The sequence below is a fragment of the Schistocerca piceifrons genome, chromosome 1 (assembly GCF_021461385.2).
Source record: "Schistocerca piceifrons isolate TAMUIC-IGC-003096 chromosome 1, iqSchPice1.1, whole genome shotgun sequence".
Lineage (NCBI taxonomy): Eukaryota > Metazoa > Arthropoda > Insecta > Orthoptera > Acrididae > Schistocerca > Schistocerca piceifrons.
This window is the reverse complement of record NC_060138.1, coordinates 563,772,721-564,061,078: the sequence shown is the minus strand read 5'-3', so window position 1 is coordinate 564,061,078 and position 288,358 is coordinate 563,772,721. Positions and strand designations below refer to the sequence as shown.

Below are 288,358 nucleotides of genomic sequence, written 5' to 3'. Positions count from 1 at the left end.
ACAGGAATAGATCATGCATATTAGGCAATTAGATAAAATTAATGGGTCCAACACTCGAAAAAATCTAATTTCATTCTACAAAATTTACAAGATTAATAATTGATTAGAGGGGGCTTGTTACTTCTCCTGCAGATATGTAGGAACAGTATATAACTTAATTAGACAGCACTGATTCAGGATATTGATCCACAACCACGTACAATTTGTTTATCAACGAACATTTTTATTTCAGCTTTTCATATGAATCTTATATATCTAGTTAGATGTAAGTGGAACCCTCACACAGTAGGTTTTGCATATTCTGATTATGCAAAGTGAACAGTTTCTTGTATGTCTACTTCACATATGCATGTCTTGGTAAAACTTAATTGGCTGTTGAAAGATTGTATTTCACACATGGCAGGAGAACAAAACAAAGTGAAATGAAAGTGAAACAAATGCTGAACGCATATGAAAGATTCAGAGGTACAACAAAAAAGGAATTGTTCTTATAGGGACATAGTATATTGCAGCTGAATTTACAGATAAAGGTAAATGAAGTTGAATGCTTGTGCAGATCAGATACCATTTGTTTCAAGGTGTTGTTAAAATGTTGGAAAAATTCGCATTTTACGACTACTGGGACGAATTACGGCAGAGGTAGCATTTCTGAGCGGAGTCACAGAGCGTTTTAGGTACATTTATATTAATTTGAAGATGAACGACGATGGATTGGAGGAATTAACTACTGGGCGTGACATGATGTGATAAAAATTTTACTTCGGTATAGACAAGTTGCATTATGTGACATATTTTTAAGTTATGTATTAATGACGTATAGGAAGATGCGAATATGGTTAGGGTTCAAATGGTTCAAATGGCTCTGAGCACTATGCGACTTTACTTCTGAGGTCATCAGTCGCCTAGAACTTAGAACTATTTAAACCTAACTAACCTAAAGACATCAAACACATTCATGCCCGAGGCAGGATTCGAACCTGCGACCGTAGCGGTCGCTCGGCTCCGGACTGTAGCACATAGAACCGCACGGCCATTCCGGCCGGCTATGGTTAGGGAATCTATAATTTTCTAACTATGTACAATTTGTTACTTTTCAGATTTAGTAATTTTTTTGACCTGATAAAAGGGTTTCGTAAGCATTGAGAAAGGTGGTTGTTGATAAGGTTGTGGTGAAGGATGCTACATTTGATTTGTCGTGATGTTCAAAACGACACATTTTTCACGGTGATTACGAGACATACTGCCTGTGTTCATGATCCTAATTTTCTAGTTGTTTTTCTCAGGATGTCAACACCACTTTGTTTATCATATACGTGGCATATATTTATGGTGCTTTCAGCATCTACTTCTTACGTAAGATTTATTACTTGGTACATACATTGATTACATACGTTGTGGCAACAAAATTTGCTTGTCTTATGTTTGGGAGACTAATGACTGACCGATAAAATAGGGGTCAATTATCCTTCCTCCCATAATGCCGTACCATACATTATCCCGCCGAGGTCACTGATGTTCCACTTGTCGCAGCCGTCGTGGATTTTCTGTTGCCCAATGGTGCATATTATGCCGGTTTACCACTGTTGGTGAATGAAGCTTCGTCGCTAAATAGAACGCGTGCAAAAGATCTGTCATCGTCCAGTAATTTCTCTTGTGGCCAGTGGCAGAACTGTACACGATGTTCGAAGCCGTCGCCATGCAATTCCAGGTGCACAGAAGTATGGTACGGGTGCAATCGATGTTGATGTAGCATTCTCAACACCGACGTTTTTAAGATATCTGATTCTCGCACAACTTGTCTGCTACTGATGTGCGGATTAGCAGCTAAAACACCTACATGGGCATCATCATTTGTTGCAGGTCGTGGTTAACGTTTCACATGTGGATGAACACTTCCTGTTTCCTTAAATATCGTAACTATTCGGTGAACTGTCCGGACACTAGGACGATGTCTTCCAGGATACCCAGCAGCATACATAGCACACGCCCGTTGGGCATTTTGATCACAATAGCCATGCATCAACACGATATCGACATTTTCCGAAATTGTTAAACGGTTCATTTTAACACGCAAAATATATCACAAAGCAAATACCGTCCGCACTGGCGGAATGTTACGTGATACCACGTACTTACGCTTTTGTGACTATTACAACGCTATCTATCACAAAACGAAAAAAGTGGTCCAAACAAAACATTCATATTTTTTACGCACTGCAGGAATACATAATTAAAAATGGGGGTTCCTATTTTAAAAAAAACGCAGTTAATAACCGTTTGACCTATGGCAGCGCCATCTAGCGGGCCAACCACAGCGCCATCTGCTTTCTCCCATCAAGCGAGACAAGTATCGTTCTTTGAAGTGTTTTCGTTTGACGCTTATTTCGTGAGATATCTGGACAGAACACGATCAATCGACCACCCTGTATAATTTAATTAGAATTTCTCTATTATTGGGATACCCTGAAAGCGCAAGCGCCTTTGTAATCTCTGAAATTACAAGAGTGTCTTTTCATCAGAGATACTGTGCTCACTTGGACCTTCAAAAAATGTTCAAATATGTGTGAAATCCAACGGGACTTAACTGCTAAGGTCATTAGTCCTAAACCCACACTACGTAACCTAAATTATCCTAAAGACAAACACACACACTCATGCCCGTGGGCGGACTCGAACCTCCGCTGCGACCAGCCGCACAGTCCATGACTGCAGCGCCCCAGACCGCTCGGCTACTCCTGCGCGGCATTTGGACCATCGCTGCACTGCAATATGCGAGGGGAATGTGGCTCTCTGTTAGTCGTGCGATGAGGAGACAGTAGTCGGCAGAGGCGTGTTATGAGGGGTAGAAAGGCATAGATCAATTTGCACGGTTGCAGTTATATCCTGAGGAAGTGGAACATAGTGATTTACTGATTGATGATTTGAGATGAGGAAAGAGATTGAAACATTCTGAGAAGAATATTTAATTATGATTATTTTGTTGAGTAATAGAGAAGATTTAATTTAAGATAACTGATTTTAGATTTTGCGCTTTATTGCGGCAGCTTGTAGGTACGCATCCCTGGTTCAGAGATAAACCGATCAGAGTATATGGAAAGATAAACTACCATACACAATCTTCAGTCTGAATTTGGGGTTAGGAATGCGGTAGGTACTGAATATTTAATGTCATTTTTAAGAGTTGCATTTTTAAAAGATGTTGTTTGATGTTAAAGACTGTCTATGTTGTTCCACTCACAACTGTAGTTTTTGTGTGTATTAATGTTTGTGAAGCAAAGAAAGAGATTATTTATCAATGTAGAGCTATTCTAATCAAACAACTAGTTAATCCGATGATATAATTAATAACAAGTCATTGTCTGCATTATTTTTACGGATTCTGATTTGTGATAAACCAAGTATCTTTTGCTTCTCTATCTCTTTTTTTTATTTTTTTAAGGCTTATTGCACCAGGGGAATATCAGTAACTAGTTGTAGCTCAGAAAATGAGACATGCTTTCAAAATAACAGCAGTGTCACTGTGTTTCTATTGTGCAACACGTAAGCCAAAAATTAAAGTATAAAAATGAGAACATTAGGCTCTTCCTGGGCCATTTATCAGTTTAACAGTTTAATGCTTCATAACGTTCAATTTTCTGCATTATTCTTGTCATTAAGAAAGTTTAAACAGATACGGAGCCAGACAGGCAGTTTCAGGTTACTTTTTCGAAACCAGATTTTGCTCACCATTGCCGGTAAGTAGTTTTAGTGAACAACAACAATCTTGTTATTTTTATTAAAAATAGCTTTCAACATCGCATAATGTAATACCTTACGATTCCTGCATGGTCTCTCTTAAGTGGAGTATCCCTGCCAGTAGATTTGTTTACAGCTCGACACCTTAACTACGCCAAAGGGAAAATAAGCATTAATGTCTTGCTCTTGCCACTTGAACTTGGAGGCACTAATCAACCTAAAGGCATACGACCTGTGGTAACCGTCTTGTTAGTCTCCAAATGATGAAAATACTGATGAAATGTTGTTAAGCACCCCATCCGCAGTCACCACTAGAATATCTGCTCTTATACCCCTTACAACCTGAATATTCTAATTCCATTAGTCCGTATCCATCTTGCCCCCCTTCCTGTACATTAACATTATTCTGTCCATTTCCTCCTCCTCATATTTGTGCATGCCTCCTCTGACCCCCTCTCTCAGCCCAGCTTCTCTTCCTGCCTCTGTCTGTCGACCTACCCCTTTTTCCTTTCTGTGTTCATCCACTCCTCCCACCTGCCTATCGAGCCCCTCCACCCACCTGTCTATCCATCCCCTCGCGTTTCTCTGTCCACTTGCCCCTCAATCTCTCCCTGTCCATCTCCTCTTCTCCTGTACCTGTGTTAACCCCCTGCATCTCATTCTCTGTCTCTCCATCTCCTCCACCTTCTTTCTCTCTTCATGGTATCACCCCTCTCAAACGGAGGTTGCTAGTTATTACCCTTCAATCTCTCTTACAATATTACTCTCAAGATAATAAAATAGTATGTACACTATTTTGTTTCAAATCAGTCTAGAATTTCAAGACCAGCTTTGGCCACGTAAGAACATATCACAATTCACTTCCGCCTAATATAGTTCACACATAAATGCACACATATTTCACCCGTATTTGTAGCGAAATTCGCTGCTCTATTTTTATGGCGTCACTTCTTCTGAACTATGTTTCGTACAATTGTATAACTCTGTAGGTACATTGTGTGGCGTATGTGGATACAGTCTGCGAAATGTGTTGCGAGTAGAGTTAGTTGCGAATAAATAATAAATTTAAACGTCTCTCATCTTGCGGCAGATTTTCGGTGTGGGCAGTTGTAGGATACGTGAGCAGTTTGTTGGGCCAAACAATGCTGGGAGGCCATGGCCTGGCCTGCTGAGTGTAGTTGGCGGCTTTGCGCTTATTGGAGCCAGCTACTCGGCGGCTGGAGGAAGCGTGCCTGCTCAGGGACTTGTTGGATGCCCATGTTGTGGGCTAAATGTTGTGACTTTCTGTAGAGCGCAGTAATTTTGTTCCCAAACTGAGTTACTTTTGGCCCTACTTGATTTTGTGTCGTTCTTCTGCCTGCTGTTCTGACGCAAAGGTGCTCGCTTTTGCTTTGGGGTCTGACTGTATCTGGCTTTTTTATGGACCTATATTCGCGATTTATGGTGAATGTTCATTAAATTTCAAATTCAGAACGAACGGCTTCCAGAATCGTCGTGTTTTAAAGGCAGCAGTAGCAGACAGTACAGCTACCACAGCACAGATAAGAAGACTTGTGAGCCCATATGTGCGAACTCGAATTGTTGCGAATTGGTTCTTACCAGTACTATGGCACGCACCCCCTAGGCTGTCTTTCACTCAAACCCCAGAATCGAAGTGAACGGATTGAATGGTGCATCAGAGAATCATTTGGAATGGCTATTCGTGGCCTACAACGATGAAAACAGGTGCTGCCTACACGCACGTGATCGTAATTTGCGCTATGACGCGCTATGTCTTGGTGACTGTCTCGTAGAGTGCATTCAGCCAAGGCACAACACTCGTCCTGGTGTGCTCTCGTTCACCTTTTGTGTAACCGTAGGGGAAGCTAACTAGCGTTCGGTATGTGCAGGATGTTTTTAGAACCATTCTATTACCATTCTTGGAGCACGATGTAAATATGGTTTCAAGATAATGATGGTCGTCTTCACATTTCCCATGAATTTCAACGTTCTCTACAAGATGTGCAAAAATTTTCTGTCCAGTATGAAATCTGAACTTGTCTACAATTGATCACGTGTGGAATATGATCTGGTGAGAAGTAACTCATACGAATCGTTAAGCAATAACTTTTACAAATTACGTGTACGGCTCCAGCAAGCTTTCAGTCGTGGAGGCGTGGACTAACGAATACTGAACAATAGTATGTCTCTGTACGATCGATTAGATGCCAGAGTCAGTTCTTGCATTGCTGCACATGGAGGCTACACCAGGTACTAATATGGGTGACTCAGCACGTGTCGTTACCTGGTATCTCAGAATTGCTGTGATCTGTAAATGAAATATTTTCATGTATTCCATATGCACTGTAGCAACAATAAATGCTGGGTGAACTGGAGACCTCTAAAATAATGTGTTACCTTTTTGTAAGGCAGTGTATAACCTGCCCTGATTGTTTTATTTTGTCGTTTCCAGCGTTCTGCGAAATTTTTTGTCTTTTATTAAAGTACTGTTGAAAGTACTTACTCTAAGCTTTAACACTAAATTATCTGTCTCACATGTTATCTAGTGTTTATTCAGTGTTTGCCAGCATCTAAGTCTTTGATGTTTTACTTTTCTTTATTAGAACAGCGTATAGTGCTTAGTTTGGCTTTGCTCGTTGGGCCTCCTGGATTTTATTATAATACTGTTTAACGCATTGAGTGCTTGTCAAACTTCCGTTATGCATTCGTTTTGTGTCTATCTAGGATAATATTTAATTCTGCCTTTATGTGTGTCTATTACAGAATAGATTATCTCTTATTTAGAGGATTGTTTATCATGGACGTCATTGTGTGCTTTGGCCGGTCTGGTAACATTTACCAAACGATTTTGTAACACAACCCTGAAAAAGGTGTCTATTATGCTCAGACAGCTGGCCAGCTTATTAAATCCAATCCGTATCATTTTCTCATTTGCTATTTTCCGAGCTATCCACCTGCGTGATAATTATCTTCTCATTTAGCGTTTTTGCCCACTGGGCTTAGTTGATTTCGTCCGTACATTTCGTCGTCTATTACGATGTTTATTTAACTGCGAGCTCTTAATTATGCGCTTGAATTTCTTTGTTAATTTGAATGTCAGAATCAGGTGAGTTAATGTAACTTTTGCTCCCTAAATCTCGTTTGAGTAAATCTAAGCACTACAGTCTACCGGGCTTTAGTGTAAGTTTCGCTCAGTCATTGCGCTGTAATGCTCTCTGTTCATGAGCTTAAGATTCTCCAATGTAGTTACTAATTTTTGTAAATCCTGAAGGATCCTCACCAATTTTAAAGTTGTTGTATAGCCAGCTGTCGTTGATTCTGTTGCCCCTGACTATGTCCTAAATGCTATTAACGTTCTTTGCAGTATAATTCTTTCCACTTAAATTTTGTAGCCAATAAAGTGTTCTTATGACTGAGGAAACATGTTCGCTAGTAAAAATTATGTGTAATATTGTGTTACTGGAAATGGATTCGTCATGGTAGATACTTATCTTTAGGCCCTAATGCTTTGGAGCAGTAGCTTAGTATAGTCAATTGAGTGTTGAGCAATGTCATACGATGATCAACAATTTTGTAACAACTGCTAAATGCTTGAATTTTTAAACAACTTAAATTTGACCTTCAATTTGGAGCGAGCCTTGTTGTTTTTAATTTGTTCTTAGCTGTATACCTTCTCAATGTAAAAACTTAAGTTATTTGTCAATATACTTCTGTTGTCGTAAATTTTACTTCGTGGTCCCAGTACCTTTAAGCTTCACAACCACCTACCTAACGCGTCATTTTTCTTTCATCATTTTGTCGGGGTTGTCTGAGGGAAAAATTTCTAGAAATGTGTGAAATTATGCGTATACTTTGTTGCATGTCACTAAATGTACTCATTCTCAAAAACTGGATGAATAGATTCGGGTTATCGATCGCAGTGTGCTACACTTCTTTTCCACAATCACCCCTTTGATACATATGTGGTTTTTATAACACAGTGATCCATTCCAGACGGTAAGTGATATGTGTATCAATTTTGGTTGAAATCGGTCCAGTGGTTTACGAGGACATGTTTAAGATACATACACACATACGTTTTTATAACATGTATGGATTCAATTTTGAAATAATAGCATTCTCTCCATGTATGCTGTAGCATATTTTTGGAATTCCAAAAATCACTCCAGGAAAGAAAGGTTTCCTCGAAAGGTGATCATGTAACTGGGAACCAATATACCATTTAAATTGAAAAGTACTGCACTCGAGAAACATTTGTCGGTACCGAGTTGAACAGTCTATTTCGTTACATAACTAATCTACTACATGCCAAGTATCAGTAAGAAAAATCAAATTAAGAAGTATTATCAAGACTAGAGAGAAGGAATAAATTATTGAAATGGAATATTTTGGAAACTAACTGGAATTTTCAAAGCAGAAAAAGTTGTTACGACATTAAATGTACTCATTAATTTGCTAATATCACGTGTTACATGGTAGAAGGTCTTCTTCAGTTTCAAGGTACAACATGATGTACAACCGTCGAAGAATGGATTAACAGTGACGCTTTAAGTAACTTATTCCAATATGTGCTGAATTTCGTCACCTCAAAGCTCTGTAACTCAAGAATTACTAATATCCACCAAATAACGCAAATCGACCACAAGACATTTACATTTGTATAACCTGTAATATTCACAAACGGTATACAAAACACAACGTCATGACTCGCAACAACAAAATACAGCAGAAAGTGTCGGTAACTAACTATGGTGGTTCCTAGTGTGGATTTCTTCATGGATTCTGAAAAGTCACCAAGTTGAAACACCAACATGAGACATTCAGAGACTTTTATGAGTTATTGATGTCGGTCAGTCCTACTAACAGAGGTGGTGCAGAATAATTGAAGAACTGAGAATGACAGTCAACTACCGTGCGCTTATGTTAGAACCACGTTTCAGGACATAGTTTACCGTTCTTACACTTGCCAAACGATCACATATCCTGCTAGAGAGATACATCCACTTGCCTTCAGTATTTGAAAGTACTTTTCATGATAGTGTTTGTTTCGTTTTCACAATAAATTTTACTTTATTTAAAATAACAACATTTAAATTTCGTGCCAGATTTAATTTTCTTTCAAAATAGGTATTGCGAAAGGTTTGATTAGAAACCACGCGCACGGATGTTGAGTGTTTTGTAAGGAGTCGTTTTCCTTGAAGGCCCACTACTCGATCCAGTGAAAAACCACTAAATCCTCGAGTTTTCTCTAGGATTCAGTCATGTATAAAAAAAGTCTTAATTCAAACTGTTCTAACAATTCCTTGTGGTTCAAAATTATTTCTGCGTTATTATTCTAGTTACTTTGAAATTGGAGTTCTTGTGATTAGCCCCCAACTAATTTTCTGAAGTGTGTCATAATCTGTGGCTTTCAGGACCTAGTCTCTCCTTGGTATGTAGGTGCCACTTCAGAGGTGCACTGAACAAACTGATTCATGTCGTCTTTTTCTACAGTATATTTACGTTTATCAGCAGTAAATGAAACGGGTTTACAATACGGAGGTAGTATATATCAGCACTGGCCGATACTGCATCATGCTAATGTAACTGCTCGTCGCTAGCCTTGAGATCTATTGACGGAGCTACATATGATCTTAATGCTACCACAGAAACCTCTAACCTCTCTGCTTTCTTTGTGAAAGGCGCTGTGGTCTTGCTGAATCTGAAACATTGTTAAAATTAAAGTCGATCATCCCATTCTCATCTTGTAATCTCCAGCGAAACCTTGCGAAGGTGTCACCATGAATCGATTGAGTAATTATAATCAAACGGTGGAATACGGTTACTACGATGACTTCTCACTGAGGCTAAGTGAAATAACAAGGAGGCAATGTCTGAATGCACAGAAAAGTAAACAATTTCGTTCTGCATCAGGACAATGCGACAGTTGCAAGCGTCTGCTCTTTCGTGCGGGGAACAAGCGTAGGCCGGTGCTATTTTAAATATTCGCTAGATCTCACCTCAAGCATATTTTAATCGTTCATGAAAGAGCTGCTTACATCGAGGCATGTCTAAGAGAAGGATCCATATTCTTGGATAACAAATGATGAGCTACATCATTGTTTAGAAAGGTGGAATATCCGCCTTTAAAGGTGATTTCAGATATATGGGAAATATGTTGAGGAAGATTAACTGTTCTAGTCAATCCCGATGTAAAGGTTCTGATGCGTAACTTAGATGACGTCATTAAACCGGTGTCAAGGCCACACTCTACGCCTTGTAATTACTTTCAGTGTCTCAATAATGAAGTGTGCAGATGTGGGTCGTTCCAGGAAGAGGTGTTCCTGTAGTCAATCACACGTAGGGTTTCTTCCAAACCACTGCTTTCAATGTTGCATGTGTAGTACCACCATGTACCCCCACCAATCTCTAATAAAACGGCAAATTAACACACAAAAGAGTTTTTGCACTTTCACATCATCTTTAAAGCTGCTAAAGCCGACTGGCGCTGATGTGACTATGAAGTGCAAAATCGAAGGAAAATCCACACATGAACCAAGACCAACCAGATCTAACGTACTGACGGACGGGGACATTCACTACATTTGGAGGTTTCCATTGCTGAGAAGGAAAGGACTGTCATCCCTCCTCAGACATTCAGCCACTTCAATCAAAGTATCTCCATCAGAGTTATAGAACGCATGCTACATACTTCATGTGAACGAATATACAGGGTGTTTCAGCACACCTGTTACAAATTTTCTGAAGTGACAGAGTGCTTCTAGATGATGGAAGATCGTATAGCAACGTGTGGACGGAAACATCTTCCCTGAGTGGTCGTGACGATACAAAACATTAGAAAGGAAAGACACGAAAAGGATGAGGAAACAAGTTTGTAAAGCATAGTATACGAGAAACCGAAAATAAGAACAAAAACAGATAACGATCGTCATAAACGGTGTTCGAGATATCAGCCCTAGAAAGTGATGCAGGTCTCACATCACCGGTGCATTGGCTATTTCCTCTGGGGATACGTCTAGAGTGGTGCATAAAACCCTCGTCAGTAGTGTAAGGAACCTGTTGCACGCATCATGGCAGCTGTTGGAGAAGGCAGGGACGCTCTTCGTATTTTCTAGAACTTCAGGTCTTCCTCGCACCGCAGTTGTGAGGCATCCATCACAGCCTGGGGTCGTTATTTCGAACACCGTCATCGCTGACTATCGTTGTTTTCGTTTTTTGTGTCATTTCTTTCTTGTGTTTGTCCGCCTGGAAAGCGCTACCGATGAAATGAAAAGATCGTATGGCATTTATTGGCCGCGATATCCCCTTCGGGGTTCGGCCGCCATATTGCAAGCCCCTTTCGTTGACCCAACTACGGCGACTTGCGTGTCAGTGATGATAGAATCGAACCCGGACCCCCTGCGTGGTAGGCGTTGACGCTACCGCTTCACTGCGGAAGCGGACAGCGCTACCGATCATGCTCTGCTATGTGGTTTTACAACGTCTACGTGTATTCTACCTCTTGAAAATATTTAACCGCTGTGCCAAAACACACTGTTCGTAAAAGTAACGCCATCCGACCTTTCTGATGTTAATGGTATTGAAATCCGAAGCTTTATGATAATAATAGTAATAATCTCTATCGGACTCCAATGCAAGGTGCAGGTTCCACCTAGCGTCACTGAACGATCAGAGGAACAGATATTTGGAAATGAAATGTATTAGCTACTGCGAGTATGAACAACCATCAGCTGTATAAGGGAGTGACGGCAATGGTAATTTGTACCTGACTGGGACTCGACTCCAGATTTTTCGCTTGATGCAGGATATCACCTTACCAGATTAGGCTATCCGTGCCCAATCCACGGCCAGAGCAATGCTCTATACGTCGTCGTTCTTACGTCACAGTCTATGCTTGTACACAAATTATATACAGGGGAATATTTTTTAATTAATTGTCACTGCCTGATATCTGCGGATAAATATAATACTGCAGTACCCGTGTTGTTAAAGAGAACGGTGCAATGTTCCGTTGGATATGCTTGCATGTCCTATATTTTTCATCACATTGTGGGTCAATGTTTTACTTTAAAATACTTAAAGACGAGAACTGGATAAAATGACTATTTTCATGATATAGCGATTAATGCACAGCGTACCTGCAATAGCGTCACTTCAATACAAGATCATAGACAGAATAAACGATTAAGAATAGCACTGTACGTCATTTTATGAAAACATACGGATTAGCGAGTGGAGGTAATATGCAGGAAGGAACCCTACAGTAGTAGCATATATAAACTCTGTGGATGGCCGACTGTTGAAGCAGAGGTATAACTGCCGCGCCAAGCGCACACTCGTAACCTAACTTTGTAAATAAACTATACTCTCAAATGACACACTGCAGTGTCATAAAGGCGAAGCGTGGATGGACCTCCTATTAATGTTCTGACTCTATGTTAGGTACTCTGCTGCATGTAGCTTCCTTAATTGTAACTGCAGCACCAAGTAATTAACCTGATTGCTAATGGCAGTCGTATACTTTACCTGCCGCATTACGTGCAACACAGATTACCAGAGCAGCTCCATTGGCTCAAGTATGAATGCCTGAAAATGAAAGGAAGGCCTATTGCACAGACTGAACTGGCCAAGATGTTGTACCTGATGCCTATTTTGGAGTACACATTACCACCTCATCATCGTTACAGTGAGTTCACAGTGTCAGGGTTCTTATTTAGCATTAATCTATCATAGGTCATTGGTACCTACGCTAATTTGATACAAAGTCTACGTGCTTTCAGAAAACACAAATGTGTAACCCTGCACTATTCCTTAAAACAATAATGCAGATATGCACCTTTTGGTCATGCAGTAATATTAATAAGTTGATAAGTGGTTTTATAATTTTATTTTGGATTCTATTTGCAACCAAACAAAAAATAAATGTTCATTTTTCAAATGGTTTTAAGATGTACAAAATAGAAAATTGTCAAGTAATTACGCTGAAGACTATAATAAAAGTTATTCGTAAACTCTTATTTCGTGTACCAAGTTGATAGGGGATTATTTGCCATAAAATAAATATTATGTATAAGTGTCCTTTTCGTTCACTTATTTTTAAATTGAATGAAATATAAATTGAAGAAATAAATTTCGCGTGAACAGCCTGGTATGAGTGTGCATAGGGCACAATATTTCGGCAATCGACCACGTTGCCATTATCAGGTGCGCTGATGTACTGACCGGCGGTGGGCCGGCGCCAGGTGTATATAAGACAATCTCCCTCCTCCTTCAGGCGCTTCCTATGAGTCTGTGCGGTCCGCGCCCCGCGAGCGGTCTAGGTACAGCGTCCGTTCTCCCGCAGTCTGGGCGCTGCGTCCTGGGTCTTCTCGTTCAGGAGGGTCTGCCGGCACAGCTCTCGTTATTCTTCCCTCCTCCCACGAAGTCGGTACACTCTGGAAGATATGCTTTTTCTTTTTAATCTGGGTGACCACGGGTTCCCAGGCCTTGCTAACGATGTAACCGCTGTCACGATTTAGTTATAGCTCCCTTACTCTAATCTCTAAGGCTTCTTTGATGACACAGTCCCAGCATTTGGAAGTCTGTGTCAGGAGTTTGGTTTGGTCATAATCCATGCTCTGGAGTTCGGATAGGCAATGCTCAGCGATTGCCGACTTACTGGGCTGGTGCAGTCTAGTGTGCCGTTGATGTTCTCGGCATCGGTTATTCACAAATGTATGTCTAAGGGTCATGGAGCAATACACGTTTGTGATATGACAATACTTAAAGCGCGGCCGCTAGATATTGTATGAATTGTAAAGTGGAAGATCATAAGACGGTAAGGTTGTTTTACCGAAACCAGTCATCTAAATAGATACTTTACTAGTGATCTTGGGTGTCTGTAGTTTTTACGAAGTCTTTTATAATATGGATCGTCCCCATGATGGCAGTGTCAGAAATATTTAAAAGAAATAACTTTTATTCTTCATAGCTACCTAACAGTGAATTAGAGAAATGAATAACAAATCTGAGTCTTCTCAGCGTTGCTTGAATCAGATCGGAAGCAGGAAAGTGCATTCCACTGCTTGGCGTGATTGAGTATTACTACTGTTTCTGCAGTGGCTGCCGACAGAATCCTTCGTTCATTTCCTAATCGCTAAGCAAACATTTTACCTGCACTCGGCCGAGATAGGTCACTGGCCTCTGACGTGTAGCCGTTATGTTCAGGAGTAGCTGTCAGCTCATACCCGATGCTTGGTTGCGAGGTCTCAGATGAAAGTCTCCTCCGGGCCACGATTTTCGTTTCACTTAACGTTCCTGACTTCAGGTCTGGGTTCTTGCTCGTATTAGTGAGGGATGAGCAGCAGGTTTCACTGACCTTGCCGGATGGTTGACCGGTCAGCATATAGGTGGTACCCGTGAAACGTCCCCTTTAAACAATTTTACATGACTGTGCTTAACCTAACACACAATATTTTGTTAGCGCAACGCAATCTGACTTTCAAAATTCCCTACAAAAGAATGGCCCTGACTAACATTAAACTATACCTTTCACAAATCACTTACCTCACAAAAATCTTCGCTGCTACGCGCTGTTCACATCCAGCTGCCTAACGCTACAATGGCGAGTATTACAACAATGCAAAGCAGCCACAGACTGCACACAGCACAGCCAGTGATTTTCATACAGAGTTGGCGTTACCAATAAAAAAACCTAACCAGCCTACTTACATAGAGAAAACATAAACAGCCTACTTACATAGCCCCCATGCTCCCCACAAAAAATTTTTACAAATGGTGTTGGGCACTGGCCAATACAGATTTGACAAAAATTTTTCACAATTACACTAACAAAGATATAAAATGCACACACTTATTGATACAATGTTGGTCAAAAGCTAAAAATTTCTCACAGTCCATAAAGACAGTCCTCATCATTCATCATAATAGTAATTACAGTTTCTCATTAGTAAAAGAAATTGCACACAGAAGTAGTGGATTTCCATACAATCTTGAAGAAGTAGTGATGTCCTTCCAACAGAAAGACAGTGCTGACTCTTGACATGCATACAGGTAATGGGCCACAACAGAGCAAACCCACAACAGAGTCAGTCGAAATTTTGAAGAGCATTGGTAGGTAGCTCATCACAGAGCAGACCCACTGTAGTCCTGGTAGAGATTACGGTATTGGTGGGCCACCAGAGGTGCAGACCCACTGCAGTCCTTGTATAAGTAATGGTATTGATGGATCATCAAAGATGTAGACCCACTGTAGTCCTTGTAGAGATAGCCAGCAGCCATCTGTTGTGACTGTGCAGGTGCACAATCACCATTGAAGAGTCTTGCGGATAATGTAGCAAGTCCATAACCACCACTTGTGCACTCACAAAGTTTTTGGAATTGGCCTTAGAACCAGCAATGCTGTTATCCAGTCCCTTGCTGAATTATTAACACACGTGCAAACACTAACAGTCCCTACTTCTCACATATTGTCCATATACTATGACCAACAGAAACGTGTACAGTGAAATGTAACTTACAAGTTAATAATATGATGAATGGTGACAATTACAATTTTATAACACGGGAATACAATTACAAAGACACAGAAAACATCATTAAAAACATAATAATACAGATAACATTTGTAGTAATGCAGGCTTTACAGAAGAATCGAAATAACATATACATCAATGTTACAGGAATTATGAGATAAGTACATACATAAAAGATCACAATAATTATTGAAACATCAACTTCACACATGAGCATTAAAACAGAACAGTATTAGTAATGTCTAACATCTTTACAAAATAAATAACACATTATTTGAAAAATTCTACAACATAAATCTTATTAGCTAAACACATAAAGACAGGAAAAAGACAAATACACAAGGGTACATATACACATACCAGAATAACACAGGAGGAAAGGACAGGGTTTGTTTTCAGTGTAACATTTGGTACTGCAGTATTTTGCGAACAAAACTTTTTTGTTCTTGGAGATCTCCCTTCGTTCATCATTATTCCCAAAAAGTCCTATCTGTACCTCTTTTCTGTATTCTAATCATATTTCTTTCAAAATAAATATGGCTCATTGTACAATACTCATTGAGGCCCAAATCGTTTTCATATAACTTTCAAAGCATTATTTCCCTATTCTCCATAGTTAGGTTCTTATATAGTCTACCCCCTCATAAGCTAACTTAAATCTACTGAGCTAAGATATTAAACTAAGGGACGAGGCAATGCAGCATCACATAAAACAATTAATATAAACAGCAATAAAAAAACGCAGATTTGCGAAGCAAGCAGCATTAAGAAATTAGCAAAGCAATTGTAATATGACAATTAATCTAAGGCAATGTGCAGCAAACAATAAAAATAAATCATTAGTAAAACTGGCTTAACAGAATAATACAAAGTCAAATTCAATAACACTATGCCTGGCAAACAGCAGTTTATATCTAAACATGACATAGCTCAAGCAGAAAAAATAGTACACTAAAGATAACAATACAGATAAGGGAAATGTATAATCACATCTTAATGTCTAAGTAATTAAAGTGGTGCACCACAACAATTGATTGTAAAAAGAAATATTACCATGTACTTCAAAAGAAAATTATGTGTTAGTGTTACTAGTTCCTTCCTATTGTTCTTTCCTTTCCAAGTGCTCCTTTTTTGAAGAATGTGGATCACAAAATTATTATTTAATAGATCTGTTGACAGAAAGTGTTCACATTAGCAAATGCATTTAATTTTATTTTATGAAACCAATGCTGCAACACAGCTGAAAAACAGATGTCAAATGAAATAAGCAATTACGCAAACCAAAGCATAAAAATATCATTCAATAGCTATGCGGCATTTCGTAAGTTGTAAAAAAAATCTCTCATCTAGAAAGATAGTAGTCACAGTCAGCCGTGTAGACAACTATTTCTTGTCTTTTCATTAGGCATTTCAGTAAATATCAGAAAGTACAATATGTTTCCAAGTAATTAGCGTGTCGTATTTGCGATGCTTTCTCTAAAGGAATGACAATGGCGAGGATAAAGGTCTGCCTTTTTTATCTACCTGTGCCGCTGAAAGGCTAATGGCTTTTTTTTTCGGGCGGCTGTCGCCCAGGTGGGTGCCCGCGACGCATTACGTGCAGGTGGTCACTTAACTTTCTTACGGAAATATTTACGACAGCAGTTTCCGCTACGGTGACAGTCTCACATAAAAATATTTCACAGGTCAAGAATTAGCGTTGCAAATCTGGAGAAAGAAAATCCTATAAATATAAGTGTCCAAATAAAATATTCGTCAGCATTGTGATACAGTCACGCATTTACGCACATTTCATAACTCTTAAAGTACGAATCTTGGTTTCCAACATACTTCTTATTCCTCATATACGATAGCATCATCTTATTGATCATAAACATATCTCAACAGCATAGTACACATCGTCGTCGTAATAATAACATCATAACACCTCAGTCAAATCTCAAAAACGTCGTAGCTTTCTGCAATAATTTCAAAACCTAAAAAAATTCTCTGCTCATGTGAAAAGTGTTATCTGCCTCAAACGCACTTTAAAAATCATGATCCCATACCAAATACATCATTCAAAGCTCTCATAGTATCACAATGGTTCCAAAAAAGTATGAAGAGTTCACACAGTACAGACAAAATACAATTTCGTAAGTGTGAAGTTATCCAACGGTGTAATTACGTAAACATGTGTCACTGACGTAGTAAAAAAAAACATGTTTACCTCTCAGTTAAATGATCAGATAGCTGTGTAATTTGTGTGTTAGAGAAATATGGTACCGATGTGTAAAGTTGTATAAGCAAATACCATATTAGCTAGGGTTCCTTGTGGTTGCCACACACATGGTACACAAAGTAAGCGTGTACCCCCCTGAGAATTAATGTGATTATACCCTCAGGTGTTACAGATTATTGCAATGGAATAAAATGTATCACAGAAAACTTTCCTTGTAATTCAAAAACCTTTAAAAATAAATGTTTTAACTATAAAATTAATCACTCAAATACATGTACTGTAGCGCTAAACTGTGCGTCTTGTTGTAAAATAATCTCTGTGGAAGTGTCGTAGTTGTCGTCCTCCGAAAGCTAAGTTCTGCAGAAGTCAATGTACTTACCTCATGATAAACAAAAGTGAAATGCTTTGCGTATAGATATCTTAGTTATTACGCTTATTGCCATGATGAAGAAAGTACTGTGCTGTAACGTGTTGTTGTGCTATGGAAAAGGCAGTCTCATTGTAGCTATACCACAAAAGTTACTACTAAAACATGTTTTACTTTCCAGAAGAATTCAGAAAAACTGTGCAGATATAAAACAGATACACCGCAAAAGCAACAATGTAAATTATGTCACACATTAGTAGTGTCGTAATATAACCGTGTAGCTGTCAAAGAAACCAAATACTAAGTCATCTTTAATCTCACAGAAAGTACTTTAAATCCCAAATGTATTTTCAAGTAAACCAAAATGTTGCATTAAAATCTCATTAGCAGTACTGGTAAATGTTCTAATCGTGCAACTAACAAGCAAGAATGTACACACACAATTACACTGTGTCGTCTGTTCGCAATAACAATGCATTCGTAATTTCTGTTTAAATAAGTTCTCTTGGTTCTTGACTGGATATTTAACTTCAAACATTGTTGCATGGTAACAGTTTCTGAAGCATACTAGTAACATGAAGTGAAACGTTTTATGGCAAAGACAAAGTTAAAAAGCAGATTATCTTTCAATAAACGGTTTTACTTGTGAAATGTGGTGTAAACCTTTACTCTTCCTAGTACGCAGAGTTTCAACTTCAACGCAATTATCATGTGGTATACGTCGGATTCTGTAAGGTCCATTGTAAACTAGAAAGAATTTGTGACTCAAGTGTTTCTTCTTATGTGACAATGAATGAGCTTTAATGAGAACTTTCTGACCAATATAAAATTTCTTTGCATTTGCTTTACGGTGTAGTTTTCTCCTTTTGTCTGCTGCAGATTTTATATTTTTAAGAGCCAAATCAATTATGTCTTTGTGTCGAAGTTTACATGTATTCGGGAAAGGTACAAGCTCTCTGATTCTGTTCGGTGGTTCTTCATTCTTCAGTACAAGAATAGGTGGTAAAGCAGTGGAATCATGAGGCATTTCATTCAGCACATTTTGAAATAAGTGTAAATATCTGTCCCAATGCTGATGCTTTCTGTGACAATAAAGTCTGCAAAGCTTATTGATTTCTTTCATAATCCTTTCAGACTGGTTGCAATGTGGTGAGTACAATGAAGTAAAAACAGGTTTGATTTTATGATTCCGAAGCATGCGTGACCAAACAGCAGATCTGAATTGAGGTCCGTTATCTGAAATGACTTTACTAACGTGTCCAACTTCACGTAAGAAATTTTTAACAAAGGCGTTGGATACAGACCGTCCAGTGGCTTTACGTAACGGAGTGAAAGAAACAAATTTTGAAGTAAGTTCAACAGCGACTAGAACGTACGAAAATCCATTCGATGTTCTGACAAGGGGTCCCAAGAGATCAACAGCAGCAAATTCTTTTAATTTAGAAGGAATAATAGGAAACAACGGAGCATGATGTGAGATAGTAGATGGTTTCGCCTTTTGACAAAGTTTACAAATAGACAAGACTTTTCGAATTCGCTTTTCCATATTGTTAAAATAACAAGTCGTTCGAAGAATATGATAACATTTTCGTGGGCCAAAATGTGCGTAGCTGAAATGAATGTACCAAATGAGCTTATTAACAAAATCGTCTGGAATGCAAAGTACCCATAGCTTGTCATCAACAGTGCAGCGTTTGAAGAGTATGTTGTTTATAACCATGTAATAATGCCGAATCTGAGTGTATGTCTTTTCATGCCATTTACTTTTGATGTCTTTCCAAATCGGATCTTTATCTTGTTCATGAGCAATGTCCTTTAAAGATGTGGTGATGAAGTTTTCAAAGGCGACTTTCTGAATGTAAAGAATACTGAAATTTTTCTGGAGGTTGCCTTGTGTGTTAGTTTTCTCAAGCCCAGCCGGTGCACGTGACAGCGCGTCCGCAACAATGTTCTCCTTGCCGGGAATGTAGACTATTGTAAAGTGGAATTCTTGCAGAAACAATGCCCAACGTTTTAACCTGTCATGATTTAATTTTGAAGACACAAGAAATTGTAATGCACGATGATCACTGTATACTTTTACGTGCTTACCAGAAAGAAAGAAACGGAATTTGTTAAATGCCCAAACGATAGCTAAAGCTTCTAATTCAGTAACGGAATAATTTTTTTCAGATTTTGTTAGCACTCGGCTAGCAAAAGCAATGGTCTTCTGAACAGTAATGTCATCTTCTATGGCTTCTTGAAATAAATGGGCACCAAGACCGACTTTGGAAGAATCCGTGCTAAGGCAGAAATCTTGTGACAGATCTGGATGAGCTAGTATTGGCGCATTAAGTAGCGATTCTTTCAAAGAATTGAATTCCAACTGTGCTTGATCGTCCCAGTTCCAAATAGTATTTTTTCCAGTGAGAGAACAAAGTTTTGGTGTAACAAGAATTTGCATATTCAGAAAACGACGGTAAAAATTTACGAGACCTAGAAAACTGCGGACTTTTTTTTTGTGGATGGAACTGGAATGGCTCTGATTGCTTTTCAGGATCCGGCTGAATGCCTTCAGAAGAAATAATATGTCCCAAAAACTTCACCTTTGTCCTACCGAATTCAGACTTTTCCAAGTTAACTGTAATTCCAGATTCTGCAAAAATACGTAACAAACTGTTGAGGATGCGATTATGTAGTTCCCATGAAGCTTCTGCTATTAGAATATCGTCCACATATAAGGTGATGTGACGTTTTAAGAACTCAGGTAATATGGAATTTAGCCCGCGAATGAATGCTGCTGAAGAAATGTTCAAACCAAAGGGAAGTTTCCGAAACTGATAACAAACGCCGAAACAAAGGAAAGCTGTGTATTTTCTACATTCTGGATGAAGTTCGTTCTGATAAAAGCTGGATATGAGATCAATGGAAGACAACACTTTTACACCATTAAAATTTTGAAGAAGTTCTTCCAACGTTTGCGGCCTATCTGTTTCAGGAATAATGATCGTATTGATTTGTCTCGAATCCAAGACAAGCCTGATCGATCCATTTTTCTTCTCATCAACATGTAATGGATTGTTGTATGAGCTTACTGCAGGCTCAATAATGCCCTCGTCAAGCATAGATTGTATTTCTGTTCTAACACGGTCCCTATAATGTGCTGGAATTACATATGGTCTAACACAAAATTTAGTATGCTCACGAACACGAAATTGGTATTGAAATCCCTTGATTGTTGCTGTTTTGTGAGTAAAAACTGTGGAATGCGCTTGTAAAATCTCAAAAAGGTCCTGCCTATCAGTGTCATTACAATTCTCAATTGTTTGAATTTTATTCTGAATTAACTCATTAATTTCAAATATGCCGTCGATGTCATCCCTGTCAGTACTTGCAGAGTGATTGTTAGTGTCTAGTTCCGTAGAAAATTCCGAACTGTTGTCCAACAGAAGGTAAAGCCGATTGATTTCTTCGTCATGGTTTGAGAGCCAACCTTCAAATTTCAAAGCTATTGACTTACCTTCCTTCTCTAAACTTATTTCAGCATCGTGAAAGTTTAAGATTGCTTTGAATTCATTCAAAAAGTCTACTCCCAATATAATTTCCGTCGACAATAACGGAACAATAAGAAAGTTCGTAGAGAAGCTGTGGCTTTGACAAAAGAATTCTAAGTTGGTTTGTGGGCGTACATCTACACTTTTTCCAAAGATTGCACCTTGTAATTTAATCTTACGTAACGGAAGTGTGGGGCAATCGTTCGATTTGTTGCATTTGCTAAAAGCTGTTTCACTAATTACTGAAATGGGACTGCCAGAGTCAAGTACTGCCGTAAATTTTACGTCATTTACTGTAATGTGAATCACAGGATATGCAATGTTGTTATGTTTTACGTCGTGTTCCTGGAGTAAGATGTCCCTAATGTCTTCCATTTTTACGTAATTACTAGCTACGGTAGCTGCGTCGTCAGTTTCATAAGTATGTTTTGTGGCTGCCAGCGGTGTGAGTCATTGCCTATTGTCTCTTTGTTGGCGCGCGTCGTTATTGGGATTTGGAGACCTAACTTCTACAAATTCACCGTGACGAGAATCCCGCCAGTTCTGATGCAGTTCAGGTCTGTCGTTACGATCATATCGTCTGTCGTCATGTCGGTAGATTCCATAGTTTCTTTCTTGTCGGTCACGTGGTGGAGAATTTCTCCCTGAGTCGTAACTGCGCGCTGGACCGTTGCGTCTAAAGTTATTCTGTCTCCCTTGATAATAATTGTTTTGGTTCCCATATTGTCTGTTTCTCTGATTGTCTCTGTGATAGTCATTACCGCGGAGAGGTGATATTTCCCTGTAATTATTACTACTCTGCCAACGGTTATCATACGGGTGGTGTCTGTTTTGGTCACGATTTGTGTTGTGAGAATAGCCTTTTCGCGTCCAGTTATTATTTCTGTCGTCACGGAATTGTGACGGATGTGACCTGTAGTGATTGTTTTCCTGTTTTCGCATCCCGCGACGGTCTGTGTCAATTTCCAGTTCTTGTAACAGTCCCTGAAATGCTTCAATGTCGTCTTTGCAACGTCCTGCTAAAATAGTATGTCGTAAATGTTCAGGCAATTTGAGTAAGCAAATGCGGATGAGTTCTGAGGGGCTGTATGGGTTTGAAAGATATTGATTCTTATGCAACATGTCTTCAAAATATTTGACAAGACTGGAAAATTCAGATTGTTCAAAGTGTTTCATCATCATGATGCTATGTTTTACACGGTCTTGTGTAGCTTGAGACCAATATGCTGAGAGGAAGGCATGGTAAAACTCTCCTTCACTGTGGCAATCGTGAATTACCGATCGCATTCTTACAGCTGGTTCATTCTCCAAGTAGCCACACATAAATTCTAATCTGTGTTCTAGCGACCAGTTGGGAGGAAAACAATGAGAGAATTGATGGAGCCATGCTTGTGGATGAATGTCGTTGCCAGAATTCTTAAATGTTTTGAATTTACGTGTAGTAATGAACAGCTTATAGTCAAAATCATCATGTCGGCGAGTCGCATATCGGTCATTGTTAGGTCGTGTCGGCCGTTCCATCTCAAAATTCGGTGCACATTGCCAATTTCTTTCATAATTTCCGAAGTGTCCTGTGTTATTATTTTGGGGTTGTTCCGTATTTCTAAGTCCCTCTTCCCGTATTGGAGCGCGAGTGGCCTCTGAAATACGTAATTCTTGTATTACCTGTGTCAGCTGATCTTGTACTTCCCGGATATCTCTTTGGTGTTGTGTATTAGTTTGATTCTGATTTTGTTTGAATTTCCTAATTTGTTCGCACTCTTCTGTGTCATTAAAGACTACCGGTTTTGTGTCGTTCAGATTATCATCTACCTTCGTTGATAAGTTAGTGAACTGATCCGAAAGTTCGGCTACTTTCTCCGATAGTGAACACATTTCCTCAGTGTGTTTTTCTGAACGAAGTTTCAGAGTGTCCATTTGTGTTGAAATCGAATGTACTGTGTCCTTTAAGTTTTCCTGAGTTATTGCAAGTTGCGTAACCGAATCGCTAGATGCAACTGAGTCAATTGTAGCCCACAAGGTCTCATGATTTTCATGAACAATGGCTTGCAGTTCTTTTATGGCTGCTTCGTGATTCTGTAATATATTTTCATGCCGCGAAAAAATAGGTTGAAAATGCTCACAAATTTGTGTTTTTACGTCATTACAGACTTTTTGACATTTCGATTCAATGTTATGTAACTCAGTAGTTAAATCTTCACGTGTTTGTTCAAGTGTGGTGTCTAACTTTTGAAGATTTTGTTCCATTGTGTCTAACTTTTTAAGTTTTTGTTCCACTGTGTCTAACTTTTTAAGATTTTGTTCCACTGTATCTAACTTTCGAAGATTTTGTTCCATTGTGTCTAACTTTTGAAGCTTTTGCTGTGTTTGTCCCATTTGCTGTATTAATTGTAATAACAATGCACTGGTGTCTGGAACATGTTCCTCAGTGCTTTTCGGCGGTGAATTTGCACCGGAAACATTCACATTTTGACAAGCACAAAATGTGTCTTGACTTATTTGAAAAAACGGTGAGGATCCAAAACCTGAATCTACAGTATTTGCGAGATTGTTTCCTGTCATTTCGGATTCCTGAGGCGAGTTGTTGCCGACCGATCGATCGATAATGCTTCCCTGTTCTCTAATTGTTTCACTGTCTACACCATTGTTTGCCGCTCGCTCCATTTCCCTATGCACAATTACCAAATTACTACTTTGAACATTAGTTAATTCATTACTCTGCGGCGCTAACACACTGCTTTCGTCTTCACTGTCATTTCTCAATTTACTTTGGAGCCTAGTATTACGTTTTTCACACACCATTATTGTCACAATATTTCACGATAACATAGAAAAGCACAATTTGAAGAGCAAAAATAGGGGAACACATTAACATAGCACTGAAAATAATATCTAGTTAATTGCAGCTGCGGAATACTTGGTGCAAATCTACATGCATGACACACCTGTTTTACTGTACAACAATGAAAGACTGCAACTACAAAGGAGATTTTCTCTACAATTACGCGCTAGCAATAAACAAAATCTACACTAATTACACAAACTACAACAAAAAATCAGAAGATTCCAGTGAGGTATCCTCGGCTAAGGGTCGACATATGAAACTTCCCCTTTTTAACAATTATACATGACTGTGCTTAACCTGACACAATATTTTGTTAGCGCAACGCAATCTGACTTTCAAAATTCCCTACAAAAGAATGGACCTGACTAACATTAGACTATACCTTTCACAAATCACTTACCTCACAAAAATCTTCGCTGCTCAAGCTACTGCAATACAGCGAGCGCCACTACTGCTAGCTAAATAAAAGATTCAAACTATGGAAGGCACTAACTACTGATAGGGATAGTTAGCAAATGAAAGATATTAATAGAGAACAAACAATGTATTTACCTTGATATCATCATATATAAATATAGCAGTTCATGACAAATTTGAAAACTCCGCCATCTCTCTCCCCACATCCACCACTGCTGGCGGCTCACCTCCAACTGCGCAACGCTACGCGCTGTTCACATCCAGCTGCCTAACGCTACAATGGCGAGTATTACAACAATGCTAAGCAGCCACAGACTGCACACAGCACAGCCAGTGATTTTCTTACAGAGTTGGCGTTACCAATAAAAAAAACCTAACCAGCCTACTTACATAGAGAAAACATAAACAGCCTACTTACACCCGTTAGCGGACTATTATATGTAGACCAGCATATTGTCGCTGCAACAGCAGTATGATCCGTATGTTGTCGATGCCTGGTGTGAAGTATAGAACATTTATGACACATACTGGGTCCCTGGAGCCGGCGATATTTGCGGCCCCTCGAACCTCTCAGTTGTAACTGGACATCGTTACCGATCGCACAGAACACAGGAGCGTCGCAGCGCGAGTTTCGTAAGTGCTGTAGCGAAAGTGACCACTGCGAAACTCTCGCCCTTGTACTACGTTGCGTCAACCAATTTCCGGCCTGAGCAGAATGCAACGGGTCTATTCGTAAGGCAGCTAGATATGTTCTGGTGCCACGGAGTTGACCTACGTAAGTTGGCGCGGTTCCTTCCAATCCTTGTTCGAGAAACTGGGGAAAACCGTCTGCTTACTTAGCCACAGATCCCGGCACCGGTTTGCGAGGTAGTGACGCACCATCATCGTTAGGAGTCGCTGAGTTTACGACTTCTCAAGGTTATCCGCCCCATTATGCCAATAGCTACTGTATCTAGACTTTATCTTTTCCTTCATCAATATCTCTCTTGGTTTTAGTCCAGCTGATTTGTATCTTTGGGGGATTGAAATGAAACGTCTAACAGTCTCCATTCACCCAAAGAATTACGGGTTTCGCTTGCGATTTCCGGAATACCGGCAGCCGTAATTTGACGATTGCTTAACAACGTGGTTACTTCACAGGTTCCACCCAGACGTCAACTACAGAACTTAGTCTCATTGCGTCTTATTCCATTCACAACTCAGTTCACACGCGAAGAGCGGTCAAGCAGCAGATAGTGAGGGCAGTAGCTGGTGCACATAAGGTCCGAGCTCTGGACTTGCGTATCCATTGTATCTGGAACACCCTGGATTGCAACACATCCATCATGTTGCCCCGGTTCTTTCTTCAGAAACTACAGGCTGTTCTGTTGCTACCCAACACGACCTCCTTTGCTGGGTAATATTTACAGTGAACGTCCTCAATTATGTTACGGATATATTCTAAACTCTGTCTTCCTCCGTACTGCGTGACTCCCTATAATTCAACGTAAGGTTTTTCACGACAATTTCACACATATACTATGCGATCAAAAGTATCCGGAAACCACGATTTAATGCGGAATGGACAACTAGATTTCACTAGAGGCGGGTGGCGCCAAGGAGGAGAGAGTCAGAGACTATTGTGTTGCCAACAGGGAACTGGTAAAGATTGGTCATGAGCAGTGATTTCCAACATGGATACTCACTGCATGTCATTGGATGTAACCAAATAAAAAATCCATTAGATACACTTTAATCCATCTAAAGCTGTCCAGCCGGCTGCAGTGCCCGATCGATTCTAGGCGCTTCTGTCTGGAACCGCGCGACAGCTATTCACAGGTTCGAATCCTGCCTCGGGCGCTGATGTGTGTGATGTTCGTAGGTTAGTTAGGTTTAAGTAGTTCTAAGTTCTAGGCGAGTGAGGACATCAGATGTTAAGTCCCTTACTGCTCAGAGCAATTTGAATCATTTTTTGAAGCTGTCCAAGTTGACTGTTGGTGATGGGGCTGTGATGCGAAAGAGGGAAGGAACAGCAACAGCTAAAACATGACGAGACACACCTCATGTATTGACGGACGGGGAATATCGAGCATTGCGGAGACGGCTGCCAATAGTCACATGATAACAACAGAGAGAGGCGACCAGTCGTGAGTGACAAAGTGCCTAACAGCAGTCCATCTAGCAACGCTATCCTTAGAATGTTGGTAGTGTGTACAATAGCCGAGCAGTTCCTTCAGCGCGATACAACTGTTTCATCAAATCCAAGCGAAGGTTGAGATGTGGCAAATAGTGACAGCACTGGAGAGTGTATGAGTGTCAGCGAGTGATTTGCAGTGATGAATCACGCTGTTCCGCTTGTACACAAGTTGTCTACAGAAAAGAAACATTGGCATTGTAAATGTGGCAATGAATTTTGTTTACACTTCAGGTGGCAGATGTTGGTACGAGTGTATTATTTATTGCATATTTTAGGATGTCTTACAACCCCCGTTCCGCTGTGGGATACCGAAGAGGAGAGTATGAAACCATTAACAGTAGTAATCAACAAACCCAAGGTACCCAACATCACGCAGCTTCTTCTACTTCGGAGCACCGGACATGTGAGGACTCTTCACAATCCGCGTGGTAATCCGATGGAAGTGCTAGGATCTGGCAGATATTGAGATAACCAATAGCAGAATTGGAAAGCAGCTACAATCGCTTAGTAGTCGAAAGGCTTCAGGACCAGATGGGATGCCTAAAACATTCTATAAAGATTATGCGAAAGAATTTGCTCCCCTTCTAGCAGTAATTTATCGCAGATCGCTTGAGCAACGAAACGTACCTAATGACTGGAAAAAAGCGCAGGTCATTCCCGTTTTTAGGAAAGGCCGTAAGGGAGATCCACCGGGTACAGACCTATATCGTTGACGTCAATCTGTTGTAGAATTATAGAACGAGTTTTATGCTCAAGAATTATGACGTCCTTCTCAAATGAACATCTTCTCTATAGAGATCAACATGGATTCCAGAACACAGACCCGGCGAAACTCTGATCGCTCTGTTCTTCCATGAGATGCACAGCGCAGTGATTTCAGTAAGGCATTTGAAATCGTTCCGCATTGTTGTTTAATTTAAAAAAATACCAGCTTACGTAGTACTGTAGGAGACCTGCGATTGGACTCAAGACTTTCTTGGAACTCTACACGTCGCTCTTAAAGGAACCAAATTGACAGACGTAAAGGTTCTATTCGGAGTACCACAGGGAAGTGTGACAGCACCGTTGCTGTTCACAATGTATATAAATGATCTAGTAGAAAGCGTTGGATGCTCTTTAAGGCTATTCGCAGATGATGCAGTTGATTATACCAAAGTAGCAACGCCAGAAGATAGTAAGAATTGGTAGAACGACCTGCAGAGAATTGATGAATGGTGCGGGCTCTGGCAGTTGACCCTGAACCTAAATAAATGTAACATACTGCGTACACACAAGAAACGAAATCCACTATTGTACTGCTACACCATTGATGATAGACTCCTGGAGACAGCGTCTACCGTAATATATCTAGGTGTAACTATCCAGAGCGACCTTAAGTCTAATGACTATATAAAACAGGTAGTGAGGAAATCAGACACAATACTCCGATTCATCGGAAGAATCTTACGGAAATTTAACTCATCCACGAAAGAAGTGGTTTACAAAGCGCTTGTTCGCATGATTCTTTTGTTTATCTATCTGGGATCAGTGTCAGGTAGGACTCATAGAAGAGGTAGAGAAGATCCAATGAAGAGCGCCGCGTTTCGTCCAGGGATCGTTTAGCTGCGAGAGAGCGTTACGGATATGCTAAACAAACGCAACTGGCGGATGTTACAAGAGGGGCGTCGTGTATCACGGAGAGATTTACTACTGAAATTTCGGGCAGAGCTTTTCAGGAGGAGTCAGACTACATATAATTTCTCTCTCACAGCCCCACCTCGCCTACACGTACCGTCATGCTCGAAAGTATCCGAACGAACTGAATTGTATTTTGCCTGATTCGCATGCAACCCGCAAAACGCAGCTGTCTAGCAGGTCTTCTAATCGCTCCTTGGAACAGTCGTTTGACTGTTGAAAATGGTTCCAACAAGTCACCACTAGAAAACACTGCTCTGTATCACCCTAACTCAAGATGAAAGGAATATCACGATACCAAAGGTATCAGGGAACACCTTATCACAGATAAGACTGTCCTTAAGCCTTGTAAGCTCACATTTATTACAATAAATGACATACCTTAAATGTTACCACTCTCATTATTACGTCAGATATCTAATGCACTTAGTAAGTTCGTCGTATTCATGATTTCGTCTTCATAGTAACATACCGTACTTATTATTTAACACAAAATGACATTAAAAATTTAAATTATTCACGTGTAGCTAGTCGAGATTATGTATGAACTTCAAAAGAGACGACGAACCGTTTCGTAGTGTATAGGTATTCAAACCCAGGTCATGCAGACTAAACAAACATTTCGTGACTGACGGAAACTAACAGTCATTCCTGACTAGGCGTACAGAGAGTGATATACCTCGTTTTAAACATTATCAGTTAGCAAATATCAACTTTAAATTACATAACGTAAACATTTTTAACGGACGAGATTTCCTACCCTGCTTCTATTGTCCCTGTTAAGGAACTATGAGAAATGCTAAATATTGCTTCTTCACAAGTACCTTACGTGAAATACCGTGAGGTAAAGCTTTGTGTGGGACAGGGATTCGAACCAAGGACCTAATCGGATTGTTATCGAGGCACAAACAACTCTGACATATCGGATTTTCTCAACAGTAGTTAGATGTTTTAACTGAAATGACGAGGCGAAACACTAATTTTTTTCCTTCTCCGGACTCCAACCCCGCACCTATCGCTGTTATATTCTAGAGAAAACGAACGTTAAATTTGGGTTTGTTTCACCAGCAGCGACAAGTGAGCATGTTTGAACTACAAATAATGTGACGAAGAGTTTAGTGCTGACTGGGAATCGAGCTCCACACATATTGTTGTTGACTACACACAAACAGGCGTCAGGTACCGAATTTTTCTTCACCAGCAGCTCGGAATAACATCCTTGAACTTACAGTGATCTCGCAAATAGTTATATGTCTCACTGGGAGTCAAAAACGTCAGATACCGTTAGTATTGCAACGAATGAAAATGCATTAAAAATCAAAATAATTATCCAACAACAGATAGATGTTCTCATGCTACAGCTAGGTAATACAAAATGAAAACTTTAGTGCCGGGCCAGGATTCGAACCCATTCATGCGCAATATGTGGAAATGTTGAGAAATCTGCAGTTTTGAAGAAACAACAAATTGTTCTCGAGCTGTATTGTCACGAAGGGATCAAATTTTGCGTTAAGGGAGGTCGGAGTTTTATTTCCAGTTCAGAACCAATTTTATTGACATACAGAAGCTCAAATAAAAGACGGAATAAGTGTCCTGTGACCCTACATAGCGTTTGTTTCTTAAATAGAAAGAAATAACTAGTATAAGAAAGGTTACTGGTGATAGAGTTTCTACATGTCGCCATTCCTGGCTTTATTTTGGTTCATACTAACGTCTACTTGCTAGAGAAGGAATATCATGTTTAATGTGAATTTCAGACCACAAATACATTATACCTTCTTCACCTGGCGTAGCCAGAAGAGAATAGAATCTGTCCCACCGTGTCAAAAATCATCATCAGAAGTTGGGATCGAATCCAGAGCATAATTATATGAACCTATCATCAATCCAAAAGACTACCAAATCCTTGTCTCTGTGTCTCATTTTTCCATCGTAACGCCGTTGCTCCACACTGGATGAGAATTCTGACACACAGGCTACCTGTAGTGGTTTGCAGTATGTTCGGTACATTCACCTACTTTGTTGACCGAATCGCCATGGACTAGCTGCCTCGGCTACCCAGTGCATTCATTCGAGTCTATTTGTAATCAAAGAAATGAAATCACGTAAGTGCCACCTGCACAGAACTGACAACAGTATTGGGTGAAGAAATTTATATAGGAAGTGTTCCTTCCACTTGAGCTACCCATTTGCGCTTTCTGTTTGTTGAATACGTCATGCAGTGCGAAAGAAAAGCTATAACTGTCTGTCTCTCAGAAGTCCAGATATGGCCATATGCATTATCTCACATCATTGTGGAATGTGAAATTCTGGAGGAATTGTTATTGACTTCTGGAGCTACTGTAGCTACGAGTCAGCTAGTAGTGTAACAGTAAGCATCGCGCACAGTAGATAAGATGTCGTGAGTTACAGAAGTGAATATTAAATTTTAGGTAATGTTGCGATAATTTTGTGTTTGGATAGCATGGAATGAAAATCTTTCTGTCTATTGCAAAGGAAAACATTTAGTTTTGTAAAACATTCTGTGTCATACACAACTTGAAACAGGTCACGGCGACCAAATCATATGGAAGAACTGACAGCGATGAATATCGAAAGGCAGTAAGATCCCTTGCCATTAGCTTTGTCAGTATTCCACAGCCTTTCCTAGTGCAAGTAAAATAAGAAAGGCAGCGCGTTTTTGTTATCAAGTAACGTCTTCATCAATTACTTTAGTTTTAATGTAATCTATGTGTAATTGCTGATGTTTGATATTAACATGAAAAGGGTTCCGTAGACAGGGAAAGAAATTGTTGTTGGACAGCTACTTCCATAATGACCAATAGGTATAAAATATCTTCACGCAGATGTGTTCGACAACGGTCTGAAGAAAATGGTAGTAATTATGACGGTAATAATCGAATTATCCGCTAACTTCACATTTCACAGTGGATTTTCTAAGACTAATAAATTTGCTGATTTAGTGAAAATGGCCTCACATCGAGGCTATGATTCCTAGAATTCTCTTTACATCCTGCTGACATAAGAAAAGCATAATCTCTGCGTCAGGAGCTTGCTTCTACTTAACCATTTAATAGACTCGCATTTCTTCCACTGTGACTAATTTTGTAAGCTAAGCTCATAATCCATTGCAGCACACTCCTGGGGCTGGGAAATGTGAAGACAATGGTCTGGTGGAACTATCACAGGTGCAATGTGTCGGTTCAGGCTTTTGCTTTTAAGAGGCATAAACAGATTTACTTTACCACTGGTAACCTCAAGAGAAAGACGTTATGGTCCAGAATCCGCATTAAACTTCACGTTCCTTCATTACCAACTAGGTAGAGTCTGTTTACGTTGGGAAATAACATAGGCGGAAGTAAAGGTAAAGAGAAATACTGTCGCCAGTAAACTTATTTACATTAGAAAATTTTATTTTACTTGATGAATTGATACAAATTTAAGGGAACAAGGCTCTTATTTTACTTGTAATGGACTGGTGCTGGACTGTGATTCGAATTATTATCTCCTCTTGTAAGGATCTGAAGCTCTCGGAACGGTATAGTTTAATCATTCCGTTCCTTTTCCCAAGAATGCAATCTTCTCTAGGTCTCCTCCAAAGGTAAGTATGTGGGTCCGAATCCTGATCCAGTATAAAATATTCATAATTTCACTTCAAGCCCTATCACGTGCACACCGGCATGGTAGTAAAAAATTAACGTGCATTTTTAAAGTCTCTTCATGTGTTGCCAACAATCGCAACAGGTGTCGTAATTTCTGGTCAGACACGCACACATCTTACTGTTGTTGCGTAAGCAATTGACACTTAAGCTGTATTCGTGGATGATAAAGAAGGACGGTAGGTGTGCTGTTCGATTGTCGTTCAGGCGCAAAAATTTGTATCCGTATTTTATATTCAAACACATAGCAGCTGGTAAGAAAAAGCGATATGTAACATTTGATTTTACATAGTTAACGATCCGACTACGTGTTGGGTTTGTATCTCCGCCACGGAACTTCTAATCATGTGCTTCATCTTTAAATGCATGCACACTTTGTTACTTCTGAATGGAGGTATATCAGACATCTTTTGTGTTTAGTTAACAGGGACGAAAGGGTTTTGATAGGAGTCCCGGTTTATTACAAAAACTGTAGTCTTTTATTTTCAAGTTAATATTTGGTTACTGATATTGGTGAAAATTTTGGTACTTCATGACTCCTCATGGTTAGTCAGCAAAATTATATGTTTAGATTAGATTAGATTAGATTAGTACTTGTTCCATAGATCATGAATACGACATTACGTAATGATGTAGAACATGTTATTTTAGCGAAAGATTTCTTTACATACCATAATTCAATTTCTGTAGAACAATTTTTTACTCTCTCTCTCTCTCGTTCTTTATAATTTCTCTCTCTTTCTCTCTCATTCTTTTTTTATTTATATCTCTCTAATTCTTTTTTTTATTTGTATCTCTCTCATTCTTTTTTTTTATTTCTCTCTCTCTCTTCTCTCTTTCTCTCTCTCTCTCTCTCTCTCTATTACTTCTCTCTCTTTCTCTGTCTCTCTCTCTCTCTCTCTCTCTCTCACACACATACACACATACACATTCCTTTTTTATTTTTATTTGTTTGTTGTGCTTGACTATCGCTGACGCAGGAAAATGTCTGTAATTGAGTTTCTTAGTATTTAGTACACTTACGAAGAAATACAAAAACCACTATGAGATATTTAATCATCACACTTAGTTCTCTGTCAGTTCTGAGTATTATTAGTAACTACTCTCCAGTCCCTAAACATAGTTACATAAATGCGAATCAGACGCATTACGTATTCCAGGCCGTAGCAGCCACGTCCTTGAGACGCCAGCTAAGATCACTTACCAGCCCGCTGTAGCGTCACATCAATGCGTCTTCCTCCTGCTGGTACTGTAACTGTGATTTGGCGACAATTCCTCAAGGAGTTTCACATTTCACAGTGCTATCAGATAATGCATATGGCAGTATCTAAACTTCTGAGAGACAGACAATTACAGCTTATCTTTTGCACTGCACAACGTTTTCAACAAACAGAAATCGCAAATGAGTAGCTCAAGAGGAAAGAAACACTTCCTACTTAAATTTCTGCATCCTATACTGTTGGAAATTCTGTGTAGGTGGCAGTTACGTGATTTTATTTCTGTGATTACAAATAGAGTCCAATATATGTACTGGGTAGTCGAGGCAGCTAGTTCATGGCGATTTGGTCAACCAAGTAAATGAATGTACTGAACATACTGCAAACCACTACAGGGAGCCTGTGTGTCAGAATTTTCATCCAGTGTCGCGTAACGGCGTTACGACAGAAAAATGAGTCACAAAGAAGAGGATTTGGTAGTCTGTTAGATTAATGATAGGTTCATATAATTGTGGTCTGGTTTCGATTACAGCTTCTGCTGCTGTTTTTGATAGGGTGGGACAGATTCTATTCTCTTCTGGTTACGCCAAGTGAAGAAGGTATAATGTATTTGGTGTCTGAAATTCACATAGAACATGATATTCCTTCTCTACCAGGTAGACGTTAGTTTGAACCCAATTAAGCCAGGAGTAGCGACATGTCGAAACTCTATCACCAGTAACCTTTCTTATACTAGTTATTTATTTCTATCGACGACACAAACGCTATGTAGGGTCACAGGACACTTATTCCTCCTTTTATTTGAGCCTCTGTATATCAATAAAATTGTTTCTGAACTGGGAATACAATTCAGACCGCCGTTAGCGCGGAATTTAATTCCTTCGTGACAATACAGCTCGAGAACAATTTGTTGTTTCTTCAAAACTGCAGACTCCTCAACATCTCCACATACTGCGCGTGAATGGGTTCGAATCCTGGCCCGGCACTAAAGTTTTCATTTTGTATAATCAAGCTCTAGCATGAGAACACCTAACTGCTTTTGGATAATAATTTTGATTTTTAATATATTTTCATTCGTTGTCAACACTAACGATATGTGACGTTTTTGACTCCCAGTGAGACACAGGGCTAACTGCGAGATCCCTGTAAGTTCAAGGATGTTATTCCGAGCTGCTGGTGAAGAAAAATTCGGTACCTGACGTCTGTTTGTGTGTAGTCAACAACGATATGCGTGGAGCTTTACTCCCAGTCAGCATTGAACTCTTCGTCATGTTATGTCTAGTTCAAACATGCTCACATGTCGCTGCTGGTGTAACAAACCCACATTTAACGTTCGTTTTCTCTGGAATAGAACAGCGATAGGTGCTGCGTTGGAGTCCTGGGAAGGAAAAAGCTAATGCTTCGTCTCGTTATTTCAGTTAAAACATGAAAATACTGCTGAGAAATCCGATTTGTCACAGCTGATTGTGCCTCGATAACAATCCGATTGGGTTCTCGTTATGAATCCCTATCCCACACAAAGCTCTACCTCATCTTATTTCAAGTAAGTTACCTGTGAAGAAGCAATATTTAACATCTCTCGTAGTTCCTTAACAGGGACAACAGAAGCTGAAAAGGAATTCACGTCCGTTAAAAATGTTTGCGTTATGGAATTTAAAGTTGATGTTTGCTAACTGACACTGTTTAAAATCGAGGTACATCACTCTCTATAAGCCTAGTCAGGAATGACTGTCACTTTCCGTCAGTCACGAAATCATTTTTTAGTCTGCATCACCTGGGTTTGAATCCTTATACACAACGTAACGGTTCGTTGTCTCATTTGAAGTTCATACAAATTCTCGACTAGCTGCACATGAATAATTTAAATTTTTAATGTCATTTTGTGTTAAATAATAAGTACGGTATGTTACTTTGAAGAGGAAATCATGGATACGACGAACTTACTAAGTGCATTAGATATCTGACGTAATAACGAGAGTGGTAACATTTCAGGTATGTCATTTATCGTAATAGATGTGAGCTTACAAGTCTTAAGGGCAGTCTTATCTGTGATAAGGTGTTCCCTGATACCTGTAGTATCGTGATATTCCTTTCATCTTGAGTTAGCGTGATACAGAGCAGTGTTTTCTGGTGGTGATTTGTTGAAACATTTTCAATACTCAAACGACTGTTCCAAGGAGCGATTAGAAGACCTGCTAGACAGCTGCGTTTTGCGGGTTGCATGCGAATGCAATTCAGGTCGTTCGGATACTTTGAGGATGACTGTACGCGGAGGGTAGGTGGGGCTGGGGGAGAATAGTTATGTGTTGTCTGAATCCTCCTGAAAAGTGCTGCCCCGAAATTTCAGTAGTAAATCTCTCCGTGATACACGACGCCCCTCTTGTAACATCTGCCAGGGGCTTTAGTTTTAGCTTCTCCGTAACGCTCTCTCCTCAGCTAAACGATCCCGTGCCGAAACGCGCCGCTCTTCGTTGGATCTTTTCTACCTCTTCTATCAGTCCTACCTGATACTGAACCCAGACAGATAAACAATACTCAAGAATCATGCGAACAAGCGCCTTATAAGCCACTTCTTTCGTGGATGAGTTACATTTCCGTAAGATTCTTCCGATGACTCTGAGTATTGCGTCTGATTTTCCCACTATCTGTATTACATGGTCATTAGACTTAAGGTCGCTCTGGATAGTTACGTCTAGATATTTTACGGCAGACACTGTCTCCAGCACTTTTTCATCAATAGGGTAGCTGTACAATAGTGGATTTCATATCCTGTGTATGCGCAGTGTGTTACATTTATTTACGTTCAGCGGAATTTCGGTGGCCGAGTGCCAGTGTATTTCAGTGGATCCCACACTGTGTGACGCGTGTGCCGGTGATGAGGATGAAATGAAGGTGAGAACAACACAACACCCTTTCAACAGGAGGAGAAAATCAATAGCCTGGCCGTGAAACGAACCCGGGTCCACTGCATGGTTGGCAAGCACTTAACTACTCTGCTAAGCAGGCGTACTTGTGTAGAAATAATATTTGTGTTAGTCGCACGTCATGTTTACCTGAGTCTGCGACGTTTAGTAATCACCTGAATGTGCCCTGTGAAGCCGAAATCCGGTTCGCGACCGAACAACCGTAATTTTGCTGCACATTAATACGTTTCTCCCTTTTTAATACTAACTTAAAATATTTGAAGGTGGCTCATAAGAGTCGTGATCATTATGCCTTTTGGTGTTTTGAGTAGCTCTATTGGAATTTCCTGTAATAGACTCTTCCAGCCTACAGATGATCATAACAGATAAAGCCATCTGAGTCGATTAACGGTACCTCTTCACGATGTCATGAAAGTATATTTCGCAGTTACCTAACTAAGGTTCCGTGAACAACGGAAGTTACTGCAGTAAGTTATAATCCCTTACAGCTGCAAAAGCCCAAAAAACTAGGTATTCACATTAAATGAAACATCTAATGAATATGAAACTTACAATCAGTAATTAAACCATTCCACGTAAGGCTGCAAACAACTAAAGCTCATCGACATCTCACGTATTAAACAATCACTTCGAGAATATTAATCTAGCTGCAAAACGGTGTCCGCTCACATTATGATAAATCATATCTATCTATAGCCGGAATGTCGATTCGTAGCTAATAGCCACATTTGCATGCAAATACTCGTATTTCGCCTCTTCTGTTTCCTGCGTTCTCATTCAAAATTCCAGCTTTGGTCAGTAATGTTGAGTTTCAACAATAAACGTAATAAATTCTAAATATCAGTCATCCAACATGTTCGCAATCATTATTTCAGATATCGTGCAGATCACATCTTTCACTTACTTAACAAAAATTTGTATTATAAGTTTTGACAAACAGCGGTAGTAAAGCATACTTTTAGTTTTTAAATTCTTTATTTTTGTTAGAGATAAAAAAATATGCATTTGTAACTCAGATGGCACTGTTCTGGTAGGCACCTTGCTACCGAGCACTGTCAGTTAGCTATGACCTAGGAGTATCTCATTTAGATTATAAGTGTTGTGAATATATCCACATTTCTCTTTTTTATGGTTTAGTCTGCGTACATAAATATGTAACGTACTGCTGTTAAGGATTTAGAGGCACAATGGAATAATGATTAGGTCGTGATCGTTCCCAAGAATGCACACGCTCAGGAAATGTTCTAAATTTCACTAAAAACCCTCTTAAGCTGAAAGTTGTCTATGACTGTCGCTTTTTGTAATCTTTACCCGATATGCTACTTTGCCCGTTGATATATCAGATATTCTTATCCCCTTTTCACGCTCCCTTTTGTACGAAGTAGCCATGTTTTCTTTCCTTTTTTGTAATGTAAATTTGACGCAGCTGAACAACTTCTGTTTACAAGCTTCGTTTGGCATTAAAAAACCACGGAAACCGAATATCAGTCCAGTTATTAGTCACTAATTATTGGTATGACGTAGTGCGATTCAGCCAAAGTTCGAATACGTGGTTTTCCGTTGATGGAAAGATTGATATTAAAATTATACATTTTAGGTGCTAAGTGCACTCAAGTAGTATTTTGATGAAATAAAGCAGGAATGTACCAACTGAGAGCTACCAAGGAAGTTTATTACTTAGCTTAAGTTTCAAGTGAATATGGACGCATCTGTCATTCGAGTTGCTTCTCATCATGGCTAAAGGCTGATGTGAAATAAGAGACACTATGCAGATTTATCTTTTGAATACACACAATAACGCTCAGAAATTTCGGCAACAGGTAATTTTCAGCATTTCATTTTATTCATTTCTTGTGAGCCCTCTGATATTAAATGAATGCCATTCTGTTTTAATTTTTGTCACTGGCCTGGGTTATTCCCCACTCTTACTTTCTCATAAACCTTATTACTGAAATCTTATGTAGACGTATATATATAAATATATAACATAAATTATTGCGGGCTTGGCAGATAGTGGCTTGTGTCTCACACTGGAGAAACGTTACTGAAGTTTATCTACAGTCGGTGCTGTTGTGTAATACGCATCTCTGATGTACGTATCTGAGGTTTAGAGTGGTACTAGCCAATCAATTTGTGCATTCTGTTCACCGTGCAGTAGGTGCTCAGAAACTTCTTGCGAAATGTAGCGTGTATTAGGTCTCCATATTGAAAGAAACCTAAAATCTAATGGATAACCACATTTTAGTGACATTAATTGAACGATATCCCGAGTGGGACGTACGGTAATCAGAAAGTCTGCAGTATGTGGGTGTGATGATTCAACGTACTGTCAAAGCACTGCGTTTTCGGCAATTTGAAAATCGAACTCTTGTATTCCAATCTGTATTTTCTCATATTTCTTTAATACTGATAGATTCAATTTATGCACACAGCGCAAGCGTCGCGTACATATGAATTTAAAATTAATAATTTCTGTGTTGTTTCTCAAAATTTTTCATGTGTTTTGTGGATGGATTAAGTATTAATGACCCTGTTATTTTCCATAAAAACGAAGTTCTTAACTACGTAGGATAACAGATGACACATGAAAATAAAAATTTGTCAGGATATTGCTGGCTGAACGAAAGCTACCTTGCGCGTAATGTAGGCTGCTGTCAGGAAGTGAAAACGAACTAAGTTATATCAATTGACTGAGACTTATACGCTGAAATTAATTTAAATTTATCAAAAAGTTGTGCGATAGAAATACTCTGCTTCATATGTAACACGATCAGCAAAGATAGGTGAAGAAATATGAATATCAAAAGTACAACTACAATCATGACAGAAGCTTCAAGAAACTGTAAAAAAGAAAACTCGTCGGTTATTTAAGAGCTGCTGGTAAATACCTTTTTTTATTAAAAGTGATTTCATTCTTCAGACCATCACCAGATATCTTAACACATTTATAGCAGCTAACGTGAGATACAAAAGCCGTGGCTTCAAATAACATGAAATAAATAGTAAGTTCCTGTTGTCAAGTAGTGGAATATATTATATTCCAAACAAAAATTCTGCCTAAAACGCAGCATCTAAAGACACACTATGTAATCAAGAGTATCCTGACCCCTGGCTGAAAATGACCTACAAGTTCGTGGCGCCCTCCATCGGTAATGCTGGAATTCAATATGGTGTTGGGTCACTCTTAGCCTTGATGGCAGCTTCCACTCTCGCAGGCATACGTTCAATCAGGTGCTGGAAATTTTCTTGAGGAATGGTAGCCCATTTTTTACGGAGTGCTGCTCTCAGGGAAGGTATCGATGTCGATCAATGAGGCCTGGCACGATGTCGGCGTTTGAAAACATCGCAGAGGTGTTCTATAGGATTCAGGTAAGCACTCTGTGCAGGCCAGTCGATTGCAGGTATGTTATTGTCATTTAACCACTCCATCACAGGCCATCTATTATGAACAGGTGCTCGATCGTGTTGAAAGATGCAATCGCCTTCCCCGAATTGCTTTTCAGCAGTGGCAATCACGAGGTGCTTAAAACATCAATGTAGGACTGTTCTGTGATAGTGACTCGCAGAACAACGAGTGCAAGCCACCTCCATGAAAAAAGCGACCTCACCATAACACCTCCGCCTCCGAATTTTACTTGTTGGCTCTACACACGTTGGCAGATGGCGTTCACCGGGCATTCGCCATACCCACATCCCGCCATCGGATCGCCACATTCGTTACCGTGATTCGTCACTCCACACAACGTTTTTTGACTGTTCAATCGTTCAATGTTTACGCTCCTTACACCAAGCGAGGCGTCGTATGGCCTTCACTGACGTGATTTTCGGCTTATGAGCAACCGATGCACCATGAAATCCAAGTTTTCTCACCTCCCGCCTAGTACTTGCAGTGGATCCTGATGTAGTTTGGAATTCGTTTGTGATGGTCTGGATAGATGTCTGCCTATTACACATTACTAACCTCGGTCTCTGTCAATCAAGAGACGAGGTCACCCTGTACGCTTTTGTGCTGTACGTGTCCCTTCACTTTTCCACTTCACTAACACATCGGATACAGTGGACCTAGGGATGTTTAGGAGTGTGGAAATCACGCGTACAGACGTATGGCAAGTGACACCCAATTGCCTGACCACGTTCAAAGTCCGTGAGTTCCGCGGAGCACCCCATTCTGCTCTTTCATGATGTCTAATGACTACTGAGGTCACTGGTATGGAGTACCTGGCAGTAGGTGGCAGCACAGTGCACCTAATATGAAAAACATACGTTTCAGGGGATGTGCGGATACTTTTGATCACATGGTTTAGTGAGAAAGGTACAAAAATTACATCAAGATGCAACAGGCCGAAAGAAGTTAACTTCAAACGTACACCTAAAAGGTTTTCATGCACACCCAATGCTAATTTAAAATTAACGAAAATGTCTGTGAAGCTGTGGAACCATAAGCACAGCAACGTGAGGAAAGGAAGGTTTAAATACTGAACAGGGAGGAATAGCAAAGATTTGATATAAGGTGCGGAAAAGATCTGTTAAAAAGCAAGTGGACAGAGAAAGTATGGAAGAGAGGTGCACGACAAATGGTATACAAAAACAATGAGACTACGGAAATCCTTTCATGAAGAAGTAGCGTTCTACGTTAGGCTATGGAAGAGGCAGCACTGGGGAGGCCAGAGACTGGCGAAGATTGGCTGGTTTTACACGGTAGCTGCTAATGACATTTCTTTTTCCAGTCACAAGACAACTCAGACGAAGATGACCTTCGTCATATCTCTAACCTTTGGTTACTTGTAACTTGTTACATAGAAATCTATCTCATCCAATAATGCCGTCAAGAATGTACATCCTTGTATTTTCAACAGAATTTTTTTTTCAATTGTACTGAGACTAAATTATTTATTAAAAGCTTAGACGTTGGTATGAAGTATACAGAGATAAAAAATTTAACACGGTACTGGAAGAAACGACATGAGACTAATGACAAGACCGACAAATAATTGTAAACAATAGTGTCGTCACCAATCGCTTAGAATAATTGAGCTAAATCGACTGGTAAAATATGTTTCACATTCAGGAGTACTGAGAAATGCCATCTTATGACAGGTTTCTGGATGATATACAGGCTGCAAAACGCTGCTCTCTTACGTCAGACAGCAGATGTAATCAAGATTGTACCTAGGCCATGGCGACATGGCGAGATAGCACCCCGCCAAGGGCCCAGAACAGGGTGTGAAAACTGGCAAAGAGCAAAAGACGATTTAGAAATTAGACGGGAGAAATTTTCTTACCCCGTGTTCCTATATTCTGTCTGGATTATAAGATTATTATCCAAACACTGGAATGCCGTTTAGGAACATTATGACAATTCCAGTGACTGCAATATCTTGTGAAGGTAGTTTCAAAAAATTAACTACCTAGGGCTGAGTGTAGGTGAAACAGATGGTTAAAATTAGGTAGCCTGTCGACAGAATGTGACACATTGGATACATCTGAATTCAGTGACATTGACAATGAGTTTACTTTGCTCAAAGCAAGGAAATTGAAACTATAATTATATTAAAAACTCAGTTCTTCGAAAGAAAGTGTTGTGAAACACTTAATTGTATCCCTTTTTCTTTTATCTAGAATTAATAATTTACGCACTGCTGTAATTAATGAAGATGAAATATGGTCCATTCTTTATTATAGGGCTTCGCCATACTATAATAAAGTACCTGCCATAAACAATAATACAGATGTTGTTTTACTTTCAATTTTTTACTCTTTTAGAAATTTATTTACTACTCTTTTAGAAATTTATTTACTACAATGGCCCGTAATCTGTTGCGTCTAATATTTTGCGCTTGTACATATTTTAAATAACATTTTTCACTAACGCTTGGTTTTTATTAAACTTGCATTGCGAATTAAAAAATTTCCTAAGTATGACTAGAAAATTATTGCAGAAATTTAGTTTTCGGGATGAGGCGGGGGACGGGGGATGAGGTGCCGCTTTGGCGGTTCTGCAGGTTGTCATTTCGGTACGGCTGTCCGTGCAACTGCAGTTTAGTAATGTGCTACCGTCTTTCACTTTGTGCTCTGGGAGCAAGAGACGTATACGCCCTCTGCGAGGCTATATCTGTGCAGAAACCGTACCGTTCGCGGAAGTCTGGTGCCTGCCTCAACTGTGGCGGAAACCGGGAGCTCTACTTGCTCAGCGCCGAGCTTTCAGATGTTCAGCTCTATGACGTCAATTTGCCGGCGCAGCTATACATTGACGCTGCGGAAACCAGGCGTGCCGCGGCCGCCAGCTAACTGCCTGGCGTGCCATTGTCTGCCTAGAGCAAGCACTTAGCAGCGCCGGCACACCGAGGTCTCCGGCCTAATGGGTGCCCTACGGTGACGTTTAGTTATGTGAGCGAGGTCGGGGGCTCTTTCCTATCCCAGTCTCAAAACATGTGAGACATGTGGATGAGACTTTTCGTGTGGGTAATTCTGACATAAATTTTCAGAAAAGGACAAACGTATAAAGCAAGTAAGTTGAAACGCACACCTAAAGAATCTACGAAGCGTTGTTTGTCCGATGTCAGAAACTTAATTAGTTACTTGCAATGTTGCTGGCAATGTAGGGTAAGCAAACTTGAACGGCGGGCACCCATACATTACGAGAGGTTGAGACGAAAAACAGTAAAATGGGGCTTTAGTAAGTGAAAAAACAAAACTTCGCCACTCTATGATTTACCACATTGTAGTTGCGGTATTCAGTCCGAAGACTGACATAACGCATTTCTCCATACTAGCGCATCCTTCCATTCATGTCTGAATAACAGCTGCAGCCTGCATTTATTTGAGCTAGCTTCCATATTCGTTACTAGGTCTAACCCTACAATTTTTGCCCCACATCTTCATCCATTATAGAGGTGACTATTTAATCTTCTGTGTTTTCCGGTAGCACCACATTCTAAAATCTTCAAATCTCTTCTTGTCTGGACGCCTTGTCATAGGTGCTTCGATGGCACATGTGGCCACATATCAGACAAGTGCTTTCGGAAAAGGCTTTCTTAAGTATTAATTCATACTAGATGTTAATAAATATAACCTTCTCGGAAGTGATTGTCTTGCTATTGCCAGTCTGCATTTTATATCCTCTCTACGTCTACCATAATCATTTACTTAGCTGCCTAAATAATTAAACTCGTCTCCTACTCTTATGCTCTCATTCCCTAATCTAATTCCCTCACCATCGCCTGATGTTACTAAATGATGATGATTATCCAGAATGAGATTTTCACGCTGCAGCGGAGTGTGCGCTGATATGAAACTTCCTAGCAGATTAAAACTGTGTGCCGGACCGAGACTCGAACTCCGGAACTTTGCCTTTCGCGGGAAAGTGCTCTACCAACTGAGTTACCCAAGCACGACTCACGGCCCATCCTCACAGCTGTACTTCTACCAGTATCCCGTCTCCTACCTTTCAAACTTTACAGAAGCCCTCCTGCGAACCCTGCAGAACTTGCCCGCGAAAGGCTAAGGTCCCGAGTTCGAGTCTCGGTCCGGCACACAGTTTTAATCTGCCAGGAAGTTTGATGATGATTACGTTCGGTTTCTGGGACGCTCAACTGCGCGGTTATCAGCGACCAGACAAAGTCACAATTTTTACACAGTCCAATTCGTTTCACAGTCCAATCTAGCCACTCTCACGAATGGTGATCTTGATGATGATGAAACGATGAGGACAACACAAACACCCTCGCAGGGTTAACCACCAACCCGGCCGGGAATCGAAACCGGGACCCCGTGATGTTAAGAATCGGACCTTGATTAAGTTTTCTGACGTTCAACTATTATTCTTTCTTCTTGTTCCCTTTATTGACACTCTACAATTCGTTCAACCGCTCTTTCGACTCCTTTGGTGTCTGGCAGAATTAGATTATTATCATCAACCCTCAAAGTTCTTATTTCCTCTCCCTGAATTTTAATTTCGTTTTGAGTATTTTCTTGGTTTTCTTTGCAGCTTGTTCAATGCAGAGACTCAATACCATTGAGGGTGGGTTCCAATTACATCTAGATCCCTTTTTAACTAGTGCCTCCCTTTCATTTTCTTCGGCTCTTTTAACTATAACCTGGTTTCTGTATAAGTTGTAAATAACAGTACGCTGGCAAGAGTTTATGCCTGCTACCTTTAGAATTTCGAAGAGTGTTTCGCTGTAAACAGCGTCAAAAGCATTTTGTAAATCTTCGAGTGGTATAAACGCAGGTTTGATTTTATGTAAGCTATCTTCTGAGGTAAGTCGTGGGGTCAGTATTTCCCCGCTTCATCTCAAATTTTGTCATCACTCTTGTTGTGCCTAAGACTGTGCTGTAGTAGTAACTGATCATGTATTTGTTAGCCATTGGTCACCTACCTTAAGAACTTATGCGTGAGTTGGAATGCCAGGTTTCTCATCAGTTTGTTCAACTCAATAACTATCCACACCATTTCCCCTCTGAAGTGCCCAAACCATCACACCCGATTGTAGCATATTACACTGCGTGCACGATAGACATGATAATAAACCACTTTTCTTTCATCTGCTATGTTAACTTCCCGCGGAACCAGATCGTGTGTTTCAGAGCAGGGCAGGGAAAAATGCGGTTGCACGTATTCTTCCTCCCAGGGTTACAAGTTATATAGTCTTCAAAAAGTCTAGTTACAAACTGTCCATTAAGCATTTTAATACACTACATGTTTTGCACAGTTTCGTACATCACTCATCATACTATTGTTCAGGTTTTCAGAACAGAATACTCATTCTTGAATGTTGACAGCTTTCAGCATTACTGATGCATTGTACACTGGGTGAAATGATGAGGCGTGAAAATCTGGCATTCTGTTGCTTTCTCATACAACTTGAATTGTAAAAGCGACCATCCCCGATGGAACGATGGGGTATGCCACAACAGAGCTGGCAGGTATGATTCCTTTATTTTTGCAAGGAAAGCGAAACTGTTGGGAACCTACAATTGCTATCGGGCTAAACGTTTGCGTACGTGGAATCCGAAGTGCTTCATGCTTTTGAGACTGTCCTAGTGGGTAAGTATAACGACCACTGTACAACGACCGAGAACTCTCCCGGTTGACGACCCAAATGGGCAGTGCCGTCGGCTGCAGACGTAGTCTATGTCACGCACAGTAATGTGTGTAAAACAGTCGCTATAACCGTAGCATAAATAGTAAGAGGAATTTACAACTCCTACAGCCGTAGAACGTCACAGCGTTTTCTGTGCTATCGTCGTGAGAACTGATGAACGCCGCTTTACATTGACGAAAGGGCTCTTGTCTGCTTCCTGCCCGTTAGACTGTCTCATTGCACACCTATTTCTAAGAGACGCACTGCTCACGTTGTTGAGAAAACACCCATTTGCTCGTCCTGTCCGTATATCGTTCCAAAATGATTAGGCCCCATTTCAGTTTCAACAGCGTGAAGCATACGACGTAAGGTCAGTAGGAAAACGTCTTATTTCTGGACCGTTTCGTTCATCTGCTCTGATCCTCTAGTGAGGACTAAAGAGAACAAGTACTCTTTGCAAATATTCTCGCTCTCGGTGAATTTGTTCCAGCAACAAATGTACACCGCCACGAATATTTAGCCCAAACCGTAATTTCACGTCATCTGAAGATCTTTACAACACCGAAGAAGACAGGGAGAACATATGTGTTAGAAGGTGCCAGTGGATATCCGAAATTTGTATTTCATTCACTGGCACAGTCTGTCAGCGATGGTACTCAAATAAGTTTACATTTTCTTCAACTTTATGCGGGGAGTGTTTTGGTTTCATTTCTTAACCGTTCTTTAAGATATTTCTTGTGACCAATAAAACTCCTTGGAGTTGATGATACACCGGCAAATTGATACACATGAATACATTCAAAAGAAACATTACAACAGAGTAGAGCGTTAGGGATATTACACAAAAATCTATAGGAGAATGATTTGCTTATTGAATTACTTAGATATTTGTAACCTTGGCTTGAAACATATTGACATTATGTTTCAAACCGGAGCAGAGATAAATACAATCCTCAATGTTAACACAAAGACAATAGGTTAAGCAGCCCAAACTGTTATCGTGTAGACTAATATTCTAGCTAATGTCGTAGTTCTACAACTGTAAGTGTGAATGAAAAATGACAAGGAACTATATTTTAGGGCGTTTAGTATCTCAAAAATCACTTAGGATGCTGAATGCTTTTTGGTAGGTTACAATTAAGAAATATTCCATGACTTTGTTCCACCATAATTCTGAAATACTTCAAGTAATTTGAATCAAATGTAAAGAAAACCCTGGGAAAAAGGTTTGTGGTGGTGAGACATCCCCATCATCTGTATGGAACGTTGGGGCTAGGAATAGGTTAATATGTGATAATATGAAACTATTAACGTCGATTCCAATGATTTCAAGGTTCATAAGCTGATTGGTGACAGCTGTGATGACATTAAATTCCACCAGTAGTTAACCAGAACGTATTAAAATATAAAAAGAATTGGGGAAGATTTCTTCCTGTGCCTTACCGACATCAGAAATCACTCACGTGCCAATACCCATTGACAAATATTTATACATGAAAGTTCAATGGATTGGGGGAGGAAGAGCCTGCCATAAGAAGTAATAAGAAGACATGCTATAAAACACACACAAACACACACACACACACACACACACACACACACACACAGTGAGAGAGAGAGCGAGAGAGAGAGAGAGAGAGAGTGAGAGAGAGTGAAGCGTCCACATGCGCCGCAGAACGTACACCTATTTTTCTTCCAACTGCAAAGTTTTGCTTCAGGTGAGAAAACTGTAAGTGTTCTCATTTACTATGAAATTAAAATTGTAATTCTTATGTAAAAGATAAAAAGATGTTACATTACGAGGGGTGTTCAGTAAGTAATGGAACACACGAAGCACCGTTTCTCAACATAATTTACGCTAAAAGCGACGGCATTACGCCACCTTAGTTTGAGAGCCTGTATGCCCGTATGGTACCACTCTATTGCGCGACAACGGAGCCAACGTCTTGCTGCGTCAATAAACTCTCCAAATCACCTACGTACTGCTTCCCGCGGAGGGTACCCTTCATTGGGCCCAACAGATAGAAGTCGGGAGGCGCGAGATCTGGGCTGCAGGATGGATGAAGAAGAACATTCCTACGAAATTTTTTGAGCTTCTCTGAGGTGCGCAGATTTGTGTGAGGCCTCCAATTGTCAAGAAGGAGAAGTTCGTTTGCATTTTTGTGCCGACGAACAAGTTTAAATTCGTTTATCAGTTTACTGAGGGTAGCATAACAACTTCACAGTTCATCGTTGTACCATAAGGGACGATATCAAACAGAATAACCGATTCAGAGTCCCAGAAGAACGTCGTTATTACTTTACCGGCTGATATGACGAAGTTCTGAACTTTTTCTTCGTGAGGGGGGGGGAGTCGTACGGCGCCACTCCAGGGAATGCCGTATCGTTTCTGATTCTAAGTGATGTAACCGTATCTTTATCGCCTAGGACGAAGTTCGACAAAAAGTGTCACGATTATACTTCTAACGCGTAAGCAACTTACCCTTATATTAGGCAGGGAGGAACCCAGCGGGCAGACACCGTTAAGTACCCCAAATAGCGGACGAGTGTAGCAGTACTATCAACAGAGACGTCTAGTCACCTCAAATGAGAATGTCGCACGTTCAAATACTGCAGAGGTCACAGCTCTGTGAGTCCGGCCAGGATGCGGGAATCGGACAGCTGTGCACTGTCTTATTGCGATGTAGACAGACCCCCGGCACAGTGACCCACCGTGCTTTTATTCACACACAGGTCTTCGTGGGCATTCTGCAAGCGCCTATGAATACCTGCGATGCTTAGGCTTTCTGCGAAAGGAACCTTAACGACAGCGCTGTGCTTCAAACGCACCTCCGTTACAGACTCTATTCTGGAGGCTACGTTTAGTGGAGTCATCTATTGTAACTTTATGAAACAACAGTGCTTAACACACAAATTCCGCATTTTTCCCACCGAAACAGGTCAAGGAAAAAAATGTTACATTACTTACTGAAACTCCTCGTAGAGTTTCAGCTCTGTTCATTGAAAATGTATAAATCCAATTACTAGCTCTACACCGTCTAATTGTGGTTGATCCTCGGTAAGAAGGTGCGCTATAACACTTGTAACTTTCTCATCCTTCTTTACGCCACCACACCAAAATGAAAACTCCATGTGTTTTGCGATGCACTTCAGCTACAATCTGTGTGTTCGGGTGCTGTCAAAAATAAAATATAGGTTTCCCTGCTGTTTTTAGGGAGAGACAACTTGTTCTTCGGAATTTGAAGACCTCGACGGTAAACAATGGTTAAGAACAAGTTCGTTGTTGTGAGAAATCGCGTATTGAAGTTTCAATGAAACCTCATAAGCAAGGTATTTCATGTGCATCCATTGTGATTCCTTAAGTCAGATAAATCATTGTTTTAAATATTTCTAGAGTAAGGACATATTTTGAAAATCGTTAACTTCATAAAAGAGTTGTTTATAAATTTACTTAAATTATTGTTACCTTTCAGACATGAGCTAACTTTGTCCCACCACTGTTTTCTTGATGGGCTGTTAGTGAAACATTATTGTAAATACTAAAAAAATACAAAATTAAAAATGTCCGAACTGTTTCATTTTGTGATACTAAGACTCACATTGCCAATATTTCCAATAACAAATTACGAACCCAAAAATTAATCAAAGCATGTCAGTAGAAACAACTTTCGAATCGTATTTGTGTTGAGGAACATATTCACTGTCATTAACTGAGACCTAGTTATCCACATCATACTGATATTTGTATAAATCGTCTCCGCGCGGGGTGGCCGCGCGGTCTAGGGCCCCTTGTCACCGTCTGTGCTGCTCCACAGGTGGGACGTTCGAGTCCTCCTTCGGGCATGGTAGTGTGTGTTGTCCTTAGCGTAAGTTAGAGTAAGTAGTGTGTAAGCTTAGGCACCGATGACCTCAGCAGTTTGGTCCCATAGCCACTTACCACAAATTAAAAAATAGAAAATACAAATGGTCTTGAAAAGCATTTTCCTGGCATGAACTCTGCGCATGGTATCACTATTGGCTGCGGTTGATTTTGTTGCTTACCACTGTCTAGACGCACACATCTTGACAAAGTTGGCATTAATGAGGCTCCAAAGTTAGAGATAGAGCTGAAAGTCTGGAGTAACAGAGGAGTAACACATTCAAATGGGCTTAACACATTTTAAGTGCCCTGAAAAGTAGCTAATTTTTATTGTTATAAATCTGCATGACACTAGATAGCTATCGACTTTAGGAACACAGTGAGGTGTACCAGCATTCATTTTCTGGTGCTTAAAAGAGCCATCATTAATAGATACTCAAATCCACAACTTTTGTGGATGTAAGTACTTTATTTGATGTTGTTTCGTCCACTGTTACTGGTCCAGTGCATCATTCGATCCATCAGGTGACACTGAAGCTTGTTTGTTCTCAACTTCCAGTTCAAATAAAAACAAACATCTGCATCACTCAAGTATGGCTCGTTTCAACGCAGCCCCACATCACCGAAGAAGAGGACGTGATACGTACTGTCAAGTCTACCACTCCCTCTTTGTGTTTGATGTTTTCTCGTTTCTCTGCTGAAACAGCTACTTTTGTTATCATGTCTGAGCACGTCATTGCTATGACGTCGACAAAACACCTCATTTTAACTGAAAAAGCCTTTCGTTCAAATTAACTTTCAAATAAATTTATCTTGCGTTGTAGGCCAAATTTATAGAAGATTCAGGGCACCAAAATAAGAATTGGGGTCATTGACAGAGCGCCGTCTCTGTTTGCACGCTAATCTTCTTAACATGTTGGTTGAACCGGATTGACTTGAGGATGGGAAGGCTAAAACCGCGAAAAAATTATCTCTTTCTAATATGATGATAAAAATGGAAGAGAACGGAGTTGTCATGTGCCAGAATGTTTACGAAAAGTGTCACTTGCTCCTACAGGAAGTGCTACTGGCCAAAATTAGAAGGAAACTTCCTATGATTATATGCATGGAAATAAGCACATGTTAAGGTAGGGCCAATATGTCCTCCCATTCCTATGTCTGTTATGTAGAAGTGCTGGCATGTAGTTCAAATGGATCTGCTGCCATTCAGATTGCGTCATACACATTTGTCACAAGCCCCTCAAACGTTTACACATTGGGGTATACACCTCCAATAGTCTCCATAGCCGGAAATACAACAAATTCATTTTCCATGAACAGGTAGGTCATGCTACTGGACCTCCTCTACCAACCAATCACCCTTGAAACGTCGCGGCGAGGTACAGCCACACAGTCCGTACGAAATGAGGTGGTGTCCTGTCACACGTAAACAACAATCGTTTGTGCAAGTGTAAATTTCTCCTGTATTGCTGGTTATGCACCACACAGAAAACGGTGCTACACCGTACATGTAAACGTATTTGATTAAATGTATGGTCCTATGTGTAGGTCACCGATGTTTCATTCCCCTGCATTGATACTGAAGCGATCCTGATGCCTCACCTCCATCATTAATCGTGGATTTGTATCAGCCCACACATGTGTAGTGTATGACATTATCGTGCTTATTCCTGAAATTCCTGCCTTCACTGCCATATACTACACATCACTGGTAACAAGTGAAAATTCCCGTATCACGTTATTTGTCTCCGGAAATGCGATTATAAGACATCTTCAACTGGTTTTGAAGAATATTACCTCATATAGGGATGTGTGACACTTTCGTTTAAGCACCCTATGTATCAAAGGTTGTGTCTGTTCACGACAGCACAAATCTGAAATCAAATTTGGTCAAAGCAAAATATTTTATAAGTTATTAATGTAGGTTTACCGATGTTTCACTTAATTAATACTATGGACTAGTAGTCTCCCATATGGTTTCATGTGGTTAATTCTACGAAGCTATGCCCCGCAAAACTTAGTTCATTGCTACAAGTAAGAGATGTTTCTGACTTCCAGCTGAAACTAGTATTGTTAGGGTTTATTTCTAAACAGGAAACCAAGAGCGAAAAAATTAATCGTACAGCGAAATCACATCAAACATAAGAGAAAATAACTTCCTGGCGGATTAAAACTGTGTGCCGGAAGGAGACTCAAACTCACGGCCTTGACCTTCCGCAATCAAGCGCTCTGGCGACCAAGCTACCCACACAGCTTAGCTTCCACCCTTACCTCGTCTCCTATCTTTCACACTTCACAGAAGCTCTCCTGCGAAACATTTAGAACTAGTACTCCTGGAAGAAAGGATATTGTGGAGACATGGCTTAGCCACAGCCAGGGGGATGTTCCCAGAGTGAAATTTACACTCTGCGACACAGTGTGCGCTGATGTGAAACTTCCTGGCAGATTGACACTGTGTGTGCCTGACCGAGTCTCGAACTCGGAACGTTTTACTTTCGAGGACAAGTGCTCGACATCGGTCCGGCACACAGTTTTAATCTGCCAGGAAGCTACATGTCAGCACACAGTATGCTACAGAGTGAAAATTTCACTACGGGAACATCCCTCAATGCTGTGGCTAAGTCATGTCTCACCAGTACCATATCTTTCAGGAGTGCTAGCCCCGCAAGTTTCGCAGAAGAGCTTCCTTGAAGTTTGTAATGTAGGAGACGAGGTACTACTAGAAGTAAAGCTGTGAGGAGCCGCCGTGAGTCGCGCTAAGGTAACTGGGTAGGTGGAGCACTTGTCACTAAAACCAAATGTCCCGAGTTCGAGTCTCACTCCAGCACAGAGCTTTAATGTGCCTGGAAGTTACATATCAGTGCACACTCGACGGCAGAGCGAAAATTTCATCCAACTTAAGAGAATATTCCGGAAATATATATGGGGGCAATAGCAATGAAATTATGTTTTCGCTGAAAGTATTCGTTACAACAATACCTGGTTTCACTACACTAAAATAATGGTCTTTCATCTAAAGCGGTCGATGAGATATTGATCTATTACTTGCAGCCGATGTTAGATTGACTAATGATGTGGGAAATTAGACAGAATTATAAAACGATTTGGCGAGCAGGGTATGAACCATAGCCATGTATTAGTTTTCCTTCGACTCTACGTAAAATGGCCGGAGGAGATCAGTAGCATTTGAACCAAAGATTAGCTGATGGCAGGATTAGGCGTAGTGGTACGAAGTAACGTGTTGCTGTACTTTTCAGGGAATGTACCTAATAGGAATTATAGGCAGTCATTGGTTCCACGATGTGAAACGGAAGTGCATCATACTCGTCACTTTAGACCACTGCTGCGACTTTGTAAGAGACTTTAAAAGGTTCGTGTTAAGCTGATTACCAACTGTCTATTTATTTCAATACTTCTTTAGTGAAATATAATTTTTATACAGTTGTTTTTACTGATTTTCAGCATGTTACGGGTGTCTTGTACTCATACACACAGGAGATAGGTATATGTTGTCGGCAGAATTGAATCCTTAAGAACGGGTCGTGAGTCGTGCTTGGGTAGCTCAGATGGTGGAGCACTTGCCCGCGAAAGGCAAAGGTCTCGAGTTCAAGTCTCTGTCCGGCACACAGTTTTAATCTGCCAGAAGTTTCAATCAAAACAAAGTTTCTTTACTTGTTACCTACTGTCCCTGAAAACCTATTACTTGGATGGTTAAATACAAGGTGTTTAGAAAAGATAGTGCTCGCTTTTAGAAAATTTAAATTAGCAACATATGTAAATTTAATGCGTAAAAGGTACCGCCAGATTTACTTCATCGCTTAATTTTGCGCACTCCAAATTCATTGATCCTTATACTTCAATGTTTTAACGTTTAACTTGTGTTACGAAAATAATAATGTTTGACATGTAGTGGTCGAATTTCTCATCCGACAGTGAGTAGAGCTAGGAAGAAGTTCGCAGCGTCAAGGCTCTTATTGGACTGTATGTCTGAGAGGCGAAAGGTACATCCTTCTTATCCCTCAGTTAACTTCATTACTTTGATGAATTCGTTGAAGGATTTACACCATAGCCGGAGGCAAGCCAGTGCATTTGACCTTGTGGACCTGATGACATAATCGCATTACTGTCGTAGGTGGGTTGGTAGTGGCTCACCATTTCTTAGCCCTACGTGGTCATCTAATTGCAGATGAATGGAGGTATATTTGTGTGATAATATTTTCAGGCTAACACAACAGAAGTCGTTGATGAAATACCTGTTCTTGCGAGATTTGTGGAACCAAATGAAACAGTACTGGTTTATGGTTTTAGAGAATCTGTCTATGCCACTGTGGTTTCCTGCCTTTCTTGTTCCAGTCATCAATGATGCCTGACAACACCTTCGAGTGAACTTGATGTTCTCTGATTTCTCCGTAGTGGAATGAAGAAATGTGTTGCTTAACTTTTCGGGGAGTGTATCTATTTGGAATTTTAGACAACCGCAAGCTGGTCGGCTTATCCCTTATTATATGCCTACCACCGAGGAGTGACTCCGTCGCCTCGCTCTGATGAAGCGAACTTATTAAGAAACGTAAGTCGCCCTAAGGGATAGTTCGTATCTCTTATATTAAATGTACCTCGTAACGATCCCAAACTGACCAATAATTAACAAGGCTTTTGTAAGCTAACTCAATCTTGGTGGAATTCCATTTCCTTAGCATGCTTCGAATGAACTTATCCTGGCACCTGTTACTCGTACAACTAATTGTATAGCTCTGAAATGTAACTTGCTGTAATTTTATGGCTACCAGTAATTTATCGCCAATAACGTAATCTAAAAATCTTAAACTTGTCAGCTATTAACGTTCCAGCATTTTTCATAACTTCAACTATTTTAAGCAAACATGCAATATGAAGGCATAACGAATCGCTACAAAGAAAGAGATAGTTTCGGTTGCAAAATTTGTTTTATTAATGAATAAAGCGTTTCACCTGTTGAAGGCTTTCTCAGAAACTCTGAAGGAAAAAGAAAAGCAAATATGTATTTACACAAAATTACAAGTTAAGGTGGATGAGTCTCAGCTGCGCTAAGCTTTTAAAAATTACTGTAAAAATTAACACCACGAAATGCTATCAGAGTATTACGTATCACCAGTCATATGTACTGCTTTGATAGCGTCCAGTGAGTGTTATTTTTTTTAAATTTTTAAAAATAAGATTGGAAGTTTAGTGAAGATTAACTTGCAATTTTGTAGGATTAAGTCTTGCTTTTCCTTTCATTTCATAAAATCTGAGGAATCCATAAACAGGAGAAATGCGCTATTTGTAATTTAAAAAAATTTGCAATCGAGACTCAATGTAACTATGGAAACCGGTTGCTGTATCAATCCGCCCATTGTGGAATGGATTAAATTTTATAACTAATCTTTTCAATCGGAGACATAGCTAATGCTTTGCAAAGGTGAATGTATGTTAATCTTTTATTAAAGATCCTCTAGCTATATATCGCCGATAGCTTCGAAACAACTGGTAGTGAGCGCCTGGTTCTGCTTTGTTCACTCAGACACTGGGCTGAGGAGTCGCGATGGGTCCTTATTGCAAAGTTGGCAGTAACTGTTACTCTAGAGGCTCGCTCGGGCAGAAGCGCGGGTCGTTAGGAACAAGGGCTGTTGTGCAGATACACTGTCAAGATAGGCGCCGGAGAGAGTCGACGCATTTGACCACTCTGCTTGGGCACAGTTATGTTCATTGTGAGAATCCAGATCGAAACAAAACATAATGTAAATAATGTGCAACTTTCACTCAAAATTGAACGAGACACGAAATGGAATACTAATGCAGCAGCCGCTGTGCCGGGTAGCCACGCGGGGGTTGGCTTGGGTTGTTTGGGAGAAGAGCCCTAACAGCGAGGTCTCGTCGGATTAGGGAAGGCCGAGACCTTTCAAAGGAACCATCCCGGCATTTGCCTGGAGCGATTTAGTTTCAAAATGGTTCAAATGGGTCTGAGCACTATGCGATTTAACTTCTGTGGTCATCAGTCGCCTAGACCTTAGAACTAATTAAACCTAACTAACCTAAGGACATCACACACATCCATGCCTGAGGCAGGATTCGAACCTGCGATTTAGGGAAATCATGGAAAACGTAAATCAGAATGGCCGGACCCGGGATTGAACCGTCGTTCTCCCGAATGAGGTCCAGTGTGCTAACCACTGCTCCACCTTTCTCGGTGCAGCCACGCAGTCTAAGACGCCTTGTCATTGTCCGCGCGGCTCCACCCGTCGGAGGTTCGAGTCCTGCCTCGGTCATGAGTATGGTGTCGTCCTTATCATAAGTTAGTTTAAATTAGATTAAATAATGCGTAAGCTTAGAGACCTATGACCTCAGCAGTGTGGTCCAATAAGACCTTACGACAAATTTCCAAACAGTGCAGCCGCTACGTTTCTCCCGTGATGAGTAAGTCTGCTGTAGCCAAACCTGTAGAAGACGGCAATGTCTTTTGCAAATGTTTGCAGTTAAAATAAATACATATTATAAAAATTGAACTGTGTGTGTGTGTGTGTGGGTTCATGTGTGTTCCACATCTCTTCATGAACCTATGGACTGCTGTCAAAGAAAAATGGCTTTGTGGTTAACAACCATCTACCAATCAAAATGGCGGGGGTGAAATAGAAGAATAACCCGCAACACATGGATTTCCAGATATTTATTCATCCAGTATTTGAGAATGAGGGCAATTAGCGACGTTTATCGACATTTACACGTAATTTCAAACCTTTACGAAGTGTTATTTCGCTGACAGCCTATACAGAACGATGAAAGAAAAAAACGTTTATTGCTTACTGTGTTCCCGCTGTTCATGCAGTACAAAGACCACATGAGGTATGGCGTTACAATTTACTACATTTTTTTTCTTACTACCTGCATCCACCAAACACTTCACAGACAGTACGCACATGTACCACTGAATGTTGCACGATTGGTAGTTCAAGAGACATGACCTCATAAACTGTGAGCCAGGTGAAAATCTGCATCATTATATTTGACGTTTGAGTTTAGTACTTCGCTTATACTAATTCTATTCGCAACACATTTTGCAGATACTGTCCGGATATACCACTGAATGTACCTAGCAAGTTATATCATTTTACGACACACATTTCTGGAGATATGATGTAATGAGCAGTAAGCACAGTTCCAGACGCTACGTGAAATGAGTGTGGAGACATAGCTATAAATAAATACCTCGGTAACGTCGAGTTTCTCCGCTAGTTGTTTACAAATGTCTTTTGGGTTGATTTCGAGTGTTTTTTGTTGGATATCTTAGTGAGGTCTTTCAGGCGCGGTGTTTATTGAGTATCTTGGGTATTACTATTTAAACAGAAACTTATAATGTGTTATTGTTGATGCATTGTTGTGTAAAACTTTGAGGATCTGATAAATGACTGTTTCACTGGCATTGTGGGTGCAGACAGACCGGGACGGCTTTCTGCTGGACTCTGATCGAATATGGATACTTTCTTTCCCCAGAATTTTTTACGAAAATAAACAGTAACCTGTGACTATTTTGTATGTAAAGTGACTCATCTTTGGAAATTATAGCTACATGCGCTCCACGTCAAATTAATATACTCATGGTGTCACCTCTCCTCTCAGTAGGATGTGGGTTTAGCTTCCTATTCTTATGCTCACCGGTGGTATCTTTGAGGTGTTTCTCTGTTTGGACCTTCCAGAATTCCAGTTGCTGTTCTTTGCTCTATAGTTAATTGCATTCTAGTATACGTATGTGTTGTCCGTTCTCACGTAGAATTAGCGATACTGTAGTGTGTAGTAGCCTGCACACCCTCTTGGTCCCTGATATATACCTTAAGGAGTCCTTTCTTCGACGGGTATAGCACAGCTAAGGCCTCTCTATGTACTTCGAGTTTCCTTACATGTTTGAAGTGCATATCACCTTTCGCTACTTTTGCCTTATGATGCCTCTGCTTAAGTACTGTACTCTAAGTTTGTTTTAATGGGTGTGTTCCATTGACTGGATCAAATGTTTTTGCGTATGCAAATAATAGTAAGTGATGTTGGATTCCTGTACGATAAACGTATCTGTGTGGTATTGGAAAATTTGACTTGCTGCACACTTTCCATCACTCTTTCTCGGAAAAAATCCGTACTCAATGTTTCTTTGAAGCACAATCAGGATAGTGGGATCTTCTACTCTGATGTTATCTCGACTGACAGCGTCCAAAGCAGTTGTTGATCAATTAGGAAACTAAAACGACAGTAGCCCTTGCAGTTACTAGCTTTCCAGTCTATTGATGCTGAACCTGTCACATTTATGGTAAGAATCACAAGGACTTTTTTTGTCAATGTTGATAGGAAGAATAAGATCATTACGCTCAGGAGTGAACCAATTTTGGATTCCCTAATTCAGTATTTCATCTTTCTCAGTATATTTTTCGGTTTGGTTTACGGGTTTCCGTCAGACCGTCTCACTTAAATTCAATTTCAGTCAGTGTCCAATTAATACTTGTATTACTCATACCTTAGGTAGATAAAACTTCACTATGTTCCTATTTGATAACATTAATATGATAAATTCGCAGCATTAGAATCGTTTCCTGCTATAATTATGTTTTAGTTAGTGGTATCCCTATGCGTTAATATTTTTGAGGTGATGGTGACTTCAGGTTTTTGATTAGGTGTTTGATGTTTAGCAATGGAAGGGCCTGTTTTCATCTAGATGCAAACTGTGATCCGTCCTACTGACTGTATTACTGTGAAGTGTCATATATGAGCTAATGGATAGTGACAACATTTATTTTGTTGCAGTCTTTCTTCATAATCACTGTGAGTTTATTCCGAGTACACGATTAGTACACAAATATTTGAAATTCGATCCAGATTTTGGCTTTGGTAAACAGCGTTACCTAGTACTTGTGTACGTAACCGTACTTACCCTAAATCTCATTATGATAAAGCGTTTTAACAATTCTTCTGCAGTCACCTATGAAAACATGAGGTTCATGACTGATGCTACCAATCTGTGTACCTACCGGCTATGGTCTCTTTTTTGAATTAACGTAGATTGACACATGATAAGAGTCGAGTGTCCCACGACTTAAAAAAATTCCGTATTTCGTTTTCTGGAGCCCATTTTGTTTTGTCTTCGTCTCTTCCGTGGTTCGATAATGTATTCTGTTTACATGTGAGTTTTACGAAGAAAAAAAAAGTTGGATGGTTTAAAGTCAGGTCTTTAAAATGAACAATCATAGGACTTGCAGCTTTTAGTAGCGAATGTGTTCTGGAAGGGTTCACTGTGTAAATGGATGGTATGTCCTTTCTTCCAATGCAGTAGTCACATATTTCTTAGTTCAAGAGACATGACTTCATAAACTGTGAGCCAGGTGAAAATCTGCATCATTATATTTGACGTTTGAGTTTATTACTTCGCTACTACTAATTCTATTCAGTAATTGTATCGGTTGAGGTAAGCATATGGTTGTCTGCTGTTATTAACAATACTTAAGTTCAGCAACTCAAATATTTTCTGAAGGTGATCACCATTCATAACATTACTCTCTACGGACTGCTGGGCCTTATTCAAAAGAATAGTGAGACTTGGAACTGCCAGGAAGAAGATCTGCAATCTTCACGTCATGCAGCAGAAAGAGCTCAGAATTCTCTCAGTGATAGTCAAGATTATATCGCCGCAAGATTATGACGCCGCAAACAATTGTGTTTAGCGTTAGTTCGTTCTGACACTGAACAGACTGTAAGTGAGCGTTCACTGTGGTAGTCTTTAATTCGGAAGTGATCGTCGGTGAAAGGTAGTAAGCAGCAGGACTGTTTCTGAAATCTTATATTTAACCACTTAGGACCAACTGGAGAGATTTCTGATTGAAATATGTATCAGGGTTGAGCTACTCGTTAATTGTTTGTAACGTTCTTGAGAACGCTGTCTGTACATTTTATTTTCGTATGTCTTCAGCAAATACTCATAAAGGTTTCTAAGAGGTTATGTTAAATGTGCGACACTGCTTTTTCCGGTATTTCTGTGTCAGCTGCTTGACAAACACCATCAATAGGCGACAGTTCATTACATTAGAGTAAAAATCTCGATCTCATCATCTGTGGTCGTGATTTTGGTACGTCCTATGCCTGTAACATCTTCAAGAAAACTACAGCCACGCTTGAATTAGGTGACTCATTTTTTAGTGTTGAAACTACCTTTGAACAAACCACATAGGATTCCTTTAAAACACAATGTTGCTGATTTATTCCAAGGATCTTATTGAGACTTGAATGTGTACCACAATAACAAGAATAAATACCGTCAAATTAACATTTCCGTAAAAGCCTGATGGATACTATCTTTCTGTACTTCACACTGTGCTGCAGCAGAAACATGGATCCATGTAACTGGATATCCTCACAGCGCCGTTGCTATTCAGTTGACCTCTTTACACATGTGGCACTTCAAGTTACTGTTACTATCAATATATTCTTAACTAATTTTTGAATGGCCAAAGTTCAGTTTTGCAATGCTGAGACGTTTGGTATTCCAACGACAAATACTCAAAATGGTTTTGGGCTGGTAAAAGTGTAAACCCAATTACATTGTTTATGAGGAATGGGGAAATGAAACAGTAATTATTATAAAAGTCTCAGTCTAGATTCTCTGTTCAGAAAATTGTCGATAAAATTTATGTACAGTCATAGGTAACACAACATTAAAAATACAACGAGTATTGATAATACGCACAATTTCAAGTTCTCTTGGTACATTTAATTGTCAATGAATGATCTGGGACAGGCGAAAATTTGATTTACCTCTAGATATGTAACACGCACATAATAATCAAATAAAAATTTTTTACGCTTCACAAAACATCCAATTTCAATAATCTGTCGGTCCCTTTCGAGACATTAGATGATAACAGAGTTGAACAATTGTTGAACCACAGAATAAAAAAAGGCAAATCAATCCAATGAAGGCACCAACGAAGTGCGGACCTCTATCTTTCAGGCATCCGACGATCTCCGGAGGAGAGCAGCTGGTTACCTGCAGAGCAGGCGCACAGGCCACGCTCCGCTGCCGCACACAGCAGCAACTGGAGGAGCAGCAGCACCACCAGCAGCGATGACGTCATCAGCGACCAGTGGAGTGCGGAACCGTCTGCACCGCTGTGTTGCATGGCTGCTGGCAGGTCACCTGCTGAACACCACAGAAAGCGCTTCATCTTTAAACTGGTCCAGTTATAGTAAAAAGTTCTTTAATTTTTCTGTTGTGGGGCCGCAGACACGTTTTTCTGAATATCGACGTGGTTGACCGTGTGGCTGTATGCGTGTCTTTGCAGTGAAGCAATGATGCACGTTCTGTCAACACTTCGTTTGTATATTTTATATAGTCACAGTGGCATATATTTGCTTGAGAAATTTTGTAGAACCGATCAAGAGAGGGATACAAAAATTGGACAGAGGATGGCAGTAAGAAACGAACACGATCGAAGGCTGAACCATCTCCAGCTATATCATCAACAAATGACACTAAATGTATCAGACGATCCACTTGCTTTTGCGTGTGCAACGATTTTATTAGCTAACTTCAATGCTAATTAAACAGGAAACGGGGCAACATACCGAATTTATTTTCTTTACAGTTATTTCTTAGCACAACCTACCTGCAACACAGCTACAGGCTTTGGAGATATCCTGTACATAGTAACGTTAAAACAGAGGAATAATGAAATAACCGAACATTTTGTCAACAGGCAGTAGAGAAATAATACGACGCTTGTGCATTCTAATAGCAAGGTGAAATTAATTGCAACAAAATTTTTATTTTCGTGCTATGTAGTTTGCACAAATCTATGTACGGCACAAACTTGTTTCGCTATAAGAGTGTTATAATGACCTAATAGCAGAAACGACAGTAACACAACAGAAAGATACAAATTCATTCAATAGTGGAACCGTGTTGTCATCTAGAAAAAAGGAGTAGCAACATACAAACTTCCTAGCTGTGCCAGAAATGATAGTGGTAATGAAGAGATGTTCTTATACATGTAGGCAACATTTATCAGCTAGCAGGTAGCTGTAATAACTACGGGCATTTAAGTTACGCTACATGCATTAAGCACTTCGTGTGTTTAAAACTTATTTGAGTGGCTAAAGGTAGGCGTTGTAGGTGTTTTAGGCATATTATATATTAAACTTAGTAGTGTTTCGTAGAAGACTTCTAAGGGTTAAATCATGACTGTAGTCCTAAACCAGTAGTTTTACTTCTACCTCATGTTCATACGTTTGACAAATTTTTTGCAAGTCACATTTTGATCGGTCAGGTAGAGATGTCAGAAAAAAAAGCTTGTCAAGACCTGCAGTGTGATTGTAGAGGACACTGAAAGTATTGTATCTCTTTCTGTCTGCCCCTCCCCCCCTCTCTCTCTGTCTGTCTGTCTCTCTATGTGTGTGTGTGTGTGTGTGTGTGTGTGTGTGTGTGTGTGTGTGTGTGTGTTTGTGTGCGAAGTGAAAAGAGAGTCATCGAAAATACGAAGGAGTAGAAATTAGAAGGAATAAACATTTAGAGTTTTGAGAGAATGTTAAACATTAAGAGTACAGAAATGTACAACGAATAACATGTTTAGGAGGGTTCTATGGAAAATCCTTACCAGAGTAGGGGATAGAATAATGGAATATCTGTCGTGGTTACCAGGAATTGATGTATAGATTCTAGAAGAAGCAGTAAAAGGGGAAAATGTGGGAAGAGTTGACAATGACTAGGATATGCAAAAAAAAAAAGAAAAACAGATTGAGGATGCAGTAATAATATATGAAAACCAGTATTAAGCAAAGAAGGAAATGCTGAAAGACGGAAAGAATACATAAAAGGGCTATACAAGAGAAACAAGGCGTTGTAGAATAAGAAGAGCAAGTAGACAGAGTTATGATACTGCGAGAATAATTTGATAGAGCACTGAAAGACCTTTGTAGAAACAAGACCTCTGGAGTAGACGTCATTCCTCAGAACTGCTGCTATGCTCAGACATAGTAGAACTATTCCACCTGGCGTGCAAGGTATATGAGACAAGGGAAATAGCATCTGACTTAAAGAAATAATAATAAAGCTATTGACAAAATTGACTGGAATACACTTTTTTAAAACTCTGAAGATACAAGGAGCTAAGCAATGGGAGCGAAAAGTTATACACAGCTTGTACAGAAACCAGAGAGCCATTATATCAGTTAAAGGGCATTAAAGAGAAGCAGTGGTTGAGATAGGAGTGAGACAGGGATGTAGCCCATTCCCAGTCATGTTCAGTCTCAATGTTGAGTAAGCAGTAAAGGAAGCCAAAGAAAGTTCTGGAGATGTAATTATGGTTCAGGGAGAACCAAAAATCTGAGTGTTCGGCGATTATATAGTAATTCTGTCAGAGAAAGGAGCGGACTTTAACTGTAGTTGAAGAGAATAGAAACTGCCTTGAAAGGAGGATATAAGATGAACATTGCCATAAGTAAAAAATGGTAATGGAATGTGGTCGAATTAAATCAATTCTTGCTGAGAGAATCGGATTAGCAAATGAGACAGTAAATGTACATGAGGAATGCTATTTGTGCAGTGAAGCAACTGATGACAGCCAAAATCAACAGAATATAAAATGTAACCTGGCAATGACAAGAAAAGCGTGTCTGAGGATCTGAGAAAGAAAAATTTGTTAATATTGATGTTTTCTGAAGCATATGTTTGGGACGTTGGATTCTGGAGACACGAAACATACACGACAAGCAGATCAGGCAAGAAGAGATTATAAGCTTTTGAAATGTAGTACTGCAGAATAAAACTGAAGATTGGGTGCGTAGATTGCGTAACCAATGAGGTGGTACTGAATAAAGTTGGGGAGGTAAGTAATATGTGGTATATTTTGCTGGAAGAAGAGATACGTTGACAGAAAACGTTATGAGAAACCAAGGAATCTTGTTTGGAACTGTAGGAAAGTTCGGTGCATAAAAATTTGAGATGGAGACCAGGAGATGATTACAGTAAACAGGTTAAAATGGATGTGGGGTGCGATACATATTCTAAGATGAAGAGACGGAATACAGTAAATAGTTTGGAGAGCTGGATCAATCTAGTCTTCGGACTGAAATTCTCAACACCAACACAGTTACATTGAAATTACAAGCTCAGCACGGGATAAGAAAAGTTGGAGGACAGCATCAAACACCTTAAAGGTGGGCGATTAAAATGAGAATTATTACATAAGACATAGTATGTAATAAGACATCTTGTGGTCTCAATAAACATCAGTGCAAGTAATCTCAGGTTTTATGTAGTGAATCACCTTAGCTCTCTGTATACGGGTATACAGACTCGTACCTTTGAGAACATGGACCCGGACGCTGTCTGGAGGGACGTTGTTGGGAGCGCACGTGTAGAGGCCGGTGTCTTCGGCAGCCGCTTTCTGGATGAGTAGCCGGCTGGTGGTGATGGAGCCCTTCTCCGTCACCAGCCTCACTCCTCCTCGCGGAGAATCAAAGTTGATCACCTGGAAGCAGCCCGAAGTACAGCAGAACTTTTTAATAATTATCCTGAGCGAAGAAGCGTCTTGTGTCATTGCTATATGGTCGTTAGTGCATGTGGACGTGTGGCAGTAAGTCTCCCCAACACTTTCCATACGTGATCGATCGAATTTAGGTCGGGGAAACTGACAGTTCAGTGCGTTGTACGAGTATGCTCTCCTCCCAATCGCCCTTCTACCTGCGTTGTAAAATGCGGTCACCATAAAACTAAAGTCACAACTTAATGCTCTCGTGAAAAGACTCACATGGAGAAGGATTACACTGTCACAACCACGTTGACCAATGAGTACACCGTTTTCCCATATGTCGAGGACAGCATGTCCATGTAACATTATGCCTTCCGACATGACTGTAACCACAAGGCTATCATGTACATTACGTACCCTTATATGGCAAGAGATGGACTCACGAAACGCTGTCAGGAGCATTATCAAATATGATCGTTTTGGTTGCCTAGGACTTACGGCGTGAGGAGGCATAATGTTACATGGGTGTACTAACCACCAAATCTCACCGGCCAACGCTATTGTGACACAGTACTCGTTTCCCATGTCCGTCGCTTAGAGGGTGTATTGGAACCCGATTCCATTTCTATGGGTGACAGTGCATGACCGCATTGAACGGCGCAGGTGGAGGAGACTGGACTGTTTATGGACTGCACTTAAAACTCATGGAATGAGTGGAGAATATAATACTTACATGTGTTTTCAAGATATATAAAAAATTTGATTATCTTACAGTCCACGTTACATTTGGTATGTATTCTAGGAGAAATGTTAATTTTTGTTAAATATGATGTGTTGCCACTGTTATTCATTAACCTTTTTACAAGATGTTGATTTTACGTCTGGCATTTAGTGGGTAGAGAATATTTTTCTTAATTTATGGACAATTTTGCGCTTGATGTCCTGCAATATGTCTTAATGACATGAACTCAGTCACTGGGAAATGGCGTAAAAGGCCGAAACCTGGGTCGTAATTAAACAGAAATAATGAACAACACAGTCAACTGGCGGTGTGTTCATATAAAAATTATTTTTTGACTGTTGCTCAGAAACATCAAAAGCTGTTTATTCATTTTTCATCCAACAGGTATTACAATTTTTCTTCCAGCTGAAGGTGGGCCAGAATAAATTAAAAACGAGTATGTACAGCTGTATCTTACAGGTGCAGCTAGCTACCCATACATTTTTTTTTATTTCTACAGTCCTTTCCCCTCTTATAAAACACTTTTGTAATTGCACAGGTACAACTAGATCCAGACGGATTTCATCCTGTAGACGAAACACGTTAACCGTCACGTCTGCATATAGTCGATGTCTTGCCATACGCCAGTGCTAAATGTCCCCTTACAAAGTAATCTTAGGAACAGGTTAAGGTAAATAGGGACGTTTAGCTAACCTCTTCGAACAACCCGTAGCTCATTGCATTATAGCGTAAGCATCACAGTAAATTGTGTAGGAACGTTGTTTATAAACCTCATCAACCACGTTAATGGGAAGCTAGCTTTTTTTCTGTTTACCTGTTCACATGTAATGTAGACAAATATCTCCTGTTAACGATTATGCTAAATTTTAAGACCCTACATGCCTGTGTTTCACGTCCGTAAATAATTTTACTTGATCAGTACTGTTTACTGATTTATTAACGTTGTTGCAATATTTCTGGAACATAGACACCTTAAAACTGAAACGCACAGCATTAACGTTCCACGCAATTAGAAGCCCCCGCTGATATTAAGTTGACTGCCTGTTTAATCTTTAAGTTGTCTGATGATGGCACAGAAATCTGAAAGCAAGTTCAGAACAAAATGCAATAAATATTGTGGTGGGACTGTAACGATTAAGTTTCTAATATTGTTTATTATTAAGTGAATTCCAGCTTATTTCTGAATATAAGGGTGGGGCAAATAAAAGTGGCCTGGGGAACAAAACTCCAGGGTACAAACAAACGTTACAGAGGAAACGAAATACAGTACTAACCTGAGTATAACATATGTTGAAAGTGACCATCATTCACCTCTTGGCACTTCTGGGGCCTAGTCATCAAGCTGATGAAGGTGAATCGTAGCTGGATTGCTGGAATTACTGCAGTCTTTTCCGAAACATTCCGCTGCAGTTCTTGAAGACTATGAGGGTTATTGCGATACACGTTAGACATGGGAGTTTTCCACACAAAGTGGTCAGCTAGGGCTGCGACCAGACTGACCTCTGCTAACAACTCTGTTAAGAGTGAAGACTGTGTAAGTGTGCTCCAAGGCTCGGCCGGCTGTATGTGCAGTGGCTTCTTCGTGTTGGAAGCAATTGTAGGCGTTTTCTTCCTTCGTTAACGTTGGCACAAATCGTCTAGGCCAGTTTTATTTGCCCCACCTTATGCTAGAATTTTGAACTGTAGAACTTCACCACGAAGTCTTAGGACTGTTCGTGATTTCTCGTCGCATAGTGATAAAGTGAACGGCGAGTATCTATTACAACATAGTAAATGCAGAGCAGATCATGCGAGAACAAAGGATATTTGTGATAAGGCTCTAAGGAACCAAACTGCTGAGATCATCGGTCCCTAGGCTTACACATTACTTCAATCTAACTTAAACTACCCTATGGTAATGACAACACACACACACACACACACACACACACACACACACACACATACATACACACACGCGTATGCCCGAGGAAGGACTTGAACCTCCGACAGGGGGAGCCACGCGAACAGTGACAAGGCACCTGAGACCACGCGGCTACACCGAGCGGCATGCTAGACAAGCATTTGCAGTTAACGCATACTTGTTTCAGAATTACCCGTCTTTTTACAGTTCTCTTATTCCTTCATGTCATCCCGAGAATTGTGAGAAATCAGTCACGATCTGTCATCCACTATGGAATGGACCGTTGCCTTCAAGTTAATGGAATAATTTTGGTTTCCTTTCACATGTAAACCGGCTGTGTAGCAATTGATCAGTGTACATTACACGGATCTGCTGTTTAACCTAACTGGCTACACTATTGCAGACTAGTCTCCAGGGTAACTAGACCCTTTGAGATTATGTGTTGCTCCCACTGCACAAAATCACCATCGTTCGGTATCAGTCCCACCACAATACGATGCACAGATGATGATTTTGTTTGCAGAAGTTTGAAGGTGTTACGACAAACAGAATGTCAGAATAGAGACGTAATAAGCCAATTAAAGACGAGTAATGAATGGTAGGTAGAAAGCAACCGACACCACTCACTACTGAGCACTCCTCGCACAAGTGAACATGTGTGTTTCTCCATTTGTCAACGTGACTGCTTGATCATACTCCTCTAACTCCTACTATACACGGCCACTTTGTAATTATTGAAGGTTTGACTGTGTTCGCGTGTACTGTATCCGGCATCTTGTAAATGACAGGGCCAGCTATGACTGCTAATAAGCTGTGACTAAATTTCAGTAGCTTCAGTACCTGATGAAACGTACCTGCCCATTATGCAGCCATTGGACGCCAGAAGGTGGCTCCGGCGCGAATGTGACCAGGCACGTCAGGTTGATGGTGCTGCCGGTGTTGATGAACAGGTCTGGCCCTCCTAGGATCTCCGTCAGCGGTTCTGTAAAACGTTCACCAAGCGTACAGCCGTCTACGGTTCCTGGCAGCGTTCTCCATATTTTACCACAAAGCATAATTTAAAACACACTGAAGAAAAAAGTAGTGTACCATGAAGGAGCTAAGTGAAATAAACGAAAGTTGGAAGGCGTGTTTCTACATCTGGTAGATGATGGTTATTCAGATTTCGCACCAGTCGCATAACAGTGGCGCTAGTAGCCGTAACTGTAACGGCCGCCAGCATTAGTTACCCTTGGGATTGAGCGTGGTGAGTGCTGTTAGTCAAAAATTCCTGGACATTCCTTCCGCGATACTGCAGAAAGGCTAGACCGGAATTTAGCCACTGTACGTGACTGTTGACAGCTGGCGGCACGAGAATGTACGGTCGCAAGAACACCTGGCTCCGGTGGGTCACGTGTCACTACCGGGAGGGGAGACCGTCGTGTTCAGTGTATGAATCAGGCGCATCATACTGTTTTACAGCAGGAACTTCGACAGCAACTAGCACCACAGTGGCACTTCTTTCCAGGTATTGCTGATTTTCACCAAACCACCCTACGGTTGGTCATTTATTGCCTCTTGGCTTCTATGATCGGTATATGAGACGGTAGTAGATCTGAGTACCAGTTCCATCCGGCACCCACATCCAACCATACCGTTACCCGCCACGTGGAGGCCGGCTGTTTGTTAATTTCCGTCTTTCTTTGTTTAGCAGCGTTGTACTTCATAAAAATGGAATATAGGAACTTAAAATGGAAAAATATAGATTTAGTTGGATTTAAGAAGAAAGATTGGAAAGAGTTAGAGATTTAGTCCCGCAATCTGTATGTCTGAGACTGAATACCTCGGTATGTGCTTCGAGCTATTGACTCCCAGGTATCTCGCATTTTAGTAAGTAGGGCGTTCCTTACACTATATTCCTGTATTCCTTTAACGTAAATGTAGTGTCTACATATACACATTCGCAGGATTATAATGTCAGCTACCGTTGCCAATTTCCAATTATACGCCGCCACTTTTAAGGCTAATTTATATTAATATGTCAATAGGTATTTACCTAGTCACCATATACATGCCTATAGTGCCCGTTGCCTTGGCAATTTAAGGTAATGCGCCGGCACTTTACCAACTACCTTAGCCTAAGGTGTACTACCAAGTGTCCATGATTAGAATAACGTATTATTACTATATATGCCCACAGTGGAATTAATGTGGGTATCGGTCTAGCCACTCAATGTGCTGTCGTCTGCATTGTCCCCAGCATTGATCTCTGTGTCGTCCTCCGTGTCGTTATCCACACTGTGGAGTCTATTAGCCTGCTGTATATTGCTTGTATTCTGTACGGTCGTGTGCGTCGGTATTGGGTGTTACATTCGAAATCTAGTCTGCCAGTATATTTAACTGGTCTATTCTGTTTCCTTTCGTAGCACTTCGCACAACTGGCGCTCCGTTCAAATGGTTCAAATGTGTGTGCATTCCTAAAGGACCAAACTGCTGAGATCATCGGTCCCTAGACTTACACACTACTTAAACCAAATTATGCTAACAACAGCACACACACCCATGCCCGAGAGAGGACTCGAACCTTCAGCAGGAGGGGCCGCGCAATCCACAACGTGGCGCCTCAAACCGATCGGGCACTCCGAGCGGCCCGTGTAAATGGTGTCTGCTTGTATTGTGCCTCTGACGTGTCTGTAATTCGTGCAGAACAGGACTGTATGTTCGGAAGATCTCATCCCCCGCGTGTACAAGTATGAGTCTGCATCAGACTCACGCGGTTGAGGTGCGTGGGACAAGGCCCATGTCCTTATCAGAAGTATACCATGCCGCATCTAGGTAGGCATGATTCATTCTTAACCGTTCCGATGCGACCGGAAAGAATGTGTGGACTCTGTCCCTTACCACTTGTGCTTTACTCATTCTGCAAGTTTTCCATTCGCCAGAGTTTAAGCTGCTGCTTGTTGTTTAAGGATACAACGGTTATTTGCCAGCTCCGTCTAGTCTACCCATTTTTAGCCAGTACTTTGTAGCCCGATACCTGGTGGTGATACCAATCGGGTAGATTCCGAGCACCAGGTGTAGAGCTTCGATTGATATGCTTTCGAAAGTCTAAGAAGGACCCTTCTCCGCCCCATCTTACCACTGTTCTGTTGCCAGCGAGGATTAGTTGATGCGCTCACCTACTTGCTGTACAACTGAGTACCCACTCAAGGAGTGCACACTGGTATGTTTTGATTACTGACAAGAGTAGCCTGTATTGTCCTGAGCTTTGCTTTGCCAGTTTGTGTAGTATTCTTTCGCCTTGTCTGTAGTTACTCTGATGTGTTCGTGGAAGTTTATCCTTTCACCTATGCGTACTCATAGCGTGTTACAGTAATTCTCTTTATGTTTGTGATCAGTAGACTCCTCAACAGGGTATATGTTCTTTTGTGGCCCGATATCTGGAGTTTGTCTGTTGTTCACTACTGTGCGATTTTCTGTATGATGCCACGTGCCTTCGCTTCTAGCGAAACTGCTACCAGCAGGTCATCTGCGTAAGCGACAACCCCATCAACCCTGTTGTCTCCATCCAAGAGTTATAGGAGGGGTTCGATAGTGATGTCCCAGAATATGGGTCCACAGATCGATCCCTGTTGGCATCCCTTGGTAATTCTGCTGACTAATTTGTTATTACCCACAAGCTACTTCACTACTCTGTCGCTGCAGCAGTCCAGAAGGCTATTACACAGGGAACGGGGTACCTCCAACTATCGTAACCTCGCAAACAGTGCTGCCCAGCACAGGTTCTCAAAGGCACATGTGAAGTTTATCGTTGTTTCTACTGCGTGGTTGCTTGGTGTACTTGTAACAATTTACATTGCTAGTTTAATTTTTCTTGTCTTAAGCTAAACTGGCGGGGACTGAGGCCTTGGAGAGATCTGTGAGTCTGCAGTCGGATGCACATTAGCTTCTATTGAACCCTAACCATTCTATTTACACGACACATCGGTCAGTAAGATTTGCGATCTGAAGGGTCACTGTCTCTGGATTTTTGTATTATCCCTGCATTCGATATTGTAGGTACCCTGCCTAGTCCTACTGCGTCACTAAGTACATCTGTTAGGTATGGGGTGACCTATAGCGATAATGATTTAAATTCCTGTGCATGAATGTCATCTGGCCGTGGGGCTTTTTTAGTCTTCAATTGTCTTATCGCTACTGCGACGTCTTCCTCAACATCTGGGCAGGTAACAGCAACCGTGTTGTACGGTGTACGTACTACATTTCTTAGTGTTGTTTATTGTATTGTGTCTGTGTTCATGACATCTTCGGTTAGCCGTTCACGGAGTAACATTGTGCTGAATTTCTCCATCTTCCATTTATTGTGCCATCATTCTACCTTAGTGTTCCTAATACTAGTAGGGTCCAACAGGCATGGAACTCCATCTCTGAAACTGACATCCGAGACCTTATCAACACAATGCATGCACGTTATATGCTTGCCGTCAACATTCTGGCAGTTACACAGGTCATTAATGTACTGGCAAATTTATTTCCAAACTGTCATTGCTCTACATTATTTTCTGGTCTTGCTACTTTTTACGTTAATGTATTATTCTCAAATTTAACCAGAACGTCACTATAAAATCCTATAGCTTTCAAAAACAGCTTTCCTTTCGCTTCGTTCATGAATAACGTTTCATTACCTTCTCGTCAAAACCAAAATTGTTTCATCAGTTATTTGACAGTACAAACAGGCAGTTTTCCATAGCATTTACTTGGAAAATGATTTCTAGTGGAAAAGTCTAAACAACTGCCACTGAAAGAATGATGTCGTATTTGAAGTACTGTCATTTAGTGTAGCGTTTTGAAAGCTTGCTTCACATAAATTTGGAGGCTATATAACTCTTCCCCTACAATAGTCGTCAGAGCTGAGAGACACTTCTTCATAAATCGGTTGTGAAATGAATTTACCTTGAGCTTGAACACGTAAACTAAACCCAATAGTACGGGAAATAAATCTGCAATTTCGAATATGAACCAGCATCAGCTATATGTTGGACTGACGACAGTGAAAATACGTGCCGGACTGGGGCTCGAACCTGGATCTTCCGCTTTAAGTGAGCGGTCGCCTTAACCGCTTCGGTTATCCATGCACGAATCACGCTCAGACACAAACTTCTATATGTCGTCGTCCATGTGGCACAACCCTGCACTCGTATGCTACGTATATTCAGAAAGAAATTATTTATTGAGAGTTAAAGGTCAGGCATTTCCAAACAAATACAAATAATATTGCCAGTGGTATTAAGAAGTACTTCTTAATAAGACAGGCACTGCTGTTTCGCATAAACCCCACAGAATTACAATGTCTCAGGATACATACCAAATAGTATACATGAAATCACTTTTTGTAGGCCTCTCTACGCTGCTTCTTTGAGTATTATTTATCTGCAAACGGCTGCAGTAAAGAACCATTTCAGCCTGGAAATCGCTTCACAAAACCGCTAGTTATGATGATACACAGGATAAATAGAAAACACTTGCTGAACGGAAGCGAATGAATTATTGCATCAATACTGCCCTTGAAATTTTTTATTTTTTCTGTAACGTCCCGCATTGTTGAATATATTGTTAGGCTACTGATAGTGTAAGATGACTGAGGTGAGACGGACGTATCTACATTACTTTCTAGCAAACTCACTTCACAATTTATGTGACCGACATCCATGTAACCAACAGATTTCGGAATGTAAACTCCCAAGCCAATCGACTTTAGCTTTTTCTCCTGATTTCGAATAGTAACTTTCTAAGTCTTCATTTTATTTGCAGTGCTTCCGCGCATATGCGACGATGGTGCTGTAGTGATGGTTAATGAATACTTGGATTCCGATTTTCTTCGAAACACAATTAAAATATTTATTTCCTCTTTGTATTTTTTATTGTCCTTGTAATTCTAAGCAGTGCTCCTTAAAATATGTGAAATTGTTGCCTTTCTTAACCTAAGCTCTTGATTGGATACATAAGGTCGCATGTGTAGATGACATCGATCTTCCTCTCACAGCTTTTTATCTATCCACATTACAGATAGTTCAATTTTCTTCTTTAACATAAATAGTAAAATAGTCTATTCCACCGTGAGAGAGTCTCATCTGTGCAGGCTTAGACATTCGTTTGCTGCACATGGTGGAATCACTGCCTCCATGAAGTACCGACGCATGACCGATCTTTCCGGCTCTACACACGGGGTGATTCAGATACCACCTCTGACGGTTTCATGCAACGTGCACGATTTTCATATTCTCTCAAACTCTTAGTCCTACAGAAAAAAATGAATTGTACATTTCTGTAAGACATTTGATGTAGTTAAATTTTGTATCGCGTTAACTTTTCGCTAGAGGTCATAGTTTCGAAATATTCAAGAAAATCGTACAAATGTGACCCCCAAATGTGTTTCTCTTCAATAACTCAAAAACCATAGCCCCTATAGGTAACGTATACATGTACAAAATCAAACTACATTAAATTTCACTGGAATAAGTTCTGTTCATTCTCTTTACAGGACTGAAAGTTTGCGTGCAGCGAGCGAGAGAATATTGAAATCTAGTTAGTGGTTCTTTAAAGCGTTGTGGGTTTCATAAAACACATAGCTAGGGGCAGCTGAGTAACCCTGTATTCTTGGCAATGTTAGGTGGAGAGATCTTGACCAACCTATAGTGAATACAGTGTTGAATACAATCCAGCTAATATGCCTTCAATATTGTTCACTACTGGATTGCAGTGTGTGTATGAAGCATTACGCATGCAGTCGGCAGTGGAATCAATCATCTACCTAGCTGTTATAGCTAATAGACGGCAGAAGTAGCGACCGTTATTTTACCTACGATGCTGAGTTGGACGGCGTGTCCAATGGGCGGCGTGGTGCTGACTTGGCACTCGTAGACGCCAGAGTCCTTCTTTTGCGGGTACCGGATGCGCAGCGTCCAGTCACCGGTAAGCGGTGAGTGCACGGCCTCGAAGCGCTGGTCGCTGGTGTACGTGTAGCGGCCGACGGTCAGCAGATGGATGTCGCGGTGGCGCACCCACGACACCTGTGGCCATGTTACAAGTGAGTGCTTTACGAGAGTAATTTTATCTGCAAAGTAGAGTACAGTTTCTTTGGCAACTGCCCTATAACAACAAATAAGCAAATCCACAACCAACGAATCATCGACTCTGCTTATATTTCGTTTGACTATCGATCATACAAACGTCGATGAACCAAACCACAACAAATAGTGCTCTCTACTAGACTGAACGCTACTATGAGGCGACGTATGAAAGTAACGTGGTAAGGAAAATAAGAGTATACAAATGCATTAGTGACGAATGGAGGATCATTCTTGGGACGACCCTAGCCGCCAGTGTGAAATACCACTGAAATTTACAGCTTTGTCAAAGGGAAGCTCGTTATGAACTGACACATGGGAACGAGCATTCCGAAAGCAAAGCTCGTCTACTGTTCACATAGGACTGTCGTGAGCGTCGATAGAACGTGGATGGATCCAAGAACCCCAAGCTGAGTAAGATTTAACCTTAGTTCTTATTTATACAGGGTGTCTTACATAACTATGTCACGTGAAATATCTTTGGAACAGTAATAGATATTGAAAAACAGTTTTCACCAGCATGAACGTACGGCTTAGAAAACCAAATACTGTGCGAATTTTTAAAATGCAAGCGAATACTGTTTTCAACACAAACATGTGTGTTTTTAAATGGACACCTCTTATTATTTCGTATGCAATCAATAGCATCAAAAATCACTAAAATAATGGCTTTGGTATCATCGAAATACGTCAGTTACATCCCGAGAAATTACGAACCGAAGTTGACGCTTGAGATAAATGAAGCGCCCAGCTAGCGCAAGTCCTGAGATTCAAGCGTTCACCTCGCGCTGCCTGTGTCAGGGGCTCACACAATGCGAAGGTATGCACAATTTACAAAAATAAACAAGTAACACGTCTAGTGGAAAGTTACGTTTTTCAAATAGTAAATGTATGTTTATTCTAGCGAAATGGCAACTAGAGCTATAATTAGAAATAACACACTTGAATTCACTTTGCTGAAAACATTTACTAGTGCCCTGTCGCCCACAGAAACTGTACTGATGTGCATTACATCCAGCATAGAAAACACACCCACATCTTGACCAATGAAACTGTCACTCGAACATATGTTCGAAGTACCCTCCGTCTGTACCAATACACGTTTGCAGACGGATAACGAGAGAGTGTTGCACAGGTTGTAGAGGTTCTATAGATACTGCCGCACACGCCGCAGTAATACCATGTGGCATGTCCTCTACTGTCGCTGCGGGTTCGTGATGCACTCTGTCTGTCACTGCGCGCTATAGAAAGAAGTCTTGGCGTCAAGTCGGGGGACCGTGCTGGCCATGGCACAGTATCTCCCCGACCCATCCACCTATTTGGAAATGTCGGATCTAGAACGTGTCTGGCAACTTTTGCATTGTGTGCGGGACATCCATCATGTTGGGACCACATCGATAGAGGAGTTTCCAATCCTAGATCCTCCATGAGGATCACTAGTGTGTGTTGAAGAAATGATGCATATCGCTGTCCATTCAGTGTTCAAACCTAAAAATAGGGACCTACAATACAGTTAGCAAAGATACCTCACCAAACATTGACACTTCACTGTCGATGATGAGTAACATGGCGAATGCAGTGGGGATTTTGCACGGACCAGTAGTGCATGTTCCGCAGATTCACATTACCATGATTTGTAAATGAAGTCTCGTCCGTAAACAACGTATTGCATAGGAATACTGGATTACCTTGTAACTGCTAAAGTGCAAAACGACAGAATGCAATGCGGGATTCACAGTCATTTCCGTACAGTTCTTGGTGTAGTGAGGTATGAAACGTGTGAAACCGATGCCGATGCAAGATTCTGCACACACTGCTGTGGCTTATTTCTACATCTCGCGAAATTGCTCCTACACACACCTGAGGATTGTGTGCTGCAGCAGACAAAACAGCAATCTCATTTCCATTGCCAGTCACTGGCGTTGTACGTCGACGTTTTGTGGGAGCCCAGCTTCCTGTTCCCGTGAGTGTCTTGCAGATTTTGCCAGATGTGACGGACACCGCCGATCTGGGTAGCGTTCAGCATGCAGTGTCACCGCTGCGGTAGCATTTCTGTGCCATTCGCCACAAATCAAAATAATATCTAGGTTTTCTTCATTACTGAAGGCCGGCATATCGACTACATGACGGCAAATGTAACAAGCCACAAGGAAACAGTTTTTAATGTGGCAACATATGTCAATTACGTTACCGTATGAGAGCAGTTCCGAAGATCAGATTAGGAGACACTTGTACACTGAATGTAGAGCGTGCCGCGGTGATATTGGTATGTCTACGGCAGGATATAGGCTCCAGTGAAGGCAACCCGTGCTCTGAGCATAGTACTACATGCGATACATTACGTTAGAAATTGTGACGCCGTTGCTATCCTTTATAAGCCACACATTTCAGAACTTATGAGGTTTAGAACCGTAAAACCAAGTGTGTTACTACTAATTGTAGCTCTAGTTGTCATTTCGCAACAATAATCATTATGCGCAGGGTATCCATCATTCTGACACCGCATTACTTGACACATTATAAGAGTTGGTCCGGTTCAAGTAAGGTACAGCTGAAGAAATGGCTAAACCATCCCCCTTTAGGAGTGCTATCACTGAAATAGGGGCCGCTGATGGGTTGTCATACAATACCACACCATGCATGAACACTCCACTGACGTAGTACGTCAATCACATCACGATTACCAGCAGCGTGAGGTGCACGCTTGGGTCTTACGGAGTGCGCTAGGTGTGTGCTTCATTTATTTCAAGCGTCAACTTCGCTTCGAAATTTCTCTGGATGTCATTGCCTTATTGCGATGCAACCAACGCCATTATTTTTGCGATTTTTGATGCTGTTGGTTCCATACGAAATGATAGGGGATGTCCATTTAAAAGTACACACGTTTGTGTTGAAAATAATATTTTTTAACTTTTAAAATTTGGCATAGTATTTGGTTTCCTAAAGCTCTGCCGTACGTTCATGGTGGTGAAAACCATTGTTGTTCCAGAGAAATTTTAGGTGGCAAAGTTAGGTGAGACATCCTGTATGTGTCTCATCATTTATTAGTTACTTGTTTTCTGCGATCACATTTCGATTGTGTTAGTTTTATCGTATTGTGATGAGACACTCTTACGATTATTTATTGTGTTTACATTCATGTCATGAGAACGAAATCCTCCACGACGGCACAGTGAATAAAACGTTCTCTGACTTCTTGCTGCGTCAGTACTGGGTAAAATTTCAATCTTTCATCTGTTACCTCAATCGTCTTCGTCAGAGGCAACTGATTGTCAGAACTGGGGTTTTGATGGTCTTATATAGACAATGGACGGCTTCTGATTACGTAATGCTGTCACAGATGGTGTCACGTCTGCGCTGGTGGGTCCACTCCTCCCGTGGTAGCATAAACACTGCGGCGAATATCTTCTGCCTATGGCTTGCGTCCAAGCACCGCTAAGCTTATGTCCGCAGTCACAGTTGCAGTTCTTCACGCACAGTCTTAATTATACAGCCACTTTATTTATAAAATCCCACTAAGGAGGAACGGATCGGAAAATAGGTCTTATTCCTCGTCTTCCCAGGACTTCATAATTTTTGCTGAGTGTTGAGGCGCAGAAGGGAAGGAACACAATCTGTGGCTCAAATGTGAATGTTGAACGTTTTAACATTTCATTTTCCTGACGGGCCACCGATTGTATTCCTTACTTTCTGTGATGCTACATGCAGCAAAATATACACAGAGCCCGCAAGACATTCCGACCGACTAGCTCTTTATACTCTTTAAGTAATAAGTGCTATCGACAGGGCATGTCAAATTGATATCTTATATTTAGATTTCCATAAGGCTTTCGACACCGTTCCTCACAAGCGTCTTCCAACCAAACTGCGTGACTACGGAATATCGCCTCAGTTGTGCGACTGGATTCGTGATTTCCTGTCAGAAAGGCCACAGTTCGTAGTAACAGACGAAAAGTGATCGAGTAAAACAGAAGTAATATCCGGCGTTATCCAAGGAAATGTTAAAACCTCTATAGTTCCAGGGCTGTATTAACGACATAGAAAACATTCTGAGTAACCGTCTTATATTGTTTGCAGATTATGCTTTCATATACCGTCCTTTAAAGTCATCAGATGACCAAAACAGATTACACCGAGCGAGGTGGCGCAGTGGTTAGACACTGGACTCGCATTCGGGAGGACGACGGTTCAATCCCGCGTCCGGCCATCCTGATTTAGGTTTTCCGTGATTTCCCTAAATCGCTCCAGGCAAACGCCGGGATGGTTCCTTTCAAAGGGCACGGCCGACTTCCTTCCCCGTCCTTCCCTAATCCGATGAGACCGATGACCTCGCTCTCTGGTCTCCTTCCCCGAAACAGCCAACCAACCAACCAAAACGGATTGCCAGATGATTTAGATAAGATGTCTGTATGTTGCGAAAATTGGCAATTGACCCTGAATAAGGAAAAGTGTCAAGTTATTTACATTAATACTAAAATAAATCCACTAAATTTCGATTATACGATAAGTCACACAAATCTGAAGCCTGTTAATTCAACTAAATACTAATGGATTACAATTACAAATAACCTAAACTGGAATGATCACATATGTAATGTTGTGGGTAGAGATAACCAAAGACTGCGATTGATTGACAGAACACATATAAGGTGCCACAGATCTACTTAAGAGACTGCTTATACCACGATTGTCCGTCATATTCTGGGGTATTGCTGTGCGGTGTGGGATCCGCATCAGGTGGGACTGACGGATGACATCAAAAAAGTACAAAGAAGGGCAGCTCGTTTTGTATTATCGCGAAACAGGTGAGATAGGGCCACAGGTATGATACGTGAGTTGGAGTGGCAATCATTAAAACAAAGACTTTTTCGTTTCGACGGGATCTTGTCAAGAAATTTCAATCACCAGTTATCTCCTTCAATTGCGAAAACATTCTGTTGGCACCCACCTACGTAGGGAGAAATGATGATCACGCTAAAATAAGAGAAATAAGGGCTCGCAAAGAAACATTTAAGTGCTCGTTTTCCCCAAGTGCCGTTCGAGAGTGGAACGGTAGAGAGACAGCTTGAAGGTGGTTCACTGAAACCTCTGCCTGGCACTTTATTGTGAATAGCAGAGTAACCACGTAGATGTAGATGTAGACCTAAGAAGATGAAGGGTAAGCTACGCCCTTACGGGGTAGTCTCTGCCTCAGGGTCCCTGGGATTTATAACAACCCTTGTGAGTGCGGTAGCAAATACATCGGTGCATCCATTCACACTGTTTCCGACCGCCGTGCAGAACATCTAAGGCATATTAAAAATCGAGGACCGGAGAACTCAGCAGTTGCTGAACGAAGCCTCACAAACATGTACAAAATATTGTTTGACGAAACAAAAGTTTTGTCCCATGCTTCTATGTACTGGAATTCATTAATTAGAGAGGCTGTAGAAAAAACAATGGTCGACAAGAACTTCAAACTTGACAGCGGATATAAGCGGTCCATGGAAGCGACCTCTTGAGGCAGAGATATGCTTCGCAATGTATACCTACGACAGGGTCGGTGGCGCCACCGGCACAGACGTTGACACCATCTGCAACAGCATTATGTAATCAGCAACCGACCAGAAGCCGCTGCTGAGCTGCATAATGCCACCACAGCTGCAGTTTTGACAGTCATCTTTTCCTAACAAACAGGATGGAGTTAATCGTCGAAAAACCTGAAATGAGGCAGCAATTAGTCCAAGCAGTTATATGTCCTATGTGAGGTAATGACTACGTTGCGTTAAACGTTCCGCAGATGTGGAGTAATTAGTGTCGTACGTCCAACACTGACATCTGCTTTACATTTACGCTAAAAATGTCCTACTAATCGTTCCAACAAACGCTACAATGAAGCTTTGACATTTGAGATGGTAAACGGCTGATTGTTTTCGAGCACTTAGTGTACCAAATCCTTCTCTTACGTCTGTATGGCCTGCTTGCACATGTAGTGCCTTTGTACGCTGTCTGTTGATTTTTTTCTAGTTTCTGTATTGCGTTCGTGTTTGATTTCTGTTATGTATTATACCTTTCACTTTGTAATTCAGTTTCTCTACTGTCTGTGTGTAATACGAGGTGACAAACTCGATTTGTTGATTTGTTTGTATCTCTTTCTTGTGTAGTTGGAGTCTGTTAACTCTGTGTAACAAACACAATAAAGTTTACAAATTCACAGACACATGACGTACACGATTTGCCTCCATTACGCCACCAATCAATGCGTTAAAATTAATTAGCGAATTCATGAAAACAATGCTTCCCGTACGACGGGATGGGCTTCTTAGGTGTGAACGTGTCTAAATGAAAAGGGTAACATATATACATTACCTGATCAAAAGTATGGGGACACACCTACGCAACGCAGACCTGAACTTCGGATGTCACGAGTGGTGAAAGAGTGTTGTGATCTCAGTAGAGACGAGGCTTCAGCAGAACGTGTCTGTCAGGAGAGTAAAATGACTTCGAACCTGAATTAGTCACTGGGTGACACTTGATTAACAAATCCACCGGGAAAATTTAAACCCCTCTTGAGCTATATAGGTCGACTATTGGTGACGTGACTGTGAAGTGGAAAAGTGAAAGAAAAATAATAGGAAAAACGAGACCAGCCAGACCACATGAAATGGACGAACAGGGAGCGTCAAACATATCTGAGGGGGTTTGTAGAAAATCGCATGAAATCAGCCGAAGGACTCACTCGTTAGTTTCAAAGCGCTACTACCAGCCCAGCATGTTGCGTTAGAAAGAATTTGTTTCAATAAACGAGCAACTCCTCATAAGCCACAAATTTCCCTAGTCAATACTAACAAACGCAAAGCTTTAATAGGTGTAAATATCGTCGCCACCAGACATGGAATGGCTGGAAACGAAAGATTTGAAGTGACAGTTCATGATAGAGTCTGTTGCTATTGGATGGAAGAAATTGGGTTTCACGAAGGCTTGGAGAACGATAATTGCCATTGAGTTTAGCGCTCACAGTGAAGTGTGGAGGAAACGGTATAGCAGTATGTCAAGCGTTTGACGATGTTTGCGCGTTAAGAAACGCTCATTGCAGAAGAGTACATCTTATAGCATTGAGTAATGCAGACAGAACAGGAACATTTGGATGACTATGATCGAATCAGCATGAGAATACTACTTGTCATAACTTAGCACACGTTAAGAAATTGTTTGCGAACAATAACATACCGAAAAGAGAGTGGCCCGCTTAGGGTCCAGACCTGAGCCTAATGGATATCCTTTGGGATAAGTGAGAAGTTCGACCTCGCTCCGGAGGTCTAACGTCATTACGTTCTCCGGTTTGGAAGGCGAGGCCATTCCTCCACAGACATTCAGAAATCTCATTGAAAGTTTCCCCAACAGGATTAAGGCAACATCGAGATGAAGGGTGGACACAAAGATGTCTCCCTCCCACCCCCCCCCCCACCCCCACCCGCAGAAAAAAGTCAACTAATACTAGGTGGGACACATGTGAACATGTTTCGTAAGGCAATTCTAGATTGTATTAATAGGTGAATGATATCTCCTAGTCTGCTGACTGAAGGGAGAAGCCCTGTAATAGTGACAAGCTGGAAGTGAATTGTCATTTACCTTCCCCGTAATTGATGTCGCTAGAGACGATCCAATAACCCAGTTCAGTGTTAGGAATGAAAACGGCAGACGCTAAATTAATGAAACTGTCTTAATATTCTCGCAAATGGTTTAGGAAAGTCATGTTAAACCGTACACACTGTCTACAAAATCGAAGAAATTCGTAAGAAATTACTTCGATCCTGCAAGAGCTAAACATGTCTTAACAGCGACGTGAAACTTATTTCGTTCGTTAAGGACCAATATATTAAAATCGTTATCAAATTACTGGGTAACAGGTAGATGCGTAACAGGTAGAACGACAAAGGAACATTGTATTTTCCCTATAAGACTGGGATTTAGAAAATAAAGGCTGATCTTCATACATTCAGATACAATTAATTGTAAATTACTAATAATATTTGCAAGATTATGTTTTCGATCTTCATGTAGAGAGGCACACGAAGAAAACATTGCTGTAATTATTTATTCTGCTACAAAATATTTGTTCGGTTACTGCGTAATCTACCTATGACATGGAAATGGTAATACGAGAAAGGCAAGAGACACAAAGAGCTCTGTCCAGTGTGTGAAGCTCATAACATACTAATGAGCTAGTGTATATTTACCTCTGTCGCAACAATAGATTCTCACAGTTTCCGTTGTACAGCACTACACTCTCGGAGATCTGCCTTGCGTATATTTTCATCACGTTTTCGTTACTAATTTCATGTGTTGATGTAACACTAATTATTTCTTATCTTATTTCTCATTAATTCCGTCATTTGTGCAATCTATTCAGCCCTTGCTGTTCATACATATACAATCAAGAGATGCGGTCTTGTTTGAAAAACCTTGTTATTATACCAAGTTTCATTAATTCCCATGTTAACTCACAGATAAATTCGCGAAACAATTTGGTATCTTTGCCTTGTAGATTAATGTATTCTCGTTCGTACTTCATTTCTGTGCCAATGTTAAATAACATATCGATGACTTCGCTCATAGTTTTAGATATCGTCGGAGAAGTGAAGCAATTTAAATCACTCAATACAACCAAGTCTTCCGATTCAGACTGTACACCAATTTGGTTGTTTCCAGAGTACGCTGACGCAGTAACTCCATCCTTAACAATTATGTACAGCCGCTCGCTCAAGAAATGTCCGTTCCCCAAGACTGGAAACATGCACAGGTCATACAAACATTCAACAGAGCTAGTAGGAGTCATCCACTGAACTCTTCATTTCATTGACGTCGACATGCAGCTGTGATCGAACATTATGAATTACCTCGAAATGGTCTATTGACACACAGTCACCACATGTTTAGAAAACATCGTTCTTGTGAAAGACAACTAGCACTTTACTCACACAAATTGCTGAGTGCTATTGACAGTGGATTTCAAATTGATTCCGTATTTCTAGATTTTCTGAAAGCTTTTGACACTGTACCACACAACCGGGTTGTAGTGAAATTATATTTTTATGGAATATCGTCTCAGTTAGGTAACTGGATTCGTGAGTACCTGTCAGATAGGTCAAGTTCATAGTAACTTACTGAAAGTCATCGAGCAAAACCGAAGTGATTTCTTGGGTTCCCCTAGGTAGTGTTATAGGAACTCTGATTTTCCTTATGGATATAAACGATTTAGGAGACAATCTGAGCAGTCGTCTTAGGTTGTTCGCAGATGACGCTGTCGTTTACCGTCTATCGAAGTCATGAGAAGATCAAAACACATCGCAAAACTACTCAGAAAAGATATTTGTATCGTACGAAGATTGACAATTGTCACTGTATAATGAAGAGTTTGGGGTCATCCACATGAGTGCTAAAAGGAATCCGTTAAACTTCGGTTACACGATACGTCAACCAAATATAGAGGCCATAAAGTCAACTAAATACCTAGGAATTACACTTATGAACAACTTAAACTGGAAAGAACACGTAAAAAATATTGAGGGGAAGGTAAAGCAAACACTGCGTTTTATTGCCTACACTACACTTGTCTGGCCTCTTTTGAAGTACTGCTGCGCGGCGTGAGATCCTTACCAGATATTACTAAAAGAGTAGATCGAGAAAGTTCAAAGAAGAGCTGTATGTTTTGTGTTATCGTGAAATAGGGGAGAATGTGTCACTGACATGATACAGAATTTGGGTTGGACATAAAACAAAGGCTTATTTGGTTGGGGTGGAATTGTCTCACGAAATTTCAATCAGTTACTTTCTCCTTCAAATGTGAATAATTTGTTCACGGCGACGTGCATAGGCAGAAAAGATCACATAATAAAATAACGGAAATCAGAGATCGCACCGGAATATTTAGCATTTGTTCAAGATTGGAACAATAGACAATTATTTGCCAGGCACTTATGTGCGATTTGCAATCCATGTACATGTAGATTTAGATGATATATTAGAATCCCCATACTGCCTACTTCACCTTCATGGCAATAATGCTTCGTCTTGTAATGGACTCCATACTTAAGGATACACAAAAAAAGTCGAGCTGAGAACTTTTCGAAGTTGTTGTTGTGGTATTCAGTCCTGAGACTGGTTTGATGCAGCTCTCCATGCTACTCTATCCTGTGCAAGTTTCTTCATCTCCCAGTACCTTCTGCAGCCTACATCCTTCTGAATATGCTTAGTGTAATCATCTCTTGGTCTCCCTCTACGATTTTTACCCTCCACGCTACCCTCCAATACTAAATTGGTGATCCCTTGATGCCTCAACACATGTGCTACCAACCGATCACTTCTTCTAGTCACACACTTCTCTTCTCCCCAATCCTATTCAATACTTCCTCATTAGTTATGTGATCTACCCATGTAATCTTCAGCATTCTTCTGTAGCACCACATTTCAAAAGCTTCTATTCTCTTCTTGTCCAAACTATTTATCGTCCATGTTTCACTCCCATACATGGCTACACTCCATACAAATACTTTCAGAAATGGCTTCCTGACACTTAAATCTATACTCGATGTTAACAAATTTCTCTTGTTCAGAAACGCTTTGGGCAACGGACTTGCCGCAGTGGATACACCGGTTCCCGTGAGATCACCGAAGTTAAGCGCTGTCGGGCGTGGCCGGCACTTCGATGGGTGACCATCCAGCCGCCATGCACTGTTGCCATTTTTCGGGGTGCACTCAGCCTCGTGATGCCAATTGAGGAGCTACTCGACCGAATAGTAGCGGCTCCTATCAAAGAAAACCATCATAACGACTGGGAGAGCGGTGTGCTGACCACATGCCCCCCCCTATACACATCCTCAACTGAGGATGACACGGCGGTCGGATGGTCCCCATGGGCCACTTGTGGCCTGAAGACGGTGTGCTTAGAAACGCTTTCCTTGCCATTGCCAGTCTAAATTTTATATACTCTCTATTTCTTCATCAGTTATTTTGCTCCCCAAATAGCAAAACTCGTTTACTACTGTAAGTGTCTCATTTCCTAATCTAATTCCCTCAGCATCACCCGACTTAATTTGACTACATTCCATTATCCTCGTTTTGCTGTTGATGATGTTCATCTCATATCCTCCTTTCAAGACACGGTCCATTCCGTTCAACTGCTCTTCCAAGTCTTTTGCTGTCTCTGCCAGAATCACAATGTCGTCGGCGAACCTCGAAGTTTTTATTTCTTCTCCATGGCTTTTAATACCTACTCCGAATTTTTCTTTTGTTTACCTTACTTCTTGCTCAATATACAGATTGAATAACATCGGGGAGGGACCACAACCCTGTCTCACTCCCTTCCCAACCACTGCTTCCCTTTCATGTCCCTCGACTCTTATAACTGCCATCTGGTTTCTGTACAAATTGTAAATTGCCTTTCGCTCCCTGTATTTTACCCCTGCCACCTTCAGAATTTGAAAGAGCATATTCCAATCAGCATTGTCAAAAGCTATCTCTAAGTCTACAAAAGCTAGAAACTTAGGTTTGCCTTTCCTTGATCTAGTTTCTACGATAAGTCGTAGGGTCAGTATTGCCTCACGTGTTCCAACATTTCTACGGAATCCAAGCTAATCTTCCCCGAGGTCGGCTTCTACTAGCTTCTCCATTCGTCTGTAAAGAATCCGCGTTAGTATTTTGCAGCCGTGACATATTAAACTGATAGTTCGGTAATTCTCACATTTGTCAACACCTGCTTTCTTTAGGATTGGAATTATTATATTCTTCTTGACGTCTGAGGGTATTTCGCCTGTTTCATACATCTTGCTCACCAGATGGTAGAGTTTTGTCAACACTGGTTCTCCCAACGCTGTCAGTACGTCTAATGGAATGATGTCTACTCCCAGGGCCTTGTTTCGACTCGGGTCTTTCAGTGCTCTGTTAAACTCTTCACACAGTATTATATCTACCATTTCATCTTCATCTACATCCTCTTCCATTTCCATAATATTATCCTCAAGTACATCGCCCTTGTATAGACCCTCTATATATACCTTCCACTTTTCTGCTTTCCATTCTTTGCTTAGAACTGGGTATCCATCTGAGCTTTTGATATTCTTGCAAGTGGTCCTCTTTTCTCTGAAGGTCTCATTATTTTTCCTGTAGGTTACTGGAGAATATGGGCTTGGGACAAGGAATGAAAGAGGAGAGAGACTAATTGAGTTCTGTAATAAGTTTCAGCTAGTAAGAGCGAATACCCTGTTCAACAATCACAAGAGGAGGAGGTATACTTAGAAAAGCCCGGGAGATACGGGAAGATTTCAATTAGATTACATCATGGTCAGACAGAGATTCCGAAATCAGATACTGGATTGTAAGGCGTACCCAGGAGCAGATATAGACTCAGATCACAATATAGTAGCGATGAAGAGTAGGCTGAAGTTCATGACATTAGTCAGGAAGAATCAATACGCAAAGAATTGGGATACGGAAGTACTAAGGTATGACGAGATACGTTTGAAGTTCTCTAACGCTATTGATACAGCAATAAGGAATAGCGCAGCTGGCAGTACAGTTGAAGAGGAATGGACATCTCTAAAAAGGGCCATCACAAAAGTTGGGAAGGAAAACATAGGTACAAAGAAGGTAGCTGCGAAGATACCATGGGTAACAGAAGAAATACTTCAGTTGATTGATGAAAGGAGGAAGTACAAACATGTTCCAGGAAAATCAGGAATACAGAAATACAAGTCGCTGAGGAATGAAATAAATAGGAAGTGCAGGGAAGCTGAGACGAAATGGCTGCAGGAAAAATGTGAAGACATCGAAAAATATATGATTGTCGGAAGGACAGGCTCAGCATACAGGAAAGTCAAAACAACCTTTGGTGACATTAAAAGCAACGGTGGTAACATTAAGGGTGCAACGGGAGTTCCACTCTTAAATGTAGAGGAGAGAGCAGATAGGTGGAAAGAATACATTGAAAGCCTTTATGAGGGTGAAGATTTGTCTGATGTGATAGAAGAAGAAACAGGAGTCGATTTAGAAGAGATAGGGGATCCAGTATTGGAATCAGAATTCAAAAGAGCTTTGGAGGGCTTACGGTCAAATAAGGCAAAAGGGATAGATAACATTCCATCAGAATTTCTAAAATCAGTGGGGGAAGTGGCAACAAAACGACTATTCACGTTGGTGTGTAGAATATATGAGTCTGGTGATATACCATCTGACTTTCGGAAAAGCATCATCCACACAATTCCGAAGACGGCAAGAGCTGACAAGTGTGAGAATTATCACACAATCAGCTTAACAGCTCATGCATCGAAGCTGCTTACAAGAATAATACACAGAAGAATGGAAAAGAAAATTGAGAATGCACTAGGTGACGATCAGTTTGGCTTTAGGAAAAGTAAAGGGACGAGAGAGGCAATTCTGACGTTACGGCTAATAATGGAAGCAAGGCTAATGAAAAATCAGGACACTTTCATAGGATTTGTCGACCTGGAAAAAGCGTTCGACAATATAAAATGGTGCAAGCTGTTCGAGATTCTGAGAAAAGTAGGGGTAAGCTATAGGGAGATACGGCTCATATACAATATGTACAACAACCAAGGGGGAATAATAAGAGTGGACGATCAATATCGAAGTGCTCGTATTAAGAAGGGTGTAAGACAAGCCTGTAGCCTTTCGTCCCTACTCTCCAATCTGTACACCGAGGAAGCAATGATGGAAATAAAAGAAATGTTCAGGAGTGGAATTAAAATGCAAGGCGAAAGGATATCAATGATACGATTCGCTGATGACATTGCTATCCTGAGTGAAAGTGAAGAAGAATTAAACGATCTGCTGAACGGAATGAACAGTCAAATGAGTACACAGTATGGTTTGAGAGTAAATCGGAGAAAGACGAAGGTAATGAGAAGTAGTAGAAATGAGAATAGCGAGAAACTTAACATCAGGATAGATGGTCACGAAGTCAGTGAAGTTAAGGAATTCTGCTACCTAGGCAGTAAAATAACCAATGACGGACGGAGCAAGGAGGACATCAAAAGCAGACCCGCTATGGCAAAAAAGGCATTTCTGGTCAAGAGAAGTCTCCTAATATCAAATACTGGCCTTAATTTCAGGAAGAAATTTCTGAGGATGTACGTCTGGAGTACAGCATTGTATGGTAGTGAAACATGGACTGTGGGTAAACCGGAACAGAAGAGAATCGAAGCATTTGAGATGTGGTGCTATAGACGAATGTTGAAAATTAGGTGGACTGATCAGGTAAGGAATGAGGAGGTTGTACGCAGAATCGGAGAGGAAAGGAATATGTGGAAAACACTGATAAGGAGAAATGACAGGATGGTAGGACATCTACTAAGACATGAGGGAATGACTTCCATGGTACTAGAGGGAGCTGTAGAGGGCAAAAACTGTAGAGGAAGACAGAGATTGGAATACGTGAAGCAAATAATTGAGGATGTAGGTTGCAAGTGCTACTCTGAGATGAAGAGGTTAGGACAGGAAAGGAATTCGTGGCGGGCCGCATCAAACCAGTCAGTAGACTGATGACCAAAAAAAAAAGGCTGTATCTATCATACCCCTAGTGAGATAAGCCTCTACATCCTTGTATTTGTCGTCTAACCATCCCTGCTCAGCCAATTTGCACTTCCTGTCGATCTCATTTTTGTGACGTTTGTATTCCTTTTTGCCTGCTTCGTTTACTGAATTTGTATAAATTCTTCTTATTTTTCGAAGATAACTGATTAATTTAGGCGCTACGCACGTATTGTTTAGTTGGGTAACAGTGCGCGTTCCCGATTGAAGCTAGCGATAAAAGTGACAACTTCTGTACCGCTTTTCTTCTGATTCCTATTAGCATCAAACAGGAACACAAAGACAGGCATCATTTGAGCTCCGCAGTGAGTGAGTGTGAGACTAGTAAAACAGGCCACTTTCTTGTCATTTTGAATGGACGTGAAATAAGAAGATAAACCAGCATTTATTACTAATTTGTTTTATGTCAGTCTGTTCTTAAGAGCTGTTTATATCATTGCATAGATATGATTTCTAAATCCAACCAACAGAATCTGCTCACGTTAGTGTGTAAAGTCAGTGTGCAGTAATGGTACTTTGAATGAGAACAAGTGCGCACCCTGTGAAAAGGAAGCTGGAAGAACCTAAAATTAAGACGAAAGAAATAACTGAGAAACAACAGCAGAGCGATTTGAAGAATGACAAAGCTGCTCGAGGGTGCTTTACTCAGCAGAAATACATAACTGAAAGCCACTAGTAAGGAGGAATTACCAGAGCAATTTTAGCAATCGTATGTTTCCAATATTTTGATGTAGACAATTACAATGAACATGGTGACTGCTCTACTGGCGCATCGAAGTTGTTATCTACATTGAGTAAAGAACATAACAATCCTGCTTTGCATTTGTGGATAAGTAGCTAAAGAGAAAACATTACTGCATATTCGGGAGAAGACACTCTAAAACTAAGTTTGTGATAACTGCACATCAAAGACGTGCACATTCTAAAAATTATTATAGATGCAGTGCCTGTTTCGATGGACATGTCCCTTCAGAACAGACACCACACATATAATAATATACAATACAGGCGTCTGCACAGTAACGATAACTTCAGTACGGATGCACACTGTGTCCAAATAGGCCTTGAAGGCGCAACGTTACCGACCGGCCGCCGTGTCAACCTCAGCCCTTAGGCGTCATCAGATGCGGATACGGAGGGGCACGTGGTCAGCACACCGCTCACCCGGCCGTTGTGTTTTCGTGACCGATGCCACTACTTCTCAATCGAGTAGCTCCTCAATTGGCCTCACAAGAGTTGTGTGCGTCCCGCGTGGCAACAGCACTTCGGAGACCCGAATAGTGATCCATCCAAGTGCTAGCCAAGCCCGACAACGCTTAATTTCGGTGATCTGACAGGAACTGGGGTTACCACTGCGGTAACACCGTTCGTTGCTACATGTGTTTAATGCGATTAAAATTAATTGACAGTTGACACTTCACACGTTGGAACTGGTTTTCTCCAGTCAGAGCGCTGAATGTCACTACCGAACGGTTCGCCGTTTCGAAACTGCCAAAATTGTTCAGTTCACTTCAATTTCCTCGTCCGAACTGCTTTCTTGATATGTTTGGAACCAGAATCATGGGTCTGGTACTTTTATTCGTATTTCATCAGACATGATAACTACACCCAAAACAACACGTACACAACGATGTGAATTACATACGCTACATATAAAACTGTAACCAAACACTGCTGGATACTTCCTCACAAGGCGCGATTGGCGTCACGTACACAGTAATCATAATCACAGAGATCGGCTTACATTAGGTGAGCTTGGCAGAACTTAACGTGAAGCCGAAATTCTGAAGGCTGCAATTAATCTTTGTAACTGGGTCAGCGCATTCATAAATACTACTATTCAATTCGTCGTTGTGACATAGTGCAGTGCTTAGCATATTAACCTGACGTGTAAAAGAACGGTGGATCGTGTGCTGTCAAATATAGTGACTTTTTTATTTCTAAATCTGATCGAAGGAATTTGATCATTATTTTTATTCAATTAATTAGTATAAGTGTTATGTATTTCTGTTCATAATTCATCTCCGCCTCATTTTGATCAGTGAACTGACTCCTTTAGTTGCTCTTATTTTTCTTCCTATCATTCCTTTTTCGTATGGAATCTGCCTGAGTCGCCGAGTGCCAGCGAGGACGGCTCAGCGTTTGGTAACGAGACAGCTCGAGTAGCTAGTGTGAGGGTTGTTTCACGTAGCCTATGATATCGAGAACTTACAGTCTCCCTTTAGCACTGAAACTGATTGTTTCCTCTCGTCAGTTTGCCCGTGGAGGGTTGCATTAATCTCCGTGAACGAAGCGATGGAGATTTGAGTTCTGCTGCAGATTTTTCACTGCCGGTTTCTCGGATACATTGCACATCAAGACGTTGAGATTAGCTTAGGATATGAGTTTAAATTCAAAGCTAAAAATGAGTCGTTTGCGGCAGTTTGGTCGTTGGTGACATAAATTCGGCTGTCGACAGAGCATCACGCATTTCAGGTCTTGCAGCGGCCACCTCTAACACTGCTCCGCGTTAGACAGTAACAATACGAGTACTTGTGAAGTGACCTACCGTGTGTGTGTGTGTGTGTGTGTGTGTGTGTGTGTGTGTGTGCGTGTGTGTGTCACATAGCCGGCCGGAGTGGCCGAGCGGTCCTAGGCGCTACCGTCTGGAACCGCGCGACCGCTACGGTCGCAGGTTCGAATCCTGCCTCGGGCATGGATGTTAGTTAGGTTTAAGTAGTTCTACGTTCTAGGGGACTAATGACCTCAGCAGTTAAGTCCCATAGTGCTCAGAGCCATTTGAACCCATTTGTGTCACATACAACAGAGCAGGACCTGCAGCCGATGTAGCAACACTGTAGCGGCAAGTGGCAGACATCAAGTGTCAACAAATTTTAATCGGACTATAGTACACGACGAGTTAAGAACTGCGGTTAGTGGGAGGGGCAGGGCGGAAGCGTGTCAGGATAGAAGTAACAGTTAAAAATGACTGCTCACGTAATGAGGGAAATCCGTAAGCGAGTCCCAGCCTGACACAAATATTCACCTTTCGCCAATGAATTTAATTCAATGTTTACTCGTCGGTTGAGATTTGTGCTTTTCATAAATGATTTCAAAAGTTGTAGGAATGTGGAAATGAAAGCGAGTACTTTTTCCCTGTTACTCTGTATCTACAATTAAGTACTCTAGTGCCTTAACAGAATCTGAGAGACAATCTGAGTGAGGATTATTGCCACTCATGTATATTTTTCAGAGGTCGTCATCCGTTGAGGTTCGGATGACACTGCTTGTGAGACTGTCCGTAAGCTGCGTGTCAGTCGTAATATGTGGGATACATATGTGGGGAAAGGTAATGTATTCCACTACTCTTCTTGAAACGTTCACTCTTGAAATTTCAACAGGAAACTCTCCGAGATACGCGACGTCTCTGTTGTAGCGTCTGCTACTGGAGCGGGTTAAGTTTCTTCTCAACTCTCTCTCCCGCAGCTGGATTTTTCTGTCTCTTCTTTTGGTCTGACTTGGCAAAGTCCCATATCTGAGTGCTAATTAGGAAGTATGTAATCGACGTCCTGCGCTTTAGTCTGCGATATTGAATCGCGATCTGTGACGTAAGGTGGCAGCTGCCGCTGGTTAATTACGACAGTGTCGCTCAGTGTCTTTACTGAGGCGTGCTTGTGTGTTCGTGTTACATACTAGTTTTGGTTAATTACGGCAGTGTCGCTCAGTGTTTTTACTGAGGCGTGCTTGTGTGTTCGTGTTAAACGCACTAGTCTGTATTTATTGGCCTGCCGAGTGTTCAGTTATTAAGCAACTTGTTCTGTGAATATTCAGGAATAATGTCTACAAATACGTCGTATTTAGCAGTTGTTGAACGTAGCAGGCGTAATTTACCCCCGTTTTCCAAATAAATGGGGAGAGAATAAATTTATAATGTTGAAAAAGCGAGGATTTGTTCTGAACATTTCTGTGAAAGTGATTACAATCGAGACTTCCAAAATGAATTGATATGTACACGTACACGGAAACTGCTGCAGGGTAATGCTGTTCCTACTCATCAAATGCCAAACTGGCACGGAAATAAATTGGTAACTGCAGGTCCTACCACCGTAAATGTTACCGACAGCGTTGTAACAGAGAGAGAACGTCGTCGTAATGCTAGAACGCCAAACAAAAGACCTCACTCAACGTTAATAATTTGGCTCTGAAGAAAGAACAGCTTGACAGTTGTAACAACACAGACTTTTGTATTGGTCCGATAATCTCACTTAAAGAACAGAAAATTCTAGAACTAATGAAAGAACTGGTGAGTTTCAGGATTAAAAAAGCTCTACTGGTACAAAATATTTAGTGTATGAAAAAAAGTTAAAAAGTAGGCCGCATCTGTAAAACGTAATGTGTCTCAAACTTAGAAGCATAAATGTTTATGCTCTGATGTGAGAACAATACTTTCTCAGTATTTGACTCCAGGTCAAATTCGCTGTTTGTTACAGAAGAGAAAGCAAGTACAGTGGAGCTAGAGGACATTGCTAATGCTCTTACTTTGAGAGCTTTGTCTCCTAAAGCATATACGTGTCTGCGGAGGAAGAACTATCCTTTACCCTGTGGGTCAACACTACAAAAAACTAACAAAACAGTTGTAGTGCCAACCAGGTATTTTGAAACCCATTTTGGAGTTAATTAAAGCTGGGTCAGAAATTTTCACGTCATTAGAGGCAACTTCTGTCCCAAGCTTTGACGAAATGAATGTTGACGGTCGTGTCACCCGATTCATCCGATGGTGTGGTACTCGAACCACACAAGAATGTCCAAGTCTTCATGGTACACAGCTTGTTTCCAAAGTGGAAGTAGCAGTATCTAGTGATTTGTTGCAGAATATCATAAAATAAGTTGAAAGTGCAGGACTTTATATCGTAGTTGTTACATGCGACTTGGGAGCAAAAATCTGCTAGTGTGGAAGCAACTTGGCGTGTCTTCATCCAAGACATTTTTTTCGAATCCTGTTGATCATAATGGAAAAGTCTGTTTATTTTGTGTTCCGCATTTGCTGAAATTATTAAAATATCATTTCCTTGATGATGGTATCGCTTTGCCTGATAGTACCGTGATTACAAAAATTGTGATAGAAGATCTTGTTCGTCATCAGAAAGGTGACGTTTCGATCATTCATCACATATCGGAGTTTCTCCTTAACGTCAGTCGACGTGATCGTCAGAATGTCCGAATGGGTGCCCAAGCTGTGAAATATACTCTGCACATAGATCGTGAAGAAAGCTTCATTGAGTTGGAGAACGATGTTTTCGATGTACTGAACTCGCGATATCATAAAGATCGTACAGCTGCACTTATAAGTGGTTACGGGTTTTATGTCAGAAGTCAGGAAAACTCTCTGAAAGCATTAATAGAAATTAGTTGTAATATGCGAATAGGGAAAAGAAAGGTATTCATTGTACCAATAAATTGACATTTGGACTCTAAAATGATGTGAGAAATTCCGGGACAACCTACATATTGAGAGCCAGACTGAATCGAGATTGTCTATAAATTTCTTATCTAGAATTCGAGGTGTTGGTGTATTTTGCAACCACCCCACACCTTTCAAAGCGAAAAACAGAATTCGTTTATTTATACTGACCGGAAGTGCAAGATAAATGCCATTGTATGTAGGTGCTTCGACTACAAGGGACTGGAATACGAATTCTGCTGTTGAAAACTACACAACACCTGCTGTTGAAGCTCGGGAAGAATTTACACGTTTCCTCTCAGGTGATGTATGCATCAGAGTAATTGATAAATCATTTGACGTCGCTACAGATGATGAACACCTGATCTTAGTCTTCGAGCTAAGTTTTTCAGTGTTTACCAATGAAGACGTGAAGGATAAAGCTTTAACATTATCTTCCAAGATACATAGCTTTCAAATACAAAAACATCTGCAGTGCTTTGGGAAATATAGTAGGAAATTGTGTTGTTCATATAGAATTATGTTTGACGCAAGACTGGGTTACTATTATTTCAAAAGGTGACCTCATTTGTCCCTCTCCTGACAGGCTGGCTAAAAAACGTTATCTAGCAAAAAGACGGGAACATTAGTAGAACATACAAGTGAAATATCCCGAGCTTAATAGCAAAATAGTTCAATTATAATTCAGAACAAGAATTTTTATTCGCGTTAGTCATTTAAACAAACAAGCTAAAACAGATGCGATGAAAAGGAAATCGGCTAGAAAAAATTTGCTTTGGACAGCGTCGGATTTTGGAGGCAAGTTTTGAAATTACGGTTATTCTATTCACAAAAATACGTTTCAAATAAACAGTACACCAATTTAAAACATTTACAATAGTTAGATGCCTAAACACGAGCATGAATGCGAATTTCCCCACTAGTTTTACGTGGCGATATATCATCACTGCAGCTAATATTTAAAGCATTTCTTTCGGGAACTTCGTTTATAAAATTAACACTAAGTACTGTGAACCCTGTCAGCGCAAAACTTGAAGTTAAATGGGATGAGAAGAGACGTGACAAACATCTACTTTGTTATCTCCCGAACACTATAAGCGGAGACGGGTGCTGTAATGCTGGCGGGAGATGTCTCTGCTGACCAATGAAAGTGCACTAACCCGATATGACAGCTATGTTAGTCTAAGTTTCTTGGCCTTACTGACGGAACTGATGGCACAGGTCACGTATTCCCGCTTCGTCAGGTTTTCTCAAACGGTTCCAGGTTGGTGCTCACCTTGCCTACTAGTTATTGTGTGTGGTCATTCCAGATTAGATATTTCAAGATGCTAATTACTTGATCAAGTATGATGTAATCACGGAATCAGAAGGTAGTGGATATCGTCGCTTATACACAGATCAACAAAAGTTCATTATCATGCAGTATGTCGTGCAAGTACGTCACTATTGTGAGTATTTCTGTACCGGTAGGAAGGTCACCCCTGACGGTGTTCGGTTGCCATGCGCCCTATCTACCGGCAGAACGCCGCACTCGAGTGGACTGGAGTATTTCAGTTTAAAGTGAAGCACTATTAGCGGCGCATTAGAGCAGTAGAGTGAAATCCATCATGCCCCAGCCGGCCGAAGTGGCCGTGCGGTCAAAGGCGCTGCAGTCTGGAACCGCAAGACCGCTACGGTCGCAGGTTCGAATCCTGCCTCGGGCATGGATGTTTGTGATGTCCTTAGGTTAGTTAGGTTTAACTAGTTCTAAGTTCTAGGGGACTAATGACCTCAGCAGTTGAGTCCCATAGTGCTCAGAGCCATTTGAACCATCATGCCCCAAAGAAAATCCCAATCAAGGCTTGTTAATCAGCAAAGTTACTCAACTTATGCACCGACGTCAAAGTGATGTAGTGTGAAGGCCTTGCAAATGACAAGTAGTGTTGAGGACTTCCATGCACAGGTCCTCCACGTAAGGCAGATGCACAGGATGATCGCTGTCTACGACTTTTGAGTCAAAAGAACCATGGGCTGAGTTCTACACAATTCGGCGATCGAAGAGGACATTTGACGTGATGTATCGCTTCTGACCATCAGGAGACGTTTGTTTGCTTGATGAGAATCTCCATTACCAATGACCATGGCTAGATCTACGTCAAGCTTCACAAAACATGGGACTCCTTTACAGAATGGAAGAAATTATCCAGAATGGCCTTAAGAGGATTGGCAACAGCTGTTATTTGTGGACGAAACTCGGATCTGTCGGAACCCTGACAGTCGCAGACAACGTATTTTGAGACAGTGTGGTAGACGTACAATAATGTGGTGGTGAACTGATATTATGAGGTGACATTACAGGGGAGCACGATAAGCTACTCTTGGTGGTTTGGGTAGCCTCATCCCTCTACGGTACAGGGCCGATTTTTTGGAATCAGTAGTGGGACTCATTCGTATTTTGACGACAATGGAGTGGTCTCCCTATTCCTGGGACTTGAACCTTGTCGAACATGTGTCAGATCGGTTGAAACTAGCTGTTCTTTGGTCGTCGGCAATGGCCATGTGTTTCGCGCGATTTACCCAGATCGGTATTACAGAGCTGGAGAGTTTGGATCTGGATGACGGACTCTTCGATTTTGTGCCACGACAGGTTCAGAATTGCATGTGTGGTGACGTTGCTTAGGAGAGGAGGGCTCTGAAGAACCACGAAAGGAAATAGATGATTTTCTCGTCACACAACTGTCTTTTTTTATTTGCCAATCTGGGCACATTTCAAATGAAAGTGTACGCATGGCTCACAGCGTTTTTTGTGTGCCTTGAATGTGAACTTTTGTTGATGTTTGTGTTCATGCGCATTGCGTTACATTGATTTACTATGAGGATCTACCTCAGTGCCTGTCTTTCTCTCACTGTGTAAGTCATCCTCGAAAGTTGTAGAGATGTAGTTGTGCCCAGTTAGCCGAAATTGCGACATGGAGAAATAAAGTAAATGAATGAACACAGAAATGGACATGAAAGCGTATGGAGATGAAAGCTTAAGACAGCAGAGTCCGCACCCTCTAAGTCACAGTCTGTTATAAAAATGTTCTAGGCAAATTTAACACCGTTTTGATACAAAACCAACGAAAACGTGTTAACAGTGCAGTTAAAAAAATATCTTTACATAAAGGTAGATGAAGTACTTAACGGCAAACAAAGCAATTTCTCAATGCAGAGTCTCGCGGCGATAACATTGAATAAAATGATCTCGGGTTTCCAACCGCGTCCATTGCTTAAAATTACACGAGCTTTCGGCCAAGCTCTCCTTGGCCATTGCCAAGTGGTATGACTGCCAGTGGGCTGTTGGTACGCCGTTATATACGCTAGCTGCCGACTGTGACGTCACTGGTGCCCGTGACATTGTCATACATGGGCGTGTTTTGAGTCGGCGTTCCATGTGCCCTCTTCAACCGCGCGATCGCTGACTCCCACGCAGCGCTGAGCTGCAAGTCACCATCTCTATTCAGGGTGTTTTCGGTAATTTTTATTTCAATAGCTTCCTTTATTAAACTGTTCCAGAAGCCGTTAGTGCGGCCGGTTGGTGTGGCCGAGCGGTTCTAGGCGCTACACTCTAGCACCGCGCGACTCCTACGGTCGCAGGTTCGAATCCTGCCTCGGGCCTGGATATATGCGATGTCCGTAGGTTAGTTAGGTTTAAGTAGTTCTAAGTCCTAGGGGACTGATGACTTCAGAAGTTAAGTCCCATAGTGCTCAGAGCCATTTGAACCATTTTGAACCGTTAGTGCGAGCCACGACAGAGGTATAGTAAAATTTTATGTGGTGACCCTTTTCTAACGCATGCTCAGCTAACGCAGATTTCTCTGGATAGCGTAGGCGATAATACCTCTCATGTTCTTTCCTGCGTTATTCCACAGTGCGCACTGTTTGTCCGATGTACGTCTGGCCACATTCACGAGGTATTTCGTAGACTCCTGGTGTTCGGAGACCTACTGCGTCTTTAACTGATCTCAGTAATTGACGGATTTTCGTTGGAGGCCTGAAGATTGATTTGGTCTTGTCTCTTTTCAGTAAGCGGCTTATCTTTCCCGACACAGAGCCACAGAATGGCAGCAAAGCAAGTTTCTTTTCCTGATCTTCGCCAGTGGTCTTATTCTGATATTTCCCAGAACTCACTTCTTTCACTTGATGAGCGCTGTAGCCGTAATTCCTGAACACCTTCCGTAGGTGGTTCAGTTCATGGGGAAGGTTATCGTCGTCTGATATTACTCTTGCACGGTGCACCAATGCTTGTAATACTGTGCGCTTCTGTGCTGGATGATGATGGCTGGTGGCGTGCAGGTACTGGTCTGTGTGGGTGGGTTTTCTGTAGACGCTGTGGCCAAGTCACCCATTTGGTTTACGGTAGACAAGGACGTCGAGGTAGTGCAATGCATTATCTTTCTCCACCTCCATGGTGAACTGGATATTGCTTTTGGTGCCATTGAGGTGTTCCAAAAACTCGTCTAGTTTCTCGCGTCCGGGTGGCCAAATGTCGAACGTGTCGTCAACGTATCGAAAGAAACACTTCGACTTCAATGGCGCAATATCTATGAAAGTATCCTCAAAGTTCTCCATGAAGAGGTTTGCAACAGCTGGAGCCAGCGGGCTGCCCATTGCTACGCCGTCTGTCTGATCGTAATACTGTCCGTTGTACATGAAATAGGAGGACGTGAGAGTGTGCCTCAAAACCTCGACCACGTCACTTACAAAGTACTGGGGAATTAGGTCCAAAGCGTCTTTGATAGGCACATTCTTAAACAGCGCCACTACATCAGAACTGACCATAATATCATCCTCACTGAGGCGTAGACGGTTGATTGTGCTGATAACTTCTGCTGAGTTTTTTATATGATGTTCGCCGTGTCCCACATGTGGAGCGAGGAGCTTGGCCAAGTACTTCGCCAGCTTATGTGTCGGAGAACCCATTGTGGACACAATAAGGCGAAATGGCGTCCCGTCCTTGTGTATCTTCGGTAAACCATAAGCAGTAGGTGTCTAGGCGCCTGTGGGAGAAGATTCCACTGAAAATCGCTTAAGAAGTTCTGATGTTTTTCTTACTATTCTTGATGTCGGGTCCGATAAGTATCTTCCTTCAGTAGCGCACAGATCTTCGTATCATAGTCCTCGAGCTCCATAATTACGGCGGCATTGCCCTTGTCAGCAGGAAGTACCATAATGCTTTCATCATTACGTAATGCTCGAAGGCCGTTGCGCTTAGCTCTGGTCATGTTGGATGCTAGTTTCTTCGCCGTATTTCGTCCGCTGTTTCACGTGGGAGCTTGTGGACTGCCTTTTAAACACCGCTTATTATTTCACAGACAGAAACGTCCCGCGGTGAAAGTGCGAATTTAAGTCTTTTCTTAAGTGATGACTTTGCACCCGCGTCTATATCTCTCGCCGTCAAGTTGATGACGGTGCGTTCTGAAGATCTGTGGTCTGCACCATGTTGTTGCGAAAGGCGGCCGAACTTTCCTTTCTGCTTCTCTGTAGTTCGTTTCTGTGCTGACGTCTGTTGAGAAACCGTAGCAGCGTCGACCCATTCCCAGTCCAAAGCTGTGAGTGTTCTTGGTAACTGCAGGTGCAATGCCATAAGAGCACGTCCATTTGCATCCAGATGTTGACTTGTGTTGTGAATCCTTTCTCGTAGTAATGTAAAGCTGGCACGACGAAATATCCTGCTAATGGCAGCGGTGTTAATATGATGGGATACCATAGAAGACCTTGGAATGGTCATCTCGTCGCGGCAGCGCAGTAGGAAGGCTATCGAACTTAACAGATTTGCCTTCTTGACGCGCAGCTTTAAGAGGCGTTGTTCCGAGAACATGAGAGGTATTATCGCCTACGCTATCCAGAGAAATATGCGTTAGCTGAGCATGCGTTAAAAAACGGTTACCACATAAAAATTGACGATACCTCTGTCGTGGCTCGCACTAACGGCTTCTGGGACAGTTTAATAAAGGAAGCTATTGAAATAAAAATTTCTGCAAACACCCTGAATAGAGACGGTGGCTTGCAGCTCAGCGCTGTGTGGGATCCAGCGATCTCTCGGTTGAAGAGGTCACATCGAACACCGACTCAAAACATGACCATATATGGCAATGTCACGGGCGCCAGTGACGTCACAGTCGGCAGCTAGCTTATATAAGGGCGCACCAACAGCCCACTGGCAGTCATACAACTTGACAATAGCCAAGGGGTGCTTGGCCGAAAGCTCGTGTAGTTTTAAGCAATTGACGCGGTTGGAAACCCCAGAACATTTTATTCAATGTTATCGACGCGAGACTCTGCATTCAGAAATAATTTAGTTTGCCGTCGAGTACTTCATCTACCTTCACGTAAAGCCATTTTTTTAACTACACTGTTAACACGTTTCCGTTGGTTTTGTATCAAAACGGCGTTTAAACTTTCCTACAAATTTTTTTATAACAGACTCTGATTTAGTGGGAGTCGACTCTGCTGTCTTAAGCTTTCATCTCCATTCGCTTATGTTGCGCTACCCCCGGATTGCTAAAATGAGGTTATTTGTACCTGTATTTATTAACTATAATATCATCATCATTAGTGCTCTGCCAAAAGGCAGGTTTCCACATGGAAGTTCTCCAGGCTGTCCGATCTTCTGCCATCCGCTTCAGGTCGGCATAATGCCCTCTTCCCTTGTATCTCCATCTTCCTCGCAGTCGTCTCTCACAAACCAGTCCTTCCAAAGCATCTGCTAGCAAGCAATCCCTTCTGAATGAATGTCCCCACCAGTTCTTTTTCCTTTCTCTCATAACCTTCAGCAGACATCTTCTCTCACCAACCACTTCCAATACCCTTTCATTACTCACTCTTTCCATCCAGCTTATTCTCTCCATTCTCCTCCACATCCAGATCTCAAGTGCTTCTAACCTTTTTTCATCCTCTCGTCTCAGCGTCCATGTTTCAGCCCTATAAAGTCCCAGACTCCTGACAAAACATTTGCCAAGCCTTTTCCTTAGACCTTCATCTATTTGAATGCCTGTTGAATGCCTCCTTCGCAATGGCAATTCGCGTTTTCACTTCAAGGTGACATCTCAAGTCTTCAGTTATTGTGCTTCCAAGATGACAAGATAACCAGTGGATTTCGTTTGTTATGTAATATGGGAAAAAATGATTTCCGGGAATAAGCCACCATACAGGGTCTTCAGAAACGGCATGGATACCTTGTAAGAGTGGTGCAGGGGAGATCGTGCTGAGAACTAAAAAAAAATGCGATACGATGCGGCGTTTCCGGGTGATTTAGCATTGAAGATAGCCAATCAGGTCGTTACATGAGCAAAGTGAAACACTTGCAAGGGTTAAATTGTTGTAATGTGCAGATATCTGTGGGTTCATGAGTCACCACTTGTTAAAATGCTTATTACCCCATAAAATGAGACTGTTCGCAAGTGATAAACTTAAAGTAGGTGAACACAAGCTACGTTTGTTCGGTTTTAGGACCTCAAAGGAAGAACAAGTTTGGCGACACTGTCTCTGGCAAGCTTCTTGAATTTGTGTGCGAGTCGAACTGATTGGCTAATTTCAATGATAAATTATCCACAAACTGAACAACATGTCGAATTATTTCTCAGGACAATCCCCCCTGCAACAGCCTTACAAACTTTTCAGACTGTTCCCGACCGCACTGCATAAATCGTCATGCATTGCTTCCACTGCTCTGTATCCGTATTAATGTAAAACGTAAACTGTGGAATCTGGGAAGAACATGGGACAACCAGGAAGTCGCTCACCGTTCTGTTTCCGAGGTTCTTGACACGACAGTGCAGCTGCGCTGTCTTGCCGACAAGACCAGTTAGGTTGTTGGGCACTGTGGTGTCGAACTCAGGACCCGCTACATGAGTTGGCTGCTCCACAAGGACGTCCGTGAAGTAGCTATGAGACCAGATGCTACCTGAAACACAATAAGATTTAATTACTAGTAGCAGCGATGATACAGCAGCGGCGGAGTGTTATGAATTTTTTTTGAATACAGTACAGTGCTCTCCATACTTTCCGGATTGTGTCTTTCTAATACGGTTGACATAAATATCGTACTTTCAAGAGTTTTCATTCGTTTCGTGTCTTCTGTTATTTGAAACCTACGTTAATTGAAAAGCGGTGTTATGTTACGAGCTAGGGTTAACTTCGGTTCGCTGTCGTTTTGAATCCATTAGTGCTTTGCATAATTTCCTGATAGCGACGGTTCAAGAGTGTTCTTAGAAAATATTGCGCTTTCATGGTTTCCCTTCACTTTCTATTTTGTAATACCTACATTCAAGGAACTTCGGTCATGTTACTCCAGGTGCACTTGACACCTGTGGATTAGCTGCACAGTTCACCAAGATATAACTCTTTTACTGATTATTATTTTATTACAGTTTAAGTGTGTTGTAGTGCCTTTTAGGTTATTATAAGACCTGCGTCATGTGTGACAAGTCTGGATGTTGCCGTAGCTTAATTGGTATAAGATAAACATCTCGGGACTGTGGGTTGATGTTTCACATTGAAAAAGCAGCGGGGGATCTAAAAGGTTTCAGATACGGCTCTTCCATACAGTTGTAGATTATGTAGTCGTGACAAGAAAATCGTGGAACAGCGAAGAAAAAGTGTGTCTTCCAGACAGAATTAATAATGGTATATTCCGAATTAGATAGTTTGAAGGTGGGAAGAGACAATGGGAGCTGGGAGAAGGTGAGTAGTAATAGGCAAAAAGGGAAAACTTTGTTTTTTACCGGTAGTAGGAAAAGAGACTCAACCAGGTTTTAAAGTATAATATGTTGCAGCAGACTCGTGACTATTTTACGGCTACGTCGGTATAAAAGTAATATAGGGAGAAAGGAATCTTGCTATTAGGGAAGCGGCACGCAGACGCCAATTAGCAAAGGAAAAGTTAGAGGTTGAATATCAGCTCACTAGCGTCGTGAAATCTGGCACCCAGCATAGCCGGGTGGGAGACCACATAGGTGCCTTGTGCAGAGATTTTGATGGCAGGGATAACGTGAGGATAATCTGGGCTGGGGATAAGGATAAATAGTCTGCCTAGTATTTTAGAGTATAGTATTCAAAATGACTCAAAGAAATAGGGGCAGCAAGAGCACACACTCGTGTGAGGTTTGTCGAGGATTTGCAGCGCCATGACCAGCCCTGGGTAAACGCGTCTGTTAACCATGTGAACAAAGAACTGAGTGAAATGCTATGGACTGAAACAAAGTCTGTGGCTGTTGCTGCGATTGGGAGATGAAGCTACACCAATTAAGACCCGCAGCTGAAGAGAAGGGCAGAAGGAAATATTAGCAGAAAGCGTCGCAGAAAATATAAAAGAGGGTTTCAAACACACAAGACAAAATCGCTTTGATTACTGGCATCAGGGGGTAGAATTTTTAGGTTGGAGTCTGGTGCAGAGAACTGAAAAAATTTAGAGCAATAGAAGACCACTGCTTGTGTAACAGTTTCCAGAAATATGAAATTAATTGGTGTCATCAGAGCACTGGAGGACTGGAAAACAAGATAGCTGAGCATAATGTATGCCTAGATGGTAGATGTTCTGTGTATCTCTGAACACCATGTACCCACAGGGATGGAAAAGTGAAATACCGGGGATCATTTTCGTGTAAGATTAACATGGAAAAGGGAGGAGTACCAACAAACATAAAAGTTGCAGACAATATAAAACATATTTAAACAAATAGATTTACCGTTGCACAGACCCTCGTAGCATGTGCTTAAGGTTGTTCCTGCAGAAAATTTCTCAGATAATTGTAACAGTCTCCAAATTCTCTCCAGGAAACTTTCAGCTATTTATGTGAAATCTAGATGCGTTATTGAGCTACCAGTCAGACAATAAGAAACGGATAGTAGATTATGGAGATTTCAATGTAGGTTGAAAAATACAAAAGGAAGTATGAATTATAATTATAATTCGAGTGTTTCAATCTAATATCAATAGTCAGTTTTCCAACTCGCGTTTAGCAAAATAGTAGGACGCTGATTTATATTTTTGTAGATAGTGTTCAATTGAAACAATTAATGTATAACCATTTGCTAATGGAATACCTGATCATCATGCACTATTGAAAATAAACGGTATGGCCCCTTGCAATCCTAAGGCAGGTTCATACAGAGCAGTGGGGCTTATTAATGAGAACGGGACTCACTGAAGGGATGGTATGGGATTAGGTATGCCTAGAAAAAGTCGCTAATGTGTATTTCAATTTGTTCCGTATGTGTCAATATTTGAAAATAGTTTTCCGAAAACAATATGGAAAATTTCCATTAAAAATGCAAGTAAGCTGAGGATAATTAAGGGAATTAGAGTCTCATTTGAGAGCAAGACGAAATTTTATGTAAGGTCAGGGTATGTAACGATCCGACAAGCGTGCTGCAGAAGATGCTGTATTATTGTACGAAAAGTCATTAAAGTGTCCAGAAATACGCATGTCCTGAGAGAAATGAATCAGACGGGTAATAAACTGTATGAAACATTATCAAATGGGAGATAAAACGGCCAGTCAATGAACAGTATTCCATAAACACAAAATAACAAAGTTGCAGCTGATAATTCCCTCTGTAAATATACCACTAGAAAGAGGATTAAGTGGTTCAGTAAAAGAAGAAAGAACATACATTAAAATGTCATTCCACAATACTTAGAGTAGCGACAGGTAGCACCGACATCCTTCAGAACAAAAGCTCATGTGCGATTGATGTATCTTCAGACAAAATTCTGAAAAGTGATTCCAACACAATAAATTATGGCCTTAGTAATATATGCTATGGATCATTGGCACAAGAAATTTTTCCAAACTGGTTACAGCACGCCATGGTTAACCACTTCATAAGGAAGGTGGAAAGACAGATTTGAACAATTATTGTCCAGTTTCCTTGCTGACATCCTGTTCCAAAATATTCGAGAATGTCATGTACTCAAGAGTAGCCCCATATTTGAGTGGAAACAATTTATTTAGCGTATCACAGTTTGAGTTCCATAAGGGACGCACGACTGAGAATGCTGTTCGTACACTCAACCTTTAAAATAGCAGAAGCCTTAAATATCAATATATCATAGTTGGTACATCTGTGATCTTTCCAAGGCGTTTGACTGTGTAGATTGCGTTACTCTCTCAGAAAAAAAAAACTTTTATGGACTTTATTGTTTTATGCCCAGCGGTTTGAATCATAGTTAAGAAACAGAATGAGAAAGGTTGTGACGAATAATTCGGAGTCAAAATGGTTGAGAATTTTAGTGACTGGGGGAAAAAACCGTAAACGGAGTTCCAGGGGGTTCAATTTGGCGTCCACTCTTATTCGTGATATATATGAATCATTATCCGTTTAGCATTCGACAAGCAAAACTGGTACTTTTTGCAGATGATACTAGAGTTATAAGAAATCCAATTACACTTAAAACAACAGAAGAGTTTGTAAATGATGGTTTCCAGAGAACTGTTAAATGGTTCTCCGAAAATAGATGCTACCCAAATTTTGGAAAGACACACTTTATTCAGTTCTGTCCAACAAGGAGACTCATACCAACAATTGTTGTAGTGCATGAGCATGAGTCACTAAACAGCGCCCAGTGCTTCAGATATTTAGGTGTACATGATGATGATGAAGTCCCGTACTACTAGGAGCATAGAGGACGAAGCGGAAGACCCGTAGCGCTGTACTAGGCGAGGTCCTAGTTGAAGTGGTTTGCCATTGCCTTCCTCCGACCGTAATGGGAATGAATGATGTTGATGATGAACACGACGCAATAACACCCAGTCATCTCGAGGCAGGAAAAATCCCTGACCCCACCGGGAATCGAGAACGCTACCGCAAGATCACGAGCTGCGGACAGGTGTACATATTTATGCAAACTTGAACTAGAAGTAACATATTACTGACTTCAAACAGTTAAGTTCAGCTAATTGTACTCTTCGTATAATTGCTAATCTTGGAAACAAACACAGCAACCTCCTGAAATAATTTGCGCATTTCCGCTTAATAATGTTTTACGGAATAATTTGTGAGGTAACTCATCACTTAGAAAAAAAGTATTGATTACACAAAAGCTCACAGTAAGAATATTATGTGGTGTTCACACATGGACGTCATGCAAGTACCTTTTCGAGGAGGTAGGCAGTTTAACTGCATCGTTATAATACATATACAGTAGTCACTAATTAAATTCTTCATAAATAATCCATCACAATTTGAGAATATTGATGTTCATACCTACAACAGTAGAAGGAAAAATGGCCTTTATTACCTATTCCTGAACCTGTCAGTAGCTCAGAAAGGAGCTGAGTATGGAGCAAGAAAACTTCTTCATCATTTCCCCAATAACATAAAATATATGACAGCTAGCGAAACAAGCTGTATATTTAATTAGAAATCGTTTCTTTTAGACCCTTTCTTCTATTCTACTGAAGGATTTCTCCTTAAATAAAGGCACCTACGTAATTCCCTGGTTCCAGCTAAAAATATTAATGTGTTCTTTAAGGTTAACGCTAATCATGTGTACTTGTGGTGTAAACTGACACATTTTCGTACTTCCTACAAAATAATCGTTCAAATGATCTTTAGAACAGGTAACTGACTAACAGACTAAATAACTATCTATTCCCCTACTTGAAATTATATTTTGGTGGGTGGGCGCATCGGAAGGTATTTACATATCATACGGCCTAGGGGACCTTTACCTCGCGTGAGAGAGTATTTCGTTGCTTATGATATTAACGTAGGCCTTCGTATCCGTGCTGTACTTTTATGCCAGTATCTGCTTCTGAGAAGGGCTCGGTGTGTATAACGTTCATTCGAAATAATAAAAATATTCAGAGAGGCACACTATCTGATTCAGTAAAAGCTGCGTGCTGCATAGTCACGACACATCGTAAAGTGGCTTGCGGCGTTTAGATGTAGATGTAGAACTTACTGTCGAGAGGCGAGGAGTTGAAATACCTATCCAGGCACCTGCAGTGGATTTTCACGTAGTTTAGCTAAATATATTCAAGCGATACAAGGTGACCTTTCAAATCAACACGGGAAAGTACTTTCCCTTCCTTCTGTGTCGGATATTGTGGTCTACCTCTATGGTCGCATGGTTAACGAGTCATTAAAGGACTAAAGAGCACATTATTCTTTCCTTCCGTCAATAATGAAAAACAGAATCTAGTTCACAAATATTGAGTACTAAGATGGCGATCATGCTCTTGGTTCCTTTTTTAATTTTTGTAGGCTTACCTGTTGAACATCTGTAATTAACTTATCAAACGAAGATGAAAATCTGCAGGTAAAAACCATGCCAATAATCAATGGGACTTTTATTTACGGATATTTTTCTCAGTTTCAGTGGAATTATATGACCTAAACCAGTAAAGTGAAAATGAGTCACTATATAGCTACAAAAGTTCTTCTGGCTGTTGTACCGCGTCATAATATAAAATACTTTAATTATAAACTATAACACCTACGTCAAGAAACGGAATAGCAAATGTGATCGGTTAAAGGAAATTCTACAAAAGTTTGCAACGAAATTCAGGAATACAGAAATGCAGATTGCTGAGGAATGATATAAATCAGAAGTGCAAGGAAGCAAAGATGAAATGGCAGCTTGACAAATGTGAAGAAATCCAGAAAGAAATGATTGTCTGAAGGGCTGTTTCAGCATACAGAAAAGTCAAAACAGCCTTCGGTGAAATTAAAAGAAAGGGTGGTGGCACTAAGTGTCCAATGGGAATTCGACTCTTAAATGCAAAGAAGAGAGGTGGCGGTGAAAAGTGAACACTGAAGGCGTTTATGAGGGGGAAGATTTGTCTGATGTGCTAGAAGAAGAAACAGGAGACGTTTTAGAAGAGTTAGGGGATTCAGTATTGGAATCAGATTCTAAGAGAAATTTGGAAGGCTTAAGGTCAAGTACGGCAGAAGGGATAGGTAACATTCCATCGGAGTTTGTAAAATCTTTGCTATAAGAGCCAACAAAACGACTGTACACGTTGCTCTGTAGAATAAATGTGTGAAGACATACCATCCGACTTCCCAAAATATATACTACGTGATCAAAAGGATCCGGACACCTGCCTAGAAATGACTATAAGTTCGTGGCGCCCATCGTTAATACCGGAATTCACTACCGTATAGGTCCATTCTTATCCTTAATGGCAGCTTCCACTCTCGCAGGCATCATACGTTCGATTAGGTTCTGGAAGGTTTCTTGGGGAATGGCAGCCCGATGTCGGTCGGTGAGGCCTGGCACGAAGTAGACTTTCCAAAACATCCAAAGGTGTTCTACAGGATTCAGGTCAGGACTCTGTGCAAGCCAGTCCATTACAGGGATGTTATAGTCGCGGAACCACTTCTCCACCGGCCGTGCAATGTGAACAGGTGCTCGATCGTATTGAAAGATGCGGTCGCCATCCCCGATTTTCTCTTCAACAGTTCGAAGCAAGAAGGTGCTTGAAACATCAATATAGGCGTGTGCTGTGATAGTACCACTCAAAACAACAAGGGGTGCAAGCCCCTTCCATGACAAACACGACCATATCATAATACCACCGCCTCCCAATTTTACTGTTGGCACTACACACGCTGGCAGATGACGTTCACCGGGCATTCGCCATACCCACACCCTGCCATCGAGTCGACACATTGTGTACGGTGATTCGTCAGTCCACACAACGTTTTTCCACTGTTTAATCGTCCATTGTTTACGCTCCTTACACCAAGCGAGGCGTCGACTGGCATTTACTGGCTTCATGTGTGGCATATGAGCAGCCTCTCAAACATGAAATCCCAGTTTTCTCATATCCCGGCTAGCTGTTATAGTACTTGCAGTAGGTCGTGATGCAGTTTGGAATTCCTGTGTGATGGTTTGGATAGATGTCTGCCTATTTCACATTACGACCCTCTTCAACCATCGGAGGTCTCTATCAGTCAACAGATGCGGTCGGCCTGTACGGTTTTGTGCTGTACTTGCCCCTTCACGTTTCCACTTAGCTACCGAATCGCAAACAGTGGACCTAGGGATATTTAGGAGTGTGGAAATCTCGCGTAGAGACGTATGACTCCTAATCACCTGACAATGTTCGAAGTCCGTAAGTTCCGCAGTGCGCCCCATTCTGCTCTCTCACGATGGCTAATGACTACTGAGGTCCCTGATAAGGAGTACCTGGAAGTAAACCGAAGATGACGAAAGTAGTGAGAAGTATCAGAAATGAAGACAGCGGGAAACTTAACATCAGGATTGTTAGGTCACGCAGCAAGTGAAGTTAAGGAATTCTACTACCTAGGCAGCAAAATTACCAATGACGAGTGATGCAAGGAGGACTCAAAAGAAGACTAGCAATGGCGAAAGGGCATTCCTGGCCAACTGAACTTCACTGGTATCAGACTTAGGCCGTAATTTGAGGAAGAAGTTTCTAATAATGTACTTGTGGGGCACAGCATTGTGTGGTAGTGACACATGGGCCGTGGGAAAACAGGAACAGAAGAGAACAGAACCATTTGAGATGTAATGCTACAGAAGATTGTTGAAAATTAGATGGACCGGTCATGTAAGAAATGAGGAAGTTCTGCGCAGAATCGGAGAGGAAAGGATAATGTGGAAAACACTGATACGTAGAAGGGACAGGATAATCGGAAATGTGGTAAGACATGGGTGAATGACTGGCGTGGTGTTAGAGGGAGCTGTAGAGGGCAAAACTGTAAAGGAAGACAGACATTGGGATACATCCAGCAAATAATAATGCTCTTAGCTGAAGGGGTTGGCACAGGAGAGGAGGTCGTAGCTGGCCGCATCAAACCCGTCAGAGGGCTGATGACTCAAACTAATTAAAAAAAGGCAACTCTTTGACAATTATAGAGGTATTAGCGATTTGAACTCTGGTCACACGCGGAACCAAGAGCGTTTCTTACAATAGAGCAGACCGCGTTTCGAGCATCTTGCTTAGATCGCTTTTTTCTAGTCTCTAAATAATTAAAAAATACATAAAACCCAGTAATCCCACATACATGGCCTTTACTGACCGCGAGAATGCTTTTGATAAACAGACTTAACTTAAAGATAAACGCCTGAAAAGAATGGTATACCCCATCATCTATAAGTGTCAGTCGAAGTATGTACAAGTACGCACACAACATATTCAAAGTAAAAAAAGGAAATCCGTTTACTAGAGACAAAGGAGTCAGACAAAGCTATTCTTGACCACCGACATTATTTAACATACATGTACATGACGTTATACACACACGCTAGAGTAACGTTGTGCAACATTATAAATACAATAATAAAATTAAAAATACGCTCGTATTTGCAGATAATCAGATAATATTAGCGGATTCAGGAGATAAACTACAGAGTATAGTTTGGTCCTTGCACAAAGTAGCATAGGGTTATAATAAGGCAACCTCTAAAGGTTAAACGTTAAACTAAGATACAGACGTCCAATCGTAAGGGTAATTTGAAATCAAAATAATAATTGACGATAAACCGCTGGGACAAATAGTACTTTTGAATATCTGGCATATGAGGTCTCATCTATTAACGACAGCGAACAAGAATAGAAACTGCAAAAATTCCAGAAGTTGTTAGGTACTATAAATCGCACATTCCTGAAAAATAAGAGAAAAGAGACAGTAAAAAAAAAAAATTATAATGTGATGCCAGTACGACTGCTAATGTAAGGGTCACAGAGTTGGCCTCTAACCGCAAGTTACAGGAGGAGCACTGGGCGAGCAGAGTTGAGACTCCTAAAACCCTTAGCTGGCTACAGACTCATAGATAGGATAAATAACAGTGACCGAAGGAACGAACTGGGGGTCAAAAACATACTTTAGAAAATAGAAGAGTTCAGAAATAAATGCCAGAAACACAATCAAAGGATGTCAGAAGAATTAATGAGAAAAATGTTCAAATGTGTGTGAAATCTTATGGGAATTAACTGCTAAGGTCATCAGTCCCTAAGCTTACACACTACTTAACTTAAACTATGCTAAGGACAAAGTCACATACCCATGCCCGAGGGAAGACTCGAACTTCCGCCGGGACCAGCCGCACAGTCCATGACTGCAGCGCCTCAGACAGCTCGGCTAATCCCGCGTGGCGAAAACTAATACCTAAATTAATGTACAAATATGCATCTTAAGAGAAAGGACTGTTGTGCATCCTAAGAAGAGAAAAAAAAACAGATGCATTCTATTTGGAACTGGAACATACACTCCTGGAAATGGAAAAAAGAACACATTGACACCGGTGTGTCAGACCCACCATAATTGCTCCGGACACTGCGAGAGGGCTGTACAAGCAATGATCACACGCACGGCACGGCGGACACACCAGGAACCGCGGTGTTGGCCGTCGAATGGCGCTAGCTGCGCAGCATTTGTGCACCGCCGCCGTCAGTGTCAGCCAGTTTGCCGTGGCATACGGAGCTCCATCGCAGTCTTTAACACTGGTAGCATGCCGCGACAGCGTGGACGTGAACCGTATGTGCAGTTGACGGACTTTGAGCGAGGGTGTGTAGTGGGCATGCGGGAGGCCGGGTGGACGTACCGCCGAATTGCTCAACACGTGGGGCGTGAGGTCTGCACAGTACATCGATGTTGTCGCCAGTGGTCGGCGGAAGGTGCACGTGCCCGTCGACCTGGGACCGGACCGCAGCGACGCACGGATGCACGCCAAGACCGTAGGGTTCTACGCAGTGCCGTACGGGACCGAACCGCCACTTCCCAGCAAATTAGGGACACTGTTGCTCCTGGGGTATCGGCGAGGACCATTCGCAACCGTCTCCATGAAGCTGGGCTACGGTCCCGCACACCGTTAGGCCGTCTTCCGCTCACGCCCCAACATCGTGCAGCCCGCCTCGAGTGGTGTCGCGACAGGCGTGAATGGAGGGACGAATGGAGACGTGTCGTCTTCAGCGATGAGAGTCGCTTCTGCCTTGGTGCCAATGATGGTCGTATGCGTGTTTGGCGCCGTGCAGGTGAGCGCCACAATCAGGACTGCATACGACCGAGGCACACAGGGCCAACACCCGGCATCATGGTGTGGGGAGCGATCTCCTACACTGGCCGTACGCCACTGGTGATCGTCGAGGGGACACTGAATAGTGCACGGTACATCCAAACCGTCATCGAACCCATCGTTCTACCATTCCTAGACCGGCAAGGAAACTTGCTTTTCCAACAGGACAATGCACGTCCGCATGTATCCCGTGCCACCCAACGTGCTCTAGAAGGTGTAAGTCAACTACCCTGGCCAGCAAGATCTCCGGATCTGTCCCCCATTGAGAATGTTTGGGACTGGATGAAGCGTCGTCTCACGCGGTCTGCACGTCCAGCACGAACGCTGGTCCAACTGAGGCGCCAGGTGGACATGGCATGGCAAGCCGTTCCACAGGACTACATCCAGCATCTCTACGATCGTCTCCATGGGAGAATAGCAGCCTGCATTGCTGCGAAATGTGGATATACACTGTACTAGTCCCGACATTGTGCATGCTCTGTTGCCTGTGTCTATGTGCCTGTGGTTCTGTCAGTGTGATCATGTGATGTATCTGACCCCAGGAATGTGTCAATAAAGTTTCCCCTTCCTGGGACAATGAATTCACGGTGTTCTTATTTCAATTTCCAGGAGTGTATAATGATACCTAAACCAGAGCTGGACATGATGATGAACACCGATGTTTCGACCGTGTTACAACGGCCTTCCTCAGGGCAAGCCTTTCCCCGAGGAAGGCCGTAGGATAAACGTCAAAAGGTCGATTTTATACTAGGGTCACTCCAAAAGAAATGCACACTGTTTTTGTAAAAATACAGTTTACATTCTGCATGTGTGGAAGTTTTAGAGCGTGTAGATACATTCCTCCCAGTTATTTTCAAAGTTAGTTCAACCTATTCCCTTGAGTGGTGCCGTCACAGCATGTCTTCAAGGTGGGTGCTAAACTTGACGTTCGTCAGAAGGAACGTGCTGTCATAGAATTCATGTGCTGTGAAAACGAGACAGTGGGAAACACCCAGAAGAGGTTTGAAAAGGTGTATGGAGATGCTGCTGTCGATCGCAGTACAGTTATTTGGTGGGCAAGCAGGTTACGTGACGAAAGCGGGCATGACAATATTGAGGATTGTCCTCGCAGCGGTAGGCCTCGTACTGCACACACTCCAGACAATGTGCAGAGAGTTAACGAATTGGTGACTGCTAACAGACGAATCATAGTGAACGATTTGTCATGTTACATTGGGATAGGGGAAGGAAGTGTTTGCAGAATACTGAAAGTATTGGCGTTAAAAATGGTTTGTGCCAGGTGGGTTCCCAAGATGTTGACAGTGGCTCACAAAGAAACAAGAAAAACGGTATGCAGCGAACGAAAATGGCGGAGATGAATTTCTTGGAAGAATTGTGACAGGTGATGAAACATGGCTTCATCAATTTTCACCAGAAACGAAGAAGCAATTAATGGAGTGGCATCATGAAAATTTACCCAAGAAAAACAATTCAAATCCACACCTAATGCTGGAAAAGTTATGGCTACGGTATTTTTCGATTCCGAAGGACTCTTGGTGTGGACATCATGCCAAGTTGAACCACCATAACTTCTGATGCATATGTGACGAAACTGAAGAAACTTCAAGCTCAACTCAGTTGTGTTCGACCACACCGGCAAAAGCAGGATGTTTTGCTGTTGCACGACAATGCACGGCCACATGTCAGTCAAAAAACCATGGAAGCGATCACAAAACTCGGACGGACGACACTGAAAGACCCGCCTTACAGACCTGACCTGGCTCCATGTGACTATCATCTATTTGGGAAACTGAAAGACACTCTTCGTGGAACAAGGTTTGAAGATGATCAATCCGTTGAGCACGCTGCCAAAGAGTGGCTCCAACAGGTTGGTCCAGAATTTTAACATGCAGGTATACAGGCGCTGGTTCCAAGATGGCGTAAGACGGTTAAGAGGGATGGAAATAATGTGGAGAAATGAAATTATGGTTCCTAAAGGATGTATCAACACACATATTTAGAATAAAAGTGGATTTTAGGAAAACTATTGTGCATTTCTTTTGGAGTGACCCTCGTAGTTTACAACTGAAGTATTTTATAAAATGACGCGGTACAGCACCCACAAGTATTTTAATCATTATGACACTGGCCGCGGAAGCGTATGTAGCTACGAATCGCTGCATAATTGGTGTATGGATACAGGAAGTTCGTAGCATAGTATCCCGGTCGGACAACGCTAAATTTCAGACTGTCCTTAACCGAGCCTCCAGCTCTCAATGATCTGAAGATTCACGAGGAACCACACATGGTTCGGATTCCACATTAGATTGTGTATCTCCTTGCCCCAGCAGAATTACTGCAGTAGCTTCGGGGTATACAAGTCGCCCAACAGAGTCCCAGCTAAAAGACTTGCACAAGCTCATTGAGGCGTTTGATAGTGACTGTTATTCACGTAATGATATGAAAACAATGATGACTAGTACATTGATATCGACATGACGATGTGTAACAGTATTCGTAAAGTAATACAATACTGAAACCGCAGTAATCATTCATAGAAATGCTATAGGGTAAAATTTTGGAATCTCTTCAACTAGCCACGAAAAGCTCCAGTATGTGGGTAAACAAGGCTGGGCAATATCGGGACTGTCTCACGACGAGGTTTTGTGATCGATAAACTGCGAATATGGTTTCCACAAACAAACAACAGACAGGACAGAAAAAAGGGCAGTGAATTCGCACTGTGTGATGCAATGTGAAACGGAAACAATTTTGAAAGCAACGTCACTGAGACATAAATCAATGAAACAAATTATTTGTAGTGAACAGTTCTACCGAAATTCATATCTAACGATCTCCGGGAGCAGTAGAGCTTACCTTGTTGTTACGCAGTTTCGGAACTTTCGTCACATTTACTGTCAAGATCCTTGGAATATTGAAAAGGTAAATTAGTGAACATCGGAAAAATTTAGGCGGGTATTTATTGAATAGTTAGTTCGTTGTTAAATTTCTGCAAGCGTTATGATAAATTAAGCATACTTAAACTCTGTTCTGTACATCGTAGTGGACATTCTGATCCTGAAAACCAATTTATTTCTGCGGATAAATTATCTACAAGTTAGATCCGAGATAAGTACATAACGGGCAGCTGCTAGTTTTAAAGTGGCACTGCCGCATATTTCATAATGCCACACCGGATTCGCATTCCGATTTGCTGATAGTTTTAATGACACAAAACCGAAGTATTTCTGTGTAGTATTTATTCGCAGACAGAATATACGAAGCCACTGACATTAAATATAAACCTGTTTACCTCACATGGGGCTTCGGAATGATCAACTGCGGCTACCGCAACATTTATAACCGCCCTACTTGATGGTCCTCGGCGGTCGACAGATTGCGTTTCATCCACCAGAGCACGCAAAGTTTAAATAATATGTAGTCTACTGGGACTGCTGACCAGACAAACATGGCGAGCGGAATGCCTGTGGCAGACCAGAAGCCTTCCCCCAACTCTCCAAACACGCGGACACACTGTCTATCTCTCTCTCTCTCTTTTCCTCTCTCTATCTCTCTCTCTCTCTCTCTCTCTCTCTCTCTCCCTCTCACACACACACACACACACACACACACACACACACACGCACACACATGCACACACGGACGTACGAGTGCACACAGGCACGTACCAGATATGTAAAGGACACATGCGTGTGGATACACACACACACAGCTCAGGCATGTAAATGCGCACACGAAGTTTAGATTAACTTTTGCGACTCACTACGGTCGGTCGATGTTGGGCTGTCCTAATTTCCAAAATTTTCCCGAGTAGAAGAGAAAGGGAGTTTCCTAGCTCTCTGCACACACAGTAATAAACTCATAATAATGAAGTCACATGTCCTCTTACCCGGAGAGTGTGTGAGTAATTAAAGAACTCAGACGAAAATGTTGAACACACTTAAAACTAGGGGAAAATTAAGATTTTGTTCCTGCTTGATATTGCATTTGTAAAGAAAGCTGACCTGCATGTTATCAGCCACTGAGGTAGTGACACTGACGGTCTCTCAGTCGAGATGTAAATAAACAGTTGCCTTCTGCCACTGAATGTTCGAACAGCTATAATCTCAAATGATGAAGGCGACTACAAGTGTTATTTTCATGGAAGCTGCAAGTAATTTCATTCTCATACATACCCTGACGGGGAAAAATCCCAACGCAAAGAGGGAGTTTTTCGAGACACTTGGAAATTGATAGGCGTGTTTCTACATCCGACAGATGAAGTTTACTGAGATTTCACGTCAGTTGCTTGAGTAGCAATAGTAGCGCCACTATAATCATAAAAATCAGGTTGCTTTGAACATGCGCAGTAATGCTAGTGAGCGCTACTTACTTCGAGGTAGGAGGTAGAGAGTTGAAGTTCATGAAGAAAGCACTAGTGAGGACAAAGGCGCCATTGTGAAAACGTCACTGTGTTTGAACGAGGTACTGTTACAGGACTAAGGAAAGCTGAATGTTCATCTGCGATATAGCACACAACTTAGCAGGAATATAGCCACCGCACGTTACTGCTGGCAGACGTGGTCAAGGGAAGGTAAGACTGCAAGAAAACCTGGCTCCGGACGGCCACTTGGTGCTACCGAGAGGGGAGACTTGCCTCAAGGACAGTTCCGAGCTGCATTCCACTGACCTCAAACCATCACCATTTGAAACTTCTGTGGTGCCAAGACAGAGATTATTGGCGGACCGGGCGGAGGTCTATTGTTTTTTCTGATGAAAGTCAGTTTTGCCGCGGTGCCAGTGATGGCTAAGTGTTTGTGGCAAGGAGTCTAGCTGCAGGCTGCAACCAAACTGTCTGCAGGCTAGATCCATACTGGGAGTTATGATCGGATGTGCGATTTCGTATGATAATAGGAGCATTCACGTCGTTACCGTAAACTTCCTTAATGAAAATCTGTATGTCAGTCTGGTGATTCGACCTTTTGTACTGCCACCCATAAATACCATTCCAGGTATACTCCCCAACAGGATGATGCCTACCACGCACTGTTGTTGTAACTCAACATGCTCTACAAATTGTCGAAATGTTTCTTTGGCCTGGTAGATCACCATATCAGTCTCCAGTCTCCCGACGGTAACTCCAGTATCATTAACAAACAACACTGACCATCCACGCATTGACCAGACAAGTGGAACAGGTACGATACTCCATTCCTAAAACTGACATCCGACTATTGTACAACACAACACATGCAAGTCTGCATTCTTGCGTTCGACATTCTGGCGGTTACACCAGTTACTCACGTCCCAGTATTTGACATTGTTAGTGACTTTCCTCTTGCGTAGCGTAAATTGTGCACCTGCTACGTTAATCACTTAAATACGTTAACTTCACAATTTTTTTCCCAAAATTCCGTTACCATACATTAAGCATTTCTTGGCACTGGGATTCTTTTACCAATAATACGTACATATACAGAATGATGCCGTGATGAAGTTAGAAGCTTTCAGGGTTATGGAGAAGGGTAACTGTATCAATCTGAGGTAAGGAGACCCGTCCAGAAAAAAACCTAGTGAAAAGTTATCAGTGAAATGCACATACTGCGGGCGAACACTTCCGGCATAAGAAATCGTCCCCGTTCTATCAAAGGCCTTGTGAAAGGGGGCGGAGGAGCGGACTGAGTTTCGGGGCACTCTCTTGCTCTTGGAGTGAGAAACTATCCCTAAAAGACTAGAAAAACAGCTTTGACCAACGACATACTGATGCTGAAGGCAATGGAAAAACTACATTAAAGATATGTAATGTGTATGCACAAGACATGAGACTAGTAATTGCAAAAGTGTTATGTTGATGTTTCCATTAGCAAAACATTCCGGACTAGCTCCCATTCGGATTTCCGAGAGGGAAGTGTCAAGAGGGAGGTGGCTATGAGAGAAAGACTGAATTACCAATGAAAGTGAGCTGTGGCTGGCTCATGCTATCCTTTGGATTAAACCTTGGTTGCTATTCTGTGTTCAGTCTCCCTCGGTTATCGCGATTATGCTGTTATCCACTCTTTCTGCGGGTAGCAGCAGCGGTGTGTCTCGATATTCGCACCTTGGATTATCTTCGGACCGGCGCCCGGCGCTTATAGTTTCCAGCTAGGCGGTGAGCGGAGAGTTCGTCGGTTGGCGTGGAGCAGCGAGGAAATCTCCGTGAGCCCGCACCTCGTGGTCGTGCGGTAGCGTTCTCGCTTCCCACGGCCGGGTTCCCGGTTTCGATTCCCGGCGGGGTCTGGGATTTTCTCTGCCTCGTGATGGCTGGGTGTTGTGTGCTGTCTTTAGGTTAGTTAGGTTTAAGTAGTTCTAAGTTCTAGGGGATTGATGACCATAGATGTTAAGTCTCATAGTGCTCAGAGCCATTTGAATCTTTTGAAATCTCCGTGGCATATAGTTCAGCCGGGCCACCTGGCGGCCTCTATGCGGTGTCGGAGTGTGTGGTGCTGTTCCCATTGCTAAGAGGTTCAAAATGGTTCAAATGGCTCTGAGCACTATGGGACATAGCATCTGAGGTCATCAGTCCCCTAGAACTTAGAACTACTTAAACCTAACTAACCTAAGGACATCACACACATCCATGCCCGAGGCAGGATTAGAACCTGCGACCGTAGCGGTCGCGCGGCTCCAGACTGTAGCGCCTAGCACCGCTCGGCCACCCCGGCCAGCGCTAAGAGGTTCGTGGCTCACCGATCCTGGACATGAAAGTTGAGTTTTGACTTAACCTACGAGCAAGTAACGACTGTGCACATTGTGTCGTTTAAGAGTTCGTTGTCGGCTGTTGGGATATTCCCGCGAGCAACAACGTGTGTCTTTAAGGTGGCAAATTTTAGCTACCCTCCAGTGGAGCTTAACTGTACTTGGTTATTTGAATTCAAGTGCACCAGCGAAATCTTCTGACTTGTGGCTGTTAACGTTCCGGTTACCTGCCCTGGCCGCTGACGCAGTTTCAGGCAGTGTATTTTCTTCATCGTGTTGTCGTTGTCCACCATGGTTGGCAGTTTGACGGCTCAATGCATAATTAGTGTGGGCGCCAATACCTTCTACGTTGTTCCATTGAACTCCCTGTTGTGTGCTGGTCGTGTGAAGCGGAGTTATCTTGTCGGTGGGTCCGTTGACTGTCTGTCGGTTGGGTTGGAGTCGATCGACAATGGATGGGCCGACTGCCTGTCTCACCTAAGCGAGCGTTAGTGTTTGAATTCCAGGCCGACCATCGGAACTTCTGAGTGCCCTTGGGTATACTGCCATTTCTTGTTTGTTCTTGTTTTTTGTACTTTTATGGCTTGTAGCCGAATTTTAGATTAATGTGGTTCTCCCCTTAAGGTGTCAGATGGTTTGGGCTATCAACCTAATTTAAGAAGTGTTTTACGTAAAGCCTTTGGCATTATTAAAATTAATGTTATTGACTCTTAAGTGTTGGGCCTTCAGCCGATTTTGAATATCAGCTGCTTTGCTCTTGAAGTGTCAGATTCTTGGGGCCATCAGCCTAATTAAGGAACTGTTTTAAGGTAGGGCTTTGCCTCTTAAATTTCTGATTTTGGTTGAGCTTTAAGTTATTGGCTTTCAGCCGTTTTAAAACTAAAGTCGTATTGCCCTTAACGCATGAGATTGTACAGCGCATTCATCCGCTAATTAAGTTGCCAAACTAAATCTGTGTTTTTTTTTTATTTTTTCTTGGCTCTTGTAAATTTTGATCAAATAAAAAGAAAATGGCTCTGAGCACTATGGGACTTAACAGCTATGGTCATCAGTCCCCTAGAACTTAGAACTACTTAAACCTAACTAACCTAAGGACAGCACACAACACCCAGTCATCACGAGGCAGATCAAATAAAAGATTGTATGTTCGAGTGTAACTGACAGCTGCTTATTTCGGCCCCTTTCCACAACTTAAACTACCTGTCCTGTCCTGCGGGTTTAGCAGGGCATCTCAGAAAGGATAATGTTCTACTAGTCGGAGCGTGAAATGTCAGAAGTTTCAACGTGGCAGGGAAGGTAGAGAATCCAAAAAGGGAAATGTTTAGGCTCAGAGCACATGCAGTGGGCGACAGTGAAGTGAAATAGGAAGAATTTCTGATCAGATGAATAAAGGGTAGTATATACAGCAGCAGAAAATCATAAACGGAAGTAGGATTCGTTATGGTTAGGAAAGTGGGGCAGGGAGTGAGTTAATGTGAACATTTCAGTGAAAGGTTTATTCTCGCAGAAACAAGAGCCCACGAACACTGACAATAATACTCGCAAGCAGAAGATAAGGAGATGATTTGTACGTGGATGTCGAACACTAATTCGGTACGCAAAGGAAAACGAAAATCTAATTATCATGGGGATGGTAACACAGTTGTAGGGAAGGATCAGAAGAAATGGTTACGGAAGAGTATGGTATTGGTAGTAATAACGAGAGGAGAAAGACTAATTGAGTTATAGAATAAATTTCAGCAAGTAACAGTGAGTAATCAGTTCAAGAATCACGTGGAAATGTCCGATAATACAGATATATTTCAGCCAGATTACATCATGATCAGGGAGAGACTGCGGAATTAGATTTTAGATTGTAAGGCGTACCAAGGAGCATTTATAAGTTAAGATCAAACATCAGTACTGATGAAGAGAAGGCTGAGGTTTAAGAGTGTATGCAGGAACATCCAGTGCCGAAGGAAATGAGATACGGAAATACTATGGAATGAAGATATACACTTGAAGTTCTCTGAGGATACGATACTACGATAACAAATAGCTCATTAGGCAGTTCAGTTGAAGAGAAAAAAATGACAACCACAGAGGTTGGAGGAAAAAAGGTAGGTACAAGGAAGGTAACGTTGAAGGAACCATGGGTAACAGAAGAAATATTACAGCTGATAGATGATAGAAGGAAGTAGAAAAATGTTCAAGGAATTTTAGAAATACAGAGATACAATTCAATTGGGAACGAAATAAACCGGAAGTGCAGGGACTTAAGGCGAAAGGACTGCATGAAAAAAGTGAAAATACAGAAAAAAAGGAAGAGTTATCGGAAGAACTAACTGAGTATATACAAAAGGTAGCTATCGGTAAAATTAAAAGCAAACCTTTAGACCAGCAATGGAAAATCCACAGTTAAATGCAGAGGACACAGCATATAGGTGGAAAGGTTACATCCAAGGTGTATGTGAAAGGGAGAACTTGTATGTTGACGTGATAGAAGAATAAACACCATTCGATATGGAATAGAGAGAAATTCCAACATTATAATTCAAATTTAAGGCTTGGAAGACAAGATCAAATAAGACACAAAAGATACATAAAACTGCATCGACATTTCTAAAATCATTGGGGGAAGTGGTAACAAAATCGATTAATCACGTATGTGTGTAAAATCTATGAGACTGTCGATATGCCATAAAACTTTGGGGAAATATCATGCACAGAATTCCGAGTCAGCAAGTACCTGAATTATGGTACAATCAGCTTAACAGCTCATGCATCCAAGTTGCTAACAAGAATAATATGCTGAAAAACGGAAAAGACTGTGGCGATTCTGTTAAATGATGATTAGTTAGGCATCAGGGGAGGCCGACAATGACCTTTCACCTGCCTCATGTATATTTGGAAAGGAGTAATCCTAAATGTTTACAAGCTATTGATACCGACCAAAGTCTTAGGCTCCGTCACGGGTGGCGTTACTACCGCATATCATTACCGCCTACCCCGCCGACCAACTGTGGAGCCAGCTAGGGAGGGAGAATATAAACGGCCACAGAACGACGTCGTTCGACCGAAGCTGAGTACTGTTGGTCAGTTTCCCGCCTTTACCATATAGGGCTGATAGAGACAGCAGAGATTCAAAGAAGAATATAGCATTTCACCGCATTTTCGTTTCGTAGCGGCAATGAGTAATGGAGGTTCAAGTCCTGCAGCTTTATGCAACACGGCGTAGTTTCATAATGTCAGTTGGAAGGCTTAATTTTCTAGAAGAATAAAGCAATCCAGTACTTCGTCTTACGTGTGTCTTGAGTAAAGACCTGGAAGCTAAAGTTAGAATTGAGCTCACATCCTGGCCAACTATCAATTGCCAGCCGAAGTGGCCGTGCGGTTAAAGGCACTGCAGTCTGGAACCGCAAGACGCTACGGTCGCAGGTTCGAATCCTGCCTCGGGCATGGATGTTTGTGATGTCCTTAGGTTAGTTAGGTTTAACTAGTTCTAAGTTCTAGGGGACTAATGACCTCAGCAGTTGAGTCCCATAGTGCTCAGAACCATTTGTACTATCAATTGTTTTCAAAATGGTTCAAATGGCTCTGAGCACTATGGGACTCAACTGCTGTGGTCATAAGTCCCCTAGAACTTAGAACTACTTAAACCTAACTAACCTAAGGACATCACACACATCCATGCCCGAGGCAGGATTCGAATCTGCGACCATAGCGGTCGTGCGGTTCCAGACTGTAGCGTCTTTAACCGCTCGGCCACTCCGGCCGGCTATCAATTGTTTTGCCCGCGCTCCATTTGCGACTGATTCTGTAAACGGGAAAGTGACGGAACTAGTACGAAGTAGCTAGCTTTGCATTATAGTTTTAAATTTCTTCGACAATGCGTTACTAATGACAGACGGAAGACGTAACTGCGCTACCGAAACTCCTTAACAACTGGATTTCCTAAATTACTTTGTGAAGGTTCCCTATATTCCACTGGGAAGCTAATGGCTTGGAACATGGAATATCTTGTGAGTTGATCGTAATTGTTACCTTAATTAAATCAAAAAAGTAATTTCTCTTGCAGGCACAGGACAGGTGCAGCTTTAATACCTCTAGCTCATAAATTTTGACGATCTTGTTTTCCTCCATTTGCTAATAATGTCCAGCCCCTCCCCCCCCCTCTCAGATTGCTGTTTTGTCTTGACGTCTTTATCATATTTCCATTCCGCAACATCGTCCCCTGTTACATTGTGTCTATTTATTCCGCCTCACATTGCCAAAGATAGTTCAGAGGAGCGATCGTCCATTTACACCGATGAGCAAAAACGGTTATGACCGCCTGTTTAATAGCATGTTGTTCCACTTTTAAAACACAATACAACATAGATTGAGCCTGGCATGGACTCTATATAAGACCTTGACAGGATTACAGAAGTACATGACACCAGATGTCTGCGCACAAGTCAAGCAGTGGCCGCAAATTATGGGATGGTGGTTTACGGGAACGCGGCTGGCGCCAGATGTGTGTTCTAATGGGTGCAGAGAGGCACATTTGCTAACCGAGACGACAACGTGAGTTCACTGTAATGCCCCTGAAACCACTGTAGTACGAGCCTGATCTTGTAACTTGGACAGTTATCCTCATGGAAGATGTCATAGCCTTAGGGGGAGAGTCCAAGCATGAAGCGACGCAGTTCGTGGGCAATAATGGTCAAGTAGCTCCATTACCACCACAGATCCGATGGAAGCCCAAGTCAACGTACTCCATAGCATAATTCTGCCCTCACCGGCCTGCATCTGAACCGCAGTGCACGTTGCATGCAGCCATTCGCCTGAATGTCTGGTGTAATAAGAAATGCTATTTATTTGATATCCGATACGTTTCCATTGATCCACTGTGAAAAGTCAGTGATGCAGTGCCCATGCAATCATATGAGTAAATCACGATATCGTTGGTTATACACGGGAACACATACGCGTCGTGTGATGTGGAACTCGATGTTCCACAAGGGGCTTGAGACGCTGTGCTCCGAAACACTTCTTCCTGCACCTCTATTGTACTGTGTCGTTAGTTCTGCCACATATTTCATGCCTATCTCGGATTATACAGTGGAGGATCCTGCGACCTCTACGTTTCGTGATGAGACGTGGTCGTCCATTACCATGTGGCCTACAGTTATTTCACTATCTTTCAACAAATTACCATAACTGCTCACGACGGTAAAACGTTAACAGGCGACCAGCTTCGCCGTTTCAGAGATTCTCGTTTCCAGCCGCAGCTACACAACAGTGTGCCCTTTGTCAAAACCACATGTATCAGTGGATTTACGCATTTGCAGTCAGTATCTTCGCTATAAAGACTGCCCACTCGCCTCTCTTCCGCTTACATTCCTTCCTTACTGCATCACGTGCGCAGTACTACCAGGAGGCATTCAACGTCGTGGTTGTAAAAATACTAATTTCTTCAATAATTTTGATCGTATGCTGCACAGATTTAGCGATGAATTTCAACACATTACAGATTCGTTGCCACAAAAATTCCTTTTCGAGAACATATATCACATTTTTACCAATTTTATTCGTTTATTAAGCTCTTTTCGGACGGCTGCTGTAGTCGAAGAGATAGCAGCGTTATTCCCAGTTCCAGAACTAGCTGAGTTATTTTTCCTTTACTACACTACACCTGCTCTGCTAATGGGGAATTTACTTCCTCGACGTCTGTTGCTATTTGCCGATCAGTGTGCAGCGTGAAAGATACGATGTCATGAGTTTTGCTCCTAGGCCATTGAGCTGGTTCACGGACAGGCTTTTTACCAGTGCAGGACACAGTATTGCAATGCGTTTACATGGCTCAAGAAATGAGAAACTCCGAAATCCAACCTGCTTCATTTATGTAGTACTACATTCATTTGTGATACGGTTCCAGATGTTATTGGATTCTTACATTGCTTATACCGCAACTAAACAAGGAAAATTTATGTCATACACCGCGTTGCTCTGAACTGAAACACTAATACATGGAAGAAAAATTTTCGTGGTTTTGTTCGATTATTGGTGAAGTCTCCATTGAGTTTCGTAGTGGTGTTCAAGGTTTTAAGTCTCTAGAGCCGGATATCATTTTATTTAACAATTCAGTGAAAATTAATCTTGATAGAGTTAGGAGTGCTCTTCTGTAAGAAGCCTGCAGCTTACAAAATGACCCTTTCATACTCTCCAGACAGAACGACATGCAGGAATTTTAGGTGTAATGCCACAATATCGGTACCCAAAACTAGCAGGCTTTGCTCTTAAAACAAAACATTTTCGTTTCTAACCAACAAACGTTTGTGAAAGTACATTTTCTTCACTGAAGAACATTAATCTGTTGACCGTAAAGCAGTGAGCGGTGTGACACAAATAAAAGGAAACCGAAGTCTTAGTAGACAATGTCTCATAGATTTAACGTATAGTGACTAGTTAGGCTTCACGACACACATCCTTTGCCACTAGTTATTGCGACTGACCGGCGTGGCTATGGGAGCGCCTTGACGTCACTACATGAGTCTTACTGGGGTGGGGGGGTGAGAGGGGGGAGGGGGGGAAGCGGGGCAAGCATTCGCTGTAGGGGATTGTGTTGCGAGCCAATGTGTGTGTGTATGTGTGGGTGTGTGTGTGTGTGTGAGAGAGACCAGTGAAATTTACCTTGGCTAGAAAACGAAATTTTACAACAAAACTTAACATTAATTGTAATACTTAGCTCCGCCATATTGGGTATAAACATAAGAAATTACGTAAGAAATAACAAACATTAAGAGAAGAGATTTAGAAAAAGTGTCAAAGACTGCTCGCTATACCCTAGGAATCCCATGTTGTATAAAGTATACAGTGAAGGATTTTATCATACAGATGTCCATTCCTCCTCAAATGTACTGCCTACTGAGCTATTCCTTATTGCTGTATCTATAACCTTAGAGAACCTCAACCCTTTCTTGTCACTCCTTAGTACTTCCGTATCCCACTTCTTTGCATATTGACACTTCCTGACTTACGTCTTCAACTTCAGCCTACTTTTCATCACTACTATATTGTGATTTGAGTCTATGTCTGCTCCTGGGCACGCCTAACAATTCAGTATCTGATTTCGGAACAACTGTCTGATAATGATGTAATGTAACTGAAATATTCCCATATCACCCGGCCTTTTCCTAGTTTACCTCCTCGTGATTCTTGAACAGAGCATTCGTTCTTACTATCTGAAATTTGTTGCAGAGCTCCCCTCTCATTCATTGAGCAAAGCCCATATCCTCCTGTAACCTTTTCTTCTAATCCTTCCGCCACAACTGCAGTCCACTCTCCCATCACTATTAGATTTTGATCTCCCTTTACATACGTATTACCCTTTCAACATCCTCATACACTTTCTCTATCTTTTCATCCTCAGCTTGCGACGTCAGCTTGTGTATATGAACCATCGTTGTCACTGTTGGTTTGCTGTCGATTCTGACAAGAACAATCCTATCACTGAACTGTGCACAGTAACACACTCTCTGCCCTACCTTCCCATTCGTAACGAATCCTACTCCCGTTGTACTATTTTCTGCTGCTGTTTATATTACCCTACACTGACCAGAAATCCTTGTCTTCTTTCCACTTCTCTGCACTGACACCTACTGTATCTAGATTCAGCCTTTACATTTCTCTTTTCAGGTCTTCTAATTTCCTTACCACGTTCAAGCTTCTCACATTCCACACCCCGACACCCCGAATCGTAGAACGTTATCCATCCGTTGAATATTCAGTCTTTTTCTCATGGTAATCACCCCCCTGGTAGTCCCCTCCTGCAGATCCGAATGGGGGACTCTTCTGGAATCTTTTTCCAATGGATAGATCATCATGACCCTTCTTGAATTACAGGGCACATGGCTTGTGGATACACGTTACGTGTCTTTAATGCAGTAGTTACCATAGCCTTCTGCATCCTCATGCCGTTGGTCAATGCTGATTCTATAAGCTTTAGGGACAGGTTCCCACCGCTAGGACAGCAGAATACCCTGAGCTTCTGTCCGATCCTCCGCCGTCTTTGACAAGGCCATTGACAGAATGAGGGGTCACTACTTATGCAGGAAGTCTTCAGCCGCCAATTCTGATTATTAATTAAAATTTAAACAGCAGCAGGTTCTAACCCAGGACATAAGAGGTTTTGATTATGAATCTAAGAAGCTAACCCTAGACCATGGGTGCAAAGACCGATCCCACCTAAAACCACTAAAACTAGTAACGGGCCGCACCTCGGGTCTACATCCTTCTACCATTATCCTCACCTATAAATCCCTCACCCACTCCATCCTAACCTACGCTAACGTTGCTTGGATATCTTTCTCCCGTAAATTTTACAACTCACTTGAACTCCTGGAGAAACTCCACCTCGCCTTCGGCGTCCGTCTACCTTCGCCAACCCGCATGCTGTTCCAACTCATCATGTTGTAAGTGGGCTGTTTATGTTTTCTTATTGGCAACGTTACGTAGCGCTCTGTATGAAAATCACTGGCTGTGCTGTGTGCAGTCTGTGGCTAGTTTGCATTGCTGTCTGCCATTGTAGTGTTGGGCAGCGGCAGCTGGATGTGAACAGCGCGTAGCGTTGCGCAGTTGGAGGTGAGCCGCCAGCAGTGGTGGATGTGGGGAGAGAAATGGCGGAGTTTAGAAATTTGTAAGACTAGATGTCATGAACTGTTATGTATATTATGATTTTTCAACACTATTAAGGTAAATACATTGTTTGTTCTCTATTAAAATCTTTCATTTGCAACTATGCCTATCAGTAGTTAGTGCCTTCCGTAGTTGAATCTTTTATTTAGCCGGCAGTAGTGGCACTCGTTGTATTGCAGTAGTTCGAGTAACGAAGATTTTTGTGAGGTAAGTGATTTGTGAAAGGTATAGGTTAATGTTAGTCAGGGCCATTCTTTTGTAGGGATTTTTTAAAGTCAGCTTGCGTTGCGATAAAAACATTGTGTGTCAGTTTAGTGTTGATCAGAATAGGTAAAGAGCGTAATGTCTGACTGCGTTCAGTTCTGCTCAGCTGTTTGAAAATCAAATAATGTAAGAGGTTTATCAGCACAGTAATTAATTAATTTTTCTGAGGGGACGTTTCAATGTACCCACACCTTCCTCACTTTCTAGAGTGCCTTCACATTCGATAATAAATTCCATCACCCAATTTCCCAACACAGGTACCCTGATATTCCACCTTCGATGCACCTCCGTACCTTACCCGACCTCTCCAGCCGGAATTTTGATAAACTTCCATTCTCAAGTGATGAAATCCTCGTGAGACACGCCACTCATTCCACCCCTAATAGCAGCGCTGCACTTCACACCATCCTCCAACTTTTTTCTTTGTCCTTCATCCACCTTGTTGACTTCGAGGCACTACCTGCGGCTCTACAGGGCCCCATAGTCTTACCATCGCACCTTCATCATGGCAATGTTTTTGTGTCGCCTAGAATCATCATTAAACCATGTCATTGCTCAAGTTCAAGAATGAGCTATTTCAACTATAATACGAAATCGGCAAATCAGTTTTAAAAGCATCAGTATTTTCATCTATGTGTGTTTTACAGTTACTCGTTTATTATCATATGTTTTTTATGTAAAGATCGTCGTTATCGTACACCTATGTATTTTTATACAATCTCATATTATTAGCTTTTATGTGTTTTAACGATTTTTAAATACAGCTTTTGTAAACTTTGGCGGAAGGGTGGTTATTGTCAGCTGCCTGACATGGCCAATTGCGGGGAATAGAAAAAACAATAAAGGAAGAAAAGAACCGAGAGAGGGGTTGGCTCCGCTAGTGCGAGCGAGAGAAGGTACAGTGTGTGGAGCCTGGTGCCAAGATGCTTTGAAAAGCCGAACAGAGTCGCAAGGCGCGGCTGCTTGAACAACAAGCTGTTGGGCACCGTAGTTGGAACGTGAAAAGGCTGTGTGCAGCCGTTGTACTTAAGGAACGATTGAGCCGTCCGGTGGACGGTGATCTACTATTTCTTTCTTCGGTGACCACATTCCATATACATAGCCACGAATTGGCGTGTGCTAAAACTTAGTCTCTCCTCCATTTGAGATGGCTTTTGTGTTTTCCCGGCCAGTTACCAATTACTGATAATTAGCTAGGACATTTCCGATTTACCTTGGGATCGACTGAGTCATTTACTTCCGTTCTGCCAGGTATAACCGTGATCTTTTTGTATATTCACGAGGTATAAAAAGGTGATAAACCAAGCCTATATCACTTTGAAATCAGGTTGCTTCCTCCTGCGTTTTGGTTAGCACGATGTGAAAATTACCTAGTGGAGTAATGTTCCATTTTGGAGATCACCGATATTTTGGATTAGTTGGTTGGTTTAAAAGAGGAAGGGAAGGGACGAAACTGCGAAGTCGTCGGTCCCTTGTTCCCAGCAAAATAATTACACAATCGAAAGAAGACAAGAAAGGAGACGTACAGCACAATAGCAAGAGAAAGGCAGAAACAGAAGAACGACAGAAGAACAACCAACACTACTAAGAACAAAACAGGAAAAGAAAAGCACAGAGAGAAACAAGAAACAGGTAGAACTGGTAAAAACAAGAGAGCCGATACCGTGGCTGGCCGACCACGAGAATAGAAAAGAAGAGGCAGAAACTCTGCGACACATTAAAACATCCACCCTAAAGTCATTAGAGTGGAGAACACAAAGGAACAAAGGACATGCTCTAAAAACGTATATACACTATTGGCCATTAAAATTGCTACACCAAGAACAAATGCAGATGAGAAACGGGTATTCATTGGACAAATATATTATACTAGAACTGACATATGATTACAATTTCACGCAATTATGTTCATAGATCCTGAGTAATAAGTACCCAGAACAACCACCTCTGGCCGTAATAACGGCCTTGATACGCCTGGGCATTGAGTCAAATAGAGCTTGGTTGGCGTGTACAGGTACAGCAGCCCATGCAGCTTCCACACGATATCGCGACGAGCCAGTTGCTCGGCCACCATTGACCAGACGTTTTCAGTTGGTGAGAGATCTTGAGAATCAGCTGGCCACGGTAGCAGTCGAATATTTTCTGTATCCAGAAAGGCCCCTACAGGACCTGCAACATGCGGTCGTGCATTATCCTGCAGAAATGTAGGGTTTCGCAGGGATCGAATGAAGGGTAGAGCCACGGGTCGTAACACATCTGAAATGTAACGTCCACCGTTCAGAGTGCCGTCAATGTGAACAAGTGGTGGCCGAGACGTGTAACCAATGGCACTACGTACCATCACGCCGAGTGATACGCCAGTATGGCGATGACAAATACACGCTTCCATTGTGCATTCACCGCGATGTCGCAAAACACCGATGCTGTAAACTGAACCTGAATTCATCCTAAAAAATGACGTTTTACCATTCGTGCACCCAGGTTCGTCGTTGAGTACACCATCGCAGGCGCACCTGTCTGTGATCAGCGTCAAGGGTAACCGCAGCCATGGTCTCCGAGCTGATAGTCCAAGCTGCTGCAAACGTCGTCGAACTGTTCGTGCAGATGGTTTTTGTCTTGCAAACGTCGCCATCTGTTGACTCAGGGATCGAGACGTGGCTGCACGATCCGTTACAGCCATGCGGGTACGATGCATGTCATTACGACTGCTAGTGACACGAGGCCGTTGGGATCCAGCACGGTGTTCCGTACTACCCTCTTGAACCGACCGATTCCATATTCTGCCAACAGGCATTGGATCTCGACCAACGCGAGCAGCAATGTCGCGATACGATAAACCGCAATCGCGATAGGTTACAATCCGACCTTTATCAAAGTCGGAAACGTGATGGTACGCATTTCCCCTCCTTACACGAGGCATCACAACAACGTTTTACCAGGCAACGCCGGTCAACTGCTGTTTGTGTATGAGAAATCGGTTGGAAACTTTCCTTACGTCAGAACGTTATAGGTGTCGCCACCGGCGCCAACCTTGTGTGAATGCTCTGAAAATTTAATCATCTGCAAATCACAGCATCTTGTTCCTGTCGGTTAAATTTCGCGTCTGTAGCACGTCATCTTCGTGGTGTAGCAATTTTAATGGCCAGTAGTGTATTATGATAAAACCCACATTCACATATAAAACGTAAAACTTAATTAGCCGATGAGGCGTTTTCAGCTAAAATTAATGACTAGTCCGGTAACTGAATAGTTCGTCACAGGGCAGCCAAAGAAGTTCAGCTCACCAAGATATGTCTCACTGTCAGCCGGGTGCCGCACCGACACTGAGGTGGATCATCACGACGGAGGAGGTAGCCATGCGTCACGCAAGCGTGGCCAGTTCGGAGTCGGCAGAGAACCATAGACTCTCTGCGAGAGGCCCGCATGGAAGACTGCCACACATTCGTAGTCTCCTTAACGGCACGCATTTCGTTGTCCTTGCAGCAGTTATGCCATTTCGTCTCCCAAAGAGGCAAAACCCAGCAGCTTAGTGCTAAACGCAGGTCAGTTACAAATAAGTCGAGCTCCATAAGCGGTTGCCGTGTAGCCTGTTTGGCCAACCTGTCGGCAAGTTCGTTGCCTGGGATTTCGACGTGACCTGGGATCCAGACAAAGACCACTGAACGATTGGACCGTTCCAAGTTATAGATGGACTCCTGGAGGGTCGTTAACAAAGGATGACGAGGCTAGCACTTGTCAATAGCTTGTAGGCTGTATACAGTAGACAGTATACAGAAGAAACGACTCCCCAAGGCATGAACGGATGTGTTCAAGAGCACGAGATATAGCTACCAGCTCGGCAGTGAAAACATTACATCCATCGGGTAAGGAGTGCTGTTCAACATGTCATCCCTGGACATACGTGAAGCCGACGTGGCCATCAGCCATCGAGCCATCGGTCTAAATCAGCTCGTGGCCTCAGTACATGCAAGAATCAAGAGGAAGTGGCAGCAGAGAGCCGTGATGTTAACTGGGTCCTTAGGTCAACGTGAAAGGTCCCGGCGAAGCCACGGCCTAGGTGTATACCGTGGAGGTGTACGAGAATGGACCTCAAGTATAGGTGGTAAAGGCAAGGACTCCAGATCAGACACGAACTGCAATTGGAAGCCGTGGCCTGGGCCGCCCATGTGGGAGATGAACCTCCGTGGGTGGGAAAGGAAACGGTGATTTGGTTGCGCAGGAGAAATACGAACGTGTGAAACGTAACTGGCCAGCAGTTGTGCACAAGTAGCCCTCAATGGAGGTACTCCGACCCCCACAAGGACGCTGGTCACCAGACTCGTCCTAAAAGCTCCTGTCGCTAGGCGAACGCCACAGTGGTGCAGTGGGTAGAGTAAACACAATGCTAAGGGGGCCACCGAAACATAAACCAGATTGAACAAGGGCTCTGTAGAGCAGTAGAAGATTAGAGCGATCTGCAGCGCATTTGGTGTTGCTGAGGCAGCGGAGGGCATTGAGGTGCTGCCAGCACTTTCGCTTAAGCTGACGAAGATGAGGAAGTCAAGTCAATCGGGTGTCGAAAACCAGTCCTAAGAATCTATAGGTCTCCACTACAGTGAGTGGATCGTCATTAAGGTAAAGTTCTAGTCCTGGGTGAACAGTACGATGCCGACAGACGTTCATAACACACGGTTTTGCGGCCATAAACTGGAAACTGTGGGCTAGAGTCCATGACTGTGCCTTGTGGATAGTTGCCTGTAGGCGCCACTCAGCAACCAGTACTGGTGGAGAAGTACAAAATGCAGAAGTCGTCTGCACCCAGAGAAGGTGATACGGATGGCGCTACAGCTGCCGCTAGACCATTAATGGCCTCTGGAAATAGAGATACACTTAATACAGAGCCCTGCAGAACCCCATTCACCTGGTTATGGGGGGGAGCTATGGGAGGCACCAACTTGGACACAGAAAATACGAAGTGACAGGAAATTTTGGACAAAAATCAGGATCAGGCCTCTGAGGCCCCAGTTGTATAATTAATGTGGCACCGATATGATGTAGCCAGGTAGTTATACGCTTTTCGTAAATCAAAAAAGATGGCAACCAGGTGTTGACATCTGGTAAAGGCTGTTCGGATGGCAGACTCGAGGCCGACCTGACATGGAGCCAATAGGCCACGTGACTCAGGGACCCAACCCAACCGCGGACACATCAACCGTTCCAACAGCTTACAAAGAACCTTCGTGAGGCTGATGGGCCGATAGCTATGCACACGAGGTTTTTTTTACCGGATTTGAGCACCAGAATGATGGTGCGCTCCCGCCATTGCGATGGAAAGACGACATCGCACCAGATCGGGTTGAAGATGACGAGCAGATGTCGCTTATAGTCAGATGAGAGGTGTTTAATAATCTGACTGTGGATCCGATCTGGCTCAGGAGTTGTGTCCGGGCAATGTGCAAGGGCACTGACGAGCTCCCTCTCTGTGAATGGTGCTTTATAGGATTCACTGTGGCGTATAGGAAAGAGAGTACTCTCCCTACCAGCCGCCGTTCGAGAGAGCGAAATTCTGGAAGTAATTCTCCGACGCTGAGGCTCCAACAAAGTTCTCAACGAAGTGCTCAGCAAATCGCGTTTACGTGGGGAGATAACATACCATTGATATTGACACAGGGAACATTGTTCGGGTCAGGTACCTGAAACACGTTTGATCATTGTCCAGACTTGAGAAGATGACATATGGTACCCAATGGTCGAGACATATCTCTCCCAACAGTCCTGCTTCCGTCGCTTGGTAAATTGGCGAATACGGGCACGGAGCCATTTAAAGGCTATGAGGTGCCTCAGGGAAGGGTGCCACTTATTCCGCTATCTATTAGAGCTCGCCGACGATCCTTAATTGTTTCAGCGACTTCCGGCGCCTACCAAGGGACTGCCTTTCACCGTGGGGAACCCTGAAGAGCGAGGGATTGTGTTCTCTGCCACGGAAACGATTTTATAGTCACCTGCTCATCCATGAGATCGATGTTACCGCGTGGGGGAGATTCAACGGTGACAATAGAGGTGAAAGTTTCCCAAAAATGGTTCAAATGGCTCTAAGCACTTTAGGACTTAACATCTGCGGTTATCAGTCCCCTAGAATTAGAACTACTTAAATCTAACTAACCTAAGGACATCACACACATCCATGCCCAAGGTAGGATTCGAACCTGCGACTGCAGCAGCAGTGCGCCTCCGGACTGAAGCGCCTAGAACTGCTCGGCCACAGCGGTCGCCTGAAAGTATAACAGTCCATCTAGTTTAAAACTCATCTGGTCAGGTGTCCATGCTGTGGCAGTGACAGGAAGATGGGAAAGTGGTCACTACCACACAGGTCATCATGTGCTCTCTAGTGGGTAGATGGGAGAGGTCCTGGGCTGCAAATTGATAAATCAGTGGCCGAGTAACTACTATGAGCCCCTCTGAAATGTGTTGCGGCCCCAGTATTTAAGAGGCTTAGGTTGAACTGAGACAGTAAAGTATCGACATCTCTACCTCGGCCAGAAAGCATGGTGCCACCCCACAAGGGATAATGGGCGTTAAAACCTTTCAAAAGTAGAAAAGGTTTAGGGAGTTGGTCAATCAGTGCAGTTAATACATTAAGGGATACTGCATCATCTGAATGAAGATATACATTGCAAACAGCTACTTCCTGCGTCGTCCTTATACTGACAGACACAGCTTCAAGAGGTGTTTGAAGGGGTATAGGTTCACTACAGACAGTTTAGGACATAAACGCTAACTCCACCAAACTCTCGATTATAGTCGCTACGCTTCCTGTAAAATCCCCTACAGCCATGGAGTGAAGGGGTCCACATTGCTGGAAACCATGTTTCCTGGATGGCAATGCAGAATGTAGGTGTAAAGCTTAACAGTTTCCATAGCTCAGCCAGGTGGTGGAGAAAACCGGTGGTGTGGGCGCCACCACAATTCCCTTGGACTTGGAAACTTCTTTTTGGATTTCCCTCGCTGCTCCTTGGGTTTCCCTGGCTGGGAGGACTTCACTGATTTAGTCTCCAGGACTGAGGACGAGCCACTAGTGGGTGTCATATTTCCCACTAGCAGGAGCCTGGGAAGGGAGTGACACAAGGGACCAATTCCCAGCAACCTAAAGAGAGGAGCCGAAGAACAGTAACGCTTCCCCAGCTCCGAAGTGGGGACTGATATCCTCAATGGTCGGTTGGGGGGGGGGGGGGTGTTGCTCCCAAAGAAGGTGGTAGTAGGTGGTGCGGAGCAGCAGGGGGTCAGTGGCGCTGGTGTAGCCTTCTGAATCTGAGAGGCGACAGGAATGAGAGGAGCTGATAGAGTGATAGCTGTTCTCGTGGCGGTGGCATAAGAAGTCATAGCCACAGGATGTAGGTGCTCAAATTTTCTCTTAGCCTCAGTGTAGGTCATTCGGTCCAGGGTCTTATATTCCATGATTTTCCTCTCTTTCTGTAAAATCCAGCACTTTGGTGAGGAAGGTGAATATTGCTCTCTGCAGTTAACGCGGATGGGAGGCGGGGCACATGGAGTATTGGGATGTGATGGACGTCCACAATCTCGAAATGTGACACCCTACGGGCAGTGGGAAGACATATTACCGAGCTTCCAACACGTAAAGCACTGCATTGGGGGAGGGATATATGGCTTTACATCACAGCGGTAGACCGTGAACTTGACCCTCTTGCGAAATGTGTCACCCTTGAAGACCAAGATGAAGGCGCCAGTGGCAACCTCATTATCCCTCAGACGTCAATGGACGCGCCAGACGAAATGAATACTTCGCCGCTGTAAACTGGCGAGCAGCTCGTCGTCAGACTACAATAGAAAGTCCCTGTGGTATATCATACCATGGACCACATTTAAGCTCTTATGGGGCGTGGTGGTAACAGAAAAATCTCCCAACTTGCCACAAGCGAGTAATGTCCATGCCTGGACAGAGGATGCTGTTTGTATCAAGACTGACTCAGAGCGCATTTTGGACAAGCCCTCCACCTCCACAAATCTGTCCTCCAAATGGTCAACAAAAAACTGAGGCTTCATGGACATGAACGATCCCCCATCAACTCTCATACTTACGAGGTACCAGAGCGATATACCTTCTCTGCCATCATTAGCCTGGCGTTCCTTGCATGGAGTGCCCAGGGAGAGGAACGATTTGGAGTCATACTTCTTAGCGCTGAAGTAGGACATTTCCCGCTTAGAGACTGCTGGCAGCAGACCACCAGCAAGAGACGAGAACTACGCTTCATGGCGTGTCATCCACCCTGATGCCACCCACCCTGACCAGGGGCCCTCCCCACAGGTGCCACCCAGCCTCAGCAAGGGCTACCTGGCAGGACACCCATTGCTGCAAGACCCAATGACCCAGGGCGTTGTGCATCTATTCCTTAGCGTACGTGGGGAGTTAACACCGCAGGCATCAACAGAGAGATCCCTGTGTCGTCAGGGGGCTACAACCAACAGTGTACATGGTGGCCCCACCATAACGGACTGGCTACTGTCCTGTATATGAGGTGAAAAGAACATGGTCATTGTCGTCGCAGAAAGCGACACTGCATAGTGCATGGCGGAGAACGCACCCAGGAAGGTGTCCCCGCCCAAGAGATGAAAATGAGCGGGACTGCAATGTGGCGACGACAAAGTGGATTAAAGATCTCAATGCACAATGGACGAGATCCACCATGTAAGGCCCCCGTCCCAATTGGTTCAGCCGGCCGGTGTGGCCGTGAGGATCTAGGCGCTTCAGTTTGGAACCGCGTGACCGCTACGGTCGCAGGTTCGAATCCTGCCTCGGGCATGGATGTGTGTGATATCCTAAGGTTAGTTAGATTTAAGTAGTTCTAAGTTCTAGGGGACTTATGACCTCAGATGTTGAGTCCCATAGTGCTCAGAGCCATTAGCCAATTGGTTCACTCTTCAGGGAAAATTTAGAAAGATGGATGTCAAACCCGGCAGGGGACCATCACATAAAGGCCGAAACGTGTGAGACTCCTTTTAGTTCCTTCTTAAGACAGGCAGGACTACCTTGGCCTTTTCCAACCCCCAAACCCGCAGGGGGAGATATTTTGGAAATCGATGGCTTGTACACAGACAGGAGCCCACGTCTGCTTGTTAGTTGCTGCAGCATCAGAATTACAAATTTAGAGTTTTGCCTTTCTTAATAACGTACTGGCAAGGAAATTTCTTGTTATCTATATTACAGTAGTAACCAGTGTACATGACTGACGACAGTACTGAAGTTCTGTCTGGGCCTTGATATTTTCTGGTAACTCCAGCGGCAGCACACTGGCGCTACTGGCGTATTCTAAATGTTGAATGCTTCTATCTTGATGAGATTATCCACGGCGCAAAAAGATACATGCACAGTGTTATCAAAAGTATCCGGAAAACCCTAAAAAAATTCTTTTTCATGTTAGGTGCACTGTGCTGACACCTATTGCCAAGTACTCCATATCAGCGACCTCAGTAGTCATTACACATCGTGAGAGAGCAGAATAGGTTGTTCCCGACATCAAACGTGGTCCGGTGATTAGGTGTCACTTGTGTCATACGTCTGTACGCGAGATTTCCACACTCCTAAACAACCCTAGGTCCACTATTTCCGATTTGTTAGTGAAGTGAAAACGTGAATGGACACGTACAGCACAAAAGTGTACAGGCCGACCTCGTCTGTTGACTAACAGAGACCACCAGCTCTTGAAGAGAGTCGTAGTGTGTAATAGGCAGACATCTTAATGTTAAAGCAATTACAGCCTCGTTTGACCAGGTTTCGACACTTCTATGAGTGCCTTCATCAGACATCAAATATTGAAATTGGTCTATAACGTAATTACAAAATTATGGGAAAAATTTTGTATTAAAGTGTAAGTACTGACTAACAGTGCAAGAAAGAAACAGTACTTACAAGTCATGTATCCGATAAATATCAAGCGATAAAGGCTTTATTCACAAAATTTTTAAAAACAGTACATGGAAGCGAGCCAATATAGACTGCTCGTACATACAAAGCCACAGGTAGCAACAGACTGAGGCGCCCAGGTTAGCAACAGTGGGCAGGTGAACATTACACCAAGACTGCCATCCAGTAGCCGCAAGTATAAACTGGCTACTTAAAAGTGAAATAAATAGAAACGAATATTGTAATGAACATTATTTAGTAAATGACGTAAAAAGCAATATTTGGTTTGAAAGCAGCAGATAAGCTAACATTTTGTCTACATCTGTGCTTAGAAGTACAGTATAAAGGATGAAAAAACCATCATAGAATGTACAAAGAGGGCTGAATAATACAGCCTGTAGAAAAACGATATAAAATGAAAAGCAGAAAATGTAAACCATTTAATAAACAAAAACTTATGAACTGACTCAGATGGAAAAAAACATTACGGTAACTGCATAAGGAAACCATAAATCAAATATCAAGTAACGGCTTTATAGCGTTGAAGTAGCTTTTAGTACGTAATCGTAGCTGATCAATGAGAATAAGGCTGTCATTTCGAGAAAGATGTTTCAAAATTTCTAATTCTTCGAGGATACGTAATCTACGCCCTTTCTTCTCGGTGAGCAAAATGTTGATATTGTCAACCGCTTTAGGCTCGTGATCTGTAATCAGATCTTTCAAGAAAAAATGGACTAGCACCCAAAATTCGTTTTTTGCTGACGACCTTCTGTCAGTAATTACACTTTTATATTAAAAAGTCCCATAAATTAGTACTTATGTAGTAGGCACTCCGTCTTCAGGCAACATGTGGCCCATCCGGACCATCTGACCGCCGTGTCATTCTCAGATGAGGATGCCGGTAGGAGTCCCATGTGGTCAGCACACCACTCTCCCGGCCGTTACGATGGGTTTTCTTCGACCGGAGCCGCTACTATTCGGGCTCGTAGCTCCTCAGTTGGCATCACGAGCCTGAGTAAACCCCGAAAAATGACAACAGAGTATGGCAACCCGGATGGTCACCTATCCACGAACAGTCCACGCCCGACAGCGCTTAACTTGGGTGACGTGACAAGAACCGGTGTATTTACTGCGGCAAGGCCGCTGCCGCTTCTGTTACAGGCGAATTTGAATATTTAATTTTAGATGAAGACACTCATAGAAGTGTCGAAACCCGGTCAAAAGACTTAAATTTTTTGGCCAAGGGCTGTAATTGCTTTAACATAAATTTGTAAACGGTTGCTGACTACGCATCCATGTTTAAAACTTTATGGCAGACATGTATCCAGGCCATCACACAGGAATTACACACAGCATCATGATCTACTGCAAGTATTATGACAGTTAGACGGGAGGTGAGAAAACTTTGATTTTATGGTCGAGCGGCTGCTAATAAGCCACACATCAAGCCGGTAAATGCCAAACGACGCCTCGCTTGGTATAAGGAGCGCAAACATTGGACAACTGAACAGTGGAAAAACGTTGTGTGGAGTGACGAATCACGGTACACAATGTGGAGATCCTATGGCAGGGCGTGAATATGGCGAACGTCATCTGACAGCGTGTGTAGTGCCAACAGTAAACTTCGGAGGCGTAAGTGTTGTGGTATGGTCGTGTTTTTCATGGAGGAGGCTTCCACCCCTTGTTGTTTTGTGTGGAACTGCCACAGCACAGACCTACACTGAAGTTTAAGTACCTTCTTGCTTCCCACTGTGCAAGAGCAATTCGGAGATGTCGATTGAATCTTTCAACACGATCGAGCACCTGTTCATAACGCGCGGCATTTGGCGGAGTGATTACGCGATAATAACATCCCTGTAATGAACTGGTGCACACAGAGTGCTGACCTGTATCCTACAGAAACCCTTGGGATGTTTTGGAATTTCGACTTGGTGCCATTCCTCACCGACCGACGTTGATACCTCTCCTCAGCGCAGCACTCCATAAAGAATTGGCTGCCATTTCCCAAGAAACATTCCAACAAGTGACTGACCTTACGCCTCCGAGAGTGGAAGCTGACATCATGGCTAAGAGTGCGCCAACATCATACTAAAAGTCCAGCGTTACCGATAGAGAGCGCCACGAACTTATAAGTCATTTTCAGAGAGGTGCCCGGATACTTTTGATAACATAGTGTACTTTTACTGAATTAGGTACTGTCAGCCAGCTGAAATCTTCTCACTTGTTGTAAATTTGAGCGAGATACGTAGAACTGGTTAATATTATTAACTGTCGTAAGTTACTGTGCGTTTCCGTATGAGGCACGAAGTCTTATTGATTGTTTTCTTGACGCCAAATAGTAACCATTACTTTCGGATCAACGTTTGCCCGGCTATATTTAAATACTCGATCACTACCAAAAAATGGCTCTGAGCACTATGGGACTTAACATCTCTGGCCATCAGTCCCCTAGAACTTAGAACTACTTAAACCTAACTAACCTAAGGAGATCACACACATCCATGCCCGAGGGAGGATTCGAACCGCACGGCCATCGATCACTACCAGCTCAGCTGTATACATGACGTAATTTATATGGCAAATTCAATTATTTTGATAAGCGCTTCATTACTTTAAAATTTTGATTACGGCGCGCATAGGTAGCTGCTTAAGTGTTTTGTTTGGTTTCCTTTTTGACTTGGAGTAGGGGTTGAGAACAGCCTCTTCGACGTGTAAATTAAAATTTCTGCAAATGTACAAGATTAGTTATCTGTTCAAGCTATGTGTAATTGCTTGAAGTTGGGCTAATAGGTATTGGAGTGTTTAAAATCTTGTCACTCTAATGCTTAAAAATGTAAGCACAAAGCGACATGAGATAGTGGTTAAAGAATAGTATCAGTAACACACTGGCCATAGTTTAATGAACATCTGTATCAGCATCGGCAGCAGCGCCTCTGTGTGTGTATTAGTGGTATCACCATTCCCATGTTCTTTATTATAGTTGTGGTACTTTGCCATAACTGAATGGTTTCTTACACTTTACTTTTTATACACTTTTAAGTTTTTTTAAACAGTCTAGAAACTATTCGCACTAAGCGTAACTATCCCGCGTTGCTGTAGCTATTAACGGCCGCGAGTGCATGACGTGTTTTCAAGTTGTTAAACCAGAAAAATTACGTGACTTTGTTACCGTCTGTTGTTTCTTAAAGGAGAGTAAACTTTAAATTATTAAATTATCATTACTAATTGTAAATTTAAGAAAAGAAATTATTTGGTGGCAATATTACAGTATTCTAAAAATTTGTTCACGCCTTTTACGGACATGTGGAAAATTCGTTCTCATTATATTTTTAATAGTGTAAATAAACTGATATTTAAGTGTGGACTTTGTCTTATTGGTAACTAGTATCTTACAGCTCAAAACCTAGCTCGCTACTATATCAGACTGCTGTAGATAATGGGGGAGACTGTTTTGCTGCTGACTTCTCTCTCATGTTTATATACTGTTTTAAGTAAACTAACGAAAAGACGCTATTTGTTATACAGAGTACTAATAAAAAAGAAATATAGCGTAGCATGAAAAATGTCTTTTTAATGAAGCAAAGTGTCACAAATTTTCAAAAATTAGCAGAATAATACACTGTTTCGGCTTCTAATCGGTCTGCTTCTACTTTCAGCCTACAGTCATACCACAGTAGCGTTACAAGACTACCATGAAAGTATGCAGACGTAGCAGTAGTGGTAGATACATAAAAAAAATCCTGTTAAAAGAATCATTAATTGCCACAAGTAAGTGAATAAAACACACAATAACAGACAAAGCAGGCACTAACATGAGAACTTTTTAGCAAGTCTTTCACTTTCATTTCTGCGACGTACAAAATTTTGGTATCGACAGGTAACTTATGGGGGAAAAGTAGTTGCAGGATTTCTTTTCTGACTGTTGATCTGCCTGCATCGGCCCTTTCGCAGAAGTGAAAGTCTCGCCCCAGCTAGATTAGAACCTAAAAATAACGCACTCCTTCCACCTGATGGGCGGACACCTCATCGCTAAGCTAGCATAAAACTTCCAAAGAGTGCCCCCTTGTTATCCCAACGATGGCCAAGATAGAGAATTCGTAACGCAAATGGCGATGTAAGCTGAAATTTCCTGGACTCAAAACCATAAATTTGCTATATTTGTGTCATCCTGTTAGTGAGACTAACTCAGAATCTACAATGAAGTGCCAAATAAACTGGGATACGGGAGGACGACGGTTCAATCCCGTCTCCAGCCATCCTGATTTAGGTTTTCCGTGATTTCCCTAAATCGTTTCAGGCAAATGCCGGGATGGTTCCTTTGAAAGGGCACGGCCGATTTCCTTCCCAATCCTTCCCTAACCCGAGCTTGCGCTCCGTCTCTAATGACCACGGTGTCGACGCGACGTTAAACACTAACCACCACCACCTAAACTGGGATAGGCGTATTCAAGAAGAGCTTGCGCTCCGTCTCTAATGACCACGGTGTCGACGGGACGTTAAACACTAACCACCACCACCTAAACTGGGATAGGCGTATTCAAGTAGAGCAATATGTAAACACGCACAATACAACGCTGCGGTCGGCAACGACTATATAAGACAACAAGTGTCTGGCGCTGTTGTAAGATGCTGCTACAAGGGCAGGTTACGAAGAAATTGTGAGTGTGAACATGGTGTTACAGTCGGCGCACAAGCGATGGGACACAGCACCTCCGTGATAGCGATGATGTGGGGATTTTCCCGTACGATCAACTCATATGTGTTCCGTGCATATCAGGAATCCGGCAAAACATCAAATATCCTATATCGTTGCAGCCGGAAAAGATTCTCAGAGAACGGGACGAACGACGACTGAAGAGACTCGTTCAACGTAACAGAAGAACAACCCTTCGCTAAACTACCGCAGATTTCAATGCTTTTGGAGCCGAAGGCGCACTCGTGTACCCTTCACAACTACGTGACACAAAGCTTTACGCCTTGCCTGGGCCAGACAACACCGACATCGGAATGACAATGACTGAAATCATGTTGTCTGGTCTGACGGTAAAGAGCGGATGGACGTACGGAAATAGAGACAACGTCATGAATCTATGGACCCTGCATATCAGCTGGTGGAGGCTCTGTAATGGTGTGGGACGCGTGCCGTTGGAGTTATATGGGACCCCTGATAAGTCCAGATACTACTTTGTCAGGTGACAATTAATTCAGCATCCTGTGTGATCACTAGCATCTACTCACGTCCGCTGTCAATTCTGACGGACTTGGGCAATTCCAGGAGGACAATGCGACACCCCTTACGTCCATAATTCCGACAGAGTGGCTCCGGGAACACTCTTCCGAGTTTGAATACTTTCGCTGTCCACCAAACTCACCACGCTTGAACTTTATTGAGCATATCCAGGACGCCTTGCAACGTGCTGTTCAGAAAAGATCCCCAACCCGTCGTACTCTTACGGATTTATGGATTCATGGTGGCAGTTTCTTCCAGCACTACTTCGGACGTTAGTCGAGTCCATGCCACGTCGTGTAGCGGCACGTCTGCGTACTCGCGGGAGCCCTACACTGTATTAGGCAGCTGTACCAGTTTCTTTGGCCCTTCAGTGTATAATTTAAATGACAAGAAAGTACCCGGTGACTTTCCCTGGATAATTATGAACCAAATCAGAAAGTAAATCGTAGGTCTCGTAGCTGCCCACCGTATTCTGCAATATAGCCAGTTCACCATTAGACAAGCGACAGACCCACTATGTTTCCTCATCTGATGTGAATCTCGAGCTGTCTGGCATCGGGGACGACGACTTCCACTATATTGACTACAAGCACCAACATCATTACCCAGGCCACTGAAGATTTGCACTTGACTTACACATTTCAGGTTGGCAGCATAACAATTTAACAAGTGAAAAACGGGGACCCAGGAGGCTAGGCTAGGGGTGTGATTCTATTCCAGAACAGTAACTGCTGCCGACCGTGATGTCGAAGCGGCAGTGTCGTTGGGTTCGTTTCGTGTGAATATAAAAGGAACATTATGTACTGTTCGTACCATATGCTTGTGCTGTACCGAGCTTTGTTTCGTTGTGATTTAGAAAATTCAGATAGATAATGCCACCTCCTGCACCAAGTGTTTCCGTAAACGGACTGGCACTGAAGTTATGGGGAGCTCGTGACTTTAACAAACAGGAGAAAGCATAAGTAAGTATTCATGGACTGCTGTTAGTTCCTGCCGATAAAGCCCTGGGAGGATCATCAGTAGCTCTTGGAAACAGAGCAAAAATAGTAGCAGGTAAGGGTTATTGCAAAAGTTTAAAGACTTAGACGTGAACAGTAAAGATTCCGAACCATATTGATCAGATCATATATGCTTGCATATTTATTCTTACTACAACAGGAAATAGTATTCTACGGTAGCAAAATTACTTGTGTCGTTAAGATAGATAAATTTTGAGGAGAGGGAAAGTACTGAAGGAAAAGGTGCCTATTGTTACTGCTCGAAACATATTCTTGCACAAAATAGTGGCCAAACGTGTTCATTCCGTAATATGACTAGACGAAACGTAGGTCAACGCCAAGGAAGCTGTCGCTAAATGCTGGACGGGTGATACCCCAGTCAGTAGCGGTCCTCAGCTGACGGGAAGAGTGGTTACGTTAATTGTGGTCCATGCAGGCTCTTCCAGTGGAATTATTCCTTACAAAATTTTTAATTTTTCGTTTTAAGAAGGCGGGCGACTAATACAAAGATAGCCCGCCCTGTTAGCCGTGCGGTCTAACGCACTGCTTTCCGGGAGGGAAGCCGGACTGGTCCCCTGCGCGAATCCGCCCTGTGTGGCGGCCAGTCTGTGAATGGTTTTTAAGGCGGTTGTCCATCTTCCTCTGCGAATGCGGGCTGGTTCCCCTTGTTCGCCTCAGTTACACTACGTCGGTGATTGCTGCGCAAACACTGTCTCCACGTATGCGTACACCATAATCACTCTACCTCGCAAACATTTGGGGTCCCACTGGTTTGGTGTGAGACGTTCTCAGGGGGGTCCACTGGGGGCCGAACCGCACCCTGGGTTCAGTGTGGGGTAGCGGTGGGTTGAGTGGACGGACTGCTGTAGCCTGTTGTGGGAATGTGAACCACTGAGGGCTGCGACGGGGACGAAGCCTCTCCGTCATTTTTAGGTCCCCAGTTCAATACAATACAATACAATACAATACCACGAAGATACAGACCACACTCGATTTGTTGAGTGGTTCAGGAACCTTCTAAAACATTTTTCGGTTCTTACAACAACTGAAATGAGCAATGCTCCATACGGTCGTAAAGAAGTTATGGTACAGTGGTTACAGGCACGAAATATCACTGCGGATATCAGTATAACAAAGGAAATAAGGCTATAACGCCTGTATACGTGACGAATGTGGCAAGGATCATCAACCATATCACTGCCATTTCAATCCTATGGAGTGAGATGAAGACATAAGGAAACAATCCCAAGTCCGTCACGACAAATGAGATGGAAAGGCGAGTGTGTGGAGTTGTAGGACTCTTGCAACTGTGGTGTAGCGTCATGGAGGAAAATTGTCGGACACGTTAGAAAACGTATTCAGGCAGCACATACAATGGAAGGTATCTTCAGTGACCACGAACAGGTAATGACGACGATGATGAAGAATAGTTTGGTGCTGCTTCCGACATCAGCTGCGACGATGTGGAGACGGACGGAATTAGGCCTTTGGTGCCATAAATTGGTGGGTCAAAAGCTATGAATACCGGTTATAAATCGGTGAACAAGTAGTTGCTGTCTCGGTTAATATTTATTCAGTGAACTATGTACCATATTGTTTTCAAGGTATCGATTATCATTAACTGCAGATTTTCTGTCTTTCTATCGAAAGCGAGTTCTTTGATACACTTGTATATTATTATGTGGTTCTTCACTTGCTACCATTGTGGTAGCAACTCAAAAACGAATTATGATACAAAACTGTTCTTGCTCAGTAGCTTACATTTACGAGATGGAACGGAAAACTGTATCGGCGGCTGCTATGTGCTTAGCTACTGCGGTACAGCCAACACGCAAACTGTCAAGTGCAATGTTTCGCCGACGCAGGTATAGTATGGCAAAATGTTCATTCATTTTGTCTTAAGTGCCAACACTCAAAAGTTCCCGAGAAAATGACTGTGAAAGTCTTACATTACTTCATGAGTTGGCACTGCTGTACCAAGCAAGCTAGTAGCTTAGCGGCAGGCTGTACAGTTTCGAATTTTTGTATTGCGTGTTCAGATCAAATCTTATTTTGTAATCTTGTCCTTTCGTAGTCGCGGAAGCATGTGACATCGAGAAATATATTGGAGTTATATTAAAAAATAAGTAAATATTTAAAAGAGCATTAAAATTAGACTTAATCATCGCAGCTGTTATAACATAGCGTAATTAACATGAACTAAAAATCAAAACATATTAATTGCAGTATGTAATTTGTTGCTCCGATTTTTATTTTTAAACTTCAAGAGGACCAGTGTATTCTGCAGTAACGTGCGAAGTTACATTCACCACAGTGATATTCTTTAACGTGAATATCGTTAGGAAAAGATCTAGGGATAATTTCTCGGCAAACCAAGCATATCAAAGCACTTTCCCGAAAGCTGCGGTCTGCAGTTGATTAACTACCCGGGAGTATATTTTATTGCTTCCACTTGTGATTGCAGTGCAATGAGGAAAGAGTCCTTCTGTGATGAGTGAACAATTAGAATGGGTGAATCTAATTGTTCACCTGTCAGCAAAAGTATACGTCGCAGGGCTAACAGAACCGTATGTACTTTGTCGGTATTACTTGTAATGAATACGTCGATATTCCGGTTCCTTTGACAAGCAGGCGATAGAATAAGGTGGGACAGCTTTGCGCATCGGAGAGCCAATATTTTACAGAAATGGTTCCATTTTTCTGGTTCCGTAGTTCAATGTGTAAAATCGTAACCCTTGCAGGATCACTTATTTGTCTGTCTGGTTGTCTGTTTTATCCTTTTTTTCAGGAATGGGCAGAGGTAACAAACTAAAATTTATGTTGGGAACTAAGGTCTACGGTTTCTTGTCGTGGTAAATAATTTGAGGTTCTAACCCAATAAATTATAGTATGCGTCATTCGAACTCTTATATACACTGTGAGAGCTCGAGCTGCACACTGAGAAACATGACATAATTCATATAATTTCACCCACTAGTAACTGATTTGACGTGCACAGCTCCATGAATATCAAATGCACGCATTTGCCCTTTCCAGGAAATCGTTACATGATGAAAGCTTATTCGGTGGCGTGTACAAAGGGCAACGACTGGCCCTTTCGTGGAAACATGTAAGTAGCAATGTGGACATTGTGTACAAACTGCTAGACAATTTCCATGAACGTGCATAGGAGGTATGTAAGTCGATATCTGTTATTCACTTCAAACAGAATTCCGTGTCTGTTGCTTACGTTACAACTGTGTTTGTTACTTCTGCGGAAAGGCCCTAAGCGATAATGTTTACATTGACAGAATTTTACCTACGACGGGAAGTGCTGTAGCGGGATATTTCTTCCATGATTCTGAATCGAGAGTTAGGCATCTTATTTCTTCCCAGTGATATTACGAGCAACTTTAATATCAAAATACAGTTCGATTATGTCTTGTTAGTGTACTAAGAGGGTCGACACAATAGAACTCGTGCCTAAGACATAATCTTTCTTTGCAGGTATATAAAACCTCTTAATTTCAAAAAGCATGGAAATTAAATCCTGTGCTACGTATTCTGCACAAACAATTAAGCCACACCCTGAACAAAACAATACCAATCAATACACAGACCAAATCTGGGAACTCTTTAAATCAAATTACATATTGAATGTGTAATACCACTTGTAGCGTATCGTAAACGTATGAGCCGAGATGATATGATTCAAATCGCAAAGCGTCATTCAGTGAAATCTGGAGAACCCCAAAATTAGAGAGAGACCGTTTACTCGTTTTGTAGATAACACATATATAACAGATTTCATAATATTTTATTTTCGTGATCAAGGCTGCAAACAGTGACCTGTAGAATGAAATTTTCCTGTGTCAAGTATTTAAAAAAATTACACTGACTAAAGCTTCATAGTTATTTAAGGTAGTTAACATTACTTAGAATTTCAGGAAATATGCAAATATTTCTTAAGACTGATTTTTAGCTTACGTTAAGCGTAATGGAGTATTTAACGAGATTATTTGCGCTCATTTTATTATTGTGAGAATGAACATAATTGTTCGAACCACATTGCGCTTAAATTGTAAATATCTGTTTTGAACCAATAATGGGTTTTATAGAACTGTGTGTTTCATTTCCAAAAAAATTGGGAAGGGTGTACTAGTGTTTACCACTGAACATATGGAAAGCCTTTGGATTTGTTGTTGTCTTTCTACCAGCAATTTCCGTTTATGTTGAACGAAAATAGGAGGCAGCCTCGTAATACAGAACTGAAGCATTATGCACGTATTACTGTGTGTAATCCACTGAAAAATCGTTATGTGATGAAACCAACCGAAGCAAATCATAAATGAGAAAGTATTTAATGGCCGTTTTTGGCAGAATTATTGTGACACCTATCTCACTCGTATCATTACAGTTCATCAGCTCATCACAATTTCACCGATGTTTCTATTTGTACAGGTATGAATTCATTATTGATTTTTACCTTCGTAAGTGCTTATTGCTACTACTCTATTACCGATGTGATATACAGCAACAGCATTCCTTTTGACTGAAGTCCATAATTAGGAAACAGTCTAGTACTGCAGCCGGCAACACCATAGGCCGGCAACAAGGTGAAGTACAGTGGACACGGGTATTTTTTAGCCTCTATGAAGCGTATATTGATGGTTTCCCCGTAACTGCGTCATCAGTGGTATCATAGATCGGTAATACAACACCGCGGAATGTGTCATCTGCGTTACGTAAATGTACTTTAACTGTTGTCACATGATCCATGCCAGGACGGCTGTACGGACAGCTACGATTAAATTGCAATCACCGGTGAAACATCACGTGGTGCAGAGAGGAAGACACTGGCCTTCGTGTTTAGTAGTTATCCCCTGACAATGGAGAAAGGATGAAACCGCGGTATATGAACTCAAGTAGAGGTATGATATATTTAATTGCGGGACATTGAGTGAACCCTGTATATCTGCAGAAATGTGGGAAAATAAGTCACATAGACGCGAACGTAGGGAAAGAGGTACGTCTCACTGAATTGCATTACAGTTTTCTCTGAACATATGTTAGAGGCAATGTGGCTACCACGCACATCAAATGTTATTTTCAGTTAACAGTACGTACAACTATTATTGCCTAATATACTGAACAAATACAGTGACTGCGATTTTGTAATAAGACTGGATGTGACATTTATTGTTGTAGAGAGAATCAGTGGCTTTCCAATTGAGTTGTGAGGACATGTTAGTTTTCCTCCATGCTGTGGACCGTATAACTATACCTCTGGCAACACACATGACTCATGGTGACCTTTCTACCTAGTGTCACAAAATCATAGTGCTTTGTCTACACCAGGGCTTCACAGCCAACACATTTCACGGGTAGACCGGGAGCAAAAGATACCTTTACAAATAAAAATAGAGGTGAAATTATGATGAGCCGATGAGCGGAAATTATAGGTATTAGAAAGTTGTCGCAATAATTCCATAGACAATGCCCATTCAATACTTCCTGATTTAAGAAGTGCTTCAGCAGCAGGTACCATACACCCTCCCCTCCACTGTCACGTCACACTGTAGGGCTGGATAGTTAGCTGAGAGAGGATGGCGAGTATTTCTCAGGCAGATTAATTTTCCAACCAGAAGTGTGCAGTCCACTTTCAACGAATTTCCGGTACTATGAATTAAATCAACTAAAAACGGAATGCTGCGACACAATTTCATTGCCAAGTAGCAACGCATTTTTCGTATTTCTTAATCAGATGATACACATGTAACCATTTTTAATCAACTCTCACTCTATCAACTTTCTTGCTCTTATTTCCGTTGTACAAGAACATCTGTGTGCATTGTAGATATAGCGAGCAGGGTTTTCACCTGAAAACAAGTTTCTCAAACGCGTATAGCTGTTCCTCATTGTTTAAAATTGTTGTTCATAAACGTAGATTCAATGCGACGTTAATATTGCCCCTAAACCCATTGTTTAACATAGGAAGTAGATCCCGTGAAAATTTTTTTAAAGGACATAATGTTGGTCGTTGACTGTAGAAATTATATAATTCGCAATTGAAATTTCGGCTTTTGGGCCTTTATTAACTGGTACTGCAAAAAATTTTGCTTCAGCACACGTCAGATTTTAAAATTCTCCGACATGTAAACATGTCATCGTCATGTCGGAAGATTTTCAAATCTCAGGTTTTAAAATCCTCCGACATGCATACATGTCATGGCCATGTCGGAAGATTTTAAAATCTCACATTGAATACGGAGAGGAAAACATCAAAATCACTCTGTAGTACTATCACTTCTATAAGTCGAAACTATATACCGCCCGTAAGTATAATACGTCGATCGCGTTCTAAATCGCTTACTATCAGACTCCTTCGATGTACACAATTCTGAAAATCGAATTGCACTTCGTTTGGCCAAGTAATCCTTCCCAAAGTGACAATTTCGTTTTGAATGCTTGTATGCGTCCGATGAAATACGATGTCAAAGAATCTTACCATGAAGTGAAGTGTTCAGGCATTCAGATGCCTATTTGTATCTGTAGGAAATGCTAGGTCACTTTTCCACGGAGACAGTACTATTTCAAGAACATACACGTACTCATTTACATAAACGTATCTACACGTTGTTCATTGCCATCCGAAAACAAAAATGAAAATGAAGTTTTACCAACTAGGCGCTCCTAAGCCAGTGCACCTTACGGTAAAACTGGGGGCTTACTTGCTAGCTATCGTTATCTTCAAAAAAGTTCTCAAATAGGCACTGTTGAAGCCCACACGTATATTATAAATGTTACGAACTACACTCATTACACTTTTCAAAGTGACTTTCTTTGGACATACATTTCCTTGGTGAGTGATGCAGGCTACACGTTAGGTTTCATTTGGTACTGTAAGTACTTACGGACTTGCCAGTAGAGGAAACTATCCACATCCTTCAGGAGCATGTCCCTCCAGACATCAATGCGACTTGGCTGAGTTCTGCCTGACTTCAACGTATTTCAAATGGCAAGGAAAATAATACGAGCAGACAGAGGGCGTAGCAATGAGGTCTCCTTTATCGCTGCTGGCAGCTGGCATATTCATGGAAGCCTTTGAAGCGACGGCCCTTGGTTCAGCACCTTTGCGCCCACGTTGCTGGTTCAGATACGTGGGCGACATGTTCGCTATATGGTCTCATGGTGAAACGGAGATACACAAGTTTCACGAATATTACAACAACATGCAAAGGAAGATACAGTACACGGTCGAAGCAGAGCAGAATGGAGCAATTCCATTTCTACACGTCGAAGTATACGACACAACGGATGGCACACTGAGACACAGAGCGCAAGCTTACACATATAGACAGGTATCAGCACGCACAGCTCCACCACCACTCAGCGCAAAAGGACTCAGTCATCCGTTCTTTGGCTATCCGTGCGCAGCACCGAAGTGATGCTCAAAACATAACACCTAAGCTTAAAAGGCTACACACAACGTTTCTAGCCAATGGCTACAGCCATAAGTCGATCCACACAGCCTTTTCGGCGAATACAAGTAAGCAAGATAAGCAAGAAATAAACAAACTGGACCAACAGTGCGCTTATCTTACATGAAAAATGTTGCTGACCAAATAGGCAAACACCTTCGCAGTGTTGGGGTGCAGTCTGTCTTCTAGAGCGGTCGTAGGATCCAGGATGCGTTAGGCGTAACTAAGAACAAGGTGGATGCATATAGGCATGTACAAGGTGGAATGCGAATGTGGAGAGGCATACATCGGCAGACTGGCAGGCCAATAGCAACGTGCGCTCTGGAACACGAGCAGTATATTCGTTTAACATAACAAATCTGCGGTGGCAGAAGATCAGCAACATTGCGGGAAAGAAATAAAATTCTACGAAGCCTGTGTGTTGGTGCAGCAGCCGGTTACGACGAAATGCAAAATCAGAGGCCATCGAAATAATTAAACACCCAAAGAGCTCGAATAAGGAGGATGGAATCAGGCTTGTCCCATCTTGACTGTTAGCAGTCAAAGCCCAACAGATCGCACTGTCAACACGAGGCACGAGCACTACCGGCTAGTAACTGCCGCCGGCCGGAGTGGCCGAGCGGTTCTAGGCGCTACAGCCTGGAACCGCGCAACCACTACTGTCGCAGGTTCGAATCCTGCCTCGGGCTTGGATGTGTGTGATGTCCTTAGGTTAGTTACATTTAAGTAGTTCTAAGCTCTAGGGGGCTGATGACCTCAGATGTTAAGTCCCATAGTGCTCAGAGCCATTTGAACCAAGTAACTGCCGCCGCGCGGCCGACGTCCAGCGTTTGATATATAGCAGCCAACTTCTCATTCGACGGTGACCACCAGTCATGGCACATAACACAAGACCCAATAGACAACAGAGGTTACGTTCTCCCTCCTCCGTAATAACCTATTAAAATAAAGTTCCCTCTTCTTCTTCCTAAGTGACCAATGAAATGAAGTACCATTTTAAAATTATGACGTAATGGCATGCGCAGTGAACAGTAATAACAAAACGTAAGGGAACCCAGAAGGCCGCTCCTAACCAACATGCAATCCCCTCCCTCTGGAGTGGTGGTGTGTGTGGGGGCGGGGGGGGGGGGGTGGCGAATTAAAATCGAATAAAGGAAAAAAAATGCCGCTGCTACCGTGGCCGAAACGTTGGTTCTTTTCCATTAGTAGTTTTATACAACATGTCAAGGTTCCATACCCCGAAAACTTCTATGTCGACTGATTCTGGCCGCGGAAGCCTATGGAATTATATTCTTTCATTTTATCAGTCGCGCTAGAATCCAGATTTATTTACAACATGGTTGTCGCTTCATGTCTAGACACAGAAACTAATAAATTCCACGATAAACCTCTATTTTCCACATTTTATTCAACTTGGAGCGTTGTTTATTGTCATCTCGTAAAATACGGAGCATTGCCGGTGGCCGGCGTCTTGCTGACACGAAACTTCGACGTCGTTACTCGGCGTCTTGGTCAGGTGTGTCCTGAGAAATAGTGAACACCAGTCACGCCGAGGCATAAATATGGGACCCGGCGAGCAAAGCGAACCAGTCTCAGGATACATCTGATGAAGACACCGAGTTACAACGTCAAAGTATCCTGTTGGGAAGACACAGACTATCGGCGGTGCACCTGATTCTACGTGATGACAATGAACTCCTGGGAAAGTTTAAGAAATTATGTTCTTCATTGCTACTGACAGCTGCAGGTACTCTTCGTCGCCTCATGTTCACTGTTTACGCATCTGATAAAAATGACTAGCTACGCCTTGACGCCTGCCGCATTGGCGGAGCGGTTCTAAGCGCTTCAGTCTGGAACCGCGCAACCGCTACGGTCGCAGGTTCGAATCCTGCCTCGGGCATGGATGTGTGTGATGTCCTTAGGTTAGTTAGGTTTAAGTAGTTCTAAGTTCTAGGGGACTGATGACCATAGGTGTTAAGTCCCATAGTGCTCAGAGCCATTTGACCCATACGCCGTGACTAACTCTTTACAATGATTAACTAGCTGAACGTCGTCCGCCATACCATGTGTGCCACGCAAGACTGCCATTGTTGTTAATGGCATCAAGCGAAACTGAAGATTCCTCCTACTGAAATGCGAAGACATTGCCGATAGTACACAACGCCGACTAGTAGTGATTGCTTAGGTAACTCCTCTAAGGCTGCCCCATTTCACAGTTGGCTGTGGTCCAATGTTATCTCGATCACCGTGTGTGTGGGCATCTCTCCTTACTCCCAACCATGACGCAATTGCACAGCTCTCGAGTAAGAGCCTGATCAGGCGTGAGACCTCGCGCTCAAAACCTACGAGTTGTTAGAGACCGATCGGCTTCAAGGGTAATTAACCTATTCTACTTGCCATCCCTTCTGCATCGCTGTTAATAGTAAAATTTTCTAACCACCCACAGTAGCTATGGTTTCTAAGGTATGGTAGTAAGTTTGCATCATAACATTTATAAACAGATTTACAACAAGTTAAAGCAAATACAAATAATAGTCAAATTCTGTGTCAAAGTGTTTTGAAAATATTTTTAGGACCTATACCGCCTAGCGCTGATCACGATACGGAGCAGGTTGACTACCACTGCTCTAGACAAAGCTACATGTTAACAGGCACTCTAGATGATGTGATTCAAGTTTTGCAGAGACAGGAATTTGGAAATTTGTCGTAAGGTATTATGGGACTAAACTGCAGAGGTCGTCGGTCCCTAAGCTTACGCACTATTAAATGTAACTGAAACTAACTTACACGAAGGACAACAGACACACCCATGCCCGACGGAAGACTCGAACCACTGACGAGGGGAACCGAACGGACCGTGACAAGGCGCCCAAGACCACGCGGCTCTGCAGTGACAAATACGGATGGAATTTATAATAGTTCAGGGAATGTGATAGCTTCAATAAAAGAATGAATGAATGAGTCATCTAAGGTTGGATTGTCGCCAATATACTGGCAGTCACTAGCATTCGATAAATGAACAACTAAAGTAGCAAATGTTTTTACTAAAATTATTAGTAATGATAACAGTGCAAAAGAGTCATAGAAATACTCAAGTTTCCTAGTACATAAATGTATCTTTACACGACAAAAAGGATGAAAGATCTGTTTACAATACGCTAATACGTCGTTGATTATTAAATGGACTGATGTTTGAAACTATTTTCAAGGATATTGTACATTCACATACAGCGCTTCTAAGAACTCACCCATTTACTGACTACTTTTCTCCTACTACATTGTCTTTAGATTTACCATTTCACATTATCGATACGCTTATACCACGGTATAAAGGAGCAGCAAATGAAGCAACTATATTGACGGAAGTGTTTGGTTCCCTTCTATACATTGACGGCAGATGAATCTAGCAATAGAAATGTGCTAGAAATAACCAGTTCAAGATGTTATGATTAGTCAAGAACAGGGACGCTATTTGGAAACTGTATGTTTGTGCCTTACGGTAAATATACATTTCATTCAGGTCAACAAGTCCACGGGACAGTTACATGTCACTTTATTTCCCTCCTACTGCGTAGAGAGGTACAGTTAGATTTTTTAACGAAACGAACCATTTAGAAGTGAAAGGTGCGCAAACTATCTTTCTCAATATTTCGCCTTGGGAACTAATAATAACCTCACAAAACAAGTAGCATTATTATACTGAAGTTTGCTGACGCATTTTCCCGTACTTCAATGTAGGTATTCATTACGTATCCAAGAAGGTACATGACACCTGTTGCATGATTAGCAACTCGCTGCAGTATCATTTCTACAACATAACGGAATTATTAAAAGTGAACGAAATAATCTCTACACATGACTGACAATGATACCCAGATTAAGGTATTTATAAACAACCGTACCAAATCATTTCATACAATCCTTTAATGTGTGGCAAAATTCTTGACTACATCTCAGCTTTGATTGTCTGTCGTCCGAAGAATGTATTTTCAGACAATTTTTACCCACTTCACAGTTCGACTAAATTGGCATTCCTACGACAGCTACGTGTTGATTTCACGGAAATGTTAAAACATACCGATGAGTGGAAGGTCTAACGATTGAGAAGGCTTGGTCATATACTTGAAGTTATGCGAATCGATGTCAACGTTCTTTTAATATGGGGAACCACTACATTTTGCGTGATGTAAGTCGATTCTGAGAATGGTAACCATTAAGAGCTAGTGGAGTAATTCATGATCCCCTATAATGGCCATTCCTACATTCAGAAGCCACTGAATTGAAAATTGGAACAGAATTCGTCATGAATGACAACCTGTTGGTATTCAGCATGGCGCTGAGCTGATAGAAATATTATCAGTTGAGGCGACAGTAGTATTATGTGCATGCATTCCACAGAATTGCAGGTATTGGCGACCTGTGAGTGCCATCCTTTGTGAAGGAGCTCCATTGACAGGAGGATGACATCCCTCTCATCCCGCGCTAACTTAATATCTCTCTGTCTATTGTGGTGTAATACCTGCCGACACCAATCTATTCGCCCTTCGTTTAAAAATTTCAATATTTTGCCCAGCAACGGCAGCAGTTTCGGAACACAACAATTTACAAAAATAAAGACCGATAAATAGCTTCGTCTCGCCCTCAGAAATTTGTTAACCTACAATTATACTCTCCGCACCACTAAAAATATCCATTGTACTTACCGAGCACAGTATAATGCAGACTTTCTCGCGAGACGTAGACGCTCGTAATCAGCGTAAGTGCGTGAAAACCAAGGGTAATGCTCTGGAAAGTGAGTATTAGTCTTAATATATTTATGTAGTCATACTATTTATGCGATTTATTTCCTTTTCAAGGATAAAGATATAGACTAGTAGTGTAAGAGCGTTTGACATCCGTCGAGGTCATTGATTTAAAAGATAGTGAATGCTCAATCACTAAACATAAGAACACGTAAAAATTTCAGAAACTTGATGGTAGCATACGAATAAAACAATTGCAGGCCATTTCAGAATTAAATCAAAATGTATACGATTCCTAAACGACTAATGGGATAATTCATTAACTTTGTACTTTCGGTATAGTCCGGGGTCGATCTGAAATCAACCTCTAGATATCTCACTTTGAGGGACGCAGTTAGTAAAATTTCTTTATTCGATTGTCGATAGCTAAGACATAAGATTTAACTACCCGTCGTCTACGTCACTAGAGATGAGAATGGGATCGTAGTGGAGAGTGAAATCGACCATCTGCTTCTCAAACGATTCGTCCCCGCATTTCTCAAGCTCTTCTGGGTAAGGTCCTAAAATCTATATCAGGAGATATGTGATTCAAATTCCCGGCGACTACTAGGTCACTAGAAAGGAGCACGGGTTGGGACTGTAGAGGGAAGCCAATGTTTGCATCTCAAATGGACCACAGTTTCTCACAAGCACTTTTGAGTAACCTCCAAAAAAACTCGTGCCGTGTGTTCCTCGTGTACTGCAGGTGATAGTAATTGTAGCGGTTATCATACAAGGAACACATAATCGTAGTTTGGCTTGCGCCATGTTGGGGGGCACTTGCCTGCAACTTGTACTACCGTTCACCTCAATGTCTTGCAGAATCCGGTCTCCAAAACTGGTGTTCGCACAGTCCACGGCCTCCCTGCATGTTCGTTGGTCCGAAAGGATCTGTGATTTTACAAACGCACAAAGAGGACTTGAAATGTTGTCTGATGCGTCTGGTGTAAATTCAAATGGTCAAATGGTCATCAGTCCCCTAGACTTAGAGCTACTTAACCCTAACTAACCTAAGTACATCACACCACCCATGCCCAAGGAAGGATTCGACCCTGCGACCGTAGCAGCAGCGTGGTTGTGGACTAAAGCACCTAGAACCGCTCGGCCACTGCGGCCGGCTGTGTTTGGTGTATGTGGGGGTACTTGTTTCGGTATAGCTGTGCTACCTCTTGACCCTATTTCGTCTGATTGGTCGTTCACAAACTCCATTTCGGCTAATTTCCGGCATGAATATCGTACCATTCTGCTACTTATAGTATGGTGCGTTAATCTCACAGTCTAAGAGCACACAAGGAACACACAGCGCGTGGTCAGTGGAACTGCTATTTGTCCCATTCGTCAACGCCCTCTACTGGGCTTCTGATGCGTTTTCGGACGCGTCTTCATGGGACCTTTTTACTCCATTCCCAATGACGAATCAGTCCCCTCCAGTTTCTCCGTTTTATCAATGTTCAACTTGTACATATAAAAGCATATTTATTTGCCATCAATTGTATGTATTACATCCATTCCTGAGCGGCTTATTTCAACCAGCATCACCTGGAAAAATCAATAAAGACAAAAATCGTGTTTGATATACAACGACCAAAAAAGTCGTAATATAAGCGTTCTACCATTGAACATCGTCGTATGCAGTATTTACAAAATTATAGCATCTGTTGGTTAAAACATGCTTATAGTCCTTAGGAGACACTTTTGTGTGCAAATGTAACAATGATAAAACTTGGAACGGAACATAACAAAAACAAGTTCAAACGTGTGTGAAATCTTATGGGACTTAACTGCTAAGGTCATCAGTACCTAAGTTTACACACTACTTAACCTAAATTATCCTAAGGACAAACACGCACACATCCATGCCCGAGGGAGGCCTCGAACCTCCGCTGGGATCAGCCGCACAGTCCATGACTGCAGGGCCCAGACCGCTCGGCTAATCCCGCGCGGCCGCAACATAACGAAATTTTTACAGTATCTTTAAAAATGTTATACAGACGCTCCTGACATTTTATAGGCGCCTTCCATTTCGAGCCTATGTAACCTCTAATATCTAATATTCCAGATTAAAATAATAATATCTGCAATACAATCGTTGATTAAGTGAGATAGAGCACTAGCTAATAAGAGTAATTTCAGTGCTGGCATAACTAGATTACGATCAAGAACCAGCATTCTATGAGTGTGGCATAAGGAAAACAAGGGATGATCGCATGTATTTCGGAATCGATACCCTGCTAAATCCGAGTCTTATACATACCACTGCCACATCTCGCTATGTATTTATAGGATTATGGTTTAAGATGAAACATCCTTTCTCCAGATAGACACAATGGCTTTCATATCGCCTGAAGCGAAAGTTAGCTGTTACAGCAATTTAATACCGCCGTTAATCCAGTAGGAGGGGTGGCGTCTTTGATTCATAATCGAAACGTCTTCGGTCCCGGATTCGATCCCCGCGACTGCCTAAATTTTGTTAAATACTCAGCATTGGCGGCCGAAGACTTCCGGCATAAGAAGTCAGTCTCATTCTGCCAAAGGCCTTGTCAAAGATGGCGAAGGAGTGGATAGAGGTTCAGGGCACTCTCTTGTCCTAGTGGTAGGAAATTGCCCCTAAAGGCTGAAGAATCAGCAATGATCAACGACATGAGGATGCAGAAGGCAATGGAAACCACTGCATTATCGACGCGTAACGTGTATCCACAGGACATGTGCCCTGTATTTGAAGAAGTGTCATGATGATCTCTCCATTGGCAAAAGTTTCCGGAATAGTCCCCCAATCTGATCTCCGGGAGGGGACTGCCAAGGCGGAGGTTACCATGAGAAAAAGGTTGAATAATCGACGAAAGGATAACGTTCTACGAGTCGGGGCGTGGAATGTCAGAAGCTTGAACGTGGTAGGAAAACTAGAAAATCTGAAAAGGGAAATGCAAAGACTCAATCTAGATATAGTAGGGCTCAGTGAAGTGAATTGGAAGGAAGACAAGGATTTCTGGTCAGATGAGTATCGGGTAATATCAACACCAGCAGAAAGTGGTATAACAGCTGTAGGATTCGTTATGAATAGGAAGGTAGGGCAGGGGGTGTGTTACTGTGAACAGATCAGTGACCCGGTTGTTCTAATCAGAATCGACAGCAGACCAACACCGACAACGATAGTTCAGGTATACATGCCGAAGTCGCAAGCTGAAGAAGAACAGATAGAGAAAGTGTACGAGGATATTGAAAGGGTAATGCAGTATGTAAAGGGGGACGAAAATCTAATAGTCATGGGTGACTGGATTGCAGTTGTAGGGGAAGGAGTAGAAGAAATGGTTACAGGAGAATATGGGCTTGAGACGAGGAATGAAAGAGGAAAATGACTAATTGAGTTCTGTAACAAGTTTCAGCTAGTAACAGCGAATACCCTGTGCAAGAATCACAAGAGGAGGAGGAATACTTGGAAAAGGCCGGGAGATACGGGAAGATTTCAATTAGATTACATCATGGTCAGACAGAGATTCCGAAATCAGATACTGGATTGTAAGGCGTACCCAGGAGCAGATATAGACTCAGATCACAATATAGTATTGATGAAGAGTAGGCTGAAGTTCGAGACATTAGTCAGGAAGAATCAATACGCAAAGAAGTGGGATACGGAAGTACTAACGAATGACGAGATACGTTTGAAGTTCTCTAACGCTATACATACAGCAATAAGGAACAGCGTAGTAGGCAGTACAGTTGAAGAGGAATGAACATCTCTAAAAAGGGCCACCACAGAAGTTGGGAAGGAAAACATAGGTAAAAAGAAGGTAGCTGCGAAGAAACCATGGGTAACAGAAGAAATACTTCAGTTGATTGATGATAGGAGGAAGTACATACATGTTCCGGGAAAATCAGGAATACAGAAATACAAGTCGCTGAGGAATGAAATAAATAGGAAGTGCAGGGAAGCTCAGACGAAATCGCTGCAGGAAAAATGAGTCAGCATACAGGAAAGTCAAAACAACCTTTGGTGACATTAAAAGCAACGGTGGTAACATTAAGAGTGCAACGGGAATTCCACTGTTAAATGCAGAGGAGAGAGCAGATAGGTGGAAAGAATACATTGAGAGCCTCTATGACGTTAAAGATGTGTCTGATTTGATAGAAGAAGAAACAGGATTCGATTTAGAAGAGATAGGGGATCCAGTATTAGAATCGGAATTTACAAGAGCTTTGGAGGACTTACGGTCAAATAAGGCAGAAGGGATAGATAACATTCCATCAAACTTTCTAAAATCATTGGGGGAAGTGGCAACAAATCGACTATTCACGTTGGTGTGTAGAATATATGAGTCTGGTGATATATCATCTGACTTTCGGAAAAGCATCATCCACACAATTCCGAAAACGGCAAGAGCTGACAAATGCGAGAATTATCGCACAATCAGCTTAACAGCTCACGATAGAAGCTGCTTACAAGAATAATATACAGAAGAATGGAAAAGAAAATTGAGAATGCGCTAGGTGACGATCAGTTTGGCTTTAGGAAAAGTAAAGGGACGAGAGTGGCAATTCTGACGTTACGGATAATAATGGAAGCAAGGCTAAAGAAAAATCAAGACACTTTCATAGTATTTGTCGACCTGGAAAAAGTGTTCGACAATATAAAATGGTACAAGCTGTTCGAGATTCTGAAGAAAGTAGGGGTAAGCTATAGGGAGAGACAGTCATATACAATGTGAACAACAACCAAGACGGAATGATAAGAGTGGACGATCAAGAACGAAGTGCTCGTATTAAGAAGGGTGTAAGACAAGGCTGTAGCCTTTCGCTCCTACTCTTCAATCTGTACATCGTGGAAGCAATGATGGAAATAAAAGAAAGGTTCAGGAGTGGAATTAAAATACAAGGTGAAAGGATATCAATGATACGATTCGCTGATGACATGGCTATCCTGAGTGAAAGTGAAGAAGAATTAAATGATCTGCTGAACGGAATGAACAGTCTAATGAGTACACAGTATGGTTTGAGAGTAAATCGGAGAAAGACGAAGGTTATGAGAAGTAGTAGAAATGAGAACAGCGAGAAACTTAACATCAGGATTGATGGTCACGAAGTCAATGAAGTTAAGGAATTCTGCTACCTAGGCAGTAAACTAACCAATGACGGACGGAGCAAGGTGGACATCAAAAGCCGACTCGCAATGGCAAAAAAGGCATTTCTGGCTAAGAGAAGTCTACTAATATCAAATACCGGCCTTAATTTGAGGAAGAAATTTCTGAGGATGTACGTCTGGAGTACAGCATTGTATGGTAGTGAAACATGGACTGTGGGAAAACCGGAACAGAAGAGAATCGAAGCATTTGAGATGTGGTGCTATAGACGAATGTTGAAAATTAGGTGGACTGATAAGGTAAGGAATGGGGAGGTTCTACGCAGAATCGGAGAGGAAAGGAATATGTGGAAAACACTGATAAGGAGAAGGGACAGGATGATATATATCGGAATACGTCAAGCAAATCATTGAGGACATAGGTTGCAAGTGCTACTCTGAGATAAAGAGGGTAGCACAAGAAAGGAATTCGTGGCGCGCCGCATCAGACCAGTCAGTAGACTGATGACCAAAAAAAAAAAAAAATCCCGTAGGTGTATATTACACGATTGCCAGTAAGGCTTAAATTCGAAAATTTAAGGTAATCTCCCAAAACTGATAACACTACAACGAAAATTTTACTGAATGCGCCAATTGTAAAATGTAATTTATCCACGTATCTCTTGAAGGGATCTGCAGATATTTATCATCAATGATTGAAATTATTTATTTATTTAAAAGGAAAGGACAGCCGGATCTTAAGACATGTGTCCCATTTTCAAGTGCATATTAAAATACAAGTACATGAAGGATGCATACCTGAGGTTTAAAATACGTTAAAATATGTACCAGAGATGCTATATTTTAATGTATTGAACTTAATTTAACCTCAGTCAGCCATCCTTGATTAACTAACATTTTGATATGCATCCTAAGCTGGAACAAAAGTACTAAAACCTTTCCTTATTAGAATTAAATACTTTTTACAAATATAGTGGAATTTATCATTGATAGAAAAGTTCATTCTATTTCTCCTCAATTACTGCCTGATACTGTCACACATTTACTTGGCACATCACGTAAGGTATTTTGCCCATTACGTATCCAGTCAAGGTTTTTGAGGAGAGATCTTACGCAATGTGATAATTTTTTTACCAGTTGGGCTCCAATTAAATTTTAGCAACAGAGATACTGAAACAACTATGCTTCTATTAAATAAAGCGAGCTGCATCTTTCATCGGCACCCGATGTCTCTTGAAAGTTAATATTTAGGGCATGGAAGGTCTGAGAGTTAGCAGGGGTGTCTTTAGCAAAAGACGTTACCTAATGCCTACTTTGCTAGCCATACATATTAACATTTGAAAATTGGTTATCAGTATCAAATTGCGATATAACTGCACTCTAGTCCTCCAGTTTTAGTGTGTATTATGTGCTTTTTCGGTTTTTGCTACAATGCAATCTTCAGTAAGATATTTTCAGTGTTCTCTAAGACCTGGCCTGTTATCGATGTTAAACTATTTAGAAACATTAAGTTTTCATGTTACATAATTCTCAATACGTGTTATGTATAACAGATCAATAATTCTTGTAACTTATATGATAACTTCTACCAGATTAAATTTTGGAGGGTAACAGACGAGGTACTGGCAAAATGAAGCTGTGAGGAGGGTGCGTGAGTCGTGCTTGGGTTGCTCAGTATTTAGAGCACTTTTTTCGCGAAAGGCAAAGGTCCCGAGCTCGAGTTTTGGTCCACCATACAGTTTTAATCTGCCAGGAAGTTTCAAATCAGCGCACACTCTGCTGCAGAGTGAAAATCTTATCCTGGAAACATCCCCCAAGCTGTGGCTAAGCCATGTCTCCGCAATATCCTTTATTCCAGGCTTGCTAGTTCTGCAAGGTTCGCAGGAGAGCTTCAGTGAAGTCTGGAAGGTAGGAGACGAGGTACTGCCAGAATTGAAGCTGTGATGAATGGGCGTGAGTCGTGCTTGGGTAGCTCAGATGGTAGAGCACTTGCCCGCGAAAGGCAAAGGTCCCGAGTTTGAGTCTCCGTGCGACACAGAGTTTTAATCTGCCTGAAAGTTTCAAATCAGCACACATTTGGCCGCAGAGCGAAACTCATTCTTTCTAAATTTTTAAGCTGATAATAATATTTATGCGCTTTTCAAGGTTAATACACACAGACGTAAAAAATTTAGGTTTTAGCACCAGTTCTGGTCAACTTGTGTACATCTGATCTCTCTGTAACAGTGTCGACAACTTTCAACTATGCAGACAATCTGCGGCGTCAGATTTGCGAAGACACATTGCCATTTTCAAGGAACTCGGAAAACCAATAAAAATGCCTCAAATGGTTCAAATGGCTCTGATCACTATGCGACTTAACTTCTCAGGTCATCAGTCATCTAGAACTTTGAACTAATTAAACCTAACTAACCTGCGGACAGCAGACACATCCATGCCCGAGGCAGGATTCGAACCTGCGACCGTAGCGGTCGCTCGGTTCCAGACTGTAGCGCCTAGAACCGCACGGCCACTCAGGCCAGCTAAAATGTCTCTATCTCACGTTTTCTCTGATGTGCCTATACTCGAAATGAACCTACTAAATTCCAGGCGATCGCCATTATATTGCTTGAATCCCAGCAAGCAGTGGAGTAGGAGGAGGATTAGTTTATTGTTTTACGCCCCGTCAACGACGAGGTCATTAGAGACGGAGCGCAAGCTCGGATTAGGGAAGGATGGCGAAGGAAATCGGCGTGCCGTTTCACAAGAACCATTCCGGCAGTTGACTGTAGACACTTAGGGAAATCACGTAAAACCTAAGTCAGTGTGAGCGGAAGCGTGTTTCAACCGTCGTCCTCCAGATTACGAGTCCAATGAGCTAACCGCTGCCCCACCTTGCTCGGAGCAAGCAATGGATTTCAACATGAACTGCAGTTGTCAGTAATGTGAAGTAGCATTGTCAGTGACGAACATCAGTCTCTCATAATACCTGTTACAGGGTCATCCGTCATGAAATTACCGCGACATACGTGGAAGAAAAGTAACTGGGTTAGTACAGACAGTGACATTTGTACACGAAGCCTCCGATAGTGGGAAACGCCTCATCTGCTCAATGTAATTGTGGCTATAAATATGATACTATCAAACACGTCGTAACGAGCTGTAGCGGAGGAGCTTATCCTGGAAATCTAAGAGACATCTTTGATATGAGAGAGGAAGCCCCTCAACGGATTGAAAATTTAGGTATTAAATCGTACATTTAGTGTTCTAGCACGAATTATTTTTTAAGATTATACTATTCATGTACGTTAATTGTACTTTAGTTTATATTGCCAATAACTAAATAAATCAGTAGTAGTCCAGTACTGAGACTGTAGGCAATATTAAGCCGACAGTTTTGCCAGAGACATGAGAAAGAAAACTGTACAAAAATTAACTGGCATTGACCAAGATGTTTTATATATTATTACTATTACACATTTTCCCCTCAAGGCCATGGTTAGTAAGATTATTACGGGAGTACTCATTTTGTCCATTTTTCCCTAATTTTTCCTTTCTTTTACTTCAAATTCCGTGTTCATAATTTTGTTTATAAATTCGTCCCTTTCTTTTATCATTTAGCTACTAGTTCAATAGTAATCTGGGTACATTTTTGCCAGACGCCAATGTTTTCTATTTTTTCAGGGAAAACATATAAAATTGATCTTCACTCTTCCACCCCATTCATAGCGCTCACCAGATATGATGTGTGTTATGTTGTCTCCAGCACTCCCACCTACCACTGCATAAATATTTCCGACTATACTAAATATTCCCGATATTCGACATTATTTGGTTCCTATTGATTGGGCAACTTTTTAAAATAATTAATGTAAACGAATTTTGTAGCGTGGCCGAGCGGTTCGAGGTGCTTTTAGTCCGGAACCGCGCTGCTGCTACGGTCGCAGGTTCGAATCCTGCCTCGGGCATGAATGTGTGTGATGTCCTTAGGTTAGTTAGGTTAAAGCAGTTCTAAGTTTAGGGGACTGATGACCTCAGATGTTAAGTCCCATAGTGTTTAGAGCTATTTGAACCATTTGAACATTTCTCTACAAAAAATTGCGTTGACAGTTCGATCCAGACTTAGTGCTTACAAGCACAGTAGCTTCGTAGTCACAAGACCTGACGAATACAACAATGTAATTGTTTGCTCTCTGCTATTAAGAATCACAAAATTCTTAGGTGAAATTTAGATAAATGTCTATATTTCGGACATTAGTCTCACAAATTGTAAGAGCTCGACTATTCCGGTGGAGTAATAAGAGGAATCGATGAAGACAACAAAGAAGTCGAACCTGGGAAACAATTTATGTAGTCCCAATTTATTTTGCAGTAAGAGTGAGTACTGTGAACACATACAAGATTTATGTTTGCTGGGGTCAGAGTGTGGCAGTGGGGGCACATTTGAAGGTCACTTAGCTCTGTACGTTCTTCTCCAATGACTCGAAAACACACTCTCTCTCTCTCTCTCTCTCTCTCTCTCTCTCTCTCTATATATATATATATATATATATATATATATATATATATATATATATAAGATGAATATCCTGATAAATGCACCACGTTTTCAACAGATAGGTTTGGTTGTCAGGGGCTCGTTGTTAGCCAGTCAACAGATCGTAGTAATAGAAAGTATATTTAATTTGCTAAAATAAAGTTTTTCAAGTGGAACAATTCCTATTGACAGTAACAAACCATAAGCACGGTAAACTCGAATGTCTGTGGTGTTTGTTGCAGGATTCTAGTGCAAGTAGTTTACGAAATACCATATTTTGAAACGTTTCCACACAAACGCACTTGTTTGTACCATTCAAACCGCGCAGTTGCAAGGCACGATGTTGCTATGTTCTGTTACAGTGTGGTTGTGTGTCCCTTCAGTGAATTACGACTTGCTACTGAGTTAGTGTGTGACACTTCTACTGTAGCAGTTGGTTGTGAGTGGAGGATGGGACTTATCAATGGAGTACGGGGATTGCAGGAAGAACGCAGTTAGTTCTTTTTTTTTACTTTGAATTCGGAAAGATATCCCAATACACGTCAGCCTTCTCGATAATTATCAACCTCTTCAACCAGTCACGTGAAAGTGGTAGTGAAAGAGAAGGAAACATGTGAGGACTGCTTTTGGAGTTTATCCGAACTTTAGTTCCCGCACAATCGCACGAGAAAGTGGGGTGAGTCAGCCAAGTGCTCTACACATTCTCCATCGACATACTTTCCACCCCTGTCACATTTCTCTCCATCAAGAGCTGCCTACAAGCGATTACGAGAATCATGGTAACTTCTATTCATGGGCCTTAAGCAGAATACTCCAGATGTATCATTTATATTGTCTGGTGACGCAGCCACATTTACCAATCATTGTCAGGTAAAGTGATGACCACACGATTTTGAACAGTCTGGACCGCGCAGGTTCGAAACCTGCCTCAGGCTTGGATGTGTGTGATGTCCTTAGGTTAATTAGCTTCAAGTATTAATAGGTTCTAGGGGACTGATGACCTCAGCAGTTAAGTCCCATAGTGCTCAGAGCCATTTGAACCATCAGCTCATAAGCCTAATTTTCATAGACGAAAAACTCATCACGCATAGGTATCGCAATCGCCTAACAGACCATCTTACACGGATCCTAGGAGACGTTCTTCTGCAGACCGGGGGACATGTGGCACGAACACGATCGATTGTCCGTCTTATACTACAGGAAGTCCTTGAGCATGTCTTCACGACTTAGTCCAGTCGCCGCGTGGAGTGGCCCTCGGTTTGAGGCGTCTTTTCACGGACTCTTCGGTCCCTCCCGCCGGAGGTTCGAGTCATCCGTCGGTGCGTTGATCTTAGCATAGTTTAGTTTAAGTTAGTTTAAGTAGTGTGTAAGTCTAAGGACCAATGACCTAAACAGTTTGGTCCTTTAGGAATACACACAAATATGAACACTTTTTTATTCCAGTCTTTGGATTGGGCGCAGGGGATCTTTACTTTGGCCAGCTCGCTCCTCGGATTTGATGCCTGTGTTTTATGTGGGGAAAGATGAAAGGCGCTGTCTACTAAGCCATACCAACTACGCACTGATGATATGCAATGACGTATTACAACAGTCTCCTCTAACATCTCCGATAAAAAGCTAGCACGTGTGCAGCAGGCATTCCATACCAGACTGAAAGCGTGAGATGCTACAGTCGGTGGTCATTTTAAAAACAACCTGTGATAGTCAGTTTTCTCATTACAGGTCAGAAACCACGTAACTAGTGTTTGTACTTGTGTTATTCTTTAGTGTGTGCTACCACAGGAATTGTGCAAGTGTGGAAACATTTCAAAATACGATGTCTCATAAATGACTCGCACAAGAACCCTTCAACAAACACCACTGAAATTTTAATTTACTCTAATTTTAGTTTGTTAATGTCAAGAGGCACTGTTCCATTTGAAGGAGTGTATGTTCCAGAAAAAATACAATTTATAATTACTATTACAATCTGTTGAGTGGCTAACAATATGAGTGCCTGAATACCGATCCATTTCGTTAAATCGCACTTCCACATTCCTAGTTGTACGTTATTCCACCTATATGTATTCCTTTCCTAAGCCATTTGACGTACCCTGTAATTGGACTGGACAGAGAATCATATTCACCATTTACTGTCAGTGAGAAGACGGCAGGAAAATTATGGTCATAGTTGCTTTTAATGTTCCAAAATGACACGGCTAATGCTCCAAAGGATTGTATTGAAATTATTGTTGACCGTGTAAGGCTACGTCCTTACATAGAAAAAACAGATAGCTAAACATTCTATGAAGCTCACTGAATGGGGTAGGTACATTTGAAGAATGAGATTTTCACTCTGCAGCGCAGTGAGCGCTGATATGAAACTTCTGCAAATTAAAATTTCGTGCCGGACGGGGACTGGATCTCGGGACCTTTGTCTTTCGACGGCAATTGCTCTAACAACTTTTTTTTTGCCTACAATGTCCAAATTTTGTCAAATAGTGGCTAGTTAGAAATTAATGAAGTTACGAAATGAATAAAATTGAAAATTTGCAAATGAAAATGACATGTCGACATCGCTGATAGTACAAATAGAACAGAAACATGCTCCATAGTACAAACAGAACAGAAACATGCTCCTTTAGGAATGAAATGAAATTCAAGTGGGGCGCGACACCTCATCACCACCCGACGATCGATAAAGCATCTATCGACCCGTTCTCCAGACGTTGGCGTAAGACTGGATCGTCTTCTCGAAAGGCTCCGTTGAGTGTGATCGATGTCTGTCTCGGCTTACTTCCTCTATCTCATTTCTCACCCGTCACACACAATCTGGTCGGCGGGTCGGAAAAATGTTCGCCGCAGATAATTAGCGAAGACTTGCCAATTTTTCTTATGCTATTGCAGCTTCGCGTGTCCATCCAGGAGAAAATTCCAAAAGTCCATTTTGTCCTTTTCCGATTCGTTGTAGACGTAGCCCACAACCATTCCCCATACCCATATCACTGCATTTGTTTTATGGACAGGAAAATAAGATTCTTGGGGGAAAAGGGGTGTGGCCGATGAAATTGTGTGAGGGGCGGTGCGTAACATGAACGCCAATATCTGTCGTGCCAAGTGCCACACCGGAGCCGCGCCACTACATGCCAAACGATATTCATTAGTGTCCACTGTTGCACAGCTTAAACATAATACAGTGTCTGCCAAATGAATCCGAACTTCCTATTTACCACAGCATACCATGTTGAGCGTACCGACGTTGGGAGGTAAACGTTCGGTATAATGCGCCATATCTGTCGCTAGTTCTTGTCTGGCTACTTCTTTTCCAGGGTATTCCTGGGGCACTGGCAGAATAATATTTCGTACTCATCTCGCGTCGTCGGTAGCCGTGTTGTTGGAAACAGTACTCCCATCCTCAGATAATTCACCACACCCGGCCCCCAGGCCGCTGGATTACAGGAGCACGATACCACTCCAATCCGCCAACTGAGCTACTCAAGCATGACTCTCGACCCGTCCTCACACCTTCAATTCGGCCATTATATTGTTCCGCACCTTCCAAACTTCACAGATCCTTCTCTGCGGGAACTTAGCAGAACCACCACTCCTGGAAGTAAGCTTGTAGTTTAACAGGGTAGTTTATACAGGGCGGCGATTACCATGTGACAGGGTGGAAAAACTGGTTGTGTCAGATATGACTGAAAATCTTGAATAAAATGAAAATATCTCTGCGTTTCTTGCTGTTTCAGTTTACAATGGAAGTATGTATATTGCCGTGCCTGCCTCATGGGCCAAAGGGATGGGTTTCTTAGCGAAAGCGGAATGATATAAGGAAAAAGAAGGTAATAGGTGTTGGAAGAGAGCCTAAGGCAGATGCCCTACAGTCATATCCCCTGGACCAGGGACAATACACAAAAGATCGTGAATCAGAAAGGTCTTTGTGCAGGCAGTCATGTGACGTCTCTCCCACACCTCCTGACTGGTTATTGAAAGAATGCTCAGCTAAACTTCGTATTTGTATGTGTTCTGGTAACTCTTAGACAGTGTTCCCCTAAATGTAGCATTCGTGTAGCGGTCAATTATACATGGTACATGATAACGACGTCCATGCTGCGATCGATAATTACTATTCACAGTAGCAAATAATCCGTTATGCATATTAATGTGTTACTAAGCATAGTTATATCGCCCTTATTCCCATAACACCAGCGATACATGGCATACCATTTTCACGAAACGCTGGTGTGCGTGTATAAAGAATAATTTTTCCACGCCAACTGCGAAAATGTTCTACTTTAAGTATACGGTATGTAGTTTAACTAAACTACCAAAAGGCGAAACAGTGAGACGAAGGGTGTGTCTTTATATTCTCAGACTCAATTCGCAAATGGAACAAGGTTGTAGGATGAAAAATCTGCTTGAATGTTCTCCGCCATGCTCCACACTCTGGACATCAAAGTATCCGGGCAGATACACTCCTTAAACCGAAAGTGTTCAGCTCTGCAGATTTGTGATCAACGGCGAGGAAACTGAGGGTGCTGACTACCGATCGGTGGCGTAGCTCGTCAATGTTAACGGTCAGTGCGCATCAAAAGCGACTACAGCACAGCGTTCCAGGCAGGGGCCGCAGCGACTCGCCCGCCACGCACAAGGGTGAAGCAGTGGGCAACGCAAACTCACAGTGGGTTAGGGATGGGAAAAGCCGATCGGTTAAAACCGATATCTGTTTTTATTTTTGAATAACCAGCATTTTCCGGGACTTTTTTGGTCTTGTGTATCAAATGTATTTTCCTTTTTTTACAAGTAACTGAGCAAGAAAACTGAAATATCAATTAGCCATAGCAGCAGTGCTATAATTTTTGGTTTTTAAAGAAACCTTTTTTAGAAAGGATAAATTTGTATTCGTTCAATTTGCATTAGCTTGAAATATTGTATTATTATAAAAATGGGAAAAGCAACAGAAAAGATCAGCAGACACACGGCATAGCAATTGGTACAGCAACAGTGAGACAATACCGTCCCTGCTGCCGCGCGATGTGGCTTCAGAGACTTATGTATGTCCATAGTGCAGGACTTGTCCCCACCTGGTCTATACCTCAGTTTCAGGCTATAGTCGCCGGACATTTATTGTATTGCCGAATGGCACCAAACCAACCGTGCAAGTATTTTTACGAAGTGGCGTAGCAATGAAGTACAACAATTATTTGTTTTAAAAGTTATATATAGGCTACCATATCTGCGAAGTAAAGAAAGGGAAGAAAATTATCTTGAATGTAAAAAATCAAGAACTTAATAACAATTCCTTCATAGTACACAATAGTAACAGAAAGTAACTGATCTGCTGCCTGTGTCTATACAATTAGTCTTCCTCTGCTTGTAGCGCTTGAAAACGACAAATTAACACAAAAAACAGAATTATTGAGCGAGACATATCACACTTTGACGCCGACTACACTAATGGCAGAATAGTGATACCATTCCCGACCACAACAAGATATTTGAGCAGAGTACAATAAAATTAGATTGAGCAGGAGAGTACTGGTGATTCTTTTTGTAGTATTCAGCTACATACCATTTTTAGAGAGAAATATCGAACGGTGGTTGAACTAAGTTTCCCTTTGTTCGGCTATTTAATTTAATCTTTTCATTCTACATTTATTAGATGAATAAAAAATCCTAATCTCGGTTATTTCAGACTCTAGGGACTAGAACCGCTTGTACATGGTGGAAGAAATGACGCTGTATATTCCTGAGCTGGTCAGTCTTGGGGCGATCTGCAAAGTATAGTAACTGAAAAATATTCACAAGGCAAGGGTGCTGAAAAAGCTTATTACTGCATGAAGGGTATAGACTGAGCTATGCTGTCTTCATCAGATCTTATGGTTTGGAATTCTTGCAGCATGTTGTCCATCAGCGTTACATGTCGCTTCACACTGTATACGTAGTCCCCGTTACAATGAAAATCACTATGCAATATGAATTGACTGTTGAACAATATTTTGTAAAAATTCTGAAACGTAAGTTCCAAAGCGACGGTATAGCTCTGTGGAAATCTATCAGACAGTAAAATGCTTTTTTATCTTGAGAAGTTTTCTTCAGCTACCTTACGTAAGTAATGGTATAGTGGTGCACATGCGCCAGTCTGTGGCATAGAATCTGCGCCGTGAAATGAGTTGACGCGTAGACGCGACGGGAAGGAGCACCACCACCCAAACATCGGTTTTGCTACGACTTCATATCAGTGATAGTAAGGACTTGTCATCAGGTCTAAATTTCCTTCTTCAGATGCTGACCAACGGCCGTGGTGACCTTTTCACAAATAGGGCCTCTAAACTAAGCGATAACATTGATAGTGCAAAGAACAGCACGGAACCTCAGATATATTCTGTAAGCCTGTCGCTTGTTACTAAAATAGTTGGCCGCGTAAGGAGAACTCTCCGGAGAACAGGTATAACGTTTTTCAGTCGACACTAGAGATAAGTGTTTTTCGAATCTAAAAGAGGAGCACTGTACGAACCGATTTAGGAGGGCGGATTCAAATGTAATTTCAGATCATATCTGGTGGTCAGAGTGTGGGGCCGGCCGGTGTGGCCGTGCGTTTCTAAGCACTTCAGTCTGAAACCGCGTGACCGCAGGTCGCAGGTTCGAATCCTGCCTCGGGAATGGATTTGTGTGATGTCCTTAGGTTAGTTAGGTTTAAGTAGTTCTAGGGGACGGATGACCACAGATGTTAAGTCTCATAGTACTCAGAGTCATTTGAACCACTTTTTGTCAGAGTGTGTTGCGCGAGATGTTGCATTAACTTACAGACATGTTTCAATTTTCTCAAATTACTCGTATCGCTGTGAAAGTCTTTCCTTTCAGAAAGCAGTCACATAACGTTAATCTTGTAATTTTCACTCATGGGTCAAAATTTTGTACAACTAGTAAATACTTTCAGGGTGTTTCCATTACAAGTGTTCAGATTAAATTTAAAAAAAAGAAGAAAAAAGAAGTAGGAGGTCTTCAGGACACAATGTTACGAGCATAAGCAATTACACCATCGATTATTATGAAATGGAAAAATTCGCACTGGTAAATATTCTGGAAAATACTGAAATCTGTCATTATGTGCATCACAAAAAATAGCGAAGTTCTCGATGAACAGATAAATATTTAAGAAAATCTACTTTCTCACTGTTCAAATTGTCTTTTATGTGTTCATATGTAACAGAATCTCCATGCTTATTTTGCATCTTTTGCTGTATGTGCCATGAAACTTCCTTGTTCTCCGTGTTTGCCAAGTTCGTAAACGATAAGCACGCAGTATCGCTAGGCAAACACGGTGTCTGCGAGCAGAGATGTATCCGCAGGCATCCAGCCAATTGTTACAGCTGGCCTGCGTTTCTCGCTACGGTTTCGCTTATGTACAGCACTTTGAGCACTGGGTGATGGACGCTAAAGGCCTACGTGTAAAATGTGTCATGTACAGTGTACTTATGCCGTGCGGTCCTGACTTGCGGATATTTTAAAAATTCCACCACCTGCCGTCCGCGGCGACGTCTGTTAGATTGAAATTCCAAAGCACATGTTTTCGCGACTTAGCATTTCCAGCTGCCATGGAGGTGGAATGTCTCATGACCTGCAGTGGTGCAGAACTGGCTAGCGGTATGGGAGCCTCTAGGTTTTTCTTTGGTATAGACGGTACGGTGGAGCTCCTTAATGTTTTGTGTTCTTCCTATTAACTGAAGTGCTTCAAGCACGCGGCCTGAGAGAGCCATGTGATCGACAATTCCTGTCTCTCTCTATGTATCTGTTCCATGTCCGAACAACATCGCTTTGTTTCATTCCGAGACGCCTGGACACTTTCCTTTCCTGGCACAAAGTGACAATGCGGACAATGCGGACGCGAACGGTATTGACCGATTAGGCATGGTTGAAATACAGACAACACGAGCCGTGTACTTCCCTCCTGGTGGAGTGACTGGAACTGATCGGCTGTCGGACCCCCTCCAACTTCTAGGCGCTGCACATACATGGTTGTTTACGTCTTTGGGTGGATTTACTAACATCTCTGAACAGTCAAAGGGACTATGTCTATGATAGAAAAAATCCACAGTCAACGTCTATCGTCAGGTGTTCTGGGAACTGGAGTTATGCAAAACATTTTTTGCTATGTGTATTTTGTCCTTTTGTTCCATCGTGGTTACTCACTTGTCGGATGTTGGGAGCAGAATATAGATTTCTTACTTCCTGCCAGCTCTAGTGAGAGTTGTTTCTCGTAGGGACTAGCAAGATGAAAAAAATTTTGAGATTAGTGATAAGGTCTTATGGGACCAAAATTCCAATGTCATCGATCCCTAAGCTTACGCACTACTTAATCTAACTTACACTAAGGACAAGTCCCACTCCCACGCCCGAGGGAGGATTTTAACCTCCGACAGGGGGGATCAGTCCGGACCGTGACAATACGCCTCAGACCGAGCGGCTACCCAGCGCGGCGACTAGCAAGATGACGTCATCGTGGGTTCACGGTGATTGTAGTGTGTGTTTGTGATCATAATCACCTGTTATGAAATGCGCTGACTCCACTGTGAATATTTTAGGAAACGGCTGAAGGTTGGTGGTTAGGAATGTGTGTTGTTTGTTAGTGTGCGAAATGTGTTTAAGAATAGTAATTAATACTTGTCGCTTTTATGTTTTGCAGCAGTGAGCGTGTATTTTGTCAGCAGCCTTAGGCACTACTTGTACTGGTAGATAGGACAGCTTGGCTGTGGAAGTGGAAGGGTAGCCCACAACATAGACAGACAACAGTATTCACAATTACGAGCACCCAAGGTTTAATGATCTTCCAGCAATAAAGACTCTTAACAAATCTCAATTAAGCAAGGACATAAACTTGGTTACAAACATATGTTAACCTTCAACCAGTGAATAACCCCAATAAAGAATTACCAATCAGTAAAACGTAGATAAAGGACTGCTTTACAAGAATGCTTAAATTAAGTAAAATCTTGAAAGCTAAGTTACAAATTTTTTGTTAAGCTTCAACAGGTGAATAACCCCAATAAATAATTCTCATTTAAATAAAACATAGATAGGAAAATGCCTTACCAAAATGCTTGATTTGTCTAAAATTATGAAAAGCTGAGTTACAACTTTTCTCACAAAGTACTTAGGAATTTACAGCAAATAAAGAAGTTTGATCTGTTTAACCAGAAGGTAACTGCCAAGTCCAAGCGACCGAAGCCACTCAGAGCGGATGACCGCCCCAACGCTGTTCATCAACCGACATCGTCACGGACCAGTGGCCACCGTGCTAAAACAGACTAACGTTTCGGTAAGCGACCGACACCAACACAGGAGTAACAGTGACTGAAAGTCGGCGTACGCCTTACGAAACACGGCACACCCTGAAGCGGGAGCAGGCACAGCTGACTAGCGGCCATACAACCGCGAGCAAACAAATCTCACGCCGCCCGTACTAACCCGGGAAATGATAGCGAGCGACAAGACGCCACGCGCAAAGCAACCGTGCCTACCCCTCGACCACAATATGTGCCCTGTCTGCTTGTCTACGGTAATACAATTTGTAGCACACAAGAAACGATTTAATAATGGCATTAGTTCAACGCAAGATCAGTTAACAGTTAGGTCCAGTAAGGATTTACCAACGGATTTACCTTCAAACCAACTTCCAGACCACAGGCGGAAATTAGTAAACTTGGTATAGGTTTTCACCAGACCGATAAACAAGGAATCAAATTAAACAGTTGCCAAAAATACAGTCACGATACGCAAGCCCTTCAAGACCTTGCTATCTTACTCACAGTTATCGTTAATGGCGAAACATGCACAAATGAATGACAAGAAATTCACCATTGAAAGCAAAAAAACAACACACCACAAGGGTTAAATTAATTAATTTGCAGACGAGCCAGTCACTGAAAGCTCAGTTCCACAAGATTAGGACTAATCTCACTCGGCAGCAATACATTTGTGTGCGTGATAACTAGGTTGCCCAAACAGGACTCCAAAACCCAAAACAACAGGTCACACGTTAGCTGTCTTGTTCTCGGATACTAGGCACCACCGGGCTAAGACAATCGCGACGAAAAACAATCTCTGAAATTACAGCAGCCTGCAGCAAACCAAATGGGTCAGGGTGCATGAACGTAAAGCACAGGCCACTGTTATGCGTATCCTTTTCAATGCACATACAGACAGAACAACACACGTGGGCATAAAGGTTGCAGCAGATGCGTACGAAGCAAACTATACTGCGCCAAAATACGACCCACGTCACGTCCACAAACCGGAGCACTGCTCCCGGAGCTGATGTCTGGTCGCTGGACTGCCGCAACCCTCTGTCCCCCGGAAAGCGATGCTGACTACCGCCTTGTTCAACGATCCCTTCTCGGCCATGCACAACAACTCATCTCTTGTCACCGCAGAGTACGGCCGCAATGTCCGTTCTCCCCTGCTGTCCGCCCCAGACTCCCGTACTCGCACTCACTCCCCGTTAGGACCCACTCCGACAGAAGGCGCTGGCGATCGCACATAGTGGCAACCTCAACCAGAGGAGTAATCGATAGCGTCTTGCGCGCGAGAGCCGCGCCACGGCTCACTACTGTTAGTGTTATTGTTTTGAATCCCTATGGGAAGTTTCCTTCGTGACGTGCCGGTCCAGTTGGAATATTTAAGTTTGCCATGATTGAGAAATGTTTGGAGGTTCAGTTCTCAAAAGTTCATTAATGATGCCTGGTACTTGGTACTTGTGTTGTGTAGCGAACAATGGACATGCGTGGTCTACCTTCCTCAATGGCGATATTAAAGTTTCATCGGCAAAGTACTACACCGTGAACTGCTTTATTGCCATAGTCACAATTTAGCTTAGTGTGCTGAACACTACTAAGGCTATCGCTGTATGCCTGGTTGTACTGTTACACAGGCTAGTGCCTGCCTAGTTATGAAAGGGTTAGCTTCACGCTTTAAATGGAAAATCAAGTTGAAGTAACTCCTAGTCCCATTAGCTGAGTAAAAGTTTATCAAAAGGACTTTCTGGCATAGTTCGAAGTACGGTCAGTATGCTCACAATTATGAAATTGTCAGTCGTCTAGCTTAAGTAGGTTTGTGTGTAGCTTAGAACAGCAGAACAGCAGCTCCCCTGTCTTCTAGTGACTAATTATCTTTATTACTAACTGGGCACGTGGAGAAACACTAAGCATGTTTCCGCTCAACTGTGAATTCTTGTTTCGTAAAATCCTTGTTGCTTTCACCTTTAAAATATACTGATGCCGGGAGTTTTCTTTAACGCATTTCTGATTAAGTTTTAGGGTATTGGCTCACGGAATGTTTTGGTGTGATTCTAAACGTCATCCGCCAGTGATGTTGTTGCTTGAAGTGATATCAAAGTCCTTACTCAGATTGCTTCAGAATTAGTGTGCTTGTCTTTATCAATGGCGTCACAATCTCACCCCCGGTCCAGCTGGGTGAGGTCTTCATATCCAGTACGTGGACCACGTCGAGGACGTCGAGCGTTCTTAAATGGCGTCACATCTTTGGTCTCACTGAAAAAATTAGAGAAAGAAGCAAAAGAAAAGAATAACCGACCCTCCGTTGAAAACACCAACCGCCTCATTCACCAGTCACGCTCCCTGCCATCACAATAAGCGTAGGATTTCTATCTTCGTTTTATTATTTTCTAATATTCGATCTGTTTTAGTAATATACCATAATTTGGTTATCGTAATTTCTAATATATTTTTACCGTCTGCTCCGATTTCTGTGCACTGTTCTGGCCCCTCTTCCTCTCTTCCGTCCTTGTAGCTGAAACAGCTCTTCCTTATCCAGTTATCTGTTCTCGGTACTTCAGCTGTAAAACCCGGTTCCTGTTGTTTAGGATTGTCAGCATAAACGCAGGTGTCCTAAATTGAAGCAACAAACCACTATTTCCCAGTTCTGTGTCTAATCACGATATAATCATACAAACTGTTAACAGATGTCCATATGAACGTGTACTGTATGGAAGTTGGCATACCTGTCAATGGACGACCACGCCAACGATGACATCAGGGCACCTACCAAACGGGGTAGTTTTTGCCAGATAGTCCCATATCCACAATCAACGGGTACATAGTCACAGATGATGCAGTATGGCAGAGAGATGACACCTACTAGACTCTCCGCGGCGGAGGGCCATTGAAAGAAAGGAAGCAGGACTGTCACAAGTTGATGTGACTCGATGGCTTGATGTTGTTTTTCGGATGTGGCGACCGTGGCATGACGATACCGCCTTAGAATTACATTGCAACTGGCATCTGACATTCCAGCGTCCACTAGACGTGTTGTATTGAGGCAAAGGGTGTACTGAAGGCTTCGGCAGCGTGCCCTTTATTGTTGGTGACTATGTGAACGTCTGACGCGTCTTCACAGAAGTGAACGTTTACAGTGGAGTCGGCATCATGCTACCTTGATGGTCGAACAGTGATCCAGTGTTGTTTCCACAGGTGAGTCCCGATTTGGTCTGGAAAGTGATTCTCGACGGTGTCGCATCAGGAGGGAACATGGAAAATGACTTCAGAAACCAAACGTTGTGGAAAGAGAACGATATCGAGGAGGATCCCGAAAGATGTGGGCATGGATTACGTTCAACGCTCGAACAGCTCTTCGTGGTACGGATGCGTGAATCGGCAAGGTTTACCTGGTGTCAGCTGTCGTGACAAGATCATGGGACCTCATGCGCGATTGTTGCGAGATGCTGCGGGTCCAGGTTTCGTATTGATGGACGACAATGCTCGACCTCATACAGTGCGGGTTAATGTTTTCTTGCTAACGGAAGCTATTGCATGCATAGCGTGGCTTCCTCGGTCTACCGATGTGAACTCCATAGAGCATGTTCGGGATGCCCTAGGGCAACAAGTAATATCCCGTCTGCATCCACCAACTACTGGCCCAGACTTGCAAGCAGCTCTGCCGAAATAACGGGCGTTATTGATTCAACAATAGACTGACGACATCATTCACAGCATTCCCCGACGTTGTCAGGCCATTATTGCTGCCATATGTGGTCACCCCCATGCTGACCATATAACCAGTTGTCGGAATGTGTGTGCAAATCCTTTAAGTTGCAAGAATCGAGAAACATTTGTGCATATGGCAGTTACATTCTGTCTCCTTTACATTGTTCCTACTACACTATCACCTGTTTATACTGTTTTATGGCAAAAATAAACCCAACCATGCAAAATTCCAGTTTGTTGCTTTAATTTTGGACACCAATGTACTTAACGTAATGCAAACTGGTTATATACATTGTACTTACGACGAGTTGTCACATATCTATTAATAATAATTCTATGTAAAATTACTAGTGCTTCATTTCACACTTATTGTCTGTCCTTTGTAGACATTTTCGAACCCTTGAAAACGGTATAAAATACCGAAACCAGTAGCGTAAATCTCTTTGGTGCATCTGGAGCTGCCATAAGACAAACATACAATCATGCTCATAAAGTAAGGATAATGCTGATACATGGCGAAACAATGCTCTGTTGGGCGGTTTGCGGGTTTAAATCACCTCAGTGTATGACCATGCGGTGCATTCGACCTGCACTCGTCGCACGGTGGCGCTGGCTGCAGTCCACATACGCAGAGGTATGTTTGTGCATGTCAGAGTACGGTGCAGTGAGTAAGTGTGCAGACGTATTCAGATGTTCTAATGGTGACTGTCTTGAAAATGGCTCAAATAACACATAATGGCTCAAATAACACATATTGAGGACGTTATGAAGGGTAGAATACTAGGGCGATCGGTGGCTGGTCAAACACCGCAGGTCGTAGCACGTGACCTCAGTGTGCCACAAAGTGTGATCTCAAGATTATGGCAACGATTCCAGCAGAGAGGAAGCGTGCCTAGGTGCTACAGTAGGGACGTCCATAGTGTACAACACCACAAGAAGACGGATATCTCACCATCAGTACTCGCAGGTGGCCACGGAATACTGCAGGTAGCCTTGTTCGGGACCGTACCGCAGCCACTGGAACAGTTGTCTCCAGACACACAGTCAACAGAAGACTGATCAGACGTGGTTTATTCGCCCAGAGACCTGCAAGGTGCATTCCACTGACTCCTGGCCACAGGAGAACCGTAAGGCCTGGTGTCAAGAACACAGTACATGGTCTCTGGAACAGTGATGCCAGGTTATGTTCACGGACGAGTACAGGTATAGTGTGAACAGTGATTCTCGCAGGGCTTTCATCTGGCGTGAACCATGAACCAGATGCCAACCCCTTAACGTCCTTGAAAGGGACCTGTATGGAGGTAGTGGTTTGATGGTGTGGAGTGGGATTATGATATGTGCACGTACACCCCTGCATATCTTTGACAGAGGAACTGTAACAGGTCAGGTGTACCGGGACGTCATTTTGCACCAGTGTGTCCGGCTTTTCAGGGATGCAGTGCGTCCCACCTTCCTCCTGATGGATGATAAAGCACGGCCCCACCGAGCTGCCATCGTGGAGGAGTACCTTGAAACAGAAGATATCAGGTGAATGAAGTGGACTGCCTGTTCTCCAAACCTAAACCCCGTCGAGCACGTCTGGGATGCTCTCGGTCGACTTATCGCTGCACGTCTTCAAACCCCTCCGACACTTCAGGAGCTCCGTCAGGCACTGGTGCAGGAAGGGGAGGCTATACCCCAGCAGCTCCTCGACCACCTGATCCAGAGTATGCGAACCCGTTGTGCGGCCTTTGTACGTGTACATGGTGATCATATCCCATATTGATGTCGGGGTACAGGCGCAGGAAACAGTGGCGTTTTGCAGTACATGTGTTTCGGGACGATTTTCTCATCTTATCACCAATACCGTGAATATACAGACCTGCGTCTGTGTGTTCCCTATGTGCCTATGCTATTAGCGTCAGTTTTGTGTAGTGCCACGTTGTGTGGCACCACATTCTGCAATTATCCTTAATTTATGTGCATGAGTGTAGTTACCACACGTTGATATTTGCATCATCTACGTTAGTAGCTAAAGTTAAATACATCGACGTCTGCACTACGACGTTTACTTCTGGTTTTTTGTTTTCTCGATTAAAAATGTACGCAGTTATTTTGAAATATAGAATTAGTAACTTTATCTTACGCTGCTTTAATCGAACGTTATGTCTTAGTGACCATTCAGTTTTTTATTATTTTTTTTGACAAGTCTTAGGTCCTGTGAATGAGTCTTGCTTGAAAATGTCATCTAACACTTAAACAGCTGGTACCCTTAATTATCACATAAGTTAATATCCACAAGGAGATATGTTTAGCGGCCAAAGAAGCGTACAATGACCACGATGGCAGAAACAACTTGAGCTGGACATTATATGGTGAACACACAGGATGCGTTAATTACGCGTGAACGGCACACGTAGAAGCAAAAGAATAACATGGATGTAACGGATACTTCAGCTTCGATGTATTTAAAAGAATGGCTTCATAAAACCATCAAAATGTTTTATTACCTATATTTATTCATGGACAACTAGTTTTGGTATGGCAAACATCTTTAAATTGCAGCTTAACGGAATATAAACTTAAAGAAAGGAATCTCGGTTAGAATTTTTTGTATTTGCTTGAGAGCGAAAAACCTCTGTCTGCGAATCAGAGCGGTTTGAGAAAGCATCGCTTGCTCTTACCTCACATAATACACACATAAATAAAGTTTTGCTTCACTCCGGTTCCCAGAACTCCTGAAGATAGACGATGACTGTGGATATTGCATCACAGACAGAGTCCGGCTGACTATTCAGAGATGTCAATAAACCCTCCCAGTGATGTAAAGAACCGTGCATGAGCAGCGCCTGTTAGACAAAGGAAGTTACTTTGTGCCACGAAGGGCTCTCAACAAGGGAAGTGTACAGGCCTCTCGGAGTGAACCAAAGCGATATTGTTCGGTCATGGAGGAGATACAGAGAGACAGGAACTGTCGATAACATACCTCGCTCAGGCCGCCCAAGGGCTACTACTGCAGTGGATGACCGCTGCTTACGGATAACGGCTCGGAAGAACCCTGACAGCAGCGCCACGATGTTGAATAATGTTTTTCGAGCAGTCACAGGACGTCAAGTTACGACTCAAACTGAGCGCAATAGGCTGCATGATGCGCTACTCCCGATGTCCATGGAGAGGTCCATCTTTTGCTACCACGACAACATGTATGGGTCCAACAGCATGCCGAATGGACCGCTCAGGATTGGCATCACGTTCTCTTCACCGATGACTGTCGCGTATGTCTTCAACGGGCCAATCGTTGGAGACGTGTTTTGAGCCAATCCGGTCAGGCTGAACGCCTTAGACACACTGCCATCTAATGTTTTGGCGTGGCACTATGTGGGGTCGACGTGCGCCGCTGGTGGTCATGGAAGGCGTTGTAACGGTAGTACGATACGTGAATGCCGTACTCCGACAGATAGTGCAACCATATCGGAAGCATATTGGCGAGGAATTCGTCTTTATGGACTACAATTAGTGCCCCTAACGTGTCCATCTTGTGAATGACTTCCTTCAGGATAACGACATCGTTCGGCTAGAGTGGCCAGCATGTTCTCCAGACATGATCCATATCGAAGATGCGTGGATCTGATTGAAAAGGGCTGTATATGGACGACGTAACCCACCAACCACTCTGAGGGATCTATTCCAAATGGCTCTGAGCACTATGGGACTCAACTGCTGAGGTCATTAGTCTCCTAGAACTTAGAACTAGTTAAACCTAACTAACCTAAGGACATCACAAACATCCATGCCCAAAGCAGGATTCGAACCTGCGACCGTAGCGGTCTTGCGGTTCCAGACTGCAGCGCCTTTAACCGCACGGCCACTTCGGCCGGCAGGGATCTATTCCGAATCGCCGTTGAGAAATGGGACTACATGGACCGACACTTGCTTGATGAACGTGTGGATAGTATGCCACGACGAATACAGGCATGCGTTAATGCAAGAGGACGTGCTACTGGGTATTAGAGGTCCCGGTATGTAAAGCATTCTGGACCACCACCTCTGAAGGTCTCGCTGTATGGTGGTACAACATGCAATGTGTGGTTTCTATGAGCAATAATAAGGGCGGAAATGACGTTTATGCTCATAGCTATTCCAGTTTTCTGTACAGGTTTCGGAACTCGTGGAACCGAGGTGATGTACAACTTTTTTTGATACGTGTATTTCGCGAGCTATTGATGAATGGAAACAGGCAGAAACCTGGTTTATAGATATCCGTTTGTCACAATGCCACACTGCAGACTGTTAACGGAGATACGGGCATGTTGGAATAGATTTGCAGATATGTGAATGGCACGAAGACTCCTTAACTCATAGATCCCAGTACGTTGTCCTCGACTACGGGTGATCATTACAGACGGGAGTCTCGTCAGAAGTGCCCTATGGAAGCGTAAAGGGACTGCTAAAATATAGGGACTGCTAAAATATTATGAAAACTTATATGATCAAGCGCCGGAGCTGGTAGCAATTTTCAGCTGTTTACTGATCATGCTGTGATGTACGGGAAGGTATCATCACTGAGTTGCAGTAGCAGCTCACAAAATGATTTATACAAAATTGAATACAGAATCAGTAGAGTCGTCCACTTAAAAATCTGAGGGTAACGTTGAAAAGCGAATACTCTGTTCAAGAACCACAAGTGGAGGAGCTGTACTGGGAAAAAACTGGAACACACGGTAAGTTACAATTAGATTGTATCATGGTAAGGGAGACGTTCATAAATCAGATGGTAAGGCGTTGAAATAGCATATATGGATTCAGATCACAATTTTGTAGTAATGGAGAGTTCGATGAAGTTTAATAGAGTAGTCAGGAAGAATCAGTACACAAAGAAGTGCATAAAGATGAATGAAGAGGTACGCTTGAAGTCATCTGATGCTATAGACACTGCAAGAAGGAATAGCTCAATAGGTACTTCATTGAAAAAGGAATGGGCATCTCTAAAAAGGGCAGCCACAAAAGTTGGAAAGAAAACTGTCCGTTCAAAGAAGGGAGCTGAGAAGAAACGATGGGTAAAAGAAGAAATACTTCTCTGGCCAGTGAAAGAGGGAAGTACAAAAATGTGCCAAGAAATACATGAATGCAGCGATACAAATAACACAGTAATTAAATAAACAGGAAATACAGGGAAGCTAACGAACTTGCACCAAAAATGTGAAGACATGAAAAACGAAATGATCGTAGGAAGTAATGACCGAGCATATTGGGAAGCCAAAACATTCCTCACTGAAACCAAAAGAAAGGTTGGTAACATTAAGATTGCCATGAGAATGCCGCTGTTAAATACAGAGGAGAGAGCGGGTAGGTGGAAAGAGTTTACTGAAGGCGCCCATTAAGAGGAGGACTTTTCTGATAACGTGTAGGGAAAAAAAAGGAATCGATATAGAAGAGATAGAAGATACAGTATTAGCATCATTGGTGGAAAAGGCAACATAACGACTATTCACAAGGTGCGTGGAATGTATGAGTCTATTGATACACCATCTGACTTACGGAGAAAGAAATCCACACAATTTCGAAGATAGCAAGAGCCGAGAAGTGCGAGAATCACTGCAAAATCAGCTTATCAGCTCTTAAATCCAAGTTGCTGACAAGAATAATATACAGAGGTAAGGAAAAGAAAATTGAAGATATGTTAGATGACAATTACTTTGGCTTTAGCAAAGGTGATGGCACCAGAGAGGCAATTCCGATGTCGTGATTGATAATGGAAGCCAAATTAAAGAAAAATTAAAAGACGTTCATAGACTTTGTCGACCTGGAAAAAGCGTTAGACATGTAAAATGATTCAAGATGTTCGAAATTCTGAGAAAAATAGGGATAAGCTATAGGGAGCGACGGATAATCTGTACTAGAACCATGAGGGTATAATAATAGTGGAAGACCAAGTAAGAAGTGTTTGGAGTAAAGGATGGAAGAGTGGAATACAGCCTTTCGCTCCCACTGCTCAGTTTATATAGTGAAGAAGCAATGACGGAAATAAAAGAAAGGTTCAAGAGAGGAAATAAGATGCAGTGTGAAAGGATATCGATGACAAGATGTCCTGATGACGTTGCTATTCTCAGTGAAAGTGGAAAAGACCTACATAATATTCGGAATTAGTAAAAATATGGTTGAGAGTAAACTGAAGAAAGACGAAGGTAATGGGAAGTAGCAGAAATGAAAACAGTGAGAAACTAAACATCAGGATGGGTAATCATGAAGTAGATGAAGTTAAGAAAGTCTGCTACCTAGGCAGCAAAATTACCCACGACGGACGGAGCAAGGAGGACGTCAGACGCAGACTAGCAAACGCAAAAAGGGCATTCTTGGCCAAAAGAAGTTTACTAGTGTGAAACATAGGCCTTAATTTGAGGAAGAAATATCTGAGAATTTACATTATGAGTACAGTACTGTTTGGTAGTGAAACACGGAGTGTGGGAAAACCGGAAGAAACTCGAAACATTTGAGATATGGTGTTACAGACGAATTTTAAAAATTACTTCGAATAATAAGGTAAATAATGAGGGGCTCCTCTGCAGAATCGATGAGGAAAGGAATATCTAGAGAACATTGATGCGGAGAAGTGACAGGATCGTAGGGCATGAAAATTGAGGATCTAGGTTGCAAATATTGCTCTGAGGTGATGAGGTTGGCACGGGAGAGGAGTTCATGGTCAGAAGACTGACGATTAAAAATAAAAAGAGAGGAAGTCAGAGAGAGAAAGAAGTAGAAAGACCATGAGAGGACTGTGGTACAGGTACCGAAATGTCGACTTTGGTTTATTGGAAGAATTTTAGACAAGTATTCTTCATTTATAAGACAGGTTGCATGTACTACGCTAGTGCGACATGTTATTGAGTGCTGTTCGATTATTAGGACTCAGCACCAGGTTGGAGTAAAGGAATACATCGAAGCAATTGAAAGGCGGGATGCTAGATTTGTTACCAGTAGGTTCAAGAAAGACGCAAGTATTACGGTGTTGCGTCGAGAACTGAAATGGGAATCCCTGGAGAGAAGGAGATGTTCGTTTTCGAGAACACTATCGGAAAAATTTAACGAATCGGCATTTGAAGCTGACTGCAGAACGATTCTACTGCTGCCGACATACATTTCACTTAAAGACCATGAGGATAAGGTCGAGAAATTAGAGCTCATACAGAGGCATATAGAAAGTTGTTTTCCCTCATACTATGTGGATGTGGAAAAGGGAAAGAAATGACTCGAAGTGGTAAAGATATCCTCCGCCACAAACCTTACGGTGGCGGCGCAGTATATATATAGACGTAGTTGTAGAACCATAGCGCCCAGTACGTAACTGTTTGCAGTAGTTGCAACATGCACTTGTATGGCACATATGCTACAGCAAAATCCTTATATGAGACCGAGCAGCCTTTGTTCGGCTTTATGTAGTGTTCATCTATTATTTGAAGGTGTTCGCTTGCCCGCAACTTGGAACTTGTAGTCTTTGATGATTCAACGTGATTATTTATGAGAAACAGCAGCAGTGGTTGAATGTAAAATTGGCCACTAGATTTTGTTTTGTACGGTTATGATCCCTTATTTGAAATGAAACACTGTAAAAGTTCTTCGTAGGATGTCGAATGATTTTTATATTATGAATATCAGAAAGTGTTTGGTTCTAGTACTTAATATGCCGCAGTAAACGTCGTTTTACAGATAAGCATTCAAGCTTATCTTCTGCCTAATACCAGTTTCTTGTGTTTCTGTACTGTGACGCCTTTCTAGATAAGATTTTTTTTGGAAAAGTACAATAATTATTAGCTTGATCTGCTGTGAATTCTTCGTGTTTAGCTATAACAAGCGGCCAAGGCCAAGTAAAACTAATGGTAATCCTATCTGAACATCGTTGTGAACCAGTAACTTAATAAAACGAGAAAAGGAAGCAGCGTAGCTGTGACAACTCATAAACGAGGACGTAGAGAAGTCGGAGATGGTAAGGAATCGTCTGGCAAGTCAAAGTAACTGGCACATCAACGAGATCAAATAGTGCCGAGAAACAACAGCGAAATAAGAGAGCGAACAGTGAACGCTGAAGTCTCCGGCCTCTAGAGGGAGCGAAAAGATAAAGAGAACAAAAATTAATGGCGGGTACAAAGGGAAAGATCCTGCAGCACCAACGCCGTAAATAAACAGTGTAGGAGAATCAGTCGGTGAAAGTTCCAGTAAAGGGGAGAGCGAAACAATAAGAGCTCCAAGGACACGCCTAAGTTAGATTCCCAGTGTTAAGAAGTTATTTACGTAGCCACGTTTAGTGCATGTTTTCATGAGAACATATGTGGAACAAAAGAAAACGTTTGCCTGCTGCTTTGGTGTTTCAAGTACAGATAAGAAGTTCGTGCTAAATGCCAGTTTTTGAATGTGGATAACTTTTCCGTATAATTTTTCTCATTAGTTCACACCGTGTATTCGTGCAATTACAGCACAGAAAATAGCCACACCGTTGATGTGACAAAATTCTCGTATCCAGCAATTAAAAGTACTGGATCTGGCTCACAACGGAACATTCCCAAATGTCAATAAGGGATCTTGATGAAGATTGGCTTGTGTACAGACGGGAAAAGTAAAGCAATACTTTTCTTGAGTCTAATCTCACTTTTAAGAGTAAAACGCATCCCGAAGGTTAATTTGGCATATTAGGTTTGGAGGGAATATCTTCAAAACCATGATGTAGAAAAAATGTTTCTAGTGGGAAAGTAATATGTAATTAACCTTCTTTAAAACTGTATAACTGCATTTTGAAGCAATCTGAAATTTTGCGAAATACCAAACCACCATTAATTATTCCTGAAAAATATATTCTTCCTTTACAGCATCAATTAAAGAAGGTTTTAATATACATACATACATGTGTAATAGAGCTGGTTTGTGAAATACGATTTTTGAAAATAAGCTGTACACTAACGTCATAAACATTCAACAGAACTAGGTCTGAAAATCGTCTCGTAAAGTTCTTCCATAATCGAAATCAGTATACATTTTACGACTGTACTTATGCCGTCGAGCTATTTGGGACCACCAGGTGGACAATTTCCTTCTCCTGGGGTATGATGGTCAAAATTGTTTTCTCACACAGACCACCCGTCTTTTCATAGTTTTAAAAGAAACTAAATGTGAGTTTGGATGGAGAATTCTGAAATCCATTTTCAAGCCCTAAATGTACTTTTGACAGCAAATCGAAAAAATAGAACGTCTGATCAGCACAAAAGACATCTCAAAGATGTGAAGGAGCCATTCGAGAACCAAAATGTGAACGTCCACGTCGTTGGAAACACTTTCCCTCTAAAGTGTTCTTATGGCACTACGACTGAACGCGTCATTGTATTTAGTCTACGTAAGGACCGAATTCCGGGGCGAATCTATGTAAAATTTAGAGGTCTGAATCACTAGAATCCTAGAGTCCCACATAATTCAACTTTGGAATACATTTCCAGTTGAAGCGCCATTTCACTCGCATCCTGTGGTGTATCAATTATCCGTACAGCAGCAAAACTACGTCTGCAGGAGAACTCGGTACATGCACTGTCTTCTGGAAGTGCACCGCTCCTGTTTCACAATGGTGTTAATGTGGGATGACACGTATAAATTATTTTGTGAGGCACACACGTACATAGTAAACACGACAGTAGAAGTGACACGAAAATTCGGCTACATATATGTAATCCATTAACCTTTCCACCTATTCACTTGATAAAGACGGATAAGATTCATTGTCAGATGGTCTAACATTTCTTGCGCACTGCCACTGAGTTCTCTCGTTAGACGACAGACATGTCTAACTATAGGAAACCCGCAACATTTCCCAATACACCAAAGAATTGTCTCTTTATTTGACTCTAAAACTACACAACTGTCCTGGCCTTAGTATTATTCTTTGAGGCAATTTTCAACCACAGACGTGTGCCACTAGCGCTCAGAGAAGTTTTGTATTACAATAGCCTTGCATCGTTGGTGCTTCATCAAAATGAGTTAGAGACAAAATCTATCCACGATAGGAAACTTTTTACCTTAAACTGCAGGAACCATGTGCTGCTTAGAGATCACCACACCACATTTTAAGCACTGTTTTTGTTAATGATGGACGTCATTTACGAGGGTTACTGTTACAATCTGCGTTCGGTCGTAAAATGGAAACTACAGAGAAAATCCAAACGTGTTTTACAACGTTTGGCTACACTTTGCTTCAATTTCTCTCCATAGTTACTGCTTCAGTAACGTGGTACCAACGATAAAATACCCACTAGTCATATAAGGCTAACCGTGATTCCTGCCAATTTCTTACGCTGGTCTGCACCTCGTTTTCCCTGTCAGATTTCTGTCCACACAGTGTCATGTGAGAAAGAGATGAAATTCTTAGAATGGCAAGTCCGGGACGTATAGTAAGTGATGAAACACTTCCCACTGTAAATGCTGCGTGGTCGTCTTCCTTGTGTCTACAGTTACGGTGGAGAACTGTCATGAAGAGGGATATGCATGACGGTTATGTTATGTGGGCTACATAAAATCAGGCGGAACGCCTCAATTGGACTTTATGTGTAGTAGAACCACTTACACTTTGTTCTTCCTACTAACTAGCTGAATTTATAAGCCTATAGGCACCCAAGCGATTTAGTATCTTCCTTTCGTGTAAGTGTGATATGACAGTAAAAATGAAGTTGAGTCGATGCCAGTAGGAGGCGATTTCAGCTCCTGTTCCCTTCCTCAAGGGTTTTGGAGAATGTTGATGTAATTTTTAGTTTCACAGACCCTCCCAGAAGAGTTTGTGTGAGTACTAACATAATTTGTAGATCCATCGAAGTATTATTGACAAAGATATCTTCAGATTAGCTTTCCGCTTTGATGACCAGCGAGTTGCAGTTCATGTCTGTCTTCCAAAGCTACCTAATACCTCTCCTCATTATTAAGACGATCTGTGCAGAACTATTCTCATCATAAAGGCAAAACCTGAAGATTTTATTTGCAAGCTGAAATTTCTTCATTCTTGTTAATCAGGTTCTACGCTGTATCACTGTTCACCGAGGTCCCTCTTGTAGATTTCTTATTTCTTATGGGCTAAAAGTTATATGTGGACTCTTTCTACCCTGCGCTAACCTGTACTTACTTGATATTTTATGCTTCATTTTACCAATAGACTAAAGTTGTCAGCCAGCCGGAGTGGCTGAGCGGTTCTAGGCGCTACAGTCAGGAACCGCGTGACCGCAACGGTCGCAGGTTCGAATCCTGCCTCGGACGTGGATGTGTGTGATGTCCTTAGGTTAGTTAGGTTGAAGTAGTTCTAAGTTCTAGGGGACTGATGACCTCAGCAGTTAAGTCCCATAGTGCTCAGAGCCATTTGAATTGAAGTCGTCAGACAGGGGTAAATCGTCATTATTGTCTGTTAATCCATTTACACAGTAATGGAACTTTTGCAGTGTGGACCAAGGAAGAGATTATGTATGCAGGAGTACTGTGATTTGTGACACCAAATGAGTCGAACTAAATCCAGTGGAGTGAATCCAATGATTAAATCACTGTAACACAATATGAAATAACAGTAAAATTTGGTGGAAATGGGGGTCCTGAAGTTTGATGAGTGTATCGTAATAATGAAAGAGCCAGCTTGTGGATTTCGAAGCAGGATCTCCAGGCTATGGTGAGCAATTGCCTTAAACAACTGACCATTAGAGTCAAGCTACAGGTCTGACCGAAACTTTGTCATCGTTGTAACACTCATTTCCTTTTACAAATGTTATAACAAAAGTTTCCGCAAAAGATAATGTAATAATGGCAACAGGAGACGCACGAATGTGGCAAAGAGTGCGGGCTGTAAGGCAGACTCAGGGTTATTAATATTCACTGACATCATGGGATGGAAATGTTTGCCATTCAAAGACAGTCTGTCCTGCGTGCAAGACAACTCTGTTTCAACCATAGCTCCATGCCCTCACCCGTCAGGCTGTGAGAAAACAACCACTGTCCAGTGAGAGTCATACTTAAAAATGTAAATAAACAGTTGAAACAATTGAAGACAAAATAATTTTTTCCGTTTTATATTATTAAGAACAATGGTTTTTTCTTCCAAATCTTTAAAACCATTTTCTCGGGTTCTAAAACTCATAATCTGATTTTTGACATCAAGATAAAAATGAAGGACTTTATTAGATACTGTTACACTGTTCGCCCCGGAAAAAAATAAACTTGTAATAGGAGGACTAGCATGTAGTGTGAGAAATGGTCTTTTGAAGCAGTTAGATGGTTGATTCCTCCAGATGTTTACACTGTGAGAACGTCGAATGATGTATTGTACTGGAGTTGGGATTAGAGTGATTATGTCAGCCAGGAAGGGGAGGAGCTTCGGTGAAGAAGAGTTTGTAGATATATGACGGGCGGGACGTGCTGGTATGGTCTATGGAGTGTTTCAGGATTGATAATTAGGGAAGAGACCAGTAGAACGTACTAATTACTTGTGACAACCTTGATATCAAATTGCGAAAACCAATATGATAGAAATTTCCGTTGAACTGCTAAGTTCAAAGTTAACTTCAGCAAGGAAAAATCATGTAATTTGGCAGTTCCTCTGCTTAATATTAAAAGATATCGTGTCTTTTCCATCAACAGTTTTGGCATGTTGTAATTATTTCGAGGGCCGCTGTGGCCGAGCTGTTCTAGTCGCTTCAGTTTGGAGCCGCGTGACCGTTACGATCGCAGGTTCGAATCCTGCCACGGGTGTTGATGTGTGTGATGTCCTTAAGTTAGTAAGATTTAAGTAGTTGTAAGTTCTAGGGGACTGATGACCTCAGATGTTAAGTCAAATAGTGCTCAGAGCCATTATATAATTATTTCGACGTTTGATCGTGACTTATTTTCCTCGGAGAGGTACATATTGTGAATAGTGATGTCCTCTGTTACCCAGAAAATATCTTTCTAATAATGAGATGACGCGGGGTCCTTTGCAGTCCATTGTCACAGTCAAACAAGTTGTGACTAAGCTGATCGTCGTACGGTATGTAACAACGTCAGCACCGTCATGTTCCCGTGCATTTGTAAATAGAGAGTAACATTCAAAAACTAATAAGTGGATAACTAGTAGTTAATGGAAGACAATTAGTTCGAGTACAAATTTTTTGCCACGGTTGGATCAAAATCAACGAAGATAGGAATATTCTAAGAATAAGCGCTTTCTACTTCAGTAAAAGTTGGAAGGTAGGTTTTTGAGTAAAGAATTCTTATGGATGTCCGAATACCTATGAATTTGCAGTTAAGCTTTCGATCCTGTATGTCCTCTTTTTGGTTTTATCGGTAGCGCTTTGCGAATTTATTAAGGAGACTCTTCATTTGAATTCTGGAAAAAGTCTCCCAGATGTGGCTAAGCTATTTCTCGGCGATATCCTTTCTTCCAGAAGTACTACATCCCCAAGATATGTAGGAGAACTTCTATGAAGTTAGGAAATACGGAGAAGAGGTATTAATGGAAATGAAGTTGTGAGGATGCGTGGTAAGTCATCATTTGATAGCTCGGCACTTGACTACCCAAAACCGAATCTCCCAGACGCGGGTCCCCGTGCAGTACCCAGGACTATTCTAATAGGAAGCTTCACTCTTCATTTGTTCCAAAACGCTTTTAAGGTTACTTGTTCTCTTTGAAGCTTGTCCGTATCAGCTATACGATCTGAGCCCTGAAGCTCTGAGTTCGAGTAAGGTCTATGTACAATGGTAGCAACTATTTACTAGTAGAGCTAAGTTAGTGCGGGGTGACTTATAGAAATTTTCTAAACAAAATTGTTATCATCCTTGTGAAAAACCGAAACCTCCTAAACCAGTAGACCGATCACCGTTCTTATTTATTTATTAAAACGAATAGTTTCATGTACTGATTCAGAAGCTGAAATTATTTATATCTTCCTAGGTCCACACTGCAAAAGTGCCATTACTGTGTAAATGGATTAACAGACAATAATGACGATTTACCCCTGTCTGACGACTTCAATTCAAATGGCTCTGAGCACTATGGGACTTAACTGCTGAGGTCATCAGTCCCCTAGAACTTAGAACTACTTCAACCTAACTAACCTAAGGACATCACACACATCCACGCCCGAGGCAGGATTCGAACCTGCGACCGTTGCGGTCACGCGGTTCCTGACTGTAGCGCCTAGAACCGCTCAGCCACTCCGGCTGGCTGGCAACTTCAGTTTATTGGTAAAATGAAGCATAAAATATCAAGTAAGTACAGGTTAGCGCAGGGTAGAAAGAGTCAACACTGATTCTTGGTTGGGGTAGTTTTGGGGGAGGAGACCAGACAACGAGGTCATCGGTCTCATCGGATTAGGGAAGGATGGGGAAGGAAGTCGGCCGTGCCCTTTGAAAGGAACCATCCAGGCATTTGCCTGGAGCGATTTAGGGAAATCACGGAAAACCTAAATCAGGATGGCCGGACGCGAGATTGAACCGTCGTACTCCCGAATGCGAGCCCAGTGTGCTAACCACTGCGCCACCTCGCTCGGTAAGACTGATTGTGTTTTGCAATAAATAAAACATAAAAATGAGTGAATGCAATGTTAAGAAACCACAAAGAGAGGAGGTACACGTGGAAGAAGCCTGGAGATACGGGAATATGGTTTATATGACGGCCACACAAAGATTATGAAATGAGAAATTAGTCCGTGCGACGTACACGTGGTCAGATATATATGTTGTTGTTGTGGTCTTCAGTCCTGAGACTGGTTTGATGCAGCTCTCCATGCTACTCTATCCTGTGCAAGCTCCTTCATCTCCCAGTACCTACTGCAACCTACATCCTTCTGAATCTGCTTAGTGTATTCATCTCTTGGTCCCCCTCTACGATTTATACCCTCCACGGTGCCCTCCAATGCTAAATTTGTGATCCCTTGATGCCTCAAAACATATCCTACCAACCGATCCCTTCTTCTAGTCAAGTTGTGCCACAAACTTCTCTTCTCCCCATTTCTATTCAATACCTTCTCATTAGTTACGTGATCTACCCACCTTATCTTCAGCATTCTTCTGTAGCTCCACATTTCGAAAGCTTCTATTCTCTTCTTGTCCAAACTAGTTATCGTCCATGTTTCACTTCCATACATGGCTACACTCCATACAAATACTTTCAGAAACGACTTCCTGACGCCTAAATCTATACTCGATGTTAACAAATTTCTCTTCTTCAGAAACGCTTTCCTTCCCATTGCCAGTCTACATTTTATATCCTCTCTACTTCGATCATCATCAGTTATTTTGCTCCCTAAATAGCAAAACTCCTTTACTACTTTAAGTGTCTCATTTCCTAATCTAATTCCCTCACCATCACCTAATTTAATTTGACTACATTCCATTATCCTCGTTTTGCTTTTGTTGATGTTCATCTTATATCCTCCTTTCAAGACACTGTCCATTCTCTTCAACTGCTCTTCCAAGTCCTTTGCTGTCCCTAACAGAATTACAATGTCATCGGCGAACCTCAAAGTTTTTACTTCTTCTCCATGAATTTCAATACCTTCTCCGAATTTTTCTTTTGTTTCCTTTACTGCTTGCTCAATATACAGATTGAATAACATCGGGGATAGGCTACAACCCTGTCTCACTCCTTTCCCAACAACTGCTTCCCTTTCATGCCCCTCGACTCTTATAACTGCCATCTGGTTACTGTACAAATTGTAAATAGCCTTTCGCTCCCTGTATTTTACCCCTGCCACCTTCAGAATTTGAAAGAGAGTATTCCAGTTAACATTGTCAAAAGCTTTCTCTAAGTTTACAAATGCTAGAAACGTAGGTTTGCCTTTTCTTAATCTTTCTTCTAAGATAAGTCTTAAGGTTAGTATTGCCTCACGTGTTCCAACATTTCTACGGAATCCAAACTGATCTTCCCCGAGGTCCACTTCAACCAGTTTTTCCATTCGTCTGTAAAGAATTGGCTTTAGTATTTTGCAGCTGTGACTTATTAAACTGATAGTTCGGTAATTTTCACATTTGTCAACACCTGCTTTCTTTGGGATTGGAATTATTATATTCTTCTTGAAGTCTGAGGGTATTTCGCCTGTCTCATATATCTTCCTCACCAGATGGTAGAGTTTTGCCATGAATGGCTCTCCCATGGCCATCAGTAGTTCTAATGGAATGTTGTCTACTCCCGGGTCCTTGTTTCGACTCCGGTCTTTCAGTGCTCTGTCAAACTCTTCACGCAGTATCTTATCTCCCATTTCGTCTTCATCTACATCCTCTTCCATTTCCATAACATTGTCCTCAAGTACATCGCCCTTGTATAAACCCTCTATATACTCCTTCCACCTTCTGCCTTCCCTTCTTTGCTTAGAACTGGGTTGCCATCTGAGCTCTTGATATTCGTACAAGTGGTTTCTTCTCTCCAAAGGTCTCTTTAATTTTCCTGTAGGCAGTATCTATCTTACCCCTAGTGAGACAAGCCTCTACATCCTTACATTTCTCCTCTAGCCATCCCTGCTTAGCCATTTTGCACTTCCTGTCGATATCATTTTTGAGACGTTTGTATTCACTTTTGCCTGCCTCATTTATTGCATTTTATATTTTCGCCTTTCATCAATTAAATTCAATATTTCTTCTGTTACCCAAGGAATTCTATTAGCCCTCGTCTTTTTACCTACTTGATCGTCTGCTGCCTTCACTACTTCATCCCTCAGAGCTGCCCATTCTTCTTGTACTGTATTTCTTTCCCGCATTCCCGTCAATTGTTCCCTTATGCTCTCGCTGAAACTCTGTACAACCTCTGGTTCTTTCAATTTATCCTGGTCCCATCTCCTTAAATTCCCACCTTTTTGCTGTTTCTTCAGTTTCAATCTGCAGTTCATAACCAATATATTGTGGTCAGAATCCACATCAGCCCCTTGAAATGTCTTACAGTTTAAAACCTGGTTCCTAAATCTCTGTCTTACCATTATATAATCTATCTGATACGTTTTAGTATCTCTAGGATTCTTCCAGGTATACAACCATCTTTTATGATTCTTCATTCAGGTATATATAAAAATTCATAAATGATAAAGACTAGATTGAACTTTTTGAGAATCGTCCTGAGGACGAGAGATACCGAAGGTATGAAGAATAATGAGATGCGTGTGAAGTTCTCCGAGGCTGTAGTTACTGCCATAATGAATAATAGAGTCCCTAATTCAGTTGAAAAGGAATGGAGAACTTACAAAGCATCATCACCGAAGTTGGATAGATAAACATACACAGGCTGGAAGACTGTACTGTTCTATCAGGTTGGTGCAAAAGATCATAGGGATTTTATTTTGTATGTAGATATTATGGTTGCTATGGGTTTATTATCGATTGCAGGTTTTTATTTGTAACTTGCTGCTGGTATTTGAGTTTACTTATTGTCTAAGTGGCAAGTGGAGAAATCGGAATGCTTCCGACATATACTTATGTTTGGGTTCAGCCATGGGTTACAGCATAGGGGAAGACAGAAATATTTGCTCCGTGTATGAGAATGTTGCCACTGCACAGAGCACCGCAAGAAAATGGTTTCATAGTTTTAAGGAGGATCACTTTGACATTAGTAGCTTTTCAGGCTCACGAAGACCTTTGGGGTTTAACGAAGATCGTTTAAACGCTTTAATCCAAAATAATCATAGTCAGTGTACTCGAGAACTGATAAATCTGACGAAGAGTGATAATTCCACAATCGTGCGATATTTGTACGCAATGAGGATCATGAATGAATAGGGTGTATGTGTGCCGCATTCTCCAAGCCATAATCGCAAAACTCAGCGGTTAGCCGTATGTGCAATTCTACTTGCTCGTACTAAACTGGGTCGTGAACAACTCCTTCCATTCCTATCCCATATCGTTACTGTGCCGAGAAGTGGTGTCCGTATACTAACATAAAGAAAAGAAAGGAATCGTTAAGATCAAACAAATTAGTAACGCCCTGTAAAAGATCTGCAGGCGTTCACAAAATATACGTCTTATGGGACAGGACAGTAGATTAGGAAATGAGACACTTAAAGTAGTAAAGGAGCTTTGCTATTTGGGGTGAAAAATAACTGATGATGGTCGAAGTAGAGAGGATATAAAATGTAGACTGGCAATGGCAAGGAAAGCGTTTCTGAAGAAGAGAAATTTGTTAACATCGAGTATAGATTTAAGTGTCAGGAAGTCGTTTCTGAAACTATTTGTCTGGATTGTAGCCATGTATGGAAGTGAAACATGGACGACAACTAGTTTGGACTAGAAGAGAAAAGAAGCTTTTGAAATGTGGTGCTACAGAAGAATGCTGAAGATTAGATGGGTAGATCACGTAACTAATGTGGAGGTATTGAATAGAATTGGGGAGAAGAGGAGTTTGTGGCACAATTTGACAAGAAGAAGGGATCGGTTGGTAGGACATCTTCTGAGGCATTAAGGGATCACAAATTTCGGATTGGACGGCAGCGTGGAGGATAAAAAATGGTACAGGAGACCTAGAGATGAATACACTAAGCAGATTCAGAAGGATGTAGGTTGCAGTAGGTACTGGGAGATGAAGAAGCTTGCACAGGATAGAGCAGCATGGAGAGCTGCATCAAACCAGTCTCAGGACTGAAGACAACAACAACAACAATGGGACAGGAATGGTGTGGAGTACTACGAATTGCTTCCTAGAGGTGTAACCATCACTACTGCAATACTACTGGCCATTAAAATTGCTACACCACGAAGATGACGTGCTCAGACGCGAAATGTAACCTACAGGAGGAAGATGCTGTGATATGCAAATGATTAGCTTTACAGAGCATTCACACAAGGTTGGCGTCAGTGGCGACACCTACAACGTACTGAGATGTGGAAAATTTCCAACCGATTTCTCATACACAAACAGCAGTTGACCGGCGTTGCCTGGTGAGACGTTGTTGTGATGCCTCGTGTAACGAGGTGAAATGCGTACCGTCACGTTTCCGAGTTTGATAAAGGTCGGATTGTAGCCTATCGCTAATGCGGTTTATTGTATCTCGACATTGTTGCTTGCGTTGGTCGAGATCCAATGACTGTTAGCAGAATATGGAATAGGTGGGTTCAGGAGGGTAATACGGAATGCCGAGCTATATCCCAATGGTCTCGTGTCACTAGCAGTCGAGTTGACGGGCATCTTATCCGCATGGCTGCAACGCATCGTGCAGCCACGGCTCGATCCCTGAGTCTACAGATGGGGACGTTCGCAAGACAACAACCATCTGCACGAGCAGTTCTAAGACGTTTGCAGCAGCATGGACTATCAGGTCAGAGACCATGGCTGCGTTTACCCTTGACGCTGCATCACAGACAGGAGCGCCTGCGATGGTGTACTCAACGACGAACCTGGGTGCATGAATGGCAAAACGTCATTTTTTCGGATGAATACAGGTTCTGTTTACAGCATCATGATTGTCGCAACCGGGTTTGGCGACACCGCGGTGAACGCACATCGGAAGCGTGTATTCGTCATCGCCATACTGGCGTATCACCTGGAGTGATGGTATAGGATGCCATTGGTTACACGTCTCGGTCAACTCATGATCGCACTGACGGCAATTGGAACAGTGGACATTACATTTCCGTTGTGTTACAACCCGGGGCTCTACCCTTTATTCGTTCCCACCGAAACCCTGCATTTCAGCAGGATAATGCACGACCGTATGTTGCAGGTCCTGTACGGGCCTTTCTGGATACAGATATTGTTCGACTGCGGCCCTGGCCAGCACATTCCCCAGATCTCTCACCATTTGAAAACGTCTGGTCAATGGTGGCCGAGCAACTAGCTCGTCGCAATACGCCAGTAACTACTCTTGATGAACTGTGATATCGTGTTGAAGGTGCATGGGCAGCTGTACTTGTACACGCCATCCAAGCTCTGTTTGACTCAATGCCAAGGCGTATCAAGGCCGTTATCACAGCCGGAGGAGGTTGTTCCGGGTAGTGATTTCTCAGGATCTATGCACCCGAATTGCGTGAAAATGTAAGCACATGTCAGTTCTCTTATAATACATTTGTGCAATGAATACCCGTTTATCATCTGCATTTCTTCTTGGTGTAGCAATTTTAATGGCCAGTAGTATATTTATTGTTAACAACTGAGGCCTCTATCAAACGAAGTCCAAGGACATAGACCAGAAATACTGCTGAAAGTGATGCTGTTCCACAACAGCGCCAACCGTCATACTTCTAGACTGACAAAAAACACTATACACGACATAGGATGGGAAGATATTTCGCACCTAATTTATTCGCCTGATCCTGCACCCTCAGGTTTTCAACTTTCCTGCTCTCTAATGGTCACCCTACAAAAAACTTGCTTCAGTATGAAAAATGTGCTTCGAATATGTGTCAACGAGTTCTCAAAGCCACGTAATTCCTATGGTCATGGAATCGGGAATTTCAAATGGTTCAAATGGTTCTGAGCACTATGGCACTTAACATCTGAGGTCATCAGTCCCCTAGATCTTAGATCTACTTAAACCTAACTAACCTAAAGACATCATACACGTAGATGCCCGAGGCAGGACTCGAACCGGCGACTGTAGTCATCACGCGGTTCCAGACTGAAGCGCCTTGAACCACTCGGTCACACCGGCAGGCAATCGAGAAGTTACTCCATCGTTAAAGGATATTGGAAATAGTGATAGAGAATTTGTTATTAATGACTAGTCTCTGTTATGTGTATCTGTTGTGTCTATTAAACTTATGGAGAATCACAACGTACTTACGCAACATCCTATTATTTCACTAGGAACAATTCCTGTTCAAAGTCCTCAATACGTTGCAGCTGTCAACCGTGATCACAGCAGTGTTCTGCGCAGTTTGTGTGCATTATCTCTGATCGTGGGCAAATTATAGACGTCCGTACAGTGCATGCTTTCGCAACAAAGACAGCCAAAGAGGCACCATAGGGAAGACCTAGACTCCAGTGAGGAAAAGTTTAAACATATGATTGGTTGCGTTACAAAGTAGCCGAAAGCAGACAGTCACTGAAGAGGATTATCACAAAGAATAAAACGACGAAAGCTGGAAGAGACACTATAAAACTAAATTTCGCACTAGCGAACCCTGACGGCACCAAATCTACACGAAGGGATTACCATAAGGATAAAAAACAGCAAGGCGAGCTAGAATTCCAAAACTACTCATCAGTGATGCGAATACCTGTGTTTGGAATACGATCCGGGAGATAAAACCTCGACTACGGAGCTACGGAAGAAAGGCATTTAGTCGAATGTGTCTTTCGTTACATTCTTTCCAGTTTCTGGCCGTGTCTATGTACAAAGAGTGAAGCAGGCGGTGGTTCGGTAAAGATTTGGGTAGACATATCGTGGTATATCCTTCATGGGCTCACTACGACATCACATTACTGCCAAGGATTATGTGACTACTTTGGCTCATCAAGTCAATTCCAAGGTGCAAAGTCTGTCCTCCAATGAAGATGCTGTGTTCCAATGCAATAGAGGTCCTGATCCCAAAAATCGCATCATCCAGCACTGGTTTTGTGTGCACGAGAGTGAATCATCGTATCTTCCTTGGCCACTACAGTAATCTGATCTCAACGTTTTTGAAATTTGTCTTCTACTTGGGAGAGAAGGATGTGTCTACCCGATTTACCTCAACCATTGTTACATGAAAATGCTACATTTTGGAAAAAGGATTTCATTCAGTTCCCTTAAAAACCATGTCGGACCTGTATTTATCAGTTCCGGGACGACTGGAAGCTGTTTTGAATGCCAAAGGTTTCCTACAACGTATTAAGCACGGTGGTAACGTATTACGCTTTTGTCTTTTCTGTATTTTTTTCCACCTAATTTAGGTGCAAGGAAGGTTACAGCGAAGACACCCAGGGTAACAAATGAATACTTCAGTTGATCGATTATGGAAGGAGATATAAAAACGTTAATTGAAATTCAGACATAGAATAACGCATCTCATTTAGCAGTGAACTACACACATGAGAATGAGTTTTGCATCACACCCGTTCCCAGAACTCCTGAAGATAGGCGTTGACTGGGGATTATTGTATCACAGTCTCTTTGACTGTTCAGAGATGTCACAAAGATGTAAACAACCATGTATGAGCAACGCCTATTAGACTGAGGGGGTCCGACAGACGATCACTTCCAGTCATTCCACCAAGAAGGAGGTATACGGCTCGTGTTGTCTGTAGTTCAACCATACTTTGACTGACAATACCGCGGTTCGATCGCGTCCACGTCGTCACTTTGTGCCAGGAAGGGCTCTCAACAAGGGACGTGTCCAGGCGTCTTAGAGTGAACCAAAGCGATGTTATTCGGATATGAAGGAGATACAGAGAGACAGGAAATGTCGACGAGATGTCTCGCTCAGGCAGCCCAAAGGCTATTACTGCAATGGATGACTGCTACCTGCGGATTATGGCTCCGAGGAACCCTGAGATCAACGCCACCATGTTGAATAATGCTTTTCGTACAGCCATAGGACGTCATGTTACGACTCAAACTGTACGCAATACGATGCAGGATGCGCAACTTCATTCCTGACGTCCATGGCGAGGTCCATCTTTGCAACCACGACATCATGTAGCGGGCTATGAGCCCAACAAAACACCGAATGGACCGCTCAGGATTGGAATCACGTGCTCTTCATCGATCGGAGACGTGTTTGGAGACGTGTTTGGAGCCAATCCGGCCAGGCTGAACGCCTTATACACATTGTCCACCGAGTTTTTTGGCGTGGCATTACGTGGAGCCGACGTACGACATTGGTGGTCATGGACGACAATTCGCGCCCCCATCGTGCAAATCTTGTGAATTACTTCCTTCAGGATAACGACATCGCTTGAATTTCTCCAGACATGAACCCTATCGAATATACGTGGGATAAATTGAAAAGGGCTGTTTATGGTCGACGTGACCCACCAACCACTGAGGGATCTATTCCGAATCGCCGTTGAGGAGTGGGACAATCTGGACCAACAGAGCCTTGTTGAACTTGTGGATAGTATGCTACGACGAATACATTCATGCATAAATGCAGGAGAACGTGCTACTGGCTATTAAAGTTACAGCAATCTGGACTACAACCTCTGAAGTTCTCGCTGTATGGTAGTACAATTGGCGATGTGTGGTTTTCATGAGCAGTAAGCAGGGAGGAAATGATGTTTATGTTGATATCTATTCGAATTTTCTGTACAGATCCAGGAACTCTCGGAATCGAAGTGATGCAAAACTCTTTTGATGTGTGTGAATAGGATACGAAGTCGAAATGGCTGGAGGACAGAAAGAAGAAGTCGAAAAGGAAATGATATTCAGGATGATTTATCATACATGTATGACGAAACAAAGATCTCTGATATTAAAGCAATGACACCAAGATTAAGAGTTTGATGGGAGTTCTACAGCCATATGCAGAGAATAGAGTGGATAGGTGAGTGGAACACTGAAGGCCTCTGCGAGGATAAGAATTTCTCTGATGTCGTGATCGAAGAAGAAATGGCAGACATTATGGAAAACATAGGGTATCAGTGCCTGAGTTTACGAACATTGGGAGAATTGCGATCAGAGAAGGCGGAAGGGATAGATAATATTTCTTCGAAATTTCTGAAATCATTAAGTGAAATAGGAACCGTGTGACTGTTCATGTTGGTATACGGAATCTATGAGTATGGAGACATACCAGTAGACATTTGGAATACTGTCATGCACAAAATCCCGAAGGCGGTAAAGGCACTTTAAGTGCGAGAACTATAACGCAATCAGCTTTTGCCTCACGCTTTCAAGCTGTTGACTACAATAGTAAACAGATATAAGAAAAAAAGAATTTAAGGCATGTTATACTGTGATCAGTTTGCTTTCGTAAAGGTAAGAGCACCAGAGAGCCAGATCTGATAATGGAAATTAGAGATAAGAGTAAGCAAGAATATACCGACCTGGAAAAAGCACTCGGTGTTATAAAACTGTGCAGATTGTTCGAAAGTCGCGGAAATGCAGGAGAAAATTGCAGGGAGCGACTAGCAAACCGAGTAATGCTTCGTAGTTCCTCAATATGGGTAGGAATTGGATATACGTTCTAATCTCCATCTTTCCTTCTCTCTGTCAGTCTCTTTGTCCCCTGTTACTTCGTGTCTTTGTCCATGCCATGAAGTCTTCCGCTCCCCCCCCCCTCCACTCTCTCTCTATTTCCATCACCTCCTCTTCATCCTCCTCTCTCGTCCATCTCCGCCTTCCCCTCTCCGTGTCCATCTCCTCCATCCCCCATTTCTATCTCCACTACCTCCCAGCATTCTCTGCTCATCTCTTCTTCCCATTTTTCTCTGATCTTGAGCCTTGTTTATTGTCATTGGAAACGGGACCCTGAGAACTGAAGTCACTTAAAATTAATGAAATCGCTTGAAATCGTTGTTATACGGGGTATGAAGAGACCAGGCCAACCGCTGAATCTGTGAAAATATTACTTTCAATGATCGTATCTTGCACAGTTTTAATCAGGGAACATGCAATGAAACTTCCTGGCAGATTAAAACTGTTTGCCCGACCGAGACTCGAACTCGTCCTGGTCCCGAGTTCGAGTCTCGGTCGGGCACACAGATTTAATCTGCCAGGAAGTTCCATATCAGCGCACACTCCGCTGCAGAGTGAAAATCTCAGTCTGGAAACATCCCCCAGGCTGTGGCTAAGCCATGTCTCCGCATTACCCTTTCTTTCAGGAGTGCTAGTTCTGCAAGGTTCGCAGGAGAGCTTCTGTAAAGTTTGGAAGGTAGGAGACGAGGTACTGGCAGAAGGAAGGCTGTGGGTACCGGGCGTGAGTCGTGCTTCGGTAGCTCAGTTGGTAGAGCACTTGCCCGCGAAAGGCAAACGTCCCGAGTTCGAGTCTCGGTCGGGCACACAGTTTTAATCTGCCAGGAAGTTTCATATCAGCGCACACTCCGCTGCAGAGTGAAAATCTCATTCAGGGAACATGCAAGGTTGCAAAGTTTCTGACTATTCATATTCCGTAGTAGTTTTCTAATGATAAGCCATTATGGCATAAATACAGATTCCGTGTATTCTGTTAAAACTGATTGCGAAGAAGAGAATAAGATAGTACATTTATTTAAAAATAAACAAGGGAAAAATATAAATGGGAGAAAAAAAGTTGTGTAATCGTTTAAATGCTCTGCTGACTAATTTAAAACTGCACATTGTTCCTTAAAAATATGTAGCCTATGTCCCTCTGCATGTTTATTAGGGTACCATGTAAAAGTTTGAAATAAATCGTTGAATAACTTATCGAGATTTTTGCTAACATGTGTCCATGTTATAGAAATTTGTGTATATTAATATATTATATATAATTTAAATATACATAGTCTTTATTCGTTCGAATGTTTAGTACATCACAGTGTAAAAAGTTAAAGTAAATCGGTCAAGAACTTACAGAGATTTTGGCTAACAATATTCGAATAATAAACCTATATTGCCCACGACCACACGAATATTTAGTAGAGTATCCTGTGTAAATTTGAAGTAAGTCGATTAATAACATTTCGACATATTTAGTGATCACATTAAATAACGTCTTCGTTTTATATAGTAGTACCAAAGAACCCCATAATACTTTATAACTGCAAAATAATATGGCAATCGTGTATAATTCCTAATCTCCTTGTGCCTTCTCGTTCTATATATATCCTCCACCGCTCTGTTATTCTTCTCCTTAGCCTCACCCTTCTCTCTGTCTCTCTACTCCTCTACTGTCTCTCTACTCCTCCTTGAGCCTTATTTGTCCGTATTGCAATTACAAGTTCGGTGGTAATATGAAAACTGTATTGTCATAAGCCATAAATAAAACGTTTCTATTTGCTGTAAAAACAGATATCGGGAAATAAACGAAACCACACATCTTCACAGAAGAATAAGCACTATATTTTCACTCTCGCAGTCAGTTTTAACAGAAATCCTGGACATTCAGTCTAAGTTCATATAAATGTTCATGTGAGTGACCTGTACAAATCTGAAATGAATTGGTCAAGAAGTTTTCGAGAGTTTTGACTAACAACATTTCCGTAATATTCATTATACATACATTTATATATTATATAAAAATACAGCCTACATCCGTCCGAAGGTTTATTGCAGAAACGTGTAAAATTTTTAAGTAAATCGGACAGGTACTTATAGAGAATTCTGTGAACAAAATAACTCCTTGCTATATTAAATATGTAAGTATGTTTTTGTATACCATAATTGGGCCTCCAGTCGGTGCATGAAAACATTAACATGTTCCAATAAAAGGTTGTGTCAATCGGTGAAGAATTTTGGGAGATTTAAGACTTTGTACCAACGAACATACAGTATTACATTTTTATTTATACAACATATAAATGTACAAGAATGAAGAGTGAGCATTATGAATGGAAGACCAAGAACGAGGCGCTCACATTGACACGAAGTATAACAGTGATTCAGGTTTTCCCACCAATGCTCAGTCTATCGGAGAAACAATGAGGGGAATAAAATTTTGAACAAGAATGTGATGAATATTTGGGATGATTTACTGATGATTTGCTATTCCCCCCATGGAGGTGAAGGTGACTGAAAGAATCTATTGACTGAAATGAACAGTGTATTGAGCACATACTGTCAATTGATAGTACACCGGAGAAGGACGAAAGTAAGAATAGCAGAAACGAGAGTAGCGAAAACTTATCAAAATTTCGGACCATGAAATAGATCATGGTCAGGAATTATGCTCCCTAACCAAATACATGGCGGACGAAGCATGAACGAAATGAAAGTGAGGTAGCACAGGCAAAGGCGGCATTTCAGGACAAAAGAAGTCTACTAGCAATTTCAGCAACAGATTCCATAGTTTCTTACAGTGGTCGGCCTAATACTGTTAAGATCGACTGAACATACTCATCGAATTATTTTCGAACTTGAAATATTGATTTGACAGCACATTTTACCACGAATACTTATAAAAAATAAAGATATATTTATTGAAGTAAAAGTATCCCTTTAATGAAACCAGGTCTGCTGTCATTCGTATACAGTTTCTACGTCGCTTTAAGTACTCGGATATGCTTGAACGATAGACTGTATATTCAGAGATGTCAGTTTCTCTCGATAATTTCGAATTTCACATAGGCTGTATCGACCTGCCGTAGGGCCAACACCGTTGAGACAATTTTAGCTTAATATGCACGTAAAACTTTAAAATTGTTTCCTGGATCTGACTAACATTGAAACTATAGCTTAGCACGGTATACGTCATAACGTGAGAGCTTGTGTGGAAGCGACAGTGCTACCGAGCATAGTTGCAGTAATGATCTGTCACACCACTTTAGTTTCTTATAAATCTTAAATGCAGTATGAAGCCCTTTAAAAAGTAAAATAACTGTGAATATACTACGAAAGTGAAAAAAACCTACTGTTAAATTTCCTACTATTTGTACAGGATAATCCTGAACTAAGTTGTAAAATAGCATTAGGGGTGAAACAATCACGTTAGAAATGATGAATTAAAAGTCGGACGGCGAGGACCTGCAACACTTAACGGTTGATCTACGGATGAATGTTGTGCATTGGAAGATCAGTGGAACATGTAAGCTGATAGGAAAACGGTTCAGTTTTCCTTCAAGCATTAGGTAAATGTACTGTGGTAGTTGGTATTACGTCGTTCCAAAGTCGATTGCACTTACTTTTATACAACTCTTAAGTAATTACAATATTGCAATTAGCTGTAGACTTTACCTATTTGATTTCTGACATAGCGAATATACAACGTCTTCCTTGCTGTTATTTTGCTGGCAACGTTTTGTTTGCTATAATATAACATATGCTGTTCCACACACAATTTGTTTCATTTATTTATTGCAACACACGTATTAGGAAATAAATCGAATTAGCGACATCGTTTGTAATGTATTACGACAATCATGTATGATGTTCGTGATGCATGAGCTGCTTCCGTTATTGACCTAAAGTTAGTTACAAAATCGAGTATGTTTGTATATTGTAACACTTTTCAATTGGGAGTAAAATTCTCATAATAACAGACGAGCAGAAAAATTCCATTGCTATCAACGCGCTTATGGAAATTCCGAATCGTTCTACATCAAAATTTCAATGAACTTTTATTTAACAAGCTGTCGATGATGACCGTCAAACAACACGCAATGAACCAGTGATACGAAGATGGTCCAGGTACACTGTGTGATCAAAAGTATGCAGACACCTGGCTGAAAATGACTTACAAGTTCATGGTGCCCCCCATCGGTAATGCTGGAATTCAGTATGTTGTTGGCCCAGCCTAAGCCTTGATGACAGCTTCCGTTCTCTCAGGCATATGTTCCAAAAGGTGTGGCAAGGTTCTTTGGGGAACGGCAGCCCATCCTACACGGGGTGCTGCTCTGTGGAGATGTGACGATGACGGTCGGTGAGGCCTGGCACGAAGTCGGCGTTGCAAACATCCCTTAGGTGTTCTATAGGATTCAGTTCAGGACGCAGTGCAAGCAAGTCCATTACAGGGACGTTACTGTCGTGTAACTGCTCCACCACAGGCTGTGCATTGTGAACAGAAGCTCGATCGTGTTGAAAGATGCAATCGCCATCCCCGAATTGCTCTTCAGTAGTGGGAAGCAGGAAAGTGTTCAAATAATCAGTGTAGCCCTGAGCTGTGATAGTACCACGCAAAATAACAAGGGTTTCAAGCCCCCTCCACGAAAGACACGACCGCACCATAACACCACCGCCTCCGAATTTTACTGTTGGCACTACACACGCTGGCAGATCACGTGATCACATTCACCGGGCTTTCGCCGTACCCACACCCTGACATCGGATCGCCACATTGTGTACCGTGATTCGCCAGTCCACAGAACATTTTTCCACTGTTCAATCGTCCACACCGAGAGAGGCGTCGTTTGGCATTTACCGGCGTGATGTGTGACTTATGAGCAGCCGTTCGACCATGAAATCCAAGTTTCCTCATCTCCCAACTAACTGTCACAGTACTTGCAGTGGATCCTGATGCAGTTGGGAATTCCTGTTTTGTGGTGTGGATACAAGTCTGTCTATTACAGATTACTACCCACTTCAACTGTCGGCGGTCTGTCAGTCAACAGACGAATTCAGCCTGTATGCTTTTCTGCTACAAGTGTCCCTTCACGTTTCACCTAGCGATGTTTAGGAGTGTGGAAATCTCGCGTGCAGACGTATGACACAAGTGACTCCCAATCATCTGACCAAATTCTAAGTGCGTGAGTTCCGAGGAGCGCTCTATTCTGCTCTCTTATGATGTCTAATGACTACTGAGGTCGCTGATATGGAATGCCTGGCAGTAAGTGGCAGCACAATTCAACTAACATGAGAAATGTATGTTTCTGGAGGTGACCGGCTGCTTTTGATCACATAGTGTAATTAGCTAAAATTTTAACAGCTGGAACAAGTTTTTTGCGAGGGCCCCCGGGGTGCGAGGCCGTCAATGGTTGTCGACGTCGCCGACGCCTAAAGCCACCACTGTAGAATATCTGACAATAAATCACTATTAAAATATATCGCTCTAAAACTGGCAGTATATTTACAATGTGCACCTGATATTTTTATAGGCCGTTACGTCGATAGCGATGCTTTTTTCGATTTATTATAGCTGATCATAGTTCTTAAGTATAGATACATCGGATTCCCGATATTTTTTAAAATCTCAGCTGTCCTAGTCCTCCATGAGATCGAGAAAATAGTAGATACAGGTACCAAGGTAGATGTGTTCCTTGACTTCCGAAAGGCATTCAGTACAGTTGCGCACTGCCTCGTAATAAATAAAATACGAGCGTACTCAACATCAGACCAACTGTTTGATTGTACTGAAGAATTTCTAGCAAACAAATCTCATATTTACAATCTGCACCTGATATTTATATAGACCAGAGGTCGATATCGATCCTTATTTCGATTTATTATGGCTGATCGGAGTTCTGAAATATCGATACGTCGAATTCCCGAAACTTTTAAAAATCTCAGCAGTCCTAGTCCTCCACGAGATCGAGGAAACAGCGTACCTCAGTGGAGTAAAGGGGACCATAATTCTTCGCATGATACGTAAAAGGCTTAGTAGACACCGTCGACAGTAGCATGAGGATTTTCGCGGAGCTGTTGCATACATAATAATTGCAATGATCGACAGTAGAGGCGACATACAGGAAGAATTTCAGAGGATCCTTACCAGATAGGACTGACGGAGTATATCAAAAACTTAAAGAAGGGCAGCACGTTATGTATTACTGCGAAATATGGGAGAGTGTGTGACTGAAATGATACAGGATTTGGGCTGGACATCATTAAAACAAAGGCGTGTATCGTTGCCACGGATTCTTATCACGAAATTCAAATCACCAACTTTCTCCTCCGAATATGAAAATATTATGTTGACACCGTCCTACATAGGGAGAAACGATGACCACGATAAAATACGGGAAGATATAGGTGTTCGTTGTTTCCGAGAGCTGTCGGAGATTAGAATAATGTGGAAGTCTGAAGGTGGTTCGATGAACCCTGTGCCAGGCACTTAAATATGGTTTGCAGAGCATCCATGTTCATACATAGATAGCTAGCTGCTGCGAATGGCAACTGACTCACAATTAAAGCTGCCATCCATCCCGATCTATCGAGACCGTCACCGTTACGGACAGTCTTTACCCGATATGGCGATCAGACTCAATTTAGTCCCGATTTAGTAAGATAGTGTTACGAGCTATTCTCAAGTACTAAAGTAACGCCATATGCTCGCACAACATGTAGGTGTAGTCTGAGTTAGAACCGTGGTCTAGGGGTAGTGTCTTGGATTCATAATCAAAAACGGGTTCGGTCCCGGGTTCGATCCCCGCTACTGCCTAAATTTTGATAAATAATCAGCCTTGGTGACCGAAGACTTCCGGCATAAGAAGTCAGCCTCATTCTGCCAACGGCCTCGTCAAAGAGGGCGGAGGAGCGGATAGAGGTTCGGGGCACTCTCTTGTCCTAGGGGTGGGTAATTGCCCCTAAAGGCGGAAGAATCAGCAATGATCAACGACATGAGGATGCAGAAGGCAATGGAAACCACTGCATTAAAGACACGTAATGTGTATCCACAGGACATGTGGCCTGTAATTGAAGAAGTGTCTTGATGATCTCTCCGTTGGCAAAAGATTCCGGAATAGTCCCCCATTCGGACCTCCGGGAGGGTACTGCCAAGGGGGAGGTTACCGTGAGAAAAAGATTGAATAATCAACGAGAGGATAACGTTCTACGAGTCGGGGCGTGGAATGTCAGAAGCTTGAACGTGGTAGGGAAACTAGAAAATCTGAAAAGGGAAATTCAAAGGCTCAATCTAGATATAGTAGGGGTCATTGAAGTGAAGTCGAAGGAAGACCAGGATTTCTGGTCAGATGAGTATCGGGTAAAATCAACAGCAGCAGAAAATGGTGTAACAGGTGTAGGATTCGTTATGAATTGGAAGGTAGGGCAGAGGGTATGTTACTGTGAACAGATCAGTGACCGCCTTGTTCTAATCAGAATCGACAGCAGACCAACACCGACAACGATAGTTCAGGTATACATGCCCAAGTCGCAAGCTGAAGATGAGCAGATAGAGAAAGTGTATGAGGATATTGAAAGGGTAATGCAGTATGTAAAGGGGGACGAAAATCTAATAGTCATGGGAGACTAGAATGCAGTTGTAGGGGAAGGAGTAGAAGAAAAGGTTACAGGAGAATGTGGGCTTGGGACGAGGAATGAAAGAGGAGAAAGACTAACTGAGTTCTGTAACAAGTTGCAGCTAGTAATAGCGAATACCATGTTCAAGAATCACAAGAGGAGGAGGTATACTTGGAAAAGGCCGGGAGATACGGGAAGATTTCAATTAGATTACATCATGGTCAGACAGAGATTCCGAAATCAGATATTGGATTGTAAGGCGTACCCAGGAGCAGATATAGATTCAGATCACAATATAGTAGTGATGAAGAGTAGGCTAAACTTCAAGACATTAGTCAGGAAGAATCAATACGCAAAGAAGTGGGATACGGAAGTACTAAGGAATGACGAGATACGTTTGAAGTTCTCTAACGCTATAGGTACAGCAATAAGGAATACCGCAGTAGGCAGTACAGTTGAAGAGGAATGGACATCTCTAAAAAGGGGCATCACAGAAGTTGGCAAGGAAAACATAGGTACAAAGAAGGTAGCGGCGAAGAAACCATGGGTAACAGAAGAAATACTTCAGTTGATTGATGAAAGGAGGAATTACAAACATGTTCCGGGAAAATCAGGAATACAGAAATATAAGTCGCTGAGGAATGAAATACGAGGGCAGTTCAATAAGTAATGCAACACATTTTTTTTTCTCGGCCAATTTTGGTTGAAAAAACCGGAAATTTCTTGTAGAATGTTTTCAAACATTCCCGCTTCGTCTCGTATAGTTTCATTGACTTCCGACAGGTGGCAGCGCTGTACGCAGCTGTTAAAATGGCGTCTGTAACGGATGTGCGTTGCAAACAACGGGCAGTGATCGAGTTTCTTTTGGCGGAAAACCAGGGCATCTCAGATATTCACAGGCGCTTGCAGAATGTCTACGGTGATCTGGCATTGGAAAAAAGCACGGTGAGTCGTTGGGCAAAGCGTGTGTCATCATCGCCGCAAGGTCAAGCAAGACTGTCTGAACTCCCGCGTGCGGGCCGGCCGTGCACAGCTGTGACTCCTGCAATGGCGGAGCGTGCGAACACACTCGTTCGAGATGATCGACGGATCACCATCAAACAACTCAGTGCTCAACTTGACATCTCTGTTGGTTGTGCTGTCACAATTGCTCACCAGTTGGGATATTCAAAGGTTTGTTCCCGCTGGGTCCCTCGTTGTCTAACCGAATACCATAAAGAGCAAAGGAGAACCATCTGTGCGGAATTACTTGCTCTTCATGTGGCTGAGGGTGACAATTTCTTGTCAAAGATTGTTACAGGCGATGAAACATTGGTTCATCATTTCGAACCTGAAACAAAACGGCGATCAATGGAGTGGCGCCACACCCACTCCCCTACCAAGAAAAAGTTTAAAGTCATACCCTCAGCCGGTAAAGTCATGGTTACAGTCTTCAGGGACGCTGAAGGGGTTATTCTGTTCGATGTCCTTCCCCATGGTCAAACGATCAACTCTGAAGTGTATTGTGCTACTCTTCAGAAATTGAAGAAACGACTTCAGCGTGTTCGTAGGCACAAAAATCTGAACGAACTTCTCCTTCTTCATGACAACGCAAGACCTCACACAAGTCTTCGCACCCGAGAGGAGCTCACAAAACTTCAGTGGACTGTTCTTCCTCATGCACCCTACAGCCCCGATCTCGCACCGTCGGATTTCCATATATTTGGCCCAATGAAGGACGCAATCCGTGGGAGGCACTACGCGGATGATGAAGAAGTTATTGATGCAGTACGACGTAGGCTCCGACATCGACCAGTGGAATGGTACCGTGCAGGCATACAGGCCCTCATTTCAAGGTGGCGTAAGGCCGTAGCATTGGATGGAGATTACGTTGAAAAATAGTGTTGTGTAGCTAAAAGATTGGGGAATAACCTGGTGTATTTCAATGCTGAATACAACAACCCCTGTTTCACAAAAAAATGTGTTGCATTACTTATGGAACTGCCCTCGTAAATAGGAAGTGTAGGGAAGCTAAGACGACATGGCTGCAGGAAAAATGTGAAGACATCGAAAAAGATATGATTGTCGGAAGGACAGACTCAGCATACAGGAAAGTCAAAACAACCTTTGGTGACATTAAAAGCAACGGTGGTAACATTAAGAGTGCAACGGGAATTCCACTGTTACATGCAGAGGAGAGAGTAGATAGGTGGAAAGAATACATTGAAAGCCTCTATGAGGGTGAAGATTTGTCTGATGTGATAGAAGAAGAAACAGGAGTCGATTTAGAAGAGATAGGGGATGGAGGATTAGAATCGGGATTTAAAAGAGCTTTGGAGGACTTACGGTCAAATAAGGCAGAAGGGATAGATAACATTCCATCTGAATTTCTAAAATCATTGGGGGAAGTGGCATCAAAACGACTATTCGCGTTGGTGTGTAGAATATATGAGTCTGGCGACATACAATCTGACTTTCGGAAAAGCATCATCCACACAATTCCGAAGACGGCAAGAACTGACAAGTGCAAGAACTATCTCACAATCAGCTTAACAGCTCATGCATCGAAGCTGCTTACAAGAACAATATACAGAAGACTGCAAAAGAAAATTGAGAATGCGCTAGGTGACGATCAGTTTGGCTTTAGGAAAAGTAAAGGGACGAGAGAGGCAACTCTGACGTTACGGCCAATAATGGAAGCAAGGTTAAGGAAAAATCAAGACACTTTCATAGGATTTGTCGACATGGAAAAAGCAAGCTGTTCGAGATTCTGAAAAAAGTAGGGGTAAGCTATAGGGAGAGACGGGTCATATACAACAACCAAGAGGGAATAATAAGAGTGGACGATCAAGAACGAAGTGCTCGTATTAAGAAGGGTGTAAGACAAGGCTGTAGCCTTTCGCCCCTACTCTTCTATCTGTACATCGAGGAAGCAATGATGGAAATAAAAGAAAGTTTCAGGAGTGGAATTAAAATACAAGGTGAAAGGATATCAATGATACGATTCGCTGATGACATTGCTATCCTGAGTGAAAGTGAAGAAGAATTAAATGATCTGCTGAACGGAATGAACAGTCTAATGAGTACACAGTGCGGTTTGAGAGTAAATCGGAGAAAGACGAAGGTAATGAGAAGTAGTAGAAATGAGAACAGCGAGAAACTTAACATCAGGATTGATGGTCACGAAGTCAATGAAGTTACGGAATTCTGCTACCTAGGTAGTAAAATAACCAATGACGGACGGAGCAAGGAGGACATCAAAAGCAGACTCGCTACGGCAAAAAAGACATTTCTGGCCAAGAGAAGTCTACTAATATCAAATACTGACCTTAATTTGAGGAAGAAATTTCTGAGGATGTACGTCTGGAGTACAGCAATGTATGGTAGTGAAATATAGACTGTGGGAAAACCGGAACAGAAGAGAATCGAAGTATTTGAGATGTGGTGCTATAGACAAATGTTGAAAATTAGGTGGACTGATAAGGTAAGGAATGAGGAGCTTCTACGCAGAATCGGAGAGGAAAGGAATATGCGGAAAACACTGATAAGGAGAAGGGACAGGATGATAGGACACCTGCTAAGACATTAGGGAATGACTTCCATGGTACTAGAGGGAGCAGAAGAGGGCAAAAACTGTAGAGGAAGACAGAGATTGGAATACGTCAAGCAAATAATTGAGGACGTAGATTGCAAGTGCTACTCTGAGATGAAGAGGTTAGCACAGGAAAGGAATTCGTGGCGGGCCGCATCAAACCAGTCAGTAGACTGATAACCAAAATAAATAAATACATTGCACTGAGTGATTACAGCAGTTTATTAGATTGAAGTTGATACTAGACGCCACTGTAAGCCAGATCTGTGGGCGATCTAGACCTGAATAGTGATCAGACTCGCAATAAAACCCATCAAACGTCTGCACTACAGCTATGGCTGATACCCACGCTCTCTTTACGGATATAAGATAATGAAAGACGACATACACGAATTCAACGTTTTGAATTGGTCATCCGTTTATAGTGAAGCCTATTCAACATCTACAATAATACCAGTCTGAACATTGCTTATTCCTTCGGAGTACAGCCTCAGATAATGTCTCCGACCAATACCTTTACTGGTTTATAACTCTTAAAACTTAACAACACGCGGACAGGCCATGGAGGCCCAACCGTACTGACCCTCAGCTCACAGGCGTTACTGGATGCGGTTATGGAGGGGCGTGTGCTCAGCACACCGCCCTCCCGACCGTATGTCACTTTACAAGACCGAAACCACCACTTCTCAATCAAGTAGCTCTCAGTTTGCGTCACAATGGCTAAGTGCACCCCGACTGCCAAAAGCGCTCGCCAGGCCGGATAATCACCCATCCAATTTCTAGCCCAACCCGACAGCGCTTAACTTCGGTGGTCTGACATGAACCGGTGTTACCACCGCGCCAAGCTGTTGCCTTTATGATACTTAACGGAATGAAAAGACAGAAAGGGAGATTAGGATTTATCTTCATCCTGAGCGACGAGTTCATTTTCGGCGGAGCACAATCTTTTTTAAAGGAATCGTTGCGTCAGTAAGCTTATATGAGTATTATGTTCAGTTTAAGAGCCAACGATACTCTCGCTTTATTTGTCACTTGCTGTTACCCGCTGCTTCGTTCGCATATCAATACTTTTGTTATGAAGAGTGACTGTGAGCATATAAGCTAGTAATTGTAGAAGACGTCAGAATACATAGTAGCGTACAGACGCATGTATAAAGAAAAACACATGCAGCGCCGTTATGTAGAATGTGTTTCTGCTATTTTGCTGTATGTCGAATATGAAAGCATGCATTATATTCTCCAATTACATTTAAAAAATGCCTCGACTTAATACATTCGTTAGAAGTAGAGATTCTAAGGTTGTCTCTGGCTCGCCTACTACAGATTTGAGATTTCGCCACCAGAGCAGCACATACCAACCGTTTCTCCTTTTGAATTTAATCCGTTATTGTGTCTACATTATTGATAAATCTCCCTGTTATGACTAATCTACGATTAACATAAGTAATATATCATAATTAAATTCAGGCTGACCAGACGCCTCCTCGTTCCACATGAAAAGTTTCGTCTCTGTTTGTCAAACAGCCTCTAAATGATGCCGTCGTTGTGTCTGCAAGTGTCTTGGAAGCTATAACCTCAGCGTCTAAATTCTGACGAATTTGCGACTGTTCTAATGTCTCTGCAGCTCTTAACGCCGCCTGACGCTGTGCATCAAAGTTCTGGCGGACGTTATATTGCTCTGAGGTCTTTTGGATTCGAGTGACTTCCGCAGCTTGAGCTCCCTTAATTTATGTGCTAAATCAGACTTACAATTGGGAGGCTTACAGTAATAGTTTTAAATGTAGATCTCGGGCTTAGTGTCACATTTTATTTGTTACATCTCCAACAAACGTCTCCAGCAATTCCAGGTGACGTAGGAACTCAATGTCACAAGCCATGCTCACAGTAACATCGGATTGGCACTGTCACTGGATAATCTACTAACACCGACAGTGGCCGACCATTGCGCCGGTGCCGTCAGCATACCACTACCGCATACCACATTAAAAATGTTATTAATGCTCAATAGGTAAGAATTTATAAAGTAGCCCACGGCGTTCCTCAGGCCACACGCTGTGTATTATACAGCTGCCACCCACGGCTGGGCTTGCGTGTCAGCAAAATTAAATGAAGTACGCGTATGGCTTTATTGACAGGGAGACCCCGGTTTGGATGTTCTGGAGCTTGTGACGTCTTTTTATTTGGCGCAGTGTGGTGACTTGAATATTGTTGATATCAAACTAATGAGGGCAAAGCATACTACCACATGCGAATAGAGGAAGAAAAACCACACAGGTGGGAACTGAACCGCGGAACCCAGTAGCGTGTAAGATCAATGCTAACCAGATCAGAACAAGCTGCTAATGCACGACACTCTGCGGCTAGAAAGTGACGGGTTTGTGGCTGATGTTAGTACGGAAATATGGGTGAAACACATAGAGGATTGTATAAACGTTGCGTTCCCTACGTTGAGTCGTGTTATGTAGAAGATATCAAGCAGTAAAAGCATTTTCATAAATATGGTAAAGTGCAAAAGTAAAAAAAATAAATAACTTTTTCATAGAGTAGTAAATTTTCCGTATTTGGCATCAAATTCTTCAAATAAATAAATGTGTTTACTACGCGCTTCCTACAGTAGCTTATGTCCTTCTTCAGCTTTCAAGCTATCTTCATACAAAATTTTATCCAAAAGGTTCAGCGGTTTAGTCGTCAAAACGTAAGAGACAGAGTTACTTTTGCATTTGCAATATTATTAGGGATTATTGACACTTCTTTGGTAAACCGAATTGAGAAGTACCACTCGACAAAATGACAAAACACAGTAAGCTCACAGTAACGATTAACGGCAAACTACTTAGTATAGTACTGTTTTTGAAAGTTGAGTAGCTTTAAAATACAGTCAGCTTACACGTACTTTTTCTCTCTTCATCAATACAGTAATTTTTCTTAATATAAAAATCAAATAGAAAAAATCGGCCTTCATTTATCAATATACAGCGACACTTCTCTTAATTTTAATACGTTAGGTCGCTTGTAATACATTTTACGATAATTCGTAATTTTGAATTCCAATTTCTATTGCTCAAGTGTTTGCCATAAGAATAATGAACTTTACTGAATAGGATTCTATTCGGGACAAATCTTCGTACATCGTACGTATAACGTGTGTCTCATGTAATTAACTAGCTCCAAGGCTCACTAGTAGTGGCCCCTCTGTTTGTACTAATGAAAATATGTGTTCGCGGAATTATATAACTGAAATGGAGTGTCACAACAGGTGTGAACAGGTGACACAAGATTTCACACCACATGCAGAGTGCAAAAATTAAAACAAACCTCAAAGGATTTTTGCACATGGCGTTACAAGCATTCACATCAACGTACCTACTTGAAACAACTACATACATTATGTTTAAGAGATATATAGGTTGGTGGCATGTTAACTACACAATATTTCAGCAAGGCAACTGCTCGTCATCCTCATGTGCATTTTTCAGAACATCAGCCGCCGCAATGTCGAATACTATTTCAGTTGGCAGAGCCTCAAACAGAACATTTAAAACATTCTTAGGAACTCGGTTCAGTCAGATGGTTCACTCTGTAAGACTTAAGGACATAAAGACCAATTCTACTGCACATTGTACGTAACAAATAGTCCTCAAAAATTCGATACATTATCTGGAACCCAGGAAGATAATAACACACAACATTATTAAATCCGTAACATTATTTTCATGAAGACGAAATATATCTCTTTCATTGTTTTCTTGCATTACATGAAAGTATTAACCAAAGCTGTGTCTCACAAGGTAAATTTTAGAAACAAAATATGGAAGAAGATTAACAACTACGTTGTTATACAGTTTCTCCTGGACTGGTAGGTTGTAATGAATGTTATATTACGTTTTTTTCGTTGAAAAGAGTTACGATGATGGAAAAAATTTTTGTTTAAGTATGTATAAATACTTGGATATTGTAACAGTTCATCTTCAGTGTCTGTACTTATATACAGATCCTGGGAATTATTATTTTTCCATAAATTGTTTCCAAATGTGTTACTGACAGAAGATGTGTTGCTCACGGAAGGATCAGAGCGAAGTTACTTTATATTCTTAGTACCTCAACCAGTTTACACGTACTTTAAATAATAGAAAAGAAGCGTAGTCACTATGTCTACAATTATAGCTCGCTCTTATTTACCCAACGAGTATCTGCGTAGAATTTTCTATGACAAACCATTATATTATCTCGTTAATGTCACGAATAAGCCATAAAGAAGTGGATATTATATTCCTTCACAAACCGAGAAAAGAATTCAGACGACGGGCTTGTAATATGCAGTATGAAGATAGATGTACGAAGTCAACATTTACACCGTTCTCATTCACTATGTTCACTTTAGTTGAAGCACTATAACGAAGTGATATTAAGACATTAGGAGAAAAATAGATCCTAACAAAAGAAATGTACTTGCCTCATTAACTCCGGCTTAACTGCAAGGTCAAAAAATGTCATTATTGGGCGAAAAAAAAACTTCGTTTTGAGTCAACTTGGACCAGAGACGCATGGGACGGCATGTTTACGCACAGTATTGTTTACAGAAAGTTCAGAAGTTTACCACGCAGTGGACGTTTCCTTTACCTGTCTAGATATGAGAGAGAGAGAGAGAGAGAGAGAGAGAGAGAGAGAGAGAGAGTGAGAGGATGGTAAGATTGTTCGTTACTGACATTCCCTGTTAGTGAAAGGAAGTTTGACATCAATGTTGCCGAGATCGATGTTCTTAGATACTGGGCTCTGGCTTGTACGGCAATGTACAGTATGATTTTGAAAGAAAGAACTCAAAACTTACCTATGTTAATTAGGATAAAAGCGTCCAATCCTTAACACACCTCAACAATTTTCTTAGGCATAGCGGTTGAGTGACCAGAGAAATAATATTTGCAGTACTGTCATATTTTCGAATATTGAAATAGTAAGCTATCCTAGACGCAAACAAAAAACGTATGCTTCATCAGTCACTGAAGCTTTACCTTTAAATGGCGGAATAGAATGCGTGACTAATTTTCCAGATCCGCAGGTTACGATTTAAGGACATGTTCGAAGAATGATTTAATGCCCCTTTGGCGACGTTGTTAGTAATGACGGGGGAAAAGCTCAGATTGAACACGAAAAGTACGGAAGTAGTCGTATCCTTTTCAAAGGATCGAAGCCTTAAAGTTCCTCAATTGTTTCTGGGAAACGAAAGCAAATTCCAGGCTGGGTAACCAGACGGCGCTCATAACCTCTGCCTTCATGAATTCGAATCTATTGTCTTTCTCAACCACTAAACCACTCTCACGAAAGGCACATATCCGAAATTACGGGTTGGCTACTGATATTGTGCCTACACCATTACTGTGAAGTTTATGTTCGTTTATCAGAGTGAGCACGGTTACACGACATCCATGTGTCCGGAAAGCAGGAGAGCCGATGTATTATAATTGAAGTTAAACTTTCTAAAAGCTGTATACATAACACCACTGGATAGAAGGACATCAAATTGCAACTGAATATTATCGGAGAAGGCGGAAAACGTATGGCAGATGAAAAATAAATGGTTACAAAATATAGCAATAGATGGCGCTCTAAGCAATATAATTTAATAGTGGTCGACTATAAAAGACAAATGAATCATACAACAATGCAAAAAATGTACTTTTGAAGTTAAACCAACTGTACTACTCAGTGTGCATGGGTGCACAGGTGCAATGCTGATAGTTATGTAAGCCCATCCAACACGGCAAGGTGATATCACATCGGACGGGAAAAGTCGGTTTTTAATTGTCTTTAGGCCCAAAACCGAATAAAAAGCATCAATCACATTAGTTTTTAACTGTCCTGAACCAAAAACCGTATAAAAATCATCAATAAAAATCGTATCTGATTATTAATTTCCGTGTCACTGGTGCAAAACGTTTTCAGTATGCTGTTTACTGTTTCCTGCAACAAGTTAAAATCGAGAAACAGTATGTTCCACAACTGATAGACATGTTTCCGGGGTGAAGTTCAGAATGTGTTGCGCAATGCGTGCCTTCAATGCGGCTAAGTCTGCAATCAGAAAACTGAATACAATCTTTTAGATAGCCCCACCACCAGAAGTCACACAGATTAAAATCATCGGGAAAGCCAGGCTGTTTAGAAGTAGGCACTGATAATTGTAACTTTTCCGAACTGGAGCTTCAGCAGCTGCTTAACTGGATTTGCAATGTGCTGAGGTGCGCCATCTCGCATAAAAATGTTTCCATCTACACATCCACGCTGTTGGAGAGCTGGAATGACGTGGTAGCGCAATACACACTCATAGTGCTTACCAGTGATGATACAGGTAACAGGACCAGAAGAACCTGTCTCTTCGAAAAAATATGGCCCTATGGCAAATGATGCCGTAAACCCGCACCACACAGAGACCTTTTCAGGATGAGGTGGTATTGGTTGATTTTGGTGTGGATTTTCCGTTGCCCATTTTCCACAATTATGTGTTTCGATATATCCTCTCAGATGGAAGTGGGTTTCGTCTGTCCACGAAATCTTTTATGGCCAATCATTGTCCACAACCCATGGGAGCAAGAAATTCCAAAGCAAAGGTCTCCCTTGTTGGCAGGTCAACAGGAAGCAACTAGTGCACATGGGTAATTTTGAATGGACAGCAAAGAAGGATGTTTCATAGGATGCTACGCACTGTGCTCACGGGTATGTCCAATGTTCGGCCAGTTCTCCGTGCACTATACGTTTCCACACCACCACTCCTCGCCTCCTGCACTGCTGTGGCCATTGCTTCCACTGACGTCGAATCAATTCGTTTCCGCGATCCAACAGATTGCGCACCAAAAGACCCCAATTTCCAGATCATTTTCTCCAGACCCACGGCAGTCATCTAATCACTGCCTTTTTTCAAGCCCTTCAGTGTCCGGAACTTCTGCAGAGTGACGTGTGCACAGTTATCACTCTTGTAACACAGCTTTACAAGCAAAGAGCGATCCTGCATTGAGACAGTGATGGCAAACGTTGCAGACGCGAAAGGAGGAAAAGCCGTGTACCCGTCGTGATTATACCACCTCCCTTGGGTCGTGCGCAAGACAGGTGTCTTCATTTACGTATTCTGACTCATACAGCGCATTCTATGATCAATTTTCACAATATTTTTTTTCTTCCGCCATACGGTTTCCCAATTCTCCGATAATTTTACGTTGCAATGTGACGTCACTCTGACAAGTGTTGTTATTTGTACCGTTTCGAAAGTTCAACTTTAATTATAATCACCACGTATTTCCAGCTTCCTGCTTCACACAACGATTCTACATAAAATGTCTTCAACACTGTACTGAGGAAAAAGGTGAAGCTGCTCACATAGACTATGTATTCTCAGAAAGTGGTTAAAGCAAGAAATTCTACATTGTTACTTATATGTATTAGAACTAAACTACTGCCGTTTTACTACGCTAAATTTACTTCATCATGTATGTTATCCTGTAATAATTTATTTACCTATGGAATGAGAGGTCGATACCGCCTAATGGCTAATCGCAGAACGGTATTTGTGAGAGTAATTAACCTGGTGGGAACAACAAGGAACTGGACATAATAAATAGTGTCATCATGACCTTCTGGAAAAAATTTGTAAAGACAGTTTTTACGGTATTCCGACACATCGGAGAGAATATTTAGTATATGCTGCATTTTTATTAAAATAATTTTTATATTTGTACAGTATAACTAAAGAATATTGCAAGAAATACTATCCACGAAAAAATTACTTCTAGAGGCATACTGAGAAAAAGATACTCCTAAAAGGTTAACAAAAACAAATTAAAATCAAATTTTGAGATGAAGGCGACAAGATTATGGCAAGATGCTGAGTAGTGTGGAGTTTTGTGGATTGGTTAAAAGTACAACGAACTGCTTAGTAAGGACTAGAGACAGAGAAGTCACCTCAATCCGAAAAATGAAGAGACTGCTTAGAGGAATACTGTTATTGACCAAGGAGAGAGTTGATCTCTGAGAAAAAAATCATTCCGGCAATACATTGATCTTCCGCTATGCACCGACCTGAGACAGTCATAATTCAGTAAACACACCACTTGGTGGCAAAGGTGTTCCATGCAACAGTGCCAATAACTCTCCCATAAACCATACAGCTCCTTGTGGATAGAAGAATTAGTATATGTTCCACAGAAACAACCATTATAATTCACGTTCATGATTTAACTATGAGGCAGTACTGTAAAATGTGCTAAACTCAGAGCTGTAACAAAGAAAGGGAGCGCAATCGTTGGCATTGTAAATGTAAATTTAACATTAACAGAAAAATCTCTTTTCTAAAGAAAATTTAAACAACATGTGACTGGTGCCGAATATACAGTACAAGTTATTTTTTTAAGATTTTATAATCACTATCGATAGTGGAATTAGTACGAGTGGCTAGGAAAGAGCAGACTACAATTTTGTAGTACGTATTAGAAAGTAATAATTCATTTATAGATCATCTATGAAGACAGAGCGGATATAGCAATTATACTATGGCAAGAATTTACATTGCATGTATGAAAATTGTCGTAAAAATGCCACAAGCGAAACAGGATATTATGAGAAGCAGACTACCCTTACGACGATCTCATATAGTTCTGGAGGCTTATATAGGAAACAACAAGGGTAATATAGCACTATATGTGTTTTCTTCCATACAGACTGCTGGGGTGACTTATTTCTTGTTTTCTAGTTTGAAGTAAAGGTTTTTGTTGGAATATTTTGCACATGGCAATTGCTAAAGCATTAAAACGAAGTAACTGAAAGCTACAGTTGTTACTAACAGTGTTGTAATCATTGAGTGAATCATGATACTACTGTGAATGCAGTAAATATCATTTTAGTGAAGAAATCAGTGAATATATGAGTGAGGTTTTTTCGGTTATAAACGTTAAAGATGCGCCTACGCTAGCGGGACACATCACAAATCATTTCTGCTTACTGTGAAGTAATTTTGTATGATGAGGTTCCTAATTTCGTGTAATATTAAACAACTGCCAGTGCTGTCATCCACATCCAGTCTTCAGTTATTATCCTGTAACAGTTCAACACAAAGAAAGTTTCGAACGCAAGAAATATCATCAAATTATAACCAATCTGCTGCCAGTAATGTGAGCGCAACTCTACGTAAATTTATTCAGCACTCACCATCCAGTGCGGGGGGTAGCACCAGCAGCTGCAGCGTCAGCAACATTAGAAGACGGCTCTCCATGTCTCAACACATATCACAGAGTCAGTGTCACACAAAAAGTCGTTAGGTAGGATATTTTCACACGCAGGCGTTTTGAATAAGGTAATATTTACGGGAACGAGACGCTTATCGTACGCAAACACATTACGACTTTGGGTTTGTTACCTTCTCTGCCGAATAAGAGAAAAAGATGCAGCGTACTATCGTAAACAGATATGATTATCGGCCTACACGTACGCTCAATCACAAGCTGGATAAATTACAAATATATTATCCGCAGTTTTGAAACAGTCACTTGGCTTTCGTAGAATAAAACAGCTGATGTGAATCGTTTGGCTCGTCTACATAAACTGTTCATGAAGATATGGGACGTGGAATTTCCTTTAACAGAACTGATATCTTAGTCATAAGTCGTTACACAAACAGTGTTCGGTCTGTAAAGTGGGCTAAATTTCTTTTACGAAATTGGTCTTAGTACGCAGTTCACTGACAAATCAGCGTCTTTTAAAGTTCATTTTACTATACTAGTTCCGTTTGGAACTATCTGACCGACTGTCACTTGCTATCGGGCAGCGCGGTGTGATGGATCGCGGCGGCCCCAGGACGCGGAACGTGTGCGCGGCGGGTCAGCCTACCTCTCCCACCGCCCGCCTGTCGACGCGACGCCTCGGCCGCAACTGCCGGCTGCCGAACTGCGGCGACGCTCGCCAGCGACCGGCCTGCCCTCTGCCGGGCCGCCTGCGCTCCAGCACCTGCTGCACACAACGGGCCCTCGCTTTTCCCTAGGCGGTCGCAAGCACACGTCGGGCGCCGAGCACCCAGAGACCATAGTCAGCTCACAGTTACTTAAGGAATATGCAAGAAATAATGCGGGAGCACCTATTCAGCCAATCTCCAAGACATGTAAAAGAAGCAGACAACCACAGTTGCCAGATCTTCATATCCGCCAATACAACACTTGTCTTTCCCATTTTGATGCATTTTCAGACGGCTAGATAACCTGTGGAATCGTTCACTGACATTGGTTTTAAATCTTACAGTTGCGTGGTTCATTGTTAATGTGTTAGTAATTTGTTAGTTATCAGTACAGCTTGTTATGGTTAGTTATCACTACAGCTTGTTATGTGTTATGTAAAAGTTAAACTGTTGAAAAAATGGCTCAAATGGTTTGTGAAATGGTTGGTCAAACTATAAAAAATTAAAACATGCCAGAGAAATATTTGACGCTCGTTTGAATGATGCACAAAATTATGGACAGCAAATGCGACTTCACAGTCTATGTAATTCGACAGACAAATAACCTCTAAAATTCTGAGCTATACAGTGAACTATAAACTTTCAATTGACGCCTGAAATGGTGTACATCATTTCGAGCATAATTAAAAGATGTATCAAATTTATCTCTAATGTATTTTATTTCTTATTTTTACAAAAATCATGCCACAATACGATTGACTGGTTATTTCAAAACTTATTCATTTGAAAACGTTTGTTATTTTAGTTAAATATCATATCAATGTCAATTTTCATGCACAAACACTACATTTACACAGCTACCAGCAGTTGATGTAATAGTTCAGATTTCTGTCATATCATAAAGTAAATTTTTTCGTTACATCCAAATATTTTCAACGAATTAACCCTTTTTCTTTTGCGAAACAGACCTCATTCTGGTTACTTTGATAACCCATCTGTCCAGTTTTTACTCTTCTGTTTACTATGAAAATTCGGACAACAGTCCACTGTGCAAAATTTCCTTCAAATCACTTATTAAGTTTTCCTTACTCAACTTCATTTCTTTCAGTGGCTTGAATCTTTCTTTATAAAACCAGTTATCACGCTGGTCAAGTCTGATATCCCACTTTTGTGTTTCCTACGCTTCACATGCTACGAAAGTTCTGAAAAAAGTCTATCGTGTAATTTCTACATAGTCTTCACTATTCTCTCTGAAACGTCTGACCAATATTATTGAACAATGACCGAAGCACGTCCGACAAATGTGGTTTAGTGGGAAAGTTAGGTGTCACCCTCTTAGCTAGGCGAATACCGTGCGAAGGTTAGATCAGGGAAGTAGTTTGCACGTTACGTGCTCTCATCGTCAACAATAGCTACTGACAATGACACCATTTCATCTGACGTAGGAAAAACGCCAAGCATCGAATTGTCGAGGTAGGTGATTATTTTTAATCTCCACATACGACGGATGGACGATATCGACGAGTCGACATAAAAGTTTTCTGGGTTTGGTACCGCGTCATAATGTAAAGCTACTGCTGCTATAGAAAAGCCAACGTTTCGGCCACGATTGCAGCGGCCTTCTTCTGGGTCTAATAGCGCGTTCTAGCTATGCAGTGTCCTTTGTATTTTGTTGTTAGTGTTCACTGCGCATGCCATTACGTCATAATTTTAAAAAGGTAGTCAGTTTATTGGTCACTTAAGGAAGAAGGAGAGGGAACTTTGTTTTAATAGGTTATTGCTGTGGAGGCAGAACGTGACCTCTGTTGTCCATTGGCTCTTGTGTTATGTACCATGATTGGTGGCCACCGTCGAATGAGAAGTTTGCTGATGTTTACCAACTGCTGGACGTCGGTCGCGGGGCGGCAGTTACTCGCCGGTAGTGCTCGTGCCCCGTGTTGGCAGTGCGGTCTGTTGGGCTCTGATTCCTGGCAGCCAAGATGGGGAAAGCCTGAGTCCATCCTCCCTGTTCATGTTGTTAGGGTGTTTGAGTATTTCGATGGCCTCTCTGATTTTACGTTTCGTCATAATTGGCTGCTTGGCCAACGCATGGGCTTTATTTCTTTTCCGCAGTCATGGTGGTGTTCTGCAACTGCGTATTTGTTGTGTTGCCCTAGACGAATATAACGCTCGTGCGCCCGAATGCGCGTTGCTATTGGCCTACCAGTCTCGCCGATGTATGCCTCTCCACAATTGCATTCCTCCTTGTAAACACCTGCATTGTGTAATGCATCCACCTTGTCCTTGGTGGAGCCTAGCACGTCCTGGATCGTACGACCACTATAGAAGACAGGCTGCACCCCAACGCGGCGAAGGTGTTTGTCTATTCGGTCAGTAACGTTTTTCACATAGGGTAAGCGTACCGTTGGCTGCAGTTTGTCTAATTCCTGCTTATCTTTCTTGCTTGTGTTCGTCGAAAAGGCTGTGTTTATCGACTTGTGGCTGTAGCCATTGGCTAAAAACGTTGTGCGTAACCTTTTAAGCTCAGGTGTGATGTTTTGAGCATCAGTAAGGCGCTGCGCACGGACTGCCAAAGAACGGATGACAGAGTTCTTCTGCGCTGGGTGGTGGTAGGATTAGGAGTGCAGATACCTGTCAGTATGTGTAGGCTTACGATATACTCTGTGCCCCAGTTTGCCCTCCCTTCTCTTGTACACTTCGACGTCTAGAATTGGGATAGCACCATTCAGTTCTACTTCCAGCGTGAACTGTATCTTCCCGTGCATACTGCTCAGATATTCGTGAAACTTGTGTAGCTCCGTTTCACCATCTCCCCTATCTCCGCCGGCAGCCCTCGGTTCAGCTCCTTTACGACCACGTTGCTGGTTTAGATACGTTGGACGACACGTTCGCTATATGGCCTCATGGTGAAACGGAGCTACACAAGTTTCACGAATATCAGAACAGTATGCACGGGAGGATACAGTTCACAGTGGAAGTAGAACAGAATGGTGCTATACCATTTCTTGACGTCTAAGTGTACAGGAGAACGGAGGGCACACTGGGGCACAGAGTATATCGTGAGCCTACACATTCTGACAGGTATCTGCATGCCCAATCAATTTTTGGACCTTTTTTGCGATCTTTGGTTGCAATTGTTTTCTCCAGCAGGTTTGACAGTTCTGAATATAATATGTGATTGATTTTCGGTAACATCTAATGTACATTTGGAGGGCTTATTTCAGTAGTGGTACAAATCCACTACCTTCACATTTCTCCCTATAATGCTTCTGAAATTAATGATCCAATCAAACAGAAAGAAAGGTTCATTTGTAGCAAGAAGCTATATGCCTGAATATTTCCGGTATCTCAACTGCAGATTTTTCAGCGCTCAATTAACCTTAGGATCTCAAAATGAACAAAAATGTACTAGTGCCACAAAATTGAAATAAGCACTTCATTAATGTATTGGGAAGAATTTTTTAAAGATATTCGTGTTGAGTGTTACTTTGTATAGATGATGAATGCAGTCGATAAGGGATTTAGACAAGAAAATTTTGGAAGGTTAGAAATAGGGTGCTACAGAATAATGCTGAGGATTTGATGGGTACATACAGTATATAGTGTGGAGGTAATCGAATTGGGGAAAAATGTAATTTAAAGTACAACTTGAATAAGAGAAAGGGTCATCGCATAGGACGTATCTTAATGTATCAAGGAATCATCAGTTCGACAGGTGAGATAATTGTGTGCGTGAAATACGCAGAGAGGCCAAGGGAGCAGTACAATAAGCAGGTTAAAATGTATTTAGGTTGAATTAGTCGTTCAGAGACGAAGGGTTTGCACAGGATAGACTGGCGTGGAGAACCGCTTCTAACCACAGGTTTGAGACTGAAGACTACACTAACAATGAAAACAGTAACTGTAGCTTTTCTTCCTGCGTTCGACCACGTTAGGCCTGTTCTGCCTTAAAGTCACCTGAAAAAGTTAGTCTGAAATTGTAAACTCATATGTATTTTTCGTAATTAACATTTACGGTGAAACTTATCGAACTTCTTTCGCCTTGGTAATGTAGGACATATCAACTGTATTAACACGAAGAATACTGTATCGTTACACATTAATTATGATACGAAATTCTGAATACTATTTTCTGCTGGGTTAAGAAGACCTGAATATACTGTTTTTTCTGGTTATTCTTTAGTCATATTTACACACAGACTGACTCAGTATTTTGGCATTACCTACTAATGTTTCCTGTGGTCATTATTTCTTTTCCGTATGTGCATTAAGACACGATGATAAAACCAAAGTAAAAGAACACTTACTATTAAAATTTATTAATTAGCTTACAAACGAACAATTCTGCGCATGTGTTCCTCGACTAGAATGTTACTTTGTGACGAATTTTAAATTTCCACATGTAAATTTGCTGTCTGAAATGCTGCTCAATATTGGAACAATCGACTGTCATTTTACCTTCGTTTATATTGTAGCATTACTAAACAGCGTTTTACGTTCGTCGAGAAACACCTTCTCCTAGCGCTCCGCGGCAACGTTGTTACATACAAGTGAACCAAAATCGAAATATTCGGTTGATGTTTAATGTATGCTTTTATTTGTATGTAAAACAACAGTATTTCGTATCCACTGTAGCATGTTATTTACAAAGTCTGAAGACATTTGCTCCCAGCTAGTTCCTATCCGTGAAGTACTAAAATCATAGATATTTTTATGTCATTTCGGAAAAGGATTACATCCTGACGAATCAAATCAGTCTGTCTTCTTATTTCTATACACATTCTTACTGAGAACGAAGACAACAAGGCAAGATATAAAACGCGATCTTCATGTAACACATTAACGAGAAAATAAACTTGAAGCATCTTTTTTATTAGGTTAGACACGGTGCAGACAATCGGGCGGTGCTCACAGATCCTCGCCTGCCAAATTTCCCGTTCGTCTCTCCCATTTGCGTCGCTAGCCGAATAACGCTTCAGAGGGCTCAAAAATCTGCGGATTTGCCGAACTGTGGAGGGCGACATCATTATGGAAGTGTTATAATCAGCTGATACGGTCCAACAGGCGCCAAAGTACTTATCTAACGAAGAGCCTCTGGTCGGCTTACATCCCACTCCGGGATCGGCTCTGACGCGTTAAGGCGCTTGAGATAAGGCAAAGCCGCGTTTAAGCAGAATCCTCCAGCTCCCTCCCTGTATAATACGTGATGGGCTCACGATCGATAACCTTGACACTTTTCTCTGACATTCCGTTGTTGGCCTAAATTTCAGAAGTTAGGTACACTTATACACTAAAGAAGATGCATACTAGCACAGGTACTCACACACGAACAATCACACACTCTTACCCCCCCCCCTCCACACACACATGGAAAGATATGGAGAAATTTAAGGAAACACCAAAAGCAGACAGCATTATAATATCTATTACGGTGCAGGAAAACCACTGGAATTCCAAACAGTTTCCAATCGTCTCGGAGATGCTAAACAATGTTATCAAGGAAACCTTATACCATTCAGCCAGCAAAATATGGCAATTTCAGGTAACGGGAATGGATAACGAGCACGCACCATTCCTCTACAGTAGACCACAATGACCCTATAATACTGAGATATGGTGACTGTCCTGACCATGGAAGGTGCTAGAGTTATACCTCGAACTCACAAAGCCTGTCCTGCACGATGCGAGAGTTATGAACAGTTCCAGCCGTCTTTTAACACAGCATCATCATTTTGGAGCCAATACTGTAATACGGCGTCGACTGGATCGGCCACAACGGTCATTTAATTCTTGGTAGTTACACGGCATTCGGGGATACCCGTGAGGCCTGGCATATCACGATACTGCTGAGCAAATCATCACCGAAATCTCACCACTGTACACTGTTGAGACTTGAATCCTGCCTGAAGTTTAAAACAGTTTGAAACCAGACTTATCCGACCAAATGGCATTCTGCCATTGCGCCCAGGGTGAGGTTTTCGTGGCTTCAGAACCAAATTTCCAGTTACAGTCATTTACGTCATAGGCCAATGAAGACGGGCTATGAGCTCGAATACCTGTTTGGCTTATAAAAAACTCAATAGTAGCTCATGGTGTGTAAAAAATGTCTAACAAATTCCAGCTCACCCTCCAAATCCCATCTCATCGAGCTCTGTTCGTATCGTTTTGATTCTGGCAGGGTTCGCAAGTTTTACATTAAGTTCTGCAGTGACTCAGCGGCTGTCGTCGTCTTATTTTCCGTCACAACTCCGTCAGAACAAGCCTCGGAAGCCAAACGGTACCGACAGACCCCCGTCTCATCTCCAGCCGAGAGGCGTCACTGAATGGCAATATGGAGGGGCATATGAACAGCACACCGCTCACCTGGCCGTTTTCACTTTTCATAACCGGAGCTGCTACTTGTCAGTCAAGTAGCTCCTCAATTGGTCTCACACCGGCTGAGTGCACCAATATTGCCAATAGCGCTCAACAGACTTGGACAGAGACCCATCCAAGCACAAGCCTAGCCCAACAACGCTTAACTTGGGTAATCCGATGGTAACAAGTGCTACCACTGCGGCAAGGCCGTTGGGCTTTTTCGTCACGATCCTCTTCAATTACTGCCTGCCACGATCACTCAGTACTTAGCGGATGATGTTGTTGCCTGTTTCCCTGTGTACAGTACAATTCTTCGATACGGTGTCTCTTGGAACACTAAATTCTTGACTACCTTGGTTATGGGAGTGCTCACCATAAAAGTGCCAATAGTTGGTCGACGTCAGAATTAGCTTCAACATAACCTGGAATAATGAAAGAAGAAAGTAATAAATTCCTTAAGTTCACAATAGCATAATCCCAGGTGACATAGCTATGTAGCAGAGAGAAACAGCCAACACTGTAAGTCGGTCATCAACATGAGAACACATTGCTACTTTGGCACCAATCTCAAGCCCATTCAGTATAATGTCCACGGTGTGTGTGTGGTTGTGTGTGTGTGTGTGTGTGTGTGTGTGTGTGTGTGTGTGTGTGTGTGTGTGTTTGTGTTTGTGTGTGAGAGAGAGAGAGAGAGACAGAGAGAGAGAGAGAGAGAGGCATATTTGTGGGCTCTTGTTATCTGGATCTACGAGCAGTACCTCGAATGCAACAACATCTTTCAGAGACTTGAAAGTTCAGTGAAGAACCTGTAACAAATTGTTAGGCCAACACAGTGAAAGGAGAACTACTCAGCACCCGCAAAGACGCAAGCCTCAAGAGGACGCATCGAACAGGGCCTCATGTCATTACCTCCAGCCCGTCTTCCTAAAACTGCAAATCTCCAGCTCTGTATTCAATAGGTCGTCTAACGACCAACTTAATTCAGGTGTTTGTCTGAAGCAATTGATTCAATTATTAATACAGTATAGTCATAATCGTGCGTAACATGTTACAGCTGTGCGTGTGAACACGCTGCTTGTCATTACAAAGATTGTAGCATTCAAGTAACCGTGATCTGCCACTTGTGAGACTTCGTACTGTCTTTAATACCACAACGCTACTGGGTAGAATGAGGGTATTCCAAAACCAGTAAATCTCTTGCTGCTTATTGCAATAACATCAGTGTCACCGCTGCCTTACAGGGCCATTCGGTACTTCTGCTCCTGATGATCTTCGTAGGCAATTTCGAGTACCAGTGTTTACCTGTCTGGTCTGTACAGGGTCAGCCGACTTCACGGTACATCCCAATTGATCGCTCCAGGTCATCCGAAGTAGGATCGAGGATGCGCTAACGCAGTGTGAAGGCATACTCTCATAACTTCAGGTTAAAGTTTCGCTTGTGGGCTGCAGACCTCAGCCTGCAAGACCTCAGCTGAATAGCATGATACGCAGTCTTGCCAGTCGAGCCGACAACAGGAGTCACCAGAATGTCACCGTATCACTAGTAATAAGCGTCTGCTGTGGCTGACGAGATGTCACGGAACTGTATATCTAAATGAATGATTATTAACTTGCTAATCATTTTTTTATTACTGCCAAAAGGCGCTCTACAGTTTCTTCTACATCATTCGTACAACCTAATCACCTCTCGGCACCTCTACAATTTGGTGCCATCTGTGGTCCTCCAGTAACATCAATCCGATATAGTTGTCCTGCAGTGACTGATAAACCAGGAGAGGATGCCACAGCATTAGACACAGCCTTCTGCAGTCTCGAATGACGTCTGAGAATACCAGCTACAACTGCACCAGCTGTCCTTTGTTGTTTTGTTGTGACTGTGATTGCATGTAGAGTTTGGCGTGCAATGTGCAAAGTAACATCTGCCAAACCTGAGAAACGAGTAGATGTGTCTAAATATAGAGGAATTTGAAAGGAACCTTATTTCGTACTCGTGAGGTGGGAAAGCTGTAAATGAACTGGACATAGTGCACTATGTAGTAAAATGGCACCAGTAATTTGCACCACATGTAGACACAATGGTAATGCAGCACACCGTAGTACTGACTGTTGCTATGTAATTATTATACTTAAGGATTATGTACGCTTATTTGTTGGGTGTAACTATGTTTATTGACATTTTTCTGTTGCTCTTAAAAGAGGAAGTGTTTTCTTCCTATCAGTCTTGTAAGATCAAATGTTACAATGAGATTTAATAATAACAGTGATGCTGTAGCCAGTGTCATGAAGCAGTTATTGAAATTGTTAAAGGATAGTACACAGCCAAAATTGTTTGGAAGACGAGTTTAGTAAGTAACTACAAGCTTTGTAGGCTGCGCAACAGTCACAGTCGGCTCAATATGAGGTGAAGGCAGTAGTGAGTGTACCCTCCTTCTCCAGTGATTCTTCAGCAACTGCTACGCTGTGGCTAAGTCACGTCTCTACAATATTCTTTCTGTCAGAAGCTCTATTATTGTAAGTGTCGTTTGAGACGTTCTGTGAAGTTTGGAAGGTAGAAGACTGGTACTGGCGGAAGTGAAGCTGTGAGGATGGGTAGGGAGTCGTGCCTGGGTTGCTCCGCCCGTAGAGAACTTGCCTGCAAAAGACAAAGATCCCAAGTTGAGTCTCGGGCGCCACAAAATTTCATATCAGCGCGCACTCCGCTGCAGAATGAATATTCCATCGTGGGAATAGTCCTCTGGTTGTGGCTACACCCTGTAACCGTAATATACTTTATTTCAGAAGTGTTAGTTTTGAAAATTTCGGTTGACAAGTTCTGTGAAGGTTTGAAGCTAGAAGACGAGGTACTCGCAGAACTGACCCTGTGAGGACGGATTGGGAGTCATGCCTGGGTAGCTCAGTCGGTAGTACACTTACTTACGAAAGACAAATGTCTCGACTTGAGATGCGAACAGGTACACAGTTTTAATCTGCCAGGAAGTTTCATTCCTGGATGAAGATTATGTGGAGAAGAAAATTATGATGTGGTCCACTGGGCACAACATAGCTCAGTCTTAAGATACGAGCTAAAGAGTTTCTTGAATACACAGAAGTGTAGCAAGCTGTGAGACACAGATTAACTACGACTCTAGGACTTAGCTTCTTTAATCAGCCAAAACTGATTTTGGCGATGCGCAATTGAGAGTAGAGGGAATTAATTTCTCAAGGGTGTAAGGATTGCAAATGTTTCAGCATCACATGTTATACCAATTGTGAAGATGTGAGCAACTAAACTGCAATATGTGCATGAAAGACAGTTTTGCATATGCAAGTACCAACAGGTAAAGGAAAGTTGATTTGGGTAACTGTGGATTTTGACATAAGACAACGAATTTTATGGGTGGTTCAGCCACTGCTGAACTACGAAGCATTTAAATAAAAGACATTGTGTTATACATAGAAACATAAAATGTGTCCACCATATAAATGGCGAACTTATGTTTCCAGTAGGCCTGGATGGCTTTGGGATTGTCGGCGCGAGTTTCCTGAAGGGTTAATAGTAGAAAATTTGGATTTACTCAGTGAGGATGTTATTGGTAAATCAACAGATGTTCATAGCCTCAAACAAACAGTCAATGCATGTATACTATGTGCCAAGGTTGGTCACTTTAAAGACTATGAACTGGGAGCCATGGAGGCACTGTTGTAAAATACTATGACTTGTTCACCTCTGATGGTCCATTGATTCCAACAACCATAAAATAAGAAACTTCCTGGCAGATTAAAACTCTGTGCCGGACCGAGACTCGAACTCGGGACCTTTGCCTTTCGCGAGCAAGTGCTCTACCATCTGAGCTACCGAAGCACGACTCACGCCCCGTCCTCACAGCTTTACTCCTGCCAGTACCTCCTCTCCTACCTTCCAAACTCACATGGTAGAGCACTTGCCCGCGAAAGGCAAAGGTCCCGAGTTCGAGTCTCGGTCCAGCACACAGTTTTAATCTGCCAGGAAGTTTCAATCAGCGCACTCTCCGCTGCAGAGTGAAAATCTCATTCTGGAACCATAACATAACATCGCATTACATCGCATTCCAGCAGTCGAAAATATGTCTACAAGACGTCATACAGTGTAGCAATGGGGCTATAACTGCTGGTACACGAATGTATAGGTCAACAGCTATCTGAAGGCGTTATCAGTCATAGCGATCATCCCTGGTAAGCCGGTATTGTCATTGTACTAATAATGTCATTCGATGGAAGCAGCAAGGAAAGATCCTCTGGTGAATACTGTTTCCTGAATGCACACACTATAACCGATGTGTATACAATCCCAAATGTCAGAAAATCCTTAACAATTTGGGACAATGTAAATACTTTTCGACAATGGTTCTTGGAAGAGGTTATTACCAAGTTGAAGTATATACAGAAAGAGGACTAAAACAGAACTCACAGCACCCTCAGGTCGCTATCGTTAATATCAATTCTGCAGGATGCAATCTGCATTATAAAATGCTCCTGCTAAGCTCTAACGCTTGTTAGATGGAATGATTCATGGGTTGAAACCAAAGATGTTTATCGTTCATCTTGAGGATATAATACTTTTATGTTAAATGTTTGGATGAAGTGGCCAACAAACTGAGAATGGTACATCTTGCATTTAGTATAGGAAAGTGTCATATTGCTAAAAGAACAGTTTATCATTTTTATATTACCAGACAAGAGGGAGTGAGACTGGATTCTCATGTCACATCAGCAGTGTACAATTAAGAAGCAGTGTGGACTACAAAACAGTGGCAATCATTTGTTGGCTTATGTAACTATTATCATAAAAGCATGAAAGAATTTAAGGTTTAATGGACAGCAGAGTGTCAAGAATCTCTTCAGAAATTGGAGGGAATACTAACATCAGATCCTGTGCTAGCATTCCTTGAATTCAAGAAGGAATTCATTCTTCTGTATGATGATAGTAACATGCATTAGCCTTTTTTCTGAGTCGGAATTACAGTGGGAAGGGAGGTCTGGTGGAACATCTAGTGGCATACACATTTATACCGTTCAACAAGGCTGAGCGAAATTACTCAACAACTCAAAAAGAGATGTTGTCAGTAATATGTGGAATTCCTTATTTTTGCTGTTAATGGAATTGTAAGAAAGTTAAATTGGTAACAGATCTTGCACCCTTAAAGTAGCTGATCGGCCAAAAAGACCCTATAAATCCATTTACAAGATGGGCACTCAAGTTGAGTGAGTTTTATTATGAAGCAGGGACGTTACAAGCCTTAGGTAAGAATCAAGCAGAGTAGGAAAAGGCACAGGCAGCTGACAAACAATGTCAACTGTATAAAAAGCAATCTCTGTTGTTTGTAACACATGAGGACTTACCATCCACTTCCACAAACACTCAGAACCAATGTGGTACAACATGTACTTGACCATACATTACAAAGGGGTAGGAGGACAACTGACAAATGAGTTTCAGAAAGGTTTTAGTTGGAAAAACGACATTGTGATGTACTACAGTAAGTCAAAAACTGTGATAAATGGGCCTCAACAGCAGATTTAAGTCATCAAGAAATAGAGTCACAGAAATTACCAGGAGCTGAAAAACTGTTGCAGAATGTAGTAACTGATGTGTTAGGACCTGTCAACTGAACTTCAGCTAGTAACCAATACATATTCACGATCACGAGGAAACCATTGGTTACTCAAATTTGGAATGTCAGTGATGATAATCGTAAGCTAACTATGTGGTCAGTCTGGGGAGATAATTACACCGTTTACTGTGAATCAAGAAGCTACAAATGAGCCCAACCCATCATCAAGTGAATGAGCAAACAGAGAGAGATTTCTACGCAATTTTAAACATGTTAAGCCATTATGCAAATAGCCAACATGTAGACAACTACCTATTTAAGTTTAGTAGAGAGCACATGTAATTCAGAAGTGTAACAGGGACAGGTCTTTCACCATACAAAGTGGTGTATGGGTGGAAAATACTATCACCTTTCTATGTGTTTCAACCTAAACTAGGAACACAAGATGAATCAGTAAAACAATTTCCAAGATGGTTAAAAAACGTTTAGAAGACAGTAAAACCTTCCTACAAAAAGGTTTTTCCAAATGAGGAATGTCTTGAGTGATGTGGAAATGGGTTACCGCAAAAGAGGATGCACTAGTGTATATTGCTAGCAAACCTTTATACCCCAAAGAGCAAAATGAAGAACAACTCGTGAAGCATCAAGGACCATACTTTCTTTTGGGTCATCGGTCTTCTGGCTGGTTTGATGCAGGGCACCATGAATGCCTCTTCTGTGTCAATCCCTATATCTCAGAGTAGCACTAGCAACCTACGTTCTCAATTATTTGCGGGATGTATTCCAATCTATGTCTTCCTCTACAGGTTTTGCCCTCTACAGCTCCCTGTAACACAATGGGAGTTATTCCCTCATGTCTTAATAGATATCCTGCCTTCCTTCCTCTTCCTCTTGTCAGTGTTTTACACATATTCCTTTCCTCTCCAATTTGTTGCAAAATCTCTTCATACTGTATCTTATCAGTCCATCAGATTTTTAACATTCGCCCATAGCACCACATTTCAAATGCTCTCATTCTCTTCTGTTACGGTTTACTCTATGTCCATGTTTCACTACCATACAATACTGTGATCAAGACATGAATTCACAGAAATATCTTCCTCAAATTAAGGGCAACGTTTGATACTAGTAGACTTCTCTTAGCCAGGAGTGCCATCTTTGGCAGTGATACTCTCCTTTTGATGTCCTCAGTAACTGTACACAAAGAGCTCCATTCATGGCAGGTGCTCTGCTTTGTTCGGTGTTGAGGTTGAGTTGACCACAATGTATTTTTTCCCAGTCTGCAGCTAGACCCTTACATAGGTACTCATTCTAGTTTCTAGGGCAGTTCTATCCTCTCGTTGCTGGTACATTAAGAGATCCATCTCCAGTTTGTGCTCTGTTACGCTTGGTGTCGGGCTGACAATGAATACTGTTTCAATGCAGCAGAAACCCATCGTAGTGTATATTTAGGAAATACTGGCCACTGGAGAAACAGCGAAAAAATTAACTGTTCTCCACAAATGGTCCACAGCATGCTACATCCCCCGCCTACATATCCCAGTGGGAAGAGGCAGAACTCGCCAGAGGGGAGAGGCTATGACAGCAGCATGTGCAGTGAATGGTAGCCGTTGAGGCCACAGTGGGAAGTCAGTATTAAATGAGTTTGGAATAACCATTCCGCTTCTGCAGTATATTATCAACAATCTCCCATAGTCTGAGCACTCAAAATTAGTGTCTGTGGAAATCTTGCAAGTAAATGGTCACGCATGTGGAAAGTACTTACATTTTAGACTCATAAATAACAATACAGAATAATGGAATGACGCCATCTATTCACATATCGAAATGAAAACATAGAAATTTTTACACCTAGCAGCAAGTTACATTTCGCATTGCCCTCTCTTCGTTATTTCGTAATTTTATTTTTTTTGGGTCATCAGTCCTCTGATTGGTTCGATGCAGCCCGCCACGAATTCCTCACCTGTGCGAGACTTCTCATCGCAGAATAGCACTTGCAACCTACGTCCTCTGTTATTTACTGGATGTATTCTAATGTCTTCCTCTAAAGCTTTTGCCCCCTACAGCTCCTTCTAATACCATGTCTTAACAAATGTCCCTCTCCATGGTAGTGTTTTCCACATATTTATTTCCTCTACGATTCAGTGCAGAACCTCCTTATCAGTATATCTAATTTTCAACATTCTCCTGTACCACCATGTCATGAATACTTCGATTCACTTCTGTTCAGTTTTCCCACAGTCTATATGTCACTAACATACAATGCTGTGGTCCAAACGTATATTCTCAGAAATTGCTTCGGTGAAATTAAGGCCTATGTTTGACACTAGCAGGCTTCTCTTGGGCAGGAATGCCTTCTTTGCCAGTGCTATTCAGCTTTTCATGTCCTCCTTGCTCCATCTGTCATTGTGTATTTTGTTGCTTAGGTAGTACATATCCTTAACTTCATCTACTTCTTGACATTCAATCCTAATACGAAGTTCCTAGTTATTTTCATTTCTGTCACATCTCATTCCTTTCGTCTATCTTCGATTTACTCTTATTCTATACTCCATGCTCATGTGACTGTTACTTCTATTCAGTAGATCACGTAAGTCTTCTTCACTGTCACTCATCAGCGTATCGTATCATTGATCTCCTTTCACCCTGACTTTTAATTCCACTCCTGAAACTTTGTTTTATTTTCTTCAATGATTCTTCGATGTGCAGCCTGAGCAGTAGAGGTGAAACAATACATCCCTGTCTTACATCCTGTTTAATCCGAGCACTTCGTTCTTGGTCGTCCATTCTTGTTGTCTCTCTTGGCTCTTGTATATTTCCCGTCTCTCTCCATAGCCTACCCCTACTTTTCTCTGCATTCGAAATTTCTTACACCGTTTTACGTTGTCGAACGCTGTTTCCAGGTCGTCAGATCTTACAAACCTGTCTTGATTCTTCTTTAGAATTACATCCATTATCAACCTCAAAGTCAGAATTGCCTTTCTGCTGCCTTAATTTTTCCAAAGCCAAACGGATCGTCATCTAACACATCCTTAATTTTCTCTTCTTTTGCATTCTTTTGTATATTATTCTTGAAAGCAACTTGGATGTGTGAGCTCTTAAGTTTGATGTCTTTGGAATTGTGTGGATGATATATTTCCGAAAGTCAAATGGTATGTCACCAGACTCACCCATTCTACACGCCATTGTAGATAATGGTTTGGTTGCCACTTCCCCGAGAGATTCTAGAAATTCTGTTGAATGTTATCTATGCCTGCTGCTTTATTTGATCTTAAGTCCTCCAAAGCTCTTTGTAATTCTAATACTGGATACCCAATCCGTTCTAAATCGATTCTTGTTGTTTTTCTATCACATCAGACGAAAATTCCCCCTCATAGGCGCTTTCAATGTACCTTTTTCACCTATCCACTCTCACCTCTGCATGTAACAGTGGAAATCTTCTTGTGCTCTTAATTTTACCACCCTTACTTTAAACTTCACAGACGGTTGTTTCGATTTTCCTACATGCTAAGTCAACCCTTCCGACAATCATTTCTTTTTCAATTTCTTCACAATTTTCTTGCAGAAATTTCGTCTTAGCTGCCCTGCACTTCCTTTTTATTTTATTCTTCAGGGACTTGTATTTCTGTTTTCCTGAGTTTCCCTGAACATTTTTGTAATTTCTTCTTTCGTCGATCAACTGAAGCATTTCTTATGCTATCCATGGTTTCTTCACAGTTACCTTGTTTGTACTCTTTTTAGATATGCCATTACTCTTCAACCATATTGTCTAGTGACCTGTTTCATATTGCTGTGTCTATAGCCGTAGAGAACTTCAAGTGTATATCGTCATTTGTTAGTACGTCAATATCCCACTTCTTTGTGCACTGATTTTTCTAAATAATCTCTTGAATTTCAGTCTACTCTTCATCACTACGAAATTGTGATCTGAATCTATATCCGCTCCTGGGTACGCCTTACAATCCATTATATAATTTGCGAAAGTCTGTCTCACCATCACATAATGTAATTGAAATCTTCCCGCACCACCTGGCGTTTTCGAACTATATTGCCTCGTCTTGTGATTCTAGAAGAGATTATTTGGTATTACTAGCAGAAATTTATTACAGAACTCAATTAGTCATTTTCCCGTCTCATTCCTTGTCCCAAGCCCACATTCTTTAGTAACCTTTTGTTCTACTCGTTCCCCTACAACTGCATTCCAGTTCACCATGGTTATGAGATTTTCGTCTCCTGTTACGTACTGTATTACCCTTTCAATATCCTCATATACGAGTACATGATCTATCTCTTCATCTTCAGCTTGTGACTTCGGCATGTATACCCTAAATATCGTTCTCGATGTTGGTTTGCTGTCAATTCAGATAAGAACATCCCTCTCACTGAACCCTTCACGGCAACATACTATCTGCCCTACCTTCTATTCTCATGAACTGTACTCCCGTAATACGATTTTCTGCTGCTGTTGAAATTACCCTATATTCATCTGACCAGGAATCGTCGTCTCCCCCTCCATTTCATCTCACTGACCCCAAGTATATCTAGACTGAGCCTTTGCATTTCGTACCATCCAACTTAGTAAAACTGTGAACTCAGTCTACGATACTCTTGTCGATGATGAATGAGCAAACTGCCGAGGTCATGTAATTTTACTTATTACACCTAAATTTGGCAGTTTTGCGAGGATTTTCCGTAATTTCAACGAATTTTACCCAATGTCACGAGTTAAAAACTGCAGTTCTAGACGAGTTCTCATGTCAAGAAATCTTCTCATCGTGTTGGTATTGGCCAGTGACACTGCAGCATGGTTCTCAACTCTGTATCATTGCTAAGCCGACACCTTCGTTACTTTGTGAGTGTTAATACATGTGGGGATATTGTGAACCCTTTTACGCTTCCTACATCACGTGTTCCAAAAACTGTTTCGTTGTGTGATAAATAACCAGCAGCAGATTAGGAGGTGTAGAAATTACTTTCCCTAGCCGCAAAACATTATAAATTGTGGAAGATTTCATTACGACATGCTATCTCTCCCAATGTGGATGGGAGTCAGAAAGTATTCTCACATTCGTAGGATAAAGTCGGAGCTTGAGACATCCCACCAACATCTATGATGGTTATCTCCAGAACAAACGAATCATATCCGTAACAACGCCCGGTCCTCATTTTCGAAACGGTCTGTCCGTTCTTTTGACCTATATGTTGAGGATACTGAGAAAAATTCTAGATACTCTCTCTCTAGGCATTTTTTAACTCTTCCACTGTCGTCAACCAACCCTTCCTGCAACATTGTCTCCGATTTAATTTGGAGCAGACCATATGTAGGACGGCAGTATACCCTCGACATTCGACGTCTCGTGAAGGAACAGTACTCGTGACACTTCGGTACTTTGCTTTCGGAAAGCGTACACAATCGATCGACGCTAGTGATACAGGCCCGTACTCTCATTCCAGTACCGTAACTGCCGTCCTGTGAAGACTGTAGATACAAGCCTGATACGCTTCAGAGTGTTGAGGTGAAATAACGGACGGTAAAGAAGAAGAAGAAACGTATGGTTTATGCATGGTAGAGCCTCAGACGGAAGGAATTTGAAACATTTTACGTAAGTCACTAGTGCTATCAATTCTGGAGAATTATTCTAACGTTAGGAGTCCATACTAAGGAGGTACCCGGTAGAGAGAAATTGTTGTAGAACATAAATACACACTCCTAAAGTTACACGGTTCCGCACTTAAAAATGCAACAATATTAAAGCGGTGTGGCTTCCAATATATTAGTCGTGGAATGCAACGTTGTTTACACTCCAGTGCACGAAATATATATCAACACTGCAAGTATTCTATGCATACTCATGGCAACGATCTACAATTTCTACATTTGAAAGAAAAAAAAAAGATTACTGTGTACCTACCTCGTAGACATATTCATTGGTCTACGTGAATGTACCAAAATTGATTTTCCATCGGTTTGGTGAACAAAATTTATTACCTATGTGTTGGAAGTCCTCTGACGGCCGTGGTATGGAGCAGGTCTGCTGTTTAAGAGTGCAGAAGGTAGCGCTCTAGGTCATATATAGACGAAACAAACTGTATGGAAGTCGAACGCAGGTTATTAATAACAAACAACTGATACAGACCGAGATAACAACTGTTAATGGTTAAATATGCTATAAATGAACCGCCACAACATCTGCTCCTCTCTTGAAAGTGTCATCCCAATGCTTTTTAGCTAAGAGGAATGTAAAGTTTAAAGTAATCACAGTTTAGCACACTTTATACTAATCTAAATGATTCGCCTTCAAATTACCCTCATTTTGTCGTTTTTCTACAATTTATAAGTATTTTCCTTCAGTTTTTCTCCAATTTTACAACTTTCATTTTATTTTTTCCCACATTTTCCCATGTTATATACACATATTGGTAATGTAACCACGTGTTGCTTGGCTTTATACGAGCAATATTCGACTGTCACTAAAAAACCCTGAAAATTTCCTCATTCCGATGATGTGCATGCATCCATTTCGCATGGGAAAAGCTTGAAACGTATGCAATTATAAAGCTGAAACTGTAGTAAACCTCGTTTCGAAGCAATAGGAGACTCGGCGGGTGCTGCATGCGAAGGATATAATGCAAACTAGAAGACTGGAAACAATTCAATGTTCTCAAAACGTTTATCCATGGTTCTGTCAACTGTTGCAACTATTGAGAGAATCATCAATGAATGATTTAAGGAATTTAAATGAAGTTCCCGTTCCCTGTCAACGAAATGTTGAAACAGAGGAATACAGCGTCCAACGCCGTTACGTCGGAGATCGTGTCTGGACGCTCACGTAGTGTCACAGTTGATGGAAATTCAGTTTGGAAAAAGGTTAAGAGTTAAAGAACCTATTTGTAAGATAACTTTACATCGAACAGTTCCACTTATAATCAATGTGGTGCTATTTCCATGGGATGTAGCCTTCCTGGAACCATTTACAATCTGCCTGTGTACTGTTGTAATGCTGTGACTTCGTAAAACACGTGACAAGGCCACAGCACCAATCCTGACCAGCCCTCACATGTCTGATAAGATTCTGACCCCACATAAAATTACAAGTAAACTGACAGCTAACTCCGCCCAGTGGAATAATTAATTAAAAATTCATCAAATTTGATCAGTTAATACCGCTAAATTAATTTTCCAAAGTCCACAGACTACCGAGGTGTTTTTTACGTAGAGGACAATCAGTTAGAGGCGGCAGGTTTATTGTAGCATTCTCCGGTTTAATTAATACAGAAAACGCCCAGGATGGCAAAATCTACCTTAATTTTCCGGCCATAGTTTCATATCGTTGTTGGATCCACGTGGTGACGGAAGTACACACCGTTCTCCAGCCTTCTGAGCATTCTCGCCATTTCAAGGCACCGAACGTGAGGTGCGGAACTCTACCACTACAGGAGTCCACAACAGCGGGAACGGTCCCACCTCTCATCCCTGTTAGGTTGGCTGCAAGCATGTTTTTGCCTACCACGGATGTGCACTGTAGCTCATCAACGGAGCCTGTAAATAAGCAGGAGAGCACCTCTCCAGCCCCTTTCCATTAGACGTTCTAGAGGAGTCAACATCACGATGATCAGTGTACGGCAGTTACCGCCAATTAATGGCTTGTGGTTCCCTTGGCTCTGGGAACACCATACTTTTAGTCAACCGGGAACCACTCGTGATGTTTCTGAATAACTCCTCAACTACAATACTTACGACTGCGATAGTGCTACGTCTATACAGCAACATATTAACGCTGCAGGCAGCATGTAACATAGTAAGCTGTTTTGGACAAACACTGTTGCTGTTAGAGTGACGTATGGTTAGTTTCTGTGGCCATAGTGAAACCCGCTATTTCATTTCTGTGCCCTCTCTGGGGACTGGTCATCGTACGGATGACGGGTTTGTGAGTGATCTTGTGTATTTTGAACTTGTCCTACAACACGTATGTTGGTCCAGTGGCTACAATCTGTGTGTAACAATGTATGAATACTTGTGACAGGGATAACTCTGAATTCATGTGTTGATTTCTGAAAATATGTTGCGCCAGATTACCCCGACTTTCACTGTCTGTGGTTTCCCTACTGTCCCTTTCCTTAACCAGTTTCTTGGTAGCCTATGCAACACTTGCAGAAGAGACGAAGTCCTTCGGCTGGGACAGAACATCCTCAGGTGAACGATCTGCTAGAGAACATGGTCAGTCAGGGCTCCATTACTGATGTGTAGGCGTGGCGACTGTGACGGGACTGACTAGGTTTAACAGCAAGGATATTTGCTGTCTTACCGTTGCTAGGCACTCTTGGCCGAGTACAGGAGCGAGATTTCTTTTTCCCTACTCTTACTCTGTAGGTGGCGACCGACATTTAAATTGTTATTCAGAGAGAGCGCGGATCTTATCTTTTTGTTTCGTGGCAAGCAGGTACACTTTTAAGTGAGGGATATCTTGTGGAACATATCAGGTGATCGGGCAGAAAGAGAAAGACTAAGGCTGGACGCCTCGTGTGACGCTCAACCCCTTCTCCGCAAAATAGCGCAACCCAGTCTTCGTATGGAGCCAGGCCAGAATAACGGTCGGGGTTCTGTGACCCTGGGGAGTGCGCCAGCCGGCCACTCTGGTGGCCTGGCTACGAGGCAGGATCCGCTGCCCACAGTTCCAGCCGCCTCCACTGCCGACGCTGACGGCGACGGCGCCGATGTCGACACCCACAACGCCAGTGGCGTCACGTGCAGCCGCCGCCGCCGCCACAAGCGGCGACGCCGTCCTCGCAGACACAACAACGCCGACCAAGGCCGGCTTCGCCGCTCGTGTGCCAAATGACATTGGGGGAGCCACCACGCTGTCGCGGACTCTGCCAGTTGCAGGCGCGAATCACAACCAGACAAGTGACTCTTAATGCCCAACTCTTGCCTCAGACGCGACGTAAGCTATTTTGAGCCGTTTGTTGGCCGCGACTGCATCTCAAAGCACTCATGGCGGAACCCAGTCTTTGTATGGAGCCTGGCCAGGTTAACGGTCGGGGTCGTGGGACCCAGGGGAGTCCGCCAGCCCGGCACTCTGGTGGCATGGACACCAGGCATTATCCGCTGGCCCCGGTTCCAGCCGCCTCCACTGCCGGCGCTGGAATAAGATGGAGGAAACGATGAAAAGTTCAAAGGGGTTGACGAGTAAGAGGTAAATGTCGCTTGAGACACTGAAGAGCAAAACACTAAGCTTGGAGCGCCGATCGAATGTGTGGGGCAGTCCGATACACTCATCTCTGGTCACACTGAAATGTTCAGTACTCTGAAATCCCGCCTTAGTCAGCAGAGGAAAAATTCGGAGGATTTGAAACTACGATTGTAGGCAAGGTTGCGCGCAATACGTGGAGTCTGAGATAAACCTAGAATCCTAAATAGCTGATAAGAATGCCAGTGCAGTGCCTTCTAAGCAAACGTCTGAGTCAGTGACGGGAGTGTTGTCGTCCATGAAGTACAGACAGGGCGGGGAACGTTTGCTGTAGCAGCGCATGGGCAAAGAACGGTGGCCTGTCAGAAGGATTAGCCGTGGTAACCTCCCATTGGTCGAGTGGGTGTGTTAGTCGAGCTATACCAGTAAGAATAGCTCCTGTGGCAAAACGATCGAATAACATGAGATTGATAACCTCCACCTAGAGCTGGGAACTAGTATTTGGAATTCGGTTATAGAGGAATTACTCCAGTCCCATGGAGCTACAGCCATCTGTTTCTGCAGCAGACCAGTCCTTACACTCCCTCTAACTGGGAGTCCTTGAGAATTTCGGAGACTGTACAGGTCTTGTAATATCAGCCAACGGCATTTACTAAACTCCATGAGAATACTGTAGCGGCAATACTATGCAGACTTCTGCAGCTCGTGGTCTCGCGGTAATATTCTCGCTTCCCAAGCACGGGGTCCTGGGTTCGATTCCCGGTAAGGTCAGGGATTTTCACCTGCCTCGAGATGGCTGGGCGTTGTTATGTCGTCTTCATCATCACCATTCATCCACATTACGGTCGGAGGAAGGCAATGGTAAACCACCTCCACTAGGAATTTGCCTAATACGGCGGTGCGGGTCTCCCGCAACGTTCCCCTACGCTCTGTCAAGGAGTATGGGACTTCATTCATTCATCACTATGCAGACTTCATGCAGTTGAGCCTTGTGTTCCTGGCTCAGCACTGCATCATGTACGTCAGCAGTCAGTTAGGCCATCTCTGATGATGGGGCTGTCCCACTGGCGGAAGTCTGCGTGAGTTTCTTCTATGCGAAGATTCCACTGAATGGAACTTGGAGCCACCCATTGTTCCAGAGGAAATGATTCCATTAACGTAGATAGGTTGCCAGAATGAGCGAGGCGACAGTTATTAACTGCCCCGACGGTCAGTTCAAATGGTTCAAATGGCTCTGAGCAGTATGCAACTTAACTTCTGTCATCAGTCGCCTAGAACTTAGAACTAATTAAACCTAACTAACCTAAGGACATCACACACATCCATGCCCAAGGCAGGATTCGAACCTGCGACCGCAGCGGTCACGCGGTTCCAGACCGAAGCGCCTTTAACCGCACGGCCACACCGGCCGGCCGGCGGTCAGTATAAAACACTCTTTGGAAATACTGTTGACGATCAACGACTTCCAAGAGCAGAGAAATTGTAATCGAATATCTATCGTAGGAACGAGTCGCTCTAATGCCCGTTCACAGCATCAATAATTTAGTACCTAAAGGTCTGGAGAGGCCAACAGTCAGTCATTTCGAGAATAAGGCAAGAATTTCCACCCAGATAATTACTACGACTGGAATGTAATGTCAGCACAGTGCTGTAATTCGAGTGGAAAGAAACGCTCCAGAAACTGGAGCCGTGTGGCGCCTCAAAACAATTACGACGATATCCACGGGAGAGCGGCCACTTCCGTTGCAGAAGACGGGTTGGAAAACAAGCTGGCACTGTCCAACTACTCCTGTTGACTGTGTATAGTGATACTGGAAGGGAGGGTAATTGAGCACAGATTCATTTGGAAGATTTGTTGGAGGAAGAATGTTTCGTGTGAGAACACTGATATCAGTGTCCACGCATAGCTTTAGGCTGCTTTGGTTCCACACAAAGATACTGAATTACGTAGGTGCAACTATCTCGGCTACTTTGCAGGGGTATTTTGACTTGCTCGGAGAGGGGAGCAGATAGGAAATTTTCACAGTGACAGCAGTGAGGACAAGGGCGGCTCTAATGCGCTACCCAAAGCCAGTAAACAAGTCCGTGCTCTGAGATACTCTAGTTGTGGCGTAGCTGTCAGTACCTATAGACCCGAGTGAAGGTTGGTTGAGTCGTATCAGTGCCATAATAGATTGTGAGCACGAAAACGTGGGCATTTCAGTGAACAGGGGTAGACTCACTCTGCTATTCTGTGAACCACTAGCATTACACAGAGGGGAGTGTGTCTCCCGGGGTGTTCAGCTGGCACAGCCGCTGCCAGACCAGGTGGATGACCTGCAGCAGCCGTGTGGCCCATAAGTGAGGACGGCCCTGTCAGGAAGGAGGGTCCCGCAACCCTTGGGTATTCGAGGACGACTTGGAGAAGAGGATTAGGAAAGGGAGGTCTCTCCTAGGAACAACAGGCCGCATTCTTTGCAGGTTTGAAACCGTTCAGCTCTGTGTTTCAAGATTGACCCGGAACATTAACCAGCTACACCTGTAATCTAAGAGTAAAGCAAGAAGAAAAATTTTATTCGCGTCCCTACCTCCTTCCTCTAACGAAACGGAAAGTCATAGAAAAGGACACTGAGAAAATATTCGAGGGAAACTTTACAGAAGATCTCCTGCGAACCTTGCAGAAGTAGCACTCCTGAAAGAAAGGATATTGCGGAGACATGGCTTTCCACAGCCTGGGGGTTATTTACAGAATGAGATTTTCACTCTGCAGCGGAGTGTGCGCTGATGCGAAACTTCCCGGCAGATTAAAACTATGTGCTGGACCGAGATTCGAACTCGGGACCTTTGAGTGCTAGTTCTGCAAGGTTCGCAGGAGAGCTTCTGTAAAGTTTGGAAGGTAGGAGACGAGGTACTGGCAGAAGTAAAGCTGTGAGGACGGGGCGTTAGTCGTGCTTGGGTAGCTCAATTGGTAGAGCACTTGCCGGCGAAAGGGAAACGTCCCGAACTCGAATCTCGGTCCAGCACACAGTTTTAATCTACCAGAAAGTTTCATATCAGCGCACACTCCGATGCAGAGTGAAAATCTCATTCTATTCAACAGGGAAGTGATTAAGTGCTCCAACAGTCCAAAAATGTTCAAGTGTGTGTGAATTCCTAAGGGACCAAACAACTGAGGTCATTAGTCCCTAGACTTACACACTACTTAAGTTATGCTAAGAACCACACCACACACACCCATGCCCCAGGGAGGACTCAAACTCCCGACGGGAGGGGCCGTGGAATCCATGACATGGCGCCTTAAACCGCGCAGCCACTCCACTTGGCCGCTCCGCACGGCTTCAACAGTTCTTATGACATTGCAGTGTTAGCAGTGGACTAATGGGGAGGGCGTATTCACTTGGTGCTAGACGTCAGGTGTCTCAACAAGATAGAGACCGGAGTTAAGTCATACCAGACCACCTAGCGAGGTTTGAGTGTGCTAAATTTTTCACCACACTGGATATGGCCTAGTCCTTCCGTCAAATACCATTTTCACAACAATCGGCGAAGTAAACGGCGTTCCTAATAAGTGAGCTATGAGTACACAGTCCTACCGTTTGGCCTAAAAATGAGTGTCGTGACCTTCATCTGTAGTGTGGATTCGGATCTGTGTTCATACCTTTCCAGACGGGTTACACTAAATGTGGATGACACTGTAGCCACCTCAAAGAGTTTTAGGGAACATTTCAAAACCCTGCCAGATGTATTACAGGCAGTGGCTTCTTCTGGCATGACCCTGAGGTTAAGGAAATGTAGATTTGCAAGCCAAACAGTGAAATTCTTTGGTCATGTTAGTATCAGTGAAGGTATGCTTGTTGGAGGGGAGAAATTAAAATCCATCCGCGAGCTTTCCGCCCCCAAGAAACAACGATAGTCGACAGCGTTCCTTGGACTGACAAGAATGAGCCGTGTTGCGGCTCGCGTTGGTGCCCTTAGTTGGTTGGCATCGTATAATAGGGATAGTGGCGTGTCGGTTTCTTCTTGTGTTTACTGGTGCCACTACGTTTGCTAACGTTGTCTCTCCACGAATGGCAGCAGCAGTGGTTATCGATATCTAATACGGTGGTTCTATCTTTGGAGTGTATCAGAGAGTTCGGTTGTGACGGAGCAGCAGTGAGGTCCAGGAGCGTGGGGATACGCCGGGACCGCTGGCGGCATGCAGGCACTGCTGGATCGAGGGGCTGTAGTTGCGAGGGCCACAACCTCGTCGTCCACCGGACCCACGACGTTTGAGTTGAGTGAACATCAACCCAGTAGTGAAACCTCCACTATTTTGAGGTCATGCCGTTCGTCCACGCGTTGCTGCTCACAGGGACGCTGAGACAAAGAGCAACCAGTAGAGTATTTGGAGTTGGCATAATTAATCAGCCGTTCTCCACTTCTTATTATTAATCATTGAATTCCTTGTCTTATTATTGGTGCAGTTCAACCAGCAGTATTTTTCTGCCTAGTGGCCGCTAACGCCCCAGTTACCTGCCCTGGAGGTTAGCGTATTTTCGCGGTAGTGTGCCTTTACTCGCCTTCTCGCTGGTTCTCGGTAAGGCGAGTAGTTCGACAGCCTCTTTGATTGTCGTTCAGATATTTTGTTTCTTTTGGACTACTTTGGTCGTAGTGGTTCCTTCTGTTTCTGGATGTTCTAAACACTGGATTCTGAAGACGCAGTGCTGTCCCCCAGTTTCGCATTGTCTGGGTTATTCCATCGTTGTTTAGGTTATCAGGCGTTAGGTAGATTTTGGAAGAGTGTTGGTCTGCGTTTAAACTGTCACTGGTTTGAGTTGCCATCCGGTTAAGTGAATACAACTCTCAGCTGTCTGTCTCATCGTTTATGAGGTTGAGTGACTTTCCTAGGTCGATCCTTGGTCCAACTCAGATTGTGATGATAGTATTTTTAAATATATTTTAATTTTGAATTATTACTAATGGATCTTTAGCTAACAAATAGTTTTAATTTCTTGTTAATTAGGCCATCAGCCGTGAGTGTAACTTGTCTTCAGAAATTTTAATTAGACAAAATATCTTAACACTGAAATGTTGATGATTGCTCTTTCTATATCTATCGAAGAAGTTTAATTGTTTCTCAAAATTTGCTGTTCAGGCCTTCAGCCGCCCAGCTGCTTATTGAGTTATAACTACTGATTTTATCGTCAATAAGGCCTTCAGCAGTGAATGCAATTGGTCTTAAGAATTTTAGTTAGTATTGTTTCTTAATAGTGAAATTTTGATGATTGCCTTTTTTAAAAATATATTTAGTATCTCTTGGAGAAGTTTAACTGGTTCTTAAGGAATTGGTATCTAAGGCTTCAGCCGTCAAACTGTTTTTTGAATTAGCACTAATGGGGCCTTCAGCCAACCAATAATTTGAATATCTGGTCAATAAGGCCTTCAGCCTTGAGTGCAACTTCCTTAAGAATTTTTTTAATTAGACATTGTGTCTTAACAGTCAAATAAGATAATTGCTCCTTATTGTCAACTTTATTTGCAATTGTATCCATATGAAGTGTATTTGATTTTTAAAAAAACTGAGAAACCAACGGTAACTGATTACGGCCAAGTACACACCGAATCCTGCCTTTCCCTAAGTACCAGGTCTCAAAGCATTTTTTGCAAATTTCAGTATTATTCTGAGCACAGTAGCCTTAGGACGTGGCTGTTGAAAAAGAACGCACTCTTTCACTGGAAAAATGAGCATGGACTTATATTACAAATCATTACGCTGAAGATAGTTCACTTCATGCGATAGAATCCCATTTATATCAAGACCATGGGGAGGGAGAACACAAGATACACAGGGTTAATTGCTTTGCAAGTCGAACATTGGGTAATTGCGAGAGGAGGTGTGGCGTGACGGAAAAAGAATTATTAGCGATGTAATCTGGAGTTTCCAGAGGTTCTGGCGGTACATTTTGGGCCATTGGGTAACGATAGTATCTGAATACTCTAACGTTTCTGAATAGCAATCGGCATTTAAACCAGAGATTACTGCGCTGGGCATTAGCTCTACAAGAGTTGACATATACCGTTCAATTCATGCGTGGCAAGGATAAAATTTTCAACCCGCCCGTTGTCCCGCCTTCCCCTCGGGATGCCGGACGAACTTCTGGATCTGCCAGCAGTATTAAGAACGTAGATGGCGAAGTGGAAATGAGGCGTAAACTCTGGAATATTGTTCCGCACCAGTTTGATGATCCTAAGCTTCGGGATATTAAGAGTAAATTACTCGAAGTTCGTGAGAGCGAAGCGGTGCGTTTTTACTACCGGATGTTGCATGGAGCCAGTGACATGTGGAAGCTCTGCACTGCACAGAAGTTACACGCCAACCTCATAAATTGACCAACTGTTATTTGGTCTCTACGTCGCTATAAAATGTCTCGCTATGCTGAAACAAGATGTGCAGTTCAAAATCATGGTCAGTTCCTGTCAGGCAATACACAATTGCGTTCTGTGCCAGAAGGGGAAGCCAGAGAGCGGGAGAATCAGGGGACTAATGCAGAAAGTTTCTGCGTCTACACCTCGAGAACTACTGTCAGTAAATATAATGCGAAGTCTTCCTGTAGGCAAAGGTGGATATTGGTTTCTTTTTGTCATTACAAAGTATATTAAGTTCTATCCCGTGAGAATCACTTTTTCTATTGTCCTCGTGAGGTATTTGCGCCATTATGCTGATCCGTTCGGTAACCCCAAGGGGATCGTTCCACACTGGCCCACAGTTCACGTCTTCCACCAGGAATGCCAAAGGTCGCTGCGAGGAACCACTATTTACCAGACATGGGTGTGCTATGCAGCAGCGGACCCAGCTGAAAGATGTCTCCACAAAGCGAGGAAACTGGCAAGGATTCACTGTTCAGATCGACGTACAAAACAGGTACAATACATCCCGCAAACGGGAAAGGTCATTAACAATTTAATCCACGATTCTACAGGTTACGCCCCGGCCGAGCTTATGCCAGGGAGCACAGTAATTATGCCCATTAGAGCATCTGCGCAATTACCTCCATCCCCAGAAGAGGAACGCAAACAAAATTCTCAAACACCCTAACTCGTATCAGGAGGAGGGAAGCTCTCCGGGGGCCGCGCTATGTTCGCACAGCCAAGCGATCTATTGTTGAGGAAGACGATTTCATTCTAGTTCGGAACCACCACCAGTCAGATCTATTAGAGAAGAAAGAAGCAAGGTTCTGTCTGCTTAAAGAGAGTCGCTACTGAGACGATGAGGTTCTAGACGGCCACTCTTACGTGATCGATGGCCCAGATACCGACGTCGAGCAAGGTACACAACTGGCCATTAAAATTGCTACACAAAGAAGAAATGCAAATGATAAACGAGTATTCATTGGACGAACTGAACTGACATGTGATTACATTTTCACGCTATTTGGGTGCATAGATCCTGAGAAATCAGTACCCAGAACAACCACCGCTGGCCGTAATAACGGCCTTGATACGCCTGGGCATTGAGTCAGACAGAGCTTGGATGGCGTGTTCAGGCACGCCTGCCACCATTGATCAGACGTTTTCAATTGGTGAGAGATCCGGAGAATGTGCTGGCCAGGGCAGCAGTTGAACATTTTCTGTATCCAGAAAGGCCCGTACAGGACCTGCAACATGCGGTCGTGCATTATCGTGCTGAAATGTAGGGTTTCGGAGGGATCGAATGAAGGGTAGAGCCACGGGTCGTAACCCATCTGAAATGTAGCGTCCACTGTTCAAAGTGCCGTCAATGCGAACAAGAGGTGACCGTGACGTGTAACCAATGGCACCCCATACCATCACGCCGGGTGATACGCCAGTATGACAATGACATATACACTTTTCCAATGTGCGTTCACCGTGATGCCGCTAAACACGGATGCGACCATCATGATGCTGTAAACAGAACCTGGATTCATCCGAAAAAATTACGTTTTGCCATTAGTGCATCCAGGTTCGTACATCGCAGGCGCTCCTGTCTGTGTGCAGCGTCAAGGGTAATCGCAGCCATGGCCTCTGAGCTGATAGTCCATGCTGCTGCAAACGTCGTCGAACTGGTCGTGCAGATGGTTGTTGTCTTCCAAACGTCCCCATCTGTTGACTCAGGGATCGAGACGTGGCTGCACGATCCGTTACAGCCATGCGGATAAAATGCCTTTCATCTCGACTGCTAGTGATACAATGCCGTTGGGATCCAGCAAAGCGTTCCGTATTACCCTTCTGAGCCCACCGATCCCATATTCTGCTAACAGTCATTGGATCTCGATCAACGCGAGCGGCAATGTGGCAATATGATAAACCGCAATCGCGATCGGCTACAATCCGACCTTTATGAAAGTCGGCAAAGTGATGGTACGCAATTCTCCTCTTTAGTTGAGTCATCACAACAACGTTTCACCAGGTAACCCCGGTAAACTGCTGTTTATGTATGAGAAATCGGTTGTAAACTTTCCTCGTGTCAGCACCCTGTAGGCGTCGCCACCGGCGCCAACCTTGTGTGGATGCTCTGAAAAGCTAATCATTAGCATATCACAGCATCTTCTTCCTGGCGGTTAAAATTCGCATCTGTAGCACGTCATCTTCGTGGTGTAGCTATTTTAATGTCAAGTAGTGTATATAGAGTATTGTGAATATCAAGTTGTTCATTAGCTAGATTATTGAAGGCGCAGCTTTAACGCAGTGACTTTGTGAAGCACGTGGCAGGGTCCCAGCATCTGTTCACTACAAAGGAAGAGAAATAATATTATTACTTTAATTCTGATCAATGGTTCCAGCTCCATTAAAAATTTAGAGTAAACTGATACGTAGCTCCGACAGTCCAATAATTAGTCAACAGCTCATTAAACTTGTTCATTGAATTAATACCACTAAATTAATTTTCCCAAGTCCACCGACACTACCGATGTGTTGTCTATGTAGAGGATCATCAGTTAGAGGGGGCAGGGTAGTTTTTGGTTCAAATAGCTCTGAGCACTGTGAGACTTAACATCTGAGCTCGTCAGTCCCTTAGAACGTAGAACTACTTAAACCTAACTAACCTAAGAACATCACACACATCCATGCCGAGGCAGTATTTGAACCTGCGATCGTAGCTGAAGCGGCTAGAACTGCTCGGTCACACCGGGCCGGTTATTTTTAGGTTCCCCGTTCAATTAATATAGAAAACGCCCCATATGGCGAAATTTAGTTCTGTCTGTTATTTGAAATCGTCCTTTAAATCACACGATGCCGCAGCCTCACAGGTTTCTGAGAATTCCCGCCAGGTCAGGGCATTCACAGTGAGGAGCGGAACTCTTAACACTCCGGGAGGCCGGAACAGCAGGTACGGCTCCACCGCTCACCTCTGTTGGTCTGGCTACGTTTTCGTGTACCGCAGAGGCGCACTGTAGCCCACCGCACCAGCCAATAAATAACCAGGAGAACACCTCTCCAGCCCCATTCCAATTTCTAGAGGAGTCAACATCGCAAATTTCAACGTACGGCAGTTACAGCCATTTAACGGCTAGTGCTTCCCGTAGCATAGGCTTAGCCATCCGGGGACGACTCGTGATGTTTCTGAAGCACTCCACAGTAACAGTGGTTTGCGAATGCGTTTCATTTCTGAGCTCCCTCTGGGGACTCTTCTTCATACTGAGGACAGGTATGTATGTGCCATTGTGTTCTTTTGAATTGTCCTACAGCCTGTGTGCTCGCCCAGTGGTTACATTCCGTGTGTAGCAATGTATGAGAAGTTGTGACAGGGCTGCCTCTGAATTCAGTTGTTCATTTCTCAATACATGTTTCGCCAGATTACGCCGACTTTCATTGTCTGTGGCTCTCCTGTTGCCCCTTTTGTAATCCAGTGTCTTACTAGGCTACGGAACAGCAGCAGAAGAGACGAAGACCGCCGCCTGGGACAGAAGATACTCAGGTGGGGGATCTGCCAGGGAACATTGTCAGTCGGAGCTCCATTGCTGATATGCAACGGTTCCACCACAGACCCAAACACTACACTGTCATCAGTCTCGAGCATTCTCTGTAATATTTTTTGGTTTTTCATTCTTAAAATGAGTGCTAGGCCTGTGTGTATGCAGCTCTGAATGCTTCATTCTGTCATGTAGCAGGTCTCGGCATCTTTTTAAGTAAGGGTTTGATGATTTATTCCTACAGTTTTATTGTATGACTTAAAATTTCAATTCCTGTAGTTGAGTAAAACAAAGTTTTCGAAAAATACGCTCCTCCCAACGTACCTTATATCCCTGCCTCTAGTTTGAATCAGTAGAAAGTATAAGCTACTGTTACGTTTAGTTGTGGCCATTTAATACACACGTGTATGTATTTCATAGTACTTTACTGTCATGTGTGGGTTGTTCTCATTACGGCTGTGAATTAGGATGATATTCACTGTAGCACATGGCTAAATGTTGCCCTTTTGTTAAATTCTGTACTTTTTCTTGAGTTTGGCGCCATGTTCAGCGCTAAGTTCGTCATGCCATCTGACTATCTTATACTTTACTTCGCGTTAGTTGTCATGCTTTAGTCACTTTATGTATTACATTCAACCATAGCTCTTTATGGTATTTCTCTTAGAAATAACGTGATGATGATAATGACGAGGTTTGGTTTGTGGGGCTCTCAACTGCTCGATCATCGGTGCCCTACAAAGTCCCACTCTCTACACAGTTCAATCTAGCCACTTACACGAATGGTGATGAAATGAAGAGGACAACACAGACACCCAGTCCCCCGGCAGATAAAATCCCCATCCCGGCTGCGAATCGAACCAGGGACCTCGTGATCCAGAGGCGGCAACGTTAGCCACTAGAGCACGCGCTGCGGACAGAACGTGTCCTCTATGTTAGTGCTGATGTAACTTTCTTAATTATGTACAGTGGTATGGGTTCTGTAAATTTTTCTATCACTAATTTTGCCATATTGTGTAGGTCGTGAATTGTTTTCGTGCTCAAGATGAGTACATGTTTTAACACATTGTAAGACGATGTTTCTCGGTCGAAACATATAATAAATAGTTGGGATTCATTACTAAATTTCTATGAGACATCCAAGATCTGGTAATAGCAACTAGTCGTCATGGTATAATTTTATTTGGTTGATTATAATGACAGCACACCACATGCGCGACTTCTAGTCGCAACTGTAATACTTAAGTGATTGCTGTGCTATCACTTTTTACCATGTATCTGCACACAAGTTCGTCAGCAGTGTTTCATTTGCGGATCGGTAGGAAGCTATTTTTCCTACACTTCACCTCTTACACGTATCTGTATACAATTTCCTCAGGAGCTATACGCTTGTAGATTGGTAGGAGACTATTCTTCCTTTAGCAGCTGTAGGACAGTTCCCAGCGAATTTCGAGTGATATTGTGGACTAGAGCAAACAGCAAGTGAATACTCACACAATCGGAAAATGGGGCGAAACTGTTTCAAGAGTCATTAGTTTAATCCCATACAGCAAGGCGACCACCTGAGCCTCAGCCAATCTGCTGTAATGGAGCAGCACGAAATTCTCTCTCGAACTGTGAAGTACATCCAAAGCCCACCCTGCTGCATCACCATTCTTTGTTGAGGATTAATCCCCCTTCTCTCACACTTCACCTCTTTGAATTCTTCTTGCAGGAGGCTATAGACAAAGTCCTCAGCTGTATGCACTTATTCAACTCTTCTCTGTCCAACACCACCTCGTCAATTGAACACATTCCACACAGCCATTTTCACACCAGTTAACCAGTGGTGGGAGGCGGCAGCCTAAAGTGGAAGTGGATGGGAGCAGTTGTAGGACAGTTTGAGGTGCCCTCTGGCACTAGTATTGTGGGTTAGAGTAATCAGTCCAAATTTCGTAGTTCACATAAACTTACTTGATTGAAAACAGTGAGGGTGTTTGGGCCTCAGAAGGGGAGACGTAGGATGAAGGATTTTATGAAGGACAGTCCAGCAGGAGTATAACACCCTAAAATGAATAAAGTAAGTAAACAGCGACTATAATTTACGAACCTCCTCTCCAGCAGCTTAAGATAGACTGAATCTTTTTCCCACCAATTCACAAATAATGGAGGGGAAGGGAAGTTGTGGAGGGGTAAGTGTGGAAGAGGAAGGTGAGTGGGGAGCTACCACTCTGAATAAATTTGGCAACAATGTATACTGGACTGACCTCGGCCTTGTAACCCTACTATACCCTAATCTTTAATACCTCACTGCTCTTGGTATGGGTACATCAAACTTTTAACAATAAGCTTGAAGATTTGTATTTGCAATGGAATATTCAAGGCAACAATCTGAATTAAAGAGAGCCCTACGCAGCCAGATTCCTCAAGACAACATCCACAAGCGCCATCCTACACAATGTCTGACTCCAGCTTCGAATGTCATGAATCAGTGTGACAACAGTATAAACGCAAAAGTTCCTTACTGCTACACTCTGGCTCTTCTCATCATCTCCATTAGAAATACTGGTTTCTGCCACACGAAGTTTCAGTTGCCGACGTCAAAATCGAGTTGTATTGCTGTCTGCCGCAAAACCTCCTCTTCCTCATAACCAAGTCCACTGTCTCGGGTCCACAACATATTTCTTGAGGCCCGCTAGACTCACATCAGAGAAGGGGTGCCTATGGACGGATACTGGTAGCTATCAGTGGAGCCTGTGGACGACTGAGTCGGTTATCTATTCGAAAGCTTATAACAGCCCACATCCGCCGGATTTACTCCACTCAGACCAATATTATTTTGTAGTTGTGTTCAGTTCCATATTGTCTCAAAAAGACCCATGAACCATGGACCTTGCCGTTGGTGGGGAGGCTTGCGTGCCTCAGCGATACAGATGGCCGTACCGTAGGTGCAACCACAACGGAGGGGTATCTGTTGAGAGGCCAGACAAACATGTGGTTCCTGAAGAGGGGCAGCAGCCTTTTCAGTAGTTGCAGGGGCAACAGTCTGGATGATTGACTGATCTGGCCTTGTAACATTAACCAAAACGGCCTTGCTGTGCTGGTACTGCGAACGGCTGAAAGCAAGGGGAAACTACAGCCGTAATTTTTCCCAAGGACATGCAGCTTTACTGTATGATTAAATGATGATGGCGTCCTCTTGGGTGAAATATTCCGGAGGTAAAATAGTCCCCCATTCGGATCTCCGGGCGGGGACTACTCAAGATGACATCGTTATCAGGAGAAAGAAAACTGGCATTCTACGGATCGGAGCGTGGAATGTCAGATCCCTTAATCGGGCAGGTCGGCTAGAAAATTTGAAAAGGGAAATGGATAGGTTAAAGTTAGATATAGTGGGAATTAGTGAAGTTCGGTGGCAGGAGGAACAAGACTTTTGGTCAGGTGATTACAGGGTTATAAATACAAAATCAAATAGGGGTAATGCAGGAGTAGGTTTAATAATGAATAAAAAAATAGGAGTGCGGGTTAGCTACTACAAAAAGCATAGTGAACGCATTATTGTGGCCAAGATAGACACAAAGCCCATGCCTACCACAGTAGTACAAGTTTATATGCCAACTAGCTCTGCAGATGATGAAGAAATTGATGAAATATATGACGAGATAAAAGAAATTATTCAGGTAGTGAAGGGAAACGAAAATTTAATAGTCATGGGTGACTGGAATTCGTCAGTAGGAATAGGGAGAGAAGGAAACATAGTAGGTGAATATGGATTGGGGGGAAGAAATGAAAGAGGAAGCCGCCTTGTAGAATTTTGCACAGAGCATAACTTAATCATAGCTAACACTTGGTTCAAGAATCATAAAAGAAGGTTGTATACCTGGAAGAATCCTGGAGATACTAATAGGTATCAGATAGATTATATAATGGTAAGACAGAGATTTAGGAACCAGGTTTTAAATTGTAAGACATTTCCAGGGGCAGATGTGGACTCTGACCACAATCTATTGGTTATGAACTGCAGATTGAAACTGAAGAAACTGCAAAAAGGTGGGAATTTAAGGAGATGGGACCTGGATAAACTGAAAGAACCAGAGGTTGTAGAGAGCTTCAGGGAGAGCATAAGGGAACAATTGACAGGAATGGGGGAAAGAAACACAGTAGAAGAAGAATGGGTATCTCTGAGGGATGAAGTAGTGAAGGCAGCAGAGGATCAAGTAGGTAAAAAGACGAGGGCTAATAGAAATCCTTGGGTAACAGAATAAATATTGAATTTAATTGATGAAAGGAGAAAATATAAAAATTCAGTAAATGAAGCAGGCAAAAGGGAATACAAACGTCTCAAAAATGAGATCGACAGAAAGTGCAAAATGGCTAAGCAGGGATGGCTAGAGGACAAATGTAAGGATGTAGAGGCTTGTCTCACTAGGGGTAAGATAGATACTGCCTACAGGAAAATTAAAGAGACCTTTGGAGAGAAGAGAACCACTTGTATGAATATCAGGAGCTCAGATGGCAATCCAGTTCTAAGCAAAGAAGGGAAGGCAGAAAGGTGGAAGGAGTATATAGAGGGTTTATACAAGGGCGATGTACTTGAGGACAATATTATGGAAATGGAAGAGGATGTAGATGAAGATGAAATGGGAGATAAGATACTGTGTGAAGAGTTTGACAGAGCACTGAAAGACTTGAGTCGAAAAAAGGCCCCGGGAGTAGACAACATTCCATTAGAACTACTGATGGCCTTGGGAGAGCCAGTCATGACAAAACTCTACCATCTGGTGAGCAAGATGTATGAGACAGGCGAAATACCCACAGACTTCAAGAAGAATATAATAATTCCAATACCAAAGAAAGCAGGTGTTGACAGATGTGAAAATTACCGAACTATCAGTTTAATAAGTCACAGCTGCAAAATACTAACGCGAATTCTTTATAGACGAATGGAAAAACTGGTAGAAGCCGACCTCGGGGAAGATCAGTTTGGATTCCGTAGAAATGTTGGAACACGTGAGGCAATACTAACCTTACGACTTATCTTAGAAGAAAGATTAAGAAAAGGCAAACCTACGTTTCTAGCATTTGTAGACTTAGAGAAGGCTTTTGACAACGTTAACTGGAATACTCTCTTTCAAATTCTGAAGGTGGCAGGGGTAAAATACAGGGAGCGAAAGGCTATTTACAATTTGTACAGAAACCAGATGGCAGTTATAAGAGTCGAGGGACATGAAAGGGAAGCAGTGGTTGGGAAAGGAGTGAGACAGGGTTGTAGCCTCTCCCCGATGTTATTCAATCTGTATATTGAGCAAGCAGTAAAGGAAACAAAAGAAAAATTCGGAGTAGGTATTAAAATTCATGGAGAAGAAGTAAAAACTTTGAGGTTCGCCGATGACATTGTAATTCTGTCAGAGACAGCAAAGGACTTGGAAGAGCAGTTGAACGGAATGGACAGTGTCTTGAAAGGAGGATATAAGATGAACATCAACAAAAGCAAAACGAGGATAATGGAATGTAGTCAAATTAAATCGGGTGATGCTGAGGGGATTAGATTAGGAAATGAGACACTTAAAGTAGTAAAGGGGTTTTGCTATTTAGGGAGTAAAATAACTGATGATGGTCGAAGTAGAGAGGATATAAAATGTAGACTGGCAATGGCAAGGAAATCGTTTCTGAAGAAGAGAAATTTGTTAACATCGAGTATAGATTTAAGTGTCAGGAAGTCGTTTCTGAAAGTATTTGTATGGAGTGTAGCCATGTATGGAAGTGAAACATGGACGATAACCAGTTTGGACAAGAAGAGAATAGAAGCTTTCGAAATGTGGTGCTACAGAAGAATGTTGAAGATTAGGTGGGTAGATCACGTAACTAATGAGGAGGTATTGAATAATATTGGGGAGAAGAGAAGTTTGTGGCACAACTTGACCAGAAGAAGGGATCGGTTGGTAGGACATGTTTTGAGGCATCAAGGGATCACAAATTTAGCGTTGGAGGGCAGCGTGGAGGGTAAAAATCGTAGAGGGAGACCAAGAGATGAATACACTAAGCAGATTCAGAAGGATGTAGGTTGCAGTAGGTACTGGGAGATGAAGAAGCTTGCACAGGATAGAGTAGCATGGAGAGCTGCATCAAACCAGTCTCAGGACTGAAGACCACAACAACAACAACAGTTGTGTTCAGTTCCATATTGTCTCAAAAAGACGTGTGAATCATTTAGAATTACACAAGAAACACGCGTAACATTTACTGTTACATGGACGAATAAATAACAAACCCTCAGGTCAGATGCGAGAAAATTTCCCCACACGGTGGAGCAGGGCTTACACGAGGTGTATTTTAGTCAATCCCAACATCCATGCAGTTATTTCGATTTTATTACTTGTAGAATCGCAGTTAACACAGAACATGCTGCAACGTAAAGCTACAGGTTTAGCTATTACTTTACACCCACACACTTTCGAAATTACAGTTTATCTCGAGTATGAAATCTGTTATCCGTATGTTTACAAATACTGCTAAAGAACAAAAGTTCATCAACATGTTCACGATTCATTCGTTACTTTTTCCTGAATTCTGTTCGCTGTCATATTGCATTGTCTTTTACATGAAACACCAGTAACAGGAATAGCAAAAATATTTTTTACTACTTGTAATAGTAGTGGGAGTACTGGTGATTTTTTCCCCAGGAGTCAGGCAGTCGATCATCGTCGAAATCCGATATGTCAATTACTTGACACACAGACACATCGTCATAACTTGGGCATTATCGATATCGTCACGCCAGGTATTGTAATCAGTCCTGCTCCTCTTTAATTCTCTGCTCCTTCCCTTGTTTTGAGTGTATTATCTGTAATTCTCCTACAATGATTTGTAGCAGGCGATCGTGCTTCTTACCTTTCTGCTAGAGAGGGAAGCATTCTCATATTTTGGAAAGGAGGAGTGAGAAACATAGAGATTTTGTGATTCAATCCCAGATTAGGCACCTGACACATGCACTACGAAGCTTCCGTTGCCAGATTTTTCGTTATTAAAAACTCGTCAACACCCCTGAGAACGCTAGACAAGTGTTATTATCGTGTAACTTAGGAGACAGTGCTATGCTGTAGGACATTTCTCCTCTTGCAGTTTGGGTCTTTCATTGTCAAACGGTTTTACAAGACATACCACATTTTGGACGAGATCCTTGTCTATTCCATATATTTTCACCATGTTGCAGTTTTGATGTAATAACTTACATCTGAGATAATACTAACTACAGGATGATTGCGTTTGAGTTCCAACGTATTGCGTACTCCTGGTGTAGAGAAATCCCTATTTTTGACGTCAGTCCTGCACGTTTCATATATGCTACAAAACTTTGCAAATCGATATTTGTTCAATAAATTAGCAAAAACTTTATGCTGGCCAGTGATGTATAACGAATATGTGCCCCAAGACTGTCACCAATACATGGGCAATACGTGACTGCTTTTCGTACTTCTTTAAGGCTCACCACTACAATAGATCCCTTACCCTTCACCCACAGTAGCTTCCACATGTCCTATTCGTCTTTTCCGTATAGGGACAAGTGAAGATGCAGCAACGTGTCAAATAACTTCTCCTGTCTTGGGATCGTCTGGAAATAACTGCGTAAAATCTACTTGGTCCATAACGGAAAAATTCTCATTAACGTACTGAACTGCACTGTAATGTAGTGTAGTTTTAAAAAATCATCAGTTCACATATCCGTACTGACTGAACACCCACTTTGTCCGGTAGCTCCAATAATTTCCAGAAGGACGAATCTCCATTTGGATTTTGCAGTGTTGTCGAGTCTACGAGCAACTGTTTTAGGGTGAGGTACATGTACTTTGCTGTTTACCATTTCGACACTTACTCCCGGATGACTTGAACGAAGCCTCGCCCCTCCACAGCTTGGAATGGACGCACGTCTGTTGTCACTTTGTAACCTCGCCTTCACTTATCGAACTTAATGAAAGTGAAAAATTAAACCACGTGCACCTAATGGAACTCTGGGAAAACCAATCGTCAGCGAAGTTAATTTGTCGGTAAAGATGGAGGAAAGGGTTACATCTAAATGAAAGTAAAATGCAAATGAAATAGGTATAAATTAATTTTGAGAAAAGGGTAAAATTAATAAAGAAAGTAAATGTGAGGACGTTACGTTAACAATTAATTGCCGTTAATTAGATATTTGAGATTTGGGAAAATTACGTCACCAGTCCTAACTATAATAACTGAAAATGAAAGATTAATGCACTTAGAATTAGCACTAAAAGCGTGGTAACTGAAGGTTGACACGTGTTGTGTGAAAACTGAATGTTGGTCAGAAGTAATAAATTTCGCTACACTCTGACTTAATTTAGCAAAAGAATTAATAAAACCCACGCCCGGGTTCCCGGGTTCGATTCCAGGCGGGGTCAGGGATTTTCTCTGCCTCGTGATGACTGGGTGTTGTGTGATGTCCTTAGGTTAGATAGGTTTAAGTAGTTCTAAGTTCTAGGGGACTGATGACCACAGATGTTAAGTCCCATAGTGCTCAGAGCCAATTAATAAAACCGGAAAATTGAAAGTTAGTTTAGTGACTGAAATTTATAGTGACCTTTGTTTCTGAAGCACTACGAAAGTCAATAATATAAGGTTAGTCTCGGGCTACATCAACAATCATTTCAAAAGCTACTTGAATCTACGCAATTTAGAATTAAGAGATTTAACTTTGGACTTGAATTAAATGATTCTGGACAATTAATAATAGTAAAATTTAGTATGTACCAAGCTGAGCTGCAGTCACAGGTAAGCTAAAATATGGTAACAAAACTTGCACTCTTAATTTCTACTCATGTAATCTAAATATTGTAGCCAGCAATGAATACTTTAACTGAAGTTTGAAATTAAAGCAGAGAAATGGAATGATATTACTTTAATGCTGGCGTATGAATTTCAACGACACTCGGGTTCAATCCAGAAAAGGAAGGAACCCTGCTTGCAATTGGGACAATGAGCAACAAAGGTTCATGCTAAGTTGCTGTATTTTTGTAATGCAACAGTTTGAAAAGCTGAGGTCTGCCATTCAGTTCTAAAACTTTTCGTGATTTTGGCCTTTCTTCTAGGTTGATTGAAGGTTTGCAGTCGTCGATCGGGGAGGTGACGACAGTCACTCATTGTCGGCCGTCGCTGTTGCAGAAGCTGGAAGTAGGCGCGCCTTTTTCTCGACACGGTCACCAGGCGAAACGGGCTCTTGATGTGCTCCAGCTAATGCTTCCCGTCCGCGACACCGTGTCAGAAAGTATCATCGCAAGTCGAGCGTAATTACATGCTGACAAACCCTGAAAGCGCTGCAACTCGCGGGAGTATTCACACAACACACCTGCTCTACCGCCCAACTCCAGCCAGATCCCGCTCTGCCCGCCCGAGCTCCACGCGGCAGAGTTAACACTACCAAAGATCCTAAACACTTTTGGTTCTGCACACGACCTATCGATGTAATCGTTCGATAGCATAGTTTTCCGTAGGCCAGACCCAGCGTAATAACACAAATAACATTTACGAAACAAACCAATTATACGTTGATATATATATATATATATATATATATATATATATATATATATATATATATATATTGTAAACAATTACAGTACATAAAGACACAGAAATGTCATATATTCAGGGAACAAAATAAGGAAAAAGATTTATCGAAATAGGAGGATATGCATTTCCGGCGTTACAATTTACTGCAGAGTGGCCTCTTGAAACGATCAAGCACATCCAGTAGTGCAGATACAGAACTGCAAAAGGAGTATAAGTTTCAAAATTAACATCGGTAACATTCATCGAGAAATGGAAGTAATGATGCACATCCAGATCCTGAAAACTAACATGAAGGCTAAGACAGGATTCCTAAATATTTTCGTGTCCTTCTTTACCTGTGTTTAACATGTTCTTAATCTACTGGTACATGCTTGTCCTCACACAATTTCGAGTCAACCTACCTATTAAAATATCTGTTACCCGATAATGACTTATATGATGATTTGTGCTTGCATTTCACGCGTTGAACAAGCCCAGGAATAAAAGAGCAGTCTTGAGTGGTCAGTACGTAAAAATTATTGCCAACGTTACATTTTTCTCTTGGACTTGGATGTTTGATAGGTGTTAACCCCCCCATCTTTTTTGCTTTTTTATATCCTCCATTTACGAAATGGGCAGCTCAGCGCTTGATTGATTGTAGAGTGAACAGTAAATTAGTTCAAAGATACGAAATTCCAGTTTCGTGGCAAATAATCTAGCAAAATTCACAAGAGCTAGGAAGACAGGTAAGAATTGTCAGTTGGTGAATGCTGCGTGAAATGCGTCATGAAGGCACTATGTAGCCTCTGCCCACAATAGACCCGCTTAGACGCACAAATAGCCAAGACCCCTAAACAGTAAAGCAGCATGCACGTTTGTTCTACACATCGCACGGCAAGGCGGCCGACGTAACAGTCTCCCGAGTGCAGCCTCTCATATCCGCTCAAACCCGAGAGATAAGACTGCGCGGCATAGAAGAGCGCACTGATGTGGTCACAACATAGATCCAGATGCGACGGGTAACATAAATAGCGGCGTACCCGATCGTACCCGCCCGGTGCAGACCTTGCACATACGCGTCAGGCGCGTACTGTCAATTCACAATAGATGGCGACGGACGCACCTTCCTTTTGACTGTAGAACATCTGTAGAACTGAAATGTGCTCACAACGGCAACGTAGTTAAGTAACACATTACAGGTCACTATGTTTCTGACAAGCTAGCGACCTCAAGAAATACATTAAACTCTACACTGCGTACTACCTTATTTATTTCTCTCGAGGAATCTGTTTACTGCAGACGCTTCTAAAATTACATAAAACCTCCCAAATTTCCATTGCATGTGTGTGGAAAGAAAACGTGGTTTGATATATTTCATGGAGCAGTCATGACACCTCTCGAAAATGGGCTATGGCTCAAATTTGAGGTAATTTACTCCCTCGTTTATGAAGGATTTCGTTCGCCACTAGCTAGGGAAACTCCCCATCTCAACCCCCTCAGATTTAGTGGTAAGAGGGCTCAGTCAACATCCAGTCCAAAACTGAACACAGATCAAGCAGGAAGAACGTGTCTTGAACTTTGGAAAAAAGCAAAATATAACAGTGAACGGTTCAACCACAACAAGTGAAACATAGAGAAACTTAGACCAGTTACGGTATCGTGATCAAAAGGCCACGGTGTTGCAATTTAAATCTGGCGACCCGTGTTCGAAGCTCCTTCGTCCCGACTTTTTTTTTTTTTTTTTTTTTTTTTTTTTTTTTGCTGTTCGCTCTAATCAGATCTGTGTCTGTGTCGTGTAAAGTCCTTTTGCAACAGTAAAAAGCGAAGGGTAATGTTGATTCTGCCTAATCACTCAATTAGCAGCCGAGACGAAGCGGCTTTCGAATGGGAACCGCAAACGGTTAATGAAAAGGCCACAAATGAACCGAATTCTCCGCAGGAAAACAGGTCTGGTGTGTCATGCACAGTTTTAGTGATACAGCGTGTGTCATGTGATAGGAATCTCTAACCGACACAGCTAACTTGCTCGCCTGCCTCCTTGCCCGATTTAGGTGTGCGCATGAACGTGAAAGTGATCATTCCCAAGGATATGATGAAAACCTAATAGTTTGTCAAATAAGCTGCAGTTAATGAACGCCACAGTTTCATAAAGTTTTCCCTGTGCTCTGTCAAAATATCTGCTTTTTTTTTAACTTGCGTTGCGTTTTGGATGTTTTGTCTCTTGAATTCCTTTGTCGTAGCATAGTTCACACTTGTTTCGTTAATGTTTTCATTTGAGTTTCACTTGTGGTATTTCGCCAGCTGTCACGATTCATCAAATTTACTTGCGATGGTAATGTATTCTTACCATAAGAGTCATATTGTATAACCAGTATGTAGACTGACAAATGTCAAGGCTTCAGAAAGACAACAAACATTTCAAAGAGCAGACGGACAGTTCATATTTTTGTGGGAAAAGAAATCAAAATATATGGCACGAGTGAGCTTGAAATCATGTAGTCCTCTCAACAACTCAATACCACTACGCCATAGATCTAGCGTCGCCTTCACTGTGTATTTTTAATGTGGGCAGTTCACTGTTTTAATTTTGCTTTTCTTCACGTTTCAGTACACCTTCTTCCCGTTTCCATGCTCAATCTAATTATTTTTGGCGTGCTGTTCGCTGGGGTATCTTACCACTAAATCTGAGGGGGGGGGGGGGGGCGATGTGGAGTTTCCCTCGTAAGACGGCGAGTGACTGGAATCACCAAAGCTTAACCAGCGAGCAAGATAGGAAAGAGCTCAGGCTTCGCTTTTTCACACAGTTGTTGTTTCGATGTGACGATTATGTTTTTAGTTCAACCTGGTGCTTTGCACATCTTGCCGTCGTCTAGGGCCGTGAAATGACAACAACCTCCATAGAATCCAACAAGGACAGACAAACGTGCTACCGAAGTCCCAAGGCGAAAAACACAACAGTCAACGACGTAACTCATCATTAGTGTAGCATCACGGAACCACAGTCTTACTGGGTATTCTTCTTCATCTTCCTTTTTGGGCATCTTAGGCCACGTTAAAACACAGATTAAAAAGAGCTTCCCTTGTTTTTTTTCTTTCCTTTTAATGTTAGTACCCTTCAAAGCAAAGAAGACGTTCCCTCGAGTCAAAGGATTATTAAAATAATCCGTCATAGGAAAAATGTGGGAACTCTGTCCGATGGATGCATGTTGGAACACCGTCTGGTCATATAGTTTGAATTAACACTACCGTAACACTTTCCAGATGATGCAGCTATTTACCACAGAAAACTAGCTGAGGAAACTGCACGAGTATCGACTAAATAAGATATGAAGGAAATGCAAAATTGGCCACTTCACGAAACTTATGAACGTAGTACCCTGTGACTTAAGCTTTCGTTGTTCGCATCAGAATCTGTTAACTAATACAAACACTTAGGTGTAACAATGTCTGGAGCAATGGACTGAATAATCACACAGGCTCAGTTGTAGATAAAGCGACAGACAGATTTTGACTTATTGTTGGTATTATACGCGTCTAAATGGAGAACGCTTGCACTACTGCGGCTCATTGTAGAATACTGCACAGGAGACACAGCATTTTATTGACAAAAGAAGACAACATAAAAATTCAGCAAATGTCGAAGACAAATGAGAATACAGACATATAAACATGAGATTGGCAGAAAGTCCAAAGCGGCTGTGCAATAGTAGATAGAGGATAGACGTAAGGATATAGAGGTGTATTGATGAGGGAATGATGGGTGATGTCTATGAAAACTAAAATACCTTTGGAGAAAAGCGAAGCAGCTCTGCGTATGTCAAGAGCTCAGTGGTAAGCGAGTACTACAGAAATATGGAAATTAGGAGGAATATACAGTGGGCGTGTCAAAGGGAATCATGGATGAGGGAAACATCGTATAAAGCAGACAGAAAGTAATTGAAGGTGAGCTGGGGCATGTTCTACGGGTAGAAAAAATTTACAGAACACTAAAGAACCTCATTGAGTGAATGAATGGAGGCTGGTAAAGAGGACATTCACTCAGAATTATTAATATCCTTGGGAGAGTTAGTCATTACCAAATTACTCGATCTATGGTGAAAGATGTAGGGGACAGGTAGAACGACATAATTCCAATTCCATAGTAGGCAGATTCAGAAAAGCGTGAAAACCACTGAACCTTCAATATAATACATCATACCTTCAATATATTGACACGTATTTCCTACAGACCAATGAAAATCTTGTGAAAACTGGCTTTGAGGAAAATTAGTTTGATTCAGGAGAAATGTATGAACACATGAGTCATTACTGACTGTACGACTTATCCTGGATGATAGGTTGAGGAGAGGAAAAACTACATAGTAGCATTTATAGACACAGTCACAGCCGATCACTATTTGTACTGGTCTACATTCATTAAAATTTTGGAGGTAGTAGGGATAAAATACAAGGAGCAGAACTGTACTTACTACGAGTACAGAAACCAGGCAGCAATGAAAACAGTCGACTAATATGAAAAGGACACTGTAGGTGACAAGAGAGTAAACAGATTTGTAGACTAAGGCAGCGCTTTGCTGTATGTACATTAAGCAAATTGGAACAGCATTTGAGCGGAATAGATTGCAGCTTGCAAAGTTTACATGAACACAAAAAAGTTAAACCAGGATATGGGAATGAATTATGGTGATGCTGAAGGAATCAGGTTACGAAATGTTATACCATGAGTAGTAGACGGAAATTTGGTATTTGGACAGAAAAATTACAGATGACGGCCGAAGCAGCGATAGTATAAAACACGGACAGGAAATTGTAGGAAAATAATTTCAAAAAATTGAGTTTGTTAAGATCTAATAAAAATTTAAATGTTGTGAAGACTTTTATGAAGGTATTTGTCTGGGCTGAAGCCTTCTATGGTAGTAAAACGTGGAACATAGGCAGTTACACAGGAGGACAATGGAAGATTCAGAAATATGATGATGTGGAAGAATGCTGAAGACTGAATTGGTTGACTTTATAGCAGATGCTCAGGTACTTATCCGAGTTTGGGAAGAAAAGAAATTTATAACACAAGCTGACTAAAAACGGAATCGGCTGATAGGACACATCCTGCGACATCAAAAACTCATCAATTTCATAATATAGGGAATGGCTGTGTGAGTGTGTTTGTGTGTGTGTGTGTGTGTGTGTGTGTGTGTGTGTGTGTGTGTGTTTGTAGGGGGAGGGGCTAAAACAAAACTTGCAGATGCTAACCGGTGACCAAGGCTTGAATACGCGAAGCTGGCATAGATGGGGGTAGGTTACAGTAGTTATGTATAGATGAAGAGGGTTAAACAGGTTGGAGAAGGACAGGTACGCAGCAGTCACTCGCAATTTTTTAATATATTATTACCCTTACATATCTAGTTTTGGGCTACAAATAGCCACTTTAAGTGCATTAGAGATACAATCCAAGAAACTCGAGGCAGTACATGACACCATAAGATCTTACTGGTGTACTGACAGTACATCAGTAAGATCATATGGCGACGCATGCTACCTCGAGTTTGTTGGATTGTAGCTCAAATACACTGAAGGTGGTTTTTTATAGGCAAAATTTAAATATGCAAGACTAATAAAAGTTAAACTGATTGAGACTGATTGCTGTGTGCCTCCCCGTTCGCATTGTGTATGATAGCTGCGCACGAAAGTCCTTCATGGAACCAGAGTTGGTTGACAGCATGGAGAGCTTCATGAAACGAGTCTTAAGGTTACAGGCCACAAAAACAATAAGAATAATCTAGCGCCATTTATTTCACGCTCCTCATGTACCATGCGTATCACGTGTAAGAGTCTTGAACTTGTCAATTCTCCCAAGGGAATGTTGCCTGTTCCAAGTGTCTTGCTCTGACTTACGTCTTCCAGTCAACTAGCAAATTCTTCTGCCGGTATCGCTGTTCCCACTCCACCTTCACCCATTTACTGTTGCATTTCTGTAATACTGTATTTATATTTCCATTATATTCTCCTTCTACATATTCCATCTCCCAGCATTTCCCTGTGTTGTTATCGTATTTATTTCTCTTGGACGTGCAGAATAATTTTTACGATTTTGTGGTGGAAGATACAGCTGCCTATGGGCGGTGTATTCAGCACACAGGCAAACAAGGAAATACGCAACTGGAGTTGGACATTTTATTTGGTATTTAGTTCGGTAAAATTATTTTTAAACTCTGTTCGTGCGGGACCTGTGTCTGATGTGAACGGGTTTCCCGATATTAAATAAATTGACTCCTTCGGTTTCCAGACTAATGAGTTCCACCTGCCGACGACTCAACGTTAAGGAACTGATATCAACAACTTACACGTCAAATAATTGGACAGCGACTTGCTTGGCGTCACAATGATTTAAGTGTTTCGTTAGTATATAGCTCTTTCAGCATAGGAGTGTAATTAAATTACGACGCTGCGTCGACTTAATACATCATACGCTAATCGTTAGAGAAGCTATTAGATAATGGAGACTTGGTTCATTCAAAAGAGAAAACTGGTCAGTTCTGAACAGGAAACAACGAAGGATTGTAAAGCGTAAACGTGGCACCAGTATAGGAAAGATGAAAAGGATGCTTGAAAAATATTTTAATGAAAGTTAAACGAATTTCTAGTGGTAAATGAATGAAATTGGTGTTTAATATGTATCAGGTATGTAACATAACGTGTGAGTAGCAAACAGCCTTAAGATTCTGTAACATAGATTTCCTATCGCAAATGAAACTGAAGCGCTAGTAACCCCTGGAGGTGAAGAGGCAATCTCGGAGAAAGCTGCTGTTACTTCGGTAGGAAGATTGTCTCCGTCGTACGCTCTCCGTACACATTCCCAAGGGCCGTCGCCGCTCGAAGTGGACGCTTCCTACAAATCGACGGCAATAGAACTCTAGCACCGCAATAGAAGTTGTAAAGGGTGTGTAGATATTGCCTCCCCGTGTGTGACACGGTCCAATATTTATACTGTTGTTGTGTCTGTTAGCATCACAGATTTTAAATACGGTGAACTAGGGAGATACAGAATTGATAGGATGTCACTGAGATCTACTTGTATACAGTGATGTGCCAGTTTCTAGACACAAACAAATTACCATATGTAAATAGAAATGACACACTGAAATACCAGCAAAACAGAACTGAACTCTAATGTACCTCATAATAATGGCAGTACAGATTACGCAATGGGCTTATGAATACGTGTGCGAATAAACGTGAGCATGGTAGAGAGCAGGGGCTTCTCTCTCTCTCTCTCTCTCTCTCTCTCTCTCTCTCTCTCTCTAACACACACACACACACACACACACACACACACACACACACACACCAACACACACAGAGAGAGAGAGAGAGAGAGAGAGAGAGAGAGAGAGAGAAAGACAAAGAGAGATAGAGAGAGAGAAACCTGCTGACAAGTGGAGGAAAAGGATGAGTGAGAGAGGATAAGCTACGCTATTTCTATGCGGTCATACATTTATGCTGTTAGTACGGAATATTTCTGACTGCTGATTAAAATTTCGTGAAAAGATGTCACCGCAAGAAAAAATGTGTCTGTTTCAATTATTGCCACCTCAACGTTCGTATAATATCGCTAACACTTCCCCTTATGTCGTGTTAATGCAGAACGAGCTGTCCTTCGAACTCTTTCGACATCTACCGACAACCTAGCCTTTATCACGTACCTTCACGGGTTCGGCGGGCTAATCGTCGGGACATTTGCTATTGGTGGAGGGTGACCGCATGCTTCCCCAGGACGGAATACGTGTACCTCAATCAAAATTTGGAAATTTGTGGTAAAGACTATGGGACCAAACTACTCAGGCATCGGTCCCTTAGCTTATACACTACAGAATAACTACTGAATCTAACTTAACGTAATATACGCTAAGGACAGCACACACACCCATGCCCGAGGGAGGACTCGAACCTGCGACGAGGCCTGAGACCACGCGGCTACCTCACCCGTCACCTCAATAGTCTCTGTCTATTGTTGTCCATATGAAAAGCACAAACATTTCTCTAGGTGTTTGCGAATAGTTTAACTGAGGGGGTCATGAGGTACCACTCCGGTATTCACCGTCGGATGTAAGAAATCGCCTGTTAACCAAGTCACGAAGATTGGCCCTGACACCGGCCTTTGTCGTTAATTCACGAGGCGGATTCAATCCACTGCCGGAGGGCCTTCCAAAATCACCGAAACAGAGTACGAACAAGCGTGGATACGCTCCGTCAGTGTTATCTGATAAGGATCCAACATCGTACTGCAATATTCCAAAAGGGACGAACAAGCGCAGTGTAGGAAATCTTTCTAGCAGATCAGTTGCATCTTTCAAGTGTTCTTCCAATAAAACGCCAATCATTGGTTCATATAACTATTTTTTAAGAGGATTTGATCTTCTGATGACTTTACTAGACGTTAAACGGCACCAAACAACCTAAGGAGACTGCTCTGAATGTCTCCTAAATCGATTATATACGAGCATATGGGGAACGGCAGAGAGCCTATAGCACGCCCTTAGGAAACGCCAGCTATCACATTTGTGACATTGTGTCAACTATTAGGAACCCTAACCTTTCTGACGGGGTACCACGAATGCAGCCGCAAAACGAAGAGAATCCTCCACACTCAATAAGTTTGATTAGAAACTGCTTGGGAGGAATGGTGTCAAAAGCTTTCTGGAGATCTAGAAATACGGAATAATTTTGAGAGCCCCTGTCAATAGCATTCATTAGTTAATGCGAATAAAAAGGTAGTGGTGTTTCACAAGAAGGCACTGTCAGTATCCGTACTATGAGTCAATACATCATTTTCTTTGAGGTAATAATGTTAGAATACAAAATATGACCCTAAATTCTAATGAAAATGGACTTCACTGATAAGGGTCTGAAATTCAGAGGATGACCCGACTTCCGTTCTCGAGTACCGGTGTGACCTGAGCACCTTTATAGTATTCAGATACGGACTTTCCATCGATGGAGCGGTATGCAATCTGAACAAGAAGCTTCGCTTTTATCAAGTGATTTTAGTTGCTTCACTACCCCGAGAATATCTACTTATGTGTGAATGACGTTGACAGCTCTTCTTGATAATAATTCTGGAATATTTACGTCGTACACTTTGGTGATCGAATTTCAGAAGAAAAGGGGTTACGTAACTCACCTTTAGTGACACTGTCATAGGTAACATTTCCACTGCTACCATGAACTGGAGCTATTGATTTTGTGTTGCTGCCAGTGTACTTTAAATGCAACTGTAATGTCTTTGGGTTCAAATGGTTCAAATGACTATGAGCGTTATGGGGCTTAACATCATCAGTCCCCTAGGACTTAGAACTACTTAAAACTAACTAACCTACGGACAGCACACACATCCATGCCCGAGGCAGGATTTAAACCTGCGACCGTAGCGGTATCGCAGTTCCAGACTGAAGCGCCTAGAAGTGCTCAGCCACTCCGGCAAGCAAATGTCTTTGGGTTTTTTACCATGTGTGTGTGTGTGTGTGTGTGTGTGTGTGTGTGTGTGTGTGTATGTGTGTGTGTGTGTATGTGTGTGTGTGTGTGTGTGTGAATTCCTAAGGGATCAAACTGCTGAGGTCATTAGAGCCTAATCTTACACACTACTTATACTAACTTATGCTAAGAACGACACATGCACCTATTCCCCGAGGGAGGACTCGAACCTCCGATGTGAGGGACCGCTCAGTCCGTGACATGACGTCTCAAACCTCGCAGCCCCTCCGCGCGGCCGTTTTTTACCAGTTAGAGGCAGAGTTTCATTATAGAAACTATTAAAGCATCTCACATTGATCTCCACACTAATTTTCGAGCTTCAATTGGACGTCGACAATCTTATAGATGTTTCGATCGTTTAAAATTGACACGATCGTTTCGTTGCTTTTGTGACAGCGTTTTGACCTGATTTTTGTACGATGAGCGATTATACTGTCTCTTAGTAATGAATTTGGTATGGATGCCTCATTCGGTGTCGGTACTACTTCTCTGAATTTAAGTCACATCTGCTCTGTGTTTTCATATTCGGGAATGAGTGGGGTTATCTCTTAGGTAGGTGTCAAGCGATTTTTATATCCTTTGTTAAGAGATTCTGGAATTTGTCTTTCACTGCTTTCACTGGCAGTACTTGTAACCACTGAGGTATACGTTGTGTGATTGGAAAGTTTTATGAATGGGCTTGTAATGGTACAATGGTGGTACTTACGTGCTACTGTGATGCATCTCCTTCAAATTAGTCCCCTTCTGACTGAACACGCCGACTGCAACGGTGTTTTCACTTTTTGGAAACATTGCTGAAAATATTTATTCCGAAGTGTGTTAAGGACGCTTTCCGTATTTGCTTGGATGTCTTCAGTTTAGTCAAATCGCTTCCCATTCAGTGAAAACTTCAGTTTATCAAACAGGTAGAAGTCCACAGGGGCCAATTCAGGGAAATATGGCGGTTGTGGAAGCACAGGAATTTTGAATTTGGTCAAAAATTCAACGATGAGCCGGAGCATTGTCATTGTCTGTCTTCCCACAAAGAAGGGTTTTCTGCCGCAAATTTTCGCACAAACGCTTAAGACCATACTTTTAGCATTCCTGGTTAATCGTCTGTAGTCCAGGGGTAAATTCATAATGCACAATACCGTTAGAATCTAAAAAAATCACCAACATTGTCTTCACCTTCGACCGACTTTTCGGTGCTTTTTTCGGTCGTGGTGAACCTGGAGTCTTCCACTGAGAACACAGCACTTTGGTTTCAGGATCATATCCATAGACCCACGATTCGTCACCTGTAATTACCCTCTTTAACAAATTTATTTCAATTTTATTCCGATTAATCAGTTCTAATGGCTCTAATGGCTCTGAGCACTATGGGACAACTACTGTGGTCATCAGTCCCCTAGAACTTAGAACTACTTAAACCTAACTATCCTAAGGACATCACACACATCCATGCCCGAGGCAGGATTCGAACCTGCGACCGTAGCAGTCGCGCGGTTCCGGACTGCGCGCCTAGAACCGCTAGACCACCGCGGCCGGCTGATTAATCAGTTCTTGGCACACTTCAACTCGGTATTGTCTCTGGTCACTTGATAACACTTCAGGAATGAATTTTGCACACACTCGACGCATGTTGAGATCTTCTGTTGAAACTGACTGAACTGCATAGAAACTTAAGTACGTCAGCAATCTCCCTAATTGTAAGTCTATGATCAGGGCGCACTACGTCGCGAACTATCACAACATTTTCATTCGTTTTCGAGGTGGAAGGACGTCTCGACCGTGGTTCATCTTCAGATGAGTCGCGGCCATTTTTAAATCTGTTGAACCAGACAAAAACCTTTGACTGGCTCATACTATTATCTCCAAAAGCTGTTTTTAATAGTTCGTAAGTCTCAAAAGCTGATATCCCGGTTTCAAAAAAATTTTAGTACTAACTCGTTGCTCCATTTTTACGTCCATTTTCACCCAGACAAAACCACGCAACAAGCCCTAACAGACCCGCACTTAACCAGCTGCCACAACGAACTGAATAAAGAAAACTCAGTTTCCTGTCAGGGGTCATTCAAGGACTAAGCAATGACTCAGTCCCCACCCTTCATGTACCTGGCCACCAAACCAGTAAGCAGCAACAGTTCCGTTCTTAAAACCTTGCAGCCACACCTCGTATAAGTACATTTCACGACCAATCTTCAGAGCTTAGATGCAGACAGTCTCGTACGTTTCAAACTACACAGAAGCTGCCTCTGCATACCTTGGTGGACTAGCATTCGTAGATGAAAAACTATGGTGAAGCAAGGGTTGTCATAGTCCATGGATTAGTTCTATAATGGACACCGAATTTTGCTGCCAGTTCTTCGCAGTCACATCAGTTAGCTTCATCTACACTACACCACCTACAAGTCATGGAGTGACACAAAGTAGTCTTCCATACGAATCTTTTCCTTCCAACAACTTTTTAAAATCTGTTGTCAGACGTTGAGCTACACCTTTTGTTGTCAAGAACGATAGTTCGCTTATTACAATAGTACAACGACCTTATATAGCAGGTTCTTGGGATGTAACGAGAAATAGATGTATTTTACAACGAACCGTATTATCAAATTAGTGGCACCGCCTTTATGGACGGGCACTTTAATAGTAAGATGGGATATTGGCCGTCATTAATGAGGCGGTTCAGTATCGATTAGAGAAGTATGCGGTGAGCTCGAGGCCGTGCTGCCTCGGCGCCTCGCCATGAGGCTCGACAGAGACGATTAGTGGAGCCGCTGCTTGGCTCGGATGGCTGGTCGATGCAGTGTGCTAATCGGCAAGTGCCTCGTGGACGAACGGCTAAGACAGCTGCGCACACTGTGGTTGGTCGGCGCTTGTTGACTTAATGCTGCTACACAGGAGGCCAGTAAAAGACAGCCAACCGCTTCGTTGGTCTACATCTGCTTAGTGTGTGCGGGCTGCAAGTCGCAGCCAAAGGAGCGGTTGACCTTGGTTACGATTCCGTCTATCTGGTGGTAACATCAGAGCGTTAGCATTTGGTTGGGCTTCTGGGCCCGTGTCCTAGTGCGGACGTCAGGTCGCATGTTTGTTTCTTTACGTTAACAAGAGCGTCATTACAAACTCTGGAATTTACAGTCTAGGGTACAGTAGTGGGTTCTTAAAGTAAAGAGCGAAATCGATCAATAAAACATACTGAGTGCGGCTTGTAGCTGTTCATAAATACTTACAGTTGCTGTTTCTTTCGCGAAATGTAATCATTATTGACACATTTTCGCCGTGAACGACAAAGAGAGTGAAACCAAGGTGGAGGGGTCATTAATCTCACTGCTTATAGGTACAGCTCTCCTAAAAGAGTAGGCATCTTTGGAAATTTTATATCCTACACAATTAAATAACAATTCGAAATCTGTAGCTTTCATGAGGAAAGATTTATGAAATAGCCCAAATTCGAGTTCAGCTTTACTATAGACATTAATTTTGTTCCACCACATTGCTCCATGCTTTTTAAAAGAGATGTTAGACACCAGCGTCATTTCCTCTTCTCCTTTCTCTGATGGTCAGCTTCTTGCAGAGAAATAAATGCTGCACTTGCTAAGACTGCCTTTTCTTCAGTCAGAACAGCGTCCAGTGAAATTGTTATTCAAACGCTAGTGTATAATGATAGCGAAGCGAGAACAACGTTGGCAAGTTATTAGAGCCATCTGCCATTCCACGTCGACGAATCCCTTAGTCCGAAGCCTTTCGTTTGGTGAGGATAAGGAACCGAACGCCAGTGCGTAGGCGACTAACTTGCGGCCGAACCCAGCTTCTGTCGTCAGTTAGCTTTTAAAGGCTAGAGCTAGAGTGGGGCTCTGTACTTGGCTCTGTTTAATAGACTAGCAGTTGCTGTTTGTGGTTGACGGTGCATCCAGGAAACAGCCGGCCTTGACACCCTTAGTGTTTATTGATGGATGTGGACATGTGATACTGATGTAACTCAGGTGAACGAGTGGCGAAACCGATATAACTTACAGGGTCTTCATAGTTTACTTGCATATGGTAGATGCTTCTGACACATGGCTCATGGAGCTTAATGATGAAAATTAATCAACACTTCAATAGATGAAATACTGACCATATTGTCCACTTTAAAGAGATTTAAGCTGCGTTTGAACATGTGTGCCACTAGTTCGACTGAAACTGTGGTACATAACTGTATCTTTACGTTTTCTAGATTTCTAGGGCCGCAGGCTCCCATTTATATGAAAAACTTGTCTAAAGTTTAATATGCTTGTTCAGTGAAATATTTTAGATTGTTCGGTATCGGTTAAGGGAAAATTTTTCGATAACCACCCCTTTCAGCGGTCAGACCTAAATTTTTTTACCTAGCTTATATTAAAATATCGGGGTAAAAGAAGAACGAGAGCGATTACGTTTTTCTATGCTGTATAACCCAGACATTTAACCTTCCAATACGCGCGCCTTCTAGTCGGAAAAGGGTGGTCGCGTGTATCTGGCAGATACCACTTGGTGTTAATAAACAGTATGACTTTTTAAACATCTATTTTTATTATAAAACTCATATTAGGTATTATTTATGGGTTATACAAACAAAAGTAAGGTACAAAATCTATTGAAAAATAAAGTTATGTTTCAAAACACACATTTTCTTCTCTCAGCTTCTCGAGGTACTTATACTTACTTTTCGTGTACGAATGTCATATTTATACAGGACTGTGCTTGAAATTTTGGTTTCTCAAAATACAAAAGTTATTTGGAAGCTGAAATACAATCAACGCAAACATTTCTTGAATGATATAAACAAAATGTACCGTCTATATATCTTACATCAGAAACGGGTTATTATTTCGAAGTTGAAATACAATCATTGCAAGCATTTCTTAAAGACTGTACACAAATTTACATTTGAAACGGGTGTTTCCCGTATTCTTACTGACTAAACATGGCCTACATCTTTTCTTCACATACTGCTGATGTTGATCTTCTTCTCCTCATCTTTGTAGCTATTGGTGCTCATCTTCTGTGTGTTACACATTTAAAACTTTTGCATGGAGGTCTCCAGTAACTTTAGTATTTCTTCTTCTACATGTTCCTGCACAAGTTCGTTCGAAAGATATCTGAGAGGTTTTCTTCTCTTGAGATTATTGCTGGTGTTTCCTTTCCAGATTATAAATCAATTTATGGCAGCAACGTTCATCATCGAAAAAACCATCACCAGAGACCATCACTCTGTTTTCTTCTCGCAACGTTGAAAGACCCACAAAGTTTGTCGACAGTGCCAACGTCTTCTTTTGTGTGATTATAAAGAGTTATAATTTCTCATTTCTTGAGATCACCTTTTCCTTCATCGATTTTTCCATCGTTGAGAAGGCTGGATGTCAACAAAACGTTCTTGTACTTTTTGGCACGTATGAAACAAGTGTTGCCTCTTTGCGAAAACCAAACAGTTTTGAGTGGGGCTCTCATTTTCTGGTCGCTGTGAATTCGGGAGGAATTTGAGGCTTATTTTTACGTAACTGCTAACGTATGAATTTTTTTTTATGCCAATTCCTTTACCACATCGTAATCCGTAAACCAATTGTCGGCCGTGATATTCCCCCAATATAGAAAATGGGTGCTGTTAACCTTTTCACAACGTCGGAAGGTTTATTACTTACACTAAATGGACCTTCTGGTTGGGTTTCAGCGTGTATTTCCTTAGTATATGTATAAAATAGCCGATAGTCGACTATAGCATAAATTTTTATGCCAAATTCCCTTGTTTTGGCGTATATTGTATGAAACCGCATTTACCTCGCAAACCGTCGAGTTTTTCATCGAGTGCGACATCTTAACCAAGTGAATAGCGTTTTTGGCAGTTCACAACGAATTTTCAGAAGTAATTCTTATAGGAGCTAGGCGGTCAGTTTTTCTTCGTTCTCCTTTTGTTTCCATGTCATCAAAAGGAATAGATGGCATTAAAAGCTGAAATCTCTTTATACTCATGACGGTTAGGAAGTCATCCATCCGCCATAAGTCGTCGAGATTCAGACGATTCGTGTGTTACAACCCAGCGAGTTAAAGCAGTCCGAATAGGGCTTTCACTTCCACTGCGTCTGTCTGTTGAGCGCCCCTTGAACGGGACTAGTTATCTTGTATTGTAAGAATAAATTTGTTTGTATTATCTACAATACATTGAATCATTGTGCCAGAAATTAGACATTTCCATGAATCTAGAATATTAGTCACGATTTTCGCAGGTCCGATTACTCTGGGCAGACGAGTAAAATATTTTGTTTACCTCGTGTTTGCCTGTGTGCTTGGCTTTCTCTTTGCCGTGAAGAAATCTCGGTTATTTGTTTATTTTTCGTTTGAACAACTTGAAATGTCGATTTGATGCTCTTATTTTCGTCGTCTTCTGAGCTGGACTAAGCACTCAGTTCCGTATCACAATCTCCGTCTCTTTCCGATACGTGCTCTTCTTCATCAGTGTCAGTGCCCTCTGTAAAACTGTTGTCCTGACCATCCTCATCGTCAGTATCCCACAGAACTGCATTTATCACAGCTTCAACATCCAAAGTATGGTTGAAATTGTACATTTCTTTGTCCCCTTAGTACCTAAGACATAAATATGAAACTAAACTGAACAAATAACATGATACAAGCATCTACATCTATATCTACATCTACATCTACATGACTGCTCCGCAATTCACATTTATGTTACTTTTGAATGCATTATGCGAATCAGCAGTGATCAATGTCTTGTAAATAATTACTATTAAAAACAGTATTGATCACGATTTATTTTATAAGGTGACCGGTTTCGACCACTACTGTGCTCATCTTCAGACCATTGAGTGGGAGCCCCTCTCTGTTGGAGAATCTCCAACAGAAAGGGGTTCCCACTCAATGGTCTGAAGATGACCACAGTAGTGGTCGAAACCGGTCACCTTATAAAATAAATCGTGATCAAGACTGTTTTTAATAGTAATTATTCACATTTATGTGCTTGGCAGAGGGTTCGTCGACCCACAATCATACTATCTCTCTACCATTCCACTCCCGAACAGCGCGCGGGAAAAACGAACACCTAAACCTTTCTGTTCGAGCTCTGATTTCTCTCGTTTTATTTTGATGATCATTCCTACCTATGTAGGTTGGGCTCAACATAATATTTTCGCATTCGGAAGAGAAAGTTGGTGACTGAAATTTCGTAAGTAGATCTCGCCGCGACGAAAAACGTCTTTGCTTTAATGACTTCCATCCCAATTCGCGTATCATATCTGCCACACTCTCTCCCCTACTACGTGATTAGACAAAACGAGCTGCCCTTTTTTGCACCATACCCATGTCCTCCGTCAATCCCACCTGGTAAGGATCCCACACCGCGCAGCAATATTCTAACAGAGGACGAACGAGTGTAATGTAAGCTGTCTCTTTAATGGACTTGTTGCATCTTCTAAGTGTCCTGCAAATGAAACGCAACCTTTGGCTCGCCTTCCCCACGATATTATCTATGTGGTCTTTCCAACTGAAGTTGTTCATAATTTTAACACCCAGGTACTTAGCTGAATTTACAGCCTTAAGAATTGTACTATTTATCGAGTAATCGAATTCCAACGGATTTCTTTTGGAACTCATGTGGATCACCTCACACCTTTCGTTATTTAGCATCAACTGCCACCTGCCACACAATACAGCAATCTTTTCTAAATCGCTTTGCCACTGATATTGGTCTTTGGATGACCTTACTAGACGGTAAATTACAGCATCATCTGCGAACAACCTAAGAGAACTGCTCAGATTTTCACCCAGGTCATTTATATAGATCAGGAACAGCAGAGGTCCCAGGAAGCTTCCCTGGGGAACACCTGATATCACATCAGTTTTATTCGATGATTTGCCGTCTATTACTACGAACTGCGACGTTCCTGACAGGAAATCACGAATCCAGTCGCACAACTGAGACGATACCCCATTGGCCCGCAGCTTGATTAGAAGTCGCTTGTGAGGAACGGTGTCAAAAGCTTTCCGGAAATCTAGAAATACGGAATCGACTTGAGATCCCCTGTCGATAGCGGCCATTACTTCGTGCGGATAAAGAGCTACCTACGTTGCACAAGAACGATGTTTTCTGAAACCATGCTGATTACGTATCAATAGATCGTTCCCTTCGAGGTGATTCATAATGTTTGAATACAGTATATGCTCCAAACCCCTACTGCAAACTGACGTCAATGATATAGGTCTGTAGTTCGATGGATTACTTCTACTACCCTTCTTAAACACTGGTGTGACCTGCGCAATTTTCCAATCTGTAAGTACAGATCTATCGCTGAGCGAGCGGTTGTATATGAGTGCTAAGTAGGGAGCTATTGTATCAGCATAATCTGAATGGAAACTAATCGTTTTACAATATGGACCTGAAGACTTGCCCGTATCAAGCGATTTGAGTTGCTCCGCAACCCCTAAGGTATCTACTTCTAAGAAACTCATGCTAGCAGCTGTTCGTGTTTCAAATTCTGGAACATTCCATTCGTCTTCACTGGTGAAGGAATTTCGGAAAACTGCGTTCGATAACTCCGCTTTAGCGGCACAGTCGTCGGTAACAGTACCATCGGCAATGGGCAGCGAAGGTATTGACTGCGTCTTGCCGCTTGTGTACTTTACATACGACCAGAATTTCTTCGGATTTTCTACCAAATTTCGAGACAATGTTTCGTTGTGGAACCTATTAAAGGCATCTCGCATTGAAGTCCGTGCCAAATTTCGCGCGTCTGTAAATTCTAGCCAATCTTCGGGATTTCGCGTTCTTCTGAACTTCGCATGCGTTCGGACCTGTTTTGTGTACCATAGGGGATCAGTTCCATCTCTTACCAATTTATGAGGTATGAAGCTCTCAATTGTTGTTGCTACTATATCTTTGAATTTGAGCCACATCTCGTCTACATTTGTATAGTCAGTTCGGAAGGAATGGAAATTGTCTCTTAGGAAGGCTTCTAGTGACGCTTTATCCGCTATTTTAAATAAAATTATTTTGCATTGAAGGTCGCGTGTATCCGACACATACAATTTAGTTCAATTTCATTGTCGATTCGAGACACATATAAATTCACCATGTACACTACTTTAAATTACTAATAAGCATTAAACATTTAACAATAAGTAATGGATAATGAAAAGTTAAAAACTTACTCTGAGGATACGAAAAACATATTACTAGCTCGCTGTTTACCGTAGCGGGCAGCGACCAGGACTGAAGCAGGGTGGGGTCGAATGAAGAGACTAGAGCAAAGGGGGGATTTCCCTCCATCCGGATTTCCAAGAAAAGGTAACAAACATTGTTGCAGCGAAACTGAGTCATACATGCGCCTATTGGTAGGTTAAGATTTAGGTGAAAGAAGCTTCCTTAGAATTTTTTCTCGCTAAACATTTTAAAAAAATAAGAATCAATAAAAACAGTGTTGATCGCGTTTTTATTTGATAGCAACCAGTTTTGCCCTTTTCTAAGACCAGTTTCAGGCTTATCACCACCATTACGGCTGCTGGTGCGGAAAACGGAGCGAGATACGTAGAAATTCGGTTGTTACAACCTTACTTCCACGGATTTCGCTCCGTCTGCTGTCCGTTCAATTGCTAACAATGGGCTAATATGAATAGCTTTTAAATGTATAGCCAGGTTGCGCTTTATGTTGCTATAGCCTTTGCATTATTGAAACTATTGTTTAAACAAATCTCTTTTGCTTACTGTTTTGCTTCTGGGTTTGTGTCCACGATCCTTCTACATTCGAAATGAGCGTTTGTTATTTGTTGTTTACAAGTATGGCAACTGAGTTATAACTTGTGACAATTTATTCGTGTGACGTATACTACTTAGGTTACAAAAAAGACGCAAATGTGATTGTTGGATCCGGCTGGGTTAACTCTATTGATTTTAATACAACACTTCACTTTTCCGACACACCGGAGTAATTCTCCCCCACAGGTTGGTTGGTTGGTTGTTTCGGGGAAGGAGACCAGACAGCGTGGTCATCGGTCTCATCAGATTAGGGAAGGATGGAGAAGGAAGTCGGCCGTGCCCTTCCAGGGGAACCATCCCGGCATTTGCCTGGAGTGATTTAGGGAAATCACGGAAAACCTAAATCAGGATGGCCGGACGTGGGATTGAACCGTCGTCCTCCCGAATGCGAGTCCAGTGTCTAACCACTGCGCCACCTCGCTCGGTCCCCCACAGGTCACCTAGGCTGTACTTTGTCTGTAAGCTTCCCGTTTCGTCCCTCTTCGCCTTTCTGGACTCAGGGCAAAAGTGAGGTAAAAAGAGCAGGCACTGGTCCACGCAAAGGGACTACACCAGGTGTTACTGGTAGAGTGTCACCACGAATAACTGCGAATAGACTACTGGAATCTATGTGGAAGTTTGGATTGTCATACATGGATTACCGCTGTCACCGTACCAGAGAAAACTTGCATCGTGCAGAGCCAGAGTCTACTGTGACAGGCATGTGCGTCATGTGGTATTCAACGATGAGCCTCACTTCTGTTTGTTGTGGTAGGATCAACGCCATCGAGTCCGTAGCGAAACTAGTTCACGAAGCAGTGAACCTCGAGGCCCTCTTTAGATCCTCGAATCATGAGTGGGAAGTTAGTGGGTATGGCCCCATTACTGATTGGTAATCTTGAAGGAGAGTCGAATGCTCTTCAGCATGTGTCAAGAAATGTAAAGCCCTCTTGTCATACTATTCACAAGCAGGGTACCAGCTGATGTATTCCTGCGCAAGAACCCACACTGATATTTCCGCGAAAAATGCTTGCATAAAGACACGGGCTCTTGGTCGACCTCCTCGGTCCTCGGATCTGTCATGCATCTAGCGTATCTTGGGTCCGCTGGAAAGAGGTATACTTCCACAACAGCCCCAACCAGGGCTGACACAGCACATGTTAAAGGTATGGAAAGACTTTGAATACTAGAGTCGATTGGTGCCCATGGGAGTGACAGCTCATACTAATAATGACTAGGACAGGATTCAAATGATATGAAGTTTGATCACCTAATACTCGTTTTGAGGTGGACATTTCCATTAAGACTGATAAATGTCGGACTGGTTTCTGATGGCATAACACTCAAATTTCGACCGAGTGTACCCCTTGGTTTCTCACAAGTAAAGCCTCCCAAAGGATAGACTTCGATTTTGGTCGGCTGTGAGTGTGTTGCAGCGTGGAGCGAATGAAAGAGACGTATTTTTTATACATGGCCATATGGCCATTAACTTGGTGACACACCCACTGGAGAAAGTTGTTTCTAATATTTCTGAACTAATACCATGGATACGTGATAGATATTTTTAAAAAAAACTTAAAATAAACGTTCAAAGGTTTTTAATGTACATTGCAATGGTGCACCAAAATTTGATTGTACTCTAAAAAGAACGTAAGACGTGTCTAAATCCGTTAGGTTTGTGTTACACATTTATTGGTGCGTGCAATCACGTGGGAGCTTTTTCGTTTATAGAAAGAACTGGGAGACCGCCGGAGTGCCGTTTTTTTGTCTTTTATTGGATGTTGCCAGTATATAAAGGGCTTGGCTTATATATGATACTGGCATGGTTCAGAGTTATTCCATTATTTTCTTATTTTATTTGATCTTTTCTTTTAGGGGCAGTTTACTACTATACAGCGTCACCATTTCAGATTCAGTCCAACTGTCTTGGTGGACAGGTGAGAGGACACTCAAAGCAACGGCTGAACAACAGCCGAGCATAGCACCTAGAATTTTTAGGGTCCATGTCACCCTCCGACGGTGGAGGTACAAAGTAAGTGTGCAGTAATGCGCCAACCCTAAGCTGAAGGAAAAAAGTGGCTATACGAGGATAGGCCACTGCTAGTGATTGTATGAAACGGGCATAAAAACGTGGTCGTGCTGGGCCTATCGTCGGTCATAGGCCGAATCTGAGTCGTACGGGACGGTGAGCGGAAAGGGGTGTCGGTGCCAGCGCCATGGCATTGTGGTGTCAATGCTTTATAGTCCACTGACTGTCTCACGGAGGGCTCCCACTGTACTGTATAGTTATCGAGCCTTACGGCGAATGGTGATCTTGAGAATGGCCGTATTTGTCTCCTCATGCCGAGTGACAATCCTGGTGAGCGGAGGGCGCGAAGACTCCACCTGAGAACTTTATCCTGTAGGTGCTGGAGCGTCACCATCCGGGATTTATTAATCGTGGCCCACGCCGAGGAACCATATATTAGCGAGGGTAGTACAATGGAGTGACACAGCTGGAGCTCGGTATCTAAATTCAGCTCTCGGCTGGAGAAGAGAGGGTACTAGGCCTTTGTGAACTTTAACCATTTATGGGTGACGTATTCTGCGTGGCGGTGGAAGAAAGGTTTCTTATTCAACCAGACTCCGAGATACTTGGTATCCTGGGCCCACGGCACCTTGACGCCCGCGACGGAGATGTTGTGGCTGAGGATAGGGTGCCGCTTAGTGAAATACACTGTCATGGTTTAGGCGGCATTGAGGGCAATGTTATTGGAGCTACATCAGGCGACAGTTGCGTCCACCTGCCTTTGGAGGTGAGCAATGAGTTGATCAGGATTGCGGTGACACATATAAAGCGGTGTGTCATTGGCTTATTGCACCAAATAGCAGTGGCAGCTGACGGGCACGTCATTGACATAGACATTAAAATGAAGAGGGAACAGCACAGAGCCCTGAGGGGTACCCATCGACGTATTGCGCACACTTGAGAGCTTACTCCAGTGAGCAATGAGGAAGGTCCTCTGGTGGAAGAAATCAACCAAAATCTTGACATAGATGTCAGGGATGGTCGTTTGCGTCAGCGTCTTATTACACCAGGTTGTCCGGCCAAATTTATCATAAGCATTCTGCACGTCCAAGTAGATCGCTGCCGTCGACATGTTGGTGGAGTGAAAACCCTGGCTGATGTGCTCTGTGATCCGGAGAACTTGCAGTTCAGCAGAAAGGAGTGAAATAAACCCAAACTGTTTGGGGCGGATCGTTTTGGCTGCTACCATCACACTCAGGAATTGGTGTGGATAAATATTTCACTTTGTCCAGATACTTTTCGAAATATTTCCACAAAGTACCGCCTTTCCTATTAAATGGCTCAGGACTATAAACTTCTTTCTTAATCGTTCTTGTACCCCACGCGATCAATACTTGATTAGAAAAGCTTGTTAAAATTCATCGAAAGAGCTGCATTGTTCAGGTTTCTGTGTCGCGAACAACGCTGGCTCACCTTGAATATGGGTAATGGTAAAGACAATTTTCTCCCTTTCGTTCCAACTTTTTGGCATTATTCCGCGGATCCCTTTGATAAACACAGTTGGATGGGGTCCGTTCTTATCATTGGTACACTTCTGAAACTGTGAATTCTTCACTAAAGCATCCTGAGTCACCAATGATTGTGTATAGTCTTGATAAACGGATGTTACTCCACGTGTTGGAATGAAATTATAGCACGTCTGCCGCTACTTTCAGTTAAATACGTTTCATAATGATCAGGGTGTGTTTGTGTGATACTAACAAACTCCGGTGAACTGTTGTGAGATGTTTACATACGTGTTTCATTAAGCACTTTCTGCACGTTTTGTAATTCAGTCTGGAGTTCATGAATCTTTGTGTTGTTTTCAAGTATCAGTTGTGTTACTGCTCGTTGAAACATCACCGGTAGTTCCTTCTGTATAACGGTACTAATTTGTTTGTCTTCGTCATTTAGCCGTGTGTTGAATGTGGTCACAACGCGTTCTTCTTGTTCTTTGCATTTTCGTTCTATTACGTTTTGATTATCAACCCTAAGGTTTTCTATACGTGTACTTATGTTGCGTATTTCTGCTTCCAAAGAAGTGTGTGTTTGTTGTAATTTGTCCACATCCTGGGTTACTTGCTTTATATTCTGTGGTAAGTCATGGTATGTTTGTTGCATACTTGAAATATTGTTCTGTATAGCAGACAACTGGGCATCTATTATCTGTCGCAGCTGGCGATCGTGTTCTTTTAACCGGTTTTCTAGCTTTTGATCTATCTCTTTTGAGAACTGTGAAAAGCTTAACTGCGTACGCTCGTCTAATTGACTGATGCTTTCGTCCAAGGTCCTAATCCGTTCATCTGCTCTGCTAATACGTTTATCTAAATTATTATTAATCAGTTGCAAGCTGTTTAGTAGTTTCTTGTTCACGCTGTATCTGTGTTTGTTCCTGTATTTTAAACATTTGTTCCATTTTCATCATTAAGAGAGAAAATGGATCTATCGGTGGTAAATCGACTGTAACTGGTGTTTCTTGTGGTTCTGCTTCAGTATGCACTTGAACTATCGTCTGTATTCTGCCTCAGTGTTCTACAGCAGATGGATCACTGACTTTAATATTAGTGTCCTGTTCTATATCCTCTGTCTGATCTGAAAAAATATTATCAATTTCTACATCACTAGTTATTCCTTCCTCCTCTGAATGTTCTACAGTTACTTCTTGTGGTGCAGCTTTTCTTACACGTCGCACTGTTTTCACCATGTTTACAAATGTTTGGGTGCAAGTCTAATCGGGAAAACGTCACAAGCAACACATCAATTATTCCATCACACGTAACATAAAATAATTACTACACTGCACCAGATAGGAGTCAGTACTATAAATGTTCACTCTCGTTTGATTAAAATTCGGTTCCAATCTCGTTCAGTTAACCTCTACTGAAAACACTTGATGTTGTATTTTACTGATCCTTCTCGCTGTTATTTAAATATAATTGACTCTTATAGCTTCCTAAGAGGACACACAAATTGTAATTTTTTTTTTTTTTTTTTTTTTTTTTTTTTTTTTTTTTTTTTTTTTTTGTAAGACACAGCACCAAGTTGAAAATGATGTTGTCCCTACCTTATGCAGTGCCTTGTTCTGCTGCCGCTGGGTTGGAATGGTACAGCAAAATTATCGTGCTTAGGGTCGTCGTAGATTTCCGCTCATTACAGCATGAAACAAATAGAAGAAACACATATTAGCACACACATATAAGCTAGTGCTATCAATAGGTTGCCACTGAA

General features: G+C 42.1%; 1 protein-coding gene across 1 annotated transcript; it reads right to left on the bottom strand.

Annotated features, from left to right (window-relative positions):
* Positions 1-59,946: 59,946 nt before the first annotated feature.
* Positions 59,947-223,189, bottom strand: LOC124799592 (zwei Ig domain protein zig-8-like). The gene is made up of 6 exons (XM_047262933.1): positions 222,530-223,189; positions 101,301-101,461; positions 73,244-73,454; positions 67,260-67,387; positions 63,592-63,760; positions 59,947-60,429 (listed from the first exon to the last, which is right to left on the bottom strand). Exons 1-6 carry the CDS (start codon positions 222,591-222,593, stop codon positions 60,233-60,235), a joined length of 930 nt encoding a protein of 309 aa, XP_047118889.1. The 5' UTR covers positions 222,594-223,189; the 3' UTR covers positions 59,947-60,232.
* Positions 223,190-288,358: the final 65,169 nt, after the last annotated feature.

Excerpts from the sequence above, each read along its gene's own strand:
- LOC124799592 (XM_047262933.1), bottom strand. The coding sequence starts at position 222,593 with ATGGAGAGCCGTCTTCTAATGTTGCTGACGCTGCAGCTGCTGGTGCTA. Across the intron at positions 101,462-222,529 it reads GCTACCCCCCGCACTGGATG|GTAGCATCTGGTCTCATAGC; the intron begins GTGAGTGCTGAA and ends ATTGTGTTTCAG. Across the intron at positions 73,455-101,300 it reads AGAACCTCGGAAACAGAACG|GTGTCGTGGGTGCGCCACCG; the intron begins GTGAGCGACTTC and ends ACATGGCCACAG.